Below are 250,546 nucleotides of genomic sequence, written 5' to 3'. Positions count from 1 at the left end.
TCCATGTTGACTATGTCCCGGTCTGTTTACTTACTTGTTGTCAGTGTCTGAGTGGTATATACAAAATACGACCAAGTAAACGCCACAATTGTTTAAAAAGAAAGCTAACAATCAGTTGCCCGTGTCAAGAGAGCCGCAGAAGTACAACAATCTGTCAGCCGTCGCCGTCCACAGCAGCGATATGATTTTACACATCGAAATTGAGAATCGCAGGTGTAGACAATATGCATAGAAATGAACACTAAATACATCTATCCCGGCCAGCAATCGAATCATCAATCTTCATGAGTGACGTAACTGGCATTTCCATCTATTTGCTTCTATTCCCACTATCCTAAAACGCTCAAGTGAATGTTGTCAAATTCGTGAGTGTGCGTATTTTCTGCTTCAAGCTATTGTAATCGGAAAAACGAGACGAAACAAAAACAGAATGATGCACAAAAAGAAAATTAACTGTAATCAGGACCCTTGTTTCGCTGATTACAGATTTCTGATTATCTGTAATTAGCGAAACGAGCCTTTTACTAATTAAAGCTAATTATTTTCGGCAAATGTTTTATGTAGTTATATACACAACTGAAAGGGGAATATACTGGTAAAGTTTTGCCCGACAGTTGTGAATATTGTACGTGTAAGACCCTTGTTTCGCTGATTACAGATTTCTTAATATCTGTAGTTAGCGAAACGAACCATTTACTGATTAAATATTGTTAAATATACGTCGATGCCAAAAACGACTGATTTTCGCCATATCTTCAATGAATTTTTGATAATATCATTAATTCAGTCCAGCGATAATAGCCAAGGGGTGAGGTACTGAATTTCAAAAACATATTTTATATATTCTAGGGTATATAACTAAGTCAATGGTTTTCACTGATAATTCCTTTGTTTTACCAACCAGTTCTTTGCTTACCATACATTTATATTATGCGGGGGATGATATATCATGTTATAGTCAGACTATTTTATTTTTAATGACATCTACATGTTCTCTGAATTTGAAGGCCGACAATCTTCATTTTGATTGAAATGGCAGGAGTCAAAGTCTTACACGTTATCTTAAATGCGAGGGGTCAAATTTCTTTATTTTGTACAAATTAGGGAGGTCAAATATATACATCTTGTCTAGAAGGTTGGTGATCAAAGTTCAAAGTTCACTTCATCGAAAATTTGGGGGTATAAGCTATACATTCTTGCAATAATCAACGTAAAATAAACGTCATTTTCGGGCAATGTTTCGACACAGGTGGCGCCCTTCACACCTACCTCATATAAGTAAATTCAGTCCATCAAGCATATTTGTCTTTCGCATATTTCATAGTTTCAAAAATTTTAATTTTTTTACATATATTTAATTGAGCAATGAAAATGTCGTTGGAACAGTAGACAGGAGAGGGTGGAATATTATTTGAGCTCTCTCGTTCTCAATGAGATATCGGCCGGTGTCTTTACCGCGGAGCGTATATATATATATATATATATATATATATATATATATATATATATATATATATATATATATATATATATATATATATATATATATTACAGGTAAACTGTAAAGCCAGTAATTTGGCATGTATTTTAGAATTAGATAGACACCCTACTGACTAGTATAAAACAAATGATAAAATATTGGCTAAAAATAAAAACAAACAATGAAAACACGCTAGTCCATGAAGCATACAGACTTGGCATAATTCGCATTAAACTCAAAACAGTATTCGATTACAAGAGCCAAGAACAAATGCATGATGATAATAAAAACAAAAAACAAAAGAATAAGCTGCGAATCTATATATAGACTGCTAAAGAAAAATTGCCAGTATAAAAATTATCTATCAACAATAACAAATGCAAAACATAGAGCAGCATTAACGAAATTGAGAATTAGCGCCCATAATTTAGAAATAGAGAAAAGACGATACAAAAAAATTCCTTGCAGTGGTGGAAAGTGCACTGTTTGCGACCAAAATGAGATTAAAGACGAAATGTATTTCTTAATTTATGTTTAAACAACCAATTTGTCTGAGTTCATGAGGGGAAAGGTATTTGCAAGAGCAGAATATTTATTGAACAAATTAGTGAATATCATAAACATTCTATTCTAATTTTATGTATCGAAGATTGTTACCAAATGGCATTATAATAATATAAACTTCATTTTGATTTATCATTAATTTAAATATAGGTATTGTGTTTGTGGGAGTGATGCGACTGCAAACAATACCGAGGAAAGTCTTATTATAGACCAAGCCAATACTATTTATTAATATCTGGGCATGTTTTAATCGTATATAACACCAAATGTATATTAATGTACTCTTGATAACACTCAATCTTAAAACGTATGCACAAATGATCTTTTTCAAAAAAAAAATAATAAAATAGGGGATGTGCCCCAGTATGCCAATAGGCGTTACTCATATTTTAAGTTTGAACAGAATTAGCCAGCAATATTTTGACATATTGCTCCGCACATATAAAATATATGCTTTTAGACTATTTTGGCGACAAATATGGCTGCCAGTCGGCCATTATGTATCTGAACAGAACGGACGGAACCCAATCCATAAGCCCCGGACTGTGCCCAGCTGGGGGCTAAAAATATTATTTGTGTACTGAAAAACTTAGCCTTATTGTGTCCGCATTTTTGTCCACATGAGGGTCCGTGACGATGTTGAATGGTTCTAAGTCAACCAATCAGCGAGACTCCTATTTGCGCCGACGTGGATACAACATTTACGGACAGCCGTGTGTCCAGCACTACCGGTAGTTTATTCACGAGAGAAGGGATGGATTCAAAACAACGTTATTTGGGAACGTGTGGGACAAAATTGGCTCACTTAATAACATTATAACTTACAATTAAATTTTAGAAGAAAAAAATCATTCTGTAACGGAAAAAGTCGTCGAATATACCGTCGAAGATCTAACGGGCCTATTGTCCGTGACACCAGTTGTTATGATCGTGTGAAAGATCAGACAAAATCAGACAAAGGCGGCACTTCCATGAATAACTGACAAGAAAGCCAAACTGGGATTATATATGAATTAAGTTTGACTTTTCTTTCGTCTGTTCTTTTCCAGTTTTAAATAATGTGGGATCGCTGGAGCCTTTATCCACTGTCCATTTTGTATACACTAGACACAATACACTAGAGCCGATAGCCTCCTTTCCATATAGGCTAGGCATATAGTTTAATATAGTTCCTGGGCTCTCTGTGGCACTGCAGCTAGCACATTCATTTCATGGAGAGTCAGTACGAACCGAACCCCAATCATAGGAATATAGAATAGAACGCTTGAGTAAACTCAGAAAAAGAACTCGCCCGCGATGTCTGGATCGCATTTATCGCAATTGTTGTGTCACGTTGCTCACTTGGATACTCATTGTTTTAAGACATCCATGACGTCATCATTGTGGCAATTAAGGATTGTATGACATACATTGTATGTATAGCGCCCTCTGTGTTCAACTCCCAAGCAATTGAAATTGGGTCGTTGAGGGCATGCATCCAAGTCTTTCGTTTTTCTTACCGAATGTGAGTGCATGTACATCATCGTACATTGTCATAGCAACCTACGATACGCGCGTCTGTTATTGAAGCTTCGATGACGGCATAACGTGTACAATCCTCGGGGGCGGAGCTACGTCACGGACGTTCTACGTTGCTAAGACGCGCACCACTGTACCACGTATTTCTATGAGCTTTGCGCGCGCTGCTGTGGAACGCCGGTGGAGCCGGTGAAAACTCGAGAAAACAACACAAACTCAACTTTGAAGTAATCCTGAACAACCAAATTCATATATGTTGCACACGTAGGGCTAATTTTGTTACACTGTTCAGCGGACTCTCATCAACCATTGCAAAGTACCGTTTTCTGCGAGTTGTTGGTCTTTGTTTTCACCGCGAGGGTTGCCAGGCGGTAGAAAATGCCCGGATGTCCGTCCCCGAGGATAAGTGAAATGGAAACATAACGCAAGCTACATTGCAAAATTTAAAAAAAACAAACATCAAAAACGTTTTCATACACGTCACCAATTTATAATATTAAATACAATAAATGAAATATTTGTTAATCTTGACTTTCTGTGCCTGTATAAAGACGTGCAGCTAATTGTGATGTCGATTATAAAGAGAGCTTTCAGTCGCAGGTGTCAACTATAAAATTTGTCTCCGCGAAAAGAATAGGTTGACGCACTGCTTTTTTTTTCCCAAATTATAAAATAGTTTAGTTACAAGTCAGGTCATTACATCTTTTATATTAATCCCAAAGCTCAATCTCAGTCAGGATCAGATTACATTCAAAGTTAAAACACATTTTCACTATTCATAGTATCAGTATAAAGTTGAATTCACCCAGTACATTGAGCCATTGCAGAATTAAGTAGTGTTTTTGGAATTGGGATTTTTTTGTTTTTCTTTTTTGTATTTTATTATTGATTCAAATTGTACTTGGTACACTTTTTGTTCTTGTGAAAGCTGTCGTTGGGAAATATTAATATTTTATTTGTTTGTTATGTTCAGTTGTCTTCATTCCATGTGCCATTAGTTGCAGCAAATAAATGAACACATAAATAAATAAATTTTGTATACGTAATACAACATCCAAGGTCAATTACACAAATAACATACACAGGTACAGGATACTGGGCCGATGAAACTTCAGTTTTGTAATACATAAAGACTTTATTGACAAATTTAGCAAGGCTTTTCATGTTCGGGGTTCGAGCCGAATAGAAGATTATGTGTCGTATTTTTACGTTTTCAGACAAAGTATGTGTAACCTCCAATTGAAATGGATTTAACGTTACGATGTCTGACTTAGAGGGCATGTTTCATATTACATTACTTATCACGAGAAATATCTCAAGATTTGCCCCATTATTTCCGCTATAAACCCTACTATGCAAAGCCATAAAAATCAAGTAATCCATGCATTAAAATGGTTTCGTGTTCTGTTCAAATTTTCGGGGTCGTAAATTGTATAAATGTTCGTCATTTGAAAGTTTCAAATTATTTATTTGGACACAGCTCATTGTTTTTTATTCACTGAACTGTATGGCATAAAACATGAACTTGGACGAGGCGCAGTCGCAGTATATAGCGCCACCTACGGTCAATTTACGACGTTTTCACCTGCGATGACACGGTACTACTTGAAAGAAAACTTTTCTTTGAAATTGTCCATAAAAAATACCAATGTCATTTCCAAAATGGATTACCATGGGAGTGCAATGTTAATATCATTTAATTTATTTTTTTTAAATCAATCTAATTTTTTCGAGTGGTTTCCATTCTCTTCCGCATCATAAATTCTTCTCCGTTTCCCCGAAAGTACGAGTGGACCGATAAAATTAAATTAGATTTTTGTGAGTATGAAATTCGACTCTAATGCATAAAAGAAATCGACATTTCGTTTGTGTGTGTTATAGCACACGAATTATGATAAAAACTCCCAATAGCATTTTCTATTTTTACCCAGAAATGAAGAAATGGGTCGAGTTTCATAAATTCGATTGTGGGTTTAATTCTATGTAGATTTCATGATGATAATTTAATTTCTCTTGTATAAATGTTCGTCATCTGATCCTGGGTATGCCTGTTTGTGTTTGGAACGAGAAATGTGATTAGCTTAACTGATATGAAAGCGTCCGCGTGAGTCACTGGAAGCGCGGTTTAGAACACAAATGTGAAACTTTTTCGCTATAAGTGGTTTTTACTAGGTTTGTTTTTTTATTCGTGAAAACGTTCAGCAATTTGTTAAAACATTCCATTGAAACGATTTATTGTAATACGGAAGTCAACTTTCGTCGTTTTTTCCACAAAATTAACCTGCGCATTTTTTCCATTTTGTTTTTTTATAATGTTTGATCAGGAAATGTAGGCAATGGGACATTATGGCAATTTGGTCCAAAATTAACAAAGAAATTATAAAAATATCACTAACAATCGGAAAAATGTTCTAAAAAATATTTCTCGAAAAAATAACACCATCTTTGTTCGGAATGCGAACAACTTCAATAATAATAATAAGTTGTTAAGGTATAATGGTGACCAAAACTCTATATTGTGATTTTTCTCTGATCTATGATATATGCAAACAAACAAACAAAAAATATATAAAAAAATGCATAATAATTAGACAAAAATGTTCGAAAAAATAATATAATCGTTGTTCGGATTTTTCTGTGATCTCTTAAATATGCAATCATTGAATATCAATACATGCGCTTTTCTGCTACCGCTTGCATAAGTGATACAGCCTTTTGTTTAGTTTTTGGTGTTTTTCAACTTATGGTAGTTGTCGAAAGCAAGGTTACCGCGAAAGTCGGGTTAACGCGAAATAAATGTTTATTTCGCGGTAACCCGGCTTTCGCCATTTACACACTCCCGTAATACTTCATTTTATTGAAAAAACACCAAATTATAAACGGAGACTTGTATGCAAGTCTTGTGCCCGACGTCGGAGCAGGCTGAGTTCTTCAACTTGACATAGGTTAAATGGAACCCTTTCAAATGAATCCCAATACAAAGCCTCGCGTCGCATTCAAGGCGTGTTTGTTTAAGAATCAAATTTGATTAGTAAAATTAGGTTAATATGTGGGTTTTGTGTCCAGAAAGCACGTGTCGTCTTTGCAGCTCGTTAATAAATGTTGGTAAGACTCAAATGTGTATGTAATGTAGAACCAAAGACTATATAGTCTTTGGTAGAACCAACGAACAAATATCCCTCAATGCGAAGTGATATATCCCCATCCCGCAAATAGTTTAATGCAGAGTCTGCATAAAATATTTTTCCATTTTTTTTTAAAACTAACAATTATAATATTGCCAATGTCGCGTGGCCACCCGCCCATCGCATGGAAGCACTAATGTGGGACGCATGCGCGTAAGCTGACCTGGTTCTTAGTACAAATCCAGGTGATCGATTTCAAAATGGCCGATAAAAAGTACTATATTTGTATTTTCTAACACGGGATCATTTCAGTTTTGCAGATTTCTTTACCGGGTGGCAAATATCTACGAGACAGAATAACCACACTAAAAAACACGGATAGACCAGGACGTGATGAGAATACACAACGCGTTCTAACTTGACAGAAACTAACGCAAGAACTGAATCCCCCGGTAAAATGCAGACACTCCGTTTCAAAAAACAACAATCGTTATTTGCACAACTGCAAAGGAAAGGGGAGAACAGCGAACGAATGAAATGGTTTTTTTTTTATTTGAGGGGCATCGCGTGACTGAAGTCACCAAAACTAACAAATCGCGTTGACTTGAATAAACTTCAATACACTCGGCGGGCAAATCGATCAAAATCGTCCGGCATTGTGTGCATATGTGTACACACGCCGGTGTGAAAGGACCCGCACTTTCCGCTTGTCAATCGCCACGTCCCTTCGAGTAGACTTCTAAAAGTACCGGAGTTTTCTGAGTTTCAAGGAATAGTGTCCCCAGGCTTCAGAATGGAGGTGTTTTAATGTTCATCGTGAGCTGGGGAGGAAAAAAAACTTAGACTGCTTCCACAGTCATTAACCATTCATTGAGTATTAACTTGTTGCCATGGCAACGCTTTGGGCTATGCGCGGCTGTGTTAACTCTTTATGCCTACGGCTGGGTGGACGGAGAGTCATTTTAATACTATACTGCACCCGAAACAAGCTAAAACATCGCCCTACACAACAGTTTACGCGAAATAAAAATAAATGTCGGTTTTGTGTCTTGACGATTATAAGCTTTGCTCCAATCGTCATTCAAGCCACAGAAACATAGAAGACCTGTTTTCAAACTAAATACATATAATGGTACAATGTACAAGACGAAACCAAATTAATGACCCTCGTGTATACACATGCGGAATACGCCGCTGTACACCTCATTGCAAACAATTACATGGCCTATAATTTTCGAATTGGTGAATACCCCCCTAAAATTCAGAAGATCGATCTTTAATTGTCAATAAGCGACTAAGTTTTCGACCCGGTATATTTCAATTTCAAATTCCCGCTGTCGATGTTTGTTCAGTCACACCGACCTGCACGGTTCAACTAAAAAAATCGCGTTTGACATGCTTTATTTGTTGCTTTTATTACTTCACAGCAAAGCCGACAGCTCCCATCGGAATGAAGTGTTATTTCCATTGTTTATTTTCAAAATTTCACGCCCTATCATTCGTTTGCTTTCGTCTACACTATCGACTCATGTTGGTTCCCGCCATCGATTTTTTTGCGGGAAAATCTCAAAATCGGAGATGAAATGTGGTTTGCGCAATGGAAACACGTAACAATCAAAACACTGTAATTGTTTGAATGTGTGATTTATGACGAGCACGGTGTGCGGTTTCACGCAGACGTGATTTTTTAGTCATTTTAACCAACAAACCTATTCTGAGCTCGACAACTACATCTCTTTAGGCGCGCGGCGGGGTCCCTGGCAACACTATACTAGGGTTAATTTATCTCGTGGCGGGAATGAAAGCGAAATTCGGACAGAAATAACCCATTTCGTGATTTTGTACGTCAGATTTTCATAAGTGCTAATTATTTCACACTGCGAAAAGAATTCTGACGAGGAATTTTAATTGTTGTGACGATTAACTGATAGTGAAACCTTCTGACATCGCATATACAGGGACGTGTGAGCCGAACGCATCCTTAAAATTTCTCACCGCTTCCTTTGAGGGCGTTGTTATATGCCCATCGTTTCTCATGCACTGTATTTAACATTTCGTGAATTAATCTCATTACGTCAGTATTTATACGCAACACCACGTTCACGTGTCTTTGCTCACCTCAGATCACCCTTTTTTTCTTCTGGCATACCCTCTGCCAATTTTGTTTTTTTTCAAGACCCCTTCCATTGTAATTGCGCATCAACAAATCTCTTGTTCCTTATAAGTGATCAGCTCCGAGAACTCAACATTCACACTTTGTTTCATGTACTCCAATTGATTATCAATTAATTGTTCTAAAACGTACTTTTTTAAATATACATTTTTTGCTCACACTCAGAATACTTTGAAACATTGCTGTTTTAACGCCGAGAATCCGCACTGTGATAACATCATAGTATGATTCAGCTAAAATGACATAAACAAAACAAAAAACATATATTATATTGGTAAATTTAGTTCAAAATAAAAAAAAACAGCCGTTAAACAGTTAAAATAACAGTAATCGGCGCATAATACGTACGTACGAAACTGAGGCAATGTTCAAGACGCCGGCGAGTGTTCAAGTATTCCTCTTCTGGTGAATGATTCACCAAACCAAAAATTAGAAAATTAGGCGTTCAAACAGTTATTCTTGTCGCGCCCCCTAGCGACGAAACGCCTCTGTGACGTGGATGAAATCAATCAAAGACAATAGAGAAGTTCAAAACAACAACTGGGATTGGTTGAATAGTTTGTTGTTATTTAGAATAAAGTAATAATGTAAATAGTGTTATTTATTGACGGATCACTAAAGATCAACACAACGGCATACCTTTCACCATGGAGGTAAAAAAAGACTCCATGCTTTCACCCACCTGACGTCACAGATGCGTTCGTCTATAGAGGGTGCGATTTATTGTGTATTGGGTTGTGAATTTACGTCAGTCTTTGAGGTGGTCGAACAGACAAAACTTGGGACCTCACACAAGTTTCAATATCTCTCTCAATGGTATTCAGTAATTACTTGTGACAGGTCAATTTTCCTATTTTGTATCAGTTATCTTTCTTGAGACTGTTTTAATTTCGACAGACGTTCTGAGATTTTACTGACTGTGAGAATTGAAGTGGGAAACAGAGCGAGACCGGATTCTCGGGCGTGGGTTTCACCTTGACTACGCTCACACGTAGATGCGATTGAAATAGAATGCATACCAGTTGTATTCTATGAGACCAGTAATATTGTGCACAAAAAGATGGTAATGTCAACAGCGCTTGTAGCGGGATGTCACCACAATCTGTAAAACTCTATTTTCGTCATTCCTCCTATCCCACGATTGCGCCACCTGTATTAACAAAAACACTGCCCTGGCGGGGGTCACATGTATTATTTATATACGGGTATGCAAAGCACCAACTTTTGTTGAAAACCGCGGCACGGGAGGCCAAACTCCTCAAACACTAACCCCTTAAATCATTTTTTTAAGAAAAACCCTCGCCTTAAAACCAATTTTCAAAGGAAAGCCCACCATTTAAAACCAATTTTCAAGGGAAACGCACCATTTAAAACCAATTTTCAAGAAAAAACCTCCTCCCCAAACCAATTTTTAGAGAAAACCCACCACCTAAAACAAATGTTCGAGAAAACCCCTCCTCTTAAAACCAATTTTCAAGGGAAAACCCACCACTTAAAGTGGTTTGAACATTTTTGCAGCAGCAGAAATCGTGGTAAAATGGACTTGCGGCATTACTAGCATATCAACACAACTTTGATTCCTTAAAATTTCACCCTTAAACTTCTCAAAAAGTGAACCCTTGCCCATTTTAAAACATAATTTATAGTTCCCTTGGACGGAGTATGACATTCTCCATTATAATACAATTGACACCCGTAATCATCATTTCTTGTGAGTGAAATCCTTCAGTGCCGGATATGACGTCACAAATAAGGAGACTCCTACGTCATATATCTTGCAGACATAAAGCATGCGCAGCTTCGTATTGACATAGCCACATTGTGTGTTAGTGTTTAAAAATAGAATCATACGCAACAAAATATCAGTCCATTTATGAGTATTTGATAAATGTACACAAAATCGAGTAGAAGATAAAACCAAAGACACTAGTGTCTTTGATGAAACATACTTCCCAAAACGTCTCGCCCTCTATCGACCAAATGTTTATGACGAATATGATTGACAGGAGGATTTAAAGAGTCGATATTGAGTCTGTTGTTGTCCATCAAAGAATATTGTTTTTCGAGAGATTTAATCTATCCTAAATGACGAACGACTACAGCGTTACACACAGTTTTCGATTTGAACCATATTGCCTTCGTCGTATACGTTATTTTGACGTCACAGAAGCGCCCCGTCACTAGAGGGCGGGACTTCTGATAATAGTATAACGCCTAGCAAATAGAGTTGATCGGACAAATTAGACTCGGTTCCAATCTCCTGTCGCTGCGCTTCTGTGACTCAGCCTTGGGTGTCCGAAGGGTGCTGGCTTGTGTATAAATACTAATTAAATACTAATTAACATGAACGGCAACTATATACGCAAGGGACATAGACTAAATCTCGAGTCTAGGACAGAGTTGAACTAATTATTGTCGTTTTTAAATTTGACGATGACGTAAGCAGCATACATATGTCATTATTTACAGCTAACTAAGAACTGCAACACGAACCACCATAAATGTAAGATTTGCTTAGTTGCCAAGCCAACAAACAAGTCTAAGTCAATCATTAACACAATAATGTCCTGGTATTTTCAGTGTTCGATTGTACCCAAAGAAGATTGATTGGAAAAGTAAGCTTCAAGAATGTATATTTCTATTTTTAGTCAACAAGTTTTATAAATTATATTGTTCATATATGTAAATAAAAGTTGATATTTGAGCATAAGAGTTGTCATACATCCATTCGACAATTCATTACCAAATCTTAAAACATCTTTTAATTTAAATATACATGTATATATAAATAAATATAGGTATTGCAGGTTGGTTGAAACTGGGCATTGAAATTTTAAAATAAAATTAATTAACACAATAATGTCCTGGTATTTTCAGTGTTCGATTGTACCCAAAGAAGATTGATTGGAAAAGTAAGCTTCAAGAATGTATATTTCTATTTTTAGTCATACATCCATTCGACAATTCATTACCAAATCTTAAAACATCTTTTAATTTAAATATACATGTATATATAAATAAATATAGGTATTGCAGGTTGGTTGAAACTGGGCATTGAAATTTTAAAATAAAATTAATCGATTGAGTTAGAGTTAAGGGAGTTATACGTCTAATGATGAAATCATTAAACTGGACCCGGGAACCTGAATAATATGTATTAAAATCGATTGAATACCATATTACCAATATAGTGATGAGTCTCTAAACCGCGGCATGGACGACGAAAGTGCATTGTAAGTAAAACAAACTACTAGTATTTACAGTACCATATGAGTAGGTGTCACATGGTAACTCCGCAACGAAATGAAAAGTGGACTTCAAATGATGACTTTCCCTTTCTCCAAAAAATGGTTCAAAGTCGAATTTTAAACAATTTGAAATTTGGGATGCTCAACGGGTCTGATGTGTGAAGACGTGCCTTGACCACAAGTCCACCCAATTTGGGCGCGTGCGTGTTGTCAGTTCGTTGTATTAAAACCAGAGCCTTTCTGTTGGTGTAAGCTGGCGACGGCTAAGCAGTTTAAAGTCCGTTTTACACGGTCAGTGTAATCCGATTAGACAAAATCTGGCCTGTATGAACAGAAAAATATGGCGTTTCATCAGATTTATGACGTTCTGATTCCTAATCGTAAAAGGCTGTACGATCTGAACTGATTGTGTTTCCGTCAGTTTTTACTTATCAGATTAACCTGACCACCGTTGTACGAGTCGGTCTTTCGTTTCTGATACACTGATGTCAAACAAGGGCTACAGTTTTTGTTTTTAGTACAGAGCAACCAATTTAAACAATAAAATAGAAAAATGGTAAACGACTGACACTTTCTGAATATTGAAAGTTCGCCTCGAGATATGTTTTAAATCTTTTAGGATATTTTGAAGCCGTATATAGACATAAATTCGGTGAAATATATTTTGTAATGAACATAAAGACATACACTAAAAATTCAAATTTCCATGGCCAAGCGACAAATTCGCAAATTCTGAAAGAGCACAGTGTTCATCGTGTTTTTCATATTGTCTTGACAAAATCCAATGTCCTGTTTACATGTGTATATGTTTGTATAATTAAATGTGTTGTTATGGAAACACACATTTTTATTCAGCTTGTGGAAATCATTTGTCATATTCGAAGCCTTCTCATTAGCATATCAAATCGCGACTAAGGCACCATTCATCGTTTTACGTGTTTTTTTCCCTGAATCTGGGGACGACAGTAATTCAAGACAACAAAAAGTCACGTGACAATATACCAATTCGAGTATTCAAGTTCACTCTATATCGCCACGCATTGCATATACTGGTATTATATGTTTTGGATCATAGGTCCAATGGCAACGTTTCAAAACTGCCAAAATTACCGCCACCGCTATATTTATAACACACCCCTCCCCAAATATGGGGACCTTACTCTTGATTTTTAAAGTGACGCCTCGTTAGATCTGCGCACAGGGTGCATTGAAGTTCAATTCTTCTGTCCTATTATTTGTCTTCTGTTCTTGTGTCGAGTGTTATCAACGTCACGTCCGCCTCGCGCACACTACGTCACAATATGAAAACTGGGTTTAGACAACCGCAAATGATTGCAAAGTGAAACACTAGTACTTTACAAAACACCTTGAACTAGACCAAGCCCGACACCGACGGATTTTATTGTATTTTACTAGCTCGCGCTTCAGGCACTTGGCAGTTATGTGGACAGCGTCTCTCAAAACTCTCGTCAAATCTTCATATCAAAAATACAAATTTGAAAGTTCATTTGAACAAAAAATCCAATATGGTTTTGTTGTTTTCTCGTTAATCACTTCCATGCACTGTTTTTACTTTGATCGCCTGCTGCGTGCTAAAACGTCTATTAGCGTAATTAATGTTGAGTTTTAATATTTGTAGACTTGTTTTCCGCCACCGACTTCATCTTTCAAAATACATAACAGTCACACCGTCATCGATCAACACGTCTTTATGCATCCGTGTTGACATTCATCACAATACCAATTCATTTTTTGTTTAATTAGAATTACTGAACATGTATGACGACGGCAATCACATGTTTTAAAAGACAAAAAAACGACCAAATCGCTTGATTAACTTTAAATAAAGAGTAACCAGACAAACATTAGCAAGCATGCTGACAGCGATGTGCAAACAGCAAATCTGTCCGAAGTTCAAAATGGCCCGAGCCTGGGGAGAAATCTGTCAATTTACATTGTGGATATTACGCGCCATAATGACGTTATTTTGGCGGGAGAAATGATATATCGGTCGACTGAGGAATACTGAAAGGTAGCGTGGTAATAACTCGTTATTTCGCATTGTAATTGTATAGCCGTTGTATTTGTTCTGCCGTTTTCCGCAAATGGCTGAGTAGGTCTTCCCATAATCGAGGTCGGCATTAAAGTTTGACCCGAAAATCATTGATACGCTATTAGGACCTACGCAGTTCTAACCATCCTCGCCTTTTCCACTCGCGTGATGCCACTGTCATGGCAAATTTTTTACTGTATTTATTATCATTCTCAAGTTCAACCAAGTCTGATGCGCACTATTTTTCTTTAGGTGAAATATGTATATAAAACAAAAGATACATCTATAAAACTGGGTTAAATAAAAAAAATTTAAAAAGTGAACGCCGACATTCAATATTATAAAAATGCGCAGGAGACACAGTCCCATACGGTTTTGTCCGCTGTGATACTTAGGTCAGTTTGTATATAGTCCCATCGTTTCTGTCTGTTCTTTTCCATGTGTGTATCTGAAATAAGTGCTCCTAGCTTTTGAATAACAACAATTTAACAATATTTTTACCAGGCCAGTACTTAAAGGAAAGTGGTCGATATTTAGTGATATTTTTGTTGATAAACACTGTGATATTCCCACAATTTCCACGGCCAAGCAGGATAGCAGATAGCAGAAGCCTACTCAATTTTTTGGAGAAAGTTTGTCATAAATTACCCGACAATACTCATAGGTATAGTACGTATAATAATGGAGCTATTGTCACATGACACCATGAACTAGCACCCGGTGATGTATTTTGAGGAACTTATCCTAAGATTTTTCAAAAATAATTGTTTTTAGAACAATTCCAAGGAACACAGTACCAAACAGTACTACAACATTCACAATATACAACTTGTTTACCTTCTGTCACCAACCAACAATTTGAGATATGTCATATTTCCATGAACCAGTTTTATAATACTGACAAAATGGCCGCCATCTACTAAAAATCATACAAACATCATTTTGGTGACCTCCAACCTGTTTCAATATCCTTATATTGCACAGCGTTTACGAGTAGAATCGCCGAGTTTGACCGAGTACGTCTCGACAAAATGTACTAATACTTTAAATGGAGGTGGTCTTCGCGCCGCGTTCTGTTCAATATGGGACTCATAGCGACGTAAACAACGCGTGTAAAATAGATTGTTCGTTTACGTTCGTTTACGAGATGCAGTCGAGTGAATACCCCTTCCGAGTTCGCTGTCGCGCAATACTAGTTTTGGACAGTGTCCTCTATTTCAATTATAATACCCTGAAATGTCAACAAATTTAATATACGCACATTTATGACTTGAGAATAAAGAAATCGACAGTGTGATACGCGTAGAACGTAACATGCAAAATACATGGGAAAACTTTTTCATAGGCATTGTTCTATATACAACTTTCTTAACGTGGGAAACATGTTTTTTTATTGTTTAAACAATCCGTACAAATTTGGGGAAACATCGGACTTGAGTGATACACATTTGTTTACATACTGTATTCGTGCATTGATCTCAATCACTGACAGGACTGCACGTGGTTACGATCGACCGATGAGAAAGCTGCGTTTTAATAATATCATATAAACACTTAGATATAGATAGAACCGGGTGTGCCCGACTGATGATGATGATGATGATGATGATGATGATGATGATGATGATGATGATGATGATGATGATGATGATGATGATGATGATGATGATTACAAGTAATTGCAGTGTACGATTATAAGTCACGGAAATCCACTTCCAATTTTAAGTAAACTCACATTCATGAATCTGACATGGTTGAAGAATCAATATGCAATTATAATGTTGGGTGGGTAGTAGGTTATTTGGTTGACTGGATGGAAGGGTCTGTGTGTATGTGGGTATGTCGCTTGTTGGTTAAACGATTTCATTATTTGATTGATTGATTTGTAGGTAGTTGGTTGGTAGGTTGTTTAATTGATTGGGTTGGAGGGTCTGTGTTTGGGTGGGTGGGTTTGTGTGTGTTTGTGGGTAGGTCGTTAGTGGGTTGAACGATTGAATAATTGATTGGTTGGGTGATTTGATCGATCGATCGATTGATTGATTGGTTGGTTGATTGATTGATTGATTGATTGATTGATTGATTGATTGATTGATGTTGTTGTTCTATATGTACTCAACGTATTCGGTCATTGTTACTGTAAAAGAACCGTGATTCGATAGAAGGTTTACGTTCAGGTCGTTCGTGGCACAATTGGATATACCGGTATGTTTGAAACCATGTACAATAGGGCATTGTGGGGTCTATGTTAAAACATATAAACTATAAAGGCATATTACCCATGTCATCACCTGCCAATAGTGTCCCACGGGTATGGTTAAAACTGTTACAATTCGACCGGGACGTGTATAGTATATCAAACACGCATTGCTGGTAATTTATTTATTTATTTATTTAATTTAGTATCTACGATTGTTCTCTCGGTAGTGTACACACCTTTCCAATTAGTTAAAACAATCGCATTTGCGAAGCGTTGATAAAACAAGAAAAACACGTCTAGAAACCGGAGAGCGATTATCTTTGACAAACAGAGCAAAAATGACGAAAACAAATACATACGTCTTGGGGCTGGCGCGTGAGATACCAAAATAAAAACATATCCGAAAGGTGTACCTTGTGTAGTAATACTCATATTTCCAGCGGAACACAAGAATAATGGATTTAAAGAAACGCGATTCCTCCTAAAACACCTTCAATATATCATGGGTGTGATTTTTTCTGTAAATCGATCATGATGGTGTTTATCAAGCGGCGAAGGAGACCATGCTAAAACGTCATCTGATCAATAACGGATCAAAGCAGTGTACCCCCCCCCCACAGATACACCCGACATCAAATGTCCTCAGGGTGTTAGGTATATGCGACCAGAAAGCTAGAATGTAGCGTTCTATTCTTCTAACCGATTCAATTGTTCATCAATCAGATGTAACCCCTCCTCCATTTTCCATTCAATATCGTATTCTTGTGGAATTTGTGGGGTGGTAAGTTCCTTCATGGCTGAAATATCATGTGGGCAAGTGAGAGGTTATCAAACAAATATAGCCTCACAATATATTTAAAAAAAACAATCGTGTCGCAGTGTTAAAATTTTGGAAAAAAAAACATATTATCGTTGTACATATATATATAATTGCCATATATGAAATTGTTAGGACACCGATCTTCAGTATCAGTGGTTGAGAGACCTCTTCGTTCTGAGAGAGCATTGGCTGCTCGTTTCGTCGGGTGACCCATACATGAATGCATAGATCATTGATGATGGAAGTAAAAAGAGATTTACCTCCATGCATAGATGTATTCATAAAGTAATAATAGTCCGAAAAAATTTAAATGAATAAACGAACGAAATAAATGATTCGAATACAAAAAATAATTAACAAACGGATGAATGAATGAATGAATGAATGAATGAATGAATGAATGAATGAATGAATGAATGACGAAATGATCGGCGATAATTCTGATTTAGTCAGTATATTTAATAATAATTATCGAAAGATTGTGTCATTTTGAAAACTTTATACTGTGTATTAACCATATTTAGAAATTATCTATAGTCCAGAACCATTTTGTGACGGTTAACTCAATGAAAGCAACGCATCCTACCAAATGTATTATATACGCGGATCGAACTATGACAATATCAACGTTCACTTTGAAGACCATAAAATGCCAAAGACACAACCGCATGTATGATTTTATTATTTTCTGAAAGTCTGAAACGCGCCGCGTATATAACAGTTCTGCGATGTTACCCTACAGTGAATGCCATTGGGTTTTTGCGTCTAAATTGTAGATGCTGACGGCCCGGGTACACATAGTGCATTCTACCGTGTCTCAGTTTGGCAGGGATGTGTGAACCTCTTCCTACGATTGTGTCATTATGACTAGTTAATGTGGTAGTCAACGGCGGAACTCAGATCTCTATTGAGACTATGAAACAGATACACAGTGCATGCCCAACCAACCCCTTGTTGTTGTGGTTCAATTCTGGTCTACCGATCGTGAATCCGATCGAACATTCACGACGCTATTGGTGAAAATTTGACGAGGTTGTTTTTTCTTCCTCATTATGCCTATGATGTTAGATTCATCCACTCTTAGTAACATAGCATCAGAAATATGCCATTTAAAAGTGTGGGTCTTAAAGCGGGGGAGTCGTCACCGGCGCATCTGTCAGATGGTCATAGCGTGTCGTTGTTTACAAACAAGCATCTACCCATGAACCTTTGCGTTTTTAGCGTGTGTTGTTATCGTCGCTTGGGACTCAATTCCCGCGCGTGCGCAGGTGACGACCCTCCCGCTTTAATCTTACAGTTAACTTAATCTACATTATTTCTGTTTGAAACGATCCTGAATCTTTGCTTGATTTGAGTCAAACTTGATATAATAACAATATTTTTTTTTTCTCAATGAAAATTCATAGTGTATGATTTTGAATATCAAAGACACTAAATCATCGACGAGGACTATGTAATGACTGTATAATTTCCAACTACCTATTGGGTAGGGGGTGAGGGTGTTTAAATATTTATAAGAAATGAAAAAAATTGATTATTTGTCATCTCACGAACGGGAAAATGAAAACAAAAATAGAATTAGAGTGGAGTTGTCGTCAACTGCGCATGAGCGGGAATTGAGTCCCGAGCGACTATAACAACACATGCTAAAAGTGCAAAGGCTCATGGGTAGACGCTTGTTTGTAAACAACGGCACGCCATGGCCGTTTGCCGCATGCGCGACTCCCCCGCTTTAAAAGAAAAAATAATAAAAAAATTAAAAGAAAAAAGAAACGCTTAATGAGTTCTGATTTTAATTAGATTGGCAATAACCCGCTATACAAATAGGGTAGTTATCTAAAACCATTTTTGATTTGTCCGGTTCGTATTCTAATTCATTTTCATAACCGGTCTAATGATGGGGTAGATATCTGCCTCAAATGATACTTGAATACTTTTAATAATAATATATATTTGGTTCCAAGTTCCTTGAATACACAAAGACAACACTGTTTTCAGGTGACCACCTGTTCCTCGAACTAGTTAAATTAAAAGTTACGTACGTAAAGGTTAGATTATGAACGCAGATCTAAATGTGCAAGATATGATGAGAAACATATGTATTCAAGTTAGTATTTGTGATGAGTGCTGTCAATGAACAATGATCCGTGTAATATAGAACGGGCAAATCGCGAGACATGAGCTTTGTACGATTTAATTTATTAAGTTTACTAACATCTTGCAACATGTACAACAACAAGTGGAAAAAGGATTTTTTTTATTTCTGGAGTAATGATGTACATGTACATGTTTTTACCCTGTACTGGACCACAGAGTAAATAAATACAAATATTATATAATTATATGAGAGTTTCCAATCTCAGAAAAAAAACTCAGAAGTGTCGACTTAACTAATATCAGTCTAAAAACTCGCTAATTATCGGAGAATTCCGAATCCAAAACACTGGACCGTGTCTCAAGTCCCGGTCTATAATATCCATCAAAATGTCGATCTTAAACCTCGACAATTATTCAACTAATATCGATCCAAATAGTCGATAATGTTCGATCTAATTAGCTGATAATGAAAAAATATGCAATATTCCGGCGTCAGCCAAATCATGTTATCCATGTAAGAAGTACCAGGTTGTCATATATCGAAGGTAAGACTAATCTTAAGATACGAAATCTACGTAACATGCAATGTTATTGACCCTGATGTGTGGATGTTTTAATGTATGTACATCATTTAGAGCCATCGATTAAATTGAGAAAAGTAGTCATCGTCGTTTCCTATTTAGAAATGCAAGTAATCCGGTATTAATTCCTATTACTATTTACTTTCCGGCAGATGGACGGACGATAAATGAGAGAATAAAAAAGAGCTCCGCGCACTTTGACATATAGGAAAGGCAGCAATCACACACAAGTAGACAGACAAACAAACAAACAGAGAGATAAGCACACAGACATTTCGTCACAACCCCATTTCCGAACGCGCAGAAACAATCGCTTCCAACGATATCAAATAGATAAAAAATCATAAAAATATTTAAAAAAAACAAACGATGTTGCAATTCCCCTATCCTTTCGGACCATTTTGGTGTTTTGCACCCCGAGGCCGGGCGGAAGACGCGCCTTGACGTATGACTAGGTAATTCGGCGCCGTACGCGAACGTGGGTTCGAGTCACGCACGTGCTACAAGTTTACATTGATTAAAGATAGTATCTATCTTGCCGTGCTTACGGTGTTATGTACATGTCCGAACACAGCCGCCAATTGGGAGATGGTGGTCAAGAGACCACGCAAATAATCGACTGTGTTTTCTCTATTCTTCTGTGATGTTATTTATTTCCGCATATTCTTCTGCGATGTTATTTATATTGCCTATATACTTCTGTTACGTCATTTGTATTCCCTCCATTTTTCTGTGATGTCATTTGTAATCTCACTATTCTTCTGTGATGTCATTTGTATTCTCTCTATTCTCCTGTGATGTCATTTGTATTCTCTATATTCTCATGTGATGTCATTTGTATTCTCTCTACTCTTCTGTGATGTCATTTGTATTCTCTCTATTCATCTGTGATGTCATTTGTATTCTCTCTATTCTTCTGTGATGTCATTTGTATTCTATCTATTCTTCTGTGATGTCATTTGTATTCCCTCTATTCTTCTGTGATGTCATTTGTATTCTTTCTATTCTTCTGTGATGTCATTTGTATTCTATCTATTCTTCTGTGATGTCATTTGTATTCCCCCTATTCTTCTGTGATGTCATTTGTATTCTTTCTATTCTTCTGTGATGTCATTTGTATTCTCTCTATTCTTCTGTGATGTCATTTGTATTCTTTCTATTCTTCTGTGATGTCATTTGTATTCTATCTATTCTTCTGTGATGTCATTTGTATTCCCTCTATTCTTCTGTGATGTCATTTGTATTCTTTCTATTCTTCTGTTATGTCATTTGTATTCTTTCTATTCTTCTGTGATGTCATTTGTATTCTCTACTCTTCTGTGATGTCATTTGTATTCTCACTACTCTTCAGTGATGTCATTTGTATTCTCTCTATTCTTCTGTGATGTCATTTGTATTCTCTCTACACTTCTGTGATGTCATTTGTATTCTCTCTATTCATCTATGATGTCATTTGTATTCTCTCTACTCTTCTGTGATATCATTTGTATTCTTTCTGCTCTTCTGTGATGTCACTTATATTTTCTCTATTCATCTATGATGTCATTTGTATTCTCTCTACTCTTCTGTGGTGTCATTTTTATTCTCTCTATTCATCTATGATGTCATTTGTATTCTCTCTACTCTTCTGTGATGTCATTTGTATTCTCTCTGCTCTTCTGTGATGTCATTTGTATTTTCTCTATTCTTCTGTGATGTCATTTGTAATCTATATTCTTTTGTGATGTGATTTGTAATCTCACTATTCTTCTGTGATGTTATTTTTATTCTCTCTACACTTCTGTGATATCATTTGTATTCTCTCTATTCTTCTGTGATGTCATTTGTATTCTCTCTATTCATCTGCGATGTCATTTGTATTCTCTACTCTTCTGTGATGTCATTTGTATTCTCACTACTCTTCTGTGATGTCATTTGTATTCTCACTACTCTTCTGTGATGTCATTTGTATTCTCTCTATTCTTCTGTGATGTTATTTTTATTCTCTCTACACTTCTGTGATATCATTTGTATTCTCTCTATTCTTCTGTGATGTCATTTGTATTCTCTCTATTCATCTGCGATGTCATTTGTATTCTCTACTCTTCTGTGATGTCATTTGTATTCTCACTACTCTTCTGTGATGTCATTTGTATTCTCTATACTCTTCTGCGATGTCATTTGTATTCTCACTACTCTTCTGTGATGTCATTTGTATTCTCTCTACTCTTCTGTGATGTCATTTGTATTCTCTCTATTCATCTGTGATGTCATTTGTATTCTCACTACTCTTCTGTGATGTCATTTGTATTCTCACTACTTTTCTGTGATGTCATTTGTATTCTATCTATTCTTCTGTGATGTCATTTGTATTCTCTCTACTCTTCTGTGATGTCATTTGTATTCTCTCTATTCATCTGCGATGTCATTTGTATTCTCTACTCTTCTGTGATGTCATTTGTATTCTCTACTCTTCTGTGATGTCATTTGTATTCTCACTACTCTTCTGTGATGTCATTTGTATTCTTTCTATTCTTTTGTGATGTCATTTGTATTCTCTACTCTTCTGTGATGTCATTTGTATTCTCTACTCTTCTGTGATGTCATTTGTATTCTCTCTACACTTCTGTGATGTCATTTGTATTCTCTCTATTCTTATGTGATCTCATTTGTGATCTATATTCTTTTGTGATGTCATTTTTAATCTATATTCTGATGTGATGCTATTGTATTCACTATATTCTGATGTGATGTCATTTGATAGCGAATAGTCTTCGATACATCATTTTATTAATGTCCACAATAAATCAGTAGACAATAAATTTTGAAAATGTTCTAAATTAATATCAAAAATAACTCTTTAAACATATCTATTTAATACTAATACGTTCATGGTTAATAGATCAGTAAATGTCGTGTAATGTATTCAATTTATGTAAATAATGCATATAACAAAGAACAACACAATTTATCATCAATTAGCATAATTGTTACATCATCCCGAAATATATCATTATCTAGTCATATCGTATCGTCTGACATAACTGCTAAAGGGGCACTTCCAGTTAAGCCTGATCTCCCAAAAAATTACTTTCTGGACTAAAATTACAATGGATAACAAAAGATAGATTAACTTTGTAAACACCATAAACAATAGTGTCCCATGATTCTTTGGTGCAATACATGTGATTGAGCGGTTCCCCTTTAAGTTTCACACAATTCCCCTGTGGAAAAATATTTTCGCTATCTTTACAGATAGCGAACTTGTTAGTTATTCGTCCCTGGCCCAGATGGAAACTTGGTAGTTAACGTGTCTAATATGTTAATTTGTTTACAGAATGTTTATTTGAGAAAATGTTCCCTTTTAAGACACTCCTTGTTGTGTTGTAGAGGGGATTGTCACCCAAGGCACAGGTGGAGGTTTCAAGCCCTGCCACTAAATTATCATTACTTGACCGCGTTTGCTTCAACATCTATAGCAAGATCTCAACGTCACACCCCACATTATAGAAGAACTGACAAGTTGTGACAACACATCAAAACCACGACATAACAGGTCATCACATCATATCAAATTCCTAGGTCCTGAAATAACACATCGTAGCAAAAATCTTAGTAAAATATGACCATCTCCACAACTACCTCCCCTTAAAAACGAAAGTTTCACACTGGGCGCCTATTTCCTCCACCTACGAATGTGGCATAGTTTCATTCCACGGTATGCCATTTCAATTATATAATTCTATATTTACACACTTGTACACATATCTGAGCTTGTGTATTATACTATTCTCCATAGCAACAGTAATATATCCGCTACTTTCTTCGTGGGAGGGGTTCATTATGGTATACATGTTTTATATTTAATTATGGGTGTGGCAAGTAAAAATGCGGAATTTGTTTCCATAGAAATAACAATAATTTCAATATTACGCCCATCCCTTGGTCAAAATACATACTTATGTTCGTGATGAAACAAAAAAATAGTTCAATTACGTCATTTTTTTTTCGCGCTTTAAAATAGCCAGTCTTGAAGGAAACCTTGGTACCATTGCAGGACATTCCTGTGTCAAATGTGTGATGTCCATTATTAACGAACTAGCACTTTAATTGCAGTCCAACTAAATTATGTGAACCCTCCCCCACTGTTACTTACCATTAAGCTCATTGACACTAACTTGAAGACATAACTCAGAGACATGCTCACAATACGAGCTCGTCGACACACCCACGGACAGTATCTTGGGGACATACACGTCCACACTAACTGGAAGACATACCCATCGACACTAACCTCAGGGACATAGCCACTAACAGTGTCTCAGGGACATGCCCACCAACGCTAACTCGGGGACATGCCCACCAACAATAACTCGGGTACATAGCAGCTAACACTAACTAAGAGACATACCCACCAATACTAACTCAACACAAACTCGGAAGCATACCCACCGACGCTAGGTTTGGGACATACCCACTCAGACTAACTCTGGGACGTAGCCACTGGCGCTGACACAGGGACATGTCGCCAATACTAACTTGGGAACATACCCACCAACACTGTCTTGGAGGAATAACCATCGACAATATTTCAGGACATATCCACACTAAGTTATACAACTAACTTGGGGACATACCCACCAAAATCGCCTATAATGCATGCCCACCGGCACTAACTTGGGGACATACCCACCGAAACTAACTCGTGGACTTTCCCACCAACACAAACTTGGGGACATACCCACCCACACTAGAGGCATATCCACCAAATCAAATTCAAAGAAATACCCACCAATGCTAACCCAGGGACATACCCACCAACGCTAACTCAGAGACACACCACCAACGCTAACGCAGGAGCATACCAACCAACACTAACTCAGAGACACACCACCAACGCTAACTCAGGGACACACCAACCAACACTAACTCAGTGACATATCGACCAACACAAATTCAGAGACATCCCACCAATTCGAACCCATGGACATACCATCCAACACTAACTCAGAGCCATACCAACCAATACTAACTTAGAGACATACCCACCAACGCTAACTCAGAGACATACCCACCAACGCTAACTCAGAGCCATACCAACCAACACTAACTCGGAGACATACCAACCAACACTAACTCGGAGACATACCAACCAACACTAACTCAGAGCCATACCAACCAACACTAACTTGGAGACATACCAACCAACACTAACTCGGAGACATACCAACCAATACTAACTTAGAGACATACCCACCAACGCTAACTCAGAGACATACCAACCAACGCTAACTCGGAGACATACCAACCAATACTAACTTAGAGACATACCCACCAACGCTAACTCAGAGCCATACCAACCAATACTAACTTAGAGACATACCAACCAACGCTAACTCGGAGACATACCATCCAACACTAACTCAGAGGCATACCAACCAACACTAACTCAGAGCCATACCAACCAACACTAACTCGGAGACATACCAACCAACACTAACTCGGAGACATACCAACCAACGCTAACTCGGAGACATACCAACCAACACTAACTCGGAGACATACCAACCAACGCTAACTCAGAGACATACCATCCAACACTAACTCAGGGGCATACCAACCAACGCTAACTCGGAGACATACCATCCAACACTAACTCAGAGACATACCATCCAACACTAACTCAGGGGCATACCAACCAACGCTAACTCGGAGACATACCAACCAACGCTAACTCAGAGACATACCAACCAACACTAACTCAGAGACATACCAACCAACGCTAACTCGGAGACATACCAACCAACGCTAACTCAGAGACATACCAACCAACGCTAACTCAGAGACATACCAACCAACAATAACTCAGGAGCATACCAACCAACGCTAACTCAGAGACATACCAACCAACGCTAACTCGGAGACATACCAACCAACGCTAACTCAGAGACATACCAACCAACGCTAACTCAGAGATATACCAACCAACAATAACTCAGGGGCATACCAACCAACACTAACTCGGAGACATACCAACCAACAATAACTCAGGGGCATACCAACCAACACTAACTCGGAGACATACCAACCAACACTAACTCAGAGACATACCAACCAACACTAACTCAGAGACGCACCTACCAACGCTAACGCAGGAGCATACCAAGCAACACTAACTCAGAGACGCACCCACCAACGCTAACGCAGGAGCATACCAACCAACACTAACTCAGAGACGCACCCACCAACGCTAACTCGGAGACATACCAACCAACACTAACGCAGGGGCATACCCACCACTTTCTCGTGGGAAGATTGCCAATACGCCGTAATCATGGTCGTGTCTAAAACTATGTCATCCAAATATTGTATTTTCATATACTACTTAAAACCCTCAGCGTGTTCCAAATTATTCTCCGATCACGATGGAAATACGGCATTTTTATTTTATTTTTCCTAGTCATTTTTGTTGTTCTTAATAGAGAGGCAATCGTGAAGTTCTGTTTTATTCTGTGAATACAATATATTGTTAACGGTATATGTTTTTAGTAGTACACGATTCTCTTACTGTACTACGTTTTTTGTTCCAAAAAGTTAATGAGTCCCTAAACAATAGAGTTTACAATCAAAGAATTTGAAAAATGTACATATTTTTGGTTTTCGTTTTTACAAAACAAGCGTAGATTAGACAGGAATATTTTGTTTTTAAGACGGCGTTTTCCGACCAGAGCAGAGATTCGCCTTCCTCCTTTCCCTAACTTTAATTGATGTAAATTGCAATCTAGCCTAGATCGATGTAGAACTAGACCGGATTTAAACAGTACTCTCATCCCATTAAAATGCCACTTACACGAGATTTTGTTTGAATTTTTGCACTTAAACCCCATTCGCTGGAAAGAGCGCCGTTTTATAAGAAGGCTGCTGCAGAGCTAACCCCGTGAACCCGACAATTTCAGGGGCTTTTTGCTTGTCTGAAACAAATCGATTGGAAAGATGTCCTTTGTGGTGAAACGCAGCAACAAAGTGAGCAATTGTGATTATTGCCGAGTTTTTGTTATTGATTAATTATAGAAGACTCTACAAAGTATACACTCGATGATTGGGAACAGCTGCTACGTAACCCCGAAGCATTTACGCTACGCATGCGCGAAGCCCACCCAAACTGTAACACTTTTACTTTTACCATAGCCTAGGACCCACTCATAAAATCCAACATTAACTACATGTACTTGGACTAAGAGGTTCACCATCAGTAACTGTGGCTGTGGGTGGGGGATTTAAAAACAAAATCTACACGGGATAAAATAAAAAGTATAAGGAAAATTACATTGAAGAAAGGGAAAAAGTTATAAATGAATGAATTATACTAACAAATACCAAAATACAAAAAAACAAACAGTAAGCTACCTTTTCAGTTGTTGTATGAAGGGGGAAGAAGGGGGAAATACATGTATTCTCCCAGCCTTCTGAACTCACGTGATACGGTGTGCAAAGCTGATATCTGCTGAGCCAAGTCATCACGTGATTCCCGCCCAATATAAATCATCCAAATTAGCTCACCCCTACTAATTAGCCATCAACACCTAACGCAAATACATTAGTCAAACTTAACATCTTGCCCACTAATGTACGTTTGCTCGGCTAAGCGAAATATAACCCTTTCTATCAAGATTCTGAACACGTCTGGTCTCTATCAAACAGATTCATTTGTCAACAGAATTAACTTATTTTTGTGGGGCCCATGTTTATTTAAACTTTTATACCAGCGCGTGGTTTATGTGGATTTAATTTATATCAATATGTGATAACTTTGACAGGAAATCTTCGGGTGTTGTTTTTGACATGACCTTTAACCTTGCAATTAGAAGTTGGTTGTAGAGAAAGTTCTGTTCACTTGTTAGTTTTTTGTTCTTCCTTCTTTTTTACTGAAATAAAAATACGCGTCTTGACAAATTCAAAACTGGTCTTATTTATTTCTTAAATTCACTTTTTGCGGGTTCCAACAGAACATTTAATGGTAAAAAAAATAAAAGTAACAAAATACCAACGAATCACAGCCAGCTTTGTATTCACATGGGTTTGTTTTCATCGCGTCCAACGCATTTAACCACGTTACTTCCGGGTATAGACATGGCTGCGAACTGAGCAATATAACATTTTGACATTTGTCAGGTTATTTCCGCCGATGTTTCAAAAGAGTAAACGCAATCTGAAAGCACTCCTCGGCACTGTTCCCATCTGCCACACTTAATCTGTAATTTTCCGCCGGCTAAATAGTCAGAGTTTACTTGGGTGTGAAGCAGTGCAGTGCAGCTTGTTTCCTTCGCGTCGTATAGCTCCGCCCATCTCATTTGCATGTGACATTACCATCCCGTCATGCAACGCACCACACTGAAATGGCGTACGATTTTAGAATATTTTGGTGTTCGTCTCTCTAAACTTTTCTCCGTTACCCGAGAGATCCCGTATCGATCGACTGTTTTGGCGTGACCAGGACACCCAGTGATCCGTAAAGAGTGCTCGTCTGCAGTTTCCACGCTTGTTTCTTCTTATAATTTGCTAGGCAAGCCAGCGAACGACAAGAGACCGTCGGGTACAACAAGTTCACCGCTCCGAGTTGAACACAAAACTGGGAGTATAACTTGTGCGAGGCTTGACATCCCGTTGAAAACACGTAACACTGATTCAGTAAAGCGAGGTAAGTGTATGTCGTATTATTCCACACCGACTATTCACGTTATCAGAAAAAAAACACACCGAGTTGGTGCAACGCGATGCCTGATAAACACGTGTTTTGTGGCTGTATTTCTTCCCTAAGTGTTGTGTATATCAAATGTACATGCGGAGGCCACAGTCTTGGTGTACGTTTCTCTCAGTTGGTCTCGCCTTCAGTCTGGCGTCCCTATTAATTTAGTCGCCCCCCTATTTCGCCTTTAGCCTTTGGCTCTAAACCAGCGTATTCTTCGACGGTCGGAGGCCGTTCTGGGGGATTTCTCGATACAAATAACGGATGTTTACATTCACATTCTGTCCCTATGACCAGTGAAGCGATCAACAAATTGTATTTCTCTCGACAAAACTAGCAACACGCACATTGATGCTCTGCAGTTTAAATTAAACTTGTCTTTGATTAACACATTAACACAATGTTTAGAGATCTTCGGGCATAGACACTGCATATATGAAAACACGGAAATATCCTTTGTTTAAAAGTCAGTGCGCCATGTCCCGCACTGTTGAAGATTTTAGAACTTTTAGCTTTACTTACTAACGTTGTAAATAATTAAGTAGTACAAACTGTCAATGTTTGAAAACAAATCTTGTCTTGTAATTAAAACACATTACTATGTTTTTGAGTTCAGATACAAAATACAAATGCAAAGATCCTGTTGTTTTATCTAGTTTTTATTTTTTAAAACTGTGGACTTTTGTTTTTATAGTATTTAGGTTTTCATTTAATGGTAACTATCAATTCAGCTTTTCCAGCTGTTTACAGAGATCTCATCTGATGGTGTTTAGCCAACTTTGTTTGATGTAATTGTGTGTCCAGGATGCAACTCATCTGCAATTAGCAATTACCCCTAAACCCCAAATCCCGCTCCATAGACCCTTATCGAGGGACATAGTTGCTCTCAATATTCACATGTGTATTCAAGAAACACAAAACAAATCGTCAATAACTGTCACAAATTGTTACCAAGAATTCTCTTCTAATTTTTTTTTTTTTTTGCCAGCATCAAATATGTGATTTGATGAATTAATATCATTTCTACAATAACATAACTGTGAAATCTTTGCTGCAACAATAACATAACTGTGAAATCTTTGCTGCAAAAATATTAGGCAATTCTCCAAAAATAAAAAAAAATTAAATTGTAAAGTTAAATTAACCAAAATACAAACTGTATTCAGAAAACTGAAAAAAAAAACAGCATTTAACAAATTAAGAATTGATAAAATATTGAAATTAAAAATTAAAATTAACAAAATGAGCGCATATATACCAATATTATATTATATTTGAATCAGATTGTTGAAACTGTGCGCTCTTACAACTTTAACCAGCAAAACATCTGTTTATAATTCTTTTATATGTTTTGATTGATTATAACTGGGATATGAGCTGCAGCTTTCAATTTTCTTATCAAAATATCTAATATTAAAGTGTTTCATCTAAGAGATCCAATATATAAGGGTTTTACTACTGTAGAATACTTTAAATTTCGCTTAGAATTAATTTTTGCTATTTTCGCTAAAGAAATGATTCAGTGAAAATAAAATCCAGTGAGTATATCTTTATTCCTATGTTTTACATTCAACTCATCAGAAATCAGTGAAAATAAATTTCATACAAAATTAATTCCAGCTAAAATAAAGTATTTAACAGTATTAGAAACTCTTGAGAGGTAGGCAGGAAGAAGGGGTGGTAAATCTGAAAAAAAAAAAAAAGTGCAAAACTTGGAATAGAAAAAAATCCTAAAAAGTAAACAAAAAATACATAATAGAATAAGGTAATACCAATTTAACAGAAACTTCTGGCAGAATCCTGAGTAAAAAATGGTTTAAAACTATATAATTGTGTTGAATAACAAATTTGCAATTTTGTTCTTACGTCTTCCCTTTCTAATTCAGTATAAAGTTGGTGCAAATCACTTCCTACAGTATGACGATGACTAATGGGGCGTATATAAGTTTGTCTATTATTAGAAAAAAATCTTGTAAACTGTGAAAAAAACTTTACTATTTGTCCATAAGGGTTTGTGTTCCCCTGAAGGTCACACATCCTGGTACCTTTGAAGGATATTGTTGTTTTCCTATAACAATAATAATTTTTAATATTTAAACGTCAATAACTTGTTGCATTTTTGTTGGAAAATAATTGAAAAATTCTCGTTTATAGTGAATTTGTGTTCATAGAAAGTTCTATTATATGTGAGGTCTATATGAGGTGATAAGATGGTGCAAACATTTGTATAAAAGAAAATTGATCAGTTTTACTCGGGTATGAGTAGTGTAAAATATATTTATCTTAGTCTTATGAACATTCTGAAAGTTGCTTTAATTTTTATTTCATAAATAGAGTTTGTTGTAGAAATATGATTCAATGGCAGTCGCAAAGATAACATTTCACACAAATCAATGTGACTTGAAATTTTCGCTCAATTCACTGTTCCGAAATTTCAAGATTTGTTTCTCACAAACGGTTTGCGCTAATTGGAATGAATTGAATGTTGTGTATAGCAACAAGATTGTGATCATAATTTTGAAAGGAAATAGGAACAGATGTTTTTGTAAATTTATTTTGGGTAAGGTAGTAACAGTTAATTTGGGGTGAAATTGTGTTATAATTGTAGGATTGCTGCTGAAAAGTTATTTATGTCTCGTCTGGTTTTCAGATTTTGCACGGCAGTAGTATAGCTGGTTGCGTACGGTCTATTTAGAGATGACCATTGAAAGCATTGTGGAGCATAATTTAATCTGTTTTTAATTTGATGAACAAAGTAGAGAAATATCATATACAATTCTGTAATTTGATTGCTATCTAGCCTTCTGTTTGACCCCCCTAAAGGTCACACATCCTGGTACTTTCTGGCACTGTTTTTGAAATTTTGTGACAACTGCTTTTGTTTAAAAGGGAAACTAATTGAGAATTTGGTAGGGAATTTACACTCCCAAAAGATACCAGGATGTGTGACCCCAAAAAGTATTAGGATGTGTGACCCCAAAAACTACCAGGATGTATGACCATATACATGTACATGTATGGTTGATCGCAAAGTCACATTGACATATTAACACAGTACCTTGCATTTTCTAAAACTTGGAATATCCATCAGTATCCTATATGTATCTAAGCCAATCACTGTTCATATAGCTCAATAATTAATCTGTAAAATCACCCCTATACTCATACTCATTCTCAAAATCAAACTTTTGCTACTATCCTCCAATCACAAACAAGATCAAAAACAGCTTTTTCAAATTATCACATTTCCTTTCTTAAAAACCAGATTCTCCCACAAACTTCTCTAACACAAAAATCTTTTGCCTTTTTCTGACTTCCTGTTCTGGCTGCCCAAGAGAATTGTCCGTTCGTTTATCCTAAGGCATCCAAATTAAACAAGATAGATTCTGATTAAAATTAACACATACTAAAAATTTATAATATATTTTATAATATTTTCATTTTGGCTCAAATCTGTTTAATATCATACTTTTAGTTGTAAAACTTGTTAAGAAGAAAATATTTCAGTTGGCAATCAATCAAATTAGCTTAAAGTATGAAACTACACGGGGTTCCATGCTCCAAGATATCAACAACATACATTTTTGTTTTCTTCTTTTTTTTAATAAAGAAGCAGCATTGGAAAGATCACAGCTACACAGGGACAATCAGTGACGGGTTCATCGGACCCACTGTGAACACCACATGTAATTCACCAGGTCACATCATATGCAAATAATCTATTCATAATTATTAAATATCACCTCTGCTGATCTATGCTACAAGTTGCTGCAATCTTTCTTCATTTTCATAAATACTGCACTTTTTCTTATTTTTTTATGTTCTGTTTTTTTTTTTCTTTGTAAGCAAAGTCTAAGGTAAAATTGCCCTACAGGTCAATCAATTTGAATAAAAGAGGTGATTGGTCATGAAAGAAGTCAGATGCATTGTGGAAGTTTTTTAGTCAAACTCACATCATGTAGGCATTGTTTAGTAAAATAACATTCTTAATAATTTTTTTAATGTGCATTAACATCTTAAGATACATACATTTATATATTATATCATTTTATTTTTTCCATTTTTGAAATTCTATAAATAAAATTATAAGCAAATAAAACAGATGCTTTTCTGGAGAGATCAGTTTTAAATAATCACCAAGTACTTAGTGGGTGAAGATCTTATTATCTATTTGGGAACACTACTTATACATCTGTATTGGCTTAAAGTCCTTCTAAAAACCATCTGGCTTTTTTTTGTTTATTTATTTTTCTTATCAAGGGCTTCACACTTTGCACTGTTGCCATGGTAATTGCTTTTACATTACTTACAAGTTTAGAGGTTCAAAAGGTGAAAAAAAACAATTTTAATTTTGCCCTTCCTTTGCAAGTTTGAACCACTAATAGTCATTTGCTGGAGTAAGCAAATGTGATTTTTACTTGTGTTTTAATATACCCCCTCCCCCAGATGATTTTGATCTTTATTTAGTTCTGTGCAAATAATTAGGCAAATTATTTGTTTAACATCTTGGTGAATAATAAACCTAATTTAGGTATACCATTGAGCTATCTTTTTTTAGATGCATGATTTCACACACTTGTACAATCACATCTTGAGCCGATTGAGGCAACATCTTGCATGCAGGTTTGGACTGTACAATATAAGGGATTTTTTTTGCTAAAGTTTGTAATCATATTTTTTTTTTTTTGGTTTAAATGTAATTTTCTAATGGTTAAACCATTGACATTAAGATCTGTTAAAAATGGCACTTGGCAGGACACTCAGTTTTAAGTTCTAAGCAATATTAAAAAATTTCTAAAATTGCTTTAGGGTACCAGTATATACTGTATACATGTAGTGTATAGGAAGGCCACCATGGCTAACTCATTGCAAATCTAGACAATTACTCTTAACCTTTTTACTACCACTTCCTTCTTTTCATCACTAATTCACAAAATAGTCCTGATTATAGTCAGAAGTTTGGTACAAAAATAGCTAAATTATTTGAGTAAAAATTGAAAATTGACTCAAATTTGTTATCTGTTGGCTTCAAAATTAGGGTTCATTTCCAGAAATATTAAAGATAAGAAGACAGTGCAGACAAATTTGGGCAAGAATGTCTGGTGTTGAAATTGTTAATGCCTTCCTTGTAGTTGAGCCCTGCATTTGTCAGTATTTTGGTCCACTATAATAAGAATACTGTGACACAAAAATTCTTGTGTTTTGACTGAAATTCACTCAGTGGGAATACAATCCAACAATTATACCCTTTTTTCTATATTTTCCATTCAACTAGTCAAAAGTCAGTAAAAATAAATTCTATACAAAAAAACCAAAAAGTCTTTTCAGCAAAAATTAATTTAAGCTAAAATAAAATATTAAACATTATTACAGTTTCGTCCAGGGATTGTGTCATTACTTTCACGCAGTGAGTTGCGATAAAAAAGTGCAAAGGAATTCACTCAGTACGTCCATTAGATGTGGCCTTTTCTTGTACAAAGATGAGCACCCTTTCCTTATACTCTTGTGTCTTAGAAGCAGAATTTTGCTTTTGTCACAAGTTTCTTTAAATTCTTCATTAACAAGAGAAAACATCACCATCTTACAGAAATTTACTCACAGTACAGTTTGAAACCAAGACAACTTATCCTCAGTGGTAGTAAAAATGTCTTCTGACCTCACTGAACTCAGTAAGGTTTCCCTGCCTGCGTCATGTTTGCATAGTCTTGAAAGCAAATTCCAAAGCACTCCTAGTTGTAAATGAAACAGCTGTGCAGAAATATACTGGGAATTTTCACAACTTATAAAAAGAAACAGAACAGTTTCAATATCTTTGGCTGAAAAACACACAGTTACTGAGGAAAGTTTAACAGCCAAGGTTGAGTGAAGTACCATAGTGGGGATTACCCCAACATGTGGGTATTTCTTTACACTTTTCTGGTTAGTGTTACCACAGTCTGAATTTGACTCTTCTCTTTAGTGAAATATACCCTGTTATGACAATGATGCCGGGTATTGAAGGTAACAAGAGAAATGGGATTTTGTTACAAGAAACTAGGCCATACTGCCCTTCGTGCTATTGTTCATTTGTAACTTAGTGTGAAAGAAAGAATTATTTGATTTTTTGACTCTTCGCACAATATTTATTTTATTTTGCGACTAACTTTTCAAAATTGCTTGCTAATGATTTACTGTTATCCATCCTTCTTATTTTTTGAAAAATGCAAAAAGAATTGTTGTATTTTGAAATAAACTGTTATCAGACAATTTCTGGAATAATTAAGATGTTTTAAAGGTTTTGCAAATGCTCGCCAGCAATTTTGAAGTATTAAAAATAGGAAAGTTTTTGTTAAAGTATTTTGATGGATAAATGAAATATTAAACATATTTTTTGCAGTAAAGTTATTCTAGGGTAAGGCTGAAATGTATTGTGGGATATCTATGTAAATAATAACCTTATCTGTAATAATTTCAGTTCTATTTGAAGTTTAGCATTTATAGAAGTGCATATAAATCGAAAATTGCATTTATTTTACTGATTTATTAAAATATGACTTATTTTAACCACAGATATACCTCTGTTATTTATCTAAGTGCTCGACCAAATACAGTTAAATGTTGGGCCACATTCATTCTGGAGTGTCATTTTCTTGTTTGTGAGCAGTGTTCATGACAATGTAAAAGAAACGTTTACTTTTCCAATTACAGCCTGTCTGTCAAACTTGTCAATGGATTGTCGGTTGCATGTCTATGGCTACTGTTACAAACGTCCAATACAATTCCCAGATCATTCGTGTAGCCGAAAGTGTTAAAAATGGAGTTTTCAATAGACAGTGTAGTAAAAAAAAAAACTGGCTGTTGGGTAATCCCTTATACAAACATTAGTACAACATATGCACTACCTATTCCCCTATTTCTTAGCTGTCAGATAATGTTTAGGTTAATTAACAAAATTAACAAAGAAATGACAGCAAATATATACAAATGCATTTTATTTTAATTGTTGGCAGTTTTTAGTATCAAGATTTGCCTGCGGATAAAATTGGTTTTGATCATATTGTTTAAACTACACTGTTGATAGTATTTTTGAATACCCAACTGCTGTATACTAGTATTATGAGCATTTTAGGCAGTCCTCTCAGATGCTTTGAGATTATCTGTTAGCATTGGACTTTATGGCTTCTGGTGAGGATTGTGTAGTTTCTTCAGTGATTTTCCAGTTCAGTTTATTTACAGGCACTGAAGCAAAGTGAACTATACTTAGTCATATTTATAAATATATGGGCAATGCGACTATGTTAAAATTTGTTCATAAAACATGCTCTATTGGGGGAAAACTGAAAGAATCTGTTGTAGCAATGGACACTGAAACTTCCACTAAAGGTCAACTCTGCTGTCACTCTGGATTATTCAAATCCCAGTAATGTTTTCCTTATGTAATTGTCATTGTTTATAATTCCGAAAAATAAACAATGGCAGTGTCTTTGTTGATTTTAGACTTACAGAATAGTGTTAGACAATAGTTGCCGACAGATTTGATGATGTGCCTTTTAAGATGAATTCGACTTTACTGTATTTGTTCTATTAGTATGGTATAGCTTTTGTAAACAGCAAAGGTATGTCTATGGTCTGTTATAATCGTCTTGCGTGCAATTCTCAGACAGACCGACACAGGAAGTCAGTGGAAGACGAGACTTTTCGTTAGCGTCGTTAGCGTGGGGGGAAGTTGGTTAGCTTGGGGGAAAAACAGAGGTGTTAATCTGAAAATTCATTGTCTATTCTTGTTTGTGATTGGTCCTAGCAACATTTGGGGGGGATCATGACGTAGCTTCGTCTTTGAGAATTGTGGCATTAATGTCATGTGACCCAATAGACCAATAGACCAAATCACGCCATTATTGGTGATTCGAAGATAACATATAAGTAACAGCATATAACATAAAATACATGTGCAGAATATGTGTATCGTATGGGTGCGCGAATTCATCCGAGTCGATTGGGTTTAAAGTTGTCCTGATTAACATGAACAGTGCATCTGCTGTAATCCCTTTGCAAACACAGGGGATTTAAAAAATTTTAGGCAAGTGCTGAGATCTTGTAATGTAAATGTAGCTTATTAATTGGTTTATGTGCACTTCTAATTGAGCAAATACGATAATGAACAAGTTTGAAAATATGGTAAAAAACAAAGGAAAGTTTAGAAATATGGGAATAAACAAAGGAAAGTTTAGAAATATGGGAATAAACAAAGGAAAGTTTGAAAATATGGTAATAAACAAAGGAAAGTTTGGAAATATGGGAATAAACAAAGGAAAGTTTAGAAATATGGGAATAAACAAAGGAAAGTTTGAAAATATGGTAATAAACAAAGGAAAGTTTGGAAATATGGGAATAAACAAAGGAAAGTTTAGAAATATGGGAATAAACAAAGGAAAGTTTGAAAATATGGTAATAAACAAAGGAAAGTTTGGAAATATGGGAATAAACAAAGGAAAGTTTTGAAATATGGGAATAAACAAAGGAAAGTTTAGAAATATGGGAATAAACAAAGGAAAGTTTGGAAATATGGGAATAAACAAAGGAAAGTTTGGAAATATGGGAATAAACAAAGGAAAGTTTGGAAATATGGGAATAAACAAAGGAAAGTTTAGAAATATGGGAATAAACAAAGGAAAGTTTGGAAACTTTAATTAAAATGCTTTCACTTTGAAAGTAGATAAGATAAAGCATGGACCCATAGAAGTCTATGGAGAAAGGTAATATACATATAAATACAAGTGAACTTACTTTTGATCTATCAAATGACCTTGGCACGCTTAAAAAAATCTACCACCAATGTGGATGGCATGATAAAATCTTTCTATACTCTGTAAGAAAAAAACGTTTGTTTTAAGTCATGGTGGAGCATTCTGTTATCTCAAGGGGGGGGGTGCAGTAATAGCGCAACCTCTACTGGGACCTCTCCTATAGACTTATTACATCTATAAAGTTTTTTTCTTCTTCACAGCACACATGAAATTTTACTGTTCAATTTTCAATTGAATTTAAAAATAACCTCTGACCATTGACCCTACAGGAATGAGCTGTTGCTTTGATGGTGTTCACCATTGCCGTGATAAGATCTGGAAACTTAATGCATTTTGGAAAAGAGTTTTGAAAGTCTCAGAATTTTAAGAACTTTATATGTGGTTTGTTTGACTGGGAATCTGGCTTAAGAGTAATTGTTTTTGAAAGAGTGCGTTTATTATTGTCACCATAAAAATTGATTTATTCTTACTTCTGACCTTCAAAATTGTCACAAGCAAAGAAGGAAGATATAATTTATTATGCAGTAGTTGACTATTATAACCTGGTTTCTCTTTCTTGGTAGTGGCCACTCTTTGCAGGTGTGGTTTTCTGGAATCTGCCAGTCAATAAAGCCTCTATCTTTCACTGGTCCAGGAATTATTTGCACCGTGCTGACCTGGAATATAGAAAAAGTGAAAAAATGATGGAGAATGAATCAACAGTACAGTCCATCCCCACGGCGACGGATCTAGATCTGGATAGGCCGGTAAGTTTATTTTTGGGTCTTTATCACATGATATCTTCGGCTTTCTTACCAGTATCCCACTGTGAATGACGTTGATATTTACGTGTCATGTCGCATGATTCCCAAAGACGTCAATCAAGTTATAAAGGAAAACTCTGCTTAATGGTGCTGTTGATTTATTCGTTTCTGGTAATTTTACGATTGACCCAAAAATTTGCTCACATAACTATATTAAGTCTTCCAAAGTTTGTAATCTGTTTGGCCGTCTACTCAAGTTGTGTTTTGACCTTGTCAACTTATAGGTCAAGATGCTGACTATTTCTTTGTTGGCAGCTGTGCGTATCTTTCAAATGTTCCTATAATCCCAGTCTAGTTGCTAATTCATCACAAAAATGTTTAAATTTAGCGTAACAAATAACAATAACTGGCACCAGCACAGTCCCTCGCATGAACTCTATTAAGTATGCATCTGTTTCAAGGTGTATCTGGTTAGAGCAAACTGAGGCAACACATAGTGCCAATTACATACTGCCATGGCAACCCATGGCAATAGTTTGATTGTTGGTTATGGTTGGAAATTAGAGTGTGGTTGATTTTTCTGGTGCCGCTTTCAATGAATTTTGCATTTATCAGTTTATTCTGACATTTGTTGGTTGACAACTTTAAAGTAAAAGATGAATTTAGTCCCCAAATCTCAGAATTTGAATAAAAAAAAAGGAAAACCATCAAAACGTAGTTTTCAAGTACATTGTCTCAAATTCTTGTTTATTTCAAGAATGGAACCTTGACTGTGATGTTTGTATGCTGAGCACTCTTCTTCAAGTGTTCTTCAAATTCTGAAGAAACTTGACATCTCTGTAAAAGGTCATTTATATTTGCTGTTCTGATAATTATCGGTACTCTTTATCGGTACTCTCATTGGTGGTACCAATTTGTGGCGTCACAAACAATAGAATGAGATGACTGACCTGTTTGCTTCATGACCGTGAAGATCAAACTTCAAATTGCTAACCATAAGCGGACATTTTTTCTACTACCTCACATTTTATCTCTTCAATGAAAACTTTCTTCTGTAGAATAATAAAAAATTTAAAAATAAAAAAAAAGTATTAAATGTTTCTTTATTGAAAGTTTTGCCCAACTACAAGTATGCCTTGTTTAAGAGAAAGGTCAAAGGTCATCTTGTTAAGTGTTTACGGGGGAAATTAAGTTAGACGATGAAGTGGGTTAAATTTAGAATAAAAGCATTTTCAAAAATAACCGACTTTGCTAAAGGAATGTTTTTAAAAGCCAGCCAATCAGAAAATTCAGTTGACAGCTTGCAAACATGTCACTGTTGACCTTTGACCTGGGCAAGAAATGAAAATAATGCTCTGTGGGAGCGGTTGAGCTCCAGGAATGAGTAATTTTAATCAGTCGTGAGTGACCTCACAATTGGTGTGGTGGGGTGGGAGTCGCTGGTCAGGGTTTATCTTGTAAAATGGCATAGTTCTTAAGGGTGTTGTCAGTAAAAGCGTTAAATTCGCTCTGAGTTTTGGTGATACGGATGTTGTTGCTAAGAGGGTCAAGTATGAATCGCTAAAACAGCCGATAAGTCAATAACTATGTGATGATTAAATCTGTCTCGGCTAATCACTCACTTTTAAGTAACTTTGATAAACTCCGCTTTGAATAATTGCAAAATTTATGGACAGTTTGACACTCTAAATCTCCCGAGATCTCATATTTCCTGGAAATCGCACAGCAGGATAAACAGGAAAATTTAATACCTCTTGTAATAAAGCATGTCAGTTTTCAAAGTTGATAAAAAAAATATTCCAAACATTAATGAAGCTTTGGTACTAAATAATTGAACGTTTGTGGGCTTCTTCTTGTTTAGTTTACATTGCACACCATCAAAAGCTTGAAAGTCAGTATTTTCCTATTAGAGCAGTAATTTTCAACGTTGTACATTACGTTCAACTTCTTTTGAACTTTGACGACAGCAGCATACATTGGGAGTGGAAGAGGGTGGTAATTGAGAAATGTTCATTAATAGTGAATTTGTACTCCCAAAAAGTATCGGAATGTGTGAGTTTTTGAAGTCATGGTTTTAGGTAAATTGTGATATGACACAGAGTAGTCAAATAAACAATTGCCAGAAATTAAATACACATAGCAAAGCTTGGCATTGTTGGGGACAGCATTTAAAAATGTAATTCATCTGGGTTTGGAAAGGAAATGTTATGTAAAAATAAAAAATTATATCATTTACATGTGACTCTGCTGTTCTTTTTATAGCACTTGTTGTTACGTTGTACCAAAACACAAGTAATGGCTGTAATGATTGACAACTCAAATTATTTTGAAATAACATGAGAGACTGTGTGAACATATAACTTATTAAAATACCTTATAATACCAATAATACCAATTAAGTAGAATTTGTATTTGTCATTAATGTGAAAATCATTGTAGTGTTCAAAAGGTATCATTTATTTTATATTATTTACAATAATAATAAAAGAAAATTTTTCAAAGTGTGGTTTGACTTTAATATCAAGCTTAAAATCTTAGTCTTAACTCTTTTAAAGTCAACTTTTGTCACTTTAGACAAAAGTTGGTCTATATGTATTTTTAAAAAGAATTTGATCAACATCTTTAGCCAATGGAAAATTATTTTCATTTAGTTCAAAATTAAAATAGAAAAATACATGGAAATATTTAAAATGTATCACTAAAATTTATTGTGGGAATATGTATGACCTTGAAAGGGTTAATTGTTTCTTCATGAACAATTGTAATTCACTTGCCCCCCTCCCCTTTTCAAATTACTTTTGGGTTCAACACATTGCAGTTTGATTTATTGGAGAAAGATTGATGACAATGAGGATGGCTGTGTGTGAAGTATTTCATAAATGATGGTACAGACTTCTCATTTGAAAATGTGGGAGTTGCATTTGAAATCACCAAACATATTTTTTTTGGTCATGCTATATTTGACATCATCAGCATTTTGATATTTATTAAAACAGACTGTTAAAATCATTGTTATCATTAAGTTTAGTTGTGGCATTTGTTGTGGTGCAGTTTCTTGTTCCCCATTTTCTCATAGTTTACTGTAAAATGACTAATTTTCACTGGGTTTAAATTTTCTTGATTTACCATTTCAGGCATATTCAATGGGTTTAGATTCATGGTTTTATCATTTAGATAATGTGTTCTATGCTCAATTTTACATATTCACTGGGTTATAATTAAGCACATTTTCCAGTCAGCGAAATAAGCAAATTTAAAACTCAGTGAATATTTAATCCTTTTACAGTAGTTTGAAAGCTGTAAATGTAACACAGTACATACAATACTTAAAATAGAAATCCTACATCCAAATCTAGTTGCTTAATAAAGTCCATTGGATTAACTCAAAATGTGCTGCACTTATGTAATTATTTGTTTATTTTACCAACGATACAAATACATCCACATTTTGGCAGTAATAATAGCAGTTCAAATTTCATAAATACTGTATTATTTCCAAGAAAATGTTATTCAGTAAATACTATTATTATTTAATTACTATTTTAATTATTTAATGTATTTTAAATATTAACGTGAGGAACAGGGGCATCTTTATAAGCGTAAATAACAAACATACATAACAAAAGATAGCTTCAAGACAGTGATAATGTCCGTACAAGGCATCAGAAAATGCAAATTATTCAAAACAAACAAAAAAATTTCAAGGACATATAGTAGAACAGATAGAAAAAAAAAACCATGATGTTCTCCCAAGGCGATATAACGGCAACGATACTGTTCTTTTTTCTCCGACACTGTTTCAAACATGCCGACACTTTTATTTCTCCGACTGGTGAATGAGCTCCACCCCTGCTGGTTCAAAATAGTAAGCGCTAAAAGTAGTTATTAATAGTTGAAACAATTCTTGAAACAAAAACGAGAAGTGGGGAAATAATATTGACTGGTGATCCACATGTTTATTTCATGGGTAATGAATTTCATTTTAATGATATGCATAAAATATGTTAAAACAGTATGTTAATGTGTATAGCAAGATGATCCATTCATTCTAGAGTAGGAAAAATGCTGTTTTAATAGCAACTCATTTCTGCTCTACTAACACTTCTGGGAGCTAGTAAATGGCCATAATGTTTTTTTAAACGAAAGTTTTCAGGAAAAGTTTAAAATATTAAACTTTTGACAGTTGTAAAGTTTTCCTGCCAAGTTGTCAGTAGCTTCCAACATTTCATTTATATTTTTCAGCTTATAGTAGCTTTCTGATTGGTCATGAGCATAAATGTCTGATTTGCTGAGGCAATTGGTAGATAAGATAGTAATATTCATTTTCATAGGTAATGATTTCAGCTACATATGTGACAATTTCATTTTCATATGTGAAGATTTCATTTGCATATGTAATTATTCATTTGCATATGTAATAATTTCAGTTGCAGAATGTTTTCATTTTCATTTTATGATTTCATTTTCATATGCGAAAATTTCATTTGCATAGGTAATTATTCATTTGCATAGGTAATAATTTCAGTTGCAGAATGTTTTCAATTTCATTTTATGATTTCATTTTCATATGCGAAAATTTCATTTGCATAGGTAATGATTTCAATTGCAGAATAATGTTTTCATTTTCATGTTATGATTTCATTTTCATATGTGAAGATTTTATTTGCATAGGTAATGATTTCAATTGCAGAATAATGTTTTCATTTTCATGTTATGATTTCATTTTCATATGTGAAGATTTTATTTGCATAGGTAATGATTTCAATTGCAGAATAATGTTTTCATTTTCATGTTATGATTTCATTTTCATATGTGAAGATTTCATTGGCATAGGTAATGATTTCAGTTGCAGAATGTTTTCATTTTCGTGTTATGATTTCAGTTGCATATATGATTTCATTTGCATAAGTAATGATTTCAGTTGCATAGGTAATGATTTCATTTGCATAATAATGTTTTCATTTTCATGTTATGATTTCATTTGCATATGTAATGATTTTCATTTACATATGTGATTATTTTATTTGCATAGGTAATGAGACAGCAGCTTTCATTATTTTTTGAGTATTGGTTTATGCCATGAAACTGTGCACCTCAAAAATTGGTATTTTTCACATGCCATGCATGATAAGATTGCTTGTTTGGTTTTTTGCAAATTAACATTTGTATATATATCTACATTCTTGTAACCCTTTTTTAGCCATTGTATACGTTTGCCATTTTGCAAATTAGACATGATCATTAACTTTTGATTGATTCTTGTAAACACTTCTGTAGATTTATTTACCGTATTTATCCGGCTAAGAGCCCATGCCCAACCAAACGCCCACTTCCCACTTTTGATAAATTAAAGGAATTGATATCCTAGCATTTGCCCAAGTTTTTTTTTTCTACACCTGTAATAAAATAAAATAACAAAAACCTGTTTTTGTTTGTTGTATTAAAAGTTGACTTCCTTGCAGTCTGTTGTGATTATGATAAAAAGTTTTGAAAAATAAATTTCAATTGCGTAAAACGAGGAGTAAACATGAAATAGCTGTGACATAAATATAGCAGCGCGTTCACCACTGCTTATGCAGTTTACATTTATTTTTTCAAATTTTTTTTATCAGAAACATAACAGCCAGCGAGTCAACAAATAATGTATATTAAGGAGAAACGATAGTTCTCTTTTTAAAATATGTCGTGGCCCTGAAAAAGGCTGTTTGGTTTGTGTTTCCTTATAGAAACGATTCAAGTAAATTTTACAGTATATGGAGAGCCGCGAGGCAAGTGTCGCACTTGTTCGGTTTTAACGTCGTCAACAATGAAACCAATGTTGAAATATTGTAGCAACCCGTACCTGGGAGAGTTATTGCATTTCTGTCATGAAAATTATTCTTATGTTGTTGGAGAAAAAAAAAATCCTATTTCAAGCCCATCGCAATATCCATATAGCGAGACATTCCAATAGCCAGAAATTGCTGAATGATAACTTTTACCACGATTAATGACCGTACAGTCTGATAAGAAAGCAATGTTTACTTGACCTCTATGATGAAACACTAGTAATGTCATTCTTAGCCAATCAGAAGCAGATGCTTAAAGGTCAAAGATGTTGACAGACTGTAAACAAACGCATCGTGTACCGTAGCAGCAGAGTCGTTTGCCGCAAGCCCATTTTTCTTGTCTCATTATTAGACATGGATTAAAAGTGCAACGACAATGAAATCCATGGATTAAAAGTGCTAAATCAAAATTGTTTGGAGGTTTTTATCAGACAGACAGACAGACAGACCAGACAGACAGACTTATCTGCATAAGAATCCTGCTAAAATTGATATTAATAATAAATAAATAAATAAATAAATAAATAAATATTCTGCAGTTCATTTCTCATAACCCATTTACTGTCTTTAATCTTTCATGGTGTATATATTGGTCGGGCTGGGGTACCACACCAATTTGCTTAGTGTAAATGACACTATTATAATTGTGTCACTTATTCTTTGCATCAATAGAAAATTAGTGAAACGATGATTGGTCATTGGTTGTTCTCATGGAAAATTTTATTTTTACAATGAGTGTCCCAAAATACATTGTTGTGAAATGTATAAACCTCACATATCTTTTTAATATATAAACCTAATAGAAAACAAAATATTATTATTTTATTTCCATTTCTCTAAAGAAATATACTCCACTAACCTGGGGAAAACAGGTTACAATGCATATAAAAAAGAAAATTACAAGAGTGACTTCAATCGCCTCAATAAAATAAAATAATATAACTCATCTATTGTGGAACTCACACTAACAAATTATATCTAATCTGAAAAGCTGTGTGTACAAATCTTGCAAGAATTTGGATGATTTCATGGTTAACCTGAGAACAAATATATGTAAGTTTACTGATAGGCGAAAGGAACTCGAATTGTGGTTCAATGCGGTTAATTTGATCAAAAAGTGGTTTTCGAATATGGTTATATGCTGGACAAACTACCAGAAAATGAGTCATCTTCAACAACATCTGTACATATTTGGCAGGTTCTATTTTCCACTGGAGTTCCATAATATCTACTGGTCTCAATGTGTAACTTATTGTTGGGGAAATGGTTAAATGCATTCCTTGTACTTTGTAATAATGACAAATAAGGAAAATATAATATCAACTTGTCTCTCAAGACAATTAAAACAAATTAAATTTTATAAATATTTTTTATTATTGTAATGACATTTGTAAGAAAACGAATGTTCTAAAATTTAGATTATTGTATTTCTGTCAAGGCATTACAAAAACACACTACAATCAAGTTGACTTATGTCTCATAGACTCCTATATAAAGTGTTTTTTTCTGAATACCCGAAAGAACGATGTACTGTAATTTTAATTAACCCACTAAATTTTGCAATATGCGTGTAAATATTATCAACAACAAATAAGACTATGTGCTTTCTAAATAAAAAAATCATTAATGAAATTTATGTTTTATAGTACAATGATTGGTTATTGTATCTGCCTTGTGGTCTTCAATTACAACTGCGTGACAACATTTCTCATTGGGGCGGAATGATCAACATGGCTGTTTCTTGACATGATATTGACTAATTTCTGAGTTCCAACCCCTATCGGGTGGCTGTGTTTGAGTCTGTTGTTGCCCGACTGGTATTGAATGTCTTGTATGTAGTCGTGTAGAGCGTTCTTTATACTGTATTATGTTAGAGTTGGCTGTGAGGTACACATTAGTGTACGCTAAACCAGTTGTTTAAGCATGTAATGGCCGGTACGGTTGAATGTATAATCGGTTGACGCTAGTCTGCCTTCCTGCTACACCAGCTATGTGCACTTCGGTGTAACGGGGAAAACAATACACGGTGAACATGCAGTGTGTTGGAAATCTATTAAGGGAAAATATTCCGTTTTTCAAGAATGTGGAAAGTAATTTTTTTTAAGAACTCTTTTGAAATTATTTGATGTGAAACTATACAGGGTAAGTATGTTTGTTTGTGATTTCTAGTTCCTGCAATATTGTAGTTGTCTCTTTGACTGCCAAAATATTTTGTAACGTCTTGAGACTAATTTTATAAGGGAATTATTCTGTCTTTAGTCAGGTGATCTGAAATTGACATCTGGGAAGTTTGTTTCTACGGTGAGTTCTCGTTATAGCCTCTTTCAACAACTGTTCGTGCATGTACAGTTAATTGCAAAAGTTTGTAGCCCTTGTTGAAATGTTTCTCGAGTTATTACAAATTAAAACTGAAGCGAAATGGTACATTTTCTGCATGCTCCAGTGTATTTTAAGATGAAATGACCGTGGGCAGTTTATTTTTAAGCTATAGTCAAATTAATGATAGCTATTATTTCTTCATCAAAAACTCTTTCTTCTTTCAAGAGTTTTGTTTCAAAATTGTAATTTCATTTGATTGATTCCAAATATGTCATCAACGTCTCATTTCCAGTGTCTAGCGTTACATAGACACAATGTTCTCAGATTCCCACGGTGGCCATTTTGTTCCAGCCTTTATGTCATTATTTACCCACAAAACTGTAAAGACGATTTGTTTTGTCAATGCATTGTAACTTATTTATGTTTGTTGTCTTTACTTGTTTTTCTCTCAGTTGCCTATTGTTTTGGGAAGGGGGGGGGGGATTTCCCTCCAAAAATAAACAGTCAAAAAGCAGTTGCACAAAGAATACTAACTGTAGTGTAATAACATTTTTGCTCGTAATTTAAACCAAAATTTGGGTGTTTTATTATTTTAGACTCCGTACATGTATGCACCCTGTATGTTTGGATAGTTGTGCTTGTAAGCAGATAATCACATTTTTTGCAGTACAACATTAAGCTGTGAAATTGTTGTGATAATACTGTAAAGGGGGTAATTATTCACTAGGTTTTTTCGCTGACTGGAAAATGCGCTAAATTAAAACCCAGTGAATATGTAAAATTTAGCATAGAACACATTATCTAAATGACGAAACCGTGAATTTAAAACCCACTGAATATGCCTGAAATGGTAAATCAGTGAAATTTAAACCCAGTGAAAATTAGTCATTTTACAGTACCGGGTATTCATGGTGAGAAATTTCTGCAAAAATCACTGTATCCCCTGTGTCTTAACAACCTCCACCCAAGTAAAATGTTCACTGCTTCAAAATTCCACAATTTTACTCATTTTCAAAATTCCACAATTTTACAACCCCACCACAGTAAAATGATCTCTGCTTCAAAATTCCACAATTTTACTCATTTTCAAAATTCCACAATTTTACTCATTTTCAAAATTCCACAATTTTACAACCCCACCACAGTAAAATGATCTCTGCTTCAAATTCCACAATTTCACTCATTTTCAAAATTCCACAATTTTACAACCCCACCACAGTAAAATGTTCTCTGCTTCAAAATTCCACAATTTTACTCATTTTCAAAATTCCACAATTTTACTCATTTTCAAAATTCCACAATTTTACAACCCCACCACAGTAAAATGTTCTCTACTTCAAAATTCCACAATTTTACTCATTTTCAAAATTCCACAATTTTACAACCCCACCACAGTAAAATGTTATCTGCTTCAAAATTCCACAATTTTACTCATTTTCAAAATTCCACAATTTTACAACCCCACCACAGTAAAATGTTCTCTGCTTCAAAATTCCACAATTTTACTCATTTTCAAAATTCCACAATTTTACAACCCCACCACAGTAAAATGTTCTCTGCTACAAAATTCCACAATTTTACTCATCATGTGTAAATTTGTCTCCCACTAAAGTAATTTTCAAATTTTTTTTTATAAAAAGCGAAATGCAACAGATAGTCAGGCATGCAAAAAAAAAAATTTGAAACTATAAAATCAATTTCTAAACTGCTTTCCGTAGAATGGGAGAAGGTGCTATTGGGGAATGATCGTCTTATTGTGCCTATGATAAAACTAGTCGGGATTCGTGTCTAATATTGTGAGGAGGTAATTTGCATGTTGATGGGATAGTTTGATGCCGGTCTGATGTTGCCGCATCTCGTATCAGATGCTTTTAGCACTGAAGACCCATAAGAGCTTTGGAAATCAATGAATCGCCATGACGATAGAACCTAACTGAAATTACTTCTCAATATATACTAGCTAACTTCAGGTTTTCTCTTCCCACATGGCCACCTATTTTGGGCTTAAATTTGTTTAGTTTCGAATTCCCCTCTCACAGCTACGGTTTCCAAAACGAATTTTTCATTCATGGGTGGATTAAGCTTTTTCCGTTTATTCTTCCATGCTTGTGATTGGTACATTGTATTTGTAGATCCGAAATAGATACACTAGTGCTGGCCCCCTTTGTAGGCGATTAAACCGATTGATAGTTGTGTTTTGGTCAGTATACGCACACCGAGTTGCTGATATATCAATACTGGACTTCTCCACCAAACCCCATTATTGACCGTTTGGTCTTTGTGATAGCAATTAACTAAAAACAATGGAGTTTGTTAATCCGTGTGGGCTTGATTACTGTCACTGTAAATTCAATGTGAGTACAATTTTTCTGACTTTATTAGCGCAAAACATTACAGTTGCGTACATAATTACTTTGTGTTGTTAAACTTTTTTTATTTCCAGTTTTAAAAAAAGAATTTATTTTTCATTTTCTTCTCTTGGATGTATTTTTGCTATGTGATCTACAATGTTGATGTTCTAAAAGTACAGTAATTGGAATTGTTTTTTTTTCTTTTTCTATGGTTAATTGATGGTATACTTTTTATTTTTATAAATTTGTTTCTTTCTATGTTTTGAAACTGCAAAATCAACTTCACCGTTTGAAGCACCATATTTCCCCCCAAAATAATTTGGGTCTAATATTTTTATGTGTATTTCTATAATTTCCATGTTAACTTTTCACACAATGGATATAATTTTCCATTGGCTTCATATTTGATCAACAATTTGTAAAAAAAAATTAATAAATTTAATGATTTTATTTCGTAAAAGATAACAAAAGTTGAGCTCAAAAAACTAAAATGTGAATAGTTTTAAAATTTATCTGAAAATACTTTTCATTGTCTTCTAAAATTTAATCGATCAGTTTTTGCTTTATCACTGTTTATTTATACTTTTCCCCTTATTTTATAATTCTGTTTTTAATTTTCATAACAAATTATTTTAAATCCTTGCATCTTTATATTCAATTTTCTTGAAAAAAAAAAACATTTGAAAATAAAGAAAATAAAAATAGTTTTGTTTGTGAAAAAAAAAAAGTGCATATGTAGTGTAAGCTGTCTCCTGTGATGTGTATTGATACGTCACATGGGTAGACAGGTGAAGAGGTCAGAAGGGTAAAATTACGTATGCCTTATTGTCCACCGTTCCCTTTTTAGAAATTGAACAAATTTGAAAAGCGATGGCTTTTGACCAATTTTTTACAAGTACAAATGTACATGGTTTTTTGTGTGTCTCCAGTCTGGTTAGTGTGTATGAAACCATGTGTAGAGGAGGAAAGAGCTTTTCTGTATCCTTCCCTGTGTGTTTCCCAGGCACTGTATTAACGCTTGTAATTGGTTTGATGCTGAGAGATATTTTTTGCAGTTTTGAAAGAAGTACATTTGTTTTTTCTTACGTTAACTATTTGACCACCATGATTGTTGCTGACAAAATTTTGTGCATTTTTAAGAATTTTTTATAATTTCGTTGTTGAAAACTTTTGACAAAAAAGGTGCAGGTTTATTTTGTGAAAGACCAGAATGAATCGGATTTGATTTGTACTAACGGTAAAGTTAGTACATGTATATCAAAGCTTGAATGTAAAATAATGTTCTGTCGGTTGAACTGTAACATCTAGAAATTGAGCATCGTAGTTATATAACACTAGTCCCATTTCTGTAATTTATTTTGAGTTCATATCAGTTGGTAGTTTCAATATTTATAGAACATTGCAATCTGTTTTTCCTCTTTTTGACAAACTTTAACCCTTTTTTATTTTTTTTAAAAACTATGATCAAGATTTTTCTTGTTTTGATCCAAAATTATTAAAAAATTTTAGAAACAGACATAAAAAAATTCTGGTATTTTACTGCATAGTGCATGGTTTTTACAGTTCTGTTATTCGCTCGATGTTCTGGAAAATAAAGTCAGCATAAAAAGTAGTCTATTGAAATCACCGTTAAAATGTTAAGAAATGAATAATTTAAATGTTCAGTGTAAAAAAAACAGCCATTTCTTTACACACCGCTATAAATGTCCTTTGACAAAAAATAAACAAACAGAAAAATAAAAAATGATGAACCCTAATAGTACCCATTCACACAAATTGTTGTTTTATTGGATATTTTTGTTAAGACTCAATCATTGTTGCATTTCCCAACGTTTCTAAGAGTCAAACGTGCCTTGTTTCAATGCACTTACCGGTATATACAATGTAGGTTTTGTTCAGAGCTCAAACAGAATACAAAATTAAGTCTATTTTGTAATTTGTAATGTTCAGGAGCTAATTTCATATTACAAAGCTGCTAACTTCTGATTCCACTTCCTTCTTCGGGGAATAATAACCCCACAAAAGTGTTCATTTGTTGCTTCTATTTTAGAAGCTCTGTTGTCGACACATTTAGCTTTTTTCCCCGTCATTGAAACAAGTGGCCATTCCCCACAAATTTCACCTACCAGTATGTATACTATCTGCTTGCTACTTTCAAAATCAACTTAAATTGTGCAGTGTCACAGAAATTATGGACATGTTATTTATCACGGTAAAGGAAATACTTATTTGCTAAGTTGTCGGCCATTTTGCTTGAACATAGTTGATAGGTGGTAACAGACATATCATATGTGACTGCTTGCTTTTGCTGAACTTTAGTCACTGCGAAAGTTCATAAAAATGGTCTTTAAGTTTTTGAGTGCCAAATCTTGCACATTTATATGTCATTTTCTGTGATTGTTGTTCATTTTAGACCAAATGGACGCAATTTTTTTTTCAATATGGATAAAAGGGCACAAGTTTATTTTTTAAAGGTGGTCACTGACGAAGAGTTGAACTCAAAATGTCTGTCTGTTTCTAACTCCTGCAGTATTTTATCATTTTCCCGCTTGTCGGTTTTATTTTGTTCATTTTGCATTTTTATTCTGCTTGCAGCATCACATTTTATTGTGAGTTTTGTGTCAAAGTTGATAGTTAGTGGATTTAAACTCCATCACAGTTTGTGGAAGCAGCAAAAAGTAATACAGTAAACTTATACTTAGCTTAGTTTAGCTGTTGAATACACTTAACTCATGAATTAAAAACAACTCAGTCATTTGTTATATATGAATTTTTACCCTGAATTCAAAATTCCAGAAAGCAAAAATTTATGAAATCCAGTTTTTGGTTTCAAAATTAGCTCCTTCATAAACTTTTATTTATGAAAATAAAATAATTTGCAACAAAAAATTGCCTTCATTGCTCTAAACACTGGGTTAAATTGGTAACAACAAGACAACTCTAGAGCTCTTGTTTGGTGAAACATTTGTGAATTTTCTTTGTTTCTGATGTATTTTTTGGTGCGTCACAGATTCTTTCATACTGATCTACTGGATTTGGACTGTTCTAAATTCATCCCAAAGAAACTGTTAACTAATCACAGTAATGGATTGGCTACACTGCCAGAGAAGTTAATCTCTTTACCTACAAGATTAGACCGAGAGTACCCAAAAAAATAAATTGGAAAGAGAATTAGAAAAATAGGAATTAAAAAAAAAGTAAAAAGATCTTCTTTGTCTGCTAGAGTGTGTGTTGAGCTAATACCCTCAGGGAAAGGGGGGCATAGTGTCTGAAATAAAGAGGCATATATGAGACATATGGGACAGTGAATAAAAAAAATATCATGTCAGTTTGATATAACTCCTGTTGTAAATCATACAGTTAGTACTACTTTAGGAGACTCCTTGACACTGAGGAGAAGAAGCTATTACTGTGTTGAAAATAAATGTTCATAGACTTTATAGTCTATTTAAGTTGGCAGTGTACTTTGCTGTCCAATTGCCCTTAATAGTGAAAAATGACCAAATAATTACTTCACTGGATTGTACTTAATGTTTTCCTTTTGGTGTTGTTAGAAAACAGCTGTGACAGTGTGAGTGGTTTGGTAAATGTTGGGAGAACTCAAGTGAAGTTGATTGGACTTGCTTCACAGTCGTAATCTGTCATTTGGGCAGCAGAGCAAGTCCAATTGACGATTGGATTATGTTCTCTCTTTGATTAGGGACACCTCTTTTGTACGGCCCCAGTATTCAACAACTTTTCCAGGGTATAAATCCTTTATGAAGCAGACTTACTATGTGTTGTTCTTTTTACCCGGTCATGTTTTCTGTTTGCTCATGTCTGACTCACCTTTAGATTATCGACTCCCCTGCAAATGTGACTGGTGTGAATGGCTGACTTCTCTGTTGACAACAGCAGGTATCAGAACTTACACCCATCCCTGCTGCAACACAGCACATTTGTACTAATAATTGCCAGGGTGGCTCTGGCTTTTCACTATCACAGTGCCTACAGGAGGAGTCTTTACGTTTGCAATTATCGCAACAATAGAGAGGGGTGGTAACTTTTTCCTCGATCACAAAGAGTCCAAATTGTCTGTATTGTTCAAGGGATTTTCTCTCTGACCCTTTATATAGTTAAAAAAAATCTCCTTTCTGCTTTGTTCAACTCTTGCTGGAAACGTACGGAATCAGTCAAGTGCTAAGTTCTCAGTATCCTCAGTATTTCTCTCTCACCGTGGTGTCTTGTTACCCAGCTTTTTTTGTAAGTATCCATACTTCCCAAAGTCATCAAAGTTTTATTTTGCTCTAGGTCTTCAAGAGAAGTGGGTCCAAATCTCTGTGACTCTGTCGGCGATGATATGGCAACTATTGCCATGGTTGTTATTCGACACTGTAGCAAAGTGAAGTCTGGTTTAGTTTGAACCATCACTTGCATTGAATGTTGATTTTATTGGTGGACAAACTTGCAATTTAACTAGGGTCTACAATTTTATTTGTTCAGAAAGAAATATTCTCTGATTTTCATTGCAACAAAACTGGTAAAATTTAATTTGCAATTGGAAAACAGTTGTATTTTTCTTCAAACACTGATTATGTTGAATGTATGAAACTATTTAACTGGTTCAACTGCTCCCACAACTCTTTCAGGTGTATCCTAGCCAATTTGTTTTCAAAAGTCAAGAACAATTTTTTGACATAAAATTTCAGTCTTTTTCCATTAGTGTACTAATAATTATTTTCCAAAGTTATTTTAGTTTTCATTTTTATAGTAAAAATTGCAAAGGACAATGTTTTTTTTTTCAAGTGATAGAAAGCAGAATTGATGATTTTGGCCTCCTTCATGTCAGATCAGTCGTTGTTTTCAGGACATTGTGTTTTGAAAAAGGTCAAAACTATCGGCTTTCGTGTGGTTTTCATGTGTATATGGTTATATGTGTTGACCTCATGCATCTGTAGACGGTACCCTAGACAGACAGACAGACATGTGCGAGTAGCATTTGATTTTAACACTTCATGTTAATTTATTGGAACACATGGATCTATTTTTCTCTTCAGTTTAAACCATCTGTAATGCTCAACATTTGTGCACATCGTGACAATTTTCCTCATCTACGAGAGACTACCACAAATTAATCACTATTTTCAGCAGGAGAGACAATAATAACAATCTCTCAACATTATATTTCTACAAATTAGGACCCAACTGAATCTTAACGAACAACTTTTCGCTTCTATTGTGATTCCTTCTGTGACGTTTACTAGAAATAATTTTCTAACAGGTATTCCTGTATAAATTGATTTTATTATTGTGTCACAATTTTTTAAAAAAAACAAATTGAATTTATGTCGGCAATGCCTGTGTTCTTTGTACACAATATGGCATTTGGTTTCGGAATTTTATGTTGGTCACATTTCTTGCACGTGTTCGGGCAACTTTCGCCATTGTACTGCAGAATTTTTGAATCGGCGTTCATTGATGTACATAAAATACTGTTTGAAAAAATCAGTATTGATTTGTATGTACCGGTACAATATTGTTAGTTACACAATTAGCATTTTATTTGAACATTTTGTTTTTTTCAATTTTCTGTATTTTTTTAAATTTAATTTTGACCAAAAAATTCGAAATTAAATGATTTGTGAAATCAAGCAGGCAGTATTATGAAAAGTTGAAGTTTCACATGCCAATTTTTTGATTTATTCATTCAAGTTAAATATATTTGCTTCTGTTCCAAACCTGATGGATATCAACCCACGAGGGGGGAGCTTGAAAACGGACAAGACAACACTTGAATTGGTACTCATTGCTTGTTGCTTTCGAACAAATCGAAGAATAAAATAGCGTCTCCTACATTCAGATATTTAGCTAAACCTTTATCGAATTGATTATGTGCTTGCGTTGTGGATTGGCTGACAGCTACACCATGGAAGACAGATATATAAACACGCAACTGTGTTTCGTTTTATCATGTTCTATGTTGTATAAAAATGCACAATGTTTTGTTTTTTCATGTTCTGTGCCAAGTCGCTCTGTGAAACTGTAGACCGCGTACAAACTTTTACCTGAGAATGTCATGATTTTCATTATTCAAAGCAAGTACCATCGCATGAGTGTATGTGTTTCATTTTGACTCCCGTTGATCAAGAGTTCTGTGAATAATACGGTGTGTTTTGCCGGTGGATATCGACAGCTGCTTGCACGGTAACAATGCTAATCACCCATGCCTAGAACCATCTTGCAATACTTGTGTCACTTCGATCTCCCGTTCTAGCCGAATAAAAACACTTTGGTTAAATATGTCATAAATATGTAGTTGAGAATGCAATTACATTCGGAACTTGAAATAAAAAGGAATTACTTTTAGTTATTTTAAAATTTACCTGCCCCTGGCATGATGTCAGTCTGAGTGTGCCATAACTTTTATTTTATAACGAATTTAAACATTTTCATGAGCTGATATCATAATTTCGTGATAGACTCGCTGACTTTTTTAATTCTCCTTTTTTAAACAAAGTCATGCATATTTGTCTGTATCATATGAAACAACAACAGCTGAAAAAAAAAAATTACCAGTCACTGCATATTTTCCTGCATCATAAAAAAATGTAAACTTCGTGTGAATGTGATTTTTTTTTTTAGTGTTTAAAATGTGGTACACTGGATTTTCAGATACAAGCAAAATTTGTGGATATTTACGAGTATTTGTTTATACGTTTTTTTTTTCAAGAAAATTTATTCATTTTGGGAAAATGAGGCAAAAGTGTGAAGCTGTCTCCAAGATCATCCTCCACAACCTCATTATAGGCAACAGCTAAGTGTTTGGTAAAACTTTGTCAGTGTAAATGTGGTATTTATCTCGTAATGCAGAGACAGCCCGCTTAAAACTGTGTAACCTAAAGCACTGTTGCCTTGCCTTTGAGCTCTTTCTTCATTGTTCCCGGACATACGATACAGTCTTGCTGCTATTCCCAAGATTCAAATTTTACCTGCAGGTAAAAAAAAATAAGACTTTCTATTTCGATGAAGGATTTTGGATTGGTTTGTACTATATTTTTTCCTCTTGTTTTTTTTTTTTGAGTGACGTTGAGTTTTTCTTGTATTTTGTAGTCTGATCGCAAGTCAGTTGAGCTCTCAGCATTCTGGGGGTTTGTAAACTGAGCTCGAAAGTGGATAGCTACTGTTGCTGGGAAAATCCCCTGAAATGTGAGATACCACGAAGTTTATTATACTACCTGCTCGTGTATTATTACAAGATGCGACTTTTTTCAGAAAACTTGTCAGTTTAGCAAATCTGAGTGATATTCCAATTTTCACTTCTCAGTGATAATTGTGATATTCATTCAATCTTTCACAATATCAACCTGCAAACTTTACTTTTTTATCAAAGATTTTATTTTTAGTTTTCTAGCCAATGGAAAATTATTACTGTTTGGCCCAACGAGAAAATTTTAGAATAAAACTTAAAATTTGTTGAATATTGCACCAAAATTTGGTAGAAAAAATTATTGTTTTTATCAATTTGTTCTGCAAAAGATCTTGTTTTTATTGGAACCAGTTTTTAGAATGTGAAAGTAGGTTGTTGTGTTTTACCTCAGCAATGAAAAATGTGACTAAAATGTGGGGAATATATAAACAACAACTGTGCGGTGATATGGAAAGTTACAATCTTATTAAAATAAAGCTGAAATAATCATAGCGTTCTTCAGCTTGTGAAACAAATCAAATGTGAACGCGATGACAGCATTGCTTCTCTGCAGCCTTCCAGTAACACTCTTTGTTATAATTAACCTTTTCACTACCACTTCCTTCGTTTCATCACAAATTCACAAAATAGTCCCATTTATAGTCTGCACTTTCCTTAGCCAAATTTTTTTGAGTAAAAACTGAACTTTGACTCAAATTTTGTATGTTGGCTTCAAAATTAGAGATCTTCACCGGAATTGTTGAAGAATATAATAAAAAGTGCAGAAAAATTTGGTTGAGAATGTCTCGTGGTGAAAACGATATTCTTATCCGATAAGAGATGTTACTAAAAATAGAACTGGCGTAGTCATAAAAATCCCAAGGAAGTTTATTGTCTTACAATGCTGTTGAGAAATTATTTCTACAACAGTTACATCAGTTGATATTTTAGTTTTTGTTTACTCGTTCGTTTGTTCGAATCCAATGTCTATGAATAATTCATCACGTTGCGTAGTGCTTTAAGTAATACAATTTATCATCTACTGTTCTCTATTGGCCGCTGTCAGAATCCTTCATTTATTTTAATCCATATATAGAATTGGAAGTCCTGTATGAGCAAAGTGATTATTTTTGAACCCTCCAACAAATTCTTCATAACAAAATTTTTGGATTGATTCATGGAATAAGTATTGAATAATAGTACTAGTCCTAGTGACTGCTATTTATGACATCTCATCAAAATTGACTAACCTCGGATGAGAAAACTAGCGTAAATATTGAAATTTTGAACTTTTACAATGAATATAGGTGGTTATAATAAGGGGATTGAAACAATGTCTTTTTGACCCCAATTTCTAAACATATTAAAGCGAGAGTTTTGTCACCTGCACATGCGCGGGAATTGTGTCCCAAGAGACGATAAAACACACGCTAAAAACGCAAAGGCTCATGGGTAGACCCTTGTTTGTAAACACGCTATGGCCATCTGATGCATGCGCAGGTGACGACTCCCCCGCTTTAAGTTTAAGAGATTTTACTGATACTATAAAATACTTTATTTTAGCTGGAATACGGTATTTTACTGATAGTTCTAGTACTTTGTGAAAAGATTGTTCATTGTTATATATGGTCATATTGGGGAAAGTGGAAACAAAATATTTTTTATTTTTGGCGATTTTGTGATTAATGAGTTTATACACATTTGCATGAGAAAAAAATAAACCCTTTTATTTGTTAAAATTTTAAACTTTTTTGATAACTGTAGATAATATAACTATTTTAAAACTGGTTTTACAGAATAGTTTGGGCTAAACTTTAGTGGTATAAAATATTTTTGTGTCGTGTCGTCATTAAATCTGTCCATGTATGTAACACAGTATGCTGGTCAACACACCTTCCAGTTTCTGATACAAACTTAGATTTTCGTAATTTAAGTTTTGTTGTGGATATTACAAGGTAATACCAAAGAAATTCATTTTATTCCAAATCTGACCTTATAAATATGACCTGAGGCTGAAAATGGTGAATATTACATTAACTGATTTTTCTTTTAGTCCAAATTGTTGTCGGACTCAACCATACAAGCAAGCATTAAAATGTAATTAAATACTTATAACACCATTTTTCTTGAGCTAAATTATGTAAATTATTATGAAAAATTATTATCAAATATTTTTGACTCCCATGTGCGAAGCACAAAATGGGAGTCTTTGCAGTTAGTGTGTCTGTATGTGTGTATGTGTGTATGTGTGTATGTGTGTATGTGTGTGTGTATGTGTGTATGTGTGTCCGACTGTTCCACTGCTATCTCAAGAACCATACATCGGTTTTTGATGAAACTTGGTGCATAGATGCTCTGGGCCAATGCGCAGATTTGATTAGGTTTTGGTAAAAATCCATGCTCGTTAATTACCTAATTTGCATGATAATTAGCTAATTTTTAGCTGTTCTATGACTGTTCCACTGATATCTAAAGAACCACTCATTGGATTTTGATGAAACTTGGTGCATAGATGCTCTGAACATATGCGCAGATTTGATTAGGTTTTGGTAAAAATCCATGCTCGTTAATTACCTAATTTGCATGATAATTAGCTAATTTTTAGCTGTTCTATGACTGTTCCACTGATATCTAAAGAACCACTCATTGGATTTTGATGAAACTTGGTACATAGATGCTCTGAACATATGCGCAGATTTGATTAATTTTTGGTAAAAATTCGTGCATATTAATTACCTAATTTGCATGATAATTAGCTATTTTTTAGTGGTTCCATGACTGTTCCACTGATATCTAAACAACCACTCATTGGATTTTGATGAAACTTGGTACATAGATGCTCTGAACTAATGCTAGGTTTTGATTAGTTTTTGGTAATAATCCGTGGATACTAATTACCTAATTTGCATAATCATTAGTCAATTTTCGGTTTTTCCACTGATATCTCAAGTACTAATCATCACATTTCAATGAAACTTGGTACATAGATGTCATACGACACTGCACAGTCCTGATAGTTTTTATGGTAATATCAGTACATATTAATTACCTAATTTGCATAATTAATTAATTTTCAGCATTTGATATAAGTAGTTAGCATTACATTTCAATGAAACTTGGTACTTACATACTCAAGGACTATGCAGAGATTGATTGTTTTCGATAAATATTTGTGCATATTAATCACCTAATTTGCATAATTAGTTAATTTTCAGCTTTTCCACGGGTATCTCAAGTACTAATCATCGCATTTCAATGAGACTTGGTACATAGATCCTTTAGGACTATGCAGAGACCTGATTAGTTTTTAGGGTAAATAATTGTGCATATTAATTACCTAATTTGCATAATTAATTTTCAGCTTTTCTACTGATATCTAAAGTACTAATCATCACATTTCAATGAATCTAGAATTATGCAGACCCAATTAGTTTCCGGTAAATATTTGTGCATATTAATCACCTAATTTGCATAATTAACCAACTTTCACACTGATATCTCAGGTACTATACATCACATATCAATGAATGTACATGGATGCTGTAGGACAATAGACAGACCTGAATAATTGTGGGTTAAAATCTGTACATATTAATTACCTAATTTGCATAATTAACCAATTTTAAGCTTTCACACTGATATCTAAAGTACCGTAAAAACTCCGAAATTTCGACCGGTTTTAAATAATTGGTGTTAGAAATGTGACGTGTTTTTAGAGTCAAAATTAAGGTGCATTTTCGGACGGTCGAATTTTTCAGAATAGAAATCAACAAATGAAAAATTGGGATGATAGACAGTGTGCTTCATTAGTTTTTAAAAAATGCAATGTCCGTCAATTGACGTAAACTTCCTCATGTTTCACGGTAAAAGCAAAGGTCGTGGCCGAGTTGTAACTCAAAATCTAAACAAAGTCATCAATCAGTATTATGACAAGCAAAACAAAACATCAAGACGCGGAGAAGAGGTCAGCACAAAACTAATAGGTCAAAAGACAAAGCTGTCTCGCACTACCTAGGAAAACTTGCGAATGTTCGAAGTACAGGTACCCATTGGACAAAAGATACATGGAAGTTTAGCAAACGATCTCCCCGACCCAGTGCAATGTATCCGGTTAGAATCAAAGCTCACGTGTCCCTTATTTGAGGGACCAAATTCTGCCGTAAATTCGCCCCTGGATTAAAAAATAAAATGGGATTTAAGAAAATAAAATGGGACTTTTAAGGTGTATTTTGGCGTCATTTTTCGGACATTTCAATCAATCCTGCCGGCTAAAATAGAGTCTAAGTTTTACCGTAGTCATTGACGTCTGTCTATTCAAGAGTACACGTGTATGATTTTTATCGTGACTAGCGTGAGCGGGTAAGCTTCCTTTCGAGAATGAGCTGTTATCACTGTGAACAATGTTAAATTATTCTTCAGATGACCAGTTTATTTTTTAAAAACAACTAATTTTTTTATTTAAAAAAAATCATGCCGTTTTCGCATCAAAATCCAAGCCAAATTATCGTACTACAACATCAATATCTTCCGCATTGCGTTCAATAACATTAACATATTTAAATAAGCTATGGTAATTTGAACACGTTGGCATCATCCAGCTTTTTGATTGGTTAATTAGCGATTTGACCTATTTGACCTAAGAGAACATGGCGGACATCCTACAGCATCAAACGTTTATACGAGACCGGAATCATTCGCTTACGATGAAACTAAGTTGACTTTTATTTGTATTTCATAACCATTCAACAAATTTATTTTGTGTACATTATTATAATCACTACTGAGTACAGTAATAATCAACAATTCAGAAACGCAGCATGCCGAGATTTTTGTGTTCGTTTTTATTTGAAACTTCGTTTACAACAGAATTCGATCAAGCTGCCTCACCGACAAACCTAGATCGGTATCTTATCCAATTGCAACAATGCTCACTAGCTACATAGAGCGCTTTAAATGCTGTTGAAATAGATACAAATTAACAACAGAATTAGTTGCTCTACAATGGAGTCTGTGGCTTGACAAACACACACATAGACTTGCTTGTAGTCTGTTGCAAATCCGATGAAAATTTCTCGAAAAAAAAATAAAAATTGCCAAAACGAGGGGGGGATGAACGCGAAAGTCATGTGACCGCGAAATCCCAATTGAATGTTTAAAAACTATATTTAATATAAACAAATGTCGATCAGTAATACACCATTAATGTAATATAAAGAATAGCTCACTATTATCTATAGATAAACGTTCGCAACTAGTTTAAACGAAGTTTAGACTTTAGTTTACTAGTGTTCAGTGGATGACAATGGTGACAACTGGGGTGCAACACTCGGGGTAATTGGTTTGGTCACCGGCTGGGTTTCAGTTGCAAGTGATGATGGTGGAGATGTGTGCAACATTGGGCACTGGTGATCCCATCGGGTATGATGTGCCAGGCAACAATGGAAACGGTACTTGTGGATAAGTAAATTGTGATGCGTCGAAAATATTTCCGTATCCTGGTGAATATTGAAACTAGTCAGTGCCAGGTTGATAATAAGGAGCAGTGAGATAGCTGTATGGAAAGTTTATATGTGAAGGCGTAATGTCAGTCGTACATGAGTTTGGGGAGTTACGGCTCCAAGATACCACAGGTATTGGTAATGTACTGCATTCACCGGTGGTCACTGTGGCAGTTGGATGTCGAGTAGCTTTTGTCGCTGGCGTCACATCAACATGTTCGAGTGGGCGAGCGCCTTTGCGTGTGGTTTCAGGAAATGCTACATTACGTTGTTTTACTGTCTCTCCGACTGGGTTGGGAACTTTTGCACCAGGACGGTATTTGTCAGCTCTTTCGCCATGATCGCAAGCTGATTGTTGGGAATGGAAAAGTCTTTTCGCGATGCTACTATTTCGTTGTTTGATGGCACTATGATCATTACTAGCGGATGGACTAAGTTTTACAATCCAAGTTTTGACTGCGGTGTTTGTAATTTGGCGACTACGTTGATAACCTTTCGTCTGTGCACTGAGCTTGTTCTGGTTTCAAATTTGTCGAAATCGCGTAGTTTGAAGAATTTGAGTGACGTCTCTCATGTAAAATCAAGCCTTTTAAATTCCGCATAATATTTCATGAAAGATACATCTATAGATCTCAAAAACATTCCAATGAGTTTTATTGAGGTGTCCCAATAACGTCAATTTTGACTGAACTGGGGAAACACGCGGGGAAACGCCGACGAGTCTCCAAACTTGTGCGTCACATCACGCGTTGCGTTGGCGGACGTTCACATAATTTACAACACACCATGGAGACCGATCTTATATGAGGTACACGTAGGTCTGAGCAGTCTCGAATAGAAACAATGGTTATATTCTGCTGCAATGCATTATAATCGTTCTGAACAATGACATTTCTGGGAAAAGACAAAAACAAAAATGCACGAATGCGTTTCACATGATAGGATTCGTCGTTTTGAAATCAGTTGGACACTGAGCTAAATGTAGGATAATATCGTGTGTTCTCTATACATTATTTGTATCAACTTCGATGGCCACTAAGCTTCAATGTAACTAAATTAAGGTTGTTACAACTTAATAACGTAATGTCGCAGCTACTTGGGTGAGGCAGCTTGGTCGAATTCTGTTGTATTTAGAATATATTTTCGTTACCAATAAAATAAAAATCTCTCAGTCAATCAGAAACCCGGATTCATGCCTTCGAGGAAGGTCCCGTTTGAACGCTCACATCGGTTTTTTTTTCGTTTGAGGGAAAACTAAAACTGGTCGCAATTTTCGAATAAGAATGAGTCGGCAATTTTTAGTGGAGTCGAAAATTTGGAGGCAAATAAAACACCGAAACCCGGCAAATAAATAGGCGGTCGAATTTTTAGAGGGGTCGAAATTTTGGAGTTTTCACGGTGCTAATTATTCCATTTCAATGAAACTTAGTACAAAGATGCTCTAGGACAATGTACAAACCTAATTAGTTTGGGGTAAAAATCTGTTTATATTAATTCCCTAATAAGCATAATAATTCATAATTTTTTGGTTCTAATCACATTTCAATTAAACTTGGAGACATAGATTTTCTGTTACATTGCGCAGACCTCATTAGTTTTACACTCAAATCTGGTCATATTAATTTTCTGATTTGCATAATTAGTTTTCAGCTAAGTAATTTCGAATTATATTTAATGTGTCTCCAATACTCTCAGCACATGGGAGTTCTTTCTAAGCTTTCTTTGATTTAAACTACTGGTGCAGATACATCGATGTTTTCTTACTACAGTTTGTTCTGCCGTATTTGGTTGGCATGCCAACCAGATGAGATCAAAAATCAATTACATTTATTAAATTGGTTTTTGTTTTTATCAGTGAGGTATTACACTTAAGGCCCACATCGAGTAGAAATAAACACTTACAATGTAAAGATAGAACTGATATCAAAATGGCCAAATATAGATTATTCGAACATGTGTCTGTTGTCTTGCACATTTTCAGTTTACTCCAAGAACAAAAAGCTCAAATGGATTATCCTTTTCCTTTGTCTAACAAATAAATGAACAAACAAACGAATAATAATTTTCATTGAGTCAAACCATGCATGTACTTGTTATTACATCCATGGTCAAACTGAATGGCTTCCCATAGCAACACTGATTCCTTTGCCAAGTGTGGGTACAAGCCATAAATGTATTACATTTTGCCACATCAACCATATCCATGTTTGGACTACTTAAAAATGGCTGTGACCATTTTGTTATCATATTTTAACACACCAATTCACCATCCCATCATGAATTAGACATGATAGAACATACGCTCATACAGACCCTAACCATGATTCCTCCAAAGTCTTTGTCTTTTCCTCCAAAGCCTGGCACCTCCATCTGAGACTATTGATGATACAATCATTCACCTAGGCTATGTGCTGCATTCGTTTTGGTGTTCAACCTTAAGTTACGATATGAACTTGGCAACTTTAGTCTGTTTTTCTCTTGATTCAGCGTAAGTTACAGCAGTCAGTGTTAAAAGAAAAACAGATGTGAACACAATATTAGTTAAGGGGTGCTGGAGCTCATAGTTTTCTATGGCCTGGTTAAAAAACAATAGCCCATTAAATTGCCATTATGGTGGTAAGATGGTAACACTGTCCTATCACATGTATACTGCCCCAAACAGTGTGTTGTATTGCTCCAGTAATTGTGTATGCACTTGCTGAAATGGACAGAGGTCTATCTGTAGTTATAGTAAGCCATATTTCAATAATCCAGTATATTATATAATACTTTTGTGTGTTTTGTATGAAATTTATTTTTACTGATTTTTGACGAGTTGAATGTAAAATATAGGAAAAAAAGGTATACTGTAAAGGGGTTAATTATTCACTGGGTTTTAAATTTGCTTATTTCGCTGACTGGAAAATGCGCTAAATTAAAACCCAGTGAATATGTAATATTTAGTATAGAACACATTATCTAAATTATAAAACTGTGAATTCAAAACCCACTGAATATGCCTAAAATGATAAATCAGCGAAATTTAAACCCAGTGAAAATTAGTCACTTTACAGTATTCGCTGGATTTTATTTTCACTGAATCACCCCTTCAGCGAAAATATATTCCAAGTGAAAATAAAGTACTAGTATTCTATGGTAACATTGGTTTATGTTCATTTCTATTAGAGATGTAAATACACTACAACAGTTGCTTTAGTAGAAATGCGTTGTCATTACAAGCGCATATAAATGAATGTTTTAATGTATTCTATACTGGATTATTGACATCTTCTTTATTTTGACCGCAAACACATCTCTGTCATTTACATGAAAACATATACGCTATTAATAGACAAAATGCGATACTGTAAAATACTTTATTTTAGCTGGAATTAATTTCCGCTCAAATGACTTTTCAGTTGCTTTGTATGGAATTCATTGTCACTAACTTTTGATATGTTGAATGTAAAAACATAGGAAAAATATGTATATTTGCTGGATTTTATTTTCACTGAATCATCGCTTCAGTGAAAATAACGAAATTAATTCCAAGCAAAAATAACGTATTTAGCAGTATATTGTTATCATGGTCAGATGCACTATACCAGCAGCTTTTGCAAGTTGAATACCAACAAAATAACTGTAAATCATGTTGAAAAAGCGGCATGCAATTTTAGCGAATTGTGGTGAAATGACGTAATAGCGAAATGTTGATTTAGCGAATCTCTCTTGTCATTGTGGATTTCTTTGTTTGGAGGCCATTTTGAATTGATAGTAAAGTCATCAGCAACATCTTGAAATAGTGAATCAGTCCTCTGGCTAAATTCGCGAAAAAGACATGTTTTACAGTAGTATTTACAAACCTGCCAATGTTGACTTACATAAGACATACATAACTACATTTTATGTTGGTGATTTATAAACTGTCATCTTTTTTTTATGTATCCTTTTATTTTTAACTAACTGTTTATGTATGGATTTAGTCACATTATAGTTGTAAAGCACCACATATTGTCTTTTGAGTAGCAAAAAGTGAAATAAATTATGTTTTCATTTTTTCAAAGCAATTACCCATAGATCCTTGTAACACTGTTAACAATGTAACAATTCCCGCACGTTACATTTTCGAAAGTTATGCAGATTTATTTTGTGAAAACAGACAAAAACTGACTTTGACCTTCAAATGGTAAGAGTTGTTGTGCAGCATATATTCAAAATCAGCAAACTGAAATATTTAGCTAAAAGTTGTCATTAACATTCTGTGAAAAAGTATATTTTTTCATATCTGTGTTCCAGGTAACATGAGGATAACTCTGTTTTGATCTATAATGTGAAAAAGAAACAAAAGACTATTCAGACTGAGACAGAAATAGAAATAGCTGATCCAAAATAGTATAAACTTTTTCACATATCATTTTGTTTGACAATTGGTTAAAGGTGTGGCGTTGGTGGTCTTTTGTGTTCAGTTAGCTTATTGGTAGCAATTTTGTGCTGAGGTGACTTATTAGGTGTCATTTTGTGTTGAAATGGCCTACTAGTGGCCATTTTGCGTTGAAATGGCCTACTGGTGTCCATTTTGTGTTCAGATAGAATATTAGTGGCCATTTGTATTCATACAGCCTATTGGTGGCCATTTTGTGTTGAAATGGCCTACTAGTGGCCATTTTATATTGAAATGGCCCACTAGTGGCCATTTTATGTTGAAATGTGCTATTAATGGTCATTATGTGTTCAGATAAGCCATTTGTATTCATACAGCGTATTGGTGGCCATTTTGTTTTGCCACTTGTATTCAGTTGTCTAGGATATGCATTGGACAATTTCACTACATGGCAGTATCACTACAGTGCATTTTTCTACCGACATACTCTTAATTTTTGTAAGTGAATGATTTTGTATTATGTTAATCATCATAATTTCCCTTAATAATTATGCAAATAATATGTAATAATAAATAGTGTGTGGTTTAAATTTCTGGGGAGAACACAGTCTGCTTACTCTTGGTATTAAAAGAAAAAAAGATATACGTGATAAATGTGACGTTAAAAAGAAGTCTTTACAATTTGCCTGAATGGCAGAAAAAAAATATCTTCCCTCCTTCTTTCAGCAAATAGTGTCAGAAATAATTTTCGACATTAATTACTAAGAAACTTATCATCCAATAGAACTCCTGTTTTTGAAAACTAACTTTTTCATCAAAATTGGATGAAATTAATATTTTAACAGTCGCTCAGATTTTGATTTTTATATCAAAATTCAGCAGTGAAAATGGAACTGAACCTCCGGGGTGGAAAGGATCCGATTCTAATTGACCCCAGAGAGAAAAAGTATCATTTTAAGCATCTTATGCAGCTATTATCCTAACATGGATTTTATCAAATATTCCGACATTAGGGAATATTTTATCTGATTTTTAAAATCACAATTCGCTAGATGGATATTTTTTTCAATCCCCGAAGTCAAAAGTTTCCTGATAAGCATGTTTGGACCAAACCAATTCGTAGATGTTCTTGATTAAATATATGTCGTTTTGCTTTTATGTTAAATGTGGGATTGATAAACTTTAAGTTCGAAGTGTACGTTATTGGAATTACGTTCTGGTGGCGGTTCAAGACTTAGAGGTACTGTGGAATACTTTATTTTCGCTGGAATTAATTTTCACTGAAAAGGCTTTTTTGGCGTTTCGTATGGAATTTATTTTCACTGATTTTTGATGAGTTTAATGTGAAATATAAAGTATATTTGCTGGATTTTATTTTCACGGAATCATCCCTTCAGCGAAAATAGTGAAAATAAATTCCAAGTGAAAATAAAGTATTCTACAGTATTATAAATGTTATAGCAAATTTCATTATTGGTTTTTGAACCTCATTGGATTGAGAAAAATGCATTCACTTGGTTTTCATTTTAGTGCAAATAATTTAATATTGGGGATTGACCATTAGAAAACAAGGGGGATTTTAATTTCAGTACAGAACAGCAACATTGTCATGCTGAATAAAATGTAGCTCACAACTAAGCGAATAAAATAATTTGTTCTAACCCCCCACGTTTCAAATTATTAACTTCTTAGAAAATAGAGAATGTGAAATGTGTTGTAGTCAATGTGTGATCAAATTTTACATGGTGTTACTGTGAACAATTTTATTTTCACTATTCAGAATTTGTTGATTTCACTAGAACTCTTTCACTGGTACAGAATTTGGTTATTTTCACTGACCGGATGTTTACACTTGTATCGCATGGAAGCCTTATCAAACATGATGCGATGTGGTGACAGTGGTGTGGTGTACAAGATCTTTTAAATAAAAACATCTTGTGAAAATACAGAATACCGGTACAGCACATGAAAGACATCAAAACTCACTGCGTTACTTTGCTGCAAGTTTTGGTAATTTGTTGTGAATCACAAAAGCCTTAATAAATTATTTCAATACATCAACATTTGTAAATACATCTGTTGTTATTTTAGTTTTGTTTACTCATTTGTTTGTTCGAATGAATATCCTCATATTTAATCACATGACAATGCGTAGCGACATAATTTGAAACAATGTGTGCAGGAAGCCATGTTGAAAAGTTGTACCAAATCAGTTTGGGTCTGTCTACCTTTGAGTGCCAAAGTCAACTTTTGTCACCGTTCTTAAAATTATACCTACAAAATATTTTCCTCCCAAATTTTTAGTTCCCGTTCAGACGCAGTCCGAAAACAGGGACTTATGTTTTGACCTCCGTGTGTGCGTCCGGACCTGTATCTTAGAAATGCCTGAATCAATCACAATCAAACTTCACACATACATCATAAATGATATTATACATATGCACATCATTTTGTTTTACGATCTGATTCAAGATGGTCGAATGGCGGCCATTTTTGTGCTAAAAAATCCTAAAAATCAAGCATTTCTCGGCTGTTTACAGATGGATTTTGTTCAAACTTGATATATACATTAGACATTATAGGACCTTGATGCAAGTAATTTTGTTTTTCAGATAAGATTCAAAATGGCCGACTGGTGGCCATTTTGTATTAATGAATGTGGTTCTCGTGTTATATCTCTGACTTGCTTTCACTGATTATGTTCAAATTTTAAATATTCATTATACATCATTTCATAGATAGACAGATATATTGGTTTGACGACTCTATTCAAAATGGTCAAATGGTGGCCATTTTTGTGCTAAAAAACATCAAATATCAAGCATTTCTGGCATTTATGGATGGATTTCGTTCAAACTTGGTACATATATTAGACATTACAGGTTCCTGATGCACATCATTTATTTTTCAGATCGGATTCAAAATGGCTGTCTGGCAGCCATTTTGTTTTAATGAATGGGCTTCTAGAGCCATATCTCTTAAATGCTTTGACTGATTATATTCAAATTTTATATATTCATTATACATCATGTTATATATATACATGTATTCAAAATGGCTGATTTTGAATGCTGTTCCAGAGCAATATCTCTCAATATGGACAAGTAATTGTTTGACGATCAGATACAAATGTCAATCATTTTAATGTTAAAAAATCATATTCCTGACATGGTTATATTCCAGCTATATTACTATAAACAAAACTATATATCTTAAATGTGATAACTAACAGGGACTGTGCCATGCATGGCTTGTTTGATCAAGGTCTGTAGTCAATAGGATATTTTGTCTATTTGGTGCAAATTACAAAAGAATTTTGAGAAAAATATATAAAAAAATTGCAAAATCAGGCACCAAAATCGTAGCAGGAAAAATGATGGAATTTATAGGGTTGATACAGTATGTCACCAATGCAATTATTACTTGGTCCTGTTGAAGGTGCACTTTTAAAGTCTCTTGCCTGACCCAACCCCATCTCAAATATGGTAGTACATTTTTGTAAATAATGATAATATTTGATGACTAAAAGATCATACTTCGTAGACCGACTTGCGTCAAAGTGATTTTTATTGGGTGAAGAGTATTAATTCAGTAAAACAGTAAAAGTGTATAGCAAGTATGGCTTCAGGATTTAGCACTGGGCAAAATAATATAAAATTGAAGACTTTGAAGTGTAGGGAATTAGTGAATTTACTGGGTTTCGTTTGTGAAAATGTAGCAGTATGGAGGAAAATAACTGCCTATGTTGCGGTAGAACCTTCAAATTATTTATGCAAATAATGTTACTTCTGCATGTAAAAAAAAGGTTTGACTCAGACGAAAAAGAGTTTAAACAAAAACTAAAATAGTGACAGTCATATTTTTAGCTGTTGTGGTGTTAAAATAATATCAAGGGCATTTTTTCAGAGAATAAACTTCACAACAAATCACTAAAAATTCACAAAAAAGCAACACATTTGGGGTTGAAATGTCTCAGTTTACACTATCTTTATTTGATCACGCCAATTCTATTTTTATCTCATAATTGCGACAAACACTATTCACTCAAATGAATTAAGTTGTTCGGTTGGTGTTTAAAATCATGTATTAACAACATTCTATAACGTTATTACTGCTTTCAGTAAACCAACCTAACCAGCATCAACATGATTTTGATGCCTCCATTTTTTTTCTGTCGGAAATACACGACAACAGTTATACACATTATTGCAGATTTCTTAAATTCGTACATCTACAATCAGCGTTCAAACATATATATAAGTTTTGACATTTGTAGCTATAAATTTAAAACCGTATTTGTCAAAATTCACATTTTATAGATCGTGAAGTCACTTTTCCCAACATCTGCAAAAACAGATAGGCTATAAAAGTCTGTTTGACATTAAGGACATTCTCTTCAAACATTTCAGTGGAGTGGGGTGTTTTCAAGTGTTTGTTTGGCAAATAAATCGGTTACTAGGATATCACTTGGTAATAGCGGCCCATTTAGAAAGAAAGTCTTGTTTGTTGCCGGCCGTAATGTGTATGTTCAATTTGAAGTGTTCGACATCTACTAGTTTTCATTGCAAATACTATTTCTTGGTGTACTTTCTGTAGTTTTGATGGACCGGTTCATAATGTTTTTTAAAATCTAAATTGTTGTGCCAGATGACCGTTCCCATTCATTATTTTCATCACTGCTGCTTCTCCAGAATTTTGTTTGTGCTTTAAATGCTGATGATCTGTAGTGAATATTGTCACAGAAACAATATTGAAACCAATGTTTCTCAAATGTAGTATTCGTAAGTGAATTTATCTTAGCCAGTGTCTTGGTATCACCCCCTTAAGTCTATGTCCAACAAATTTCTGGTAGGATGGTTTTCCTAGAACATTATAGAGTTGGCGTTCTCTGCACCTATTTTTGGATAGACTCTAAAGCTCACTTAGCATAATAATGACTACAATAGAGGTAATTAACATGTTCTTTTGTCATGTAAATTAGCCACAGTGATGTGATTTTTAACTCCGGTGTGCAAAGCACACAATGGGAGTCTTTGCAGTTAGTGCATCGTTATGTATGTGTGTGTGTCTTTTCCACTGGTATCTCAAGAACCATATGTTGGTTTTTGATGAAACTTGATGCATAGACGCTCTGGCCTAAAGCATAGATTTGATTAGACTTGTGGCTGTTCCATGACTGATATCTAAAGAACCACTCATTGGATTTTGATGAACCTTCGTACATATATGCTCTGGAACAATGTGCAGATCTGATAAGTTTTTGGTAAAAATCCATGCATATTAATTATCTAATTTGCATAATTGGTACATTTGTTTGCTTTCCCCTGATATTTCAAGTACTAATTATTACATTTCAATGAAACTTGGTACATAGATGCTCCAAAGCTATTCACAGACCTAAATAGTTTTGCATCACCCAATTTGCATAATTAGTCAATTTTTGGCAAGACAATTCAACAGTTTAATTAGTTTAGGGATTATAAATTTTGATAATGTGGCTACATTGTTTTCGTGTTGTACATCTCAAATAAGCAGACAAATATTAGTTACGAAGCTTCTTGTTTGGAAGGCTATTTAATTTTTATTACGTCTCTAATACTCTCTGCAAAGAAAATTTTTTTCTAAGCTTTCAATGATTTACTGGGTAGATTTGACTTTTCTTGGTGAGAACACTGGTTTGGTTTGACAGACACAGGAAGAAAATGAATTTCATTCAACAAAGTTTGCTTGAAGTCTGTTTATAAGTTTTAATTCCTTATTTGTCAAGTTTGTTATACATTTTCTGAAAGTTTAAAGATTTGTATGCAATTGAAAATAAATCTGGCTTGAAAAACAAAAAAACCCACAAAAGCAGTTTCTATGGTTACACTTGAGAAGCATATTAGACCAGCAAAATGTGATATTTTTGGTTTCCTAAAAGATTTGATCAAGAATTAAGAGTAATAATTAAGAGTAATGTACATGTACATATACTGTAAAAACTTTATTTAGCTGGAATTAATTTTCGCTAAAAAGACTTTTTGGGTGTTTCGTATGGAATTTATTTTCACTGATTTTTTACAAGTTGTATGTAAAATATAGGAAAAAAGGTATAATCGCTGGATTTTCTTTCCACTGATTCATTCCTTCAGCGAAAATTAATTCAAAGCGAAATAAAAGTATTTTACAGTAGTCAATAAAAGTGTAAATGAAGCAATATACAAGTTTAGACCGTAAGGCTTCAAAAATGTGCGTTGCCTGGGGGTGCTGGGTGAATTGGATTCTCTGTGACAACTGTAATCTCTCTCTGTTGTGTTGCCCATATTATGCAGCAAACCAAAATACAGCAGACGGGACAACTGAACAAACATTGTTTTCCTGATAAATAATTCATCACCCCATTCACCAGTTTCTCAGTTAGCTGCCATGGAAGGTGGTGATCTCTCATAAGTTCTCCTATCACGTGTGTTCAGCTCTGCTGATAAAGACCAGACAGATACCATGTCTGCAGCTCTATATGGACAACTTCAAAATAATTATCTTATTAGATTCTAAAAATTCTAGGGAAAATGTTGAGTTTTAGGTATCAAGAATTTGCAGTCTATACCAAGATGTGTTCATGTATGGCTGATTCTGATAATAAAATGTATATAAGATTTTGAAAATAAAAAATTTGTAGTTTGGAAAAAAAAAAAACTATGATGTGTACCGGTATATAGCTCACTCTTACATGAAAAGTAGATTACTCCTTGCATATGAAAAATCATAGATTTAATTTCCTGGATAAAAAAAAATCCCTAAATATTTTAAATCAAAAATCTTACCAAAATGGCTTATTTTGAGGCGGATATCTTCTGTTAGCTGGGATTTCTAGATCCACCCCCAGGGGACTGCACTTAGGGAACTGTCTCTGAAGGACAGGTCCATGTCTCTCTCCTGCTATGTATGTCACTTGAAGCTCTGTGGTCTGTCAAAGTCGGTAATCTCCACCTGTTTCTGTGTGCTTGAGAAAATGTTCACACCGATTCCAGAGCAGTGCTTTTTAACTTGGAAATTGATGACAAACTATTAGTTGTAAATGCAATCCTAACTTTGAAATAAAAATTATTTCTTGTGGAATTCTGATACCAGCACATGTCAATATCGATTGGATGTTCAACTTTTCAGTGGATGATCCTCATTCATTGGTGGCCTCGTTCATTTCAGGGTGCGTTAATGTTTGTGGCACACATACATTAATGCTAAACCCAAACTGTCAGAATAATGAACTCTTGTTTATTTTCTGAAGTAGCTTCTATGAAGTGGGTCTGTCACCCTAGCGTGGTTGGTGGTTGGTTTCAGGCATTGTCGCACTGACTTTGTTCCTGTACTCCATTCACTGTCCATTATGCGTTCTTTGTTATGTTAAGTGACCGTTTTTATGTGTGTTTCCAGCTTTTGTCTGTCTTATGGTGAGCTTCTTTGTGCGAGGTTGTCAGCCAATTTGTGCTCTCAAAGCAACCATTTGTCAGCTTTTCTATTTTATGCAGTCCTCGCGCCATGATGCCTGCTTATTTACCAGTGTGGTATATTTCAAAGTAAGTGACAGAAATTCACAATTTTTTTTATTTATTTTGTGACACTTTTATGCATTTCTTGGTCCTCACCCCACAAGATTTTATTAAAAAAAAAAGTTTCCATTTATATCTCCTTTTGTACTCCTGGACTCGTAAAAGATGTACAGTTTAGCATTTTGAATAATTTTTGTGATTTTGTTATAAATTGCATAATTCTAGATTAGGTATCTAAGTTTTGTGAAAACACTTGGAATTTAGTTTGAAAATATAATGAAAAGCACCCGCTTGAAATTAAATTATTATTGGAATAAACATTTCTTTCAATATTTCATTTACATTTGGAATTCTGTGAATAGGGTATAGCATATTTGGCAAGAAATATGCTTTTGGATATTTGTATTGCCTACTTTACTGTAACCAATCTTAACATAGAGAACATATATGCCATTTTGCTTAGTTTTCCATGAATACTATTTTCTTTTTTTTCCTAACTAACAAATTTGCATAAAAGAATAGAATAAAAAAATATATTAATTGTTAGTAGCCTAAAAAAAGTTATTGCAAAAGTTTTAGTTCTATTAAATTTGTTTGTTCTGTTTTACGATTTGCTGAAAAAAACCTGAGAAGATGGAAAGCATCAAAATTACTTTGAAGAAAAAAAAAGAAAAAAAAAAATTTGTAAAAGTTGCTAACACTGTTACAAAATTTCACAGTTTTCACTTAATTCACTTTGCTTTATATTCTCTGCACTTGTATTATGGCTGATTAATGTCTTCCTTGCATTTTCCTAATCCATTTCCAACATTTTTGGATGTAGAACACAAAATATGTTGACCTGAGGTTCAAAAGTCATGTGATTGTAAGAATCAAACAGATGTTCTGTATTGAAGATACAGAGAGTAACATAGGCGGTTGCGCTTGCATTTTGCGGGTATTCTTGTACTGTAAAATGACTAATTTTCACTGGGTTTAAATTTCACTGATTTAGTATTTCAGGCATATATTTTAAATTTACATTTTTATCATCACGATGTGTTCTATGCTCAATTTTAAATGTTTACTGGGTTTTATTTTTAGCGCATTTCCCAGTCGGTGAAATAAGCAAAATTAAAACCCAGTGAATAATTAACCCTTTTAACAGTATGCAGTAACCGGTTGGCCTGAATTAGTTGTTCGTACTCGAAAAAACATAATAATGACATTGATCGCTGCTGTTATTAAATATACAACTATTGTCACCGCAGATGATGAGCCAATCAGTGAGCCACCTTTTTTTTTATCAGACATGCTGGTTGGCAATAATATACAGGCTGGTAGTTCAGTGTGACCACAAGTTGTCTGAGCCTGATTCTCTTTGAGATCATTCTCATGTTAAACCATTTTCAAAGCAATAGGATAAACCTATTGCCCCAAAACCACACATGCCAAGATGGCTCTTGTGAACTATCTTCCTCGATGCTAGGGCATCATGGGTAAAGTATGCCATGAGTTGGTTCTTCCCTCAAAATGCTAGTTATGAACTGAGCATGAAGAAACAAGAAAAGGGCAAAAGGTAACAATGCAGCTTCTATTTTCTTGACTTTACAGACTCCATAATTATTGGGGGGGGGGGGGGGGGGCACGTTTCTAATAAACAAGCCGCCTACATTTTCTGGTCTAAAATACACATTTACATGTTCTTTGTATATTAATTATGGTGTTATAGATGAAATAATTTTCTCAATTTCTGACAACAGATTCTATGATGTCATACTTTACCCATAATCCTTTGCTTGAGAATCAAGATGGCTGACTACATAATACTGATATAAAGCTGAATATCTAGAGAATGAAAAGTGATATAAAAAAACTGTAAATTGCATTCTCCTACATTTGTGGAGCTTTTTCTTGAGGGGTCATTATGTTGTTTGGATTGATGTTTCCTTTAAAAGTTTTCTGCTAAAAGTAAAGCTCTATAAAAAGTAGTTATTAAAGAAAACATATATAATTCTTTAAACATATCATTCTTTTTCTTGCCACAATTTTGGTGTAGCATGGATAATTTTTATTCTAATTCTGGCCCATATGGATGTTTCCTTCCTTTTATTAAAGATCTTGAGCAAAAAATGTGAAAACAATTGTTTGTCTTGGCTGTAATTTGTAAAAAATGGCATTGGCTCTCTACGGTTGCTAGGAGATTCACTGACCCAAACAGGTTAAACAGGGAGCAGATGGCGTGTTGTATACTCCCATGAAATATGGCAAGTTAAAGATATTTATAAACAAATTAAAATGTTTATTGTGGGTGGACTAGGTAAGCATTTTTTGCGCACTATTGTATTCAGCAAGCTTAACTGAAAAACATTCCATTCCATACATCCAACTTGTTAATTACTATTTTTGTTAATTACTATATTTATCTGATACATAGCTGTCTTTATGCTTAAAAAATTGACATTGCTACAATGTTCCATTTTCTGTATAATTTAATTAATCTTTGATACCATAACACTGTTATATAATAAAAAAAAAATGTAGTGTCTTCAGTATTATTCATGCATTCTGTAAAACACTTGTCTAAGCTGTAGCTATGTTCACACTACTTTAAGCTGTGGAATGGTTCTTAGCTTATACATGAAAAGGTGTTCAGAAAACCTCACTGCAGAACGTGTCTCATGGACTGATACATTCTATTGATATGGTTGAGGTATTTAAAACGGGAGGGTCTTTACCTGCGTATGCGCTGGAATTGAGTCCCAACCGACGATAACACACGCTAAAAACGCAAAGGCTCATGGGTAGACACTCGTTTGAAGCTAACCAGCCACACCAACCTAGCGACTGCATGCTCAGTACACACTCCTACCATGTCATACTCTGTAATATGCACTCACAATTCTGGTTCCCTAATAACTCTGGTTAAAATCAGGTTATACAGGAGGTAGTTAAGCAGGTAGTGATGCAAACCTGGTATGACAAAGAATCTGAGAGTGTTTTATAACTGCATTCGTGATCTTGTAAGCTGTCAGTCTCAGGACTATGGGATAGGATGTCACAAGACTAAACTGTTCACACATGGTTATCAACACTGGGTTTGAATGTGGACATCTTTATGCATATGTGAACAGAATGTTTCATTTCAAACTTGTTTTTAAAATGACTTTTAGTACATTTTAATTGTTTGGTTTCTGGGATATTTTAAAAAATTACTGGAAAAGTTTAGACTGTTTCTTACCTGTAAATAGACATAATTCCTGAGTGACTAAACAGCTTTTGGTCAAATTTTCGAAATAAATATGGGGGGTTGGTGTGAAATGTTACCTTTGAAGTACAGATACATGTAGAATAAAACAAATTTGAACATTTCACCATTGATTTTGTTGCCTCTGATATCAACAACAACCTCACTAGACATGAGTGTATTAGTGACAGAAAGCTAAACATCAGCTAAAAAGATGAAAACGGAAGGATTCATATAAACTCCTACTCAATAATACAGATGTCTTCAGTAAGAGACTGTGGTTGAAACTCTAGATCCAATGGAAATGGTTCCAGCTGATCCTCTACAAGTGCTTGTCCACTTAAGAGATTAATAGGAGCCAATAAATCAGTCAGTACAAATGAACTGGATCAAAACGTCTCCTAGTCTCATCTAAGACTCAAAAATGATAAATTACAAATGTGAATACTTGACATCAAACCATACATTCAGTTGTTTTACACTGCCAACACAGTCCAGCATCCCATATACAAAAACAACAACAACAACAAATATACATAAACAAACAAACAAAGAGAAAAAAATATATATATATATAGAAGACTTGGCGTATAAATAAATGCATTGTTCTAGCATAGCTGCGGCGTACAAAACATAAAACTTCGAACATAAATGTGTGTCTGGAATTCAAGTAAAAAAGAGTGAGGTGAGGTGAAAGGACAAACCTGGATGTTTGTTACCAGAAGAAATGTGCAAAGTGTGAAACGTTTCTTGACAAGTCAATCGTTGATTAAAAATCTTGATTTTTGTTTCAGCGATCATCTCCGTCCATTCCCATAGCGATGCGAGATTACATTATGTTTGCTTTATACTGTCAACTCATCAAGAAGACTACTTACTACGAAACCTACACAAACATTCCTAGTACACAGTGAGAACAATAACGTCATGCCTCCATCTTTTTTTTACCTTCATGGCGAGATGCACCATGGGAGTACTAAACAATGGGCTTTAATTATTATGAGAAGTGATAGACTGAGATGAAATAGAATTTTTTCATTTATTCTTTGAATTATATTTGCTGCGTATAATCACTTTATGCATGCATGAGTTGACACCGTGACAGTGTTGACTAACACTTTATACTATATTGACTTTTTCATATACTGTTTTGACTTGTTTACACTTTTACTTACTATAAAGGACTTAATCATGGATTTTCTTAAATTAAAAGACAGTGGATACACTTACTTAGCTGTGTACAACAGTACTTACTCTATTAGTAACGCATACACTTGCATAAATGACAGGTATGTCTATGGTCATTAGTCTTTTGAATAATCTAGTATACCATACTGTATTTCCCTTTAGTAGCATATGCGTTTGCGTAAATGACAGAGGAGTGTCTGTGGTCATCTTTCAATGATCCAGTGTACCAGGGGAATAATACAGAATATATTTATTGAGCCGTTCTGCCGCACAACATAAAATCTTTCACAAATATATTTTTCTCCATGACAACTTCCCAGCAACACCAGCTGACACCAAATGTGTGGACACCAAATACACTAACATTACTCCAAAAATATTTCATATATATTGGAGTTATGCTTTTAATAAAGCAAATATGGTATACTGTATTGCTTCCTGTTCCTATATTGGAGATATGCTTCTAATAGAGCAAATACGGTATACTGTATTGCTTCCTGTTTTCTATCGAAGATATGCTTCTAATAGAGCAAATATGGTATAGTGTATTGCTTCCCCAGAATCAATGAATTCTAAAACCTAGCGACATTATAGGTAATCAAATTCCTTATACTGGGAGGGTCTTCACCTGTGCACGCGCGGGAATTTAGTTCTATGCGAAGATAACAACACACGCTAAAAACCCAAAGGCTCATGGGTAGGCACTTGTTTGTAAACAATGACACGCTGCGCAGGTGACGACTCCCCCACTTTAACTTTGTTCAACTTTATTTCACATCACCATGCTCGTATTAGGAGCTAGTTAGCATATTTCAACATTCATTCTATTAACGAATCTTGTTCATAGTTGCGTATTTTCGTCAACAATATCTTGAGATATACTTTGATTTTTTTAATTTTTGTCTTGAGTATTTGTTAGTACTCAGATAAAGACAGACTTCTGCTTCCATATACATGTATGTGAAACAAATTGAAATGCTGTAAAATACTTTATTTTCGCTTGGAATTAATTTTTGTTGAAGGGTTGATTCAGTGAAAATAAAATCCAGTAAATATAATTTTTTCACTATATTTTACATTAAACTCATCAAATTCAGTGAAAATAAATTCTATACAACACACAAAAAAATAAATTCCAGCTAAAATAAAGTATTTCACAGTATAAAATATAGATCTCCGAAATGTCAACATCATAAAAATAGTCAGATAAGGCAAAGGTTAAACTAATAGCTAGCACCCTTCCTTGCAAAGACACGACTATACATACAACTTTGATGTATTTATATCAAGAACTGCAGACAAACCGCTGTACTTAACGCTAACTAAAATATATGTATATACGGCGGGGTCAATTATAAGGTTATACTTCAGACCCACTTGATGTTTGGGGGGGGAGATGAAGTTAGACCAGGGTCTTGACCTCTCAGCAAGCCACCATTTAGCACATTCTTACCGCTATGCCATTTCAGTAATGTTTTGAATCAAACCGCTGGGTGAGATGGAACTTAATATCATAATTATAAGACGAAAGGTGCGATAGGTCCTCTGTGATAACAACTACTCAGCCAGTGCTTCATCAAAATTGAAATTATAACTATGTCCGTCGCAATGCACCAAGTAAAGCAGTAATTAATTTGAATAAACAGAGGAAAGGATGGTTGTTAGTCTAATGCTGTGAGTGCAAGCTGCTGAGGAATTCACGGTCCACTCAGATATAACTGAGAAAAATGTTTTTCCAATTTTGTTTGTTGACTTGTTATGCAGCTGATAGAAATAATGTCATACTGAAAATTTATGTTTTTGAAAACTCTAAGATTAAATGTATCGCCTTGACGATATGGTATGCTCTCCATAATGTATTTTAGCCACCAATGTGTTGAAATGTCAAAGCTTAATGGAACTCAAAAATTGGTTTCTAACTTTTCTTAGTACTGTAAACACATTAATTATTCACTGGTTTTAATTTTGCTAATTACACCGATAAATAAAATTTGATAAATTAAATCAGCATGAATATGTAGAATAACAATAAAACAAAATTTTCCTGCCAAGTTTGTGAACTTAAAACCCTGTGAAGTTGCTAAAAACATCAAAATGGTGAAATTGAATGCCAGTGAAAATAATTTTGAAGGAGTTTTTACTCTGTGAAATAAACTAGCAGCGTATTAGCATGACTGACTTTTAGGAGGGAGCTCCTTGGTTGGGAGTTCTCTCGTTCCTCATTTGGTATCTTCTGTTTTAACCTTAAATATTTGCATGCAAATAAAATACCGTATTTATAGGCCCACTCCTATTTTTTGGCAATTTTCCATGTTCAGGACCCTGGGCTCTTACTCGGATAAATAAATATATGGTAATGAAAATAAAAAAAACACACAAACATTTTCTGTTGCCCATTTAGTTGATTTTAATTGTGCATAAAATATGCACTGATGATTACGTTGCATCATGGGTATGTGCAAATTAGCTTACACAGATTAGATTTTTTATTAATTAACTACAATACACGCTAGAATAGGGAGTCAATATTCTATATTCCGGCTAAAATAGGGAGTCAATATTCTATATTCCGGCTAGAATAGGGAGTCAAGATTCTATATTCCGGCTAGAATAGGGAGTCAATATTCTATATTCTGGCTAGAATAGGGAGTCAATATTCTATATTCCGGCTAAAATAGGGGGTCAATATTCTACATTCCGGCTAGAATAGGGAGTCAATATTCTATATTCCGGCTAGAATAGGGAGTCAATATTCTATATTCCGGCTAGAATAGGGAGTCAATATTCTATATTCCGGCTAGAATAGAGAGTCAATATTCTATATTCCAGCTAAAATAGAGAGATAATATTCTATATTCCGGCTAGAATAGGGAGTCAATATTCTATATTCCGGCTAGAATAGGGAGTCAATATTCTATATTCCGGCTAGAATAGGAGTCAATATTCTATATTCCGGCTAGAATAGGGAGTCAATATTCTATATTCCGGCTAGCATAGGGAGTCAATATTCTATATTCCGGCTAGAATAGGGAGTCAATATTCTATATTCCGGCTAGAATAGGGAGTCAATATTCTATATTCCGGCTAGAATAGGGAGTCAATATTCTATAGTCAGGCTAGAATACGGAGACAAGTTTCTATATTCAAGCTAGAATAGACTCTTATTTTAAGGCTATTTCTGCACTTTTTTTTAATATTCTTCAATATTTTTGGAAATGAACTGTAATTTTGAAGCCAACTTACAAAATTTGTGTTGATTTTGAGTTTTTACTAACAAATTTGGCTATTTTGTCCCAATCTCTTAAAGAAAATGGCAGACTATAAATATGGCTATTTAGTGAATTTGTGATAAAAAGAGGAAACTGGTAGTGAAAAGGTTAAATTGTGACTACCTTATTTCACAACACGGAGGTTACTGCCAGTCGACCAATGAATATAACCAACTTTATTTTCAACATTAAATGCCAACATTTGCCTAAACAACTGCGAGTTTTATGGATAAGCAGTTAGTTCTCTGACCTCTAGCAGTGTGATGATATACTTCATTCAGCCAATGATTTCCAAGCATTGTGGCATGGCTGTAAATTTAGCGATGAAAATGACGATGTCGTCAAAGTTGTCATTTTGTAGATGAGTGGATTCATATGCTAGGTCAGAAATGTTGTATTTTGATATCCTTTGTTGCGTCAATGCGAAAAGTATAAATCAATAAATAGTGTATGAAACAAAAGTTCTACACATCATATAAAATGAAATCCTTACTGGAACACCTATATTAAACATTTGTTACATGCACATGTAAGGTATAGTAAATCTGATTAACCCGTTGAGTGCCATACCCGACCGACATTTTTCACTTTTCATATATCCATTTAAATTTTTTATATTTTTTCAAAAATTTTGATAAGGAGCTTTAGGTAATGTAAAATTATGTTCATTTGGTCCAAAATAAACAAAGAAATTTCAGAAAAATACATAAAAAAAGTACAAAATATTGCTTCAAATTTTGGCGGGAAAATGATGGCCTTCAATGGGCCAACACAAGATGTAAAGTACAGGCTATGATGGTCACTTTAATTTCTGTCGATAATGTTCATCGCCTTGAACTACATTTGTACGTCTAATCAAATAAATATTCATGTTTTGTTCTGGCTGCTGTCGTCTGGCATGGTTTGTCAACCAATCAGACTGCACTACAATAATTTTAAAAAGATAAATTTTGAGGACCTTTGTGAGTCAGAGGAAATCGTGAAATTTTTTACCATTTAAATTTTTACTTGGGTCCTTAATAATCTGAATGTAAAAAATATAACCAAATTTCCAGAAATAATTACCAAACCTTGTGATGTTGGAATTCTGTCACATGTTGCGAGGGACGTTTAAAATTTCACTTCTGATATGGTACATGGGGTAAAATATCATGATAGTCATGTTAAGCCTTATGTTGGGCATAAACAAGAACATAATTTGCAGGAAAAAAACATAACTGTTGACTGATTTCATACTGTAAAACATGTTATATTAGCTAATTTGTAATTTATCACTGAGATATGCTTTCAAATGTTTTTTTATCACCACTAATCATTTTTGAGGCTTGTTAAGGGCATTTATGAGAACAAATTTCCAGAATGATCATAAAGATCTCAAATAAATGTTCACTGCTAGAAAATTTTGTGATTTCCCTGATTGCGAAATTTGTGGACTTGCTTAAAGTTTCAGATAAAGTATGAAAATTCTACAGTGTTCGGTCTGAGGGCGCTGTTCACATGAAGATGAAATATGACCGCTGTTGCTCCTCTTTTTTTTAGTACGTATTTACAATAAGTCCAGCGACAAGTGAATTATTCATACAAATATTTTGACACAAGGTACACCCTTGTTTCAGCGAATTAAGTCATTGGAAATTTTTTTCTATAGTTCAAAATGGATATTATCTATTTTTTCCGAATTCTGAATGTCCATATTCATTATTGTGTTTTGCCATCAAAGCACCTTTCATGTGATGATTCGGCTGTCGACTGACCTATGATATCAAACTGCAGCTGGGATGATAAATTACCGAGATAAAACCGCTGACTTTGTGTCCCTTAGCTTCAATTACAGCAATGTTGTAATTTGGACGTTCATTAAAGCGCTCATTTCCGAGCTCACCTTCATTTGCACACCAGACAGCCGCGTTAAAAACCTTATTTGTTCAGTTGTTGCTAGTTAATGGGTCTTCGCTGTTACTATGCATTCTTTATTTCCAATCACTCACGACATATTGATTCTGATTATGTGCTTATGTTGAACACTTTACCCATTTATCGGCCGTCCTCTTAATGTAATTTAAATCATTTTTATCCATCAGGCCTGTTTCATATTTTCTAGCTTATGTCCTATGTTTAAACTGGTGTTTATTCTTCATTTTTTTTTTTTTTTTTTTAAAAAAAAACATTGAATGTTAAAATTATTCTCACCCAAATTTTAGATAATTTTTATCCAGTCTATTTTCATAGCTTGTTTCTGTAAAACAAACTACCATTTCCGTACTATGTGCTGATTTTTTTGTTTTGAGTGGCAGGATTTTTAGATTTGCATATTTTCTCATTCTGGAGTGTTCCGACGGCGATGATTGTACTGTAGTTAAGATAAAAATTATATCTTAGAGTGCTATGATTTATCCTATGAAATTGTTAGTTTTGGACAAAATAGACATTCTTTCCTGCTACTGGTTGTCTTGATTTTTGAAAAAATAATAATGTGGGTTTACTTTTTTGATTGGTACATGTAACAAAATTGACTTTAGCGTTAACCAATCTTGAATTTGACACGTGAGACGTACTCCATGATTATATAGAGCATGATGGGAACTGCAGCGGTGTTTAATGAGTTTGAGTCGAAATTTAGTGGAATTTTAATTGAGTTGAACAAATGTTCTCTGTGATTGGACAAGGAAGGAGCCGTTTGTAAATAAAGTCGAACAGAATAATTTTTTTGATCACTAGAAAAAAAAATATAATACATTGATGCGAAAAAATAAAATAAAATAGGTGACATATTTACTATAAACAGTTTCATTTATGTTAATTTAATAGAATTCATTGAGACAAATCTTTGCAAGTATCTATGACTCACACTGCCTTAACTGTGTGAATGCCATCATTTTTTTACCTCTCACAATTTTGGTGTAAAGTTTTGCACATTTTTATCTATTTTCCCAAAATTTCTCAAGATTTGGAACCAAATGGAAATAATTTCCCATTGTCTACAGTTTTTGCTCAAAATTAAAAAAAAAAAAAAATGGAAAAATTACTACAGGATTATCTTGAGCTTGATGACAAAAGTTGAAAGTTGAAGGCTGCCAAATGAAATATTCATCTCTTCAAAATTTTGCAATTTTTCGTGATTTAAAGCAGTGTATACTCTTTTGCTTTGAAATGTATATTCACCTGATACATAAACACCATGAACTATAATTTGTTAGAATTTCATAATAAGCCATAAGGCAGTGTGTCGTAGAATATACAATTGTAAAACGACAGGTTTTAAAACAGTTAAATCTCATAGATTTGTCCCATATTTCTGTTAATTTCTTAAATTTTTTTTTATTTATTTATTATGTGCTCAATTTCTGTGTTGCTGTGAAGGCTTCATTTTACACATGCTATATAGTGTACGATTGAAACATCCTGCTTGACGTATTTGTTGTCACTTTGCTTAACATCAAGTCTGTTTAACGATCCCCATTTTGATTTCCTGTCATACAGCAGTATTGATCAGCGTCGGCATCCATTATGGAACAGGAGGTCTCAAGACTCTGTAAATGTCCGGCACCGTCACACTGCGCTTCATTTCAATAGATGTTACCGATGTATTCACAGTGAATATTCGTTCCTCATATCAACATTGTTCGATTCTCGTTCGTCATTTGTGAGACCGAATCTATCACTAATTTGCATCATTCTTCTCTCTCTGCTTTCGTAAACTGTCATCCTAGTTAATGACAGGTACTTCATTGCACTCGGAACGTGTTAGACTTTGTTGCCTAAACCACTGATATTAGAGAGTATTTCAAGGTGAGACTCAAGACTACAAAACAACAGTTGCATTTGACATAATGTAACCATAATATCAAACAAAGATTATTAGCAGATTTAACTAGAATGAAATAAATTACTATTTAGTTTGTGACACGTATCTTTCGTCACATCCATAGCAGGTTTTGTATGTATAGCATCCACTTAACAGCGTTTGGAGCTTCTGCCAAGTATGCTATTACTTTTTAGAAACCTCAAAGTGTAGCGAGAACCCCTGCAATTAATCATTGTCTGATCAAAGCGATAGTCAGCGTTTTGTGTTCCTCTTTATTATCTAGGTCCATAAAACAAACTTATAAAACCCAAACCTCTTACTTGTGTCACTCGACTAGTGTACAAATATTTCTATAGCCCATGTAGTTCAGAGGGACCATAATGACTCTTCTCGAATACTTGTGTCTTTATGCCCGTTTCCTGTCTATAGGCTTACTGACAGGTCTTTTTTTTACAAACAACACTGTTCTTGCCTTGTTGCTATTTTTTTCAACCAAGAGTAAGAGCAGCCAATTAGCCCCTCAAAATTGTTTGATGACTGCCCCTCATTGTTGTGTTGTCAGGCCTAGCTTTTAAAGCCACTAGGATACGGTGTTAGAAACATTCTATTCATCATGAAATGGCCGCTAATGGATGCTGTAAACTGTCTAATTTGAGGGAATTCTCCCAATTGATGATTCAATGGCCGTTCACAAGTCCAACATTCGGCGTAAGTCACTATGGCTAGAACTACAGTGAAATTCTTTGCTGCTACATGTATAAAACTTAGCTGTTTTGTTGCTCGTAAAATTGAAGAATTTTTCAGTAATTACTTAATGTTGTATAGCAGGATTGTTTTTATTTATTTCTTATTATTCATAGTTATTTTAGATGCCAGATGTACCCCCCCCCCCTCTTCTCTTTGTACCACAGGCCATGTTTTCTATGGTTGTACTTGCATAGAAATCTACAAGTCAATTTAACTAAACGGCTCACCTTTGCAAAATAATGGTGTACCCGATTTGCTAAATGGAGTCATTTTAAAATTAAAGATGTCTTTCCTACATCACTGTCTTCAGCTTTAATAACTATATCCTAGGCCACTTTTAAATTAAGAATTATGATTATTGTAATTTGGGAACATGTGTAGCTCAGTTAAAATTGCACCATTTGAGCACCTAAGTCCACTTTTGTCATCTTTAACAGCAAGTATTTTAAAATTTTGATTCAATTTTTTTATCAGGTTGTTCACTGGAAACCGCTATTATCGGCAAGTGGGCTCCTAAATTTTACCTGATCATAATTCGGTGTAAATATCCCCAAAATTAGAGATTGTTCTTTGTATTTTTGCGGCTTAGAATAAAAGTGTGTTTTCAGTAAAACAGGACCGTTGTCCCTATTGTTAGTGGCATTTGCTCTCTCTTTACAATCTCTATTTGGATTAAATATTGACCTGCTTTTGTACTGAAAAATTATTATGTTCGTGTACGTCTGTTTGGCGCCAGTATTTTTTAACTTGTTGTGTCAGTAACAGCAAGTAAATAGAATAGAATAGAAATACGTTCTAGCGGTCGTATACATACAATCTACACAGGTGCTGGTGTTATTACTGTGTTGTGGACATTCGCATAATGTGGCTATTCAAATAACACGATAAAAGTTGAAGTACCGTACTATTCATCGTGTGTGGCGCCATGTTTTGCCGGTGATGTAAGGCTCCTTAATGTGTGGATCAGTTGTATTCTGGTTTTCTCTCTCATTCTTAGGTGTCGCTCATTTTGCGGTTTTTCTGAAGTAGACCTTGTTAAAAATAAATCACAAAAAAACATCGAGAAGTTTACTTTAGATTTTGAAGTCATTACACATTCTGAAGCTTGAAAAGTAACAACCCTAATTTCTATACGTCTTGTAACCATAGCAATGGATTATGTCTTTGTAGAACTTTTCTGCTTCTCATTTTTTCTTCAACTAATACTAGTCTACCGTAAAATGTGTATCATAATGAGCAATTGTCGTGGATGTTTCCCTAATTTCACTTTATCAGTCTATTCACGTCTGTCAAAAATGTTTCTATCAAAAGCGACCTCTAATTGGCTAATCAAATTAATAACTGCCTTTTGGTATGAATGTTGCGATTTTTAAGACTGCCAATTTTTGCTGTCCTGCAAAATTCTAAATTTTGTTTACATTTAATGAATCTGGTTTAAAATTGTAAAAAGTATTGAAAATGTGACTCTGCATTTTGCTGAAAGTTAAAATACTGTTTTCAATAATTCCTGGTCAGTATATTCATTAATTTTACTGTGTAGAGTGGTACAAATTTCCATAAGGAATGTCAGCACAATAGCTTCATCCATTTAACTTTGCCTACAGGGCACATAGTGATAGAATCTAATTTAAAAAAAAACAAAAAAAAAGAAGTAAAAGTAATTTTTTTTGTTTCTTTGGCTTGTATTGTTCACCACTCCTCTTTATCAGATTGTGGGTTCCATTTTCATTGGTTGGTTAAACTGATAACACGATAACTTTGTATGAGATTGTTGTTGTAAGAGCTTTGTGGACAATTATTTTTCACTTATTTCGAAACCACCAAATCCTTTAGTTTCCCTCGACAGTGTCCTTTGCACTTATTGTCAGAAATAATTAAATCAGTCAGAATACTTATTTCCATCTACGCTTATTAAAAGTAGTCGTTTATTTCATTTGTATGTAGAGCCTTCCCTGCTGATGGATCGCTCAGCGATTCAGACCATTTCGGCGGATAAAGTTTCCCTGGCTGGATGCAAATAAAAGCGATTCTATAAAACGACGCTAATCATCAAACTATGCGTGTTTGTATCATTTTTTTACCTTGAGGCCAACTTTCAGCTGTCTGTGATGGTTAGTGTTATTGATTTGGTATTTTACTGATTAGTGTCTATGTCTGAATTCATATAAACCTAATATTTCATCACTTTGTAATACTTTGGTTTACTAGTGATTCTACTTGTGTTCTTTCCCTTGTTCTCCATTTTTAACTCTAATTTTTGCTAAAAAGGTATTTTGTTGCACTTTACAGGATGATGGTTTATCTGCGTTTTAGCCTTGTTTTCTTTAAACGTCATTAAATGCTCCATTAGGGTTTATAATGAACCCTAAACAATGAATATCATTCATTGCCTTTTAAGTCTAGCTGTTGTAAACATCAAGTTCATTGTCACTATGAATATTACCGCAGTGATTGTATGCCACAATAAATTGTATATTTGTGGAGATTTGGTCTACGAAAAGTTCAGGCCATATTCCTTTTGCTTCATAGTCTGTGAAAATTATGTTGATTCACTGAGGCTTAAAGGTTTGCATCCAGCTGCTAGACGCTTGTCAAAAAATACGTTCTCGCACGTCTAAAACACGCCTGTGTTAACACTGTTTTTTGTGGTGCAAATATTAGATAATCTGCTGAATTGTCTGCTCGCGGTCTCACTTAGTAAAAATACTGGTGCTTGAGGATTGAATGCTGGCCTTCCACCTAATATTTCGTGTAGTTCATACCAAAGATGGCGTAGTTTTTCAAATCTCTACCGCTTCTGTTGTTGTGCTCAATAACTTCTTATTTTATACTTTATAAGTTTTGATCTTTCGTTGACATTGTAATGACGTCCTGTCCATCCCCTTTTTAGCCGCTTTTTCGGCAATCACAGCATTTACTCTAGCATCCCTAGTCCATACAGATGCTAGAGTAAATGCTGTCAATTCTCTCCATACAGATATTAGTAATCTTGTTTCTTCGTCTGACCAGTTCGACATTTGACCTGTAACCTCTGACGCCATCTTGTGTAATGACAAGCATAAATAAGTCAGCAATAGAGGGCGTTTGGCCGTCATATTGTGTACACGGCACATTGCTTTGTGCAAGAGACGGTGTGACAACAGCGTTTAGGATCTGGTCACGTCAAAAACGCCAACGCCACAATGGCGTATTCTCAAATAAAAGGCTTATTTCGTCCAGTGAGAATGCCACTGATAACTGCTTAGCAATATTTATTGTTTAAATTAGTATACAACTGTATAGGGATACTAGTATTAGACAACTGTAAACAACAACAACAACATTGTTTTGTTTGGTATCGAAAAATCAGCCAAATTTGTGATTTCATCTCAGGTGTATTTGAGCAGTATGAGAAACATTCCTTATCATTTCATTCATTTTGTATTCAATTTCACTAAGAAACCTGGTCACCTGGTCACCTGACTGAGAAAATTACATGACAAAAAAAAAGGCTAAGAGGGAATGCAAATTGTTCATTATAAGAAGGCTCCAAACGTTACTATGGTTGTAATGGAAGTATTTATACCAAACATTGAACTGTAGAGGGTGTACTCTCTACCTGTAGATGGCGCAAATCAATTCTGTATTGACTTGTGGTAAGCAGTATTTGGAGATGACTGAGAACTGTACTATTAGTCTCACCCATGTGTAGTGCCATCAGAGTCAAGCTGATAAGCTAACATGTGGGATTAGCTGTAATCTTAGTCCATAATAGAGTGTAGCCTAACTATTATGTTTCTTTCCAAAAAATTAAAAATAAATACAATTTTCACCGTCAGAAGGAGAGTACAAGTGTGTATTGTACCACTACTTTGTGTTCCCAAAACAGCTAATGTGATTCTTGTTGAAAAGAAAGATTTTACAAAGTGCGCTGGGAAATCAGTAAATAAATTAAAATATACTTTAATATAGGTTTGCAATAACAATTTTAATAATGACATTCTTCATTTATAATACCACTTTATTAGAAGCAAATGTGTGATAATGTACAAGCCCTGTATGAGTTTAGTGTACTGAAAACCCCACCAAAATAAACATACTTGGTTATTAGGCCTAAATGAACTAAAGTATTAAACTGTTAAAATGAATCAAGTTATGTTATTAGGTTTGAACTGTGGTCAACTGGCAGCCTTTCAAATAAAATAGTCAACTTGGCAGCCTTTCAAATAAAATAGTCAACTGGCAGCCTTTCGAACAAAATGGCCAACTGGCAGCCGTTTAAACAAGGTGGTCAACTGGCAGCCTCTTGAACAAAATGGCCAACTGGCAGCCATTTACAAAAATGGTCAACTGTAAGAAATTTAAACAGAATAGCCAAAATGGCCAACTGAACAAGGTTGTCAACTGGCAGCATTTTAAATAGATTGTGTCATTTAAAATTTCTGGATTTCTTCGTAAGTCTAGCAAGATGCTGATTTATTTACTGGTGAATGTTTTTCTGATTTCTGTCATTTTGTAAAATAGTTTGCTTGCGAAAATGTTTTTTATTATCTTGGTTGCTACTCCAGACAATCCACATGTTTTTTCTCTTGTGTTTCAAGTCTTTTTAATTTGGTATGCTATGAAGTATCCATCACTTCTGTTATTGGCTCTTTTGCTGTTAATGAAGCTAATTGCTCTCTTTGCCAACTGATAACGCTGATGGTGGACTATGTTTTTTTAATCAGTACCTAGATTCTGTTTCCTGAGCGTTTTAAGCAAAAACCATGCCCTCTTGTCAAGGCCATTCATGTTATTTTCTTTGTTTCTCACCTAGTGCTACCAAAGGTTTTAACGTTACCGTCTAGCAGTCTGTTTTTGCACTGCAAACCACTTGATTATTGTAAAGATCGTTTTTCGTGGATTTTGCGATGCCGCCAACATAAAATTTGTTACAGTGTATATTTCGCTGGGAGTCTCAATTCACAAACACAAATTCATCTTCTTTTGGTATTAATGTCTGTTCCATACGAATATGATCCGTCACTGTTTTAGTTCTTCATACTACGATATTTTTCATTTACATGTGTGGTTCATAGGACTTTAGGTTTAAAACTGATCTGCAGAAATACCCATGTTGTCTTATTTGTTTCCAGCTGCACAGTTCCACTTTTGAGATGCAGGATGTGGCAAACTTAAACCAGAATATGAATGGCCTAGACATGGAGCATCTGCTTATGACTAAAGTAATTAAGCCATATTTTTCTCTTTCCCTGTTTTACAAGAGTTAATTTGACAAGAGTTTAATTGTCAAGTCTGAATTGAAATGTGTGAATTGCTGAGTTTTCACAGCTCCCAGATCTGACGTGTTATCAATTAATTTGTCTAGTTTTCCATGTAAGGGCATGCAAACCACTACAGTTTTGTACAGGAATGGTTTTGTGATTTCTGTAATGTAATACTCTAAATCATATCTTGTGTATTAACACAACTAACACATTTTTTTTTATACAGGATTGAACTTGTTATATTCCATGATTTAACATTGAGATAATTATTGTGGCCCACAAACATTTTTGTCCAGATCTCAAAAAATCTTTTTAATTCTAAATGGTCATGATATTTAACTCTGGAGAATTCACAAAATCATCACCATGGAAACAAGCTTTTGTATGCTCCTGTTATTTTCTCATTTCTTGATACGTGTCATGTCAAATGTAGAAAACTGTGTGTTAGGTCACTTATTAAATGTTATTCCTTTTAGTTTCCAGGCCAGGCCATTTCCTGTGTTGATTCACAGACCCCTTAAAACCCAACCATGCCAAGCACAACGGCTACCAAACCTGTGAAAATCAAAGTTGATAAAAAACACCTACCCCAAACAATCATTAATATATTAAATCTTGAAAAAATCTTATGGCTCAGTATGACATCATGGCATTATCGTAATATTGTGCATTCTTACAGAGACAGTATAGCACAAAGAAACAAAAATATGTGATTTCACTTTATTTAGCTTTATTCTTCAATTTCCCAGGTTGAGTTTGACTTATTCTTGGAATAGTGCTTCTAATTTATGATATTATAATATCAAGATGGTCTCTTTCACGTAGTCCCACACATGGAAGATTGTTTCTGTGGCAAAATACCACTATACTAAAATTTTCTGCTTCCTGTTTTTACCTTGTATGGGGTGGGGTATACTGTGAAAAGTTTGAAATGAGGATACAATCACACCAAATTATTTATAAGTAGTATTCCTATTTTACTTAAAACAAACTACAAGTAACAACCATCATGATCTTCTTACTCTAGAACTACAAATTTGTATGAAAGTCGCTTCGACTAACTGTCTAGAATGAGGTTTGAGGTTTATATGTCGTTGTTTTCATCTTTAGTATACTGAAAATGTTGAAAAAATATTGGGATTAATTTTTTGAAAAACGTCATTGAAAATAGTCAAAATTTGCATTTTTCTCGCTCGTTTCTATGGTTACATTATTTTGTTTATATATCAAAATTTTGATCGATGAACAAGGAATTAAAAGGTCATATATTATTTTCGATATGAATCCTAATGATTTTAATACATTTCAAAAAATTTGCATTTAAAATGCGACAGTCGTCGCGCCGCGTCCTGTTCGATATGGGACTCATAGCGACATATACAACGCATGTAAAATACATTGTTTATTTACATGAAATTCAAACACGCGCTGCGCAACGACCACCGCGCTTTAATTTTAGTGAGGATTTTATTAATATACAATATGAAGTTGTTTCTCATACATGTATATATGTGCAGTAACATGCTTGGTAGTGTTCAATTCAAATTCACTCAAACTTACTTAAAATAGTTCACTGTATAATAGCCACTACTACATAATTCCACATTTTCCCTGACTTGATAAGTTTATAAAAAAAAATTTCTTTGTGGCATTTAACCGATTTGCTCTACTTTCCGAATCTGTTGCATCCTTGTTAACAGAACACTAAATGTCAAAAGCGAAAAAGTTGAAATTCCACGTCTGATGGCAACATTTTAACAATTTAAGGGATTATGCCAGCAGTACCTTAGTAACAGATGTTGCTATCTTCAGTTACATTTCCCTGAACAGTCCATCCCTTTGACTTTAGTCTGTCGATAAATTTTTCATTTTAGTAGTACTTCATGCAGCTTCTGTAAATTTTGCAGTTTTGCTCAACGGCTTTATTTTTGTGAGTAATCTTATCTTCCACTCAGTTTGTAATCTTTTCCCACCCCCTTGGCCGTTTTGGGTGTTTCTTGACGATATGTCTGTGATTGGCTCGTTTATGGGATGTTTTGTTCTTATAGCCTAGCTGTACCAATCCAGAAAAACATGTATAGATGCTCTTGGTTGATCCAGTAATTTGCTATGAAAAATTAAGATCTGGAACACATGTAGCCTATGACTAGACGTTGAGTTACCCTTACTTCATCAAAGTCGTCCGTCATCAAATGTGTAGAGCACAATACCCGTTTGTTTAATCCCACACAATGTTCGACTCTATGATCTTTATTATTATTTCTGTTCTTACATTTGATTTTATGCATAACTCACAATTTGATAATGTAAGATTGCAAAGAGTCTAGAAAATGGCTCATTTAAGACTACCGTAAAATCTGTATTAGAAGCCGCATCTTTAATAGAAGTCGCACCCATTCTATTTGAATAATTGAGAATCAAAAAAAGTGTAGATGCTCTGATAGAAGCCGCATCCCCTCCGTTGCATTGTACTATTTTGATAGAAGCCAATACAGATTTTACAGTATTCATGGAGAGGAAATTTAGTGAATATCGCCTTGACTTAGTATCTTAAAAAACATCTAATTTTTCTTATAAAGTTGTCTATTTGTGGTATTGTTGGTGTGAAATAAATAAAATAGATAAAAATCTGCTCTTTGAATCAATCTTTAGATTCTCCATATCATTTGCACCTTTTCTCAAACTATTAAAGCTGAACACATGGCTTTAATAAAGGAGGTCTTGTCTTATAAAACTAGCCCAAACCTAGGAATGTTGCCGTCAGTCGTCTACTGATTAGTGGTATTGGCTGTTGCATTCCACTAATCATACTCTAATTTTCCGAGGAATGTTATCTATGTGTTGGAAAATATTCCACATTTCGAAACTTTCCCTTCTTTTTCAGTTTGTCTCCACATAATGCATTTGTTCAGTTAATCTTGCGACAGACAGAGGAAATTTTGTCAACCAAGGTATCTATTATTCCTGGAGTAAAACAATAGTACTGTAGTACTGTATGGAGTATAATTTATGTGTCCTTCAGTGTGTTAACACATTGACAGTCATAGCAATGTGCTGTTAACACATGCACTTCTATGGTAGGGGGTGCGATCTAGTCACCATTAGAAGTACATCTTCAATAAACTGGATCATTCAAATAATACTTATTATGGCCATAGACATGCCTCTTACATTTACATAAGCACTACTAATAAAGAAGTATGGTAAATACAGTACATGTACTTTATTTAGAGATATGTGCTTCTAATATATTAATGTTGTGCTATTTTCCATGCCTTAGCTTAGTCATATTATTATTGTGAGAAATTGCCTTTCCTCATTGTCAGAGTAACATGTGCATCGTAACCAGATGTCATCTTTAACATGAAATACATGTGTACCCCTCGCTGCGCTATATATCTCATTCATCCCAGGGTGTCAAATGTCGGGGTCTCTGGACGAGTAGGTGAGTCGTCAAATGTCAGGTCTAGACGTGTAGGTGAGTCATCAAATGTCAGGGTCTGGACGTGTAGGTGAGTTGTCAATGTCAGGGTCTGGACGTGAAGGTGAGTCATCAAATGTCAGGGTCTGGACGTGTAGGCGAGTCATCAAATGTCAGGGTCTGGACGTGTAGGTGAGTCATCAAATGTCAGGGTCTGGACGTGTAGGTGAGTCATCAAATGTCAGGGTCTGGACAAGTAGGTGAGTCATCAAATGTCAGGTTCCGGACGTGTAGGTGAGTCGTCAAATGTCAGGGTCTTGACATGTAGGTGAGTCATCAAATGTCAGGTTCCGGACGTGTAGGTGAGTCGTCAAATGTCAGGGTCTGGACATGTAGGTGAGTCGTCAAATGTCAGGGTCTGGACGTGTAGGTGAGTCGTCAAATGTCAGGGTCTGGACGTGTAGGCGAGTCATCAAATGTCGGGGTCTCTGGACGTGAAGGTGAGTCATCAAATGTCAGGGTCTGGACGTGTAGGCGAGTCATCAAATGTCAGGGTCTGGACGTGTAGGTGAGTCATCAAATGTCAGGGTCTCGACGTGTAGGTGAGTCATCAAATGTCAGGGTCTGGACAAGTAGGTGAGTCATCAAATGTCAGGTTCCGGACATGTAGGTGAGTCGTCAAATGTCAGGGTCTTGACATGTAGGTGAGTCATCAAATGTCAGGTTCCGGACGTGTAGGTGAGTCGTCAAATGTCAGGGTCTGGACATGTAGGTGAGTCGTCAAATGTCAGGGTCTGGACGTGTAGGTGAGTCGTCAAATGTCAGGATCTGGACATGTAGGCGAGTCATCAAATGTCAGGGTCTGGACATGTAGGTGAGTCATCAAATGTCAGGGTCTCAACGTGTAGGTGAGTCATCAAATGTCAGGGTCTCGACGTGTAGGTGAGTTGTCAAATGTCAGGGTCTGGACATGTAGGTGAGTCGTCAAATGTCAGGGTCTGGACGTGTAAGTGAGTCGTCAAATGTCAGGGTCTGGACATGTAGGTGAGTCATCAAATGTCAGGGTCTGGACATGTAGGTGAGTCATCAAATGTCAGGGTCTCGACGTGTAGGTGAGTCATCAAATGTCAGGGTCTCGACGTGTAGGTGAGTCATCAAATGTCAGGGTTTGGACGTGTAGGTGAGTCGTCAAATGTCAGGTTCCGGACGTATAGGTGAGTCGTCAAATGTCAGGGTCTGGACATGTAGGTGAGTCGTCAAATGTCAGGGTCTGGACGTGTAGGTGAGTCGTCAAATGTCAAGGGGTGGACGTGTAGGTGAGTCATCAAATGTCAGGGTCTCGACGTGTAGGTGAGTCATCAAATGTCAGGGTCTCGACGTGTAGGTGAGTCATCAAATGTCAGGGTCTCGACGTGTAGGTGAGTCGTCAAATGTCAGGGTCTGGACATGTAGGCGAGTCGTCAAATGTCAGGGTCTAGACGTGTAAGTGAGTCGTCAAATGTCAGGGTCTGGACATGTAGGTGAGTCGTCAAATGTCAGGGTCTGGACGTGTAGGTGAGTCGTCAAATGTCAAGGGGTGGACGTGTAGGTGAGTCATCAAATGTCAGGGTCTCGACGTGTAGGTGAGTCATCAAATGTCAGGGTCTCGACGTGTAGGTGAGTCATCAAATGTCAGGGTCTCGACGTGTAGGTGAGTCGTCAAATGTCAGGGTCTGGACATGTAGGCGAGTCGTCAAATGTCAGGGTCTGGACATGTAGGCGAGTCGTCAAATGTCAGGGTCTGGACGTGTAAGTGAGTCGTCAAATGTCAGGGTCTGGACATGTAGGTGAGTCATCAAATGTCAGGGTCTGGACGTGTAGGCGAGTCATCAAATGTCAGGGTCTGGACATGTAGGTGAGTCATCAAATGTCAGGGTCTCGACGTGTAGGTGAGTCGTCAAATGTCAAGGGGTGGACGTGTAGGTGAGTCATCAAATGTCAGGGTTTGGACACGTAGGTGAGTCATCAAATGTCAGGGTCTGGACAAGTAGGTGAGTCATCAAATGTCAGGTCTGGACGTGTAGGTAAGTCGTCAAATGTTAGGTTCTGGATGTGTAAGTGAGTCGTCAAATGTCAGGTCTAGACGTGTAGGTAAGTCGTCAAATGTCAGGTTCCGGATGTGTAAGTGAGTCGTCAAATGTCAGGTCTGGACGTGTAGGTGAGTCATCAAATGTCAGGTCTGGACGTGTAGGTAAGTCGTCAAATGTCAGGTTCCGGACATGTAGGTGAGTCGTCAAATGTCAGGGTCTGGACGTGTAGGTGAGTCGTCAAATGTCAGGGTCTGGACGTGTAGGCGAGTCATCAAATGTCAGGGTCTGGACATGTAGGTGAGTCGTCAAATGTCAGGGTCTGGACAAGTAGGTGAGTCGTCAAATGTCAGGTTCCGGACGTGTAGGTGAGTCGTCAAATGTCAGGGTCTGGACATGTAGGTGAGTCGTCAAATGTCAGGGTCTGGACGTGTAGGTGAGTCGTCAAATGTCAAGGGGTGGACGTGTAGGTGAGTCATCAAATGTCAGGGTTTGGACATGTAGGTGATTCATCAAATGTCAGGGTCTGGACAAGTAGGTGAGTCATTAAATGTCAGGTCTGGACGTGTAGGTAAGTCGTCAAATGTTAGGTTCTTGATGTGTAAGTGAGTCGTCAAATGTCAGGTCTGGACGTGTAGGTAAGTCGTCAAATGTCAGGTTCCGGATGTGTAAGTGAGTCGTCAAATGTCAGGTCTGGACGTGTAGGTGAGTCATCAAATGTCAGGTCTGGACGTGTAGGTGAGTCATCAAATGTCAGGTTCCAGACGTGTAGGTGAGTCGTCAAATGTCAGGGTCTGGACATGTAGGTGAGTCGTCAAATGTCAGGGTCTGGACGTGTAGGTGAGTCGTCAAATGTCAGGGTCTGGACGTGTAGGCGAGTCATCAAATGTCAGGGTCTGGACATGTAGGTGAGTCATCAAATGTCAGGGTCTGGACATGTAGGTGAGTCGTCAAATGTCAGGGTCTCGACGTGTAGGTGAGTCATCAAATGTCAGGGTCTGGACAAGTAGGTGAGTCATCAAATGTCAGGTCTGAACGTGTAGGTGAGTCATCAAATGTCAGGGTCTCGACCTGTAGGTGAGTCATCAAATGTCGGGGTCTGGACATGTAGGTGAGTCATCAAATGTCAGGGTCTGGACAAGTAGGTGAGTCATCAAATGTCAGGTCTGGACGTGTAGGTAAGTCGTCAAATGTTAGGTTCCGGATGTGTAAGTGAGTCATCAAATGTCAGGTCTGGACGTGTAGGTAAGTCGTCAAATGTCAGGTTCCGGATGTGTAAGTGAGTCGTCAAATGTCAGGTCTGGACGTGTAGGTGAGTCATCAAATGTCAGGTCTGGACGTGTAGGTAAGTCGTCAAATGTCAGGTTCCGGATGTGTAAGTGAGTCGTCAAATGTCAGGTCTGGACGTGTAGGTAAGTCGTCAAATGTCATGGTCTGGACATGTCAGGGTCTTTGGCATTCTCCTGCTTTATATCAGAATGGTGTCTAACTTACCATAGATAGAACTACGAACCCCATTCCACAGTGCTACTGTAATAGGGAAAACCAGCTTACTATTTTTGCTGGATAGCACCTCCATTGTAAAAAAAACCCCTAAAAACAATGATCGTACATATAAGTGTTTTATGGGTTGATGCATAGAGGGTCTATGGTTGATGTGCTCTTTTAATTCAGATACTAGAACTATGGTGCTATGTTCACAACTAAAATGTTGTTCTTAGAAAATTCTATTAAAATTGCTAAAATAATTTTGAACACATATGGACTAATGCATTGTCGAAACCACTTGAAAAGAGGAAAAACTGATTTAATGCTCTTTTGAGAATAAATGATATGTTTATAGATTTAACTGTTTCATTAATTAGAAAATCTAGTTTGAGGGCAGTTTTTTAGGTTCAGAGTGCTGTATTTAATTGTTGGTGTGGGTTTTCATTTATGCCTTCGTTATCAGTTTTTAATGGTACATCCTGATTTCAGGATTTATGTCAAAACAATACTCGTTACCGTGACGTCATTGAGGTGACTTTGTCATGTCTCTTGAAAGTACATGTCCCTGACCTGCTGGGTATGCGAAGAAGGATTCATGTGTACTTTAGACATACTGTAGAATACTTTATTTTCGCTGAAGGGATGATTCCGTGAAAATAAAATCCAGCGAATATACTTTTTTTCCTATATTTCACATTAAACTCATCAGAAATCAGTGAAAATAAATTCCATACAAAATGCCCAAAAAGCCTTTTCAGCGAAAATTAATTCCAGCGAAAATAAAGTATTCCACAGTATTTTACCTTTTGCCTGTACTGTTAACAATTTCCACTGCATAGATGTAGTGAATGAGTAGAAACCAAGGCGTAATATGCCTCCAGTCATCTGTTAATCCTTTTCCGTTGCAATAGGCTGTAATTCTTGCCTTGGGATTCACTAGTAATTGGGAAGGCGACTGATGTCTTCACAAAATTTGTGAAATGATAGCCAATGTGTTAATTAAACAATAAGTCTGTTGTGATTTGTAATCACGAACATTGTCTGAGTTGGGTCCTATCACGGGAGGGGTGGGGGATGAACTCTTATCCTGACATCTTTATGTGCTATTTACTTTTAGAATTTGACCTCACCTTGTTGCTGTCAATTACTGTCATGCTTTATTGTCTGTGTAACCCTCTGTTCACCCCCTCCTCTTCCCTTCCCTCCTTCAGACTTCTCTCAAGGGTGGACGCAGCCAATACTTTCATGACGCAGGTATTTTCTGATATCTTTGTCATTCCCTGTGACGTAAAAGATGTGTATGTATTTTGAAAATTTTTCAAAATGGCTGCCAGGATTTTTGTGTTTTATTAAAAGTTAGTCAATATTCAATTCAAAATTGATTTGTTTGACTAAATCAAACCATGTACGGTAGATTTATTTTATTGAGTGCCATCCTGATATCTCTGATAAGTTCTAAGTGGTGATATCTCTAAGTTTTTATTGTCAACACTTTCTCTTATTTTGTTTTATACAATATCGAGGACTTTGTTACAAATTTATAGGCAGATTGCTTGGATACTTGGCAGATTACAGTCAAATTTGTCTGGATTATGTTATCACCATGTACAGCAATCGGTCAAGCTTTGTCTGCTAATAGGCTGTTCAGTACACTACTGAAATTAAAACAAAAACAGCTACACTGGCAAAAGCTAGAGTAGTTTCTTCTTACTAAAAATCTCAACAAAAATTGTTGAGGCAATGGTTATTCTGGAAATACAATAATGAAGTCTATTGGGAGAAAAAATGTTTTTTGTTTTTTTTTTTGTTTTTTTTTTTGAACATTAAAATTTTTATCGTCTTATTCAAAATTTAGAATTGAAAACATCTATGTCTCAGAATCCAATGCAGTGCAATACTGACACTTAGCGTCAATCACAGGGTTTGCATTTCGTAGTTCAGTGATTTGGGAAAGTGTTTCCTAAATAAACATGTTTTGTGGTCAACATTTGGCGTCATTTTAAGCATTTATTGGAGGTGAGATTGGTTACCAATGAACCCACATCTGCTGCCCTCTTGTGGTATGCATATACCATACAACACTTGGTATACTCAGTCAAATATTTTCAGTTGGTCTTCCGGTCGTTAAATCCATCAAAATCAGATTGTGCTGTCATCACCTTGTGTGGAGTTATGAATGTGTGTCAGGTCTAGGTGACTTTTAGTCACATGTCTGTATTCGGGAAAGTAATTTTCTTTGTTCGATGATGAAGTACCGAGTTGTTGGAATTGCACGGGATGTGAAACTGAGGTATGCGGGCTGTCAGGATCTCATTCACTTTGAAGTCTGCACATTTTATTTACCTTCACAACAGTTGGTGTAATTGGTGCAAAAGTCTATGGAACTACAAACCACCATGGCTTGTAGTTCCATGAAAAGTTGAATGAAAAACTTTCTACAGTAAAAAAAAGGAGCATTTTGAAAAAAGTTGCATTGTTTGAAAGTTTTTATTTGTGAATCGTTTGATTACAGATTATATGTTGTAAACCACTTCCGTTTTTGTGCGACTATCGGTAATTTCCATGATTTTTGTAAGATGTGTAATTTTATTGTACTCGGTGAGAGTTCATTTGGCAGGTGGTCACATCATCTTTTATGATATGTCATCCTAGTGAAAGGCCCTCAAGTTACCAGCATTTCTTATATCAGAAATAAATTGGTTGACACTGTTATAAACAGTTTATTTTCTGATGCTAATAATTTTATTGATTTTATTTATTTATTAAATAAAGCCTTTCCTTAATGTCAGTTGCTGTGAATATGTCTTTGACCTACTTGGGCATCAAAGTCAATTTTAACCCAATTTAAAACCAATGTCAACTTCTACACACACAAAAAAAAATCATAATTTTTTCACATTTTTTCTTAAATTTTGATCTAGCACCTGTACCCAATAATTATTGTTCATTTTATTCAAAATTATTGAAAACAAAATTACAAAAAGAATAAATAAAAATAAGCAAAATGTTACACCCAAATTTTGGCGGAAAATTTGTCCCTGCTACAAATTTCACAATTTTAAACAAGTTGTGAGATTCGCTAAGAATTTGTCTCTGGGTTTATTGTATATGATGTTTTGTGCACTATTTAAAGTGTATGCGTAAAATTGAAATTGATCGTGGTGATTCGAGTCACAAATTTTATGATCACCTAAAATGAAATTGTGAGGATATTTAGCTGTTTACAGTAACATAGTACTGGCAATTCATGCCCAACTAAAATTTCAAATAATCATTTGTTGAATTTTTCAAAAGATTAAAATGCTGTATTTGTTTCGTTACCTGGCTTCTTCACTTCCTTGCTACATGACTTGATTTTTCAAGGGTGTCTAACACTTCATTATCAATGCATTAAAGAAATGGCTACAGTCACAGTAGTTTAGTTAACCTTTTCACTACACGTTCCCTTTTTTCATCACAAATTCACAAAAATTCATTCAGAAAATTAGAAAAAAAGAAAGAAAATTTTTGGGTAAAAACTGAAAATTGACTCAAATTATGTCTGTTGGCTCCAAAATTAGAAATCATTTCCAAAAATATTGAAGAGATTAAGAAAAAAGTGCAAAATAAATTTGGGCGAGAAAGTCTGTTGGTGAAAAGGATAATATCTGTTTATGCACTCTGATAATATACTCTGATTTAAATTACTTTATTTTTGTGCGATACAAATGTTTGTGGATTTCGCAAAGAAAGACAAAACACATAATCTTGTAGCAGCTAGTGAAACATTTCATTGGAATCTTAAAACTGCCCATAATTTTGTTCACACGAATGTTGTTCAATTTTTATAGCGTTGACAATTCACGGTTTGCTGTAATTCTATAAAGATCTCAAACTCGTGCGTGCGTGCATGGTTGGAATGTAACTTGCTGTTATGAAAGGCACAAAGACTGTGACATTGAATGCTATTCAACTCTGTAAACACCCTATTGTTTTTATAAGCATGGAGATAATCCCCTTATTGTTCACTAAGTGAGATGCATCATGGGAGTACCATGATACACATAAGGCTTCAGATCCAGTTATAAATTTAAAATTCATTCATTTGCCCTAATAGAAGCTTTACTGTATGCAGGATTATTGAAATGTAACTTTTTCTGGCTCTAGAAATATTTACAAAGGTGCTTGATGTGCTACAAATAGAGCAAGTACAGCATAGACTGAACTTGACTACACACAATGTTGATTGCTTTCCAGTCTCAACAAATGATTCTCTTCCTAGTGTTAATTTCTAACACAATTTCAACCTTGCTGATGAAACGTAAGCCACTTTTCACTGCTCAGAATTTTTAAGATTTAAGGGCATTCGTAACTCTCTGGCTTCAAATATTTTTATAGTGGATATTTTTGCAGTTTTTAAACATTAAACAGTATGTTGATATATAAAACTTCAAAAGCAACAAATAGGTTTATTTGATTTGAGCTTGAGAAAGTTTACAATGAATTTGTATTTTCATGCACGCAATCTAGCATGTTGAGGTGTCAAATATTTTGCAAATAATCTTCCTGGTCCAATACTTCTCAGATTCTATTTTTTGTTTTCTGTTGGGTTCTGGTAATTTAGGTGAACTTGACAATTTTGTAATATTTCACTTGAATCCTTGAAGGTTAGTGGTAATGGCATGTGTGAGATTCATGTTGACAAATCTAACGCTCTCTTTCAGTGGCAAACATGTATGTGACTTTTCATCGAGCCTTGATGTGTACTAAATACCGACTTTGACTATTTTGAGTTCTTCTTGATGCATTCCAATCATTCCAAGAATTAGGTAAAATCATAGATCAAAAATCTTTTTAGGGTATATGGGTAAAGCTTTGTAGTGTCTCTTTTTTTTGTAGGTGTTGATCTGCAAAAGAAAATTGCCATCTTTGTTAATCTGTGCTTGTACCCCCCTTTAATCAAAAATTGAGACAGTGTTTTTTGCTGGGTCCTAGGGAGCCGCATTGACTTTCACCGATCTCCTAGAGTGTCATAATGACTTTTGCTTGGGTTCCATGTAGTCACAGTGACCTTTACTGGGGTTCCAGAGGATGACTGTCATTTACTGGTGTCTTGGGGAGTCGCAATGACTTTTGCTGAGGTCCTAGGGAGGGACTATCTTTTGCTTGGGGTCCGAGAAGGTCACAGTGACTTTTGCTGAATTTCATACTTGTGAGTCAACACTGTTGTCAAAGCTATGCATTTGATTTTTTTTATTTACATATTGATAGTAATCAATTTATAGAAATCTGTTGCATTTTATTTACAGGTAACCTAGGTAATTCAGATGACCAAATGGATAACATTTTCCAAATACTACCGGTAGTACTATAAATCTTAAAATATTTTATGAAAAGTAGGCAGATTTTACTTTTTTGAAAGGATAATTTTTCACCACTAGTAATTTTTTTTATATCATTATTCAAAGTAGTACATGCATACACATTCTACTTTGCGTTTTTCTGTTCTCTGTTCGGCTATAAGCAGTTGTAAACATAAACAACCATAACTACCAGTAACCTACTTTATCATTGCACGAGAATTGACTTAAGACCAAAAAGCATGCATGACATACATACCGTACTTGACCGCATTACCGCCCAGTGTCCTCAATGCAGAAAATTGTGATTTTTTTAAAGGTTGACCGTTTACCCGAGCACCCCCCCCCCCCTCGGAAAAAGAGTGCAAATGACAATTTCAATTCACCATGTGATAGATTGAGGTGGATATTACAACTTTAGGGGAAAATAAAATTACAAAATTAGTTGCGTCGTCATTGAATTTTACAATGAAGAAAAAGTAAAATTTACAGAATGTTGCCAGACAAATGATGAGATTTGATGGTTACAGTATAATTTACTTGGTTACTTTTTGACAAAATTTTGACAAAAGCTATTTTCATCACTCAACATATCTATGATTTTATATTTTAAGGGTGAGATTTCATGACCCCAAGTTCATTGCCACAAAGTTCATGATTTTCCAAAATTCATTTCATCTCTAATGAAACTAAGCCAATAGCGGTTTTTTTTCTTCTCAAAATGATGTCACTAAGCAAAACGTCAAATGATTAATTATTCATGCAGACACTTGATTTGGACAAACAAATGATGTATTTATAACTTTTGTGATATTGAAATAATTTCTCAGGTGATAAATTTATTTTGAAATTCGCAGCAAACCATTGAAAAGTCACAGCAAAGTGATGCATTTAGGGTTAAAAATGTCTTTATCATCATCTCTGTACATGGCCTCATTTAATTTTATGTCAATTCTATTTTGAGTAATATCATCAATGAATATCAGACTGTGGTTGTGGTGTAGTGGCACAGTCTGTGTATTCTACAACAGGCAATAATTAATAGTTAACTTCCATTTCATCCCCTAGGGGAGGGGGGGGGTGGTCATGCGAGTGCCCCATACTTCTGACAAATCTCACAATACATAGTTAAGCCTGCCTGTCAGTCAGCCCATATACAGAAATCTTCTTATTCAAATAAAATGCTTTTAGGAGTTGGCTCTATCACTGTTACTGACTGTTACATGTAGCTTCCAATGGATTTATACATGTACTGTCTTTTACAACACCACAAAAATTTTTAAAATGATCCTAAAGATTAAGATGTTTCTTAATGCGTCAAAATTTGGTTGATATGTATTTGAGCTCTTATTATTGGGAATAGGTGTCTTTAAACACCGAAATACCTCCATTTAAGAAAAAAATGAAAAAAAAGTTTTTAAAGTTTGGCATTGTGCAAGAATGGCAGAACAGTCTGTTCAATGAGGCTCTCCTTCACTTTTGTGTTTACAGATAATTTGTTTTCTGTCAAAACCTACATGTATGTGTACAAGATACACAGAGTGAAAAACCAAAAGTATTCATTAAGCAAAAAAATTAGTATCTTTAAGGGAATGGAGTTGTATCAGGATCAAATTACAAATTTCTGATGTTGAAGTGGCCTGAAAGTCAGTCAGATTTGTCAAATTTGTTCCTTGAAAGTGCTTTTTGGAATGAATATTTGTGGCTATTGAAAAGCCGGAGTGATAATGCGGCATGGCTTTAACTGGGAACTGTTACTTCTAAGTGCCGCAATGGCGGCATCGCTGTAGAAGCAAGCTGCCATTATTGGCGCAAATTGAAAATGGTATTTTTGTTGAGTTTTAATAGTTATCGATATCAACAGCTGATGGATGAAAAGGAAAGCCAATGGGTCCAAAATGACAGCATGCGCTTCAATCATGTCATCAACGATCGTGTGTAGAAATTGGGAAAGTATCTTAATAAAAGGAACAAGAGTCTGCCTTTTCATTAAGTTCACTCCCGTATGAAGGGGCCTCACTTTTGAATCAGGCCTGTCTTTGCTTAAAGAGCTGGCCATTGTGTGCGTACAATATGAATGCAAAGTCCCCAGCGGCATTACTGATACTGGCTTTAAAACATCTTTAGTGATGTTGTTGGCCAAAACATCGCCGAAAATGATTCATCAATTTCGGTGTCATATTGCCCTTGGAGAAACAGAGCAATACCTTTTTTTTTTTAATTCCAGGCTTATGCGCAATCCTTGAGACCCTGTTGTTAATTTTTTATCCACATTATTAAGCTTTATAGCTGAAGCACTTTTAATAATCTGTTTTGTAACCAACAGCCCATCTCACCTTTTGATTACATTTAAGTTGGATCTTTATTGAAAATTTACGACAGTTTAAATGCGAATTAATAAAGACGCCATTACAATGTGGTGAAATCTCTTCACGAAGCTTGATTGGTGTTTTTTTGTTATTTCTAAAAAATATGTTATCTCTTTAACAGCCTTCCATTTAGGTCTTGAGCACATGGCAAGTCAAATTAATGCTTTTATTCTGCGAAATCAGGTTTGTTAAGGAGTCACAAGGGCAGAAATTGAGTTTGCATGGAATTGGGGATTTTTAATCTGCTTTGGTGCTGCGTTGAAATATAATACCCTGCTATAGATTAAAACTTGACAACAATCAAACAGTTATTTCCAGATCTTGATGGAACTGAAAATAGTTTCATTGCGAAGACAGAGCTCTGACAACTAACACTTCGAGAATTTTGTTCAGATTATGATATACATGTAGTATGCAGTCTGTAATTGGCTGATGTAATATGCGGTTTTTCGTTTGGTGATGTAGTATGCAGTTTTTCGTTTGGTGATGTAGTATGCAGTTTTTTTGTTTGGTGATGTAGTATGCAGTTTTTCGTTTGGTGATGTAGTATGCGGCTTTTCGTTTGGTGATGTAGTACGGTGTGTGGTTTTTCGTTTGGTGATGTAGTATAAAGTCTATGATTGGCTGATATTTTATGTGGTCTTTGATTGGCTGATGTAGTATGCAGTTTTGATTGGCTGACACTGTAAATCAGTAGATCTTGTTGCATTATCCTTTACAAGATTTGATTATGAAATGATAATATTTTTGTTTTTGCCTTTAATACTCAGATTAGCAAAAATGTGTGTAAATTTTTTAGTTTTTCAGTTAATGTCTGATATATTTGACAGGTGGCTCTTTTCCACATTTTTTCTGATACTGTAAAATACTTCATTTTAGCTGAATTTAATTTTTGCTGAAAAGGCTTTTTGCGTGTTTTGTATAAGTTTATTTTACACTTATTGACTGTAAAATGTAGAAAAAAAAGTATATTTGCTGGATTTTATTTTCACTAAATCATTCTTCAGCAAAAATAAATTCCAAGTGAAAATAAAATAAAATATTACGAGTATTTTCTTCGTCTTTGGCCATGACTGAATGATTTTACTTAAAAGTCTTGTAAAAAAAAAAAAAAAAAAAAAAATCGATCTCTAAATGCATGTGATTTCAATTATTATGCATAGTGTATGTAAATTATATAATTGGATTGATTTTCTTGAATTTGTCAGGCTTCTGTCAAGGTGATGACCTCTGACCCCAAGAGAACTTGCTGCCTAACCTATAATTCTAGCAGATAGTTTTTGCTTCAAAAAAACATTCTGCAATTTCATTAAAATTGAATTCTTCTGTTTCAAAAGTAAAATTAACATGAGATTTAAAATATGTTTGTGGTAAAGAAGAAAACTTTTGTTAAAAAAATATTGTGGAATTTCTAATTTCATCTGGGTAAAAAAAATGGGCAGCAATCCAAGAATACTAGGAAAAAAAAATTGGTGCATAATTATTTTGGTGTGAAAAAACATGCGCAGAAAGTTTGCGTATTACAAAGCGTAACACAACTGTTAAAATGACTGTGTCATTGTCATCAAACTGTTTATGAGAATATACTGAACAAAGAAAACGGCTTCACATATAACAATCTTGACCTGATTTTTGCTTCTTGAACTTTTGCCATTGGATGATTCATTAAGAATCTTTTTGAAAGTTGACAGGACTTCTTGTCTAAAGAACTCTAGTTAAATGTTCACTGCTTAAAACTTTCAATAAATTTGTCTTGCATGATATATTCCATGATTTGGTCTCCCCCCCCCCCAGCAATAACTGCTTAATTCAAGAAATCAAATAAATTATTGTCACAAATTTGGGATGATTCCATATATTCACTTGTAGTATTGTATAGGATTTAACCTTTTCACCAACAGTTCCCTCTTTTCATCACAATATAGTCCTGTTTATAGTCTGAACTTTCCTTCAGAAGATTTGGACAAAAATAGCTAAATTTTTTGAGTGAAAACTGAATATTGACTAAAATTTTATTTTTATTTGGCTCCAAAATTAGGGTTCATTACCAGAAATATTGTAGTATATAAGAAAAAAGTACAGAAAAATTTGGGCAAGTAAGTCTGGTGGTGAAAAAGTTAACCACAGTCACTCTATGTGATAAAGGGACTGTGACTTAACTAGTAGCCAGGTATTATTTATGCTAATTTTACTGATTTCTGAATGCACTTAATTGAAATTCAGTAAATATTCAATTATAACAATAGAATGTATAGTTTCCATCACAAACCAGCAAATTAAAAACCTTCTAAATATCCGCACAACCTTAAATCTGCTAAAATGAAAAAAAAACAAACAGTGAAGATGTCTGATTCTACTATACTTACAATGCAAAAGTTATGTGAAAGAAAGAGATGTCGTCATCAAGTTGAAATCCTGTTTAGACCTGTATATACTAGTAAGCTATAGCATACAAGCTGTTGATATAAGGAGGGGGGGGGGGTTTAATCACTTAAGGGGTTGACAAGTAGAAACTTGGTAGGAGTTGATAGTAGAACGTCTATGCAAACTTTTCCTTTACTTCGTTATAAGCTATTTTTTTCACAATGATATAAATTATTGATATAAATTATTGATATAAATATAGAGATATAATATAGATATATATATTTTTTTTACTTGTAAATTTTTTTCCCCAAAACCTACATCCCCCCCCCCAATTTTATTGGCCAACCCCTAAACTTTATAAGTGTATTATCATTGTGATTTACTGATGCCAACAAAGTTGATGCTTTTCCAGGAAAAAAACCAAAATATTATTTTGATGATATACATTATTTGATGTGGCCACCCCATAATCTTCATAAACCGATTATATGTCTGTAGTTGCTAATGTGGAGATACCCCAAAACACCACACAAACAGTGTTTTGTATAATCTGTACATGAGATAAATTAAAATGCTGCATTGTCTCAATTGTTAGAAAAATTATTATCAATAAAAAGACTGAAAAAAAAAATCAAGTATATACACAAAGTGCATACACGATCGGGTGATTTAACTACTGAACTTTCTCTCCTCAGATCTATTTTCGTCAAATTATTATCTCGTTTTCGTCACTTCTGCGTCTTCTGTACTTTCAACTAAACATTCCGTGCTCAGTGACCCAGTTACAATCAAACTCCCATCTCGTTTTTTGTATGAATAGTCAGTGTCCGCAGCAGCTATTGTAAGGCTCATTAAATTCCTATTACTAGGGCCTATAGATGTTTGATAGTGTGGAAAGTATTACCTCCCCTTGGAGACCAGCTAATCTGCAATGATGTCATCATGTAGTACGCCTAATGGAAATCTATTAGGGCAGACAGATGGGAAGCCCACGATTTCAAAAAAAAAAAAAAAAAATGTTCTGCATAAAAATGGATTGATGAAATGATAAAACTTATTGGAACTGTATCAATCAACCCCGCTGTTAACACTGTTCTTAACTTTTCGAGCATTTTACAAAATAGTCCGGTCACCCAAAATATTGATAAGATTCTGTGAGAATTGTCAAATTTTGAATGAAATGGTGGTTAAATAATGTTCATGGGAAAAGAAGCAATGTTGTGAAGTTGATGTCTGTAATAACAATACAGAGTGAAATAAAATGAATCTTTTTTTTTGTCAGACGATAAGAAAGCGGGTAATGGAATCGCCATATTCATTTTTTGAACATCATAATTTTCCCCTCATTTTTTCAACATTTGTCCATTTTTTTTTGGTATTTTTCTATAATTTTTTATTTCGAATTGAATGGACATCCCTTTCCGTCACATGCAAGTGTTGATCACATTTTTGGTCAAAAATAGAAAAAGACTTGCAGGTTTTGTGAAGGGTATTTAAACTTTGGCGTTCAGATGGTAACAATGTTGTTGTTTCTGCAGATGATAATACCTATTTGAATGTACTATACATTGTAAACATCAGTAAACCGTAGAAATTACATTATCATGTAAATGCTTTCTGATGCATTTGGTTAAAACCTTGTTTGTATAATGTACCAAATATTATTTAAATGGCCCCTTCTTTGTTGTAATTCCCCAAGAGGCAAGTAATTATTATTTAATTATGTTAAAAATATAACTTTTTTAGTTTTTGTAATCATGAGGCCAGGTTTTGAAGGATACCTAGAAAAAATTGTTCTCTGAAAGAAAGACAGCGCCATGGAAACGCCAGGAAGTGGTTCAGAGGATTCTGCTCCTAACCAGGTGGGACATAAGAAATTAGTTCCCAAGAGACGTAAAACCCAGACCCACTGTTCTAAGAGTTTTGTGATTTCACAAATTTCTCCATGGAAATATGGATATTTAATATATCATTGCCTCATAATTTGTTTTTAAAAAATGATTGCACGCATTACAGTACTGATTTAAAAGCCATTATTTTTCCCACCAAAATTTTTGGTGCAACATTTTTATATATTAATTTTTTTGTTTAGTTTTGAACTAAATCAACATAATTTCCCATTGCCTACAGGTCTTAACAACAGTTTTGAAAAAAATCAGGAAATAATTGCGTTTTTGTGTGTGTGTGTGTGTGTGTGAAAAATTACAAATGTGGCATTAAGAGGGTTAATAATGTTAAAAGAGAAAGTATTTATTTATAATTTTGACAATATTTCAATGTCTTTAGAAGAGAATCTATGACAATGTATATATTAATTTTAATATTATGCTTGTTAACTGCACCTATTTTTTTTTTTGTATGGGTTTTTCTCTCTTATTATTAATTAGACTTTATAAATCACTCTTAATTTCATGGCTACTAATTTGTCCAAAATATAAAAAAAATTATAATTATCTATTTGTTATAAAGCAAAAGATAAAATCTCTTTTCCCAGACTCAGATTTGTCATAATCTGGTACATAATGATGATGATAGGTGATAATTGGTGTATAATTTGCAGGCTTTGTTGGAGACAACAAAACAAAAACAGATGTGTCCCCCTATGTAAGATGACTGTCAGAAACATGTCAGCCTCCTTTGTTCTATTTCTGTCGCTGCTACATTGTAACCACCGATTATTGACAGTGGGATATGAAAGCAACATAGCAGTTTCTTAATTAGTATGTATAGGTAAGGACCAATGAGAAGATGGTTCTGAGGCAAACAGGAAATAACATTGGTTTAATGTATTTGTATGGCTACATTATATATCTTTTGTACGAGATGATGCGAGCCGTCTTGTCTCCGTAACGACGGGCTGAATAATGAGCTGAAAGCTTGCTAAGCAACGGAGGAGTAGAGTTTTTTTTTCACTGATAAAAGAGGAAAATGCTGGGCACACCTGAGCCTTTTTTTTTTCTTCGTTGATTATATGGTTAATTGTTATCGTGCCTCTAGGGGCCTGCCAGTATAAAATACTTGCATAGAAGACTGTACGGGTTTTTAATAGTCCAGTACTGACATAAGTCAGCCACTCTACATGTCTGTCTTCAATATACAGGCCCCTGCTGTGGCCACTGACTGCTTTGCTTCTCACTCGTATGGAGTGCAAAACTTTCGCTCGCACGTTTTTTCCAACATGCAGTGCTTTTACAACTCACCATTTTTCCAGGTAATTTCCTTTTTTTTTTTGTTATTTTCTTTTTCTCTTGTCATCTTACTATGTGTTTAATCAGTGCATATTATCATGTCGATTCAGCAACAAAATTAGTCTGGTGGTCATACTCGTTGTCCCACTGATGGAAACTGCAACTGTTTCAAGTTGTATTGTATACGTTTCTAGCTTAGGAAAGCTAGACGTGTAGTATCAGTGTCGAGAAGTGTAACCAAGAAGCTATAGTAAGGACTCCGAATAGGACACCTTTACACCTCGGAAAGGGTATGCTGATTGTTTTATCCTTTGGCTGCGCAAACAGTGCCAATTAATGTGCCACAATGATACGATCTGATTTCTATTCTTTCAAATACAATCAATGATAGGCCTCTTTCATGGTAGTTTACAAATCGGCTTGTATCATTTCACACTCAGTGTTCGAATTTCGTCGGCCTTTGTGCTTGGCTATATTGCCGTGTATATGACTATGGACGATGTGTGTTTGTAGGGGTGATATGAGCTGGTCTGTGTGGTAGTCATAACTTAACCAATCAATACCACTTCTGCTCTCGGTACTTGTTTCTTTCTTGGATGTTGAATGCACTCTGAAAATCTAGAAGACAGAGTTTTTGTTGTGCCTCTCCCTTCACTGCATTTCAATAAAAAGTTACAATTTATAAGTCGTCCTAAGAGGTAATATTAAATTTCTTTCTAGACTTGTTCAAGTAGTGTCCTGAATAGCCTCGACTGTCGCACATTTTGCTTATCAAAACATTTAAAAAAAAAAAAATTAACACAGAATTTCTCAAACCTTTTCCCCCTGTAAACTCAACACTGTATTAGCTTATTTAGGCCTTTTTTCATAAGCGTTGATTTCTTAGATTATATTAAAGACCATTTGTATGAATGTGGTTCGTTTAGTCTCAAGGTACATTTAGTTTTACTAACATAGATATGAGTAATCGGATAAGAAATCAATTAGCGTGTTAATTATTTTGTATGGTATAAATGAGCGATCAATGAAGTAAAAAAAAAAGCTGCTATTTTCTTTAATTAGTGTGTTAGTGCGATAGGTAGGACAATGGTGTGACTGAATATACAGTCTTTGTGTGCCAAGCCTGTTCATGCTACACAATGGTGATTACCTGAGCCAATAAAAACATCAGCTCGTCACGCATTTGTGACGCTGACTTTGAGACCAGCATTAGACACACGCCAAGTTATTCGCTTTCAGCTCGGACTCGTGCCTCATAGGTGACAAAAAAGCCACAGGTTAGTGAGAAAATGATTTTCAGGAATTTTTAGGTGGGTGAAAAAAAGGTGTGCAAATGTTCTCGCTTACCGTAATTACTATGATTTGCAGTTGCACGCTTGATAACGTTGTGCTTACAATATTATCTCACTACAACTGAATGTTTTGAAAATGTATCCAGTGTTTCTGCGGAGTAAGTAGACCGGGATCAGTCAGGTTTTGGGTGGATAGATTTTCGGCTGTATCCGTAGGGTTAGATAGCTATATGTCTGGTCTCTGTTACCCCGCAAGTCCCATATTTCATCATGATCGCTGGTTTTGTTACTGTTAAATAGTTTGTGATATGTGTGGTGTATTACACATGTTTGTCTATGCTTACCAAAAGTATGTTACACATACATGTCTCAAAATCAGATGTGGAACATTATCCCAATTTTTTCGTCGATCAAACAGGCCTGTGAATCGTGTCCAATTTGACTACTTCCAATCATAACACCTAGACCCGATGTGCTGCGTTTGTGATAACGATCTCCCTAACTGTTCTTGCAATCAAAGGTGATATACACGTTTCATCGAACAGATTGCAATCCAAACGCTCTCGCTCAAATTTGAAGCATTGTAAATGAATAGTATAAATCACAAACTTCTAGCTCCATCATTGTTAGGTATCATTACTTGTTGGTGGCTTTTTCTCCTCTTCAGTACACTGTATATGTTTCCACGGCGATTGAGTAAGACTGTATACTTTACCACCTGTTATGTTTGAATTACGTTTACTCTTTCTCTTGGGCTGGCTAGTCACATGTTTACATCATTTGTTTCTGGTAGGGTTTGAATCCAACCAAGCAATGTTTGCCCTACAGTTTTCTCAAATTTCCAAATTCAAGCTTGGCTCGTCTTGTACAGGGTTTCCCTTCTATTTAATGATACATACATTTCTTTTAAACTCCTTTCATCCAATCAAAATTGCATACATGTTTTGAATCAAATAATTCGAAAGATTTTCAATAAATATGTTTGTTTTTTTGAAAAACAAAACGTAACAAAAGATAGGACCAACTTAAAAGTGATAAAATTCCGAAAAATTCTAGCTTGTGGTGTAAATTCAGCTTTTTCTTAATACCATTCCTGACCTTTTAAAAGCTGTCACAAGGGAATTAATCTTGAACCCAATGTTTAATATTTAAAAAAAAAAGTGCTAGCAACGAAAGAGATAAAGAAAGCCAAACAACTTTAGTGACTACTTGAGATTGGGTTAAGTATAAAGCTCTTCAAGACGACACATCGTCGCATTAAGGATTGTGCAGAAAGATAAGATTTTCACACTCTTTATAACCTCCTATCGCAGTAAGCATTCATCAATAATTTCTACTCCTTCCACTTCCTAATCACATGTTTAGTTTCAAAAACATGGAGTGTTCGATCGTTTCAGGGGGCAATAGTAAATTTTTAAAACTTTTCCCATGAAGGAAAGCTTCTTTGAGTTTATAAATCCTGATCCCTAGAGGGAAAAGGGGGATATTTTTTTTTATCCGATTTATTATATCCTGATGAATTAGTAAGTACCTTTTTTTCGGGGGGGGGGGGGGGATTATGATGAAAATGTTTTGGGGAACATTTTTTGTATATTGTTTTTTTTAATTATAAATCCTTTATTTCTTTGAAATAAATCAAGAAAGAATGATAGTTATATTTCCTAGAACTCTAAGGTTTTAAACGATTGATTGATGTTTTCAGATTCTTTATAAATTATCACCTTTTTTGAAGTTTTAGTTTTTGTTTCCGTTATTGCCGAAATTAACTTTCAGTTTTGCAAAATGAACTCAAGTTTTTTGAAATGTTTTTCTGAAAATTTGAATGCCTGTAAGGTATAGCAAATTGTGTATATTTAGTCCAAAACTTTACTACAAAATTATAAAAACAAATATAAATGTTGCAGAATGTTAAACCAAAATATTAGGCAAGAAAATGAGCAAATTTTGCGTTTTTACATGCAATGCATACAAATGCTGTGGACAGTGAAAGTTGAAACCTAATCGACAAGGCTGCAAGTAGTGGCTTTGTCGCTTTACAGGTTTGTTTATCTGATTTAAGGCAACGCTTTCATTTCATTAGTAGTTCGTAATTAACGAATTATGTATGATGCAGTAGTGTCAAACCTCGTCAGTTGTTCGCATCGGCAGATGTCAGGGGTTTTTTGTCAAATTGAAAAAAGACACAGATTTTTTTCCGTTAGCGAAACATCATGTAGGATTGACGCGACAGTGTAATGTGATTCCACCGTTCTGAATGCTTTAAGATTCTGAAAATCAGTTAGGGCTTTTGATGCTTATTAAAGTAACGTTCTGCCAAGCTTATTGGTTGCTTTTTATTAATTCTGGAGGACTTACTGCATTAGTAATTCCAGCAAAGCAGAATGATTTTGGAGATTTGTTCAATCATTGGTCTGCAGCAGTCACATTTTACTCTGTTTGATTTTACCCGGAGGTCAATAAAACCATTCTGCTCTATTTTTGCTAACATTTAGTTGGTTACTGGTAAATATTACTTAAAAACAATTCTATTTGAACACCATAACTTTTCCCGCCAATTTTTTAGTGCACAATTATGCATACTTTTATGGATTTTTCTGTAATTTCTCCCAATTTTTGACCAAATAAACATTTTCCCCCACAGGTCTTATTAACAATTTTAAAAGAAATATATTGAAAAACAAGGATGTTAGTTTATTCTGTGAAAGGTGACAAAATTGATTTTGGAGAACAAATAAAACAGAATATTTTTATTACTATTACTACCTGATGACCCTTTCACCACCTTTCTCAAATTTTCTCCTTCCACAAAATAGTCCACTTTGCAATACGTTTGTTAGCATAAAAAAAAATCAGATTTGGCTCAAACTTCAAAATCCTGTTTAATTCAAAATCTACTTTGATTTCTGAACACAAATTTTGTATTGAATGGTTTATGACTTTTATAAACCATTCTGTTTGCAATGCAAGGGGTCGAACACATCGAATGCAGAAAAGTTGCATTTCACAAAGCGAAAATTGTAGATCAAGACCATAAGACAATAGGAAATTATGCACTATTTTTTTTTTTTACGTCAACCACATATATAAATACATAAAATAATCCCATCAAAAGAGTACAATTTCTACACAAAAACCATGGTAACGAGATAATTATAAGAACACGAAATTATGCACTTTGGTTCAAAATTGATTAAGAATATAGACGAATGCATGCATATGTGTAGAATAGTAAATTCAAATTTTTAAAACAAAAATTCTGGTATTTAGATGGTTAAACTACATCTACTAAATTTATACCCAACTCAATATTCACTTCTCACTGTGCAATTTTGTGAGTGACATATTTTCAGTAGTATGACAATTTTTTTTTTCAAGTATATTTTGTTCCATTTGGAGTTTCAGTGACGTTCAGGAATTTATGTTGTTGCGTTATACACCTCTATCGCTGACGACTTCCAGTATTCAGAAAAATTGCGAGATTGCAATTCCGATGTGGAAGTGTTAAAAATTACTTTTTGCCCGCAGGAATGATGGCTTACTATGATGATTGCCACAAAATTGAGGAGAACCGCTACAAATTGGAGCTTTTAACCTCAGTAGAATGAACATCTTTCATTGAATTCACCGAAATTCTTAAGAAAATTGTCAAATAGACCAATTCTATTTCTCGTTTTGCTTGTAAAGACAAAAATTTAATTTAGTTGGGTGAAATTGAATGATGGAATCGCCGTAGTGCATGTATTTTTCGTATATTTTTTTGTACTCATGGTAATTATGCTGCTTTTAGTTGATAACAAAGAAAATTTCTGTGAAACACAACCATAAGGTACAGAGGCATCTAGACTGGAGAGATAAGAAACGATGAGTTTCACCTTGGTGGCACAGAGAATATTAATATTCATGTAATTTGTCAAAATGAAAATTGAAATGTTCACAACACCCGTATCAGATTTTTTTATTCTAGCCCTACGAGATTTCAAGAAAATTAAGTAAGATTATAGCAGAAAATTGGTTTATGTGGATTTGTCTTTCATCTCCGTCTGATGACATCACTGATATCACTCTTGTATTTATTCATGTACATGTTGGCCCGATACAAATGACTATGACAAAGATGTGATAATTACTGTTCTATGTAAAAGTAATTTTCACAGCAGATTTAATTTTTGGTCAATTGAAATATCTAACTCAATATATTATTAGTAAGATTCCAATATTTGTGTGCTTTTTCAAAAGAGTTAGGTCTTAGAACATCTTAATAATATAAAATAAGCATAGATAGATTAAGACATGTAGCCGATTGGAAACTATGTTCAAAATTAACAAGAAATTATAAAAAAATGCATAAAAATCTGCACAATATTGCACCAACATTTTGGAAATAAAATATATTGCATTCTTAGGGTTTGAGACCACATTTTTGCTACTGGATTTTTGAAGAAATAAATTTACTAATATCCAAATAATTTGTTTTAATTTATTTATGTTTTGACACAATTCCTCTTTGATTTGGTGCAAATGGTATGGTTCATCACCGAGTGGTAAATTTGTTTTCACTGTATGTGTTTGATATTTCGTTAATGCTCTGCATTTCGCTTGTTATTATCATTTGATAGTATTGGGTGTTCACGTCACCAAGTTAAATCCCATTGGTAACTCCCATCGAGTCGTACCATAATCTTGCTGCACAAATGAAACACGTAAATGGCGGAGTCTTTAAAAAATAATTAGTGGCCGTAGGGATTTCCTTGTCTATTGAGTCCCCCATTGAAATAGTAATATAGTGTATGAATTTTGCATGAAATCGGATTTGGTGAGTAGTGGCTCCTGAACGATTCAGTGTCGAGATCAGTCCGGGATTATCTGAGCTCGTTGATGTTCTGATGTCAATTATGTTTCGACTAGCTGTCTTCTGCTCCCACACGGCATTGTTATGGAGTTGCTGTTGCTAACTGGCATCAAATTTCACTCTCAATGCATATATACCCGTAATGACCAACTTGTAAGGCACTAACCAATTTTCCGCCTTATATTCAACATTCACTAACTGAAGCGTAAATTAAAGACTGAACTATCACTGAGATAATGACCGCATGTCACAAAAAAAACACATTTTTTTAGTGATGTATTCCAGAATTAGTCCAAGTAGACAAAGCAATATTTTTAATGAAAAGTTTGCAATTCTGTTGCAAATATCTTGTTCATGTGACCGAGGCAAAAAGAAGACACATTTAAAAAAAAAAAAAAAAATCCACACACAAATTGGCTACGTGTTTTTCAAGGCTTTATGTGTGCAAACAAAAAAATCACTCTTAATGGTTAAAAGGCCAAATGGTATGCTTTATAATAGAAATATGTGCAGCTATGGAGTGCATTGTACATCATTATTGTATGTTATCACACTGCTCCAAGGTTTGTTAGTGTCGTGTTTATTGATGTTTCCTCCACTGTCCATCACGCATGATGCAAGATATTTGCTAAATATTTCTTTAAAACAAATTGTTTTATGTGCATGCAAAATAACAACAAGAATGTTGCATAAACAAGTTTTGAGTTATAGTCAGTTAACATGCAAGAATGATTTCCTTGGTTCCAAGTGTTCTGATTTTCTCATGAGCATTTACGTGGTGAAATTAACCCCACAAAATTGGAACATTTTTATATCAGCTAAGGTGATGGCGTAACTTAAAACTAGTCTATTGTTTATTAAGATAAATGGTTGATTACAGGATTAAGTTATATTTAAAGTGTTATACTGATGAGGTAGAATTTGGGAGAGTATCCTCTTTATTTGAAAAATGAGAGCCATTAAAAGAATGCATTGCAGGATTTTGTTTTGATTAACCAACCATAGTTCGGTAGATGTACTTTTGTTTGTGAAAATTTCTTTCATTATATTATTAGTAGAAAACACTGGTATACTTTAACAATTGTTATTGAATTAAATGTATTTTTTTTAGACGTGTTTCCAATAAGAATTTAAATAATTTTCTCATAGTGCATTTGGGGTATATTCTTGTACTGCATTGTAGAAATTTTCTTATTGCATTGTGGGAATGTTCTCATTGCATTGTGGGAATTTTCTCATACTGCTATGTGGAATTATTTTCATACTACATTGGGGGAATATCCTCATACTGCATTGTGGGAATACTTTCATACTAGTACTTCTTTGTGGGGAATGCTTTCATACTGCTTTGTGGGGATTTGTTCATACTGCGTCCGAACGGGGACTTATGTTTGACCCTTGTGCGTCCGTGCCTCCGTTCGTATCCCGACCTGAAATGCCTGGGTCAATCATAATCATACTTCACACATACATCATACATGATATTATACATATGCACATCAATTTGTTTCACGATCTGATTCAAGATGGCCGAATGGCGGTCATTTTTGTGATAAACAAATCATCGAAATCAAGCATTTCTTGGCTGTTTACAGATGGATTTTGTTCAAACTTGGTTATATACATTAGACATTATGATATTGATGCAAATAATCTTATTTTTCAGATCGGATTCAAAATGGCTGACTGGTGGCCATTTTGTTTTAATGAATGGGCTTCTAGACCCATATCTCTGACTCGCTTTGACTGATTATGTTTAAATTTGAAATATTCATTATACATCATGTCATAGATATTCAAATATATTAGTTTGACAATCCTATTCAAAATGGCCGAATGGTGGCCATTTATTTGCTAAAAAATCATCAAATATCAAGCATTTCTGGCATTTATGGATGGATTTCGTTCAAACTTGGTACATACATTAGACATTGTGGGTTCCTGATGCACGTCATTTTATTTTTCAGATCAGATTCAAAATGGCTGACTGGCGGCCATTTTGTTTTAATGATTGAACTTTTAGAGCCATATCTCTGACATGCTTTGACTGATTATATTCAAATTTTATTTATTCTTTATACATCATGTTATAGATATATACATGTATTCAAAATGGCTGATTTTGTTTTAACTAATGCTGTTCCAGAGCAATATCTCTCAATATGGACAAGTAATTGTTTGATTATCAGATACAAATGTCAATCATTAAACAATCATCATAATCATATTCCTCACATGGTTATATTCCAGCTATATTACTATAAACAAAACTATATATCTTAAATTCGATAACTAACGGGGACTGTGCCATGCATGGCTTGTTCATACTGCTTCGTGGGGATTTTTCATACTGCTTTGTGGGAATACTTTCATACTTCATACAGTTTTGTGGGGATTTTTTCATACTGCTTTGTTGGAATACCCGTACTTTCATACTTTCATACTGCTTTGTGGGTATTTTTCATACTGCTTTGTGGGAAAACTTTTCATACTGCATTGTGGGAACACTTTCATACTGCCTTGTGGGAATACTTTTCATACTGCATTGTGGGAATACTTTTCATACTGCATTGTGGGAATACTTTTCATACTGCATTGTGGGAATACTTTCATACTGCATTGTGGGAATTTTTTCATACTGCATTGTGGGAATTTTTTCATACTGCATTGTGGGAATTTTTTCATACTGCTTTGTGGTAATACTTCTTGTACTGCTTTGTGGGGATTTTTTTATACTTCATACTGCTTTGTGGGGATTTTTTCTTACTGCTTCATGGGGATTTTTCATACTGCATTGTGGGATTACTTTCATATGCATTGTGGGAATTTTTTCATACTGCAACGCTATGACTTTTGTTTGACTGTTTTTATGTTCGATTTTAGTTATATCAATTTGGTTGTATTTTTAAATGTTATTTTCCAACACAGTATAAATTCACATATACTCTACTCTAAATTCAGAATTCAGGGAGAAATTCATACTCATTCCATCAAATATTTCACGTAATATCCCCAATACTACAATACAGCTATAGGAATGATCTCAAGAGTACAACTTTAATTGTTGTAAAGACAAGCAATCTAAACTAGGGATTCCTAGGAGTGCTACAGCTACAATAAATTGATATGTTACAGTGCATGTCACAAACACATCACCTAGTCGGGCAGAGATTAAATGCATGTAAGATAGCTATCATCACTGTTATGCAGCAGAGCATTAAATCGCCATGGAACTCCTCCTTGGCTTGATTGTCTAGTCAATTTCATTGGAGGTTCATCATTGTTGAAGCTTCAGTCACTTGGGATGCCTAGGTAATTTTATTAGGTGAGTTTACAGGGCAATTTATGCTAAAACAATTTTCTATCTGCTTTAATGAAAATCTATGTGTTTTTCCCCATGTAGTTACTTTGACTATAATGGATAACTGTGTCTTTCCTAATTTGTAATTGTCTATGTTCTTGTAATTACGTTACCGATTCTACCCTGGAATGTGTTTTGTATTGTCCGACCTTCATACCACGTTGTGCGCTGATGGCACAGAGGTAAGATACAGTATTGAGTTTATTATGGTCAGCATATATCTAAATAAACATGATTTGGGGAACTGTGCGTGTATCATATACTGAGAAATACTTTATTTTAGCTGGAATTAATTTTAGCTGGGAAGACTTTTTGGGTGTTTTCTTTGGATTATATTTTCACTGTTTTTTGATGAGTTAAATGTGAAATATAGGAAAAAAAGAATATTCACTTGATTTTATTTTCACTGAATTATTCCTTCAGCGAAAATAGTTAAAATTAATTCTAAGTGAAAATAAAGAATTTTACAGTATTTTGAGAAAACTGTAACTGCTTCATTTTCATGAGAATTTTTTTTTTGAGGGTATTTTTTGGTTGAAAACTACACAATTTTGTTGTGTTGCAAACAGTTTTGTAGACAAAGAAGCCACAGCCATTTTTCTAGTGGTCAACATTTCATTGGAGATTTAAGACGTAGCGCTGTAGTCACTTTTGAAAATTTTTGTTCATTAAATCATCTAATTGTGAAAGTCCCTAGCAAGAACTACTAAACTGATTACTGTAGTTAATTTCAGTCTGTTCGTTCAATGTGATTATGGTTTAGGTAATTTTTGAATTCTCATGCTCTTGAGCTAGATAATTTCATTTTTTTTTTGCTCATGCAAAAATGTTCAGATTTACAAACAAAAGTAGTACTAGTACTCTACATACAATGTGTGGTGTCAAGAAAAGCACATATTTAAAAAAAAAAAAAACAGTTCTTTGGCATTTCTGTCAAATTACATCTCCAGAGGGCAGTATGCCTCATGATGCTCTCATTTAAAGTTGTTGTTTTTTTATTTGGGGGGGGGGGGATACAATTAAATTGATTGCCATGGAGAAGGAAAGATTATTAATTCTGATCTAAACACTTGAATATGCAAAGTACCCACATTTGTCGGTTGACCGAATGAAAAAACGTTTCAATTGTTTGTAAGCCGTGCTGCAAATCTGACTAACTGTCTTGTCAATGAATAGGGTAAAAATAATGAATCAATAGAAATGAATCAGGGCTGTTTGTCTGACTGATGGTGGGCGTCATTGACAAATAAATAGCCAAGTAATTGAGCCATATTCTATTTGTAACTGTTTTTTTTGGTAAGTTTTCTTTTTGTCCAATCAAGGACAGGATTTGTTTTTCTTTAGAGATCACAAACAACTTTACTTTAGGCAAATATGCGGAAAAAAAATAAACCGAAAAATGTAGGCATTGTACAAGTTAGACATTTTGATAAATTTATTTATTGCGTTTTAGAAATTATCTTTTCCACAGTGCATCTATGAAGTGCCTCGTTGGAAGAAATAAACGGTTGAATTCTTATAAAGAGCTCGCTCTTTCTTCCTCTCTCTCTTCTCCTTAGAGACTCTGTCATCCACGTTGTGACCTGTATGCCCATTATGTAGTAAAAACGTAAAAGCCCTGAGAATTGAAGAGCTAATGTTCTAATAGGCTCCAGTTTAAATTGAGCTAGAGATGTAGGAACCACGGGGTGAGGCAGATGAAATTGCAACAAGTAACAAAACTGAGCGTGCTTCGAGTTTTTCTATTTCTGTTGTGCAGATGGAGTAAGGCAGCTGTAGGAATACACATAAGCAACTCTACAAATAAATAAATATAGCAAGGCTCTTCTGTCTTTGGCTCCCTGTTCTCTGCGGGATTTGGATAACCCCAGGAGACCAGGCTGAAGAAAGCAAAGGAAAAATAGCAGCCACGGAGCTGTTTGCACATAGCTGCTTTGTGATGTGCCGACTGTGTAGTTTTGCTGGGCAATTCTCTCTGCTTTTGTCCCTGGCTTAGCGCCCCTTAGTTTTGGAGCTGCCACTAATCCAACCTTCTGTCAAATAATTCTCAATTTGAACTCATTACCGCCTCATTAATAATTAATTGCTTCTCCCTACAATGGGACATGTGTTAATAAGCCCCAGGTCAATTCCAAGTGGTGTTTTTAGACAGAATTGATTCAGCCGATTTTACTTTTATATTCTTTCATTGTCCAGAGAACGGTTCTTTTCACATAACAACGAAAAAATCTTTTTGTGGATTTTGAAGAATAGTTCCAATACATGTGGTCAGTAATGTTTGAACTATAGCCTTAAGTTAGATGAAAATGCTTTGTGTTTGAATTTATTCGAGCCAGGCCCAGTGCCTTTGAAAATCCTGTTTATAGCTGTGTATATACACTGTGTATGTGTATCTCTTATTTATTCCGCACAGACAGGGGGGGCTAGTTTGATTATTATCAAGCTGCCATCCCCTTATCTCTACTCACTGGCCGCTGACTGTTTGTGATGTTCTCCTTCTATGCGACCAACTGCCCTTCAAAGAAAGTGGCTTGATCTTCGCTCTTGCCAGCGAGTCTCATTATCAAAACACTGGCTGGTAATTGGAGTTGTGCAAGCTCATTGATTGGCCAGTCGAGCTCCCATGTACATGTATGTATGTATGTGACTAGGGCAAACCTCATGTAATGCTGCAGAAACACGAGTCAACGTAGCTTGGCTGATAGCAAGTTCTACAGCCCCTGCTTTTGTCTGATTTTCATTGTACCGGTGAATTGACTGTGATAATGTGTTGTCCGAAAGTTTGAACTGTGCATTGTGTTGCCATGTTGGTATAGTCTGGTCGATTTGGCACGTCGTGTGGCCACTTTTCCCCTGTTGATTTCATAGCACTGATGCCACCACAAGTAGTCAGCGAACACCGCAGCTGCACCGAGCGGTGAGCACAGCCTGTGCTTGGTGCTGTACCGTAAACACATGAGCACAGCTAGGAGTGCACAGTAGTGGATTTGTCTTCCACTTTAACCGCATATTGTTGTTGCTCTATAAGCGAGGAACTGTAACTTTCTGGATCCATGTTGATTGGTATGGACTGCATGTTTTACAAGGTAAAACCTGCTTCTTTGTTTGTCTATGGTAATCCATGCTCGATTTCTTTGCCATGAGTTTTCTCATGCCGAACACATGTATAGTATACGCTTGTTGAACACCGTCTGTGAGCCTCAACGGTCAGTGTGCTGGTAACACAACAAAATTGTACATAACATATCTTTCATTCTCTAACATATCAATTATTTTCATCTACTCTAGCTGTTTATTTCTAGACAAATATTTTTTTTAAATATAAACAGGCAATACTTATTTTTGAAGCGCCAATTGTTATGTTGCTGTGAAACCATTAGGTGCTAGATATGTTGTTATTTTGTAAACATAAAACCATCATCGATTTTGATGTAAATTATCAGCATTTAGTTTTTCAATGAATTTGAACTCTCATGATACTGACCATATATATATGCTTTTTTTAAGATATTCTTTTTTTTTTATTTTTGCGTAACATGTACACTGATACATATATAAAAATAGCAAATTTAAATATCATGCATTAAATTCTGGTATGGTGCAGTACTGAACAAAATAATATTTCCCGCATCTAATTTGTCTATTTCAATTTATCCCATATTTTAACCTCCCAATTATTGTAAATTGAATAGCAATAAAAATTGAAATTGATTATACATTGTTCCCGACATTGTTCGGGTAATTTGTCCATGGTAGGTGCTAAGTTGAAATAACTAGAAGCAATTTTTTTTATTTCATTTAACACTAAGGTAAATTGATGTTCATATTTTTACAGTCATGATTCTTTTTCTTTTTTTTGATGTCTGATTTAACAAATAATGTATGTAGCAAGAAGATATTTCTACGCTTGTGCATAAATACTTTTATTTGAAATTAATACATTCGGGCATAATACCTATGCTTATTAGTGGAGTTATCATTGCGTTTTTGTTCTCGCATTTAATGGTAATTACCTCTATGTTTAAACCTATCTCATCACATGCTTCATTACTGTATCTTAGCAACCCCTGTAATGTGGGCTTTATCGTGTTACACAATTGCGAAAAAATATGTATTACGCTGATAAAGTGTGTGCAATATTTTGAAGTTGTCGTACAATGTTGAAAGCAGGGGATGATAAAAAACCAATTTGTGATCGTATGAAGGGTTGATTTCACCATTCTCCAATGTAACTGTTCAAGAATACTATGAAGTTGAAAAGTGCAAAGGTAAATTGCCTAAATTAAGATGTTAAAAATAGTGTCCTGCAACTGAATACTGTTTCAACTCGGAGAGAGCCTTCCAGGCTGCCGGGTTAACACTGTTGGCCGCAATGCACAGTAAACTCCAATTTTTTTTTTTTTTTTTTTTCTTTTTTTCTTTTTCTTGTCTCCAAACATTGCACAGACTATACAAACACTTCATTTTAATCAGAAATACAGCCAGTTGTTTCTCAGTTAAATTTTATCAAATATCGAACATGAGTCCTTTCGATGGCCAATGAATATCTTTCCATTAGTACAAAGTTTTTATTTTTTATAATTGTTTAATTTTTGTAAAAAAAAAACAGTATTAGTCATAGATATTGTGAGGTGCATGATGGATGTGAATAGGATGATTAATAATCATAAATGTGTCATTGGTTAGATGTCCCCCACAAAGATGGGAATATAAAAAACTAAAACGTATGTTTCATATTTTTGTTTATCACATAAATTTGATTGTGGTGTTGTTTCAGTTAAATTTATCACTTTATTATAATTCAATGTTGTGTCTGTGCTCAGCAGTTACAGCTAGTTAAAAAAAATGTTGTCAAGGTGGTTCAGTTCAGTTAAAAATTTTGCAGTTTAGGTTGGATAACATTTGAGGCAACTATGGAATATGTTGTTTTGAAAATGTTTTTTTTTGCATTGATGGGAACGAGAAATAGATTTGGATGCATTTGCACATGCTGTTTGTGGATGAGGTTATTTAAGGGCACCCACGGTTGTCAACAGTTTTTGCTCCACTGGGAGAAAGGAAAATCACCCTTGTGGTGTCAGTGTGTGCATGGCTTAACAAAGGTGACATGGGTAGTAGTTATAAGCGGCTTCACTTTAAAGTGCATATCTCGTGCTTCGTTACCCATTTAGGGCCTTGGTTTTCACGCGTCATTTCTCTGATGCACGATTTTGAACTTGTTAGTTTTTTCTTTCCATCAGAATAACAGTAAACCGGTATTAGCAGATGTTGTTTTATTTTTAGGCTAGATGGTTCATTTCCGAGCAGTTGTTGAATATGTTCATGATCTTTTGATAGCGGCTCCACTCTGTTATTGAAATTAACTCTGTTCTTCATCTTAACTAAATTCATATGTCTTGGAGGCAGTCAATTTTTTCACGGGGTCCGATGGAGATTATTTAAAAACTGGATTATTTTGTTGGACTTCAGGAAATCCTGAATATCAAATACAAGTGGCCTGTCGTAGGCCACTCAAAAATTTCCAAATGATGAACTGGCTTTTACTTTACATATTACTCTTTCGTTGCAATACTGACATCTCTTGTCTTTCGTAAAAGCGATAGACCCGAAGGCAACTCCGTGGAATGGACACAGTTGGGTCCTTGAAATTAATCTAATTTGGTGACTTTCAGATGTGGGGAACCACAGCTGAGGCTTTCTATGTCCGCCGTGAGTTTTTTTGTAATTTCCTCATTGTATGCGAGTTTACGTTTGCAATTGTGCCTGTATTCAGTACCTTTGCCTGTTGTGTTTAAAGGCGAGTTATTTCGCTGCTTGCCATCCTTTTCTGTGTGGCATATGTGGCTCTTTTCATTCAATCTGGAAATGTTTCCATTCTTTTGCCTTCCTGCCTCGTTCTGTCCCTTGCAGCAATCACAGGCATTCTCTTCACAGCCTATTACAGGAAACATTCTTTTGTTGAGATGATTTTTTTCTTCTTCTTTATTGATGATAAAAGGTGTTAAACGTGAATAACAAAATTGGGATAAACTTAAGTTCATGTCAGACCATATCAAAAATATGCCTTTTTTTAAATTAAAAAAAAAATAGTTTGGACTGAAGTCACAACAAAAATTAATTTCAGTATGGTAGTGGAATAAAATAGAATTCTGTAATTTTTAATAATCCATTGCAATATAATGTGAACAAATTACAGTAAATGCATAACCTCAATTTTAAACTATGGCCACCCTAAATTCCAATTTGTTTACCCAATTTTTTCTCCCAATTGAAAACTAATTTGTACAATCTGTGAGCTATAACAAAAATTTTGAAAATTTGTTCATATGAATTTTTTTTTAAAATTTGGAACAAATTATATGTATTGTAAAATCTGTATTAAAAGCCACGACTTCTATTGAAATTGTACAATGCATCAGAGGGGATGTGGCTTCTATTAGAACATTCACACATATGAGAAATGATGAATTTTTGGTTACAAATTGTTCAAAAAGAATGGGTGCGACTTCTATCAGGGATGCGGCTTCTACCCGGTAATACAGATATTACAGTACTGGTAGATTTGATTGTGAACTTTCTGGGCATCAAGTTTGGTTTCATGAAAATATAAAAAAATGTTCTTATTCATGAAAACTAATAACATTAACCCATTCAACACCATCATTTTTCATTTTTTTCATGTGTTTTTGTGCAATTTCTCTGTTAATTTTCAACCTTTCGGTACTACTTTTCCATTGGCTATAGCTCCCATTCAACATTTTGCACATTTTAACCTTTTCATGATGAATTCCTTCTTTTCATCACAAATTCACAAAATAGTCCTGTTTATACCGTTAGTCTGCACTTTCCTTCAGAAGATTGGGACAAAAATAACTAATTTTTTTGAGTAAAAACTGAAAATTGACTCAAATTTTGTCTGTTGGCTCCAAAATTAGGCTTCATTTCCAGAAATAATATTAGAAAAAAAGAGTAGAAATATTCGGGCAAGCAAGTCTGATGGTAAAAATGGTGAATTGATATTATTCAATACATTGGAGACAAAAAAAAAATAATTACAAATTTTTATATTGAATTTACTAGTAAAGTCTTAATTCTAGTCCAAAATGAGAAGACAAAAAATGATATTAAATTTTTTATGTGTCAATTTCGAAAATTAACCTTTTAAAATCAACAGGAAATACGACTTATTGTTAGGATCATGGAGGAATGACTTGGAGGCTGATGGGGATCGGCATCCAATTAATGTTCAAATCTTCATTATTTTTTCTTACCATCAATCAGTATTACACATTGTGTTCATCTTATTATGTATGGTTTTTGTAATTAAGTTGTGCTTTCTATATTTTTTGATATTTTTTTAAAATGAAAATTCATCATGTTAACTTTTTACATCATTTAATCATGCTTTTTATTTCTAAAAATTCACGAAGTTTAAAAGTAGGATTGTTTCTTGTCCTGAGGTGTTATTTTTTTTTAAAAACAATGTTTTTGCAGAAACTAGAAAAAACATTTAGCAATATAAGCCAAAAAAATCTTAAAATATTGTTGAAAAAAATCAAGGCTCTCAAAAAAAACAATTTTGCTTGGTAAAAAAAAAAAAAAAAAAAAAATTATGTCTTTGCAAACATTTCTGTAATTTGTTTTTGCAAAATGCACATTTTTTTTTCTTTCTTTTTTTTTTGCTTAAGTGCTGTTCACAAGGCTAGTCTATTAACACTTATAGATTATATGAAAGCGGTTGCCGCTGAAACCTGAATTTTAAGTTTTGTAAACAAAGTGACGCTATTTTTTCAAGCATTCTTGATCTGTCTACTTGAATGGACGTTGAGTGTATTATATTGCGTTGAGATGAGTGTGGTCTTGGGCTACTGTGGAAAATATCTTGCCCATTACACTCCATCCAATCTAAATGTATCAATCAGCCATACGTAAGCCTCTCCGCTAGCGTTCCTTTGACCCTATTATTCAAGGTTTGCTCCTCGGTAGCGACTTTTCCCAGCCACTCACTCACTAGTCATAACATAACAACCCTTTCAAAATGCCCGCTCAGTTGGGGCACCTCTCTCTGAATTGTTTTGTCAGACAACAAATTTGTCGCTCTTAGATCCGTAGTGTCAATATTACTCCATCAGAAAGTGAATGGTTGTTGCCCTGTTAAAAAGGCAGCTTTGCGAAGCGTCGGGTTAAAAAAAAAGTGCGCCGGACACTGTGTGCTTTGCTTGACTAACAGCAAGAGAGCAACAAGAGGGAAAAAAAAAAACGGGTTTGACCTTATTGTGTCAATACCCCTCGGAGTGTTTGCATTTGAACTGCGACAACATTTCATTGAAATGCTGCCGACTGGCAGACTACCTGACTGTAATGTGCCAAGACTCTCACCGATATCAACTTCATGACTGCTTGTTATAACTGTAACTTTATTTAGGATCTAAATGAAGCTGACATTGTAAGTGCTTTCTCTTCTTAAGATGTGCATTATTCACAGTTTTTTGAAAATCTAGATTCTTGCAAAACTGTCACCAATTCAGGTATATTTTGAGAAAGGCTTTTTTTACATTGACAACCAGTTTTTCAGAGTTGTTTCCCCACTAGACAACCGCTGCATGATATGCACAGAAATCATCACAGTTTCCTTTCACATTCATCATATATCTCAATTTTACTGTAATATTATTTTATGAGAGACACATTTTCATTAATTTGAAGAAAATTTCTATAATTTTGTAGCAATTTACTAACATTTGAGTGGCTTTTAGGCCTTTGAGCATCTTGTCAACTTTTGTCACCATCTGCGAAATGATTCTGAAAAGAAAACTAAAAGTAATATTTGAAACTATTTGTACAGTCCAACATGATGACGAAATTTAGTGACTTTTTCACAAAATGTGAAAATATTTGTGCTGAATTTTGGGCAGCAAAAATATCTGGCACACAAAAGTTCACTACTACTAAGTTTACATTACCTGACAACTTATGATAAATGTTTTTCAATATTTAGAAATAAAAAAAAAAAACATGATGTACCAGTACTGGTTTCTGGTGAATTACTGATGGTTTAGAACTTACTGTTGATTACTTTATTTCAGCTGGATTTATGTCTACTTTAGTCATGTAGGTATGAGACGCCAGATTATATTAGCACTGATTTAACTGTATACTAAAAATACCAAAAACTACAGATTATATGTGTGCGAAAATGCTCTTATTGAAGATGCGCCTCTTATAGAACAAATATGGTAGTTTTGATATATTAGTTTATTATTTATTGTGAAATGAAATGTTAAGTTCTTTTTTGTGTTATTTTAATACATAATTAGAGCATTTATGGGGTCATCTGCTTGATTGTTAGATATGATTTCAAATGTATGTGTATACATGCATTTATACAACTGGAAAAATCGGCAGTTAACCTGCAGTTAATAGAGAAATCGTCAAATTGAGAATGTAAATCAGCAGTTAATAGAGAATGTCAAGTTTTTAATAGTGATGAAAAATTTAAAGTGCATATTTAGAATGACACAATAATGTTATGGTTTTATAATAGGAGATAATTATTCAAGTTCAAGAATGAGAACATTTCTACATCACTGTTAAAGTGTATTGACGAGAAATAATTTTTCCAAAAATGTTTTATCTTCAAAATCTAAAAAAAAAAAAATATCACTCTAAATTGTAAGAAAAATATGACTTTTAGGGGATTGTGTGTCAGCCCTATTAGTTTCCATTTCAAATCCCAAATAAAAGAAGTGTGAAAATTGTGGGATGTGGTGTGTTTGGTTGTGCCATGCCATTGTAGATATGGTGGTGAGGTCTCTTACATGTAGTAGTCAGGTGACACCCTGTACCTCTGCTGATTGGTTGCATTTTGTTGATGATGCTTTTGGGTTAATCTTCAATTATTTTGGTGTTCAGTCATTGGTCAGAAGTTTACAATGATTGATTGATGAGTCTCCGAGACCAGGATGATCATTTCACTGCTTGGAGGGAAACAAATCCACTTTTAGTAACCTTGTACAATAGAGAAAGTGACATACCTGAAATAAGATCAGTTGACGTGACAAAGGTTTGATATTCTATGAAGTCTTTTACACCTTAATATATGACAAATCGGGCTTGTCCAGTTTTGTTAAAATGTTTGTCTCACCTCCGAGAAATTTCGTTTTTCCTGCATCTGCTTGTGATAAGTGTTAGTGGTGTTGTGTTATCAGTTGATGGTGTCTCATATCAAAATTTTAGAAAATTTACAATGTATTGAGTATCTCATATTATTGTGTTTGTAGATGTCTTCATTTTCTTTTTGTCCTATCAGGTAATCATCTGACACTTGCCATACTTTTTAGAGTCTACCACATTACGGTATCCCATACTCCGGAGTACCACATTAACTCTATTAGTAGTGCAACAACAGTGTTTATGTTACAGTCAAAATATTTCAATGATCCAGCATAAAAATTGATTCTATAAATTAGTACATTCATGTAGATGTTCATTTTAAAGTGCTTTTTGGAAATTATTTATTTAGTGTTTAATTAAATTAGTCTACTGATTGTATTTAAAATTTGCACCTAATTATAATTTTTGATCTCAATCTCAATCTCAAGTACATGCATTTGTCATGAAATTCCATAATGCATTGCGCATGCCTGACTTGTGGAACAGAAATTATCACAGATCATTCCTCATTTGATTCATAATATTAATATTCTGAAATTTATGTGTCGTAGTCAAAAAAATTTCATTTTCAAATTATATGATTTGTGGTATTATATATAATTGTTTTTAGACTGATGCTACCTTTTGCCTTCATATCGGTATTTTGAAGAGGTGTACTTATCAAAATGTTTGTTATATGCTGGTGATGTTTGCCAATGGGTGCACCTTCTGTGCAAAGTTTAAACAATTTTTTTTTATTTTTTCATGCATAAATGTAGTTTGAAATTATATTGAGAATTATAGACCTAGAACAAAAATTCTATTTCTATATTTTTAAGAAGTTGAAACAAATTTGGTGATATTTTAAAATATTCTCAAATGTGAATAATGACAAGAGGGCATGTACTGTAGAATACTTTATTTTCGCTTGGAATTTATTTTCGCTATTTCCGCTGAAGGGAAGACTCCGTGAAAATAAAATCCAGTGAATATACTTTTTTCCTATACTTTACATTAAACTCATCAAAAATCAGTGAAAATAAATTCCATACAAAAAGCCTTTTTAGCGAAAATTAATTCCAGCGAAATTAAAGTATTTCACAGTACTTGCATGAAATGGTTTGTGAGATCAATATGGCAGCCATACACACGCCGTCTGTTTATACATGTGTCAACATCGAACAAAGAACTGTTATGAATGTTATGCCGGTTTTTTTTTTACCCACTTTGATATTGCCTTTAGTTTGACGACCGTGAGAGATATTCATGCTAGTCATGTAGTGCAAACAAGAAAATATGTGTTTGAGTGTACCCTGGGTCGATATGCGAATGGCCAACATTGTTCACTAGTGCCGCCAAGCATACCACAAAAATAATATCCAGACAAATAATTTATAAATGTGTTGCACTGGCATGTAAATTTGTGAACTTTTTCAATACTTATCAAATGATTAATGATTTTGTTTATTAAACATTTTTGTCGAAAAGTGGTAAATATTTTTTTCCGTCAATGATGTCTATTTCATGTTTTGTGGCTATGTTGCTGATGTCCTCAGTTTGCATCACCAAGACCATTCTGTGTCTTTTGAGAAGGTTAAAATTTATCTTAAAAATCAAGAAATAAAATTATTCTAATGTAATTACATTTCTTGTTAACAAAATTTCCAATAATTTTATTAATTTGTTAATTTTGTTAATTTACAATAATTTTGTTAAAAAAAAATCAAGAAATATATATATATAAAAAAAAACTACCCGGTATGACTATAAATTTTATGAAAGAAAGTTATGTTCATAAAATCTTTTAGCCTGAAAATATTATTAATTTGCAACAGTTACTGAATATTATGTTAAAAATTGCCAACTGTTTATTAAAAATCTGTCATACCACACTGTGCATTATATGATTTTGATCTGTTGACCTGCGGAATATTGGAAAAATCTATTATTTCTGTGGGTGAGTCAGCCCAGTTTTTAAGGTGCAACTTTTTTTTTTGCTCTACTGTTGAAAGAACAGAGCTATTCACTTTACTGGTAGTCCGTCATCGTCATTTAGCTTCTACTTAACGACTATCAGCTGTATGTGTTTTTACACACTAGTAATGTTGATTTGGTCGTTCTCTCTCTCTCAGACCTGTTCATTTTGTTATAACTTCAATTATCTAATTTTTGTCAATATTTGTGGTAGAAAACTATTTTTGACATCTTTTGGAAACCACCAGCTCGATTGTTTGGATATTTTATATGTACTTTTCAACAGACTACCGTTCAATTTAACTTTATCCTACACCTCAAATATTTTCGTTTAAAGTTTAACCCAAATTCATTAGCGAGCTGTGAGATTCTTTATCGTTATTCCCGTTCTGCATATCACTGAGCCCCAAAATGTTCAATCTTGTGAAATGATTGAGTTTTCCACAAGTGTTTTATTTTGTCTGACAAATATATAAAGATCTACCAATTTGAATCTTTTCCATGGTAACATTGTGTTGTGCAAAACCGCAATTATGGATGTCATTGGTTTATCACACCATCTATTCTCCCACCAAAGTTGTTTGGGCATCATTCAGTTTGAAAACTGAATTATGAAATTTAAACTAAGTCACAGCGGATATGTGGTCAAAGAGACTAAATCAAAGGTTAATGGCCCATGGATATGAACCTTAATAACCTCCTTACTCAGTAGGCCCTTCCGCCCCCCAGCGCCAATTTACTTCTTTTTTTGTCTGCATTAGCCTGCAGTTGGGGTATTACAACAAATTATAAACCAATTCTAGGTTGTCCTAAACTCCGATTTGTCAGGTATATATCCATTCAGGGAAGATTATGTCTGAAAGCATTGTAGCTTGCAGACCCAATGAATGAAATTGAGTTAAAGTTTGTCTGGGCCCTGGGTTTTTATTATAAAACGGGATGGAGGGTCAGGCAACCCAGTGCTCAATCCTATTTTTAGTCTTATTAAATTATCAACAAATAGGTGAAACTTTTGTTGCAGCTTTGGGAGAATCTCTTTGCCCTGCAGCTCAACGTCGTCATCGTTGCCAGGGCAATTATAGTCTTGCTGAGATGCAACAGTTTTTTTGAGTGCTTGTAGAGAACAAGTAGTAGATAGAGACATTAAGATGCGCATACGAGAACGGAACAAGAACGGACACGTCACTGCTTTGTGCATGACCTCCGCACGAACCAATGACGTCCGCGGTTGCCCGGTTGTTCGGCAGTCGTTTTGAACGTGGTCAAGGTGACTGACTCGTAGTTGATTTCCGAGAGCTTTTCTCGTTGTCAATTTTGAATAATTTTCACTGACATTGATAAAACGTTTTATATTAGAGTGTTTTTGAATATTTATGATGAAATAAGAAATATTGGATGCATTTTAGCTGATATTTATAACCACTGAAAACGCATGACATTGATCTGCTGAAAGAGGATTCGGCAAACAGGCCTAGGATCTCAGCAGAGTGGATGGAAATAGTGGTAGCTATGTCAAATGTCTGTGAACTAACTACTAATTCTGACTCCGGACGTGAAATGACATAACAAATTTTATTAGGTAGTTATTTTGCCCAATGAGAGACGGATTGACATGGTTCTGGTTTCAGTTACGTTCCCGTTGTGGGCGCTTGTACTTAATCGTTTTCTGACACCCAAGAACGTAACGCAAACGCAATTAGAACATCACGTTACGTTCCCGTTACGTACGCAAATCTTAAACTCTCTAATAGTAGATGTTAAAAAGAGAATTTTATTTTGAGTTGTATTAATAAAACAAACATAAAGCTGATTTCTGGCAATCATTTATGTTGCTTAATACAAACAATAATAAATTGAATAACATGTGCCCTTAATAGCTGAACCCAGAATTTTATCGTCATCAAGTATTTTTTTTTAAATTAAAATTAGTTTCTGCATGACCCCATCCTCCTTCTCACTCATTTATCTTTTTAAAATATTCTGTAATCTTCGGTGACTGTCTTCAATTGATAAATTTTGGCATTTTGAGTAAAATACAAGTAATGTAACCCTTTTGGTAGTATATTAACCCCAAATCAAAATTCAAACAAATGTTAAATTGTGCAATAGTTGATTTCAATTGAAAATAATGCCTTTATTATATGAATTATTATTGTGAAATAACCCATCTCTGATATATATGACATTTACATTATGTATGCGACTGTTCTGTTATCAACATGATCAATGAACCTTTTCTGAAGATTCCGCCCAAAAAGGAAAAACAAACCCTGAAAACAAGCAAGAGGAAGAGGAAATAATTGCAAACACATAAACAAATAAATAAATAATTGGGTGAAAGGGAATTGGGGGAGGGGGCAATAATACGATACCTGTGTTTATTTCTTCAAGCAGAAATGACATTTGTGATGCCTGAAAATAAGTTTTCCGGAAGTGAATGAACAGAAATACTCTTTCATTTGTGCTTGAAAGCATTACTTGATTCAGAGTTGAGTGTTGTCCTGTGAGAGATCATGCATGCACCACACTTAGTATACAGGTCATGCGTTATTGCCCGTCCTTTTTTTTTTCTCTCGAGAATTTACCAATCTAAATTAAATTCATTTTTGTCATGGCCAAAAAACGTCGAATATTTTTCTAGTTGGTGGCATACTTGGGACAGCTAGATCAACAGTAATGGCTTTGTTTATGGTTGATGTTGGTACTGAATGAAAACAAAGAAAATACAATCCTTGGATACCTTGTCTCAGTCTATCACATACCAGAGAGACAAAACCAGAGTGGAATTTAGCGCTTTTCCACTTTTCCACCCCAACTTCCAAGTCCATTATTGCCTTCTCAGAATGCTCTTTCTTAATTTTTAAATACTTTTTTTATTTTTTATAGATTTTCAATTAAACATTTCATGTTGATCATTTATTCTTAAATTCTTGTAAAATAGACAAACTGATTTTTTTTTTTTTTTACTCTCTCCAGTTATTACTTTAATTACTGTGTTTAGCAATTTTGAATTTTTTGAAATTAATACAGTGGTGAAATCTTCTACTCATTGAAAACATTGGAGCTTAAAAATTCTGAGTGTTGCCTCGGAGACAAAGACAGCTTAGGTCTATTTGAATATTCTTCCTATGGTTATGCCCGCAGGACTTTTAAAAAGATAAAATGCAATGTACAGGAACCACATCTTTAGTATTCTCTTTCTTTTAAACCGAACTACTTTTCTTGCCAAAACTTTTTTGCAGCATTTGTTATGATTTTTATTGTTAATTGGGACGAAATTTTCACCTTAGCGGTGTTCATCAGTATCATGGCTACAGATTTTGTCTAAAATATAAGAAAATAAATATTTTGGTGAATTATGACAAAAATTAACTGGCTCTGATAGAGGTTAATTAATTAATACAGTATTCAGAATTTCAGTGGTCAATTCTCAATAGTAAAGGAACAGTGCTAAAATGATGCTGCATCTCATTCCTTGACATTTTTACTATTGTTTTTCTGCTCAATCTTGATTGATTTATATTCTCTAATAAAATCAGACGATTAATAATAAGGTGTTTATGCTCACCTTGTGTGTAACCAATTACCCATGACTAGCTATCTAGACAGGCAGGCAGGCAGGCAGGCGGAGTCATATATACCTACTGTGTTTTATCCCAGTCAAATTATGTTACATAGTCACAACGTATATGTATATCTTTATTTGGTTCTCATTTGTTTTATCTATGTATTTTTGTGCGTGTTCAATTCATGCTTTGTTTCCACCATCTGGTTACATTATATGCGTCAAACAAAGGAGACTATCTTCTGCAGATTGGTTGCTGAAAATTCTCCCTTGCTTTAGTCTGTTCATGTGTTTTTTCCACACTAGTCAGTACAGTATTTGTGGTGTTATTTTGTATATATATTTTTTTACGTCATTTTGAACTTAATTTAAGCCGATTGGTGAATTTCACCTTGTAGTTGATTTGAGGGACCCCCAATAGTGATGTTGTCTGTGCCTGCCCACTCATAACACTGTGGTACTGAACCCCGAAGGCCGAAAGCATTTGTTAAAGATTTGTTTATCAGGGGAGTGCGTTCCCTCTGGGCCTGTCATTGCAGGAAGAACTGCCATTGGTTGCCTGTGATACTGTTGTGTATGTTACCTTTGATTTGAAAAGACTTCATTTCCCTGCGAGAATATTCTGATCCACCCACCACCTACTGAAGAACACAAATGGACATTAAGTTACGGTGCTTAGAAATCCACATATCAAGCTTTTGTTAATGCACATAATTTATCGGTAGTGACGTAAATCATCTTCAGTCTGATGTACCAAGCACAGGGTGGTTGTATATATTGGTGTCTTCCTGATGGTAATGTCTCTGACATCGCTTTTGTCAATATGGAACAACCTGTTGAGGGCTGTCGCCATAACGCGTAAATACTTGTAATCTGGAAAAAAAAGGGAAAACAAGGCATTTTTATGTTTATGGAAAGTATCAACACCCGAGCTGAAAGCATGTTTTTATCATCGTCGTGTGATTACAGTTGCGATTATAAATCTAGATGGAGTACGGATTGTGACTCTTGGCGGAATCCTTCGATAAACACTCGGCAATGTAAATATGACAGTCCGAATATAACTATTGCATATGCTTCGGTAAGATTTGCTGCATTCTCATTTTTCAAAATATGCTCTTTTCTGTACATACTTTTTGATGATTTTTAAACAAACTATATTGGTTTATTCTTGTGACATATATTTTGTGTATTACATATTTTAGTTTTAATACACGTTCCAATGTTTTTTTTTATCTAAATTGTTGTTAAAAAGATAAAGTAATTATTCAACCCACAGTTTTCAAATATGCGATAGGAGGAGGAAAAGGAGATTTGTTTTTAATGCCTACCGGTAATTCATCACTGCATTATTGTGGTTGCTCTTTTGTGACTATTGTGTTTATAGCCAGGAATGTGTTATTACCGGTGTGTCTGCGGCACTATCATGGAGCATCTTATTTTCTAACTTGCAACTCATTACTATATCCCCTGTGCTTGTTAGACAAGGACAGGATTCATAACAGTGCTTGATATAGATATCCTTAATTCAAGGCTATGTCGGTTTTGTTCAGGTGAAATTGAACAAAGTTGTTGCATCAGTATCAGAACACCGTGATTTAAAAAACAACCTTTTGTCTGGTCATTTGAGTACACAGTATATGTGGTTTTATATGAACTCACTTCTCTATTGTTGCCTGTCTGAGTGAGCATCTTTATCCAATTAATACTGGTTTCAAAGACATCAGTACTTACAATGGTTTTGGTCAAATTGCTTGCATTAATTAACTGTTTTTTTCTTCTTTCTTCTATTTTTCTATTTCATTAACTTGCACATTTAATTAGGATTCAAGGCTGACTACAGTTTGACTTATAAAATTAAAACTCTCCTCTGTTCAGTCCTTGAACTTTTGTTTGGTGATGGGGGATAAAATAAATTAGTTTTTTGTCTCTATAATCCTGACTTGATTTGCATATTGTAAGTAACCTGATTTCCGCACCAAATACATTTCTGGTCTTTGAGATGGTGATCTACATTTGAATTTTGATTGTCAAGAATGTGAAGTAAAATTGTTATTATTTTTTTTTTAAATTTTGTTCATGGGTTTAGAAGACCTCCCACATTGGTAACTTGTGGCATGGCTAAGATGGTGCGTATTATGTTGAGTACACTATGGTCTATTGGTGAAGTTAATAGGGTTGACCCCTATGCACCACGGCCGTTGTTATTCTAATTTGAATACATAGCAATGTGTATGTTGGGATTGGCTTCACTGCTCGTTCGCAATTATCCCTTTTCATTGGTTAGTATTTGTATCTTGGTGATGGGTTAGAAGCTGTCAATGCCGTAGTAATCCAAACAAAAATGCCCGTTCTTTTTACCCAAGGTATGCTGTACCAAAACCTGAAGAATGGTACTTTGTTTGATTTAAGGCGCTTTTTGCCTTTTCTTAAAATCCGGTTAAAGCACTTGCTTCCTGTCTTAGTTCACCCCATATTTGGCTTTTCTATTATGTGAAACTTTTTGCTGATTCGTTCTCTGAACTGCGAAAGACATAAACAGGAAGCCAAGTAGCGTGGAATGGTTGTGTCTATAATTCACTGTCATCAAATTATAAAAAATAGAAATCTGTGAATCATTGTGAAATTACTGTAGTGGTTAGCCGTTTACAGGGGTGGGAGATTATGCACGTTTTTGTTGACATGTGTATAAATGCAGAGCCTTGTAGTTTGTCTAAACATGGAGGTAAAAATATTTATATAAAATATTTTTACCTCCATGGTCTAAATCTTGCTAATAGCATTTTTACATGGTATTTGTTGTTTTTTGATTGAATCTCAGAACAGACAAGTTTATGTTGTTTTTGCTTATCTTTCCACTTTACTTTTTAACTGTTTGCAATCTTTCACAAAATAAACCTACATATTTTTTTCTTCTTTTTTTCTAAAAAAAAAAATCAAGATGTGTAGTGTATGCAATGCTAGGTGTTTAGGGCCATTTGGGTCCAAAATTAACAAAGAAATCATAAAAAAATCTACAAACTTTTGAAAAATGTAACTCCTAGGGAGTTGGTGGGTAGGAATGACTTTCATAGGGCGCTGCAATTGTTGTTTGTAGTGTAATTATGTTATAACTGGTTTCTAAGCAGCCACTATGCTGGATGTATCTTGGGGCGCGGATTCATTCATCTGAGTAAACAGTCAGAGACTTTGAACACCCACCCCGCCTGTATTCATTATTGATGAGGAATGGAAGTGAATAATATTAAAAAATCAGCCAAAGAAAATGGGCTGTAGGCGACCAAGCTTTATAGGTGGTAACATTTCAATGGGGGTGCCAGAAGCTGTGTAAAACTAGGGGGAGACTGAAACTGTCTTGATATATTGGATGACACAAAAACAGTTAAATTCCATTTTGGGACAAGCACTGTGTAGCATTTATATTTGAGACTTTATGATTTTTGGAATGAGTGTTATAAAAAATCATATAAAGCTTCACAATGAAATAATCCATGTACAGCAATATTGGAGACTGATAATGAACTTTAGGAATTAAAAAAATTTCATAAATTAATGGTGAAATTGCATTTAATGAAAATATTTAATGCACAAAAGCTATTTGGAAATATTCATGTATAAGCAAGACATTTGGCAATGGGGGGATGGTATGAACAGATGTCTATAAGAGAAGCAGCCATCAGTACGTATACTGAGAGCTGACCTCAGTCTATTGTATGCGCTTGTACAATGGCTAGGATAAGTCGATGCCCCCTGGGCAGTCTATTCCCAAACCAAATATTGGTTCTTTTTCTAACTATGGGATGTAGTATTTAGAAGGAGGGTTAGAATACAGGCTGGTTTGCTTGTGTATATAAACACATTTTTATTTTGCTGCAACACAACATGTTTGGATGTGTGATATGATATATAGGATCCACATTGAAATCTTGCTTCGCTCAGTCCTGTTAAACAGAGTGCGGGTTTTGTCGGTAGTATCAATTTGGATTCCATGTTACCAAGCTTTTATTGTATCCTTATGGCTTCTGCAAATATCAACAAATGCACAAACTTAAGGTTTGTTGTTCTTTTCTGTATATTTTTTCAGATATTATGTTTTTTTTTGCTGTTTAAAATTTCTGTTTGTTAAAAGGCGAGTATTTCATGCTTAGGCACATTGTAAGATTTTTACTTTTTATTATTCACCAGCTTTAAACTATTGAATATTGTACCACCAATATTTTGCCCACCTCTATATTTTCTTTTGTCTGTACCTTACTTGTTTTAATATTAGTAACACATGTGCAGACTGTTTGCCATTCAATTTTCACTACCAGAAATGTTCGTGATTTCAGAATGGTGTGGCACTCGTGAAGACATTGAAGTCAATGAGACTCCATGTTGTATGACTCAACTACTAAATTTCCAAATTTTCACTGACTCGCAAAATTTGCTTCCTGAAATTGAAGCGGTTTACAGTTTTTAAAGTACAAGAAATGCAACTGCTGGTTTACATGCACTTCTAATGGAGCAAATATGGTAGATTCGAATCAAGATTTTGGACGACAAGTATTGGTAAAATTATGAAGGTTTATTTTGTAAAAAACGTATTTAACTACATGCATTATTAGGATTAAAATATCAATAACAATTTCTAACTTTTTCAGCCCAAAAAGTAAAGTATCCAAAACTCATATTTCAATTAATAGTGAAATAGCACACACTATTAAAAGTATCGTAATTGCTTTATTACTTACACATGCGCTTATCTGTCTAAATTACGTAAATAGCTGACATGAGTGTATGGTCTTATTTTAATAATCCAGTGTACAATATTTTTGGACACGCACTTTATTAGAATGCTTACGGTACAATTTGCCTGGTTTTTCTCATCACAGGCTCACCAATTTGGTCATTTTGTTGACTGTAAAAACTGCATCCCCCCACAAATTGATGTTTTGAATACAGCTGTATATATTTTTCAGGCAGCAAATAACAGTAACTACCGGGGGGTAGCCCAAAATGTGTGCATATAAATACCAATTTTAAATTATCCTGATATAAAAAAATCAAATAAAAAAACATAACACTACAAAGGATTGTCTGCTAAGTTGGTCTACATTAGGTTGTTTGACCAATATTGTGATGGTTTGTTTAAGGCTATGGATAGGCAGCTAGTAACATCAACATCACAAATGTCTCATACTGTGGATTTTCGTGCCCCGCAGGTAGACAAACAGTACGGGAAGCTTACATCCTGACAGTATAACTACCATTATTACAGGAAAAGTGTTCTAGAGTACACTCCTTGTTTAAATGTGCTAACCAAGGTGATCGAGAACTGCAAATAAATTCTGATGTGAGAGAGATCCCAACAAAAGATGTTTTATCGATGCTTATGAAATACAATAATTGCGTTTGATGATTGATAGTTGTGTAATTTCTTTTGTGTTCCGTGTGAATCAACGCATGGCCATCAATAATTACATTTTTTTTCATGATGAAGGAGGGTTATGCCAGTCGTTTCATCGCCCTAGTTTAGCAGTAGGTTTTGTATTGAAATCTTGCGATATATTGTTGTTGTGCTAGTTTTTCAAGTACATAAAAGCATATTAAAAATTGCTGTCACTCTAACCTAGATTAGTGTTAAATGTTGTACTGTTCTTTCTGCTCCTCTCTTGCTAAAAACTTAAAATGCATGCATTTTGTAGAATTTAGATTTCAAAGCAGGATAATTTTGTAATACAGATTATTTAAAAGATTTATTTCAGATGATTGGCAATATTTTAATGGTAATTTGATTTTCATCACAATATAATAACACATTTCACACTACCTCATTAGATGTTATGCCAGTAACTGAAAATATTCAAAGAAAACAATAAACAATTTCTCTAGTAATCCATGTTTGTTTGTTTAACGTAGTTTTCACAGTATACACAGGTTACCATGGTATTCACAGGATACCATGGTATTCACAGGATACCATGGTATACTCAGGTTGCCATAGTATTCACAGGTTGTCTAAGTATATGCAGGTTACCATGGTATACTCAGGTTGTCTTGGTATATGCAGGTTACCATGGTTTTCGCAGGTTACCATGGTATACGCAGGTTACCATAGTATTCACAGGTTGTCTTGGTTTATGCATGTTACCATGGTATACTCAGGTTGTCATAGTATTCACAGGTTAGGTTGTCTTGGTATACACAGGTTACCATGGTATACGCAGCTTACCATAGTATTCGCAGGTTGTCTTGGTATACGCAGGTTACCATAGTATTCACAGGTTGTTTTGGTATATGCAGGTTACCATGGTACATGACATACACAGGTTGCCATGTTATACTCGGGTTGTCTTGGTATATGCAGGTTACCATGTTATACTCAGGTTACCATAGTATTCACAGGTTGTCTTGGTATACGCAGGTTACCATGGTATACACAGGTTGTTTTGATATATGCAGGTTACCATGGTATACTAGTACTCAGGTTGCCATGGTATTCACAGGTTGTCTTGGTATATGCAGGTCAAAACAAGTATGATTGATGAAGATGTAGGATGTGCATGTTCAATGAGGTTATTATACGAGTGACGGCATGGGTTATAAGTATTACCCGTACTCACAAACTAAAATTGAGTGAATAAGTATCACATGACCAACTCTGTGTGCCAAACAATTACAGAACAATTATTGCGATCATATGCTAATTTATGCCAATAAAGCATGACATCTAAGCATGTTGGTTGATTTACAGTTTACAGTTTGCAGTTACAGTCATGGATAAATGGCTGAAATATTACCCTATCAATCTTTCGGGAATAAGTTTTAGTTGATATTATTACGAGTTAGTGTAATTGTGCCAATTGAGTAATTGTTGTTATTCAATCTAAAATGGTGGTATCAAAGTAATAAATTATATTTCAAATTAAACGTCACATTTGGACAATATGAATTCCATACCTTTATGCAAGTTTTCAGTGTTGTCGTTTTCAGTGGAATACTTGAAAATTGCACACCCGTATTTCTCTATTTACCTTTAACCAAACATACACATATGTTGTGTATGCTCAGCTTCTCCCAGATGAACCGATATCATATAAAATGTTTATTTATTCTGTTCCAACAAAATAGTTTTTTTCTAATAGTTTCGTCAATACATTTTGTAGAAAATTGAAATGTGCAGGTACTTGGGTACAAATGTCATGTTGTCTGTTTAGTTGTATTTAATAGGGACGACATCTATGTTTCTGACACACTTCCTTTGAGCGTAATATCACTATTAGCATGTAAATTGACTTGGTTTATTTTTGATTTATCATGTGTTTTGTGGGATGAAACTGCCCTTCCCCTCCCCTCCCCCTCCCCAGGACACAAAGAAACAGTAAATTTATTGCACATTTCTTCGCATAATTCTATTATGCAACCATCAAAATCTTCTCCAATTCCGATTAGCTAACAAAAAAATAAGTCCTCCTGATTGGTCAGTTACAAGTATTGATCTGCCTGCACTTACGTTGTTGTCGTTTCCGGTTCTTTTTTTGCGTCCAATGGCTTCTCACTATTTAGCTTTGAGAGTGTTGTTTCCATTTTTAGGGTGATGTGGCCACAGCGTGGGTCCATCACATAAATATATAGGTAACATGCTGCTCATTGTAGCAAATAAAAGAAAGAAATCAATTTCTCTTTGTTAGTCATGTGTACCAAACTACTGTGGGAACTATGCACAGCTGGATACCCTTCAACAGCGTAACATTATTTTTTTGCCGGTGTCACTGAATTTTAATAATTTTCAATCATTATTTTGTGAATCTTATAACAACACAGTTTGTTCCATTGTTAGTTTCTATTAAATTGTTTTTTTTTGTTTTTTTGCCAAGTCGATAGATGCATTTGTGAAGATTAGATTTAAGACTTGTTATACATGCATGTAAATTGATTTCTTTTTTATTCTGACTTCACTTACTTCTACATACATGTACATGTATGCTATATACTTAACTTTTTTTCAACTTGAATTTTTGGCCAGAAGCAAATGACATTATTTTTTGTAATACACACATTTTTGAAAACAATGTACTTTGTTTCTCTTCAAAATGAAACTAAATTAACAACCTAAAACTTCATGAATTTTGTTCAAATTGTTGTCTGTACTACTTTTCACAGATCAAAGTGAAATTTCCATTTTTTTTTTTAATTTATGTTTGTATTTGTTTATTTTTTTACAGATAAAAAGAGCAAGACACGAGAGTGAGGCAGTTTCAGATAATCATAGCAGTGGAGTTACAAGGTAAAAAATGTGTAAAAAATAAAAATGAAACAACATTGAGAAAGTGCTCTGTAATACAATCTTGGCGAGGGCTACTTTGCACATGCAAGGTGTATTAATTGATCATTTTGTTTCCCACAAATTCAAGCAGTGGCCACTATGCTTGAAAAGCCCATATTATTCATCCTTGTTCATAGCTAGTTGTCGCAGTAAGTCATCAGATCCACCATCTTGTTCATCCTTGTTCCCAGCTAGTTATCTCAGTAAGTCATCAAATCCACCATCTTGTTCATCCTTGTTCCCAGCTAGTTGACACAGTAAGTCATCAGATCCACCATCTTGTTCCCACCTAGTTGTCTCAGTAAGTCATCAGATCCACCATCTTGTTCCCAGCTAGTTGTCTCAGTAAGTCATCAGATCCACCGTCTTGTTCCCACCTAGTTGTCTCAGTAAGTCATCAGATCCAACATCTTGTTCATCCTTGTTCCCAGCTAGTTGTCTCAGTAAGTCATCAGATCCAACATCTTGTTCATCCTTGTTCCCAGCTAGTTGTCTCAGTAAGTCATCAAATCCACCATCTTGTTCATCCTTGTTCCCAGCTAGTTGTCTCAGTATATCATCAAATTCTAGTTCGCCGCTAGTTGTGCTATAATAACTGAAATATTCCTCCCAATTTATTTTCATCTTACCAGGCCTTGCTTCACAACATCCTGGAAAATTGAGCAGTCACTTAGTCAAATTTGTGGTGAAATTTTGAGTCTATATGTTCTGTGACCTATCACACATCATAATAACACTTGATGCCCCTAAATAGTATGTACATGTTGTATTTTATAAAAATAACACCTGACACAATATAAATGAACCTTAAATGACTGCTTTGGCATTTGTTACAATGATTAATGATAGAAGTGACATGTCTATTTATTGTGAACAGTACATAAAACATACTGTATTCTAACCATTTTATTCTCACTCCTAGAAATTGTCATGACTTGATGATTTAACGGTGCTCATGAAGTTTTTTTTAGGAAAGTCGTCTTTTGAACCCCTACGAACTTATCACTGATACAAATTTTGTGACTCCCAGGAATTATTGTGGTGTTCTTGTTTTATTTTATTTTATAATAAGCAAAGATCTGTTTAGTTGACTTTATGACTGTTCTGTTTCAAAATATTACAAAAATATGGCTTGTCCAGTATTTTACCATACATGTACAGTCTGAGAGTAACTTAACTTCCAAGCTCACTAATATTATTTTTAAGGAGAGCGTCATTGTCATCAACAATTAAGATATGTGGCAGTTTTGGGAGCTAGCTAAATGTAAATCACTACAGTCATAGTGCAGTGTGTGTTTGGATTTCACGTAAATAAACAATGTATTTTAAATGCGTTGTATATGTCGCATATCGAATACAATGCAACGAAGCTATGTACTGTCGTACAACTGCATTTTCAGGATCATTTTCAAGCACACTGTTCATGTCTTTTGTAAGTTGTTGCATGCCTCGTTAATCTAAACCCTCTAATGAGCAATCATAAAATTTAGATCTGTTACAAATAAAACTATAAGTAATTATTTAAGTTGAGGTCATGCATGGCTTAGATATGAATTTAATAAAGTTAATTAAAATGAAAATGAATGCCATATTTGGATCTTTGGAATACAAAAGTGAGAGTTCTCCCAGTCCATAAACTGTATGATATTCTCTTTCATTTCTTTTGAACAATTCTTGAAAGCAATTGGGAATAGAATTCTATTCAATTGAAGCAAAGCAGTTTGCACTACATACAGATACGATCCATTTTGTTCACCATCCACATGGACAGTACTATCTGCAAAACTCTTTCCGAAATGTACATGAACTTTCATTGGGTATGAATAAAGCATGAATATTTAGTTGTGACAATTCAGTCATGTGCGATTAGATGCGGCAGACGATAATATCACCGGATTGGTAATCGGTGCAGCGGGCATGAAGAATACAGTCAATCGAGATACACCTTAAATACAATTTGTCAGGTTATCTTGCAAAGTGCTTTACCACTTGAAGGTGTAAACAACATCATTGTACACTTATCGGAGGTGTAATTTGGTGAAAATAATGAAAAAGGATCATTTCTAAAGTGACCGCCATGTTCTCCGGGGGCAGGGGAGCATCATTGTGTATTGGTTAATAGCCTGCGATAAGATCTGTATAGAGAGGTAGCCAAGTGTTACCGAAGCTGTCTGATTGGGCAAGATTGACGATTGTATTAAGGTGTGGTATAGCGCTTCTCAGGTGACATGGCTTTGTGCCTAGGACAGACAAAAAATTGACTTCTCAGCAGCTGCTGAAAAGACTCTATTGACAAGATAAAACCAACAATACATCCCAAAACATTAACAAAACAAACTTTTTCTTTTCAATCAGTGGTCAGTCAGGTGTCCAGTTTTTCTCATTTTGAAAAAGTGTCCAAATTGCTTTTCCATTGAGCTTTCAGGCTTGATTTTTCTGTTATGTCTCACTTAAAGAACATAAAGGTTTTCCATCTCTGTGATTTCAAAAGTGGCCTCTTTTGAGCATCTTAACAACTTTGTTCTTCTTCTTCCAAGAATTGAAAATTTTTGTTTTTGTTTTAGTTACAAGTTTTGTTAAATTAGGTGTTACTTCCAACACTCTGTAAACAAATAGTTCACCTTGCTAAGAGATGTCATCTAATTGTTTTGCTTCGGTGATCCTTTTAAATTGATGCATCTCTTTTAAATTATCAGGCCTTGGGAACCATCCATTCCAATCTCAGCTTGACATTAATGAATTCCTTTCATGTGTTTTTTTTTTCTTTTTGACAACTGTTTATCAGGCATATTTGAAGAAATGTTAAGTTTCTAATTCAGTTAGATTTTGGGGAATCATTTTGCATGTCATTTTGGTTTTCAATATTAATTTTGTCAGTGCTTGTTGATGAAGGGATAAAGGTTGCAATATTAGTAATCCAAGCTAGCTGGCTGGACTTTGAGGAGCAGGTGGACGCTTGGTGATATGACTTTAAGGAGAAGGAGAACGCTTGGTGATATGACTTTAAGGGGAAGGAGAACGCTTGGTGATATGACTTTAAGGGGCAGGAGGACGCTAAGTGATATGACTTTGAGGGGCAGGAGGACGCTTGGTGATATGACTTTGAGGGGCAGGAGGACGCTTGGTGATATGAATTTGAGGGACATGGGGGACACTTGGTAGTGATATGACTTAAGGGGCAGGAAGATGCTTGGTGATATGATTTTGAGGGGCAGGAGGACACTTGGTAGTGATATGATTTTGAGGGGCAGGAGGTTGTTAGGCAGTGATATGACTTTGAGGGGCAGGAGAACACTTGGTAGTGATATGACTTGAGGGGCAGGAGGACGCTTGGTGATATGACTTTGAGGGGCAAGAGGAAGTTTGGCAGTGATATGACTTTGAGGGGCAGGAGGAAGTTTGGTGGTGATACGACTTTGCAATTACTCATAAGAGCCTGAAACTGAAACTACATGTAGTCTTGCCCCTTTGCAATTTAGAAGTCATAACTCTTAAATGTCCATGTGATATTACAAGAAGTATCTCTGACATTATGTCCTACAATTCTTTATAAAATTTGTGGGAAATGTTCCCTCAAAATTTGTATTTCAAAGTTTTTCATCAAACCCAAGTGTTGGCGATCAATTCAACATTTGTTTATATGCATGCTTTTGATTTGTTTCTGAAAACTTGCTTTAAACAACAAAATTTTGCTTGATCTGATCTTGGTGACATGAAAACTAAGTTTATCCACGGGAAATACACGTGTTTGTTGCCTTTCACAAAAACCCACTGACAAACATTCATATGGTAGGTATTTAAAGTATCTTGTCAGAATTTTCTTTGTTGAGTGCTGACTGGTCTTTACTTTGTGCCTTCTGCTTGAACACAAAAGAATGTTGTCATCAGTCCACAAAATATGACTGTCTGTGTGGTCCAGTTTCAAAAGCAAATTCAGTATATGCAGCTGCTCTCAACAAAAAAAAAACAGAAAAAAAAAACAGGACAAATATGTAGCTTTTTCAAAAAAATGTCAATCCGGAGGAAAAAGACAAAGTATAACATGCATTGATGACTTAGACATGCTCCATATACTAGAACAAACAAGAGCAAATATTCTACTTAATGAAGTAGACCAAGCCAAATCATTTTTTTCTTCACAGCGACTGTGAATTCCAGATTTTTTTTACATGGTTCGTTGTTCTCTGTTCCGCCAAACAGGTGGCTGACTGGAGTTGTTTTCGTTTTTTAAACTGACAGATGGTTTTGGAATCCCCTAGTGATCCTTCCCCTCCCTGTCATATCCTGTTAATAAATAATTAATCTCAACTTGGGAACATTGTGAAAAGAACTTTGACTTGACAATCCTTTATTTGTAAATTATTGTATTAAAATCGCTACTTATTATTTGTGATTTCATGATAAATGTAAAATTTTGCAACAATCGTTCACTGCTACAAAATGTCCCAATTTTCACAGACTTATGAAAATCTCTCACAAAAATTAAAGCTGTCTATGTTATTCTTCTCAATTTTGATTCACATTATTCTGTACAATTTAAATAGATTTTGTCTAAAATAAATTGTTAGAAAACTTGAAAAACATAAATCTTCTGTGATCTTTAGAGAATTTGGCAAATTTATTCTATAATGTCTAAAATGAACACAAATACATAAAGTTAGAAAACAACATGAGTTTTTCATCTTTTTATATTTTCTCTTAAGAATTTTTGTCTTTGTATCTTAAATCCTCTCAATGTCCACTTTCCACCTTCTTTTCCTGAATTTTGACCTTGCATGCCTAGAACCAGCTGCAGTTAATTGGCTGCATTATAACTAATTATTTCCTAACAGAAGGTTGTTATTCACACACAAATAAACAAGTCATCATACAGTATCAGACATCCTCATTGGATTAAACAAATCATGTGACCATATGTGCATACCTTATATGGGTATAATCCCATGTTTGAATCACATCTTAGCACATCGTTTTCTTTGTTTTGTTTTTTTAGTAAGACTCACAAAATCATTATTTCATATCAAGTTTAGACATTACATACAGACTTTTCAGCTTTAATCAAAAGAGAGGCAGGAGCTGGATGCAAGTACCTGAAATTACACATCTTTTTTTTTCTGTTATTTTATTGAAGAAGAAAAAATGTATTGAAAATGAATAACATGTTTATTCGCTTCATTTAGTACTACCGATAACTCATAATTGATTTACATATCCAGTGAAAAGAAATGACTGTGTCTACCGTGTCTTGGGGAATTTTGTTCAGTAGTTCATCAATTATGCAATTATCACTTCGGGGTTGTTACAGACGTCTTTTCATCTGAGGTCCTTGAAAACATCATGGATTGCCTCAACTGTTTTGAGCATACCCCATTTTCTCATTCTATTGCGTGTTATTATCTTTCGCAACCTATTTGTATAAGTATTTTAAAATCGTTTAGGTAACTGTATCAGTTCAGTTATGTACCATGTTCCTCAAATTTGTATTTCAGTACCTCCGTTTTTTGTTGCTGTAATAATTTCTTGCAATGTTTAAATATGCTTTTTGTTGACAGTCAAACTTTTGTGTACTTAATTTGGTGTTTTTTTTTATAGGTCTATGGAAATTCAGTCTCCCCATAGCGGGAACGGAAATTCACCAATACAACGAGAAAACACAGATAATACGTCATGCATCAATGGCACTGAAGGTACATGCAGTTTATTTATTATTGCCAGAAAAATCAACATGATTTATAATAATGTGTAGGATGTTTCTCTCTGAAGCTATAAGATTGTGTCTGATTGGCTACCCAACCCAAATTGCTAACAGTCTGACCAATCAGAGAGCAGCTTGTATCAACTCTGTTTTGCATATATGCTTTGACTCAACTGCAAATTATGCATATCTATTAAAAGTGACTTCATTGTCATCAAATTAGATCTCATTTTAATTTACATTTTGCATGTGATTAGAAAGTCTTCAAATTAGCATTTTTTATTTGCAGATGATTGGTTGTCCTAAAATTAGCAGTTCTCATTTGCATATCTCAGATGATTGGATTGCCCTAAAATTAGCAGTTTCATTTGCATATTTCAGATGAATGGATTGCCCTAAAATTAGCATTTCTCATTTGCATATCTCAGATGATTGGATTGCCCTAAAATTAGCAGTTTCATTTGCATATTTCAGATGAATGGATTGCCCTAAAATTAGCATTTCTCATTTGCATATCTCAGATGATTGGATTGCCCTAAAATTAGCATTTCTCATTTGCATATCTCAGATGATTAGATTGCCCAAAAATTAGCATTTCTCATTTGCATATTTCTGGTGATTGGATGGTTCTGATATCTTGTTTTATTAAAAATTCCCTGATTGATTGGAATTGGCGTCTTAATATCAATAGCTCAAAAAATCTTCACTTTCTGGTTACCTAGGTAACAGGGGTCCTATGTCAACCTCCGAAGATAATTCAATACTTAGCAATCCTGACGCCTGGGCCTCAGTACAGACCACTGCTTCAAGTAAGTTTAATGTATGAGTGCCATAGTCCATGTTTGTCACTGTTCAAAAAATTAAATCCACATTATTTTTCTTTTTTTCCCAAAAAATTTTTTAAAACATGTAGGCAAAGTAGAATTATAAGTATTTTGACCAAAATTAACAAAAAAACTTCTAGAAAAATATATAAGAATGTAGTGTCCCAATGAAGAGAAAAGCCAGCATCTTTGTTGACCTGTTCTTATTCGTGTGTAGAATGTAGCTGTTCTATCTCTAAACCCCCTCCCCGCCAAATTCATTCTTTCTTTCTTTATATTATAATTACATTCATCAACAATGTCTGCATATAACATCTATCAAGTTCCAATCCTCCTACCAACCTCACACCCACCTCACCCCAAAATGTACCATTCCCTGCAAAAGAACATCCAAGAAGTTTCAACCCTTCCACCTCCCGTTTAAATGTAACCATTTCTTATTTGCATAATCTGTCCTGCTACAATTATCTTCGCTAAGTTCACTGGTTTTTATTAAGCATCGCTCTTTTTGTGGTAGAGAGATGTGGAAGCCGAAGCAGTATGCCTCTGGGACCTTATCCGGATGTCTACAATATCTTGGTGCATTGTATACAATAGTAGCCGCAGGTTAACGATTCAGCGGCATTGAATATTGCCCGTCAGATAAAGCTTTCAACTATTTTTTATCTTCCTACTCAAAGTGGTAAATTTGCTGCAGCATGTCCTTGTCTTTTGCTTTTGATCCATTAATAATGTGAAATTTACTCCCAATTTTATTTGTTCATGAATTTTTAATAGGTTTTAACTTTTAAACCAGACTAATGCAAGGAAAGGGTTGAGATATTATTATTCCATGGCAACATAATCTGCATCATCGTTTTACAAACGCAACTGCAATTTGCCTCTTTATATTGAATTTCTAGTACATTTGCTATGGTATCACTATTGACCTAAATAAATTCAGTTACTAAGGTTTGTATGAGCACTGAAACCATTCCATGTGACAACCCTTCTAAAAAGCTGTGTTTGGACCAAATTTTAATATGTGCCATGCGATGTCTTTGGCGCTATAAGTTATAAATCATTTTAGTGAAACTTTAGTTTCTCATTTAGATCACATGCTAGATTTTTAGTTTGCATTTTACTATAGATTCATACAGGGGATAAAATGCTAGAATGTTCATGCAATGCATATGCAAACATCTTCTACTTCTAGACATAAGCAAATTTTTTTTATTTATTTATCAAGAATACAGCTAATGTCCCTTTAAGTAATTACCATAAATACTTGTTGAAAGAGACCATGTCCACCAAAACTGCTACCCCTGGTTTCTGGATCAGCTTTGACAAATATGTCTTATTCATGGTTTCTAAAGGTCACACATCCTGGTACTTTATTCATGGTTTCTAAAGGTCACACATCCTGGTACTTTATTCATGACCCCTAAAGGTCACACATCCTGGTACTGTATTCATGACCCCTAAAGGTCACACATCCTGGTACTTTATTCATGGTATCTAAAGGTCACACATCCTGGTACTTACTAGGAGTATTGATGGCCGATAATAGCAATAGTTTCCAGTATTATACCTCAATTTCTGCAATGTCAGATTGTTGAAACGAGAAATTCTCAATTATAGTCGGGCTTGTCGATTGAAAAATGGCCTTGGAGCTAAAAAAAAAAATGGCTCTCATGAACACAGCAAGCGATGCGAGTGATTAAGAGTGCTATGCCCTTATAGTCTTTTGATGGGGAAAGTAATAATGTGAGTAATGTCTGTAAAAGTAGATTTTTGTACCCCCAGAAGTACCATAATGTGTGACATTTTGGGGTCATGCATATGATCCACTGAACTTATGTAAAAATAATACAGCTGTGTGATTTATCTAAAGAGTGACAGTATGACATCTGTGACATTCTAAGCCCTTAAAAACAGATTAAAGATTGGAATCTTTACAAATGACAACATATTGAATGTGTAATCTGTAATTACGTATTAAAAACAATGACTGACCACTTTGTTTGTTGGACAAGTGGTGACAGGGCATTCTTCCCTTGCCCATTGCCATAGCAACTATGACTTTAAGCAAATCTGTATTGTTTATGTTTTGATCTGTTGTTTTTAAAAGCTAATGAATTCTTTAGTTTTGGGCCAATCATGATGTGGGATTGTAAGTGCATGGGGAGATAATTTGCAGTACAGTGGTGTTTGATGTTGAAGCATCTTGGTATTCTGGAATCCAGTCTGGTATTGATGAATAGTGATTGAACCTAAAAGCTAACCTTTTTTTATTTCTCTTCTTCAACAGTAAAAACAGAACCAATAGTGAATGATACAGTGTCAACTGACACTAACTACAGTGGGTCTAATACCACGATAGAGATTTATTCAGGTAAGTTAATTAATACCAACCTAATAGCGTCCTCGACCGCGTTAGCGCCCATGCCCGGTCAAGCGCCCACCCCCACTTTTGCGCAATTTTTATATTCGGGGTCACATTCAGCAAAGCACCCACCCCTAAAAAAATCCTGATTTTATGAGTTGAGGACCCTGGGCGCTAACGTGGTCGAGTACGGTAGCTATCATCCCGGTACTTTAGAATCACCATAAAGTTTTATATGTGAGGAAGATAGCTTTTCTGAAAGAATGGGTGATGTAGTAAGTCCAAAATGTATTACATTTGATGACAGTGGTATCTCTGAAGGAAGAAAATAAACAGGGGTTAATACAGTCACTACCAACACCAACAATACAAAATAATATCTTTTAATAGCTGTGAATTTTGTAGCATAGACATTCATAATATACAACTCATGGAATAAAAAAATAAACTTATTTCTTCTTAATATTTTGCCCATTTTTGTGTATTTTTCTTTAACATTTTTGTAATTTTGTACAAATGAACTTATTTTTCTATTGGTTTATTTTGTGAAAGGTAACAAAAGTCGTCCTTGGCAATCAAAAGTTTGTTGCTGTCATTGCATCTCTTGTTCATTTCTTTACGTGTCTCCAACTACATGATACTGACCAGAAAATTTGTTTCTAATCACAATGAACCATTTATATTGTAGAATTGTATTGTTTTTCACGAAATATTTGAAATTCGTGCATCTTTACTGAAAAGCATTTTGGTAAAAATATGATTTTTATGGCTCTCCAAAATTTTCAGCAAAGTCGTGTTCTATCTGTCTGGACTAGTTATAGAAAATGTAGCCACAACTATACTTCTTTGGGGGGAAGTATCTGGTGACAAAAGGATGAAAATGAATATTGTACCATTTATTCTAGCTATTACAGTTTGTTAAGAAAAATTCATTGTTATCAAGACTGTACAATATCATTTCAAATTTTCTTCTTTTTTTTCCACATGTAATTTTTGATGGTAAATCATGCATTTTTCTTACAAGTGCCTGTGTTGTTATCTTTAGAAACCCTTTGCTCACTCTCACCTGTTACCTCTAGTACAACTGTCATCAGTTCAAAGCCGACGTCATTGGCTTATTGCATGATGATGTCATAGGAGACATTTGACACAGTTCTCACACACAACCACGTTCATAAATGTCTAATTATCGGTAGCTGGACTCTGATAAACCCAATTTATAGTCGTCACTTTTTCGTGAACTACATATTAGGTTTTCGGGTTATCACTTCTTCATGTCGTCACCTTTCAGGGTCTGGCAGTCAAAACACGCAACAGGATATGAGTTACTCCAGACACTCCAAATCAGAATATTCGTCACAATATTTTCCAAGGTAAGAACCATCCAATCAAATTGAAAGATTGTAGTGATATGTCATGTGACTTTAATAGTGTCATAAGTCAAGGTGTTCTTGCAGGATCAAAAACTGATCAGACTGTTGGTTACTGTCAGTCTGTTTCAAATCGTCTTTCTATACTTTTACTGTATCGAGAACGAAATGTATCTGAGGTAAGCTTTTCAAAAACTTTTCATATCATACACTCCGACAGTCTTTGTGAATGTTTATCATCTTTTGGTGCTATTGGTTTTTGTTCTTCATCTGTGACAAATGCAAGATGAAGGATATGTGAGGGGGAAAATGTTTGTGTTCCACCATGTTCGATATGTTCTACTGCTTGGTGTGTTACTGTTCCACTGTGACTGGTCAATGTGCTACCCATATTGGCATTTTTTATGGAAACTCTGCATGTGTTCACCTGTGTACGTAACTATGGGCAAAGTGCTGTACAGTCTGATGGAAAAGGAAATAAACATTCCTTCCCTGTCAATGTCTGTGTCAGGTTCAACACCATTCTTTGAATTACTCATACTGATTTCTTTGAAACTAGGCACAAGTACAGTATATGAAGGCACACATATGGGCAACATATTTTTTCAGAATTAAATTCAAATGGCTGACTGGTGGCCTATTCTTATTCAAATTCTTAATCTATTCATATTTTTATTTTCCAGCCATTCCTACCCCCATATAATCCCGACTCCGTCGGCGCAAGGTAGTAATACGCTGAACTACCAGACAACTCAGAACCAGGGAACGGCGGCATACATGCCAGCCAACACAACAACTTATCCTTATGCAACGGGGCAAACAACAGGACAGGCAGCGTCGTACGGGCTGACACAGCCAGGGCCCTATGGAGCACCGGGTAAGTTGATTTTTTAAATTGGAGGAAATGGAAGACTATGTTGGTTGGTTGGTTGGATTGTATCTGTGTCAGAGAATTGTGGCTTGGTATCTAAGAGGAGATAAGGGAGTGTAATTGACATAATTGAAGATCTTACTAAAATCACACAATCAAAATGATTTGTGGAGTATGGATCAGGTCATTTTCCGTTCACTACGAGATCCTACTTTGTGCATGAAATGATAAATAAAAACAGGCAAACAAAGATAATAGTGTTGTAGTGGCATTAAAACATCATCATATAAAAGGTATATCCACACTTATTAATATGATGGGGATGATGGTCAAGTTTCACTTCCTCAAAGATTGGTGTTTAAAATCAAATCATGTTGTTTTTACGGCATTCGGTCTATCTGCACCTTTCACGCATTACGCAAGATCTCGCAGTGAACAGAAAATCACATGTTCAATATTCAGACCAAGAGCATCCTGCCTGGACAAGTATTGTGCGGAGATTGTTTCTAGATGCTAACAAACACTGTAATGTATTGCCATCCATACAAAACGCACATAGCAATTTCTTTTTTCGCCATGACAACAGTGGACACTGTAGATGTCAGTATGACAGTTAGATTCTTAATGATGATAAACTTGCTTATGACTTATAAGTTAAAGGTCACAAGGTTTGCATAACAGCGAGGCATGAATTTTAAATTTTAATGTCTCCTGCTGAAAGCCTTCACAGACAGCTACAATGTAAATGAATGGGGGAAACTGACATCAGCCAGCAGGGGTATCGTTAAAAGCAGGCCGCCGGCCGTATGGCCTGCTACAATCCAAAATTGGCTGCCTACTCGTTGCCCTGACCGCCTACGCCGGTCTCGCTGCAGCGGTTCGCACTGCCTAAAGCCTTTTTATTTATTTTTTTGCCTGTTGTTACATCCACCATCTTGTTCCCACCTAGTTGTCTCAGTAAGTCATCAAATCCACCATCTTGTTCATCCTTGTTCCCAGCTAGTTGTGTTATTAAATGCATTTGTGAAACTCCTGAGCAAGCGATGTGATGGCTGACAAATCTTTTCGGATTCCAACCGATCATACGGCAATGTGATTCATGCAGTATCTTGTCCAGGCAGGGATAAAAACGTCCAGTAAAAAAAATCTGAAACTGACTTATGCACAGTCATAAAAAGAATGAATTTCAATAATTATTTGTCAATCATTGTGTGGCATGCCCAAAATGATTTATATTTCAAAAGTGAGAAGATTTGAACATCACATTGTACATAGCACTTCCATATTGAAGATATTTACACGAATGCATTTGCTTTATTTGTAGAAAATGCTCTTGTGTAAAAGACAGAAATGTCTTCGGTCAAAATAACTTGTATATTAAGTATGATCCATGATATAATAACTGCAATTTTGAATTTATGTTCATTAAATTCAAGACCAGTTATTTAATTTAATTTTCAGTAACTTGAATACCATGTTAAACTAGTAGTTATTCTGACAACATGGTATAATAAGCTTAATCTAGCTGACTTTCACTGTTTTTGTACATCTAGATTTTGTATCTTTTTATGAAGCATGTTTATAGTTCTCATACACATAGCTTTATTTTAGAAGCAATGAGTGAATGGTATAAGTGTGGGTGTGCTGCCCAAATATGGGAGTCACTGCCCAAATATGGGAGTCACTGCCCAAATATGGGTGTTATTGCCCAAACATGGGAGTCACTGCCGAAATATGGGAGTCACTGCCCTAATATGGGTGTTACTGCCCAAATATGGGAGTCATTGTCCATATATGGGAGTCACTGCCCTAATATGGAAGTTGCTGCCCTAATATGGAAGTTGCTGCCCTATGTGGGAGTTTTTGCTAATCAACAATGAAATAATAGAAAAATACATCAAAATATGCAAAACTCTTGTATGACATCACTAAATATTATGTATTTTCACATGACAATGTTGTAACCTGCACAAAATGTAGAGCTAGAATCAGTCGATCATAAATGCGATGCCTCCACAGCAACATGCATACCTATGCCATACTTCTTCCTCCCTACTTGTTTCCTGTTTCCGATGTTATTAAATATCTGATCATTTGAAAAAAAACCTTGCATACAAAATTAACTTTGTTTAGGGTTTCTCGTAATCATGCCGACCACTGACCAAACACTAACTAACAGTTGTTATGGCGCTACTTTTTTCTACTTTATGCCCTCGATATGGATTTTAATAATTTGAGCTTTTTATTTTTGTCTACATCGGACAATTTTAAAGTCAGGGTGTCCATCCATCTAACAACCAATTGCAATAAGAGCTTACCGTTGTTGCCAATGATGCTTACACCATCCACCATTTAGTCAGTCAACCAATCACAATGCAGGTATGCAACCGGGCCATTTTGAATCATCGAATATCCAAGATGACGAACTGTACTGTCTGTCGGTGGTCGTCATGACTTCATTATCACTAATTGCTCTTCCAGGTAGAGGCACCATGGCAATAAAGAATAACACATTAACACACCAAGGGCAAAGTAATTATCTGCCGTCCTATACCCAAAGTGGACAAAATGCTCTGTATCAAGTGCAAGGTCAGAATCATGGATCATCATGTAGTCACTTGTAAAACTCTTCTATGTCTTTTCCTATCCCTCTGCACATAACAAAAACGGTCCACCCCTATAAAGAATGGAATATTCCATTATTCCATAAAAGGAGGGACTTTTTTGGAAGGTTTCATTTTTTAAAAAGGAGGTGTAGGATTAGGGGTGTTAAAAACTTTCTGTAACTGTTGGTGTATTTCTGGTTCTCTGGTGATTGTGACTTCTTAGATGTTGCAGTATGTTTGTAATTTCTTTCCTCCTCACACTTTCAGGCAGTAGTTACACAACAAGTGGATACACTTATCCTACGGCAACAAATTCAAGTACTCCCACTGCGCACTCGTATAATACAACGCCGCAAGTTGGATCGGTGAGTGAATCAAACGTATGTCTGTCACTATATTTATCTTGATTGTAAACTGTAACTGTAATCACGTACTTTGGTTTTTCAATCCCTTGAATGTCAACATCATGTCTTGTCACTTTCCACAGACCCAGTGTTTTCATAACTTATGCCCAGTTTGGTCTGAAATTAATTTCAAATGATTTTTAGTTCCTGTTCGAATGTTGTCCAATAATGGAAATTTGGAATAAATGAAACGTATCGCGTCGTCAACCTTTTCAAATCTCAAATAGCAAACTGGCAGGCATTTTTGTTTTTTCTAATGTCCTTAATACTCAACACTTTTGATATTGGTACGCCTCAAACTTTTTTTTCCTTCCAAAATGAGCTTGTACTCGCATTTGTCTCAAATTCACCCCATTTTAGCTCAGTATTCAAAAAAAAAAAAAAATCACCTCGCCTCATTTAAATATTTCCATGAAACGAGAAACAGAGAATTTATTTTCCTGGCCTTACTAGTTTGCAAGCCTCTTTCACAATTCTTCCTTCTTTTGTGTCCTCAAATGTCAATTCAGCTAATCAGCATTTTTTTCATTTGACTTATTAAAGCGGGGGAGTCGTCACCTGCGCATGCGTCAGATGGCCGTAGCGTGTCATTGTTTACAAACAAGCGTATACCCGTGATCTTTTTTTAGCGTGTGTTGTTATCGTCGCTTGGGACTCAATTTCACTATATGTATATGTACCTGCGTGTGCAGGTGACAACCCTCTCGCTTTAAGTAACAATGAAATAGTGACATGCATATTTATAACTTTTTGGCTTTGTTCAGGCTTATAATAGACTTCCTTAAAAAGTTACTGTGAATTATTAAAGCAGTTAGTGTGGAAATTGTTGTTTCTGTCTGTGCATGTTATCTGTTTAATGTGCTGAACAGCATTATATGGTTACATCAGTTTCTATTTTTAGTAATATCTCCTAATCGTGACAGTTGCTATACAATACAGAGACTATGATATTTCTTTGTGTTTGAGGTCTAAGTTTGCTTGTACATTTTAGGGTGTGGACTATGGTACAGCGTATGGAACAGCCTATACCCAGCCTGGCTACCAATACTACAGCTCACAAGGATACAGTCCATACATGCCAGGTAACAGTACCGCTCTCAATAATACAGGAACAGTATTGCCGGCAACAACGACAACATATCAACTCGCTCCTTTGCCAAATGAAGGTAAGAACTGATGAAAATCCTAGCGTGAAATGATGTGGTTTTGAAATAGTAACATTCTTAGCAACAGAGAGATTTTAGGGTTCAACTCTCATGCTCGGCTACTGATTTAGGTTCAATTCTCATGGTCGGCTACTAATTAGGGTTCAACTCTCGTGGTCTTCTAACAATTTTGGTTCAACTCTCATAGTCGGCTACCAATCGGGATGTTAAAGTCTCCGTAATTGATTTTCATCATTTTGGAAAAGGTCATAAATGTAAGGATGCTAAAATTAGTCGTTTGTTAATTATTAGGGCTTTCGTAATTATCTACATTAAAGAAAAATTATTTATCACATTTTGTTTTAGATTGTTGTCTGTGGAGATGCATGACCAGTCTCTTCAGAAAATGGATAATGTGCTTGTATTATTATTATTATTATTATTATTAACTGTTTATTCGGTTGGTTTTTTCCTCAGTTGATCCTCAAATGGCCACGATTCCAGCTGATACTATCGTCAAGTCAGAAGAAAATGGGAGGGCGTCGAGGAATCGAGGTGGAAATAATCGAAGGCCTGCTGCGAGGGGAAGGCGGAACAATCCTTCTCCCCCGCCGGAAAATGATTTAGAGGTACAGTCTTTTTGTTTTTGAAAATAATTGATTCCTTTGAAGTAAAGTAAAATGGATTTGTAGTCTAAAAACAGGGACTTTTTACCCCCATGCATCTCAGACACACTTTACACACACATTGCACATCATATCATACATATGCACATGCAATTTCCTGACCCAATTAAAGATGGCTGAATGGCAGCCATTTTAGTGCTAAAAATTCATCAAAATTGAGCAATTTTACACATACATCATGTAACTCATTTGCACAATGCATCTGTTTCAGAATCTGATTCAAGATGGCTGACTGTCATTTTTGTGCATGGGAATAATGGAAGGAATCACATAAATAAACTGGCTCCTCATTGTATCATATCTGTCACATGAGTGTTAAAGAGAAATTTTTTTTATTTTTTGCCTAGATAAATGAAAACAATTTTATGGTTATGCGGATTAAATCAAAACAGAACATACTCTCAAACAGAAAACAAACATTCCCTCATTCTACCATACTTTACTGGTATGCAAAATTTAGAGGAAAAAATGTGTGATGAAGTGTATCATAAGAAGCAAAACTAACAAATATTGTTTTCTTTTTCAGAGAGTATTTGTCTGGGATTTAGATGAAACTATCATCATATTCCATTCACTCTTAACAGGGTCCTACGCAACACGGTTTGGAAAGGTGAGTAATTATCTTTATAAACCTGCCTTCTCCCAACCTCCTCCCACCCTCCTCCAAGGTTATATAATAAACCATAAAGGCTGGCACTTTTAAATGTTGGTTTACAACACCCTTGTTCTTGTGCTGCCAAATGACTACAAACTTGTCTGCAGTTTTGTACATGGCCCCACCAAATGGATTGATAGCTAGAAATTTGGAGAACTGCTTTTGTTATGAATAAATTACTGTCTGCTCACAAAATACAGCGAATTTTATAATTACACTGATGCTCGCAAATGTGTGTCATGTAAAAATTCTATAGAATCACAAAGTTCTCCGGGAAGCAGTTACACTTATATATAGAAGCTTGCATCTGTGATTTTTACATAAGCACGTAGTGTAGCAATTGGCAGGTTCGCTTTGCGTCAGGGAAGCTGTATTTTTGATCCTCTCAGCTGACTATTCATTCAGCGATATAAATACAAGTAGCTTGAGCGCTTATCATAGTGCATGCAGTACTTTCGGCATAGATGAAGAGTGAAAGAAACTCTCAGTCATGTATACTGTTCTTGTTCCAATTTATGCTAATGAACCCTTACCGCAATGAGTAGTGGATTTCCATGGAATAATTGGCTCCTTTCTTTCATATCAGTAAGAGACTTTCAGATCTGTAATTTGGTGCTCTTTGCTCCATTGATTTGAGGAATATATAAAAGAAAGAAATACATATATTACTTGGCGAAAAATTACTTCAAAATATTGGTGTAAAAAAGTCTGGCTGGGCTGGAAGTCATTGTTGTACTTTAATTGCGGTGTTCTTTCATTGTCTAGAATTTCAAAACAAAGTTTAATTTACTTTATGGTACTCTATTTGACAAAAAACTGTTTCCTCATATTGAAGTCTTATGTATTACAGAGATTAAAATGAACACATGCAACTCACAATATTGAGGGTGTTGACTCTCAACTTTATTCCTGCTAAACACATTTTTGGACGAAATGGACATAATTTTCCAGACAAAACTTTTGAACAAATATGGAAAATAAATTATGTTATGAAACCCGTTGGTTTTTAGAAGCAATCAATTAGATTAGTTGACCCCTAATATAAAGTATCAAAATTCTGATGAAATCATTGGAATGGTTTTAATCTGTTCTAACTTTCATTAAAATAACAAATTGTAGTAGTGGCTATAATCACAATACAAGGCTGAATAAACATTCCAAATCCCTCAAAAAAATTTGCCAATTTGAAAAAAAAAATAACAACCTTCAGAAAATGTCAAAGAGTAAAATGCCCAAATGAGCTGGAGAGGGGTCTTGACCTCTCCTTTGCCTACGGCATTCAACTAAATTGAGTGCAGTGTTTATAAACATTCTTTTTAAGTATTATTTGAAAAGAATGACTCTGTATGAGATTCTTAGACGGGTTTTCCTCCAGACATCTGTAAGCCATATGCACGTTTACGACCGCTTTAATTCCCAAATATTGTCATTTCTTTGCAACTTGTTAACAAACTTGGGGGCATAATATTTATGAGAGGTGAAAGTTCAACATTGTACCGGGATTATTAACTGATGTCTCATTTGCAGTAGTAGTGTTTTTTTATAACGATAAGAAGATGGGGAACACTTGAAAATTCATCTTGTAGACTTTCATCTCAAAATGAGGGTGTCTCATGAATATTCATGAGCTGAATTGGAGTTTTAACAATATCCCTTCAGGTTAGAGCCAACAATTATCTCTTTGCATTCCAATTTATAGCAACAGTTGTTGCCCTGTATGACATACATGTAATATTGACTAGTTGAGTGGTTTTACTGTCAGTGAGAATAATGTTGTTTTTGTAATTCAGCAATTTAGACAACACTGTAAAATGACTAATTTTCACTAGGTTTAAATTTTGCTGATTTACCATTTCAGGCATATTCAGTGGGTTTTAAATTCACGGTTTTATCATTTAGATAATGTGCTCTATGCTAAATTTTACATATTCACTGGGTTTTAATTTAGCGCATTTTACAGTCAGCAAAATTAAAACCCAGTGAATAATTAATCCTTTTACAGTACTCAGCAGTTGAGCAAGCTACAAACTACTTACTAGTTACTAGTACCCATAGCTGCAAAGAACCTAGCAGTGAAAAGCTAGAAAATACTCACAGTAGTAGTTGAAAGAGAGTATGCTTAGAAGGTAAAAGTTATCAAATATTTAGCAAATACAGGTTTAGATATTTTGCAATTCAAAAAGCTAGAATATTTTGCAGTTGCAGGCTAGAAGCTATTTACACAAATATATGTTGTAATTCACAGGAAACGGCTGTGTACTTTGTTCAAATAGAATTATCGTAAGAAATAAAAAAAAAGCCTATCAGAGAATCTCTTAGCATAATCTTTACAATATGAAAAATGCAGCTGACGATGGTTATTAATAGGAATTATTTCCTAATCTGCTCATTGAAAATAGATTTTGTAATATACCGAGTTTGGTTCATAATCCCTAATTGTGAGGTGAATCATGAAAAATGCAAACATGTTAAGTGGAAAGACTAATGACCCAGAAAACCAGCAGCAGATGTGCTCTGGCCGACTTAGCAAAGGTCCATGGCAGGGTTTCACATGTCATGAAATAAAGTTTTGGAAATGTCTGTGTGGTTTGATAGCCTGACAGCCCTCCAGGCCAGGACTACAGTCCGAGACAGGTCATGTTATTCCAAATTTTGTTATGATCGATTTGACAAGGGTTAGTTAGGACCCAGTGATCTGTCCATTGTAGCAGCAAGGCTGGTATGAATATACCAGGTTTCCTTAATAATACTCTAAATCTCGCAATTTATTATTTTTTATGAATACTTTTAAAGCACATTTTATAATGTGACCTACCCCCACTCACCAATTTATTTCTCATCTGGTTTACATCAAAATTTTCTTTGTTCAATTCCGGGTGTATTTCTGTTCATAATGCCATGCCTCAAAGTATGTTCCACCATCTTGAATCCATTGTGGTATTAAAATTGTTCAAAATAATAGTTCTTGTTATAATTTCAAAAAGTGTAAAACTAATACTGATAATGGAACTAACAGTTTAAATGACTATATGACTTAGCATTGATGGTGATCTATGCTAAATTAATTAAAGATCAATAAACAGAGGACTTTTGACAGACTAATTGTATGTGAAATAATAAACAGTTACCGAGTAGAAATGGTTTTGTAACTTGTTCTGTTTGTTTTAGTAAGCATTAATGTCTAACAGGGAATGACGGATTCTCGTCTCTGAGGAACAAACATCGAATCTAGCATCACTGAAAGGGACAGACCTATTCCACATAAAATAAAATATTTGTAGCAATCCATGAGAAAAACAGTAGTCGCCTCTCTTATCCTTCTCTCCCTTTGTAAGTTTGTTCTTCCCTGCCAGTCGCAAAAAATAATGTATCCTTACTCACAATTTAATGTACACAGGCAACTATGAGTATTACATCAGTGCTGATAAACTGTGGAGATTTTGTCTTTGAAAGGTCGCACTCACCCTAATATACAAAGATTATCTAGTGACTGGAATGCCTGACATAAGCTGGCCTTTAAGCCTCAGTTACCGTTAGCCACGTTTAATAAAATTACTTCCAATTTAAATGTGTTTGTTGTGTACTAAGTTGCATTGCAAACAAATTCAGATTTTACATTGATTTTAACATTAGTCTGGTTCTAATTTCTGTATGGAAAATTATCATAGTGACTAAATTTGTAAGGCAACCAGATTTTATCCGACATCATATCTGTGTAGTAAAAAAAAAAAATGGTTTTCCTATTTATAAATTAGTATTATGATGACAGTTTTAGTAATAGTTTTGTCATGAGCAGAGGGTAAACCAATCAGTTCACACTCTCATAGAAATCTATGGCAAAGTATGCTTTGATTTCCTGAGTATAATTAGATTACTTTCCCCTTTGCTGTATATTTTGATATAATAAGAACTTTTTAAAACATGTATCTTGTTTAAAATTTCTTTTGAATAAATGTAAAAGATGAGCTTTTGATCTGGAAATAGAATGCCTGGTACTGGCGTAGAGGTACTAGACTAGTCCTGGTACTGGCGTAGAGGTACTGGACTAGTCCTGGTACTGGCGTAGAGGTACTGGACTAGTCCTGGTACTGGCGTAGAGGTACTGGACTAGTCCTGGTACTGGTATAGAGGTACTGGACTAGTCCTGGTACTGGTATAGAGGTACTAGACTAGTCCTGGTTCTGGCATAGAGGTACTAGACTGGCCCTGGTACTGGCATAGAGGTACTAGACTAGTCCTGGTACTGGTATAGAGGTACTGGACTAGTCCTGGTACTGGCATAGAGGTACTGGACTAGTCCTGGTACTGGCATAGAGGTACTGGACTAGTCCTGGTACTGGTATAGAGGTACTGGACTTGTCCTGGTACTGGCATAGAGGTACTGGACTAATCCTGGTTCTGGCATAGAGGTACTAGACTAGTCCTGGTTCTGGCATAGAGGTACTAGACTAGTCCTAGTCCTAGTACTGGCATAGAGATACTGGACTAGTCCTGGTACTGGTATAGAGGTACTGGACTAGTCCTGGTACTGGTATAGAGGTACTAGACTAGTCCTGGTTCTGGCATAGAGGTACTAGACTAGTCCTGGTACTGGCATAGAGGTACTGGACTAGTCCTGGTACTGGTATAGAGGTACTAGACTAGTCCTGGTACTGGTATAGAGGTACTGGACTAGTCCTGGTACTGGCATAGAGGTACTGGACTAGTCCTGGTACTGGTATAGAGGTACTAGACTAGTCCTCGTACTGGTATAGAGGTACTGGACTGGTCCTGGTACTGGCATAGAGGTACTAGACTAGTCCTGGTACTGGTATAGAGGTACTGGACTAGTCCTGGTACTGGCATAGAGGTACTGGACTAGTCCTGGTACTGGCATAGAGGTACTGGACTAGTCCTGGTACTGGCATAGAGGTACTGGACTAGTCCTGGTACTGGTATAGAGGTACTAGACTAGTCCTGGTACTGGTATAGAGGTACTGGACTAGTCCTAGTTCTGGTATAGAGGTACTAGACTAGTCCTGGTTCTGGTATAGAGGTACTAGACTAGTCCTGGTACTGGTATAGAGGTACTAGACTAGTCCTGGTACTGGTATAGAGGTACTGGACTAGTCCTGGTACTGGCATATAGGTACTGGACTAGTCCTGGTACTGGTATAGAGGTACTAGACTAGTCCTGGTACTGGTATAGAGGTACTGGACTAGTCCTGGTTCTGGTATAGAGGTACTAGACTAGTCCTGGTACTGGTATAGAGGTACTAGACTAGTCCTGGTACTGGTATAGAGGTACTGGACTAGTCCTGGTTCTGGCATATAGGTACTAGACTAGTCCTGGTTCTGGCATAGAGGTACTAGACTAGTCCTGGTTCTGGCATAGAGGTACTAGACTGGCCCTGGTACTGGCATAGAGGTACTGGTATAGAGGTACTGGACTAGTCCTGGTACTGGTATAGAGATACTGGACTAGTCCTGGTTCTGGCATATAGGTACTAGACTAGTCCTGGTTCTGGCATAGAGGTACTAGACTAGTCCTGGTTCTGGCATAGAGGTACTAGACTGGCCCTGGTACTGGCATAGAGGTACTAGACTAGTCCTGGTACTGGTATAGAGGTACTGGACTAGTCCTGGTACTGGCATAGAGGTACTGGACTAGTCCTGGTACTGGCATAGAGGTACTGGACTAGTCCTGGTACTGGTATAGAGGTACTGGACTTGTCCTGGTACTGGCATAGAGGTACTGGACTAATCCTGGTACTGGTATTAAAATACTGGACTAGTCCTGGTACTGGTATAGAGGTACTAGACTAGTTCTGGTACTGGCATAGAGGTACTGGACTAGTCCTGGTACTGGCATAGATGTACTGGACTAGTCCTGGTACTGGCATAGAGGTACTGGACTAGTCCTGGTATAGAGATACTGGACTAGTCCTGGTACTGGTATAGAGGTACTAGACTAGTCCTGGTACTGGCATAGAGGTACTGGACTAGTCCTGGTACTGGTATAGAGGTACTGGACTAGTCCTGGTACTGGTATAGAGGTACTAGACTAGTCCTTGTTCTGGCATAGAGGTACTAGACTAGTCCTGGTACTGGCATAGAGGTACTGGACTAGTCCTGGTACTGGTATAGAGGTACTAGACTAGTCCTGGTACTGGTATAGAGGTACTGAACTAGTCCTGGTACTGGCATAGATGTACTGGACTAGTCCTGGTACTGGTATAGAGGTACTAGACTAGTCCTGGTACTGGTATAGAGGTACTGGACTGGTCCTGGTACTGGCATAGAGGTACTAGACTAGTCCTGGTACTGGTATAGAGGTACTGGACTAGTCCTGGTACTGGCATAGAGGTACTGGACTAGTCCTGGTACTGGCATAGAGGTACTGGACTAGTCCTGGTACTGGCATAGAGGTACTGGACTAGTCCTGGTACTGGTATAGAGGTACTAGACTAGTCCTGGTACTGGTATAGAGGTACTGGACTAGTCCTAGTTCTGGTATAGAGGTACTAGACTAGTCCTGGTTCTGGTATAGAGGTACTAGACTAGTCCTGGTACTGGTATAGAGGTACTAGACTAGTCCTGGTACTGGTATAGAGGTACTGGACTAGTCCTGGTACTGGCATAGAGGTACTGGACTAGTCCTGGTACTGGTATAGAGGTATTAGACTAGTCCTGGTACTGGTATAGAGGTACTGGACTAGTCCTGGTTCTGGTATAGAGGTACTAGACTAGTCCTGGTACTGGTATAGAGGTACTAGACTAGTCCTGGTACTGGTATAGAGGTACTGGACTAGTCCTGGTACTGGCATAGAGGTACTGGACTAGTCCTGGTTCTGGCATAGAGGTACTGGACTAGTCCTGGTACTGGTATAGAGATACTGGACTAGTCCTGGTACTGGTATAGAGATACTGGACTAGTCCTGGTACTGGTATAGAGGTACTGGACTAGTCCTGGTACTGGTATAGAGATACTGGACTAGTCCTGGTACTGGTATAGAGGTACTGGACTAGTCCTGGTACTGGTATAGAGATACTGGACTAGTCCTGGTACTGGTATAAAGGTACTGGACTAGTCCTGGTACTGGTATAGAGATACTGGACTAGTCCTGGTTCTGGCATAGAGGTACTGGACTAGTCCTGGTACTGGTATAGAGATACTAGACTAGTCCTGGTACTGGTATAGAGGTACTGGACTAGTCCTGGTACTGGTATAGAGATACTGGACTAGTCCTGGTTCTGGCATAGAGGTACTGGACTAGTCCTGGTACTGGTATAGAGATACTGGACTAGTCCTGGTACTGGTATAGAGGTACTGGACTAGTCCTGGTACTGGTATAGAGATACTGGACTAGTCCTGGTACTGGTATAGAGGTACTGGACTAGTCCTGGTACTGGTATAGAGGTACTGGACTAGTCCTGGTACTGGTATAGAGATACTGGACTAGTCCTGGTACTGGTATAGAGGTACTGGACTAGTCCTGGTACTGGTATAGAGATACTGGACTAGTCCTGGTACTGGTATAGATGTACTGGACTAGTCCTGGTTCTGGTATGGAGGTACATGTGCATTACTAGTCATTAATATGCAACTATTTTCTCAAAATTGTAGTTGTTGATCTGATTTTCCATTTCCTAATAAAGTGAAGCCTGATTCGTACAAGTTTGATGAAGACTGCATTTGTTTCTCTTCTGTATCAAACCTGATATGAAAGATCACGCCACAAATTATATTTCAAGTGGTTGGAATTGTTGGGAACGGCTTTGTATTGATAGCCATCAGCCGCCGATAATTAAGAGTACAAATCATTACACATAGTCGGCATATTTTGCCATTCAAAAATAATCACTGGCACACTCCTAAGGGTCGACTGTTTGACCAGTTTTAATCTCACCAATGGTTTCTAATTATCTGTATTTTAAAAAACCAAATTAAACTGTACCTTATATTAATAGCTTTCATTAAAAGCACCTATAGCATGAAGTGGTATCCTGACAGCTGACAGTCATTGTCTAGTCTGGGGGTCCTGGATTGGGTTAATGTCAGACATGTGTTGTTGGTGTTTTGTTCTCTCTGGGAGCCCAGAGGGGGAGCTGGACTCTATGCTTTGATGATTTGGAACACACTGTGCGAAATATGAAAACTATGCTACAATGTATCATGTCTATATGTAAATGAAGCGCATGGGTCACAAACCTTGATATACTCCTCTGACGTCCCGCTAACTTAGGGGACTTCACATCAATTTTAGCACACTTAAGGAGTTTTATTATCATGTAGATTTTTCTGATATTATGAATCATTACAACAGGTTGTTCTTAAGAATGTGCACAAGACTCAGGAGTCTTGTATGAATTTCTCTGTCTCTTAGAGGGCCTTCATTATTGATTAAAATAAACAAGACTAGTACATTGGGTGTGTAAATAATCCATCTCTCTCTCTGTTAATGAACATATTTTCTTTATATAACATTGCCTCTGAGCCACGAAAATTCGGCCATGACTGTAAAAAAATAACATAATTTGATTAAAAAGAATAAGTATTGAGATGAAAATAGATTTTACATGATGTCATGTGACATGTTACTTCATTGCCAGCCACCAGCGTGTATTCATAATATTCTTCCTTGGCAACTATCTTAGAAATATAATTTTCCTCAGCAACCATCTTAAAAGCAAAACTGTCTTAGTTACGTAATTTTCCTTTTCCTACATACATAAAACCTTTTTTGGCAGCCTTTTGCAGATAAAGCTTCAACTGTGGCAATATACACCTACTTTCCATCTTGGTGATAGTCAATATGAGCTTATTAGTATTGGGAAAAAAAAAATTAGATTTGATTATATTAAACTTATTGTAATATTAACAAAATTTATTCGTATTCCTTTGTATTTGGAATGAATAATGAATAGACCTTAGGTAGAAATGGCCGCCGAAATCTCATTGAGAGCTGGAAACCTACAAGTTTTAATTTTAACCTTCAAATATTCCCGTCATCGCGTCTGCTGTTTTATGTTACCATAGTGGTGTGGACTTGATAGTGGGAGGGGATAGGGCACTATTTGAGTGCAAAAAATGGTCCTGTGTCTCTCTCACTCTCGGTGAGATCTTGGCAGCCATTGCAGTCATTCATTGTGTCTTTCTTGTAAAACAAGTTATCTGCCACTTTATTCATCATTGCGTTTAGCAATTGTAAAGTAAATTATCTGATAAAATCATGTCACTTAAATGCATATATCATCCTCCAGATGTCTAAAGTTCAAAGAATCTTCTATTATTATTTTTTGAAAAGATTAAGGTATAAATGCAGGTTCGTGGGCACTTAGAGTGAAAACAATTTTTTTTGGCTTTAACTTACCCAGACAGTCTTGGCTAGATAGTGTAAAAATTTCGAAGCATTGTCAATGCTGGGACATACTCAAAAATTGATTTTAAAATATAGGGAAGCGAGGCACATGTATGTGATTAAAAGTCACATCTCATTCTCAAAAATCATTGATTTGCTGGGCTTCAAAATGTTGTGTAGTGTCCTGATTCCAGATATTAGAACCCTTGGTGAAGTTGAAAATGTTTAAGACTATTTTAGATCGGAGGCATATAACGTTATTAAGACGGAGTAGTTGGTGGTGATTAGTAGGTGGTACTGTTTGGTGTTTGTTGGTCGATATTAATGGCTGGTAGGTGGTAGTTGTTTTAATGGCTGGTCAGTAGTAATGGCTGGTTGTTAATAGTATATGGTCAGTGGTAATAATTAGTGGTTGGTTTAAATCATGGGTAACACTAAAAAAAATATCGATCTATAGTTGTTCACATTTTTATTGAAACTTCAACTACTGATTCTTCTGCCAACTAGCATTGACAATTATAACCTAACTCTAATGTCAAATGTGTTCACACACCAAATTGTTGAAGAAATTATTTGCTAGTCTTCTGTTATATTCTCTAAATTCAGTCTTACATACTTTAATAACAATTGTGAACCAACATTTTAAAGCATAATTAAAATACCGATAGTACTTTTTTTTTACCAAAACTCTTCCTGGACAGTCATGCCCTTGTTATCAAACAAATTCAGTTATTTATCAGTTGTAATGGAATAAAACTGCTTTGAAGACTTCTGTAAGTTTTTATTATTGCATCTGTTCGGCTCCTATACTGTTTGGTGCTGGTAACACAACTTCTATTCAAAGCCAACGCTGGTCACGACTTTCAGAAAAACCCAATGGCTGAAACTCCCTCTATTAAATAAATAATCATGCCAGCGATTGTACTCAGCAAAAATTCATAGCATGCTGGCCCACTTCACCGCTGACCCTGAGTGTAAGGTATGTTAACCCTTTCCTCTGTATGTGGTATGCATGCGAAAAGGAGTGGGAAAAAAAATGGTGCCCAGCTGGTTTTCAGTGTTACCGATTGTAGCACAAGATAATGGTTAAATTGGAACCGGGTGATGTGCATGATACAATAACATTAACCTACATATGCCCTTGGTTTTAATGATTTCTAGCAATGGAATAAATATTTTAATACAACGTGTGTGTGTGGAATTACATGTCATATTGATGTGTGCCGGCTACATACAACTAATCACATGGTGTCTGTTAATAGAAGTACATACTCACAAACAGAATTTGAGGGATGTTGAAAAATTCATTAGGTTCTAACAAAATAAATTTTTTGGTTTACTTTTAAATTATTTTTGAAGCTCTCGCTGATTTGTAAACACTTCTATAGTATTTATGGATAAGTTTTGAAAGATTAATGATTTGGTAGTAATTTAAGGTAGTAATTAAAATTTTATTGATAACATAAATATAAGACTTTTCAGAATGCTTTTATTATTTATTTAAGATCAACCTCATCTTAGTATAGGTAGTGTTTTATTGGCTTTCTCTACTAGAAATCTCAAGTTGTGGTCGTTTAGACTATCTGTACAGAGTGTTGACTTTCTCAATTGCTGTATTGGTGTCCTATGACACGCACAGCCGAGTACTATGGTAGGAGTACTATGGTTCTACCGGCACTGTTCTGTTTGGTGTTGATTAATGACTGTGGCAGTAACATTACACTGGTTGGGTTTAGATTGTTGGGATTCAGTTCATTCATGTTTCTGCTGCAATGTTGGTTTGGGGTTGTCACTTTCTCTGTTTAAGAAAGCAGGGCAGGGCTCCATTGAAACCGGAGTGCGATGACGGTGATATAATACGTCTATTTCACACTACTAGTGTGCTATGTAAACTGTGTGCTAACTTAGTCTGTTGGTACATGCTGGTGTATTGGTGTGAGCCATACAACGATACAATGTACATAATGCTGTGACAGTATTCTTTGCTAGAATACTCTGCTGCTGCGATACACTGTGCTGCTGTGATACCTTGTGCTGTGATACTCTTGAAACCAAGGGAATACTGTGAAATTTTCAACCATAGCCGTTATTATCACTAAAATCCTTTTTTTTTGTCTTCTTTCTCTGTAGGATCCTCCATCCTCAGTGTCACTAGGACTGAGAATGGAAGAAATGATTTTTAATTTAGCAGACACACATCTTTTCTTCAATGACTTAGAGGTAAGTAATATTGCTCTTTTATAAAATAATAACATCTGTGCTTGCAATGACATTAATACATGTAGAAATATGACGGCCATCTTTGATTATAGAAATATGATGGTCATCTTTGGTTATAGAAATATGATGGCCATCTTTGGTTATAAAAATATGATGTCCATCTTTGTTTATAGAAATATGATGGCTATCTTTGGTTATTGAAATATGATGTCCATCTTTGGTTATAGAAATATGACGGCTATCTTTGGTTATTGAAATATGACGGCCATCTTTGGTTATAGAAATATGATGGCCATCTTTGGTTATAGATATATGACGGCTATCTTTGGTTATAGAAATATGATGGCCATCTTTGGTTATAGAAATATGACGGCCATCTTTGGTTATAGAAATATGACGACCATCTTTGGTTATAGAAATATGACGGCCATCTTTGGTTATAGAAATATGACGGCCATCTTTGGTTATAGATATATGACGGCTATCTTTGGTTATTGAAATATGACGGCCATCTTTGGTTATAGAAATATGACGGCCATCTTTGGTTATAGAAATATGACGGCCATCTTTGGTTATAGAAATATGACGGCCATCTTTGGTTATAGATATATGACGGCCATCTTTGGTTATAGATATATGACGGCCATCTTTGGTTATTGAAATATGACGGCCATCTTTGGTTATAGAAATATGACGGCTATCTTTGGTTATTGAAATATGACGGCCATCTTTGGTTATAGAAATATGACGGCTATCTTTGGTTATTGAAATATAACGGCCATCTTTGGTTATTGAAATATGACGGCCATCTTTGGTTATAGAAATATGACGGCCATCTTTGGTTATAGAAATATGACAGCCATCTTTGGTTATAGATATATGACGGCCATCTTTGGTTATAGAAATATGACGGCCATCTTTGGTTATAGAAATATGACGGCCATCTTTGGTTATAGAAATATGACGGCCATCTTTGGTTATAGATATATGACGGCCATCTTTGGTTATAGATATATGACGGCCATCTTTGGTTATTGAAATATGACGGCCATCTTTGGTTATAGAAATATGACGGCTATCTTTGGTTATTGAAATATGACGGCCATCTTTGGTTATAGAAATATGACGGCTATCTTTGGTTATTGAAATATAACGGCCATCTTTGGTTATTGAAATATGACGGCCATCTTTGGTTATAGAAATATGACGGCCATCTTTGGTTATAGAAATATGACAGCCATCTTTGGTTATAGAAATATAACGGCCATCTTTGGTTATAGAAATATGACGGCCATCTTTGGTTATAGAAATATGACGGCCATCTTTGGTTATAGAAATATGACGGCCATCTTTGGTTATAGATATATGACGGCTATCTTTGGTTATTGAAATATGACGACCATCTTTGGTTATAGAAATATGACGGCCATCTTTGGTTATAGAAATATGATGGCCATCTTTGGTTATAGAAATATGACAGCCATCTTTGGTTATAGAAATATGACGGCGATTTTTGGTTCTAGCATTGTGGCGACCATATTTGAATACATGTAGCCATCTTTAATTTAACAAGAGGCAGATTTTTCCAAAAATTTTGTGATTCAGGCAATATCACAAATTTGTAGTAGTGAACTTATTGACTAAAATCCTGAAGACAAGGGTCACAGTGACTTTCTTCTTTATGTATGTCAGTCACTAGCAATAATAGCTGCATGAATCACATGGTATAGCTCTGCCAAGGTTACAATAGTTACACTATGTTCTGTGGATGAAGATCTCCATTTATGTCAGCCAGTCTCCTTTTCTACTGAACCTCTGCAAACCATTTCCTTTGTGACCAGTGTGGGTTTAGCAGTAGCCGTCAATCTGACAAGATTGAAAATCAAATAAACCCGAGTTGAAAACCTAAACACACACACGCATCAACTTGCCATCAGCTTAATTTTACTGTTGACAAAAGCATTCTATACTTTATAAAGAAAAGCTGCTGAATTCCTCACCAGATTTCCCTTTTATATTTCCGTCCCTATTTAATCTTCAGACTGGTACTGTGTTTGATCTTTAAAGCCATGACCTGTTCAGTGCTCATCCATTGGTTTCAATCAAGAGTTTTCTCAAAAAGAAACGATGTAAAGTGGAAATACTTGACCGTGAGCTGTCTTATTAAGATGAGGACATACTCTAACAAGTTCAAATTTGATTGCTGCATTTGCCTATAAGCTTACTATTGACACTTTGTATACTTTAATGATTTACAAAAGATAAATTTTGGAGTAGGATTGAATGAAGTTAAATTTCAACAAATTCACCCAAAGCTTTTCACTATGAACCTTTTTTTGTTTTAAAAGTACTAGAAACGGCTTTAATTTTACAAGAGACTGTTGTTCGTAAAACCACACAATTTGGTGAACAACTCATTTTAGACCATTAAGTGAGTCGCAATGATTCTCACAAATACCATCAAATCACAGAAATTAATAGCAGTGAAAATTTTAAAAGTTGCAGTGTTTCTATTTTTCTTAAAAATTTTATTCTGAAGTTCCTCAGTGAGTGAAATTGTAGTGGAGTTTGCAAGGTAATATATTCATGAATATCCAGTTAAATTCGTCTAAAAAAAAGTCATAGTAAAACATTTCTTCAGAGACACTATATGATTATGCAGCTTTAAGTGCAGAGATGAAATAATTTAATTTTACATATTTGTTTTTTTTAATTCACTGGAAAATATTTAAAAGATTTTGTTATTAAAAAAATTTTAAATTTTTTGCTTAACCACAAATATGTGTTCTTAACATACCGGTAAGGCCAAAAAAAAAATTTTCTTGTTGCCCTCAGCGGCCGACCGAAAAATATTATGAAATATTGGGTCGCGTTTTTTTTTTTTTTGAAATAGGCCAAACAAATAAAAAACTCACCATTTTAAGCAGTAAAAAAGTGTTTCCTCTAAAAATTAAGGATCCCGGACCGTTGTTTGATAAGTGGCGACCTCGAACCTCAGGTTGATCTGTATTTCTCTGATAGAAATCTGATAGACCGTCCCACCCAATGTTTCCATTTTCCGACATGAGGGCAACGTAAGGTTTTTTTTTTGCCCTAATACAAAATCAGTTTCTACATACATAATTGCTCATCCTTTTTTTTTTGCTCTTCTGGTTTTACTTCCATTACCATTACCCGTATGTCACAACATTTTTAACCCATTAAATAGAATTATCAAGCTTCAGGGTAGTATGGAGTTGAAGTGCCTACCCCCTACTATTCATTCCCATCACTTTATTTATTTATTTTTTTCCAACTCTTCCACATACCTTATCACTTGGGCATTGTTCATGCCATAGTTGTTCAACCTATATTTGTTTTATGGAGTCAGTATGTCTGAGCTCCTCTGTGGGATTGTCCTCGGCATCCTCATACTTAATTATACTGGCTTCTTATCAACAGCTGACTCTAGGAAGTATATTGTTTACTCAGTCAGTAATTCTCATATCGGACAAATCATCAGTTGGATCAAGAACAAGTTAATCTGATGGCGCTTTTTTTACTGCTATCAAATTTTGGTTAGTGATTGCCAGGCCATTTCCAACGTAAAAATCTCATTTTTTCGTCTCCAATAAAAACCTTGAGATATGAAGCAGAAGTTTATTATACTTTACATTCATAAGTTTATATTATATAATATTTTGTTCATGGCTTAAAATAATTTCAAGAAAAAATTTTCCTCAATGTTGAATAAAGTTGAGAAATGGATAGGGATACGGCAAAGCTATCTTGAGAAGTTCTTCGCATGTTAGCGATATGCAGACACCATACTCATAATAGCGTAATGTCTGAGAAATGTTAATTTGATTGACAAGTAACGTTAAACCCAGGGAGTGGTAAATCCGATTTGTCCTCCCACAGCTTAGTTTTAATATTCTTGTCACAATTTCCTCATACATACATAACTGCAAATGTGCACCATCTTGGTCATGTGCACTGTCCCTTGAGCTTTTGTACTTACTGGTATGTTCAGCGTTTGTTGTTAAACTGGTTTTTGACCCAAAAATTTGCAGGTTTGAATTTTGTTAAACCTACTGGAAAGGTGTATTATAAGTTTCTGTGTATGCATGAACATTTGGAACATTGCAAAATACTAATTTTTGTACTCTGCAGTCATAGCGCTCACCCAGTACTTGTGTTTGGAATACATACTAAGTCATTGGTATTCGACCAGTCTAAGATTGCTTATAGCTGCCTGCACTACAGGTTTTCACAGACTCAAAGTTTTCCTTAATGTATCCCTTCCTGCAACCATGGAATCTTTGTTTCCTTGAGCAATCCAGAGTGGTTAACAATCAATTTATATCATTCCAAATTTTAATATATAAAAAAAACATGCCTGAAAAAAAATTTGATCACAATTCTAGTGTTGGTGTACCTAATTACACCGTTCTTCTCAAAAACAAATTGTTCATTTCTGTGAGCTGAGTTCAAGTTTGCTCCCTCTGCTCAGGTCACCTGCTGTGGTCACTCTGTTGTTATGCAAATCACGTTGGTTTATATGGAGGACCTACACAGAAGCAGTGTTTTACCCACTTCATGTGTGAGTCAATATTTGACAAACAAACAAACAATGACATGCGGGTTTGTCAGAATCAATACATTACTGTCTGTAAACATTATCATGCTGTATTTAACACTGCTGTTCCATTTCGTCATTGCGTGTGAATAACCCGCAGTCCTATCTAGATAATCATTAAAATTGTATAAAAACTTTATAATTTAATGTGGTTATATAGTTTCATTTCCCAACTAAAATAATTATTGACAAATATATTAATATATTAACAGATAATTTGTTCCCAGCGGGCACTGAATGGTTTTTCGGGTATTCAACAGTTTTAATTTTGATGTCTCACAGAACCTAACTCCGGCCCCTACAGAGTATTTACACTATACAAGTGTATATTAAGCTATGACTTTTTTGGGGCTTAACAGATTTGCCCCGAGGATATTAATGTTTGCAAACCGACTAGAAAAACATGACCTTGTGCACTTTGTACACAGTTGACAACAATTAACGTATAACATGAACGACTTTTCTCTGCAAACTCGTCTGATTTCTGGTAACACATTTGCTGACACATGTTTGCTTTCACTTTGAGGTGTGAATGGTGGCTGTTAATTTTGCCTAACTATAGCGTGCCTAACTTTCGTTTGCCTAACTCTATTCTAATTACGGTCTATAGACATACAGGATAGAAACAACACAGTTTTTATTACTGAAATCATCCAAAAAGTTTACAAATACCTGTACAAGTAAAAGTCTAAATTCAGATATTGTTATCCTGATTGGTTGTATCATGGAGGTACCCCCGGTATAAACATACCTCCATGTTGTATGTAGATGTAGGTGGAAATTTCAAATTAAAAAAAATGGTTCTAATCTCGTCTAATCGTACATGCACCCAATCCCGCCCCATTACCAAATAGATGTAAAAAAGTTAACCGTACACAAAATAACCTGCATTAACTATTTGCTAATAAGTTCAAGCAAAAAATAGTCTGGTTTACTCTTAGCCTATATATCCATCTACATTCTGACAGACTTTGAGAATCATTCACGGTTCATAGGTTTAATACGTCTGTGAATGAAGATATTCTAAATTATTACTATACTGAAATTTGATGAAATGTTTTTTTTTTCACCAATATTACAATAACAATGTATTGTAGTGCAATTGCAGAACAAATGCCAACAATCTTGCATACTAATTAGATAATTTGCATATTGAGTAAATTTTATGTTTAAACTATGATTAGTATTATAAATATCAGTCAGGAGAAGGCAACCCTGGAACTAAGCGGTCTTTGGTAACTTTATATTTCGATTTTGTAATACATGTTGCCTGGTTATATTATTTTCTAAACTATTTTAAGTACTGCATACAAAATTTAATACTATATATGATATAATGTTACTAAGTTTCTTTAAAATTGTTATAATATTTATTTCTTGTATATTTCAATTTCTGGTTCGGTCTGTCTTATCTTTCCTTGCCTAAGGGAAGACATTCTGTCATTTTCTGCAACTGTGTTACCAAGGCAACTTTTTATAAAACTGCCATCTGTGGCATTTCTTCATTTCCCTGTTTGAATATTTCATAGAATGGGTCACTGTGCTGATACTTTTCAGTAGCTTCTGTGGAATCGAATACTTCTGATGTAGTCATGTGATAAATCCAGAATTAAGCTTTATTTTTATTTTCAGAATTTGAATTAACTACTGTAAAACTAATGTCTTTTTCGCGAGCATGTCTTTTAGCAAATTTAGCAAGAGAACTGATTCGCTAATTCATGATGTCGCTAATGACTTTATTATAAATTCAAAATGGCCAAGGCTTTGGGATTTGTATACAATAATCCGGAACATAAAAATCTGTGGCGCTTCCTAATTACACTTGACAGTTTTTCTTGGTTTTTATGGAGGTGATAACTGCGCATTTGTTTTGGCAGGCGACAGACAAGTATTGTGAAAACAGGAAATCAACAATGACAAGAGAGATTCGCTAAATCAACATTTCGCTATTACCTCATTTTACCACAATTTGCTAAAATTGCATGTCGCTTTTTCAACATGTTTTACAGTATTTTTCTCCAACTAATAAATATCACTTGTTATTTAGAAATTCACCGTCCACTGTGTGATAAAATAATACAGATAATGTCTCATCGTGGTGTCTGAGTGATGATGTCATATCTAAAGTACTTGTAAGACAAGAAACCTTTTTTATGTTATTTTGAACTTTTGCGTTTTCTCTCTTCTGATAGGAATGTGACCAAGTACATATTGATGATGTGGCGTCAGATGACAATGGCCAAGATTTAAGGTATTTTATTAACATTGTGCAAAGTGGGGAGGGCATGTTCCTTTCTATTCTAATCTTTGAGCAAGTGGAGTAGAGACATAACAAACAACCATTCAACCATCAAAAACTACTCTGCGTTATTTGTCATCGGTATGTAAAGATTTTCGAAAGATTTAGTATGTCGCTACAAATTATTTGATAAATTTGTTTATCGGCTTACCAACGCAAACAATTTCGATAGCGACAAACTTTAATCTAATCTGTGACTTATTTTTGGCTATGAACTCTATGTCGCGTGGTTTGCAAGAAAGATTGTGTCTAGACAGCGGACTAATTTTTCTGTGTGTAAAACGTGACAGGGTAATAGCAATAATGACACGTATATTTAATGTTTGCTCTGACATTCTTGTCATTGTACGAAGTCGGTGAACGGTGACTGTTCATTGCAAATTTAGACAAACAAGTCAGGCCCAAAAATAGTAAATTGGTGGCAAGCTGTCATTCCAGAGCATACACGATCTGTTTAAAGACAGTTCAGGCAATAAGGACTTGAGGAATGTAATTATTGGGAACTAATGAAAAGGCCTGGAACTGTCAACGAAGTGATTAAATGCGTTGCTCGGGTATGGGGTGAATGGTGCATGTTGGGTAGATTCATCTAAAAATGTGGTAAATGGCTGGAAAATGTGTGAACTTTTTTTTTTTCAAGGATGGTCAATTTTAAGGTTGATGCAAGTATCACATGGATTGACTATAGAGGGCGCTATTCCTGCAAAATGGAAATTACACTTCTGGTAGCCAAACCTGTAATTATTCATTGTGTGAAGTATATATGATGTAATTTTGTAAGCTGAATAATTTTTTTTTTCTTTTCATTTCAGTACATATAATTTTGCCACAGATGGTTTCCATGCTGCGGCTACCAGTGCCAACCTTTGCTTAGCAACAGGAGTTAGAGGTGGAGTAGACTGGATGAGAAAATTAGCATTCCGTTATCGAAGGATAAAAGAAATCTATAATAGTTATAAAAATAATGTAGGAGGTGAGTTGAAAGGCCAGATTATTTTTAAAATTAAAGACGCATTACCACTTTGTGAAGCATCGCTACCAGAACAAGTTAAAAACATAAAATGTGTAAAAAATCAAGTTGTTTCTTTTTTCTAGAAAAAATTTGTGATGTTCACATTTTTAGCTCCGCTGTCGACTTTGTCGAGCGGAGCTTATCATATGAGTGATTGTCCGTCGTCGTCGTCGTCCGTCGTCCGTCGTCCGTGTCAATGTTTTACTTTTTCGACTTCTTCTTGAAAACTACAAGCCTAAATGCTTTGATACTTGGTGTATATGTACCTTGGGTAGACCTCTCTTAGGTTTGTTCATTTCATGTTGATATCTTTAATTCTCTAATTTTGGTGAATATTTTTGTCATTTTTGGTAAAAACTGATATTTTCGACTTCTTGTTAAAAACCGCAAGTGCAAATGCTTTGATATTACATATATAGGTACTACATGTGGACCTCTCTCAGATTTGTTCATTTCGTGATGATATCTTCAATTCTCTAATTTTGGTGAATATTTTTGTCATTTTTGGTAAAAACTGATATTTTCGACTTCTTGTTAAAAACCGCAAGTGCAAATGCTTTGATATTACATATATAGGTACTACATGTGGACCTCTCTCAGATTTGTTCATTTTGTAATGATATCTTTAATTCTCTAATTTTGGTGAATATTTTTGTCATTTTCGGTAAAAACTGATATTTTCGACTTCTTGTTAAAAACCGCAAGTGCAAATGCTTTGATATTACATATATAGGTACTACATGTGGACCTCTGTCAGATTTGTTCATTTTGTAATGATATCTTTAATTCTCTAATTTTGGTGAATATTTTTGTCATTTTTGGTAAAAACTGATATTTTCGACTTCTTGTTAAAAACCGCAAGTCCAATTGCTTTGATACTACATATATAGGTACTACATGTGGACCTCTCTCAGATTTGTTTATTTCGTGATGATATCTTCAATTCTCTAATTTTGGTGAATATTTTTGTCATTTTTGGTAAAAACTGATATTTTCGACTTCTTGTTAAAAACCGCAAGTGCAAATGCTTTGATATTACATATATAGGTACTACATGTGGACCTCTCTCAGATTTGTTCATTTTGTAATGATATCTTTAATTCTCTAATTTTGGTGAATATTTTTGTCATTTTTGGTAAAAACTGATATTTTCGACTTCTTGTTAAAAACCGCAAGTGCAAATGCTTTGATATTACATATATAGGTACTACATGTGGACCTCTCTCAGATTTGTTCATTTTGTAATGATATCTTTAATTCTCTAATTTTGGTGAATATTTTTGTCATTTTCGGTAAAAACTGATATTTTCGACTTCTTGTTAAAAACCGCAAGTGCAAATGCTTTGATATTACATATATAGGTACTACATGTGGACCTCTCTCAGATTTGTTCATTTTGTAATGATATCTTTAATTCTCTAATTTTGGTGAATATTTTTGTCATTTTCGGGAAAAACTGATATTTTCGACTTCTTGTTAAAAACCGCAAGTGCAAATGCTTTGATATTACATATATAGGTACTACATGTGGACCTCTGTCAGATTTGTTCATTTTGTAATGATATCTTTAATTCTCTAATTTTGGTGAATATTTTTGTCATTTTTTGGTGAAAAGTGATATTTTCGACTTCTTGTTAAAAACCGCAAGTCCAATTGCTTTGATACTACATATATAGGTACTACATGTGGACCTCTCTCAGATTTGTTTATTTCGTGATGATATCTTCAATTCTCTAATTTTGGTGAATATTTTTGTCATTTTTGGTAAAAACTGATATTTTCGACTTCTTGTTAAAAACCGCAAGTCCGATTGCTTTGATATTACATATATAGGTACTACATGTGGACCTCTCTCAGATTTGTTCATTTTGTGATGATATCTTCAATTCTCTAATTTTGGTGAATATTTTTGTCATTTTTGGTAAAAGTGATATTTTCGACTTCTTGTTGAAAACTGTAAGTCCGATTGCTTTGATATTACATATATAGGTACTACATGTGGACCTCTCTCAGATTTGTTCATTTTGTGATGATATCTTCAATTCTCTAATTAATTTATTTTGGTGAATATTTTTGTAATTTTTGGTAAAAAGTGATATTTTCGACTTCTTGTTAAAAACTGTAAGTCCGATTGCTTTGATACTATTCATATTGTTCATTTTCTAATGATGTCTTCAGTTCTTTAATTGAAATGTGCCTTGCTAACAGCGGAGCTATCTCAGCCGATAGGCTGCTTGTTACCATATACATGCAATGACACTAATAAATCAGGTTTTTCTTTACATACAGTTAAACTGGAAAACTCAAAAGCAGTGTTCTCTAAATAATTGTTTTCATTGATTCATTAGCTGTACTGGGCCCAGAGAAGAGGGAAACATGGTTACAACTGAGAGCAGAGATAGAAGCATTGACAGATTCATGGCTTACGTTAGCTCTCAAATCATTAACACTTATAAACTCCAGGTAAGTTTTTTTTTTATAATTTCATCAAAGAAATTAATCTCCCATTGGTTATTATGTGAAACTTATGCAAATAAAATATGGAGCATGATAGTATGTGGATGTGAATAACAGTGAGACGTATCTCTGTCATATTTACGTATCGGTAAGTGTATCAGCTCAAGCAAATATGGCAATCTTTTTTCTGAGAATCATGGAGAGGTTACAATGGCAATTTATTGAAATGTGTCTATTGTTCACCTCAGCATACGTTTAAAATAATACCCATAGCCTGTTTGTTCTAGCCTAAATGCTGGTATGTCATTATTATTAGTCCCTGTCACTATTTGATTCAAAATAACCAACTGGTAGCTATGTTATTAATTATTTATTTTACATAACTTGTATGAAGATCTCATTTTCATATGATGTTCTGTTGTAACGACTGTTTCGTTTTGTACTTAATTGAAATAATTTTCCATTTTAAAAAAAAATTATGATTCTTAAAATTATATATTTTTTCTGAAATGTGAGACAAGTTAACTTTGGCATTGAAAGGGTTCATACGACTTAAATGCATTCTGTTGTGAAAAAGCAGGTTTAAATTCCATGTGAACAATTTCTTTACCTATGTTGTATTTATTGGGGATCCAAATAAAACATAATAAGGTGGCACAATGAGCACCATCCTTCAATACAAATACACTTTTAAAATACATACCACTGATAAATTAGTATATGTCCTTAACTGTTAGTTCCTCTCTTCACAGGTCAAATTGTACAAATGTGCTCGTAACCACCACACAACTCGTACCCGCTGTTGCCAAAGTATTATTGTATGGTTTAGGAGGCGCCTTCCCAATTGAGAACATCTACAGTGCTACCAAGATAGGAAAAGAAAGTTGTTTTGAGCGTATTGTATCTCGGTTTGGTAGAAAAGTTACATATGTGGCAATTGGTGATGGAAGGGACGAAGAACAGGCTGCCAAAAGTGTAAGTGTAAGTTCTTTTGGTTTGACCTCTAAAAAAAATACTGAATACGAAAAACTATATTTAATGAAATAATAGAATAAATACGGTATCAGAAGCGCGTCTCCAGTAGGAGCTCATATAAACGGAAAGTGGCATTGGTTATACACTAAATTATTCAAATATGACTTATTTTGACTATAGACCTCTGTAATTAACGCAAATGTATGTGCTACTATTAGAGCAAATATGGTGCTATAAGCCTTTTTTATTTTGTGAGGCAAATTTTTATTAATTTCATAACATTTTGTAGCAGTGTCTGATATCTTCTTTAATTTTACATTGTGGTTTTGACATTATGCTGTTGTTCACAAAACTATGGTCACCAAAAATCGTTTGAGCCAGGTATCATCATATATAAGTTTTTTGGCACACTCCAAAATGATGTTGGTATCTAGGCAACAACATTCAAAGGATCTATTTTGAATAAAGCATAAAAAAATACCATGCTGAAAAAAAGATTTGTTGATGATACCAGAGGAAAAAAAATGGTTTCTCTTTTTGACCTGGCTTGGAAGAGATGGTGAATACAAAAACAAAATAAACTGAAATTTTTCGCAAGAGTCATTTTCACTTCAGGTTGCACTCTTCATGTTGCTATTGGCAACCTAGACAGAAATTTGCATTTAGTTCCCAGGTGCATATTTTTGGCAAGTGGCAGAAATGAGAATATTTATACTTTGTGAGTGCAGTTACATATCATTTGGCAAATATAGCTTACATTTTAAAATTTAAGTTTAAAGTGAGTTGGGAAATACAACCATCTAAAAAATGCATTACCCACAGTGGTGAAGTAATTTCAAAGAGTGCCCTCTCTAGTCAGTGTATGACACGGAGCTTCTTTTGTTTTTATTGCAGCTTGACATTCCGTTTTGGAGGGTTTCCAGTCACTCAGACCTAGCAGCACTACATCATGCCTTGGACCTTACCTACCTCTGATGACAGCGGATATTTATTATCAAAATTGACTGTCTCATAAATGATGTCAAAACTGGAATCGTTGTAAACCTCTGCCTAGTACTGAACTCAAATGTTTATGAAAAACATAAATGTTGTCGATTCTGGAGTAACTTCATGGAGACGGTTGCGGGCAGCTAGGTGAAACGAAGTAACCAAACATCGTTGTAAATCGGAATGAAAACACTGCCCTCCCTCCCTGTGTGCTACTTTTGGAGATAACAAAACGCGTATGGAACGTTTATTACTGTTTTACCTCGAACAAGAAAACTCTTATTTTTGTCATTATTTTTTTTTTTTTTTTAATTTTTACATTTGGGAATTCAATTGAGAGAAGTGATATGGTGTTTGTGTAAAATTATATGTATGAATATGAGGCTGATTTCTTCTGATAGGATTTTTTTGTGTTATGCATGGAGTTTTAAGCATTATCCAGAGAGAAGGAAAGTTCGTTGTGCATGTTTTATGACTTTGGTGGACATGCACATTTCCAAGTGAACTACTGACGTAACACAAAGCCTATTCATATCTGCATGGACTATATTTTTTACAGAAAGCCCAAAAATGTTACCAAAGATGTCTTGTGTTTGCTAGAATCTAGTCGCAATTTTGATTTTGATGAGATAATACTTTTACTTTTGTAAGGAGTTATGTTATATTTTAATGAACCAATCAGGTTACCTTGACCCATAAGGTGAAGATGATGTCAAAGCTTAATCCACCAATCAGAATGTATCTGCCTTGAAAATTTGCCCACCAAGTGTTGAAAAATAAGTATGGTACTCTAATATTATATATTTTTATTACTACAAGGCATGGTAATTATAGAAATAGACTTGTATGTATGTATTCAATTGTTTTAATACCCAAATGAACTGTTGCAGAACAGAGTAGCCTGTTATATGTTGTCAAATTTAGGGCTTGGACGGGGAGAAAATTCTTGCAAATAAATGCCAGGAATCAGAATTTTAATAAATCATACTGGTTTGTGTGATTATCTGTTGAATTGATACAAAGATGTCTGCCTACTTATGGTGCATTTCAATATTTGCCACAGTGGGTGTATTTATCAGATTTTTTTTGAAAAATATTTGAAAATTCTGAGAAAATACATAAAAAAGTTTTTCATTTTAAATAAAGGTAAATAATTTATAAAAAATATGCCCACCTTCCCCTAACTATTTTCAACATATACAGGTGTCTTCACATACTAATTAATCTTGTATTTTTTTTTTTTTTTTTTTTTTTTTTGTAGTGGGAATTTTCTTGATCCTTTATATTTATTGTAGAATTTCTGTAGCATTGCATGGAAACAAAAAGATAGATTTGATGAATATTAATGAGTCTTTAAAGTGAATCATAATTATTATATACAAATTCAAAGTCAAGGAATTCTTTTTTTTACCATGGCTTGGCAAACATTTTATAAAAAAAAAGTTTGAATTCATCAGATCTTTTTTCAGAGAACTTTTACCTCAGCTGGTTTCTGGCATCCAGTTGTTTTCTGAATTTATGGAACATACTTTCTGAATGCTTTCTGATTTTTCTTGCCATTTTATCAAATGTTTTCACCCACCGATTTATTTTCCCCTCCACATGTGTAATTTACCAGTTGAAACACAATAACACTGCATGTAGTCTGAATGTGTGTGTCAAATGTATAAAAAAAATATTCCAAAGTTTAAAAAAAAAAACCTTGTTTGATTTTTTTCCCCCCCACTTTTTGTTCAACTCACAACTAATCTCCACTCACTCCACTTCTTGGTCACTACTAATAAGGGGGCATCCCAAATTTATACACTTGGAATACATTTCTGATTTGAGATCTCTCTTGCAATGTTTAATACTGTAGAAACACCAAGTGCTTTTTCGTATAAATAACCACAACAACCAATACCTTTCCAATTTTTTTATCCCCAGACACTTAATATCATTTTCCCCACCATGTATGGTATTACTAAAGTCAGGGGGATTGTTTTGCGCATCAGTTTAAAACTTTTTTGTAATTGTGAAGTGCGCCACCTATGGTAGAATGTGGTTTTCAGATCATTTTGTATTACCCAAAAAAATCTTTAAAGCATGTATTCGAAACCATACTAAACACTGAACATGTATCTTCTTGTTGCACTTCTTGTTGCAGTATTGAACTAAAATAAAACTGCATCGATTTCCTCCTCTTGGGAAAGAGAAGCAAAACCCTTTTGGCCTAAATGCTTTTCCTAATAACCACCTCCATCTTAATTCCACAACTTTCTTTGGACTATACAGGGTACTTTTTATTTGTAGCACATATTTCACTTCTTTCTATTCTTTGAGCAACCTTTCAATCAATAATTAACTGTGGAATGATTTAAATCTGTATTTGCTGTGTGTCAACCCATCCCATATGTATACATATTCTAATGTGTGCTCGCTGAAGATATCAAATCCGTGTTGAAATACAGGGGGATTCCTTTATAAGGAACACAAGCCGAGTTTTATTTTGGTGCGAAATGAGTTATGGTATATACGTCACATGCTGTACATTTATAATAGCATGACGATAGATGGGAATTCATTTTGCAGCTGTATACGTACTGCATAAGCATAATCACCTTAATTTTTCACCTTATGTATGTTCATTTACCGTAGTACTGCAAGGGTTATTTTGTCTCGTGTATTTTATATGGATTAAAACATTGGCAAAAATGCAGCTCACCTTCAACAACGTCCAGTTGTTTGGAATTGTTTACATCATTTATTTGCTCCATTTGTACTTGTGTAAATAACAGGGTTGTATCCATGGTCAAATTAACTCAAGGATCCAGTATACAATATTGCAATTTTGTATGGTTGACTCCATATGCATCATTTTCAAAAAGTCCCATATCCTGGCACTTTCTGGGTTGCCCCATAACATCAATAATTTCCAGTCTTGTACATAACATAATTATTACATTATTATTTGCCGTGTTGAACTTTGACAACTGGAGTAACTCCACATTTGAGGCGGGCATGATTGAGAAATAATCATTAATAGAGTTTGTATTCCCTTGCCAGAAAGTACCAGAATGTTATTTTTTGAGATCATGCATGAGGTCAAGTGATAGGGGGAGTTTAACGTGTTAAAAATACTAGAAAACAATCTCTATAATATCTTCAGCAATACTAAATCATTGTACATACTTGAATTGTTTTAGTCCTGACATTCTGAAATGTGCACCCAGTTGCAGTTTACCGTCAACTGGCGCGACTTTTTGTCAACTCAACCATGATGGAAAACGCCTGTTATGGATATACTAAATCTGTAATGCATGTGTTGGTTGTGGAATCCGAGTCGTCTGAACCAGAAGATGATCCATGTGAATAGCACTAGTACTGTTGTTGGGACAAACTGGCATGCTGTTGTAGGTTTCAAAGAGTACGCTTTCATTAAAAAGCAGAGGTCATTGCCAGCTACACATGTTGCATTTGATCATAGCTCACCCACATGTGTATGCACAAATATTTATGAGATATGGAGAGGTAACTTTCCTAACCATGTATGCTGAAGATCTTAAGAGAAGTATACTTTCATGCTTTGATTGCGAGCGTTTTGATACTCTCATTTTATCAATATTTGGTATGCATTATATGGGACCAATCCCAAATGCTCAAGTTCACAATTACCTGCAAACATTAACAAAATCTGTCCCAATGTTTCCAAGTTACATCTTACATCAAATTGCAATCTGGCAGTGAAAATCGAAATTTATTTCAACTCGCTAATACTTCTTGTATAAAAGACGAGCAAACTTTCCAGTAGCCACTTAACCCTGAGGACCTGTTTTGCCAATAGGAAAAGAATATATTTTTTGAATTTTGGTAAGCAACAAATTACCAGGATGTGTGACCTTTTTTTATCGGGTCATTTGCAAAAAATATTTCAAATCACAATTGTATGTCTGTCTCGCATGCCTAACTAATTATTGCAATCTTCTTAATTCAGCATTAAATGCTGTAACCTCCCTTCCTAGTTAATTAAATGATCCTATGGTGAATTTTTTATAAATAATGGAATAGTCCATTCACAGTGGGGAGTGGTAGCCTTATATTGGTGCCACAAGTGCCAAATACTTTTAATTTCTTTTCTAAGTTATTTGTTTGAAACCATTTAATTAAACTCTCAGAATTTCCCTCCAAATATAATTTAAATATTGAAATGTAGAAAAGGCTAAATCTTTTTTAAAGTAGCCAGAATATTACCTTACATGTGTATTTTGACAATTTTTGGTGTTCCATTTTCACTATAATGTTGTACCTTTATAATGTAACACTTTCAGTATAATGGTGTTAATGTCTATTTTAAGAGAGTTGTCTTCTCTTCTCAAGTTAATTTTTTTCAAAGCCAAAAAAGCATGTCACTTGTAAAGAAAAAGTTAGAAATAAAAAGTGATGCCAATTAAGATTTAGAGTCTTGTTTTTTCTCTAATTCTGAAATGTATCAAGGATTAATATGGTAGTCTGAATTCTTAGACTAGTGTAGTTCCATAGTCCATCAATCTTATAACAATTATCAAAACATCAGATCTACAGGTACTATCCATGAAAGGTGCTCAAACATATTCTTTTTCATAAATTACAAAACAAACCAAACTATGTTTAACTGAGAAGCACCCAGAACAGTGAAAACATGTGGTTATTGAATTTTGACGTAATTTCTAAAGCAGTTCTGCAGCACTGAGAGTTAGTCTGACATGTAGGCACGATTGGCGCCTTCACAGGTCGAACGGCATCAGACTCCACTAACGCCTGACAGAATAGTGTATGTCTCATCGGCAAGATCAATACTGCGAATTTGCAAAGTTCACGCCTTCTTGCAATGAGTTTCAATGAATATTCATTTTGGTGGTCATGGTAAAACAGTCAAATCAGTGTTTGCAATGTCAGCAAAAACCACAGACTGTTTTCAACAAAATATTAAACATTGGTGATGATAATCATCCTAATCCACCAAAATTTTAGGGTAAGCGTCTCAATTTCAAAATCTGTATACAGCTCCAAAACAATTATAGTGATGACCTGTTTGACATGATCATTTTTTCAAACTGTATTTCCTGATTGTGCATTTGGAAAACTGAACCTCATGATAAATAAAAACATGATGTACAGTCTCAATCTTTTCACTATTACAAATTTGCAATGAATACAACAACAATTTCGAATAAATCTATTTCAGTCAAATTTTACGCGACTATTTGATGCTAAAATAATGCGACTTTTAAGTGATGCAACAATGTTTAGAACATTTATTTGAAGCATATGCCCATTCAATGTCATGCGATGTAAATGCAAACACAATGGTACTCACATGAGACAATGAATGAAGAGGTTACACAATTACCATACTGTATATTCCACTTACATATGACACTAGTACATCTTATTACCTATTCATATTCAAGCAAACATCACACACAGTCAATGGGATGTCATAGTTGTTTAATAAAATACTAAATGAGAAATAAAATGTTCGTCAACCAACCAAGCTGCATGCTGGGAATTCCACAATCTCATCTTAAAAATGTTTATAACTAATCCAATCTGCAATACATTTGTATAAGCAATACTGAGTTAACTGTGATGATATATTACTAGCATTAGTGGAGTGGCATATACCCGGTAGATTCTAGACTGCTAAACCATGTATCACCCAATCCTTGTATAGTTGGTGATATTTCACAATTCACTGATTTTCCCAAATAAAAACAATAAATCTTTCCCTAAAATACATGTCAGCAATACAGTGTTGCTATATCAAGCTCAAAATAAGAAATTTTTTGCGATCAAATCACAAAGTGAAACCAAACAGAAGTCTATAAAACTCTTGCAGAGTGTTCCACACACTCATATTTGTAGATAGTTGAGCTTCATCTATTTACTGATGGTAGAACTTTGGTTGAAGTCTCCTATGTTTTGAAGATGTGAAGTAATCATATCAAATACAAGTTACAGTATTCAAGCTTCTTGCAAATAGCAGAAATTAGGCAAGCATTATTATATATTTATGAGCATCATGAGGTGTTATCCTATTACTGAATCACATTAAGATGAATATTTTACAAAATTTAAATACACAATTTTTTTTTGTACATCCTTTAGAGCACGAGTAAAACATTGAATATTATGTCCTATGTAACTATAAGTTAGTAGTGTCCAATGGTCATCAGAAACAGAACAGTATTACATGACATGAATTAAATAACCAGTGGATGCTGAATTTATTGCTAAGTAACTTCAACGTCTCACACACATAGCTTACAATTATGGAGTGTTGATGTACTTGTATTCCACTCGACTTGGTTGATGCTGCGATAATACAATGAAACTTCATATGTCAGGCAAAACAAAAAGGATCAGATATTTGAAAGGGACACTTGAAAAGAACTGCACGAACTAATACTGAACTGTCAGGGTCCATTGTTAGTTACATCGGTTAAAGTGCGGTAGTCGTCACTAAGAGATATACGAGTCTCATATAAACATTGATGGCGACTTTGGCTGTTGTGTAGATCAAATAGTACAAACTGAGACGTTACCAAACCAATTAGGTATTTTTTAGGTGATTGGGATGTATCAAAGGAGTCACCAGCGGTAATTAGTCCAAGTCGCGCCTAGGTCAAAACTTGTGATTTCCATTAGAAGAGCGCATTGGATTGTGGGAAAATCAATGTTTATCAACACAAATGTCGCACATGCGCGGCGCGACGACTACCACCCTTTAAATTATTTATAGTAAGCCATCATGATGAGAAGATGTATACACAACACAAATAGTATATATTCAATCTAGTCTTATTGCAGTAAAAGTATCAGGTTTTCACTTTATCCAACAAATTTTGTGTGCCTACCCTGCGCTATTAGGATTCCATTCTCATTTGAAATATCACAAGTTGTAAACGCTAATCTCTTGCCAAGTTTTAAAACTTCTGCGTTGATGGATATTGTCTCTCCTTCCTTCACTGCTTTCATATATCTGACAGAAAGGTAAAAATAAATAAATGTTCATTATAGTTATGAATCTCGTCACTTTCTGAAAAGAAGATAATTACAATTATCATAAATTCACTGCGGCACATGTTTCAAATAACAATTTATATCTATCATGTGATTGGTGTTATTTTATATTTTCACTCTGTGGCCTGCACTACTTTTACAATTGTCATGACAACAGCTAATTATGGCTCCCCAATTATGTGCAAGTAATTCAGATGTTTTCCCATCAAACTATGTACTGTACTATATGGGAGTGTGTCAATGCCAGCTAGCTCTTAAAACACTACTCGATCTTGCTGCAAACAATACCATTGGAGGCCAAAAAAGGTATGGTGTTTTGATTATGCTCGAAAACAAAAGAAATAGTAACAGATGATTGCCGACAAAGAGTTTGGAGATTTAGCCAATGTATGAAGGTTAATTGCAAAATTCAGGACAAGCAACCATGACCTTAAAATTGAGAAAGGCAGACATAATAATGTGCCGCTGGATAAAAGAACATGTGATATGTGCAGCCAAAATATAGTTGAGGATGAGCAACATTTTGTAATGAAATGTCCAGCTTACAGTCACCATAGGGACAAATTATTCCTGACTGCACAAAATAAAATTCCAAATTTTGATAAAGAAAATAGTCAAAATAAATTAATTTTGATTATGGCAAACCATACTCTAGCACCAGCCTTAGCTTTCTTCTTAAAAAACAGCTATGGAACAAAACAGCAACAACTATCAGTGTATTAGGCCACATTTTGTGTTCATTCTATATTCTGTATTCACCATTGGCTGCAAATTGTATTTTTTTGTTTTTGACTTGTTTTTTGTTTTTGTTTTTAGAAAAGTTTTTATTTTTTGTTTTCTTTTTTAGATTGTAGTTTTTTTTGTTTCTTTTTAATTTCTTTCTGTAAGACCCTTTTTATCCTTTCCTAAGGATTTTATGCGTCTAATAAAAAATAAATAAATAAAAATAAATGTATATGTCTCAAATTCAGGTATTCACACTCACATACAAGCAGCAATGTACCTCCTGAGACTTGCAGTGTTACCCACATGTCACCAACAGTACCATAGCTTTATTACCCTTGGGTCCAGTGGAAGTCTATATTTTGTTTTCCTCATGCAAATTCCATCACTGTTTCCAAAGCAACAGTATCATGTGATCAGGGGTTTTTCTAGAAAAAAACTGCAAGAGGAAGCACTGCAGTTCAGTGGCACCACCAAGTAGGAGAGATGGGGTTCTCCCTACCAGAGTGTGGAGTTTTTGATAATTCTAAGTTAAAATGGAGCATTCTATGGCTTCCTTGGGGCCAAAATTACTATCAGACAGGTCACAGTTGCATGTGGCCACATGTGATCCCTAGTCAATCAGAATTTTATGGTTGCCAGAGGATCTGGTCTCCAGGGTAAGGGGGCGCATGGCCATGGCATGATGGCGTTGCGCCCCTGTTCCCTTGTTTTTAAAAATCCCTGACACTGCACTTAGCATGACTACTTCAATTTTAAAAAGATCTGCATCTGTGTTTATCTGTATTTTTAAAGTAGTGATATTTATCGCTTTATATTTGCGACTTTCAGGATATTCCATCATCCTTTGAATTATCAATTGTGATGAAAGCAAACTTTTGTAACCATTCACAAAAAATAGTTATTATTTCCTTTATTATAGTTTGCTTCAATATGATTATGCATTGTCATAATTAATTTTGAATACAAACAAGTTTTAGGATTGAAAAAGCAGTGGGAAAGCAGTCTACCAAAAGTCCTTGATTGAGTTAAATATTTTCAAAAACTTTGGTGCCTGCTGTAGAATACCTTATTTTCACTTAGAATTAATTTTGCGCTATTTTAGCTGTAGGAATGATTCACTGAAAATAAAATCCAGTGAATATACTTTTTTTCCTATATTTTACATTCAACTCATCAAAAATCTGTGAAAATAAATTCCATACAAAACACCCAAAATGTGTTTTCAGAAAAAATTTATTCCAGCTAAAATAAAGTATTTTACAGTCATTTGTTTAATTATTTTAAGGACATAATTTCCAGTTGGCTGAACAGGACGGAAAATTGTTGTTGTATGCATTGTTTTATTCATTTATAGCACATATTGGGGCCGAAATATTTCTTTACAAGGGAATTATTATTCATAGTCTGTGAGGGGGTATAATTCACTTGTGACCCTTGATTTTTTGTGAGGTAATCTGACTTTGGCAGTAACTAGCCTTACGTCATTTATACTTGCATTCTTTAAAACAAAATATACAAAATGATGAAGGTCCCATTGTGTTCAATGTATGTAACAAGTTTAAACCAAATATGTCCACACATGACTGAGATCTGGTTCCGGAATGGTGAAAATTATGATTTGATTTGAATTGAATTGAATAGGATTGGATTGGATCAGCAAACAAATGTATGCGCATATTTGATGTACATGTGAAGTTTGAAGTTAATCAACCCAAGCATGTGTGAAATATGGCAGGATAAGTATGGATGAATGGACGAACAGAGATCAATCCAAAAGAACTAAAAATACAGGTTAACCAGACTAAAATTATCCATGCACTATCTTTAAATATCATTATTATTATACATCTGTTACTGTAACGCCATAAGTTACAGCGTGCCGTAATTTTGCGCTATTGCACTGGGTATTTGCATTCTACCATATTAGGAAATGAGAATTCCAAATATAGAATGATTACACGCTTAAGCGTCTTCTAATAATAAACACAAACATGACAGCCTTCAAGGTTTGACCGAACCCTACACAACGAAATTTGCTAAATCTGTTCAAAATTTTTTTAGATTTCGGCATTCCCATGATGTATCCTTGGGATGAAATAATTTATAATAATAAGGTTATTATGAGGATACCGCAAAGTATGCACTCAGACAGTATGCGGCCACATCAACCTACGCTGCACTTCGGTCGATACTCCCACTGTACTTTCTTTGTGCATACTATTTGGTAGTCTCGTAATAACCTCACAGTATTCCTATGTTTTTTGTTTTATCATTGATTCACTACTTACGTAACATTCAAGTCAACACTAACACCAGGTGAGCCACCAGCAGTCATTATTGCTGCAGTTGTTAGAGAATCGACCAGTGTTGCTGTCAATCCTCCATGCAAGGTTCCTCCTGTATTTAAATGCCCTTCATCGACCTTTAAACTGAATTTGCATTTTCCGGGTGTACCAGCTACAGGAATAATCTGCAATGACAAAAAAATTATGTGATACACAATTTTAAGCAAACCAGAAATCAAACCAACCAGTTTTGTAAGGGACTGTCAAAAGTGAAGAAAAAACAATTGTGAATAAAAAATGTTCTTGACAAGCAGATATTTTTATTAATTTTTGCAGCCTCAAGTTTTTTAAAGGCGTTACACCTTCTCTGAAGTTGTCACATCAAGTTTGCTCCTAGATCCTAACACAGCCAGCAACAACACCGGGTATTCATCAAATAATAAAATATGGCCAAGACTGCCTTGATACCTGAATGTTGTTGTTTTTCCTCTAATTGTCAAAATGGTCACAACAGCGTACCCCCTGTTTTTGCGGGTAAATACTTTTTACAATCATCTATTGTGTGATAAATGGATTCTGAATGTATTTATTTATTTATTGGCAAGGTTTCAAAACTTCTTGATAGTTTAGTCGCCAGCGTAAATTGTTCTTATTATTGGAACATCTAAACACAGAGTATAAATGTCATGGTAACCTGTGTCCCCAGGCACCTGAATCAATATTTATGATTATCACATCTCACTGTTGTTACACATGCAGTGATTGGTTAGGTTGGTTAGTCCATAGACCTTAGAAAGAGACACTAAGTGGAAAACTCATTAACATACAATTAGCATATTCATGATCGTTGCTTCAGTAGTCACGCAGGGAAACTCGCGCGTTTTGCGCGATTTCACGAGTGCTGCCGACAGTAAAAATAAACAGATGGTTGTTTATTCGTTAATAAGATTGTGAGATTATTTGGAGGATTATAACCCAGGTTAAAACAAAAGAAACACTGTAGTTGCCTGTCCCTCTCATTCTAAGGTTAGTCACATGACAATGAATAATCAAAGAAAAATTAGAAAGAACTCCTGTGTGCTTAAGATATTGGAGACATAAAGTACTAGTAAGGAATACTGTATTTACTATAATATTAGAAGCACATGTTCAATACACATAAAGCAAATTGTGTTTATTGCATGCAAAATTATTGGAATGTCTTATTTTGACCATAAGCTGTCAATAACCTCTAAATATTACATGGTACTGTAAAATCTGTAGTAGAAACCGCGGCTTCTATTAAAATGGTACAATGCAACAGAGGGGATGCAGCTTCTATTAGAGCATCTACACACATGAGAAATAATGAATTTTTGATTCTCAATTATTCAAAAAGATTGGGTATGACTTCTATTAGGGATACGGCTTCTGATACAGATGTTACGGTGTAAGATATATTGTCCGCTTAGTGAAATGTACATGGTATATAACATGGATGGTGTCACTGAAACCACTGCACACATTACTGCACAGAACAAATTGTCATTCACTGTTTCAAGACTTTCACATAATGTTCGTCAACCGAACTAAACAGAAAATGGACGAGAACTTGCTATTTATTAAGGATATGCTAATGTTTACAACATAGGACTGTGTGAAGTGATCTCGGATGCCACATTTCAGTGATGATTTTGTGGTAGATGTATATTTGTATAAACATATTTGAAATATTGCATTTGATAATTGATAAAAAAAATTGAAATTTTGAAACATAATTCATTCCAACATTATATTTGATAATTAATACCTGTTTATAATATTTCACCTTTCCTAAAAGTTGCATTTTATATTTCTGCATTTCATCAATATTAGTTAGTGAACAGTGAATATTAAACACAACAGTGTTTGATTTCTGTATTCCAGTTAGACTGTCGACAGTCAGTGGAACCTAATATTGATCTGTTATTATTATTAATAAATATTGTGTATAAACGTAATAGGCGTAAATAAATTGTGACCGCCAGAACAGGAAGTATGGAGTGCTGTTAGGCACAACCGACTGTTCGATGCTGCAATTCACTGATAAGATTTCTTACCAGATCCTGGTACTTTCATATGGAAATGAATAGTCGCGCAGATGTCTATCATTTTAACGTGGCCAATCGTGAAAAGGGTCAGTGGCTAGGATCGCCCACGACTTACGCAAAGTTTGTTTTAATTGTACTATACGCGATCGCGACATTTTTCACAGCAGTTTTTGATATCATGACACAAACAAATCTTGATGGATGCATTCTAAAAGTGCTGGAACGTTTAGATTACCATATTTCTTGCAAAGAATACCAGCGAGACACTATCGCAAACTACACAGAGGGGAGAGATGTGTTTGTCAGCGTGCCATGTTGACATTCGTCTTGTCAAAAAGAACTCCTTTCGAAACCAGGGATCCCCCACTTTCAGTTGCCATTCTCTTAGAGGAAAATGCCTGCGACCTTTCCAATAACTCTTGCTTAGTTTGTTGAAATTTCTTCCTGAACTCATCCATGTTTTTATGCAGAGTCGACGCTCTCAGTCCAGATTTTCTGCGCGCATACGAACTGACAAGATGTAGATCGATCATCTCTGCCACAACAAATTTGATATTTTCACATGTCGTAGTTCTGTTGATCCTGCAAAACAGTCTCCTCCAGTTTTATATATTTTCTATTTGACTGTCTCAAACAATGCACGTTGTTTCCTTGGTTCTAGGCGATTTAATAGTTTTCTTTGCTATTTTGGTTGGAGTGACTGTAATCATTGTGTTCATAACATGAACAACCAACACATTCAGGGGGTCATTTAGAATAAATTTGCATACGTTATGTTAATATAATTTATTTTGTGATGTCAGCATCAACTATGAATTATTCATATCAACTAAAAACCTGCAGACGGGGACAATCTCTCGGGACTAAAGTCCCTCGCGTGAAATGGTTTGCATTTCCCATCAAACGCCTTCGGAGTTTGAATGTCTAGGAAACACAATTACATTAGGCCCGAAGACTGTCGACAGTCTATATTCCAGTTTAAAGTCGATGTAGAAACATGCATTGCTTACTTTGGCTTATGTGCTTGTCGTCTCTTATATGGCAGTGCCATTTCAATGCAAACTTTTGCAATGTAGTTAAAGCCAAGGATTTAAAAGATAGTTGATAGTGTTCTGTTTTGAATCCTTGGCGGATACTACCGTTAGGTGAGCCAATCAAAAGTTGGAAATCGTGGAATGGCTTTGTCTGATTAGCTGTTGAAATATATATCAAAAATGTTAGTGCATATGCATATGCGGTGATGATTAGTCTGTTGACGTCACTTGAGTAAGTTCATCATGTAATCATGTAGTGACCAATAATCTGGTTATGATGTGTTATATATCGTAATATTGCCCTCACAAACGTGTGTTATTATTAAACTGTAACTTAAATAAATAGGAAAAAACAAGTAATTGCATTACATAATCCTTGTGAGAATATATAAGTTTGAACATGAACAATCAAAAAATTTTAGAGAAGTGGATCCAAAACTGCATTCACTTATACCATGGAACTATAAACCCCAGGAAGAACAACCACTTCGTTTCCTTTGAACTATGATAGTTGCCGCGATGTTGAATGTTTATTTTGACTGTTTATTTCGTCGCATTAAAAAATAAGCCGATTTACGCAAATGAACGTTTATCTCCGACTATCGGTCATTTTCGGAGTCAATCGGGCGACTTCGGGAGATCACGTGATCGAGTTGTTTCGGTTATAGCATAAAAAACAATGGCGCCAAGACAAAAACACTGATAAATGAGCGACATTCAACGGAAAAAAAAAGTTTTCAAGTTTCTCGTTTCCAGCAAAGCGGTTGAAACGGGCGTATCGACGGCATCTATGACTAATGTTGTGGAAACAAAAGCGAAAGCACTGTAAGATAAACTAAGACAAAGGTTTTTTTTAATCCTCTTAGTTTCGTTGTTCTTCCTGGGGTTTATAGTTCCATGCTTATACAAAATGGCCACCAGGCAGCCATTTTTAGTTTGATCTAAAAAATAAAATAACTTTCATCCATATCCCATGTCTGATGTTTGCACCACATTTGAACAAAATCTGTCCATATATAACTGAGATCCAGTTCTAGGATGGCAAAAATACTGAATTTTGATGAGTTTTAACATTAAAATGGCTGCCATTCAGCCATCTTTATTCAAATTGTCCAATAAATGCATGTGTTACATGATGTATATACAAAGTTTGAACATGGCGGGTCAGAGATATGTCACTGGAACAGCATTTGTTTAAATTAGCCATTTTGAATTTAAAAAAACAAAATTACGTACATTATGTCCAATATATGTACCATATCTGAATGAAATTCGTCTATATGTATAGACTGAGATTCAGCTCCGAAATGGCAGAAAGTCCCTGTTTTCGGACTTCGTCAAAACGGGGACTAAAAAATGTTCACACATACGCCATTATAGCAATTGCAGCATGAGTCTCTGAAGCCCTGTAAGAGTGCATTTTGGTTTTTAATAATTCATTGTAAATCCTGGACTGTAACATTTTCTGCTCAACAGTCACACTTTGAATTTCGCACAGAATTCCAGGATTTGTTGATGACTATATACCACAAATAATTCTGAATTTTGTCATTAATAACTTGGGCCAGAGAGATCTTGTTGTAATGCTGCCTTTTAGAAAATGGTATTTGGTATAATAATAAAATATTGACCCAGTCAGCGGTTGATATACAGATTTGCCAACCTTCTGACTACATTGTTGACTTTGGCTTACCCTTAGTCACAGTCCCTCAACATGAGTTAGGTGCGGAATTGTGCTCTTTCACTAGTAAACTAGCTAATGTCTATGTATTACCAATGGGAGCTTAATTAGATATTTCAGTTAAACACAGATGAATATAGCTATTTATAACTATCAGCTAGATCTATATTCATATATTCATTTATAAGTACCATCTACATCTTAGTCCAGTGTATAGTTAGAAAACTAGTCATCCCCGGTGAGAACAAAATTAGTTTTTCAGGATATATCCAGATATATAACCATTTATAACTATCAGCTAGTTCCGCACTTTAAAGTGTTCGAATGTCATGTAAATAAACAGTATTTTACACGCGTTGTATACGTCGCTACATGGAGGTAGAAAAGAGAAGGAGTGAGGACGCTATTGTTTCCGCTGGTTTCATGATGCTTTGGATTTGTTTACTCAGTACACATTGTAATTAGTTTGCAAACACGCTGTACAATGTCACAGTTAATCGGCTTACATGTTTCGGCTGTATTCGGAAGCTTCAAAAAGATTCTGGACTCACTGCACATGCCCAAACAAATAACAATAATACAAAATGCAGCAAAAACCTATGCTGAGTGTACTCAACGCCCAAAATCTATTACAACAAAAGGAGCGATTTTCGACATCTGCACAGTTCTGCACACCAATGAAAAATGACGAGTCAAAACATCTTGTTATAATCTTATCATGTATCTTTAAATTTCACTGCGGAAATTTTTGGGATTTTTTCAATCAATGTCCAAAGTTGGACGACTATTGCGATGAAAAATATCAGAAAGAAGTAAGCACACATCTTGGTAGCGTCCGTATGCAGAATTTCCGGTATCTACACAAGTGTGAAATGACCTTTGTGGTATTTATGGTTTGCGCATTCAATTTTATAGACGATGTTTAAACAGAATTTATTATTTTCAGTTCTACCCTCGTTTTCTTGTGTAAATAAGCGGCTATCATCATGTAGATAAAACGATTTATAAACAAAAACAATAAGTGGCTTAACCAGACCAAAGACAAAGGATGTTTATAAGATTAACATGGGCTTAAATAGCGTCCTCACTCCTTCTCTTTTCTACCTCCATGGTCGCTATGTGTCCCATATCGAACAGGACGCGGCGCGACGACCACTGCCCTTCATAGCCTTGAGTACAGTCCTGTAGGTTGGCCTCCTTCCGTTGATCATTTGGCCCCCACAGTCCTGAGAAGTCGCATAGACCGGGGATTCGACACTATTGTGAAAGAGTGTATCGGGCGATTTAAGAGGCATTCAGCTTTGCAGTTAAAAAATAAGCAGGTCGATACGTCTAACTATTCTAAATACCTTAACTGGAAGCGAAATTACATAAGATTTCCCACTAGGGTCGATCAAATCGACATTTTCCAACGTCAACCGAAAATATACGCCGCCATCTTGTTCTTGACGCATTCATAAACAAAACGTTGTTTCGTTGCGTAAAACTTGCTTTCGCCAACGTTCCAGTGCTGTAGGTTCATTTTTCGGCCACAAAAAAGGTATTTGTGATCGCTAGATTAGTCGATAGATGTTTTAGCTGGTTACAATCATGAAAACTGCAGAACGGTTCTCCGCCATAAATTTGTAGGCGGGTGTCGAATCCTCGGTCTATGCGACTTCTCAGGACTGTGGGGGCCGAATGATCAACGGAAGGAGGCCAACCTACAGGACTGTACTCAGGGCTATTCCCTTCAATGCTCAACACCCGGTTAGGAAACGCTATGGACTGTGTTCTGGTTGACAAATCTGTATACGGACCATGGCTTGGGTTCATATTTCTATAATATCCCACAGAGGCTCATCAAATTGCTTGGTTCGTTGTTTTTTTAAGTGTCAATTGAAAGGCGAAGCGAGTAACGAATAAATATAGACCTGTGTTATGACCGACAAATTCTTCGGTCATAAGAGACTTCCCAGAGTCTGAGAACGGAGAGCAGACGAACAAATCCGTACGATAGAGGCGACTGATATAATGCCGTACATGCCAAGCTGGAGTGTCCTATAAATTATGACATAGAACGCTGAAAAAATATGTGTCGTACAAATACCTCACCTTGTCGCACACACGATCAAACCCCTTGTTTTGTGTTGTGAATTCGATAAACTTTCGCAACATTTTCATCGTGTTGGAAGCCATTTTGGATCGTTGCAGATGAATCTGCTTATGACCTACCCATGATTCTTTGCGGAGCGTCATGAAATGCTGACACGGTAAATACCCTCAATAAACGTGACGTGTACATACTTAGCCTGGAATCTATCCATTCAAAGTGCCCTTTTCAGTTATTCGTAGAATTTTCAAAGTCTCACGATAACAGACGTCATCTAGTTTTGTACTTGCAAAATAGTAAAAGTATTACCGGGTACTCTGAAAACATACTCTTTGTCATGACTTCAAATGATGCAAGATTCTATGTGACTTTTTTGTAATATTATTTCAGTGCCATCAAAGATTGGTAGTTTTTTTTATGTATTTACGCACAATCTTGTTCGTGCGTTCGTATACATCGTACGGTGCCGATCGACCATATGAGAACGCGCCGATGCAGCACACGCGATAAGGAGGTCAAAACCTAAGTACCTGTTTTCGGACTTCGTCAACACGGGGATTAAATCCTACGCTATACATACACCATTTTAGCGAGTACGGTATGAGTGCCTGAAGGCCTCTAAGAGTGTAGTATTATGCTTGATAGTAGTTCATTGTAAATCCTGGATTGGTTAATAGGTCTGGTCGTTGACAAATTATATTATTATTATACCTTGTTTTCGTGGAGGATTACCTTTGATTTGTGAACAAGCCAAATAACTGTAACCTTTTCTGCTCAATAAGGTATCTTTCTATATAAATACCTGTAACAGGAAGATAATCCTTGAACACCACAACTATATCGGTCAGTACGACCACAGTCGCACTTTGAACTTCGCACAACATTCCATTTTCCCAGGATTTGTTTATGTCTTATACCGCAAATAATTCTGAATGCGGTTATTAAAAACTAGTACCAGGGGGATCTTGCAATGCAGCTTTTTACAAAATGGTATTGGGTATAATAATACAAATATTGACCCAATCCGCGGTTGATATACAGCCTGAGATTTGCTGACCTTCTGACTGCATTGTTGACTTCGGCTTCGCCTCGGTCATTGCTCTCTCAAGTTGCCCTATCATCACGCATCGCAATGTCTTTTAATTTCTAAGTAGATTACAAGTATATCAGTCGTTTCAAAACGTCGCCCTTTAACAAATGTGTCGCTACTTAGTGTTTTATTATAAATAGTTACATTCGGCCATAAAACATTGCTGTTCTATAAGGACGCCCTCAACGTGGCCATTAATTCAAGATTCTTTAAATAATTGTTAATGTTTCTAAAAGTTGCCTTATCAACAAATATATTGTAACATTACATACCAACCGAAAAAATGCTAAAAGCAGATGATGTGTATATGTACGAGTCGCTTATCAAAATATCTCTTTCTGTCAATGAAATTAATTTATTTATAATACATATTATATATCAATTGAGTGATTATGAACAATCGATATTATATAAATATGTATGTATTTTCTGGCATAAAACCGTGTCGTTCTTTGACCCGAACTTTTCCATTATTTCCATGTCTTTACCTAGAGCGTTAGTTTATACAAACCTGTTGCATTCATTTAAAAAACAAATTATTTTCACATAGTATTTTAGATTTACATTAAACAAATATCATTTTCATCATATAAGTCAACACAAAACAATGGCACTCTATAACCATGCCCTCAAATTGACAGGTATTTCACGCAATGCCTAAAACGACCACGATATTGGTTAAGAATTAATATTAGTAAGAACAGTCATTTTCCAGCAAAAAAATTCCACCCTGTTAGTGTAACAGCGCACTAAATATAACGACAAATAATCGGTGTTTCATGTAAACCAACGACACTAGAAAAAGATTTTCTAGTGTCTTTGTGTAAACCAAATATACACTGCAGTTCTATCAAAAGCAACATTTTGTGAAACACCTTGTAACCAGGCACGCGCTAAACGTGAAGAATATTTATTATTTTGTCAACAACAACAACAACAACAACAACAACAAAACTAAAGAAAAGTTATTTTATATATTACCAGAGGTACATTACTTGGGGTTACTACGGTGACATGATACCAAGATCCCGTCACAATCTCGCTCTCGCATAAGCGTTTCAACTCAGAAAAATGCGAATGCGCATGCCCGTGGTAACTAGGATACTGGGATGTCCAGGTGGATCAAAATAGCTGCCAACGATATGACGGATTACGAGAACTATATTTTCTGTACATTTTCGATGTAGTACATGATAGTGACAAGAAAAGTTTTATTTTTTCATTACAAACCTTGAACATTGATATGTGTCATGTCAGAAGGTCGTAGCCTCAGTCTCGTTATCTACGAGAAGAGACTTGAATGGGATCTTGACATGATGTTACCATACAGTACTATGCGAGTTGCAAACCCCAAGTAATGTACCGGCTTCAGATATTTTAATTTTCGATGACATTGTTTAATCTACGTTCTATCCAAGTCCAATCCCAATTTCTTGCCTTTTTCTGCAATAATCCTGCAAAATTTGGTTATCACGTGGACACCAAGAATGGTGGTTCGGTATTGTTTGGTTTGACATGCGATCATGTTCACAATTGGTTTCTAAAAATGACTGGATCAATTTCAATTAAAGCTTATATGATTGTAATACAATATGAGTTGCTGTTTTTAAAGCAGTTTCCAAGACTAGTTTGATTTCAGTAAAATTTGATAGTAGCTCGGTGATTTTTCCCGATTTTTTTCAGTTGGCAATCCATATCGTCATTATTAGTCAAGGTGAAATTATTATTGAGGACAATGTCGTTTCATAAATGAAATTGTTTCCCTTTTTATTTACGAATAATCTCACCTAAATTGAGTAATAACATTACAATTCTAATATTTTACTCCCTACCCGAATAAATAGTAATTACTCATGCTTGCCAAGTTGTGAGTACAAGTGTAATACTTTTAGTACTGACTGGTTATTCAACATCAACTCTCGTATTTCTTCGATACACATTTCAATATATTTCGGCATTTCTACAAGCTACTAGTATATACAATTGCGTAACGTTAGCATACATCATAAACTGCAGGGGCGGATCTAGGATTCTGGTGGGGGCGATAAGTTGGCCGAATGCCAAGTTCGCGAGCGCCGACGATGGCGGGAAGTCCTGTTGGTTGTTAAATCCGCCAATGAACTGTAACGAATATTTCGATGATGATGATGATGACGTCATCAATTCCACAAACTTATTATATGAAGGAATATGGTATCTTGGAATGTACTTTTCCCTAATGACCTCATATTAGTAAATGGTATTCGTCTTCAATTCCAGAATTATTGCATAAATGGCAGACTCGGTCACTTCTTTCAATACCATTTTTCCTGTCGATTTCTATCCTGAGACAATGAGCAGGGCAACGAAAACGCGAAAACACACACTTGTGAGCGGGGGACAGACACGGAAAATAAATATCGTTATTTATTTTCCGTAACGAATATTTCAACATACTAGTAATATATTCTAGGTGACTATCACGGGGAATATTCTTCTCCACGGGGTTCTCCACACTTGTCAGGGGGGAAACTCTTCTCGTCTCTATATCTAGTCCCCTTGAGGTACGGGATCAGGAAAGTCACTTATACTTTACAGTCAAATAAGACGCACACAACGAAATACGTTTCAACTCTCGTCTTAGTCGATCAGTCGAGCGCTCTATAAGACACAGCGCCCTGGGGAAAAATCCCCAAGACTATCGCAAGGCTGACCCAAGACTCTCTTAGACTGCGTCAACACTCGCCCCAAGGCTCTCCAGGACTGGACCAAGACTCTTCAGGACTACACTGCGTCTCTTCTGGTGTACTCGCCAAGACCAACCAAAACAACTTGAACTTTATTCATTTTCAAAACTCTAACCAATTACAAAACAGTAAAAAGACTCTAGGGCGTAACATTCAATCATAAAGCCAATCACACTAAGTACTGAATACGTCATATCTTTTGATTAATCGTTCACTACATTAATAACTACGGATACCAACTGTCAGAAATCGTAGTCAGAATAGCGACGGTTATCTCGGAATTAGTTCCAAATCACTGAGCCAAGTTCCGTCCAAAACTTCAAATAGGCTTAAACGATGACAGACATAACACAGCAATTCGCTAATAATCAGCTAATTAAGTCGGTCAACAGATACGCGTAAACAAATTCATGACATGACCACAATACAAAGTAAACAGAGTAGAACATAGGACACGATTATACACCACGTGGTAGATTACGTGGTTCAGAGCTAACATTATCAATACAAACACGTTCCGTTTTTCCTCTATAAATACGAAGAAAACCAGGTTACATTAATTATTAACTCCAAAGCGAATTTGTAACAGTTTCAAAAGAACTGCATGGTCTAACGTATCAATGCTCGGCCCACATCTAGTAAAACTACTATCACGTCCAATCCGATTTGTCTATGGAAACCACTAAGCCGTTACAGTACAGTAAATTGACGAAACGCCGACTGAAACTTGATTAAAGCATGGAAGGTAAAGTGAATAACTTGACAGTTACCCGATGTAGCTGTTCCACAGTGACCTTTTCAATAACCTTACCAACAAAAGGCAAATACTAGTAACAATCGGGCGATAGATTGTCATTAACATCAAGCCCAGTTTTCTTCAATAAAGGACGGATAATCGCTTGTCTAAGACATCAAGAAAAATACCATATGCATGTCGTTGATTAATTTTTCAATTTTAGGCCAAAAATATTCAGTGTTAAATGTCATTTACAAGTCTATAATACTCAGACTGAAAAATATAATTGTTGTTGATCCATTCTTTTTTGACGGTGGAGGGTGGGGGGAGGGATCATTGACTTGAATAAAATAAAAGTTTCAATCTTGGCATCAATGCTTTCACAAATGAAACAGCAAACCGACACCTTTGCGCGACTTCCATGGACAACTGTGTATATCATATCCAGACAAAAGTGAATGAAATTCTTTTACAATCAGATGTTGTTTGGGTGAATTGATTTAGCACGATTCAGTAACAACAAAACATCGATTCGTTTTTACCTGTAATTGTTATTAACAGACCTACCATTCCATAAACCGAAAGAGAATTTCTTCTGTTGAACATATTAAAATAGTTTGCACACTACTAGTATTGTCAAGTTGCCTTTGTTTACCTTTGTTTGAAATGTCTGTGCGAAATTCCGTTATCCTGGGCTGAATAGTACTGCGTCAATTTTTACTATATTTTACCACGGGCCCTGATCAATGTTCAAGTACTTATAGATCCTATTACTATATTATATGCAAGTACGTGTGGGTGACAATTCTTTGCATATATTACGTTCGTTCGTATACATTTTATTTATATAATGCGATTGCATGTAAATCCTTTGCATAGAATTTGAATATGCGCGTATATTATAGAAAATTCAAGCTTTTTTTTCATAGTTCAGAAATCTCGTTTTACGTTGAAAACGTGTAAATGCAAAGTTTCTCACGCTCACTGGTTTCAACAAAAATAAACCAAAACGAGTGGTTTGCAAATCATGTAACGCGTTTCTATGAATTATATTGTTTGAGCATGCGCATTTAATCGATTGTGAGAAAGAGAAAATACATTATTTCTATATAAAGTCCCGCAGACATAGTAAATACAGATAATGAAAATACTTACCTGAATATATTTTGTTTTCACTTTCTTTCTTTGTTAATATTTTAATTGGCACCGTCACGTGTCCCAATGTTATTCAATCGGCCAATAAAAACCTTAATCGTTTCAATTCAAAATGTAAAATTCACAAATATGAAGAAACGTCGTAAAAAATATGGAAAAATGCATACAAATTGCAAAATGTTACATCCAAATTCTGAAAGGAAAAATGATGACGTTCAGTTATTAATTTGACCCAATATTTGGGTATGAAAAAAGGTGTGTGATACTAGTATATGACTCTAATCTCGAAGGCGAACTAAATGCGGCATTAACTATCCAAAGGTAAGAGGCAATGTTTAATGAGATTAAAACTACCTCGATGCCTCATAGCAAAAGGAAGACGCGTCGGATGAAAATTCTAATGAACAGGCAACTGTCAAAACTACAATGTATCGATTGATCTAATGAAAACTTATATTTTCCTATGGAATCTCAAAACTTAAATGTTAGATGTAATTATCGGTATATAACACCAATATGGAGCAACACAAAATAGGTGGTTCCGTTACTTGCCTCGTTTGTACTGCGAACGACAGTCTGTCGAGTTAAGGATCGAATCGATGTTAATCATCGATCATATTATAATTATCATTGTCCGCCCTACTGCCCCGTGTTTACATAAATTCGACTCGTTCCAATGATCAATACTACGAATATGATCGATGAAAAATTAGCTTAATGAGGGGAAATGTAACAAAAATGGGAATGTCATGAGAAACATTGAATAATCAGCGTACACACGAGCTGTTAATTTAATACCAGTCGCGTGGATACCCAAATTTGTAATCGAGTCGTGTCAACACAGCCATATGTACGATGTTATTGACTACACATTTATTATTGTATGATTGTATGCAATCAATGGATTATTTCATTATTAATAGTAACAATACAATGAAGTAGCGATCATTGAAATGGATTTAACAGAAATAACCGGAAAAGGGCGCATTTGCACATGCATAGCCACGGACGTTGAATATTAATTAAAAGTGTTTCTCACCGCGATATCTGCTCGGCACAGCATCATGCACATCGGGAACTCCAAAAGATAAATGGCTACTGTAAGTACACGACTCTATTTTTATGTGCTTAAGGCGACATGGATACTCAGAAAACTATGAATGTTTAGCGACCAGTGTTTAGTGAGCTTCTAAAATTCCAGTGCACATATAATGGCAAGATTGTAAACACACACACACACAAAAAACAAATATGTGTCGTGCTTGGTTATATAGATCATAGTGCGAGGCTTTTTGTGGCGATAAATCACTAGTTATAATCGCGAGTCATAATGCGCGTGTTTGCAACTGTGTGCGATGTAGGTGACGGTTTCACATTATGATGTGTATCAATCCGCGGAGTCACGAGAGGTATGATGAATGCCCCAGTGTAATTATCTTAATTTGAATTTTGTTTATTGGTTTGACTGAGAGATATGTGTATATAACTCCATACTAAATCCATTGCGTTTTATAAGATATCAGTGTTTGATCCGAATCCTGGCAAAAGTATGGACACTAAATGGCCCAGAACAAAAACAAAATTGAAGGTGGTCTTTCAAACACTGAACAAATGAAAATACAGCTATATACATGCAATAAACACCAAATTGTTTTCAAAGCTGCGTCTTAGCCCAAGGATCCATTAAATGTTGGTGGTGATCCGGATCACCGTCTGGATGCAAGATTATTTTAAAGAATTTTTAAGGACAATTTTTGAAATATAACTCCACAACAAATGGCAGTGTTCGGCAAAAGAAAATAGTTTTTTAGTTGATTGCTTCGTTAGAATACTGTTTTATTAGAATAGTGTAGGACAGTGCCCATTAAAAGTGACTGCAGAAAACTGTGCATATTGACTGTACTATTGATTGTGTGCAAACTCAGATAAGATCTGTCGAGACGTCTACAGCAGTGGGCGTAAATTAGAGTATTTTATATCCACGAGAATACTGCAGGACCCGCCATTAACACACCGCACGCAAACGCCGTTAACATACCGCACCAAAGCAATGATACTATGCCGAGAGAGAAATCATAGAAAATTAACTTGTTTTTCTGAAAAGCTATGCCCTCTGAAATGTAATGGCGCAGTATACCATTAAGTGCTTACCCAGTGGACGTAGTGTAGAACCAATGTACAATTTCTTGATTTATTACATGTGATTCAATAAATCACATTATGAGTGACACAACGTGACTGTAATAGTACCAAAACACCAAAAAATACAATTAGTGACCGCAATAAATGTCACACTTCTCTAAGTTACCCCTGACCTCTATGTGAACCAATTAATCGTTCAAATTACTATTGCGTTGCTGGGCTGTATGTTACAGTCAAGAGCTATATGAGGTTATTATGAGGATACCTTAAAGCATGGAAGGTAATTACCTTCCATGCTTAAAGTATGTTACGAAGACAATACAGCGGTAGAATAGACCGACGCGTAGCGGAGGTCGATGCGACGGCGTACTGTCAGAGCGCATACTTTGAGGTATCCTCGTAAAAACCTTATTATTATACATCTTTTCCTTCCAAGGATACATCATGGGAATGCCGAAATCCAAAAAGTTTAGAACAGAATCAGCGAAATTCTTTGTGTGGAGCCCGGCTAAACTCTCGTGGCAGCCATGTTAGTTTTTTTTTTTTTTTTTTTTTTATTAGAGAACGCTTACGCGCGTAATCATTCTATATTTAGAATTTGCATTTCCTTATATGGTAGGATGAAAATACCCGTAAAATACCACAGAATTACGGCACGCTGTAACTTACGGCGTTACGGTGACAGATGTATAATAATGTGGTTTATTCCGTTCATTCATGCCATTTAGTTAACAATCTGAAAATAGTTTTATAATGTAGTACATTTTATTACATGTAATAAATGCTTCGTATGTTATATTGAATAATTTAAGACTCAGGTTAGACGAGTCATGGAACTAAAAACCATTGTAATTCCATGGTCGTGTTTAGCGTACTCCCGAATCAACATGGCATGACGTGATTTATTGTAACATAACGTCGCTGATAAACGAAAAGTTTAAGATCTGTATAATTCGCAAACGCCGTAAGTTTCATATTTTTTATTGGCCAAGTTACCCAAAAATGAAAGGATTCCCAACTAAGTTTGCCGACAAAACAACTTAAATTAATGAAAGCGCGACCCCGCCCGATGTCCTTTAAAAGGAAGCATAAACAGCGAAAAATAGCGCATTTTATCAAAATGACCATTCCACAAATTAACAAAGCACACTTGTGTGCCAAATGCATTGTATATGAGTGCAAGTGATATACGCCCTGTCAACTGTTATCCACTATCGTTGATTGACCTTTTGCATTGCGCAAATATAAGAAGGTTAATTGGACCGCGCCGAGGTAAATCACGTGCACTGGTTTGTTTGAGGCATTTGCACTAAAACTTAGTTACTTCTGTCATAGAAATGGTAGATAGCGATAATATATGTTGGGAATAGCTTCACGTACGGTAAATGGTAAGTCATTACTGAATCGTACGATCGTACGCTAATCCACGGAAATTGTGTAATTGGAATTGTTGATAGGGTAGTACCCCGGGCCGTTATAATCACATTTACTGGGCTAGCAGTAGTGTGTAGTATTCTAATACTCTCAGTATACCCCTAACAATTAGGTGAGCGTATCCCTGTTTTCAATGACGAGGTCAAAACAATGTCACATAATTTTAACTTGAAAGCAATACTTGTTTCCTTTGTATGACATCACCTACCTACATTTGTATGTACTTGCACCACCGCGAAGCAGCTCGAAGTATGTGTCGTAGTTGTACACCATAACACTTAAAAATAAATTATTAACTTATGGATCAGAGTAGATTATAAAATGGTTGAAACTTCACACGTAACCTCTGTTACAGTAGCTGATTGACTGCATTTAGAGCGGGAGCTTTAGTATGGCATTTTATAAAAGCATTTTGAAAATTCATTTACATTTCTAGTTACAACTTATGTTAACGTGGAAACAATGTGTGTAACCAGAGGTACATTACTTGGGGTTTGCAACTCGCATAGTACTGTACGGTGACATCATGTCAAGATCCCATTCAAGTCTCTTCTCGTAGATAGCGAGACTGAGGCTACGACCTTCTGACATGACATATATCAATGTTCAAGGTTTGTAATGAAAAAATAAAACTTTTCTTGTCACTATCATAGTGAAAAATGTAATACATCGAAAATGTACAGAAAATATAGTTCTCGTAATCCGTCATATCGTGGGCAGCTATTTTGATCCACCTGGACATCCCAGTATCCTTGTTACCTCGGGCATGCGCATTCGCATTTTTCTGAGTTGGAACGCTTATGCGAGAGCGAGATTGTGACCGGACGGGATCTTGGTATCATGTCACCGTCCCAGTATCCTAGTTACCTCGGGCATGCGCATTCGCATTTTTCTGAGTTGGAACGCTTATGCGAGAGCGAGATTGTGACAGGATCTTGGTATCATGTCACCGTAGTTACAAACCCCAAGTAATGTACCTCTGGTGTAACGTATTGTAGAATGTTGTCTACATTTAAAGCGAGGGGAGTCGTCAATTACGCATGCGTCAGATGGCCTTAGCGTGTCATTGTTTACAAACAAGCGTCTACCCACAAGCCTTTGCGTTTTAGCGTGTGTTGTTATCGTCGCTTGGGACTCAATTCCCGCGCATTCGCAGGTGACGACCCTCCCGCTTTGAGCACTACTAGTCTTTCAGCGTCAAATAAGTGTCTGGAACGGCTGTAAACGCCTGATCTGATAATTTGTATTCACATACAGTTTATTCTAGGTTAAATAGGACCCCTGGATAATACACCCACACTGGGCAACAGATTGGCAACATTTCACATATTTCTGTCTTTCAAGTACTTTTCTGTTTACTTGTCACATACTTAGGCTACTTTGCACAGGCTGTTAGTACCAATATTATTAACATGTCTCAAAGCCTTAACATTCTGTGTAAGACCAACAGAAACTTGTGGGACGATACGTTGCGATTATGGAAATATATATAATATATTATGCAAAATTATCTGTTAAACCAGCAGCACAGTAGAACGACTTTATGTAAACTCAGATTTATTTACTAACGGAAAACCCGCTGGCAATCCGGAGACTCGATATAACACAAATTGTAAGAATGATACAGAACTGGCAGCATGCCCTTGATATACATCGATAAACTCTTGACCGTGTAAGAAAAATTAGTGGGAAAGCTTCTAATTAGATGAATATAAAAATTGAAACAAAAGAACACACTGCGATGGTTTCTACCGTGTTCGCATTTATGTTGTCGTCTCACTCCAGAATCCGTATTTTGAAACAATGTATAAGCATAGACCTTAGAAAACTTTTCTAAGGTATATGGTATAAGTCGGAATACAGTATTATTGAACTTGTATAAAACGAAATGAATAAATCGATTAACAAATATTGCATGTTTCAATTACAATGTTTCACAGATAAATGATTCAGAAATTACTCCGACAAAACTGGCATCGGCAGAAAAACTATACACAATATTTTTTCCTTCACTTAGTTTTGTGCTATTTTTTTCAATGATATGAATTCGCTGTAATTTTTGATTTCCTTTGTGTGTAATATTTTTTCTTCAAGAAATTTTTCATGAATTTTGTCAGCATTTTTTTTTCAATTCTGACATCGCCCCGAGTTTCTAATGGTCTGCCATAAAGTGTTTACCATTAGAAACGCAGGGAAGATGATAGCAAAAAAGTTTGAATCATTTTCTTCCAACAGTTTTGAGCTAGATTTCTTTAATAAAGTTAAACTTATGGTGACTAATTGTGAATCTCTAAACAATAGCCAAAAAAACAAAAACAAAACAAAACAGAAAGCGATGGAACATATTTTGAATTGATCATTACAGGAGCAGCGCACTGCAACACGGTGCATGATGGGAAGTACAAGAGGTGACACTGAGTACCAACGTCAGGTTCCGACTGAGCTGACAGAATTAGGGATGGGTGTGGATGAGAAGAGGACGCAATGGCACAACAGAGGGACACGCACGCGATGGTTGGTGTGTTTGGCGGGGTTCGTACTACAGGTGCCGTTTATGGGTATGGTGATGAGTTTCGGCGAAATGCTATTACCGTTGCTTGATACGTTCGGCGGTGGCACTGTCGGTATAAGTAAGTTGTTGCGACACAACTTCACCTCTGTAAGTCGCGCTCTCAAGGGACAAGGCGCTTCTGTAACGTCAGTGGGAGTAATGGCCGATGTTGTTTTTAATTGGCCGTCACAAAAATATTTGAGAGATGTGCCGTATTATAAATCACTAAAGACAAAACAACGAAAGCTTAGTCGTTTATGTGAACGACGTCGACACAGCTTACACGAATTACGTCATTTTGACTTCACAAAAGTGATTCGTCACTAGAGGGCGCACTTACTGGAAAGCTGTATTAAACGAGCGACTGTTCACATGATTTCAACAATATGATTCTAATAATATGACCACATGTATATACATTATTCAAGTAGTACTTTCTTTCACAGGTTGGGTCGGCTCAATTAGCTTTGGTATGGCCTACATGGGAAATCCGCTATCCTCGAAACTCACTGACATGATCGGCGCTCGCAAAGTAGCAACTTGTGGTGTACTGCTGGGGTCGTTAGGGTTACTACTGACGTCATTCGTTCAATCGCTTTGGTTGATGTTCATCACATACAGTATAATGTTCGGACTAGCCACCAATTTCACGTACAGTCCACCGCTGATATTAACTGGATATTGGTTCCCGGATAAGTACCACGTGATGGCTACTGGTTTACAGGTTGCAGGAATACCATTTGGTAAGGCTGGGAAAAAAATATCTCTGTTTCTAGTTTCCGCGCGCATCATTTTGAACTATGCGCCTCGGACGTTTTGTTTTTCTAAAGCATTCCAAAATGCGCTTGTACTCGCACTTGTCTCAAATTTCCCCAATTTTAGCTCGGTATTCAAAAAAAAAAAAAAAAAAATCGCCTCGCCGCCTCATTTTACAATTTCCATGAAACGCGAAATATAATTTTTTTCCTGGCCTAACTTGAATGTTACTTGTTATTTTGTGTTAAGGGGAAAGCTTTTATTTCTGTTAGGGGGGGGGGGGTCGGAAGAGTATAATTTTTTTGCTGAGATTTTAGCCACTTTTGTAAGACTAATCTTACCTATCAAAAAGGATCATGAATTAGAATAGTACAGGATTTTGCTATTAAAGCGAGGGAGTCGTCACCTGCACATGCGTCAGATGGCCATAGCGTGTCATTGTTTACAAACAAGCGTCTACCCATTAGCCTTTGCGCAGGTGACGACCCTCTCGCTTTAAGGCACATTCACGGTAAATCAAACATTCATGCAATTCGTTTGAGATGTTGGTAGACTTTATTTTTGCAACTGGTTTCCAATGTCACTCGCCAACGCTGCGATCATATTTTAGTGAATGTATATTGTGCAGACGCTATTTTTAACACCAATATTTGGTTGACGATTATTCATGATTTACTCGTTATCCAAAACCAAAATGACAACATATACTCATCATCTGCCTCCATATTAAAGTGCGGTGGTCGTCGCGTAGCGCATGTGCGACATTTTTGTTGATAAACATTGATTTTTCCATAATCAACTGTAAATCACAAGTGTGAGGTTTAACCTGGGCTCGACTTGCACTAATTACCACCGGTGACTCCTTCAATACCTTCCAATTACCTAAAATTACCCAATTAAAGCTTCGTAATGTCTCATTTTGTACTCGTTGATCTGCGCGACAGTCAAAGTCACCATCTTTGTTTATATGAGACCCACATATCTCGCGCATGTGTGGCGCGACAACTACCGCCCTTTAAGAACTAGGGGTACTGTTCTTACACAGGTTCGTTGGTCATGAACCCTATTTGCCAGACGTTACTACAAGCTACGGGACTCAGGACCACGTACCGTATCCTGTCAGCACTAGTCCTTATTCTCGGACTTGCCTGTTGCTTTATGCTGTCATCGCCACTACCAACATCAGAGCGCCACGAGTTCGAAGAAGGAACAGAATCAGGAGCCGAGATCCACGACAGAATGCATGCTGGGTATCATCATTGGATAGACGACATGATCAAAAGACAACCCGATGACGACTCTGAGGTTTCGTGCTGCGGTCACCTGACGAGACATCGTTGTTATCTGCAAGAAAATCTGTGGACGGATACTGTATTTATTTTATTTATGCTCGGGCAATTCGTGAAGGGCATGGGTTACGTATTCCCTTTTATTCATTTGGTGAGTAGAATGACATAACAATCATCACGTCACGTTATCGTAATCTTTAATTTGAAGACAAAGCAATCTGCCACAGTTGCTAGTGACATATTGGGTATGTCAACAGCGCCACCATGTGTTGATAACAGAGCGCCACCAACGTTAGCAATTAATTTAACTCCGGTTTCACATCATTTCATTCTCGCCGCCCGAGTTTATTTCCGCTTCAAGACTCAACGAAAGTCAACGAAGCCTGTGTAGGCTTGCCGTAAAAAAGGCCCTGAAAATAGCAAATATTTGAAATAGTGGAAAGATCACCAAAAAAGTCGCTCTCTTATTTTGTATTGTGCTATTTTTTTTATATTTATCGAAGCAAGTCTAATCACTGATAACCACTTTGATTCTTTCATGTTAGATCAATTTTATGCACAGCATGGGAATAGATCCAGCATCAGGGGCGTTTATTTTGACTGCCAAAGGAGCGGCGGACATGGTTGGCAGGGTAGTTGCTGCTTGTCTCGGCGACAAATTACCATTTGATTTGATACACGTGTATGTTGCAGCGTGTGGCGTCATGGCGCTTACCACGTACGCGTGCACCTTTGTGACGGATTTAGGCGGAATGTTTTTTTATGCTATATGTGAGTTCAGTCAACTGTTTTTAAAGTTTAACTTTAACTTTGGTCTGTTCCATAATTTGTCAAGGCAAAGAAACTGACGTTTCTTCAGTTATCTTAGAATCAATGTGGTGTTTCACTCGTATAAGCCTAGCAATGATGTTGTGATATAAAAGTATATCTATATAAAGTTACCTATTGTAAATTTGATTTGTTCACAGTCCCTCTATCATATCATCTGGGTGTAGCTTTTAAACTGACCGGTGAATGTCGAGACAATTTTACAGCATTGGTGTGTCATGTTTGCCTAAACGTTTATGAACAAAGCACCTGTGTCTTTATTGATTCATACAAAGTACTTTACGAAATAAATTATTCACACAGAGAAAAGAAATGACGAGACAGAGATTAGAGCTCAAGCACGGGTAAGGCGTGATAAACTTATTGTGAAGGACATAGGAGGGAAGAACATCTTCGCCAGCCAAGGACCATTTATTCGGCCGAAGCCTCAACATTAACCTTTGGCAGATTTCACCACGATTTACTGCATGTCGCACGCCCCCAAACGATTATATCACTTGAGCTCATTTGCATTACCCAATCAGAACTCACAATAGAAACGACATATTACTTGGTAAAATCATGGCGCTCGCACGGTAGAATAAAAAAATAACCTGTTGCTAGCTTTTTCTCTGTGAACGAACTTACTGCTGTATCTAAGGGAAATGATATTTTAGTTGCACTGAAGAACGGATCGGAAAAGTCGATATAATATTTGTTTCGACAGTTTTGTCAGTTTACTAAAACATGGTTTGCACAAATATTTAAACATTCCATAGTCTTCATTTACTTGTCCACAAACAATTTTCAATGTTGGCATAACAAATTCTGTTTCCGACTCCCAGTGAATCAGCGCAAAGCCTACACGCCGTCATTGTTTTAATCTGTGATGACCCCCGGATCGTCAAATTTTTGATACAGCAACGCTGATTGGCGCGCCAAGTTAACTGCAGTGAAATACAGCTTTTTCCAACGCGATCACGCACCAGTTCGTGAATGGCCGGTTTTAGCGAAACTATGCGATTACAATGAGTCGCTGCAGAAAGTGGTGCGAATACCAACCAGAAGCAATGAGAGAGGTACACTGGTGTATTCTGGTGAAAGCTATGAATTCCCGCACATGATCTACCGGTATATTCTCTAGTACGTCCATGATTCACCCGACTTCCCACTCAAAATTAATCTTATGATTTGGAACATTTGCGGATTGAAATCAAAACCGTGTGATGCAGATCCTCAACAACTTTGATTTCATTTGGTTCATGTTTGCACCATCTGTGGATGTTGGGATTTTAATGCTCTTACAAGTTTAATAGTAGACAGCATTGTAAATGATAATATTGCGTATATACAAGGTACACCCCTGATATAAGATATAATTTTTATTTCATGCTGCCAATACATTGTACAATTATAATAATTCTCATTTGTATTGACACTCTGTATGTAAATTTATTTTTGTTAGCACAAAGAGCTGGAGGCATGTAGTTGTCTATCAATAAATTAAATAATATAGAACAAGTCATTGAAAATGACACAGTCTCTGTTAAATTGCTGAAAGTTCTCTTTGTGCTCGTCATATTAAAGCAGAGGGGTTGTCGCGAGCGTGTCCTTGAAATTTGAGTTTCAATTGGCGTATACAATAGATTGTTTATTTACATCAAAACACGTGTTTTGTGTAGTAGTAATATGGCCAAAAATAAAAACAGTCGTTATTCGGCCATCTTTGATCTGATTATGAAACACACTGATATGTATGATGTATGTGCCAAATACGAATGAAAATGATACATTAATTGTGGAAATATAGTAATAAGGCCAAAAAGTCAGATGGCTGTCAATCGGTCATCCTTGACCAGATTTTGAAACAAATTGTCATGGACATGCATCCTAACATGTATAAAGTACATGTATGTGCCAAATTTTAATGAAAACTGACTGAGCACGTCCAAGATACTGCATAAAAAAAAACAAGATGCCTGCCAGTCGACCATCTTTGATCCAATTGCGAAATATCGTCATGGACATGTATCCTAACATGTATAATCTATGTAGCAAGTTTGAATGACAACTGACAAAGCATGTCCAAAATACAACATTTTCAAAAAACAAGATGGCTGCCAGTCGGCCATTTTGAATCAAATCAATAAACCACTGCATGTGCATATGTCCCACATAACGCACTAGGCACATGCAAAGAATGAACGGAATCGGTCCACAGGATTCTGAAATATGACTCTAGACAGACTGACACACGGATGGACAGACGGACGAACGGACGGACAGACAGACAGACTCAGGGACTCACGGACGGTCGAAGACATGTATCCTAACATGTATGATCTATGTACTAAATTTGAATGTAAACTGACAAAGCATGTCCAAAATACAACATTTTCAAAAAACAAGATGGCTGCCAGTCAGCCATCTTTGATCCAATTGTGAAATAAATCATCATGGACATGTATCCTAACATGTATAATCTATGTACCAAGTTTGAATAAAAACTGACAAAGCATGTCCAAAATACAACATTTTCAAAAAACAAGATGGCTGCCAGTCGACCATCTTTGATTCAATTGTGAAATAAATCGTCATGGACATGTATCCTAACATGTATAATCTATGTACCAAGTTTGAATGAAAACTGACAAAGCATGTCCAAAATACAACATTTTCAAAAAACAAGATGGCTGCCAGTCGGCCATTTTGAATCGAAACGCTAAACCACTGCATGTGCATATGTCCCACATAAAGTACTAGGCACATGCAAAGAATGAACAGAATCGGTCCAAGGGATTCTGAGATATGACTACGCACGGACGGAGACCGATTTATAAGTCCCCATTTTCTGACTTCGTCCGAACAGGGACTAATAATGAGATATTACTAGCATTGAACCTAGGCATTAGTGAAGTGGCATGTAAAAATCTACACCCAGGTTGAAAAAAGACACAAGAAATCACTCAGAACATTTATAGTTGATATGTTTCAATTTTATATGCCAATACAATCAAAATATACATTAAAGTATATTTGAGTGGCAAGTACAAGTCTCATGGCTTTCTCACAGGACAGAACAGATATATAAATGACTTTTCCCTTAAACCAGTAAGTTATTAATGTTAATTTTATTAATAATATTGCAGCTATTGGTTTTTGGAATGGTGTGTACAATGCTGTTCTATTTCCTGTCACCACCTCCCTGTTTAGCCCAGATGTTGTGGGCCAAGCTTGGGCATTTTGCCAAGTCCCACCAGGGTGCGCAATAATGATTGGACCAGCCTTGGCAGGTAAGGGAACAATCCCAACAATTCAAGGGAGGATACACACCTCAACAAAACTTTGCCAGACTCTTCTGAAACAGTTTGGACCAAATTTGTTTCTATGTCATTTATCATACATGGAACCACAGTCCCTCTATTACTAGAGAGGGACTGTGATGGAACATTGTATTCTCACCCTCTTATTATTCCACGGTTATAAACTAATTCATGAAGCTTTTACTACCAAGTTGATTGTGGTAATTTTACATTACTAAAACATTGAGCATTGTCTCACTTTAAAAATTTAATACTCTCACACTGTTTCATACAATACAAGGTGGACAAGTTATTTGTATGAAAAAAACTCCAAATTAATTTTCCAATACAGATACACATGAACTCTTTAAAAGTGGATACACATGTACATGTAGAAATGTCAAATAAATTCTTTGTTAACAGGAGCAATCTACGATGCAACATCCTCCTATGATATTGCATTCTATGTCAACATGGGCATCTTCGAAGTCGCCATGGTGATATTCACATGTATACCAGCTATCATGATGATGAGAAAAGTGTACGAAGCTAAGGGATATTCTTGGAAGAAACAAAAACCGACAATTGTTGATGTGATAACGCTCTGTATCAATGAATTTAGAAAGAAGAAAACTGATGAAAGTATAGAAGATGATTACAACAGTTTTTAGCTCTCGATACACTGCTATGTGTCACATAGCTAACATTTTGACTCCAGGCCAATCATAGTCATGGAATCAAAACAAGCAGAAAGTCAGCTGATATAGCTCTACTGAATAGTTGAAAATAGCATTTTTTTACCAAAAATATTCACTAAAATTCAAAAATTAGAACAAATTTGTCTATATATGTATATTAAATATGACACGATTCGCTGACAAAATCATCTCATTTGCATAAATTAATAATCTTTTCCAGTTAAACTGTGCCAAAATGTTTTCCTACAGCCAACATGGTAGTTATTGACTGATTTTATCATTATAAGCTGAAAAAATAATCAAATCAAAGAAAGCTTAAAAAGAGTTGAGAGTATCAGAGACACATTAAAAATTAATTCACAATTACTTGTACTTGAGATATTGATGGAAAAGCTGAAAACTAATTATGCAAATCAGGTAATTAATATGAATAGATTTGAGTGTAAAACTAATAGGGTCTGTACAATGTAACAGACCATCTATGTACCAAGTTTCATTGAAATGTGATTAAAAAACAAAAAATTATTAATTATTATGCTAATTAGGGAATTAATATGAACAGATTTTAACCAAAAACTAATCAGGTTTGTACATTGTCCTAGAGCATCTATGTACCAAGTTTCATTGAAATGTAAAGATTAGTACTTGAGATATCAGTGGAAAAACTGAAAATTAACTAATTATGCAAATTAAGTGATCAATATGCACAAATATTCACCCAACAACTAACCAGGTCTTTGCTTAGTCCTAGAGGAGCTGTGATGATTAGTACTTGAGATATCAGTGGAAAAGCTGAAAATTAACTAATTATGCAAATTAGGTGATTAATATGCACAAATATTTACCCCAAAACAATCAGGACTCTGCATAGTCCTTGAGTATCTGTGTATCAAGTTTCATTGAAACGTAATGATTACTACCGGTACTTGACATATCAAAGCTGAAAATCTGCGCATTGGCCCAGAGCATTTATGCATCAAGTTTCATTAAAAACAGATGAATGGTTCTTGAGATATCAGTGAAACAGACAGAAGTCATCCGAATGTTGGTACCACACTCGCACACACACACACACACACACACACACACACACACACACAAACTGCAAAGACTCTCAATGTTGGCTTTGTAAAAGTGTGTTTTTTATAGCCAAGTTTTTAATCAGACTCCAGCAAACTGTTTATAACAAGTTAAGAAATTCATGGAGAATGCAGAAATACGTTGATATTTCACTCTTATTAACAGCTCTGCTCTATCAAAATTGAGGCTAAAAATGTTTTTGTTTTGTTTTTTTCTTAAGTGTTTATTTATTTCACCCAAAGAGACTGTGGTACTGCTAACAGTATCTGCACTATTAGAAATACACAAATGATGTAACATGAAATCTATCAAAAAAGTTATTAGTATTAGTCAGTTTCTACAACTGCAAGTATTTTGTGAGCATGCATGCTTCCAAAATACAGATGGACATTATTTTATTTTTTAAAATTCTGTGAATATGTATCTTTATTTTTAAACTGTAAAAAATACTATATTTGCTCTATAGTGCATTTTTTGTTTTCTGGATCATTAAAATATGACTTGACAATAAACACAACTCTTTGTTTATGTATGCATGCATACTATAAAATACTAATGACAGAAAGATGGTAACTGATTATTATTGAATAGCGTACTGTTTGGTACTCTTCATACTTTATTAACTTAATTTCATTATGAGAAAACATCAATTAAACTTTCTTGAATAATTAAGGACTCATGCATGGTTGATACTTTCTTTGCGATAGCTTGGATCCTGGCTAATCAACCAGTATGTACAGATTTCACCTTTGCCCTAATCAGAAACAAAAGACAGAGATAATGAACTGCTAGATACAAGATTTGAAACAAAATACAGAGATGAACTTTTTGATGCATGATTTGAAACAAAATACAGAGATGAACTGTTTGATACATGATTTGAAACAAAATGCAGAGATGAACTTTTTGATACATGATTTGAAACAAAATACAGAGATGAACTGTTTGATACATGATTTGAAACAAAATACAGAGATGAACTTTTTGATGCATGATTTGAAACAAAATACAGAGATGAACTTTTTGATGCATGATTTGAAACAAAATACAGAGATGAACTGTTTGATACATGATTTGAAACAAAATACAGAGATGAACTTTTTGATGCATGATTTGAAACAAAATACAGAGATAAACTGTTTGATTTGAAACAAAAGACAGAGATAAACTGTTTGATGCATGATTTGAAACAAAATACAGAGATAAACTGTTTGATTTGAAACAAAAGACAGAGATAAACTGTTTGATGCATGATTTGAAACAAAATACAGAGATAATAACTGTTTGTATTGTGACATAAATCAACTGTTGTTGATATACTGGAACAAATTTGTAAGTGATCTAATTTAGACAGTGAATTTGAGATATAAGCAGAAATGTGCGAAAAAAAGATAAAAATTTATTTAATGATTTTTGTCAAACAAAATGGCTGACAGTCTTAGATTCATTGTGTCATCACATACTATTCCATGTTCGAAACAACAGAAACATAATAACATCAATCAAATTTGTGTTACAAATTTTGTGCAAAGTTTCAAGTTTTAACCAGCTTGAAATAGAACGTCCTTGAATGCAATAAAATCAAGAAAATTATTATTTAGTGAAGAAATCACTGAAATAACATATCCATAAGTTACATGCCGACAAATGACTGACTTCGAAACATTTGAACTACATTCAAAATCAGTGACTTTGAATTTCACCCTTGTGCATGTGTACAACTTTACGCACTAGCGTCACAGACATGCCTAGACTAATTATTAATGTTCAATCTTCACACTCACATCCTACATAATGTTATACATCAATTCAAGATGGCCAATAGGTATTGTAAAGTTAACAATTCATCAAAATCAAGCATTTCTGCCATTCTGAAATTTGATCAAGACCTGATCAAATTCAAGCAGTCCATTTAGATCCAAACTAGGTTCACATACAATTGTGGGCTCTGCTACAATCAAAATGGACTGTTAATTAAATATTGCAAGAGTATTCAGCATGTTACTGAGTAAAAACGGCAAAATCGACCGAATAATAAATCCAACATGGCCACAAATCAGCCATTTTGAATCAAGTCACGAAGCAAACTGACATGCATCGAAACATTTATTTTTGAATAAAATTAATGGTTAAGACTCAGACCTCAACAGGGACATACAAACAGAACTGAAAACACACCAGTTCTTGTTTTGGATTTTGACTGATGGAGACTTAGATACCTTTTGGCTGAAATATTTGACATTTAAACATTGAGTGTATACTGCAGTAAAAGTATTGCAGAGTAAAAGGTATGTTCTGAATAGAACCACACATTTCAATATAAATGTGCTTGTCCACTCACCTTCATGGTGACCATACCTCGTTCAACCATCGCATAACCACCAATGCTGTCCAGGATCTCCTTGCACCATGGACTGACATGAATTTTTAGAGCTACAAATTATAATTGAACAAATCATAGTCAATGACATAGTCCCTGTTACATATTAACTGAAATGACATGTATGATATAAGCCTTATAATTATGAATGATAAATTTGAAACCAGACAAGTCAAACAAAATCATTCAAATGTTAGTCTGCCATATTTAATTGAATTAGAAAACAAACTGTTGAGCAATTATGGCAATTGGTTGGTAATTTTCATTATTTACTGTGTCATAATGGTGTGAAACCATAATAATTAAAATAATACTAACCATTCTAAACTAATTAGACATGTGACATGGTATATGAAAGTGTGTTTTGAAAAACACAAACTACATTAATTTTTTACTACCTAATTTTATGTTATTTTAACGTTCTGTTTTTTACTTATCGTTTTACCTTACCTTTTATTACTTTCAGCCAAAAATGAATTTGTAATTATCAAAGGTGTAATAAAACTGTATTATTATTGTAATCTTCAAAAAAGTGCCTGTACCTCCTTAAAATGTTTTAATTTGACTTACCAAGTCCATTGGTTTCCATACGTGATGTGGTGTTCATTGTGTCCCCAAACAAACAATACCTAGGCATGGCAAGACCCACAACACCAGCAACAATGGGACCTGTAAATGAACAATACTATTGTGATTTTTATGAACATACACCAGTGAACTAAAAATGTACTGCCCTATTACGGATAATGTCAACAGATCTTAGGGAGGATGTCAACAGATCTTAAGGACAATGTCAACAGTTCTTAGGGAGGATGTCAACAGATCTTAAGGACAATGTCAACAGTTCTTAGGGACAATGTCAACAGGTCTTGGGGACAATGTCAACAGGTCTTGGGGACAATGTCAACAGGTCTTAGGGACAATGTCAACAGTTCTTAGGAACAATGTCAACAGGTCTTAGGGACAATGTCAACAGATCTCAGGGACAATGTCAACAGGTCTTGGGGACAATGTCAACAGATCTTAGGGACAATGTCAACAGTTCTTAGGGACAATGTCAACAGGTCTTAGGGACAATGTCAACAGGTCTTGGGGACAATGTCAACAGTTCTCAGAGACAATGTCAACAGGTCTTAGGGACAATGTCAACAGGTCTTAGGGACAATGTCAACAGGTCTTCGCGACAATGTCAACAGGTCTTAGCGACAATGTCAACAGATCTCAGGGACAATGTCAACAGATCTTAGGGACAATGTCAACAGGTCTTAGGGACAATGTCAACAGGTCTTAGGAACAACGTCAACAGATCTTAGGGACAATGTCAATAGGTCTTAGGGACAATGTCAACAGGTTTTAAAGACAATGTCAACAGATCTCAGGGACAATGTCAAGGTCTTGGGGACAATGTCAACAGTTCTTAGGAACAATGTCAACAGATCTTAGGGACAATGTCAACAGATCTTAGGGACAATGTCAACTGATCTTAGGGACAATGTCAACAGATCTTAGAGACAATGTCAACAGATCTTAGGGACAATGTCAACAGATCTTAGGGACCACATCAACAGATCTTAGGGACAATGTCAACAGATCTTAGGGACAATGTCAACAGGGCTTAGGGACCACGTCAACAGATCTTAGGGACCACGTCAACAGATCTTAGGGACAATGTCAACAGATCTTAGGAACAACGTCAACAGATCTTAGGGACCACGTCAACAGATCTTAGGGACAATGTCAACAGATCTTTTCTTTTCTTGAAGACTGATCTTTCTGGCTGACTTTGGATTTCTACAAAATCAGTTCTTTTAGAGGGTACACTGATAGGGACAACTAACTTGTGTCTCAAAAGGGCAAAGGGCAAAGGGCAAAGGGCACTAATAATACTAAAATTACCTGAATGAATTCCAATACGCAGTTTCAGTAAATCATTAGGTCGATGACGAATCTTGAAATTTCGTACAGAATTTAACAGATGTAAGGCTGTGGAAGCGATTTCTCCAGCGTGGTAGATCCCATTGCGGATAGGGAGTCCAGATACTATGACATAGGAGTCAGCTATTGTCTCTACCTTGTAAACGTCATAGTTTTGAATAATTGCATCAAACAGAGTGTACAAGTCATTTAACAAATCAACAACCTGTGGATATGAGAGCAACAAACAAACTATTAGAAGATCATTCATTCTGATCAGACCACATTATCCAGAATTGCAGGCAGGTTAATTGCAAAACAGTGTGTTGAAAGGTAGTGTTTTCCACAGCCATGGATCCGACATCTACATGTACCTGGTTTGAAATTTGTCTTGATGAATACTTAAGAGGGGTTGTCACCGGCGAGTTTAATCCCAAGCGATGATAACAACGCACGCTAAAAATGCAAAGGCTCATGGGTAGACATGTGTATGTAAATAACGACACGCTATGGTCGTCTACCACATGTGTGGGTGGCTACTCCCCAGCATTAAGTTTATCTGTAGAACTTGTCTATGCCACAGTGGGTTTTATGTCAAAAACTATCCAGTTGCGGTGAACCATGGGCCTAGGATTTTGTAAAACCCCAACTTTTGGTACAATAACAAAAAAAAATCTCAATCAATTTCTATCAGTACGTAACTCACAATTTTTTTTATCAATCTGGTTTTAGGTAGTGTGTTTACCCATTTTGATTTTGAAACAGAGACTACCGAGTCTGAATTTCTCTGAAAGTATTCTTTCAGTTTGATTGTGATATTTGATGATGAATATATCTAATACCAGCAGAGTTCTCCCCAAAAACTTATTTGGGAATGTTGACATATTGATATATAGTGGACAATTTTCAGAGTTATGCTAAAAGTCTGTTTGAATTTGCTTGCTACATGTAGATAATTGTCAAAATTATGTGTTTGGTCATAGTTTACACATATTTCCCACTGACATTGTTATATTATCATTCACTTTGGCTATTTTGGGGGGCTTTTAAAGCAGTATTGATGGTTTTTTTCTTGTGATAATAAAATACAACTGTGAGCCAAGTTTGTGTGTGTGATGAAATATGTGCAGTTCCGATGACAGTTTCACTATCAAGTTTTATTGACCTCAAAACGTTGTTTGAAGCCTTTGACCCGTCAATAGATGTACTGAATTAAAAACAACTTATTGCAAAGTAATGCAAGCACAGTGTAATTGAGTGTATCATCCAGCCATGCATGCACTGAATTGCACACTGGATACTCTATTTTGTGTATATGTTTCCTGTATATAGCCATAAGGGTACTGTAAAGGGGGTAATTATTCACTGGGTTTTAATTTAGCTTATTTCGCTGACTGGAGAAATGCGCTAAATTAAAACACAGTGAATATGTAAAATTTAGCATAGAACACATTATCTAAATGACGAAACCGTGAATTTAAAACCCACTAAATATGCCTGAAATGGTAAATCAGTGAAATTTAAACCCAGTGAAAATTAGTCATTTTACAGTATTCAAATTTATTGGACCGTATGTTAATTACCACTTCATGTAAAACTGTTAATATCGAAAATTATATACTTCTTTGTTGAGTTTATCATGTATGTAAAGCAGAGTTTAAACAGAATTGCATGACATGCTTTATTGTAGTGGAGACGATAATAAATAACTTCAGCCAAGTTACTCAAAATTGGCAGAGCTTAATTATTTCAACTAAGTTTTGCCGACAATACAACTTCAAGTTTTTTATCAACACCTTCTTGGGGTGATAATTATATACACATGTACTTTTGTGGGAATATATGTGAATAAAAAAAAAAAATTAAAAGAAAAAGAAAAAAAAAAAAAAAAAAAAAATTATATACACATTACTTGATGTGGTGTACTGTTAGCAGACAAGGCCGTAAATCCAACAACGTCAGAAAAATAGATTGTGACAGAATCAAATGCCTCTGGTAGAACACTGATGCCTTTAACCAGCTGAGCAGCAATAGACCTTGGATAGAACAGAATGAGAATACAAATTTTAAGGTGTGCCCAGGATAAGCTCTGTGTTATCCAGCTTGTTTTAAAATCAGTATACTGCTATTGTCTTAAGGTGTAACTATGTTATTTCTGCCTTTAACAGTTGTCTGATAAGGCTACATATTTGCTGACTTCACAAGGTGAGCAGTAATTAAAGTTTGCATGCTGGGTGAATTATTTTACACTATGACTTGATTGTTCCTTTATCACACGACCACGGTACATATCTTTCACAATTGTGATGTTTTATTTCCTGTCTTTATTTATTTATCTGAATAAAATATATCTTCATGAATATAATTAATCACATTTGTAAACTACTACACAAATTAACATACAAATTGTCTTTTTTGTTTTTGACTTGTTTTATTTTTTTTTAGAAAAGTTTTTATTTTTTGTTTTCTTTTTTAGATAGTAGTTTTTTTTTTTTAATTTCTTTTTGTAAGACCCTTTTTATCCTTTCCTAAGGATTTTATGCGTCTAATAAAAAAAATATAAAAAAAAAATACAGATTCATCAACTGCATAAACTTACATTGGTAGCATACGGAACAGTAACTCTTCAGTTTTCCCCTTTTGGCTTTGTAATTCTTCAGTTCTTTCATCCACCAATATTTCTAGATTCTCTGTGTACCTCTCCATTATATCAATTACATTATCCATAATGTTCTGTTTGCTGAAATTATTAATAACAAGCTACTGTCAATCACACAGTCCTCATATTAAATTTGAACATTTGAACCACAAAAGGGATATCTAGCAAATTTTATCAAAACAAAACAAAACAAAAAAATTGTTAACAAAATAATATATGTTATGCCTTTGTACTTAATTTTAAAAAATGGCTGCAAGTCGACCACCTTAGATAGAATTTTGACACATACAGATTAACTTTCATTAATGTGCTAGAATAAACACTCTGTGCACTAAGTTCAAATGTAACCAGGCAGCATGAATTTGAGATATAAAATGTTTAAAAAAGGAAGAAAATTGCAGATTTTTGTTAAACCATCTTTAATTGGTGTACTCTTTTAACATTTGTTGTTAATGTGCTAGAACACAGATGTCTGTGAACTATGTTTGGGCCTAAATAAACTTCACAGTTTGAATTTGAAATATAAGCCAAAGTGTGTATACTTGTAGTGAGTATAAAACCCATACATGTGGCACTGACACTGACAAAACCAGACAATCTGTAGTATGCACAACTCTACTTTGTCGACTAAGTCAACAGCAGATGAAAAACAATCAGCAAAGAGATGTGCATATGATTTTCATGGTTTTGCCATAATGGTAACAGTCAGTTGTATTGTCGGGAAAAAAACTTTTTACAAATGTGGCCAAAATTCACAATTAAATTATACTGATCAAACCTGATGATGATAAAAACTAAATCACAACCAAATCAACGGATTATCTTCTCTTGAAAGGAAATTTCATACTAGGATATCAAATACTGTAGCTGCACAATTTTTATACATTTTACTTTACTTTAAGTAAAAGGCTTAAATTTTGCAGACAATACAGCCTAATTTAATTCATTGCTGTTACAACCACAGCAGATTAGAATTGTGCTAGAAAGAAGTACTGTAAAACATGTCTTTTTCGCAAGCATGTCTTTTTAGCGGATTTAGCGAGAGAACTGATTCGCTAATTCAAGATGTCGCTAATGACGTTATTATAAATTCAAAATGGCCAAGACTTGGTGATTTGTATTGATATGCGCGAAAATTTAACTAAATTCCGCCTCAGTGACCATAACTTGAAAATTGAGACTGGCAGACACAAAGGAATACCCCTTGCTAATAGATTATGCAACCTTTGTGATAAAAATGAAGTAGAAGATGAGTATCACCTCATGATGTCATGTAAAAGATATACCCCCGAAAGAAATGTCCTATTCGAAATAGCAAAAACTATAATCCAAAACTTTAAAAATTTGCCGCTAAAGACTCAATTCATAGCCTTGCTAAACAACAGTGGCCTAACACTCCCCGTAGCAAGGTACCTAAAGAAGTGTTTTGAAATAAGACAGCAACCCCAGTGACAACCTTCTCTCACTATTTGAGTTTTGCATTTTTTTTTCTATCTATCGTAGTATCATAATTTTATACTAGCTATTATCTGTAATGTATTAGCTTAGATTTTTTTTTTTTTTTTTCTTATCTATTTTCTGTTTTGTAACCTTTTATTCCTTTTTAAACTTTTGTAACCATTGCCAATCCCTCCAGGGAATGTGTAAGTGTTAATAAAATTATTATTATTATTGTATACAGTAATCTGGAATATAAAAATCTGGGGCGCTTCCTAATTACACTTGACAGTTTTTCTTCATTTTATGGAGGTGATAACTGCACATTTGTTTTGGCACGCGACAGACAAGTATTGTGAAAAAGTGAAATCAACAATGACAAGAGAGATTCGCTAAATCAAAATTTCGCTATTACGTCATTTTACCACAATTCGCTAAAATTGCATGTCGGTTTTTCAACATGTTTTACAGTATGTCAACAACTCACAGTCCATTATGAAGCGGTTTTAGCAGTATGCGTATCTTTGAGAATGGTGGCCGATCTTCAGGTTCCTCAGACCAGCATAACTTCATTGTTTGAATAACATGTTCTGGTGCTATATCATCAATATCAGTAGTATCTGGTCGGAATGGTGGCGTTAACCCTTCCATTACACTCTCAATTATTTCTATCAGGAAAGTGTGTATAACAATGAATGTTACTGTTTACTCAGTAATTATTTCTGGGTTTAAATTTAAATATCCTCTGTAAAATATTAAAACGAGGGGAGTCGTCACCTGCGCATGCGTCAGATGGCCATAGCAGGTCAATGTTCACAAACAAGCGTCTACCCATGAGCCTTTGCATTTTTAGTGTGTGTTGTTATCATTGCTTGGGACTCAATTCCAGCGTGTGCGCAGGTGACGATCCTCTCGCTTTAAAATGATGTGATCATGTCAAAGTTACAATACCATATTTGATTTATTAGAAGTGCATCTCTAATGGAGGCACTGATAACCTTGTATGATTGAAACATTTTTTGTGCAAAAAGTTGTACATCTGCATCACAATATTGAAACACATTGTAAAAGACAAGAACATCTGGCAATGGTTTACACCAGCCAACAAATGGAAAAGATATAATGAAATTTTGATTATACAATGTACCCTATGTAGGAAATCTGACATTACATGTATATACTTTATTTGGAAATTCAGATTGTGATAGGGTGTCTTATTCCCTAACTTTTTGACAGTGAACAACTGAATTGGCAGAAAAATAAATAGTGTTGCAGATTTTACCTAAAAAAAAAATTGGCACAAACACAAGCAACTACTAAATCCAAAACTATCAAGCCAAAGTTGACAAAGTTAATAGAATCAGAGCAATCTGAATCAGAGCATAGCCATATAACTTAACTCTTATAATAATTTTAATTTGGTTCCATAGTACTTTCAGCACTGCAAAATGTTTCATTCTTATTTTCTCGCTGTTAATTTCTCGTCAAGCCGTTTGTGAAAACTGACCACAATAGTGCCAAACTTGCTGTCCTAATAACCCTGATGGGAACCGGTGCACCTGACTTGCTACGGAATAGGCTCGCTATACCTAGGATTTCTTTAAATACTTCCTCCACACTAAGTTTACATTTAAAAAATTTCAAATCACCTGATTTTAGAGAAAAAAAATCACTGTTTTTTCATCAAAATCAGTGCTAACACATCCTATTTAACATCGCTGCAATTCAATTCTGCATTGCTTTGAAAAATGTAACTTTTTCAGAAAAATTTCGTCAAAACACACCATTTTGAATTGGTTATATACAGTTCTTACCTTTTGACGTTGTTTCAGGACAAACTGAAAAACATTATGGCGATCAAAAACTTGCGTACACTGAAAAAAATCTTGCGTTTAGACTGTTTTTCCACAGACCCTAATTATTTTTACACCATAAATTTAGGCAGTATGTAAATCTTATTGTAATAAAATTTTCTTCTTCATTGTAAAAGTGTGGTGGAAATCATACGATGACTCATTTCACAAGTTTTTTCTCCAAAAAGATGTTTTATTCCACCTAACCAGGCATGGTGAACGAAAAATGTAGTTTGAATAATTACAAAGTTATAGAAAAACAATTATCTTTTCCCAGCAAGGTGGTCCTTGGGTATAAGCCCACCATTTACTTTCCCTGCTTTTACTTGTTGAGAACCCTGGGCTTATGATCGGGGAAGTACGGTATATAAAAATGATTGTACTAGAATTTGACTCAATTATATTAACAATATAAAAATATGTAATTATCAACCAAATCAGCCCTGACACTTTAATCTGCACTCACCTTTAGGTGTTTCATCATTAAGATAGTATGGCTGTGAACGAGAGTACACTTCTTGTAAGATGATAGCAAATGAATAGCAGTCCCCTTTCTGTGACCCTATCGGTGCCAGGGAATTATTTTTTACAAGATGTTCTGGTGCTCGCCACATTAAACCTGAAAACACATGAATGTACATTCATAAGAAAGTGGTCATCAGTTAGTCATTTTGAAATGAATTAAAACATTGTTACTTTCATTGGTAGTATAGTAAATTGAAAATAAAATCTCACGTTGATAGTATGAATCTTCAGCTAGTTCATCTTCTACATGGCCAGCTTTGAATTCATTCAGTCCATAGTCAGTTATCTTTAGAATCCATCGGTTGTCAACGACACAGTTAGATGACTTAAGATTGCCATGGAACTTGACAGCACTGGAGTGCAAGTAAGCCATACCCTTAATGATATCCGCAATTAGGGAGGCTTTGAACATGTTGTCGAGATCAATAGTTTCATTTTCTATAATATCCTACAAAACATAATAATAATAATAATCTTTATTGAAACCGTATCCCAGAGTGGGATCTTAGTTGAAAATACAAAGAAATAGAAGACAATCACAGACATTTGAATAAAGAAAAGAAGAAGAAGAAAAAATTAAATTATTTGGTGGTTGGTTGGTTGAGGCATCTGGCATTTTAGGATTTTTTCTTGTCGTAATTTGAAACAAGTGTGGATGAATTTTCCTAGCTCAATGATTGTTTGTCATTTTTACTTTTTAGTATATCTGTAAGGTGTTCATCATTCATCCTCAAGTTGTTTCATTGTATTTAATATTCTTGATCATGATTTCTCATAAAATTGAAAAGAAAGGGGTCTAATACTTTTAATACTATTATTGTAATATTGTCCAAGATTCCCAAATTTGGGTTGATGGCTTGATGACACCCTAACAGGGGATATCTTGTGAATATCACAATTGTTGCATTTAATTATCAGTTTTTTTTCTAGAAAAAATGAACAAGAGGGAGCACACACAGGCAATGGCTCGGAGCGACCAAGCTAGTACAGAAACAACATGACGAATCAACCTGGAAATGCCATATCAGAAGGTAATGGTGTATCTATCGCCATTGAAATATTTTTGGAGTAATTTTTAGTGTATCTGGTGTCCAGACACATTGTCAGCTGGTGTTGCTGGGAAGTTTTCACAAAGAAAAATATATTTGAGAAAGATTTCATGTTGTACGGCAGCACGGAAGTGTGCAGCTCAAGAAATATATTCATGACTTGAAAGTTCAATCGGCAATTCGGTGAGAGGGTGCCAGCCGAGAGTATCAGGACGCTGCGCCTCTGTTCCTCGATCAAAAGCTTACAAACAAAAACAAAAAAATGTTTAAGACAAAGTGATATTTTCAACAATAACAATTATTAATTAGTCAAGGAATTATCTCAATAATGATGAAAGTACTTTTTTTTTTAATTCTTTCCTGACCAATAATCAAAATCATTAAAACTAGTAATTAACCTTTAACTCAAATCTCAACACAAAAACTGATGAAATAGCGATGCATATAATGACAATGTATGTTACCTGTAAGCTTCCCTTTGCACAGTACTCCATCAATATGCATATGTTAGGAGCATCAGGACATGCACCAACAAACTGATTAAGATTGTTATGATGAATATTTCGCATCTGTGAAAGGTAAAAAAATAATTTTCAGCATTACCGTAATTTGGTCAAAATTATGAGGTGCTGTATTTTATCACATTTTATTGCTGCGAACCAATGGAAACTATTTTTAAGGATGGCGTAAATTTATTTTTATAATAATAATAATAATTATTATTATGAATACAATCAAAAACATTCAAAAAAGATAATGATGAAGATCTTGACTGTTTCCCCCATACTCATAAATTCAGAAAGTTTATTATATGTGAATAAAATTTTTAAATAAAATGTGCAAAAATCAGGATTGTCTGTTTAGAAGTACTGAGTCAGCAAAAAAAGATATGTGAAAGGTTCATCTTTAATTTTTTTGCATAGAGCCTTGTATATTAACTGTGTGATAAACATACAATTTTCTCAAAAACGAGGTGATCCCCGTCAACAAATATCAATGTCTTTGTAATACTGTATTGAACACACCCAATATATAATGTAACAAACACAATTTTTCTTGCATTATCAACTTACCACATTTAATTCAATTCTTAACGTCCTGTTGAGCTCAAGTTTAGGTTTATTTATCAACTTTGTTGCACAAATGTTGCCCTGAAAATTAGGAAAACAGAATTCTACTTAAAACTAATGAATGAACAGTTATGTTCACTAATTATTAGTTCACTAATTATGTTCACTAATTATTAGTTCACTAATTCCTTAGATGTATGCTTTGAAAAATGAATGACAAGATAAACTCAGATCTTGTATTTCCAAATCTAGCAACAGATCAAAAATCCCACACCCAAGCCAACAAGTAGCAGGTAATTATTGGGCTAGGTCTTACCTTATAAGTTGCAATCTTAGCAAATATCTGAGCATCTTCTTTGTTCAGGGAAAGTGAACTCATTACCATACTTTTCATTGTGTACCCTTGTGCGTTTTTATCCTGTCCACTCATCTGGATATCAGAGTAGTCAACTTTCCACACCAAGCTGTCTAACTCAGACTCATACTTGCGCTTTCTAAAATACAATAATACTGTTTGTTGAAAAGTTCCCACACCACTTAAACTTTGAGAAAAATTTACAATTTTACATTTTTAAAAAATTCTCAGACAAAAAAATTACAGTCATTCTCCTTGTTACTAGAGTCAGCTAGAATACAAAATCTTATTTTATATTTATATGTTTTTAAATTTTTATATTTTTTAATTCATGTATAGTACTGACCTCAAATTACCTTAAGTTTGTGATTTCAAATGAGTACATACACACTTGGTGAAGTATATAATGTATAATTTTTAATGGCATATATTCATAATAGAGGGGCTGCACCAGCTAGCCCACTTTATTATAAGGTGTGTCTCAGTGAAAATAAAATCCAGTGAAAATGCGTTTTTTCCTATATTTTATATTTAGCTCATCAAAATCTTCACACAAAACATGTATCGGTACATGCTATACATATGTAAACAACATCTAGACGCGTTACATTTCACCATGTGATTTGGTACAACAAAAGTCTTTTTGGCTCAGTATTATATGCTTGTTGAATAAAAAAATAATAAAAAATACAGCTTCATGCAACAAAATTATAGATTGGTCATCAACTGTACCTGTAGTAATATATTCCAACAGCAAGTATGACAACAGCAGCTGAGATGGTGCCAGCATAAATAGGAATGTCTGAAAAAACAAACAAGACAACAGAAATAATTGATTTTAATATATGAATATTTAGATTAAATAAAATTAAAACTTTTTCAAAAGTTTATAACATTACCGTATTCCAATCACCAAAAGAGGCAATACACACAAAATAATGTTTGTTATATACTAAATTCATTAAAATATTACTTATTTTAACCATAGAAACAAATAACCATATGAATTACTACTAAATAGAGCAAATATGGCAAATATGTATTTTGGAGTTGTAAGCATGTTTTAAATTATATGTACCACTCTTTGTCATTTAATCATTTAATTTTTCAGGCCATACATTTTTTGTAAAATCACACATGTCTTCATGTAGATAGTAAACAATTATAGTTGTATATATTCTTATTTTGTATTACTTCTAAGACTGCAGTTGTTTTTATGTGGATCATAAATTGATATTTGGCCATGATACAAGTATTGAAACTATTTTAAATAGTTGGGCAAGGATGGGATTGAACACACCACTTTGACCACTCTGATAGCTTAGTAATGTCATAACCATTTAGTATTTTGTTATATCATTGTGACGAATTAAGGTACCACCAACTTACTCAGTGACATCACCACCCACTTACTCAGTGGCATCACCACCCAATTGCCCAGTGACATCACCACCCACTTACTCAGTGATATCACTACCCAATTGCTCAGTGACATCACCACCTAATTGTTCAGTGACATCACCACCCAATTGCTCAGTGACATCACCACCTAATTGCTCAGTGACATCACCACCCACTTACTCAGTGATATCGCTACCCAATTGCTCAGTGACATCACCACCTAATTGCTCAGTGACATCACCACCTAATTGCTCAGTGACATCACCACCCACTTACTCAGTGACATCACCACCCACTTACTCAGTGACATCATCACCTAATTGCTCAGTGACATCACCACCTAATTGCTCAGTGACATCACCACCCACTTACTCAGTGACATCACCACCTAATTGCTCAGTGACATCACCACCCAATTGCCCAGTGACATCACCACCCAATTGCTCAGGGACATCACCACCTAATTGCTCAGTGACATCACCACCCACTTACTCAGTGACATCACCACCTCCTTACACAGTGACAACACCACCTACTTACACAGTGACATTACCACCCACTTACTCAGTGACATCACCACCCACTTACTCAGTGACATCACCACCCACTTACTCAGTGACATCACCACCCACTTACTCAGTGACATCACCACCCACTTACTCAGTGACATCACCACCCAATTGCTCAGGGACATCACCACCTAATTGCTCAGTGACATCACCACCTACTTACACAGTGACATCACCACCTCCTTACACAGTGACAACACCACCTACTTACACAGTGGCATTACCACCCACTTACTCAGTGACATCACCACCCACTTACTCAGTGACATCACCACCCACTTACTCAGTGACATCACCACCCACTTACTCAGTGACATCACCACCCACTTACTCAGTGACATCACCACCCACTTACTCAGTGACATCACCACCCAATTGCTCAGTGACATCACCCCCTAATTGCTCAGTGACATCACCACCAACTTACTCAGTGACATCACCACCCACTTACTCAGTGACATTACCACCCACTTACTCAGGGACATTACCACCCACTTATTCAGTGACATCACCACCCAATTGCTCAGTGACATCACCACTCACTTACTCAGTGACATCACCAACTAAGTACTCAGTGACATCACCACCTAATTGCTCAGTGACATCACCACCTAATTACTCAGTGAGATCACCACCCACTTACTCAGTGACATCACCACCCAATTGCTCAGTGACATCACCCCCTAATTGCTCAGTGACATCACCACCGACTTACTCAGTGACATCACAACCCACTTACTCAGTGACATCACCACCTAATTGCTCAGTGACATCACCACCTAATTGCTCAGTGACATCACCACCCAATTGCTCAGTGACATCACAACCCACTTACTCAGTGACATCACCACCCACTTACTCAGTGACATCACCACCCACTTACTCAGTGACATCACCACCTAATTGCTCAGTGACATCACCACCCAATGGCTCAGTGACATCACCACCCAATTGCCCAGTGACATCACCACCCAATTGCTCAGGGACATCACCACCCAAATGCTCAGTGACATCACCACCCACTTGCTCAGTGATATCACCACCTAATTGCTCAGTGACATCACCACCCAATTGCTCAGTGACATCACCACCCACTTACTCAGTGACATCACCACCTAATTGCTCAGTGACATCACCACCTAATTGCTCAGTGACATCACCACCCAATTGCTCAGGGACATCACCACCCACTTACTCAGTGACATCACCACCCAATTGCTCAGGGATATCACCACCTAATTGCTCAGGGACATCACCACCCAATTGCCCAGTGACATCACCACCCACTTACTCAGTGACATCACCACCCACTTACTCGGTGACATCACCACCCAATTGCTCAGGGACATCACCACCTAATTGCTCAGGGACATCACCACCCAATTGCTCAGTGACATCACCACCCACTTACTCAGTGACATCACCACCCACTTACTCAGTGACATCACCATCTAATTGCTCAGTGACATCACCACCTAATTGCTCAGTGACATCACCACCTAATTGTTCAGTGACATCACCACCTAATTGCTCAGTGACATCACCACCTACTTACTCAGTGACATCACCACCCACTTACTCAGTGACATCACCACCTAATTGCTCAGTGACATCACCACCTAATTGCTCAGTGACATCACCACCCACTCACTCAGTGACATCACCACCACCAAGAAAAGGAATAAAAGCCTTATTCTCATTAAAGACCAAAATTGGATCTGGTAATCTGGACATGTCCATACTACTGTCACTATTTGATAAACTTATCAGACCAGTTATTGTGTATGGGAGTGACATTTGGGGAGAAGAAAGCTCTACAAAATCAATTGTAGAGGATGTTCAGCTTACATACTATCGGTACATTCTTGGTATCTCAAAAAATACACCAATCATGGCAATATATAGTGAATTGGGAAAATTACCTCTTGACTCTTTTATTAAGAAACAAATGATAAAATATGCCAATCGTATTGCAAATTCCACAAATACTCTACTTCAAGAAGCATACTATGTCAATAAAATTATTAAAAGTAAATGGTTTAAAAAACTTGATCTGATATTAAATAATATTAACCATTCTTATCTTTTAAATGAAACAAATATTATCTCATTATCAAAATTAAAAACAATTGATGAGAAATTAAAAGAAGAGTTTACAACTGAGTGGAAAAATGAAATAAATAATGACAATAGGAAGAAATCAAATTCTAAAAATAAACTAAGAACCTACAAACTTTTTAAAACCAAAATAGAACAAGAAAACTACTTAACAATTATGAAAAACAGTGAACTTCGCAAATCCTTAACAAAATTTAGACTTGGCAACCACTGTCTGAAAATTGAAACAGGCCGGCATACAGGATTGGATTTTAAAGACAGAGTCTGCAATATGTGCGACAATGACCATGTTGAAGATGAACAACATTTTGTCACAAATTGTCCTCATTACAATGAAATAAGATTAAAACTTTACATTGTAGCTAATAAACGTATACCAAATTTTGACAAATTTAGTAATGAAAATAAATTCATATCATTACTAAGTGACGAGAAAATGTCTATTCCTTTAGCGCAATATTTAAAAAACTGTTTTAATACAAGACAGCAGCACCTACATAAACTAAGCCAGTAATACATTCCTTGTATTCAAATTATGATCTTTTTTTTTTTTTTTTTATGCCTTTTTGTTCCCTTACTCTTTATGTGGTTATTTTTCTTTTACTAATATCTGATTTGTAACCCTTTTCATCCCCTCCGGGGGATGTTGTGTGTTAATAAATAAATAAATAATTGCTCAGTGACATCACCACCTAAATGCTCAGGGACATCACCACCTAATTGCTCAGGGACATCGCCACCCAATTGCCCAGTGACATCACCACCCACTTACTCAGTGACATCACCACCCACTTACTCAGTGACATCACCACCCAATTGCTCAGGGACATCACCACCTAATTGCTCAGGGACATCACCACCCAATTGCTCAGTGACATCACCACCCACTTACTCAGTGACATCACCACCCACTTACTCAGTGACATCACCATCTAATTGCTCAGTGACATAAACCTAATTGCTCAGTGACATCATCACCTAATTGTTCAGTGACATCACCACCTAATTACTCAGTGACATCACCACCTACTTACTCAGTGACATCACCACCCACTTACTCAGTGACATCACCACCTAATTGCTCAGTGACATCACCACCTAATTGCTCAGTGACATCACCACCCACTTACTCAGTGACATCACCACCTAATTGCTCAGTGACATCACCACCCAATTGCCCAGTGACATCACCACCCAATTGCTCAGGGACATCACCACCTAATTGCTCAGTGACATCACCACCCACTTACTACTCAGTGACATCACCACCTAATTGCTCAGTGACATCACCACCCACTTACACCGTGACATTACCAACTAAGTACTCAGTGACATCACCACCTAATTGCTCAGTGACATCACCACCCACTTACACAATGACATCACCACCTAAGTACTCAGTGACATCACCACCTAATTGCTCAATGACATTACCACTCACTTACTCAGTGACATCACCAACTAAGAACTCAGTGACATCACCATCCACTTGCTCAGTGACATCACCACCCAATTGCTCAGTGACATCACCACCCAATTGCTCAGTGATATCACCACCTAATTGTTCAGTGACATCACCACCTAATTGCTCAGTGACATCACCACCTAATTGCTCAGTGACATCACCACCCACTTACACAATGACATCACCACCTAATTGCTCATTGACATCACCACCCACTTACACCGTGACATCACCACCTAATTGCTCAGTGACATCACCACCCACTTACACAATGACATCACCACCTAAGTACTCAGTGACATCACCACCTAATTGCTCAATGACATCACCACTCACTTACTCAGTGACATCACCAACTAAGTACTCAGTGACATCACCATCCACTTGCTCAGTGACATCACCACCCACTTACTCAGTGTCATCACCACCCACTTACTCAGTGATATCACTACCTAATTGCTCAGTGACATCACCACCTAATTGCTCAATGACATTACCACCCACTTGCTCAGTGACATTACCACCCAATTGCTCAATGACATTACCACCCACTTGCTCAGTGACATTACCACCCAATTGCTCAGTGACATCACCACCCACTTACTCAGGACATTACCACCCACTTACTCAGTGACATCACCACCCAATTGCTCAGTGATATCACCACCTAATTGCTCAGTGACATCACCACCTAATTGCTCAGTGACATCACCACCTAATTGCTCAGTGACATCACCACCCACTTACACAATGACATCACCACCTAATTGCTCAGTTACATCACCACCTTATTACTCAGTGACATAACCACCCACTTACTCAGTGACATCACCACCCAATTGCTCAGTGACATCACCACCCACTTACACAATGACATCACTACCTAATTGCTCAGTGACATCACCACCTAATTGCTCAATGACATAACCACCCACTTGCTCAGTGACATCATCACCTAATTGCTCAATGACATTACCACCCACTTACTCAGTGACATCACCACCCAATTGCTCAGTGACATCACCACCCACTTACACAATGACATCACTACCTAATTGCTCAGTGACATCACCACCTAATTGCTCAATGACATAACCACCCAATTGCTCAGTGACATCACCACCTAATTGCTCAATGACATTACCACCCACTTACTCAGTGACATCACCACCTAATTGCTCAGTGAAATTACCACCTAATTGCTCAATGACATTACCACCCACTTACTCAGTGACATCACCAGTCAATCACTACTTGCTCATAAGTGACATTGTTTGACACTACCTCCTACTTGCTCTGTGTACTATCACCAACTTGCTCAATGACATTACCAATGATTACTCATGTAATTCAATTTAATTCTCATGAATAGAATATACCTTTGGTTGAACAGATTTAATTATGCTATATGAAACACTATGACATGAATTCATTTAGGGCATGGTTTTACATATGGTTTATACTTGTCTTAGCATCAGCATCAATATTAACACCTTGGGGGGGAAAATGTTCGCTTAAATTGGAGTCAATTTGTTTATATTTTCTTCATTTGTTTCTGCATTCAATCTTAATATTGGGCAAAACAGACAAAATCTGACATTGCATCTGATCAATAAGTTTGAAATTTACAATCGAGGACCGTAAAATTAAAGGGAACAATATTGTGGATAGTGTCTGAAGTTAATATAGGTGCTCAAAAGTTTAAGCAAACATGGAGAAAAGTGTAAACAACATGCCATTTAGGGGCTTCTACAGATTAAGCTGCTTAATAATTTATAGCAATGAATTACTTACTATCACAAAGTTGACCATTGAAACCACACTCTGGCATATCTCTTGGCTTACCATGTAACCACTGAATTTCCCTTCCATTGCTTTCAAATGTCTAATACAAAATGAACATTATAGAAAAATTAATGCAACTGCAAAGTTTCACATTAGAGATATAAATAATGTTTATGCCAGAAAATGGTTCCAGTCATGTAGCAATTGCAAATGTATGAACTTGAGTGGGCATAGTTTAACACAACTATAACAGTGCCAATATTTTGTTTTCGTAGTTATAATCACTCTAGTGCAGACAAAATGTACATGTACTACCAGTACTTCCACTTCATTTAATATATCTGGGAAATGATGTTATTTTTACTTTTAAGTAGCATTTTATACCATAAATTTCATTCGTGAGCAAAAATATTAATCTTATGAGTGGTATGTACTGCCCTACCAGGGCTTGTTAATTTACAGAGTGGATGTTGGTTGTTCACTTCGAATCAGACATGTAATTAGCGTAACATATTGGAAGCATTTATATGCTTTGCACTTGTACAAATGCGTATTTCAAAAAATTTAATACAAAATGGCTGGATCGTGACTGAGATAAATAAATTTTTATTGATGTAAGAATACAATTGTATCACTGTATTGTACCAAATTTGGACCTAATTGGACGGTGTGAATTTGAGATATATGTAAGCACAATTGAGCAGAAAAAACAAAATTGATGATTTTTGATGAACAAAATGACTGACCATCATGAATTTAATCACAACACAGATAACATTTTATTGATGTGCTAGAACACAATAGACTTGTTTATCAACAAGTTTGAATCTAACTGGAAAGTCAGAATTTTGCCAGTTGGTCAAATTGGATTAGGATCAAAGAAAAAAATCAACTTGCATATTTGTAAAACAATACTCTGTCTCACACCCAATCTGAATAAGCTTTGTGATTGCAGTTATGAACAAAAATGACACAAATAAGTACAGTATTTTTGATGTACAAAATGGCACTACAGTCAAATACAAATACCCAAAATAATGGATGTGCATCAGTAAGCCAAATAATGAATATAATATTCTGTGATTCGGAGCAGAATTGGTCTGTACAACTTGGAGATAATGCTCAAACATATATAGGTTTATAAGTCATTTTGGGTCAGATAAAGATGTATGTCAACCATTTTAAATTTGACCAGGGAAAAAATTGGGAGGATATATGAATACCATTTTGTGTCAACTATGTACCAATTACCAAAAATCGATCCATGAAGTTCTGAGAAATGCAATGGACTGACAGAAGTCATTCTATGAGACCCTTGTGCCCAGTTGGGAGCAAAATAGTGAGCATATACATACTCTGTATGTACTATCTGGCGAGTACTTAAACTGTCCGACACACACCATGCCTAGGTCTACACCAGGCACTAAACCAGGTGGACTTCCATCAGCAATATATGCAGCATTGTCCAACACCATGAAATCCAATAGTTGATATTCACCAACAGCATGGCCTGAACTATTCAGATGAATAGGGACATTGGTAACACCTAGGAGGAAGAGAAAAAAACACACACTTATTTCAGAGAATAATCTGGGTACTGGTGATGTTTTTGGTCAAAGTGCATAAATTCAAAGAAACATTTTTTTCATTTATTAATTCAGAAATCTAGTCAGATTTGATAGTCAATATGAGAATAGTATAGCGTAATGTTTAATTTGCATAAAATGTGGATGTGTTAATCAGCTCTGTTGCAGGTCATACCCTATTTCCTTTTCAAACAGTTCACTGAGTAGCAAATGTTTATATTGAGTGTATTGTATTTTTTTTTCATATCTTATACATGACATTTTTAATTATGTTATAAGCATAAGTCTGATTATGCATAATTCACACAAAATACTTTTCGTGAAGTGTCTCGATCATCCAAAAAACTAGATTGTACAGTCATAGTATATACTCACTATCAAAACTTTTGTCTGTAAAGTAGTCAATTAGTTGGTAACCATCAGATATATTAACACCATCAATGATACCAGAATTAAACACTTCAGACATCATCATAACAGAGTCATACACAAAAAATGCATGGTTATCCCACTACGAAAAAAAAAAAACGTTATTGATTATACAGTACAGTAAATTTTAGGAAGGCATGAAAGTTTTTTATGGAAATTTATAAAATATTTCTAAAACGTTTAATTTGGAGATCCATGCACTTAATTTAAATCTAAAAAATATACTCTTCCATTGAATGCAGAAATCATTTGGTAATGCCCATTACCCATAAATCTTTGTTGGGTTTCCTTCAATTAAGGTTCTGATATACTGCCATACTTCCATAATGTCTGAGATCAGTAAAGTTGTTTTCAATCGTCATTTATGAATATTATATTCAGGCCTTTTAATATGAAATTCATTGTAGAAATTTCAAATATTTCTAATATAATAAATGAATACATGTAGTACATGATTATGTGGTGTGTTAAACAGACTCAGCTAACAATAACAATGTTTTGCGATGTACAAATACAATGAAACTAGGATTGCTGTGACCCTGGCGATATAAAAAATTGTGAAGAAAAATTTAAGTCATCATTTATGATGAAAAAATTCAAGAATTATCCAAGGATAACTTACTTAAAAAATTATTTACCTCAAATGATAGTTTCATTGTTCATCAAATTATAATGTCTAACAATATCTAAATTTTACTTTTGTTTCTTATTACATGTACTACTAATATTTTATATTTCTTTGCTTACTTATTGTTTTATTTGTTATTGATGTTTGTTACTTGTTGTTGTATGTTTATTGACCATTGATAATGTAATTCAATGCATTATTTCGTGCCAAATAAAATATACTATACTATACTATACTATGGTCGGGTGAGGACGTGTTTTCACATCGCTCCGTGGTTTGTGCCACTTCCCCAGCTTTTTGCCGCGTATAGTACTTCAGCGTGTCAGTTTTTTACTACAAACACGTTGCATTTATCATTGGAGTGCTTTCTGTGAGTATTTTGTACTGTCATTTTCGGAATTTAACGTATTTTGGTTTGGTTTCGTTTTGAGTGTGGCAAGGTGACACGTCATCGTTCACGCTCGGTGTACTTGACCAACTTGATCGCAATTGTATTGCCTCTGTGAGCGCAGCGATTTTAAATCAACATTTCAACTATTGTACATATTTTCTTGTGAGTATTTACTTGGGTTTACTGGGGTATTTTCTAGTATTTGGGGGGAGTTGTGTTTCAAGGTGTGGCAAGGTGAACGACGACCAAGATGGCGTCTGTTCAAAAAAAGCCTTCGACCACACCCTTTTTAAAATTGACACGTAATCATGCAGTTCGCTGCGAAAATTGTGATGGCATTTCTGTTCATTCATACGTGGAGGCAATGGCCGATTTAACTGGCGGTAGCAACATCGTCGCGGCCTCTCGTATGAACAGGTCTGTAGTTGTTTTTTTCTCTAATGTTACGTATATTGACATGGTGTGTGCGGCGGGTCTGGACATCGGTGATCAGCACATTGCTGTTGAGCCATTGGTTCGTCCATCAACTAGGGTTGTTCTTTCCAATGTCCCACCATTTATGCCCAATGATTGTATTATTCGTGCGCTTGCTTCACATGGCCGCGTTATGAGTAATATTCGTACCATTCCACTCGGTTGCAAACAGCCCTCATTAAAACATGTCCAGTCTTTTCGTAGACAAGTGTATGTCCATTTGAAAGATCCTAATATTAATGGTTTACTGCCAATTCAGTATGATGGAAAGGTTTATAATATTTATGTTTCAACAGATGATTTTCGTTGTTTTTTGTGCAAAGAACCCGGTCACACACGTAATAATTGTCCACAGTCTGGTGTTGTGCAAAACAGTGCAAACGAAACGTCAAAATTAAATATCAATGATTTAAACAAAGAATCTCACAATAATGGTAACAGTAATGATGTTAATGGACTGGTTTATGTATCTTCTGATAAAGAAAATGATAAAACTGTCAACAATCATATTGAAAATGATACAACTGTGCATGAAGAGGGATATGGTGATGATGAAATGGAAATTGAGAGCCAAACTAACAAAAGTAAAAAACGTGCTCGTTCCAAATCACCAATCAACAAAGAAAAACGGTGTGTTACAAATACAATACAAGGTGAATCTGAACGTAACAATGATTGCAGCGCTGACATTACTGTATTTAATGATACAACTGTTGAAGAGAGGGTACAAACCCCTCCTTCTCCCCCTCCACCTCCCCCTTTATCTACCCGACCCATTGTTGAAACTGCGCCACCTCACGTATATGCTGAGGTAACTGTTACTAAATCGGTGGAAACGGTTTCTATGCATATTGTTAATAACGCTGGTGTTCATATATCATCAACGCCCCCGACAGAATCTAGTGCTGATTCTGTTAATTATTCGCCGTTCATGAACACCCCTTTTTCCTCTACAGATAACATGTCACAGGACCTATTTGTGACACCCCTTGCTTCGAGGGACGTACCAACTGAGGCCACAGGTGAAAACGAGTCTGATGATACTGACAATGAAGGGTCCGTCATTTCTGACATATCAAGCTGCGCTGACGGTGATATTCACCTTTCAAATGAGTCAATCAAAGAATTTTTGGTTTCCACTTTACACTCACGCCAGTTCATTGAACGATGTTTTGAATTTTGTCCCAATTTAAAAGTACTCCTGAAAAAGCTAACTAACTACAAGAATTCTCAAAAACAAAATTCGTCGCAAAAAATCCGTATTGGAAAGTTAATCAACAAAATTAAGAAACACATCAAGTCTACTGGGAAGCACCTTGCTGACTTTTAGATTTCTTGTTTTTTGTCTTTGTTACTACCTTACATTTATTGCCATGGCATCTTCCATATCTGGTGTTACACTCAATGTTAATGGATGTCGTGATGCTATGAAAAGGTACAATATTTTTGAATACTTAAAGAAAAAGCACCACTGCGACTTTTATTTTTTGCAGGAAACCCACTCTTTGCCTTCTGATGTAAATACTTGGCAAGTTGTGTGGAGAGGGAGGGGCGCTTTTTCCCATGGTTCAACAAATCACGCTGGGGTAGCTATTTTATTTGCACCAAACTCAGATTTTAATTAAATTTCTGTCACTGACATTATACCTGGTCATCTGCTGCACGCCCATGTCAAAATTAGCAATAATGCTTTTCACCTGTTCAATGTTTACGCCCCCATTGATTGTAATGAACGTATTCAATGTTTTCAAGAGCTCAAACATCACTTAAACAAGTTGAATGATGACCCAGTGATTGTTGGAGGGGATTTTAATTGCACGATTGCACCTGATATTGATCGGAATGGCGGCAAAGAGCTGGACATGCGCACATCTCATTGTCTCAGCTCCGTTTTGCAACGTTTTAAACTTGTTGACGCTTGGCGACATCACCATGGCAACATCACTAACTACACATGGGGGCGTGGTAACACGCTGGTTTGCCTCGACCGGTTCTATATTAATAAGCACATGCGTAGCCACGTTTTAAATGTTGAAATCAATAATGACGCTCGTGCCTTTACTGACCACTCGCTAGTATATATTAAATTTACTCAGGGTAACATCAAAAATAAAAATCCTGTTTGGTGTCTCAATACTGACGTTCTTAAAGAGGATCAATACATTGATACCATAACTGAATTCTGGGCTGGGTGGCAATTACAGCGTAACTCATTTAGTAACTTACAATCATGGTGGGATATCGGAAAGCATAAAATAAAATTACTGTCATTTTAAACAGCGCGAGCACAAACAGCAAAAACGGGTCTTGGAAAATGAAATTCATGAAATGGAACATCATAACATGAACAACACTCCATTCTCTGATATTTACCATGAGAAAAAATCCATTTTATCACGTCTTGTTCAACAAGAAAATAAAGGTATGGCCATTCGAGCGCGCCACAAATATCTGAATGAGAGTGACATCTCGAGTTCTTACTTTTTCAACATTGAAAAACAAAATGGTCACAAAAAAAACCATCACTCGTATCAAGCAACCTGATGGCACCATTACAGAAAATCCTAAAGTAATTAATCAAATCGTTCGCAATTACCAATCACTTTACACACCTGATACTACAGATGAGCATGCGCAGAACACTATGCTCGAAGGTTTGCCTCAACTTAGTGAAACTGATCGCACTGACCTTGACAATGAGATTACTTTAGAAGAACTGAGTAACACAGTAAATCAAAAATTCTGGAGTCTCATTGGCAAGGATCTCTGTGAAGTTTTTGTCTCGTCTGTACGAGATGGGGTTCTGCCATTGTCCTGCACAAGAGCGGTCGTCACTTTGCTTCCCAAAAAAGGTGACTATACTAACTTAAAAAATTGGCGACCCGTTAGTCTCTTGTGCAGTGACTATAAAGTTTTAACCAAAACTTTGGCACTTCGTCTTCGTTCTGTTATTGGATCCATTATTCACCCTGACCAGAGCTGCAGTATTCCAAATCGGCACATTCATGACAACATCAATGTACTTCGTGACTGTATTGACTATGCCAACACTGCGCACTTGCCTCTGGGTATTGTAGCTCTGGATCAGGAAAAAGCCTTTGATAGGATTCATCGTACGTATATGTTTAAAGCATTACAGGCGTTTGGTTTTGGTTGTAATTTTATCAACTACATAAATCTCATTTATTCTAATGCCCAATCCTTTATTCGCGTCAATAGCACCCTCACCTCACCAATAGTGTTTTCGCGTGGTATTCGCCAAGGTTGCTCTCTATCCACCCTTCTTTACGTTATTTCTATCGAGCCTCTTCTTGATAAAGTCAGGCGTGAGAAAGACATTAAAGGTTTTGAAATTCCTCAGAGTGATGGTCGCCACTGCAAACTCGCAGGATATGCTGACGATGTTGAGTTTTTTATCACTCGTAAGCAAGATTTCAACAAACTTGCTGAATGGCTTCACATTTATGAGCGTGCTTCCAATTCGAAAGTAAATTTTCAAAAATCGGAAGGATTGTGGGTTGGAAGCTGGCGCAACAACAACGATTCCCCTTTGGGTATTAAATGGAACAATACTGGTTTAAAACTTCTAGGGGTACACTTCAATAGGCAATGAGAAAAGTTATACCAATAAAAACTGGGCAGAAGTTAAAGAAAAGATAAAACATAAAATCGAGTTTTGGTCCCATTTTGCCTCAGGCATGTCCTACAGAGGACGCGCTCTCGTCATTAATAACCTGTTATCCTCTCAGTTATTTTATCGCTTCTACAGTTTGTCTCCTCCTCATGAACTTGTCAACTCCATACAAACATCTCTTGTCAATTTTCTATGGCAAGGTAGACACTGGGTGCCAGCGGCAACACTGTACTTGCCCCTAGAAAAAGGTGGTCAGAATGTTACGCACCTGCGTTCATGAATTAACAGCATGCGTCTTGAATACATTCAACGATTTCTGTATTCTGGTTATGATCATTCCTGTTTTAAATTCACAGAGTATTTTTTTAATCAAGCTGGAGATTTACCTTATGGCAGTCATTTATTATGCACTACGCTCAATAGCTCGTTTCTTCGACTGCCGTCGTTTTACGTTGATTTGTTGCAATGCTGGAAGTCTCTGGAAAAAAGGCGCATTTTTAATGAAAACAATGTCACCGACATCCTTGCCGAACCACTTTTTAACAACCCTTATGTTTGCCACCCTGTACGTAATAAACCATTTCTTTTAAAACACTTTGCCGCCGCACACATTATTAGGATTAGTAATTTGTATGACTTCACCAGTAATTCTTGGCTTGCTAGCTCTTATTTTGTGAATAAAGTGAATATTCATTCCAATCGCATCCTTAATCTCAGTCTTCAAATCCTACATGACGCAATTCCTGCTAAATGGAAACAGACTATCAACACGCAGTTAAAATCTACCACAGATAATCGCCCACCTCCTACTCACCTCAGCTTTCAGCTGCATGTTTCAGATGATTTAAATTATCCACTGTATAAAATAGAGAGAGGTGGGATTTACAGATATCTTGTCAAGGTACTCAACATAATTCGTCATCCAGAAAAACTTGACACTGTGTGGCGTGACATTCTTAGTTTAACACCGGACGTTGCGCCTAATTTCAAAGGTTGCTACACCTCTCCTATCACAAAACACGAGGGAGATCTACAGTGGCGCATTATTCATGGTGCCTACACTACAGCGGGCTTTCTTATTGGTGCCAATCTCGCCACTTCAGAAAATTGTCCACTTTGTGGCGAGTTGGATTCTTTGCCGCATATTTTCCTGGAATGTCCGGTGATTGATGCCCTCTGTGGTAGTATCAAGCATTTGTCTACAAATCTTCTCAAGCCTG

General features: G+C 35.3%; 4 protein-coding genes across 14 annotated transcripts; 2 read left to right on the top strand and 2 right to left on the bottom strand.

Annotated features, from left to right (window-relative positions):
• Positions 1–38,020: 38,020 nt before the first annotated feature.
• Positions 38,021–189,340, top strand: LOC100372975 (protein phosphatase EYA1). Of its 10 annotated transcripts, none has more exons than XM_085493180.1 (19): positions 38,021–38,113; positions 90,510–90,599; positions 144,280–144,341; positions 149,973–150,067; positions 150,798–150,884; positions 153,190–153,273; positions 154,556–154,637; positions 155,318–155,511; positions 157,987–158,094; positions 158,379–158,491; positions 159,507–159,681; positions 160,138–160,289; positions 160,873–160,956; positions 172,473–172,562; positions 179,373–179,431; positions 180,292–180,452; positions 182,840–182,954; positions 183,701–183,929; positions 184,818–189,340. In XM_085493180.1, exons 1-19 carry the CDS (start codon positions 38,048–38,050, stop codon positions 184,896–184,898), a joined length of 2,127 nt encoding a protein of 708 aa, XP_085349306.1. In that variant the 5' UTR covers positions 38,021–38,047; the 3' UTR covers positions 184,899–189,340. The 10 variants fall into 10 exon arrangements, with proteins under 10 accessions (XP_085349306.1, XP_085349308.1, XP_085349312.1 ...); XM_085493182.1 differs by lacking the exon at positions 38,021–38,113 and adding an exon at positions 45,809–46,080; XM_085493186.1 differs by lacking the exons at positions 38,021–38,113; positions 90,510–90,599 and adding an exon at positions 112,069–112,156.
• Positions 189,341–190,359: 1,019 nt separating this feature from the next.
• Positions 190,360–201,964, bottom strand: LOC100372823 (acyl-coenzyme A thioesterase 13-like). 2 transcript variants are annotated; one of them, XM_002735708.3, is made up of 3 exons: positions 201,841–201,964; positions 194,966–195,147; positions 190,360–191,910 (listed from the first exon to the last, which is right to left on the bottom strand). In XM_002735708.3, exons 1-3 carry the CDS (start codon positions 201,922–201,924, stop codon positions 191,760–191,762), a joined length of 417 nt encoding a protein of 138 aa, XP_002735754.1. In that variant the 5' UTR covers positions 201,925–201,964; the 3' UTR covers positions 190,360–191,759. The 2 variants fall into 2 exon arrangements, with proteins under 2 accessions (XP_002735754.1, XP_085348997.1); XM_085492871.1 differs by lacking the exon at positions 190,360–191,910 and adding an exon at positions 192,358–193,062.
• An 11,527-nt stretch (positions 201,965–213,491) lies between these two features.
• Positions 213,492–220,990, top strand: LOC100372672 (monocarboxylate transporter 13-like). Its single transcript, XM_085492674.1, has 6 exons — positions 213,492–213,751; positions 214,119–214,415; positions 215,474–215,868; positions 216,263–216,488; positions 219,674–219,817; positions 220,250–220,990. Exons 1-6 carry the CDS (start codon positions 213,511–213,513, stop codon positions 220,495–220,497), a joined length of 1,551 nt encoding a protein of 516 aa, XP_085348800.1. The 5' UTR covers positions 213,492–213,510; the 3' UTR covers positions 220,498–220,990.
• Positions 220,991–222,202: 1,212 nt separating this feature from the next.
• Positions 222,203–243,600, bottom strand: LOC100366481 (speract receptor-like). Its single transcript, XM_085492673.1, has 15 exons — positions 243,540–243,600; positions 242,194–242,284; positions 235,579–235,648; positions 234,808–234,985; positions 234,495–234,572; positions 233,886–233,990; positions 232,583–232,820; positions 232,314–232,466; positions 230,482–230,662; positions 228,498–228,638; positions 227,811–227,934; positions 225,881–226,124; positions 224,555–224,653; positions 223,946–224,037; positions 222,203–222,358 (listed from the first exon to the last, which is right to left on the bottom strand). Exons 1-15 carry the CDS (start codon positions 243,585–243,587, stop codon positions 222,281–222,283), a joined length of 1,920 nt encoding a protein of 639 aa, XP_085348799.1. The 5' UTR covers positions 243,588–243,600; the 3' UTR covers positions 222,203–222,280.
• Between the last annotated feature and the right edge of the window lie 6,946 nt (positions 243,601–250,546).

This window comes from Saccoglossus kowalevskii, chromosome 18 (genome assembly GCF_978046115.1).
Source record: "Saccoglossus kowalevskii chromosome 18, keSacKowa6.1, whole genome shotgun sequence".
Taxonomy (NCBI): domain Eukaryota; kingdom Metazoa; phylum Hemichordata; class Enteropneusta; family Harrimaniidae; genus Saccoglossus; species Saccoglossus kowalevskii.
Note: the sequence above shows the minus strand (reverse complement) of the source record. Positions and strands in the feature narration are given on the sequence as shown.

Excerpts from the sequence above, each read along its gene's own strand:
- LOC100366481 (XM_085492673.1), bottom strand. The coding sequence starts at position 243,587 with ATGGTGTGTGTCGGACAGTTTAAGTACTCGCCAGATAGTACATACAGA. Across the intron at positions 224,038-224,554 it reads TATGGAAACCAATGGACTTG|CTCTAAAAATTCATGTCAGT; the intron begins GTAAGTCAAATT and ends TATAATTTGTAG. Across the intron at positions 222,359-223,945 it reads GAGGTATGGTCACCATGAAG|GGCAAAGGTGAAATCTGTAC; the intron begins GTGAGTGGACAA and ends GTTTCTGATTAG.
- LOC100372975 (XM_085493177.1), top strand. The coding sequence starts at position 136,977 with ATGTTTATGGAAAGTATCAACACCCGAGCTGAAAGCATGTTTTTATCA. Across the intron at positions 154,638-155,317 it reads TCGTCACAATATTTTCCAAG|CCATTCCTACCCCCATATAA; the intron begins GTAAGAACCATC and ends TTTATTTTCCAG. Across the intron at positions 159,682-160,137 it reads CGCTCCTTTGCCAAATGAAG|TTGATCCTCAAATGGCCACG; the intron begins GTAAGAACTGAT and ends TTTTTTCCTCAG.
- LOC100372823 (XM_002735708.3), bottom strand. The coding sequence starts at position 201,924 with ATGGCTTCCAACACGATGAAAATGTTGCGAAAGTTTATCGAATTCACA. Across the intron at positions 195,148-201,840 it reads TTGATCGTGTGTGCGACAAG|ATTATTCCTGTAGCTGGTAC; the intron begins GTGAGGTATTTG and ends TTGTCATTGCAG. Across the intron at positions 191,911-194,965 it reads AGTGTTGACTTGAATGTTAC|ATATATGAAAGCAGTGAAGG; the intron begins GTAAGTAGTGAA and ends CCTTTCTGTCAG.
- LOC100372672 (XM_085492674.1), top strand. The coding sequence starts at position 213,511 with ATGATGGGAAGTACAAGAGGTGACACTGAGTACCAACGTCAGGTTCCG. Across the intron at positions 213,752-214,118 it reads CGGTGGCACTGTCGGTATAA|GTTGGGTCGGCTCAATTAGC; the intron begins GTAAGTTGTTGC and ends TTTCTTTCACAG. Across the intron at positions 216,489-219,673 it reads AATGTTTTTTTATGCTATAT|CTATTGGTTTTTGGAATGGT; the intron begins GTGAGTTCAGTC and ends ATAATATTGCAG.